Source organism: Heterodontus francisci, chromosome 3 (assembly GCF_036365525.1).
Source record: "Heterodontus francisci isolate sHetFra1 chromosome 3, sHetFra1.hap1, whole genome shotgun sequence".
In the NCBI taxonomy this organism is placed as follows: domain Eukaryota; kingdom Metazoa; phylum Chordata; class Chondrichthyes; order Heterodontiformes; family Heterodontidae; genus Heterodontus; species Heterodontus francisci.
Window position 1 is genome coordinate 159,476,717 of NC_090373.1, and position 288,358 is coordinate 159,765,074.

The following is a 288,358-nucleotide window of genomic DNA, read 5'->3' on the forward strand; positions in this document are numbered from 1 at the left end:
GAACTGTGTCAGTAAGTATTGATCCTTTCAAGGAGTTTTGCTTCATGGATGTATAATTCAGTTTTTACCTTTTTTGAGTCTAATTGTTACATGTTTTATCCGTCTCTCCCCTTTTTCTCTTTCCCAAGTACTAATCCATCAAGTGGGTTTTATTTTTCCTGGTGTAACTTTTCAGAAATATTATAGCTGCATAGCAACCGACTGCAGCGTGCTGATGTCCTGGGATCGGGTGACAGAAGGATTAAAGGAAAAGTGCAAACCCGAGCTGTAGCAAATGTCTGGCCCCAAATTCTCTTCATCTTTTCTCCCAACGCTTATGCTTCAGACAGGGTCCACGGCCTGATGGCTGCATCAGTGCAGAGCTGGTGGCAGAAGTGTCACACGTCCTGAATGTGGGGAGATTACGGACTCGCAAAAAAAACCAGGCGTTTCTCTCTCTTGAGTTGTAAGGTGAAGGCAGGCTCCACATTGGAATTTGTTGAGTTAGAGATTTGATGCTGAAATTTGAAACTGATGGCGGAGTATTTAAGACCAGGTCTATGTATGCCCAGAGAGAGGTTAAATACCAGACTAACGAATTAGCCTTTCCCAATTTCCTCCTACATTGCTACCCATGATGTTTTTTTCAGGAGAAAGCGCCATCATCGCCCTCAGCATTAAGAGGTGAGGCTTTACAACTGTTGCGTTGGTTAAAAACCCCCATCACCTCGGGCACTTTATCTTTGATATATATTGCTCAAGCCCCAGGCCTCCCACATCCAAATAGTGACCCGCAGTATTTGCACAGCATCCTGTGTCACTCTGACGCCACTCATCCTGTAGGCCCGTTGGAGGTCCGTAAGGAGTAGAACCACTTCTGGGCTCTCGGGTTCCTCCTGATGGCATGTGAGGCTGTGATTGTGTTTGAAAAGAAACTCATTATAAAATGTTTTAGAAACATGATTGAGTCGGTGCACAGGCCTGTGAATTGATGCAGGCCCTGTATCTCTGTGTTTGAATGGCGATGGAAGGTAAAGCCAAACTAAAATATCCATCGGGACAAAATTATGCGTAACGCACAGAAACCGTGGGCGGGAAAAGACAACTACAACAACCAGAGCCCTGAAAATCCCAGTCGACCTACCCTACCCTCAGAACAACAAAGTGCTTGGGTCCTTTATAGTTGGGAAGTCTTTGATTGGTGAGAATATATGTTGGAGAGTGGATAGATCTCCTCTTCGGTGCTGGGGTATGAGAGCTTGTCAGGGTGGAAACCCCACACTTTCCCAGCAGGAAACCCACTCGATCAGGTTGACTTCACAGGAAAGTAAAATCCGGCGATTTCGCACCGGTGAATCAGGTTAAAATTGCTCCCACAAGAACAGTTTAATGCAGGAGAAGACCATCTGTGGCAGTTAGCCCATCTTTCCGCCGTACTCCCTTGGTGCATTTCTAACAATCCCGAATCTCAAAATAATTATTAAATAAACTTCCTATTTTGAAATTCAGACAAGGGGCTCCATTTAAATGTTTTTGGGTGAATTTTGAGTTTTACGGTAGGGAATCCTGTAGCCGAAGTGGACTTTCATTACTAGAGTTGTTTTACAGACCTACCTTTCTCTGAGGGGGAGGAGTCTGTGTTTAACCATTTAAAATTATTTCAAAAAATAACATTTTCAAGTATCAGTGCCACAGAAATCCATTTTTATTGTGACAAAAATAACTTCCTGGGCAAGGGAATAGGAGCGTCCCCTTTCGCTGACTTTTACTCTCGATGAGTTCCTCACAATTAAATACATCCCTCCGCTCCCTCCAAAAAAGATGTTTCATTCTTTAAACAAGCAAGATTGCAGAGCATCTGCAAGATCGTTTTGTCGTCCCACACACTGTCCAACCTGGCTCTTCACAAAGTCTCCGCTGCTGTATTTCTTGCATGTGATTTAACCAAAGCCGAGATTCTTCCGAAACAAAATACTGCAGATGCTGGGAATCTGAAATAAAAACAGAAAAATGCAGAAAATTCTCAGCAGGTTTGATTTGATTTAGAGATACAGCACTGAAACAGGCCCTTCGGCCCACCGAGTCTGTGCTGACCATTAACCACCCATTTATACTCTTTCTCTTTTCTTTTGGGCCTCCTTATCTCGAGAGACAATGGATATGCGCCTGGAGGTGGTCAGTGGTTTGTGAAGCAGCGCCTGGAGTGGCTATAAAGGCCAATTCTGGAGTGACAGGCTCTTCCACAGGTGCTGCAGAGAAATTTGTTTGTTGGGGCTGTTGCACAGTTGGCTCTCCCCTTGCGCCTCTGTCTTTTTTCCTGCCAACTACTAAGTCTCTTCGACTCGCCACAATTTAGCCCTGTCTTTATGGCTGCCCGCCAGCTCTGGCGAATGCTGGCAACTGACTCCCACGACTTGTGATCAATGTCACACGATTTCATGTCACGTTTGCAGACGTCTTTATAACGGAGACATGGACGGCCGGTGGGTCTGATACCAGTGGCGAGCTCGCTGTACAATGTGTACATTTATACTAATCCTACACTAATCCCATATTCCGACCACATCCCCACCTGTCCCCTATATTCCCCTACCTATAATAGGGGCAATTCCCCTACCTATACTAGGGTCTGGCGGCATCTGTGGAGAGAGAAACAAAGTTAACGTTTCAGGTTGATGAAAAGGTTAGAGATGTAACAGGTTTTAAGCAAGTATAGCGGCGGGGAGAGAGGTTGGGAAGAACCAGAGGAAAGGTCGGTGATAGGGTGGAAGGAAGGAGAAATTAAATGACAAGGAATGGTGCTTGACAAAAGCTGATGGTAATAGCACAAGCAAAGAACAAAAAGTGCGTCTAAAGTGTAAATGTGAAAACCAGAATCATCACCAACAACTGCTGTCCATAAACAAAAAAAAAATGAGATTATGATCTGAAATTGTTAAACTCAGTGTTCAGTCTGGAAGTTCAACCGTGCCTTTTGTTCTCCCCCTGCCCCTCTTTCCCGGCCTCTGTACTTGGTTAAAACCTGCTACATTTCTAATTTTTTCCAGTTCTGATGAAAGGCCACAGATCTGAAACGTTTACTCTCTCTACAGATGCTGTCTGACCTGCAGAGTATTTCCAGCACTTCTGTTTCTATTTCAGATTCTTAGCATCCATAGTATTTTGCTTCTGATCCTGCTTTCACCCGCCATTCACTAACACTGACACCCAGCAGGGATAACCGGACAGTGATGGATAACAGAAAATTCACCTGATATTCGTATCCCTGGCCCACTGAGACCAATTATAGTGCTCCTATGGTTTGCCTCAACTGTGTCAGCACAGACCCTCCTGGTTCCATGAAGCTTAACCATTAACTGGATAAGCTCGCCAAACCCATAATGGTTCCCATGTTTGAATTGTCCATCCCCACAATTGAGATTTGCCGTGCTCAAATTGTGATTTTTTTTTTTACAAGAGTTAGAATGGGTGATAATGTGCTGCCATTAATATACTTTTCAAATATCAATACCCTACATTCTTTCAATGTGATATGAATTTGCACTATATGCTGCATCTCATAGATTGTAAAGAATGTGCATCATTTTCAAATAAGTTGTACCTAGAGCCAATCAGGAAGCAATTGAAGTGATGAAGGATGGTCTGATGTCGAGGTAACGCCCTAGTGCTTTCCAGCCAAACTAATTGGGGATGCAGGTTTATTCCCATTTTTCTTTTTCAGACAGAAAGAAAGTTTGATGTGAGTGCACAACTTTTTGCTTGCGATGATCAAAACGCCATTTATCCTGAGTGGCTTGATGTACCGACTTGCAAAATAAAATAATAAACGGGTAACTTAGTCTGCAGTTACGCATAAAATCCCCTTCACACGGTTATATTTTCACACCTTATTTTTCCTTCACATAAAAATCATTGACTTTAAACTATTTTTTAATTTACGAGACCAGTGAGTGACTGCCTGCTGTCCTGCATTGTCACACTACCTTTCTCACTTTTGAGACTTAATGGAGAATTTCCTTGCGGGGTTTCTTCCGTTCGTTCGGCGTATCTTCGGTGCAAGATGGAAGAAACGCGGCTGGTCGGCAGAATCCCGAGTTATACAATTTCCGCTAAAGTTACGGCAGCCGAACAGAAGAATCACAGAATAATACAGTGCAGAAGAGGCCCTTTGGCCCATCGAGTCTGCACAGATGCATTAAAGACACCTGACCTGTCTACCTAATCCCATTTGCCAGCACTTGGCCCATAGCCTTGAATGTTATGACGTGCAAATGCTCATCCAGGTACTTTTTAAAGGATGTGAGGCAACCTGCCTCTACCACCCTCCCAGGCAGTGCATTCCAGACTGTGACCACCCTCTGGGTAAAAAGTTCTTCCTCAAATCCCCCTTAAACCTCCTGCCCCTCACCTTAAACTTGTGTCTCCTTGTAACTGACCCTTCAACTAAGGGGAACAGCTGCTCCCTATCCACCCTGTCCATGCCCCTCATAATCTTGTACACCTCGATCAGGTCACCCCTCAGTCTTCTCTGCTCCAGCGAAAACAACCCAAGCCAATCCAAACTCTCTTCATAGCTTAAATGTTCCATCCCAGGCAATATCCTAGTGAATCGCCTCTGCACCCCTTCCAATGCAATCACATCCTTCCTATAATGTGGCGACCAGAATTGCACACAGTACTCCAGCTGTGGCCTTACCAAAGTTCTGTACAACTCCAACATGACCTCCCTGCTTTTGTAATCTATGCCTCGATTGATAAAGGCAGGCGTCCCATATGTCTTTTTCACCATCCTATTAACCTGCCCTTCTGCCTTCAGAGATCTATGGACAAACACACCAAGGTCCCTTTGTTCCTCGGAACTTCCCAGTGTCAGGCCATTCATTGAATACTTCCGTGTCGCATTACTCCTTCCAAAGTGCATCACCTCACACTTTTCAGGATTAAATTCCATCTGCTACTTTTCTGCCCATTTGACCATCCCGTCTATATCTTCCTGTAACTCAAGACACTCCACCTCACTGTTAACCACTCGGCCAATCTTTATGTCATCCGCGAACTTACTGATCCTACCCCCCACATTGTCATTTATGTCGTTTATATAAATGACAAACAATAGGGGACTCAGCACAGATCCCTGAGGGAATTCCTGCCACTGGGTTCAGAACCAGCCCAGACTGATGGGATGAAAATCTTTCTCCTGGATGTGTCCAATACAGATGAGCTTTGCCCAAGTCGAATCAGCTGCTCATGAGCGTGAACCCCCAGCACATAACTGCCTACATCTGGGCATTCATTGGCAACTGCACTGAGAAACCACGCGATGGTTGGTGTGGAAACCAAGTTTGTGCCAAAGGCACTTTGTTTTTCTGAGTAAAAAGGAGTTTTACTCTGCATCTGACTGGGAGATTGCTTGACGTTGACACTGCCTAAAATGAACACGCATTGTTTTAGAATGGGATTAGACAAGTTATATTTTTTCTTCTAATGCCAGTGTAAGAATTCATTTTATCTACATTTATTTTCATAATTTGATTTTCAGTCTGGTTGCTACATAGATTTCCCTTTCTTCCCAATCATCCCCAGCAGAGCTGAGTTGTTTCCTTGAATGGAGAATACAGGTAAATATGTCAGAGCCAAGATCCTACTGATACCAGCCACCAGGAATTCTCTTTGCCTGTACTGCCTCACCTTCAGTTCTTTTGTTACAGACATCTCCCCCTCCCCCTTCTCTCCCCCTTCCCCCTCTCTCCCCCCTCCCAATTGCTTCAATTCTTTGTAAATTTAGATATCTAGGGGCGGAAATTGGTTTGGGGGCAATAACGAAAAATGGGCGATAGCGAATGATAGCCGCTTTTACATCCTGCTCGATGTTTGCTTTCAATGGTCGTGGGACAGATGTAAAACCGGCTGCAGACCTGCTGTTGCCCATTTTGTGCTCCTGCGCAAACCCAATTTCATTGAAAAACCCAATTAGATTGAAAAGATGGGATCATTTCTGCTCTGGGACATGAAGGAAGGAGTGTGACCATGCAGAGGGCACAGTCATAACTGAGGCATATAGTCTTGGGTGGGGCTGAAAATGACGCAGTCACTCCAAATGCAATGTTTACGATGATGTAAAACTCTTCACCATTATCAGTGTCATGTATTATGCCAACAGGTCTTGTACCACAAGTGCATTCTGTACAGTCAGTGGGCAGCTCAATTTTATGACTTTTTTCTTCCCTCCACCCCACCCCACCCCCAATACAAAATAACTAATTGACCCATAACATCCAGAGCTATCAAAGGTTTATAAGTCTGGTCTTAAGGCATTCTATTCAGTCACATGTATCTGCTCCCTGGGAGAGGAGTACTCAGCTCTACTGAAGATTGCCATTCAATGGTGGCTATATATTATCTAGCTATGATACAGGGAAATATATTTGAAACCAGCAATGTCTAGCGAGTACTCAATGCCTGCAATGCTTTCGCAGTTTCCCCCTCAAGCACATTACTGCTTCTAATGTACATCTGCAAAAGTGTTATACCTGTGTAAAGCAGTGTACAACTCTCTCATCTTGTTGGAGAGCCGCATCGCTCTGGCCCAATGATATAATGCCAGACTCCTCTTCCCGTCACATGCTGGAGAATTGTGGCGATTAGTTGTGACACTGAGTTAACTGGAGGTATGTGCCGGCTATTAACTCTTCAAAGCTTCAATTGAAAAGTAAACACAAATGTTTGGGCTGTTAACCTCCTTCTCATGATTTATTTCTCTTGCATTATGATGTCACCTGACCAGCAGATTTAATTGAGTCTCTGAACTATTCTCAGTACACTGATTAATGTGTTTCTCTGAATTCCTCTCAATGCTGTTAGAACAGTTGTTAGCCCATTTAATACAGAAGTTAAACAACTGCGTTGAAATTGCAAGCACATTAATTGGTCCAGTAAAAACAGGACACAGGGTACTTACACCCACGACTGTATCGTAACCTGCTAGCACATTCAAAACCACCAATTTGTTCTCCATGCAACCCACACCTACCCATTTGTTACCCATAACACAAGTTTTGTTTAGCTTCATGCCATGAGCATATAATTCAGAACTTCCTCATCCCTAACCAATGATATTCCGGCCATGAATGATCGGAAAATCGCAGGCTGGGATGCGGCGTTTCCTGATTATATGCTTCTATCGTCTGCACATATGGAAGTAAATGTCACACTCCCGGCAGCAAGCCTCGCCCATCTAGAGCACGCTGAAAACTAGGCTTGTATACTGTTCTCAGTGGTCAGAAAATCATTGTCAACGCGTGCCTAAATTCCTGATATGTAGCAATATCTGTGGGATGTTTGCTGCCTGGAGCACAAACTCGAAAAACTATCCCTTATGTCCTGTCTGAGGAGGTAGTTTAGCTTCACAGATTTTTTTTAAAGCACAGAACTGAACCGTTCTTCTCTACATAACTGTTATTCTACGGAAGCTGTATAGAACATTACCTGCATCGGATTCCCAACAGTTGACAACTGTATGTGTGTTTCCCAATGGTGATAACATTGATCACAGTTGGACAAAGTTATGGGAAACTTGTATGCATTATAATAGATTACAATCAGGCTTTAGTTGCAGAAATCAGTGCAGATAACAATAGACACAATTTGGAAAGGATGTATTGTTCAACTGTTTTTCTGGATTTAAAAAAAATTAGTAAAACTGAGTCCCCGCAGCTGCTATTACTGAAGTCGAGGTTTACTCGTGAGAGATTCTTGATGTGTGATACACTAACAATATTAGGTAGTCATTTTTGAGGGATTGAAGTACCAATTCCCGGCCTATGTGAAAGACCAGCAGATGTAGAAGACAGCAGTATCACTACCTAACTCACCTGCTTAATGGGCTCTGGGTATTTGCTTTATTATTAGATGTCAAAGTTCTTTTCAGTGCCAAATCTGTTTTGAATCAACACTGTCTTTAAATGCTGAATTCAGATTGTTTAAAAGGTAACCCTACATACGATTGAAAAGCCTCAACAATTCTTTCTCTCCCGTACAGTGTGGATAATGGCTGGCAACGCTGCATTAAGCCTGCCGAGCAAAACAGGGTATCTATTCAGTTATAATCATGTTCTATACTCTGAGAGCCTGATTGTCTGATAATATGTGCTCATCTGTTCATTCACTCAAAAGCCTCTGTAACTATAGATATTTTACGGCTTCTATACAATATCTGTGAATTTTCACAGAACGTATCTATATATTATATATATACAATTGACATATATAACTTCTACAGGCACAATTGGGACAATTCATTTTTTTAGCGATAGTGTAAAATGAACGATGTCAGATCGCTCGCCAGTTACACACCTCTCCCGATTTCAGTTTCTGTTGAAGCGAAGGTGTATACTGGGCGGCCAATTCAACATCGCCCACTTTACACTATTGGCAAAAGTTAAAATTACTCCCAGTGCATATTTTCTGCTGTGTGTAAAGTTGAAGAAAATTCTTTGACTAAACTCATCACAAACCAGTTTACGCACAGAGGGAAATGTATGGAATTGTGTATGTATATGTACGCACTGGTCTTGGAATTTGAATTTTTAGCACGAGACAGTTTAGTCAGGCACTAAAATAAAAGCAAAATACTGCAGATGCTGGAAATCTGAAATAAAAACAAGAAATGCTGGGAATACTCAGCAGGTCTGGCAGCATCTGTGGAGAGAGAAGCAGAGTTGACGTTTCAGGTCAGTGACCCTTCATTAGAACTTCTCTCTTCACAGATGCTGCCAGACCTGCTGAGTATTTCTTGTTTTTATTGTCAGCCACTACCCCGTTTAAAATAGACCTGGAAAGTCATTAAACTAGAAGACATGGAAATTTCTGACAAACGCACTGTGTTTGAATATGAATAGTTGAAGGACCAAATTTCACGTCCAATTACATATATACTGTGTATTCAGATGCACACTTGCATGTGTACATGGATATACTGTACATAAAAATATAGACTAAAGTCAACAGGATTTTTTCATATGGTAATTTTATTGGCCGGGGGATGGGGGAAATAAAGTAAAACATTCTTTCAACAGGAAGAGTCTGAATAAAATCCTGTAAAATAATGTACGGTAGAAATCTTAGTTCCCACATCAATAGCTGCCAAAATTCCACAGTGAAATAACTTGCACTCTTATCTTTTTTAAAAATGCAAAATTAACATTAATTATGAAAAGCACACATCTCCACTGAAACGCCTGCAAAGATAAAAGACAAATTCTGTGTGCACTGCGGGTCTTCCCTTTTCTTTGTGTGCAGAAATGATCCCTAGTCAATTTCTATTGAACAATATCTCCTTCCTCATTCCTAGTGTTTCTTTTTCAAGACGAATGAAAAAACAGCTGCCTTAATTTACTGCTTGTGTAGTTGCATTGTTTTTGTGAATGCCAGCTTCAGTGTCACTTAACAATTTTGTTTAAAATTAACAAAAAAAAACACCCAATTTTCTTATACTTGTTAGTGTTGAATGGTTTCTGAACATTTATGTGACCTGTTTTAACAGAACTTTACTTGTATATTCAAATGCAGTTATGTAAGTGTAAACAAGACCTTGTAGTGTTTTTATATCTTATTTCAGTACGCTTCCTAAACATTTTATAGTATTATTTATTAAAAGTTTAAAAATAAAGCAAATTGTTTGCATAAAATTAACTGAAGCCTTCAGTCCATGTAGACAGAACCAAGATGTTGGGTGTGTTACAGCTCTCTGTAATGCTGGGGCCGTGCAGTCATAAGGACCTCAAAGAAAAATTATATCTGTAGACAAGCATAATGCGGCATTAATTTAATTTTCAAAATAACCATGTCATTCAGTTCCTTAAAGCAGAAAGTCATGGGGTGTTTCTTTCCATGTAATGTAAAAAAATGTATTTGTGATTTTTTTTTTCCCTCCGTGTATTGCATATGAAGCCAAAAAAATAAATGCTTGAAACTTCAGTGTACATTCCTACAACAGTGGGTGGATGTAGTGTTGTTCCACATTTCACTATGTCTCTCAGTAGGCATCATGCTAGTTATCCATGTCTATTTATAGGCACAGGATTATGAAGACATATTTCTTGTAGGTATCTACCAGCTGTCCGTTGGTTGTTAAAACCTTCATGTCTGTACACATCAGACCTCTCCACTGTGACAGATTTGGCCAGCCTATGCCAGTTGCTGATTTGAATCGCTCCAACAACAACTTGCATTCATATAGCATTGTTAAACTTGGAATAAAGCATCGCAAGGCATGTCACAGATACATAAGGGAAAAATGGATGCTGAGCTAAAAGTGGAGATAGTTAGAAGGGGTGACCATAGGTATAGTGAAGAGGAGGGAGGATTTGCGAGGAGGGAATACCAGCGTGTAGGGCCTAAGGAGCTGAAAGAATGGCCGCTAATGGTGGAGTGAAGGGTGGATGCACGAGATCAGAGTCACAAAAGCAAAGTAGTGTGGATGTTGAAAATCTGAAATAAAAACAAAATGCTGGAAGCACTCAAAAGGTCAGGCAGCATCTGTGGAGAGAGTAAAAGAGTTAAAATGTTTCAGATTGCTGACCTTTCATCAGATAAATGGGGCATTCAGCAGTGGATAAGGTTCCAGGCATGGAGGAGATTACAGAGATAAGGAGGGGTGAGGCCACAAGACTGACCGTTTTAAATTTTATGCATTGGGGGCCCAGGAACCAATGTAGGTCAGTGTAGCCATAGTTGATGCGGGAACAGGACTTGGAGCATGGGAGGACTCAAAGAGAGTCAGAGTCGTTTACAGCATAGAAGGAGGCCATTTGGCCCATCAAGTCTATGCTGCTCTCTGTAGACCAATCCAGTCAGTCCCATTCCCCTGCTTTATCGCCGTCATCCTGCAACATTATTTCCTTCAACTGCCCATTCAATTTCCTTTAGAAATCATTGATTACCTCTCCTCCACCACCTTCATAGGCAGCAAGTTCCAGGTTATTAACACATGCTGCGTAAAAAGTTCTTCCTCACAACCCCCCTGCATCTCTTACCCAAAACCTTAAATATGTGAGCTCTAGTCCTTGTACCATTAGCTAATGGGAACATTTTTTCTTTGTCTATCTTATCCACACCTGTCATAATCGTGTACACCTCTATCAAATCTCCCCACAATCTTCTTTGCTCCAAGAAGAACAGCTCCGTTTCTCCAACCTAACCTCGTAGCTAAAAATCCCTTATTCCCTGTAACCATTCTGGTAAATCGCCTCTGCACCCTCTCAAGGATCCTCACATCCTTCCTAAAGTGTGGTGATCAAAACTGGATGCAATACTCTAGTTGTGACCTAACCAGAATGTTATAAAGATTCACCATAACTTCCCCGCTTTTGTACTCAATACTTCTATTTGTGAAGCCCATATGCCTCAGCTGATGACTCAGTACTCCTCCATGTTGAACAGCACTTGGAGGAAGCACTGAGGGTGGCAAGGGCACAAAATGTACTCTGGGTGGGGGACTTCAATGTCCATCACCAAGAGTGGCTCGGTAGCACCACTACTGACCGAGCTGGCCGAGTCCTAAAGGACATAGCTGCTAGACTGGGTCTGCGGCAGGTGGTGGGGGAACCAACACGAGGGAAAAACATATTTGACCTCGTCCTCACCAATCTGCCTGCCGCAGATGCTTCTGTCCATGACAGTATCGGTAGGAGTGACCACCGCACAGTCCTTGTGGAGACGAAGTCACGCCTTCACATTGAGGATACCGTCCATCGTGTTGTGTGGCACCATTACCGTGCTAAATGGGATAGATTTCGAACAGATCTAGCAATGCAAAACTGGGCATCCATGAGGCGCTGTGGGCCATTAGCAGCAGCAGAATTGTACTCATCCACAATCTGTAACCTCATGGCCCAGCATATCCCCCACTCTACCATTACCATAAAGCCAAGAGACCAACCCTGGTTCAATGAAGAGTGCAGGAGGGCATGCCAGGACCAGCACCAGGCATACCTCAAAATGAGGTGTCAACCTGGTGAAGCTACAACCCAGGACTACTTGCATGCCAAACTGCGTAAGCAGCATGCGATAAACAGAGCGAAGCGATCCCATAACCAACAGATCAGATCCAAGCTCTGCAGTCCTGCCACATCCAGCCATGAATGGTGGTGGACAATTAAACAACTAACTGGAGGAGGTGGCTCCACAAATATCCCCATCCTCAATGATGGGGGAGCCCTGCACATCAGTGCGAAAGATAAGGCTGAAGCATTTGCAAAAATCTTCAGCCAGAAGTGCCTAGTTGATGATCCATCTTGGCCTCCTCCTGAAGTCCCCAGCATCACAGATGCCAGACTTCAACCTATTCAATTCACTCCGCGTGATATCAAGAAACGACTGAAGGCACTGGATACTGCAAAAGCTATGGGCCCTGACAATATTCTGGCACTAGTACTGAAGACCTGTGCTTCAGAACTTGCTGCACCCCTAGCCAAGCTGTTCCAGTACAGCTACAACACTGGCATCTACCCCGCAATATGGAAAATTGCCCAGGTATGTCCTGTACACAAAAAACAAGTCCAACCCGGCCAATTACCGCCCCATCAGCCGACTCTCAATCATCAGTAACGTGATGGAAGGTGTCATCAACAAGGCCATCAAGCGGCAGTTGCTTAGTAATAACCTGCTCAGTGACGCTCAGTTTGGGTTCCGCTAGGGCCACTCAGATCCTGACCTCATCACAGCCTTGGTTCAAACGTGGACAAAAGAGCTGAACTCAAGAGGTGAGGTGAGAGTAACTGCCCTTGACATCAAGGCAGCATTTGACCGAGTATGGCATCAAGGAGCCCTAGCAAAACTGAGGTCAATGGGAATTGGGGAAAACTCTCTGCTAGTTGGAGTCATACCTAGCGCAAAGGAAGATGGTTGTGGTTGTTGGAGGTCAATCATCTGAGCTCCAGAACATCACTGCAGGAGTTCCTCAGGGTAGTGTCCTAGGCCCAACCATCTTCAGCTGCTTCATCAATGACCTTCCTTCAATCATAAGGTCAGAAGTGGGGATGTTCGTGGATGATTGCACAATGTTCAGCACCATTCGTGACTCCTCAGATACTGAAGCAGTCCGTGTAGAAATGCAGCAAGACCTGGACAATATCCAGGCTTGGGCTGATAAGTGGCAAGTAACATTCGCGCCACACAAGTGCCAGGCAATGACCATCTACAACAAGAGAGAAACTAACCATCTCCCCTTGACATTCAACAGCATTACCATTGCTGAATCCCCCACTATCAACATCCTAGGGGCTACCATTGACCAGAAACTGAACTGGAGTAGCCATATAAATACCGTGGCTACAAGAGCAGGTCAGAGGCAAGGAATCCTGAGGCGAGTAACTCACCGCCTGACTCCCCAAAGCCTGTCCACCATCTACAAGGCACAAGTCAGGAGTGTGATGGAATACTCTCCACTTGCCTGGATGGGTGCAGCTCAAACAACACTCAAGAAGCTCGACACCATCCAGGACAAAGCAGCCCGCTTGATTGGCACCCCATCTACAAACATTCACTCCCTCCACCACCGACACACAGTAGCAGCAGTGTGTACCATCTACAAGATGCACTGCAGCAATGCACCAAGGCTCCTTAGACAGCACCTTCCAAACCCACGACCTCTACCAACTAGAAGGACAAGGGCAGCAAATACATGGGAACACCACCACCTGCAAGTTCCCCTCCAAGTCACACACCATCCTGACTTGGAACTATATCACCGTTCCTTCACTGTCACTGGATCAAAATCCTGGAACTCCCTTCCTAACAGCACTGTGGGTGTACCTTCCTCACATGGACTGCAGCGGTTGAAGAAGGCAGCTCACCACCACCTTCTCAAGGGCAATTAGGGATGGGCAATAAATGCTGGCATAGCCAGTGACACCCACATCCCATGAATAAAAAAAAATATGCTTTGCTGACTATTCTGTCAATATGTCCTGCCACCTTCAAAGATCAATGCACATGTATCCCCAGGTTTGTCTGTCGCTGCACACTCTTTAGAACGGTGCCATTAAGTCTATATTGTCTCTTGCCATTCCTTCTGCCAAAATGCATCATCTCACAGTTCTCTGTATTAAATTCCGTTTGCCATTTGTCTGCTCATTTTGCTAGCCTGTCTATGTCCTGCTTTAGTTGATTTGTATCAACTCATTGTTTTCCAGGCCTCCACATTTGGTTTCATTGGCAAATTTTGATATGTCACTCTCCATTCCAATATCCAAGCCATTTTATATATATAAAAAAAGCAGTGGTCCTAGCACTGGCCTGTGAGGAACACCACTGTTTAGCATCCTTCAGTCTGAAAAATAACCATTTTACCACTACTCACTGTTTTCTGTCCTTAAGCCAATTTATTATCCAAGCTGACACTGACCCTTCTATTCCATGAGCCTCAATTTTGTTAACCAGCCTTTTATGTAGTACTTTGTCAAAGGCTTTCTTCAAATTTAAATAGTCAGCATCCACTGCATTCCCTTCATCAACCTTCTCTGTTATTTCATCAAAAAATTCAATTTGATTAGTCAAGCATAATCTGCCTTTCACAAATCTGTGATCGCTATCCTTAATTAGCTTGAACCTCTCCAAGTGCCTGTTTTTTTCCCCCCTGATTATTGTTTCTAAAACCTTACTCACCATAGATGTTAAACTGAAAGCATAATACTGCAGATGCTGGAAATCTGAAACAAAAACAAAAAGTGCTGGAAATAGCAGGTCTGGCAGCATCTGTGGAGAAAGAAGCAAAGTTAACGTTTCAGGTTTGTGACCTTTCAACAGAACTGGCAAAGGTTAGAAAAGAATTAGGTTTTAAGCAAGTGAAAGGGAGGCGGGGTGGGGGAGAGAACAAAGAGGAAGGTGTTTGATAGGGCAGAGGGAGATTAAATAACAAAGCTGTCCTGGGACAAAGGCAAAGCGTGTGTTAATGCTTGTGGTGAAAGACAAAGCATTAGTCCAAAGAAACTGTTAATTTTTAAAAATTCGTTCATGGGATGTGGGCCTCGCTGGCCAGGCCAGCATTTATTGCCCATCCCTAATTGCCCTTGAGAAGGTGGTGGAATAGTGGAATAATGAGCAGCTCTGACTACATGAAAAGCAGGCACATGGTTAAAAAATAAAATATTATCAAAAAGGCCAGTCATGCTCTGAAGTTATTGAACTTAGTGTTCAGTCTACAAGTCTGTAGAGTGCCTAATCAAAAGATCAGGTGCTGCTCCTCGAGCTTGCATTGATGTTCACTGGAACACTTGAGCAGGCCAAAGACAGAAATGTGGGCATGAGAGCAGGGGGGTGTGTTGAAATGGCAAGCAACCGGAAGTTCAGGGTCATGCTTTCGGACTGAGTGGAGGTTTTCAGCAAGGTGGTCACCTAATCTGCGTTTGGTCTCCCCAGTGTAGAGGAGACTGCATTGTGAGCAGCGAATACAGTATACTAAATTGAAAGAAGTACAAGTAAATCGCTGCTTCACCTGAAAGGAGTGTTTGGGGCCTTGGATACTGAGGAGAGAGGAGGTAAAAGGGAGGTATTACGCCTCCTGTGATTGCATGGGAAGGTGCCATGGGAAGGGGATGAGGTGTCGGGGGTAATGGAGGAGTGGACCAGGGTGTCGTGGAGGGAACAATCCCTTTGGAATGCCGATGGGAGGGGAAGATGCATTTGGTAGTGGCATCATGCTCTAGGTGGTGGAAATGGCGGAGGATGATTCTTTGTATTTGGAGGCTGGTAGGGTGGAAAGTGAAGACAAGGGGAACCCTGTCACGGTTCTGGGAAAGAGGGGACAGCGTGAGGGCAGAGGTGCGGGAAATGGGACGAACACGTTTGAACACCCTGTCAACCACAGTGGTTGAGGAAAAAGACATATCAGAGGAGCTGTTAAATGCTAAAACATAGATGTTAAACTGACTGGCCTGTAGTTACTTGGATTGTCCTTACACCCGTTCTTGAATAATGGTGTCACATTTTCTACTCTCCAATCCTCTGGCACCTCCCTCGAATCTAGGGAAGATTGGAAGATTATAGTACGCCCTTCCGCTATCTCCGTCCCCACTTCCTTCAGCAAGCTTGTATGCAAGCCATCAGGACCAGGCGATTTAGTCACTCTAAGCATAGCCAACCTTTCCAGTACATCCTTCCTTTCAATTTTCACCCCATCCAATACCTCTACCATTTCTGCTTCTACCAATATTTTGTCAGCATCCTCTTCCTTATTAAACACCAATACAAAGTACTCATTAAGTATTCTAGCCTTGCCTTGCACCTCTACGTACATATCACAGTCTTTGTCTCTAATAGGCCCCACCCTGCCTCTTATTACCCACTTACTATTTACAAACTGGTAGAAGATTTTTGGGTTCCCTTTTATGTTGACTTCCATTCTATTCTCATATTCTCTCTTTCCCAGTCTTATTTTCCTCTTCACGTCCCCTCTCAACTTATTGCATTTGACCTGGTTCTTACTTGAAGAATTCACCTGACATGCATCATACACCCTCTTTTTTTGTTCTACCATATTCTCTTGATCCTTGTCATCCAAGGATCCCTGGCTTTGGTTTCCTTACCTTTCGCCCTTGTTGAAGTGTACCTAGCCTGTACCTGAAGAAGAATATCTTCCTGAAAGATCACCTATTTTTCCGTTACAGATTTTCCTGACAGTTTTTGGTTCCATTTTACCCCCTTCTCAGCCCATTGCAATTAGCCCTCTTCTAATTTAGATGGTCTACTTTGGATTGTTCCTTTCTCTTCTCCATTATTAGTCTAAATCTTATGATATGATGATCACTCTTCGCCAAGTGTTTCCCCACAGACACTTGGCTCACCTCATTCCACAACACCAGATCCAGCAATGCCTCCTTCCGAGTTGGAGCAGGAACATACTGGTCAAAGAAATTCTCCTGAACACATTTCAGAAATTCCTCCCCCTCCTTACCCTTTACTCTAATACTCAACTGATATTTGGGTAATTAATGTCCCCCAATATCACCAATCTATAGTTCTTGCACATCTCTGTGATTTCCCTGCAGATTTGTTCCTCTCTCTCTCACCATTTGGAGGCCTGTAGGATGCCCCCAGTCTCATGATCATCCATTTTTGCTTCTCAAATCTAACTAAATGGATTCTGTCCTTGTCCTCTCAAGGAAAACCGCCCTTTCCAATAAGGGGCGGCACAGTGGCGCAGTGGTTAGCACTGCAGCCTCACAGCTCCAGCGACCCGGGTTCAATTCTGGGTACTGCCTGTGTGGAGTTTGCAAGTTCTCCCTGTGTGTGCGTGGGTTTCCTCCGGGTGCTCCGGTTTCCTCCCACATGCCAAAGACTTGCAGGTTGATAGGTTAATTGGCCATTATAAATTGCCCCTAGTATAGGTAGGTGGTAGGGAAATATAGGGACGGGTGGGGATGTGGTAGGAATATGGGATTAGTGTAGGATTAGTATAAATGGGTGGTTGATGGTCGGCACAGACTCGGTGGGCCGAAGGGCCTGTTTCAGTGCTGTATCTCTAAATCTAAATCTAACACAATGCCTTCCATCATCGGTACTGCCACCCCACCTCCCTTTTTTGCTTCCCTTTTCTGAATACTTTGTATCCTTGAATATTAACTGCTACATTATATTTCCACACCACTATTTGTGCTTGTAGCTCACCAACCTTAATCATCACACTTTGTGTATTTACATCAGGGGTGTCCAACAACCTTTTCTCATTGGCAGGGGGGGGCACATAGGGGACGGTGAGCAAATTTTGGAAAATTAAAGGCATTAAAAATTTATCCTGCTATCAAAACAATAACAAATGTGCATTTTTGTGAAGAAGCTTTAAATGAGAAGACTTATGTATTGACTTACTTTCTCATCACTATATTGAAAACTGATTTAGGGACATACCTGGCATTGTTTTCACTTGCATAAGTAGTCAGTCTCTGCCCGCACACTTGATGTAGAAATACAGAGTATTCTGGATAGATTTCCATCTGTCAGGAGACACCCTGATCTCTCTCCCTCCTCTCCCCTCATGCTTTCTCTGTGTCTCCCTGTCTCTCTTTCATCCTCTCTCCCTCTCCCTCCTCTAGGGCTAAGGGACACAGATTGAGAGTTTTGGGGAAAAGATGCAGGGAAATACGAGGAAGCATTTTTTTTTACACAGCGGGTGGTAATGACCTGGAACTCACAGCCCACAGGAAGTGGAGATGATTAATGACTTTGAGAGGAAGTTGGATGCTGAGAGAAATAGACTTCAGGGCTATGAAGATCGAGCTGGGGAGTGGGACTGACTGCATAGCTCTGTGGAGAGCTGGCATGGACTCGATGAGCCGAATGGCCTCCTTCTGTGCCGTGAATAAATGATTCTATGACTCTGGCTCTCTCTCTCTCCTCACCCGCTCTCTGTCTCTTCTCCCCGTCCCCTCCATTTCTCTCTTCCCTCTCTGTCTGTCTCTCTCCCCCCACTCTATCCTTCTCTACCCCCCCACACTCTCTCTCACTCTCCCCCCTCTCTCGCCCCCTCCCGTCTTTGTCTCTCCTCCTCTCTCTGCATTTCCCTTGTTCCCTGCTCCGTGTTCCCCGCAGCAGCCATTCCCACAACCAGATACTTACCATGTCTGTTTTATTTAAGTTGGTGCAAGTGGAGGCAGGAAGTTGCCAAGTGTGTAGGATACAGGACATTTACTAAACTGCACGAAAGCAACAGGGGTGGCCAATCCCAGGGTGCCTGTCCTGCATCACACCAATCAGCGCTAAGCCCACCTGCACAGCCCCTGTCAGTCACAAGGAATGACTAATCACAGACAGGGGTCCTGTCTGCCCATCAGACACAGGTCCTGCCTACCCCCTCTACCTGATGTAAGGGGAGCCATCAATCAGAGCCAAGCCACGAGCAGATTGACGGGCCATATGCAACCTTCAGTGGGATGGATACTGTCCCGCGGGCCATATGTTGGACAACCCTGATTTACATACATGCATTGTAAACCTGTCTTTGTATTCTGCGAAGTCTTTCTTGGTCTGCTTTTATCTAACATGGTACTATTTCCTTCTCTGGTACAATCCAACACTCTCACTTTATGCACCTTATTCCTCTTTTCTACTTCTATATGCTGGTGCCTATCCCCCTGCCAATTTAGTTAAAACCCTCCCAATCCCCACTAGCGAACCTCCTTGTGAAGACATTGGTCGTAGTACTGTTGAGCTGCAACCCATCCCTTTTGAATAGGTGCCTCCTGCCCAAGAACTGGTCCCAATGCCCCAATAACCTGAAGCCCTCCCTCCTGCACCATGCTTCAAGCCATGCATTGATCCTCCCCATTTTCCTATTTCTACTCTCACTAGTGCATGGCACTGGCAGTAATCCAGAGATTACTATCTTTGGGGTAGTACTTTTTAACTTCCTCCCTAGCTGTTGAAAATATGACTGTAGGACCTCAATACCTGCCCTTTCTCTGTCATTGGTACTGACGTGTACCACAACTTCTGGCTCACCCCCTTCCCCCTGCAAAATATTCTCTGTGATGTCCTTTACCCTGCCACCAGGGAGGCAACACACCATGCAGGACTCACAATGATAGTTACAGAATTGCCTGTCTGTCCCCCTAACTATGGAATCGCCTTTAATGACTGCATTTCTACTCTTTGCTCTTCCCTCCTGTGCAGTTCGTTGCCCATTGGTGCCATGGTCTGGACTTCCCCCAGCAGTCTCCAAAGCTGAGTACCAGTTTGAGAGTGTCACACACACCCAAGACTCTTGCACCTCCTGCCTCCTCCTACTTATCTGGATGGCCACCCATCTACTATCCTGAAGTCTTCCTATCTGTGGTGTGACCATCACCTGGAACATACAATCCAGGAAACTCTCCTGCTCCCTGATGCTCTGCAGTGACTCCAGACGTGTCCTGAAGTTCCCACATGCCGCAGGAATTGCAAGCAGCAGGTCTCAGCTGCCCATCCCTGATCTAAAAGAAAATCTCTATTCCTTGTTTTAGAATCTAGTTAGTAGCTTGATTAAACTATTAATTTTAATTAATGCCTCTAGACCTGCTTTGTGCGAATACAAATTCATTTAATGTTATACTTATCCCGATTGAAATTTTTAATTTCCCAGCTCAAAGTTTGTATGACTGCCCTAGTTTAGAAAGAAGTGAAATACTCACTAACTAATCAGTTATCTACTTTCCTGTGATGTCGCACTTTGATCTTTTTTTTCCGAACGCAGTAGGTTCGCTCTGATTACCCCAACCTCTTTTATCCCTGCCATCAGTCTCTCTTTCTGTGCTCTTGCTCTCTGCCGCTGCTTTTTTAACCCTGATGCCAGTCTCTCTCTCTGTGCTCTCTCTCTCTAATGCTGCTCCTTTATCCCTGCTACCAGCCTCTCTTTCTGTGCTCTCGCTCTCTGCCACTGCTCCTTTATCTCTGCTCTCCGTTCTCTCTCTCTGTGCTCTTGCTCTCTTCCACTGCCCTTTTATCCCTGCTGCCGGTCTCGCTGTGCTCTTGCTCTTTAATCTCCCCACTGGTCTCACTGTCCATAGTAAAGCCTGGCTCAGGTATAAAATTAAAACCTGACCCGGGCCAGACCCGACCAGAGCCAACCCAAACCTTACCAGGGCCCGAGTCCTTTAATATTTTTCGTGCCCAACCCGACATGAATATCGTTCATCCGTTCCGGCAGCAGGCTATTCCTGCTGATGGAGTTGTGGGGAATCATGGGTGAGCCTGATCCCGTGACGTCCCGGAAGCAGCACTGTCCACCCCGACCCGACCCGAGCCCGAATGCTGGACTCAGAATATAGACCCGACCCGAACCTGACACATGTCGTCGGGTCTCGTTGGGTTCGGGTAGGGTAGCCAGGCTTTAGTCCATAGGAGACAGGCAGTAGAGTTTCTGCACTGACGTCTCCAGCAGATGGAGGCTGGACATGGGAGTCTTGGAATAGCTGACTTTGGAGGTGATGAAGACACGAAGGAGAGTTCCAACAGTAGGCAGAGTGAGGGGGAGAATGTTACAGATGTGAAACAATGTGGTCTTTTTGACAGAGACAGAGCTTAAGTTTGAAAAAGCTACTGTGATTGCAAACGGTCTGGTACAGCCTGGGACAGGGGCTGATGGAATCCAAGGCAATGCTATGAAATTTAAGGCAGTTGTTGAAGACAATCATTTTGGGGTTATGTTTAAGTGGAGGAAATTGTGACAGAACATAGGAAAAGTGTTCCACTCTTGGCCACTCTAACCTTGAATACAAAAATTCAATTTCAATGAGTTATTCATTTATTTACAGGAAGCTGATAACTAACAACATTAAATACACACCTAATCCTCCACGTGCATTTATTTTTTTTTTATTTAAACTTGGTAACAAATACATTAAATGATTGTCAGTTCTCTCAAAATCACAGTAAAAAGCTACACAAACATATTTTACACCAAAAGAATGAAGAGAATTAGACACAGATGCCACTGCCATTAATTACTATATTAGCAGTGATACCATTGATAATGATTGTTAAAGAGGCAGATACCAGTGTTGTTCACGAGTAAATAGGCAATGATACCATTCCCATTAACTGCAAATAGAGACAACGATACCATTGGCATTCCTTATTACATGGGTAATAATACTATTGTCACTGATTGCAATGGAGTCAGTGACATCATTGGCATTACTATAAAGGCAGTCATACCATTGTTACTGACCACTTTAAATGCAGTGATATTGTCATTCATTAACACTGAGGCAGTGATATCATTGCATGCATTCATATAGAGACAGAAACATCACCATATAAAAGGCTGGTTAACAAAATTGAGGCCCATGGAATAGGAGGGTCAGCATCCAACTGGATTTAAAAAAATTGGCTTAAGGACAAAAAACAGTGAGTCATAGTAAATGGTTGTTTTTCAGAGTGGAGGATGGTTGACAGTGGGGTTCCCCAAGTGTCAGTGCTGGGACCACTGCTTTTTTTATATATATATATATAAATGACTTGGATCTTGGAATACAGAGTAGAATTTCAAAATTTGCCATTGACACCAAACTTGGAAAAGTAACAAACAGTGAGGATGATATGAACTGCCTGCAACAGGACAGAGAGGCTAGCAGAAAGGACAGACAAGTGGCAAATGGAATTTAATACTGACAAGTGTAAGGTGGTGCATTTTGCAGAAGGAATAGGGAGAGGCAATATATACTTAATGGCACGGAGGTGCATGTGCATCGATCTTTGAAGGTGGCAGGACATATTGAAAGAGTGGTTAGTAAAATATATGGGATCTTGGGCTTCATAAGTAGAGGCATTGAGTACAAAAGCAGGGAAGTTATGCTGAGTACTGCATCCAGTTCTGGTCACCACACTTTAGGAAGGATTTGAGGGTCCTTTAGAGGGTGCAGAGGAGACTTACCAGAATGGTTCCAGGGATGGAGGATTTTAGTTACAAGGTTAAGTTGGAAAAGTTGGGATTGTTTTCCTTAGAGCAAAGGAGATTGAGGGGAGATTTGATATAAGTGTACAAGGCTATGATAAGTTAAACAAGGAAAACCTGTTCCCATTAACTAATGGTACAAGGACTAGGGGACACAGATTGAAGGTTTTGGGCAAGAGATGCAGGGGGAATATGAGGAAGAACTTTTTTTACACAACAGGTGGTAATGACCTGGAACTTGCTGCCCAAAAGGGTGGTGGAAGTGGAGACAATCAATGATTTCAAAAAGAAATTGGATGAGTAAGTGAAGGAAATAAACTTGCAGGGCTACAGGTATCAAGAGGGGGAAATGCACTGAGTGGATTGCTCAATGGACAGCCGGGATAGACTCGATGGGTTGAATTGCCTCCTTCTGTGCCGTAAATGACTCTGTTGCCATTCTACCATCATTCCTGTTCACACTATATAGATGGAGGTCATGTACAATGACAGGAGGTAATGGAGAGTAGATCAGATGTGGAATAACAGAAGAGGAAAAGAGAGGTACAGTGGATTTAATGCTATGGTGTTGAAGGTTGATTTGAAAATGTTAGAGGTTTCTCCTCCAGAGAGATGAATGGTAAACACGAGAAAATGGCATTATTCAAGTTTACAATTTATAATCTGATTCTATAACAATAAAGTTAATCAACAATTATATACAACCTAAGGTCCCATAGGCTGAGTACACTGAATTGTTAAAATAAGGCGACTGTTTCAGTTACAGGTATTTTCCCATTGCTTCCCGTTTCTAACTGCACAGATGAACAGTGATACATTAATAGACAAATTCTTTTAAAACAAATTATCAGAAAAATACTACACAGTGTGGTTACTTTTGTCAGGTTCAAGTTTAGAGGCAAGATATTGATTGGAAAATAATGAAAGTAAAAGTTTTCTTCTTCAGATACTATTTCTGTTAGGCATTCCCAGCAATTGATTTCCATGTAAAATGTAATAATATCCTTAAACATTCTCACTTCATAAAATTTCCAAAAATATTTGGACATCTTCTGTTTTTCATAAATTATGGAGTAAAGCAAAGAAACCAATATCCATTCAATCATGCTAATCTTAACATTGCAAAGGCATGCACTGCTTTCAATGAAAGGCAATGGGTAATAAGTGTATGCTGGAATTAGCACACAAGAACTGGAGGCAGGCCATACAGCAAAGCAATCGGTAAAATAAAGTTATCTAACACTAGCACTAACAATAATCCAAGACTGAAATCCAAAAATCTTTAAAATATGAGCCTTGGGGAGTGCAGAAGGCCTTATCAAGCAGAGGATAGACTGAAAGATCGATCGGCCCAACCTCCCTTTGGTCTTGTCCACTTCACCTTCCAAGGTGTTGTTAACTTGTTAGGGTCAAGCTACAAATTACCTTTGTAAACTCAAACCATTCATTTTAACACATGTGAGCACACATAAAGTAGTGGTTCATTTTCAAATGACTCCTCACTGCTAATGGCAGTGCAACTATATAGTTGACAACTAGTGCCTCCACCACAAACTCTGGTTAAACCACAGTACTCTTGAAATGGCTGCCAGAAACTCACTCAAAACAAGTAAAATTTTGTTGAATACTTAATAAGTGGTGGTAAGGTGTATGCAGCATGAATTGGACAGGTGACTCAGTTGGAGAGAAAAGTGTATGAATTTATGCTGGCTTTGACAGGTTACACTGTTCGGGTCTTTCTGAAGGCTGGTCCATGCTGCCACCAGTCCAACAAAGGCAGAGCACACTTGACCACTCGGGAATAAATAAACTCTAAAGGGTCATTTTATGACTGCGCTGCTGGCAGGAAGCTTCAACTACTGACAGCAAATGGGATGGGAGTGTGGCCTGCGCTCCTGGTTTTCCGCTAGGCGAGGATTCCCACCAGCACTGCAAAGTCGGGAATACCCCTCCTTTTACCAGATTCACCTACCATTAGTGTTGTGGCTGTAACCATGATTCTCAGCTGGAATGATGAATGAAATTTCTGACAAGACCTGGTTATAGCGCCAATATTTCATTGCATTTTACAAACCTGCTGACTTTTTTTTTGTAAAAGGACAGGGATATTTGAAACTAAAATGGCCCAAATTGGGACAGACGTTTGCACATGAACCCAAAATGGCTAACTATAAATTCAGCTCAAAGCTCAGCTCCAGATTTGCAATATTTGCAGCCTATTATTCAGTTCACTATTTCTCTGGCAATTCCCATCAGATTTAAATATCACACTTTAGTAACTGATTTCCAAATATTCCCACAACCAGACAGTAGTAGAGCTTGATTGATATGGATATTGGTATCATTTGTGCAGCACCAGAAAACAGGAAGAGAAATAAAATCAATTGGGCAAATCCTTGCACCTTCATTACTCTCCCCCTCCCAAATTGGGTTACTTGACGAAATAAAGCAATGGTGTTCCTGCTAACCAACAAAGCAAAGTGGCAGCTTCTATAGCTATTGGCAACATGTTCCAATAGAGTGACATTATATATTGGCACAGAGTTATAGATATTGAGTGAACAATTTCTCTGTTATCAGCTAGTGATTAAATTAGTCAACAAACTTGTAGAAACTACATCACAACTGTTAATACTTCAGTGTGGATAGCATCATGCATTTCGGGCTTGAGCAATGCAATGGCAGCTGCTGCTTGAAACAAGAGGCCCTAAAATGGAATAAAGCCACCTCCTTCAAGAGGCTGTGTATGTGTGTGTATATGCGTATATATTTGTATGTTTGTTTGGTATTGTTGTAACACAGATGTTGGTCTGTTTATTAGAGTGCAATTGGTGACGGCCACTGGAAGAGGACTAGAGGAAGTTGGAGACATCTCAAAATAAAGGCAGCAGCTCGAGACAAAGTGCTGTGTGTGTTGGTTTTAAAATAATACAATACTTTAGACACTTGTGCTTGGTTCATGTGCCGTGTGAATCTTTCAATAGGATTACTGCCCTGTAATCACTGCCAGGCAATCTCCAATTTTTAAATGTAGTGCAACAGCAGATGAGGCTGACTGCATTTTGCAACTGTCTGGAATAACATTGAATTATTTGTAAAGTAAATTTAATGCCACAAACTGTTGGAGCTCAGGCAGGTAACTAAACAAAGACAAAAGAAGAAAATAATAATAAGGGAAACAAAACTGGGTGGAATCAGGGATGTATAACAGGGCAGAATAATGTGTACAAATGTCACAGGATAATGCACATACCACAGGATGATATGTGGATATGTCACAAGATAATGTACACATATATCACAGAATAATGTACACATCACCAGGCAATATACACATTACAGGATAACATACACATATATCACAGGGTACTGTACACACTTCACAGGGTAAATGTACATATATATCACAGATAGTTTACAAAACACAAGATAAGGACAATTATATCACAGGATCATAATACACAAGACTCACCCCTCATTTACTCCAGACTGTAAATGACCAGGAAAACCACAGACATCGACATTGATCTGTTAAGCACTGCAGCCCTGCATCTTAACACTTGTTAGAGAAATACACTGCTCTGGCAGCTGCTTGGTCTGCATACACTACAGGCAAAGAATTGGTGTTACAACAAGGGCATGCCCCAAATAAAACTTACACAGTGTGGAAATCACACCCATAGCATTAAAGATTGAAAGGAACTATATGTAGCAATTAAATCAAGTAAAACTAGAGTTATTAAATGCCCCAATCCCATCTGCACATCATGGGCTAATTTTAACTTTCGGTGATATTGTAAGCAGGGTAATTATTGGATCAGCTACCTGTTATACAGCTTTCCCATTGATGGAAATAACAATCAGGCGAGGCATATAATGAATGGGTGGCTGATCTAATATTGCCTGTGAACACTATCAGCAAAAGATACAATGACCCCATTTATGTCTTAAAATCAGTTTCAGTCACTCTTTTATAAAAGAAATGTGTTGAGCTGATTTCCCTCTCTCACTATCCCAGCATGCATTTAATTAGCACCACTATAACCTAGATTACTTATTCAAGAAATAAGACACAGGCTGGGAATTTCCAATTGGCCACCCTAACTCTGGCAGAGATCCTGGGTAGCCTCCCCTACCCCCCAAACGGAGCTTCTGCCAATCTTACAGCTGCAGATCAGGAGAACCTCCGAGGAAATTTTCAGCAGTGATTTGTAAAGATGACCCAAAATGGATTTGCTTTCACAAGACACAGAGTGAGTATTCAGTGATAATTCAAGGGGAGGAAAAGTCTTGTTTTTTTAATTGAAATGATGCTAGTAACCTATAGGTAGCTGCTCAGTGGGTGTTACCCTCTTTAGAGTGAATGAACCATGTCAGGACCGAGGCAGCTACTCCCGGCAGTTATATCACTGCCCCACCGCCACCACCTCAGCACAGTCAGGGCTAGGCAATAAATGTGGCTTTGCCAACAATGCCCACCGCCAAAGAATGCATTTCTAAAAGCTGCAGGAAGGCAGGAGACCAAATAAAGGCAAATCTCTGTTAAGGTTAAAATTTAAATTAAAAAAAATAATGAATATTTATATTATATATTTGTTCATATTGAATGCTTACATCTGTGGCTTGTGTTTATAATAGATGATTATGAGCGACATGCTTATTAGATAATTTCTGCCATTGAATTGACCTGCTGCTTGTTCATTATGTCCCATCTGTATGGTGAGTGTTAATAATTCACAACTGATACTTTGGACATTAACCTCCACCATCAGTGTCCAGTACCATAGATCCCACATGTTCTGCAGAATCCACAAGCCAGTTATTATATAAACAAATATACAAGAACTGTATTTAACCAGAGTAAACTGAGAAATTCAGAAACTTGGAAAATCATTATTCAACTCTGTTCTTGAGTATGAGTCTAAGCCACTCATGATGAATTGTAGCCACAGAAAATTAAAAAAACAATACTGCACTACTTTTACAATATTTCATTAAGAATCATTGGCAGGCATTTCTGCTTTGCTTGCGTCACATGTAGACACATACAGTACAAGTTAATATAGATCTTCCATTAGAGCTGCTGCTGTTCAATTTGTAACCTTAATTACTTTCCAGACCTAGTCAGTAATGCCACAGCTATATTGTGTTGGCAATACTAATCAGGTTCACAACAAAACTCAATGGACTATTCTTTTAAAATAAAAGAAATATTTTCTACATTTACAAAATCTGCACTGTCTCTTGCCCAAAGCTGGCAGGAATGGTTGGAGCTGGCAGAGAGAGTGGAAAACCGGGTGGGGGAAATGGGAGGTTGGGAGGGGGAAAATAGGGAGACAAAAAGCTGTCAATAGTGAGGAGAGGAATGGGTGTGCTGGTGGCCCAGGAGTATTTGCAGGATCTGTAAAACACTCCTACTCCTGTCTACTTACCGTGGCCTTTTCAGGGTATTCTGTTGCTTCCACTTCCAGGGTTGGTGCCGTGTAGGCATCTTGCAAATTTAAGGTAAAATCACATCTCCAGCAACTATGAAATAACTAGGCACTGTAATATTCTGATAACCATTGACTTATAGATGAGTCTGAGGGTTAAAGTAACAGGAGTTTATTTGCACAGTCTTGCGTCTAAGGCTTCCACTACAACTCTTTCATGAGGTTCTGTACAGATTACATTACTTCACTTCCTGCGATTATGCTCACAGTCTATTTACATATTCTGCCCAATAACAACCCTATATTACATTAAACTACTTCTCCCCCCAAGTCTCTGACTTCTCTTTTCAGATTGATAATTGCTGTGGCATTTTCACAAGTTGACCATAACGCAGTCTTCTTTCTTTCGAAGGGGTTTGAGATTTTGAGTCTTTTAGTTTCTCCTTCTGACATTGCAGTGCTTGAGTAGACCTATTGGATCACTCACATTCTCCTTTCAGATTGTTCTCTGGGTTACTTGAGGATTGCAGCATTACTAGTTCATCAAACGTTTGAGAAGATTGGTCCTTCTTGTATTTGCTGCTACTTTGGTATCATCACCAATGACCTTCTGTTTCTTCTTATCTATTGGTCAGTTTGGACAATGTCTGATCGTGGATGTGGTGATTGTTCTATCACTTCTCCATGCTGATTTTGGTCTCTAATCCAAACTGATTCCCCAGGTTGGATATCTGCCAAGTTTCTTCCTCTGTGATGTTTGTCAAAATTTTCTGACTGATTCGACCACTCTCTATCCTCTCTTTCCCTCACTTTCTCCAAGTCTTCTGCACTTACTTGTGGCTTGAGTGTACTTGTGAGTGTAGGAAGTTGGGTCTTCAAACTGCTTCCCATTAACAACTCACATGGTGCTAAACCATTCTGAACAGGTGTCAATCGATAATTAAAAGTGCTAGTTGCAGACCTTTGTTCTTTTTTCACTACATCTTAAAAGTCCTTAAACCTCTCTCTGTTTCACGATTATCCTGAGGGTACCTTGGCTGTTAACTCCCTGAAGCACTCATTTGCAAATTGCGGCCCATTGTCAGATTTTACAATGTCTGGAATTCCATGTGTAGCAAAACTTTCTCTCAAGGATGTGATTATGGCTTCTGAACTTTGACCTTGTAGTTGTTTAATTTCAATCCACCTTGAATAAAAATCAACAACTATTAGGAACATTTTACTCTTTTGTTCAAAAAGATACATTCCTAGACACTCCCAAGGTATGGATGGGCAAGAAGAAGATATGAACGGTTCTTTCATCTCCTGTCAATTGATAGCACATGTGATACATTTCGATATCACCCCTTCAATTTTCTTACCATATACCAGGCCACCATACTGAATATATTGCCCTGACTCTATACTTTGTAATTCCCAAATATCTTTGGTGTAATCTCTCCAAGATATCTAGACTCAATACTCTAGGGATAACTAATCTCTCATCGTAGATCAATAATCATCAACAATGCTTAGATGGCCCCTCTGTTCGTAATATTGTCCTAAAACAGGCTTATGAGGTATATACTCCAGCCAACCATTCAAACAATATTCCCTGATTTTCACACATACTTCATCTGTTTTCTGTGCATTCCTGATCTCACTCAATTTCTGAGCTGTAGCAGGTAAAGTTGTTGTCGTCGTCAAAGCAAAAGCTTCTACTTCTTCAAGAAGAAAAAATCTCCTTTTTCTGGTCCTGCTGTTGGAATATGTGATAAAGCGTCTGCTGTGATCTGCTGTTTTCCTGGAACGTATTCAGTTTTCACATCAAATCTCATCAATCTTAACCTAAACCTCTGTACTCTTGGAGGTAATTTCGCATGCTCCTTTGAGTTTAACAGAGTAACCAATGGTTTACAATCTATTTTGATTTCGAATTAAAGTCCTAGGATGTAATGTGAAAATTTTTCACTTGCCCAAGTTGCTAACAAAGCTTCCTTGTCTATGACTGCATATCTTCCATGTTTCTGGAGTTGAAATAAGTCTGCTCCCAATCCTGTTGATGATGCATCTACGGCTATAATGCTGAATAGTTCTGGGTCATAATGTGCTAACGCTTCTGATGATACGAGCATTTTCTTGATTTTCTCAAAGGATTCTTATTGGGTTTCTTTCCAACACCAAACATTATCGTTTTTCAACAACTGCCGTAATGGCTCACTGATCATGTCTAAATTGGGTAGAAATATTCCTACTTGATTCACCATTCCCATAAACCTCTGAAGCTCTAACATTTTTAGGGTCTGGGAAGTCCTTTATCGCCTTTGTCTTTTGTGGATCTGCTTTGATATCAGACCCATCTATTATATGTCCAAGAAATCTTACCATTGGCTGTGAAAAAACACATTTCTTGTTCAATGCGAGACCGGTTTCTAATCTTCGTAGTACTGTTCTCATTCTTGTATTCCTTTTGATTGGCCCCATGAATTAAGATGCCGTCCATATGGCAAATGATCCCATCTAATCCTTCCAGGATCATCGACATCATCCTTTGAAAGATCTCCGGTGCTGACGTAATTTCGAATGGCAACCTGTTAAAACAGAATCTTCCGAATGGTGTTATGAATGTTGATAAGAGCTTAGATTCTTCATCCAATGGTAATTGCCAAAATCAGCTGTCAGCGTCCAATTTGGTAAAAATTGAGCTCTTCCCTAGCTTTGCCAAACTCTCATCTACTGATAACATTGGATGTATTTCTCTTTCCACTGCCTTATTCAGTTGAGTGAGGTCAACACAAATTCAAATGGACCCATCAGGTTTCTTCATTGGAACCAAACTTGATCACCATCCTGTAGGTTTTGTTACAGGTGAAATGACTCCTTGTTTTTCCATTAATTCAATCTCCTTTTTAACTTTCTCGAGGAGTGGATGTGGAACTTTCCTCGGTGTGAACACACTGACTCTGCTTCCTTTCTCACAGTGATGTGGTATGCCGTTTTTAACTTCACCAATCCTCTGAATACTTTTGGAAATTCAGCTCGACAATCTCTGGGCTGCCCTTTTTTACATTCGAGCTCTTCTACTCTAGATATTAAGTGTAGGTCTATACAAGCCTTTCTGCTTAGGAGTGAATAACGTTGATTTTTAATCACATATAAAGTCTCAGGAATTTATTTTTGCCAGTAACTTAAATGATATTTTTAACTCCCCAATTACCTTCAACTCAATGCCTCCAGGCCCATAGAACTTTTACCTGTTGGTTTAAGACTTTTCTTTTTCAGCCATGGTTCTGTGTCTGATAAAACTCAAACTGCTGCTCCAGTATCCAGTTTAAAGTTGATCTCATTTCCTTCTACAAGAATTTCTGCTGTCCATCAATTCTCACTGGTTCCAAAGATCTCTCCTAAAAAGGGTATTTTCACACTTTGGACATCCCCTGGTTCGTTAATGTTTTTGCTCTCTTGGGATTTTTCCTTATTTCTCTGCAGCACTAGTTTTTTACTGCAACACACTGACTGGAATGGTCTCTTCCTCCACTTCTCTGGCTGGGCAGTTTTCTCGCTGATGCCTCTCGCAGCTACACCGACTGCAATTAGTTGCTGCTGCCTCTGGATGCTTTCCCCACCTTTCTGGCCTTTTGCCGCCATTTATCTCTTTTGTTTTTCTAATGAATTCAATTGAATCTGATACCCTCAAACCACAGGTTGGTTAAACTTCCTAACCTCTGCTTGTCTGCTCAATTAAATGCCTTTCGATAATGTTAAATCATCGCTCTACTGTAGCTGATCTGAAAGGGCGTCGTCTAATACCCTGACTACGATCCTGTCGCTAATCATCTCATCTCGTAAACTGTCATATTTTGAATCCTCCATAATTTTATATAAATCATTAATAAACAAATCGATACGCTCCCCTTTCTGCTGGGTACGCTTATTCAATTTCCATGGTAACATTTTTTCTTACTTTAAAGTAAGTCTCAAGTGCCTTGGTAATTTCTTTGTATGTAGCCCTCTTTTCGTCTATGTCTTGGGTGATGAGGATGCAGTCTGCTCGCTCCCCCGTAGCATACAGTAATGTACTGACCTCTTCTTCTGCCTTCCGTGCTAGACCCGATGCAGAATGGTACCTTTCAAACTTCCGGTTTCGGCCACGCCTCGGCTTGGTTCAATCCAGCTAACACTCTCGAAGTTTTCTGGAAGAGGCAAAGACTTTTCTATTTTTTGCTTTCCTCTTCGACTTTCCATTGTTATAACCACTTTTCCGCTGCCGCCATGTAACATTCTGGTAACTATTGACTTGGCACAGAATATAGATATGTGCCTGAGGGTTAAAGTAACAAGAGTTTATTTACACAGTCTTGCATCTAAGGCTTCCACTACAACTCTTCCAGGAGGTGCTGTACAGATTACATTACATCACTTCCTGTGATGATGCTCACAGTCTATTTACATATTTTGCCCAGTAACAACGCTATATTACATTATAATACATGCACCACTTTCAGAGTTTAATTGGACCCATCATCATCTTGTTGCCAAAACCCAGGGGAGAGGGAAGAGGGAGCGGGAGGGGGGAGGAGAGGGGGAGGAGAGGGGGTGGAGGGGGAAGGGGAGGAGAGGGGGAGGAGGGGGGGAGGAGAGGGAGGAGGGGGGAGGGGAGGAGGGGAAGAAGGGAGGCGGGGGAGGGAGGAGGGAGAGGGAGCCGGGGGAGGGAGAGGGAACCGGAGGAGGGAGAGGGAACACTGCAGCTTCCACCCATCCGCCATTTTAATCTTTCGTCCGAAACATTCTCACCAGAGAGCTGAGTTAAAAGTGGAAAACGTTTTACCAGCCAGGACTAACAGCCCTCACCACGATAAGCACAAAATTCACCAAGCAGAAAGTATTTAGTGGTCTAACCTTTTGTGTGATAGCTTTATAAAGCCATTTGTTATACACAGCATTTCACCAAGTTCTCAATAACTGATGCTACAACTGTGACCACAAACAACCTAAACCAGGAGCAACACTGCTCAAACACATTTCCCCTGCTTCTTACCAGTGACACGTAAACAAACCCAGTTTTCCCTACTTTGGGAAACAGTACATTTCACAGAACTTGTACCCAATGCTTGTGACTAGCAGCCTCTGAAATATTGCATCAACTTGAGTACTATACCAAGCAGTTCCCTTCATATCGCCAAGTTTTCCATCAATATTCCTGTCAATATCAGACTGGGAGAAGGCTGCCATTAACTCTGCCTGGGTCACTGTTGTCCTAGGCTACAGTGTGCCCACCCACCCACCCACCAACACCTCATCTCTCCCCACAACTGGTACCTTCCCCTGGACCTACCTGTCTGCCAACCTGGAGCTTACTATGTGCTTGTTTGGGCCATTGTCATTGTAACGAGGCCCTGCCCTCTAATGCCTTGGGCCTTCCTGCTGCCCACTCGTTCCATACCTGGAGTTATAATCTTCCCCCAGCGAGTCAGTTTGCTCAACAAAGCACATGAACTAGCAGCTAGCCGCTAAATGAAAGGTTATTTTCAACTAAGACAATATTTGATCATGTGATGCTTTGTCAGCCGGAAGCTAATGCGAGTACAACACTGGAGTAACACAAAAGGAAATCAGGGTATTTGCAGACAACCAAACTGAGCTTGTCCTATTGTAGACCCCAGCCCTTTAGCTCAGCCTATCGGTGGATTGCCCTGGGATATCATCAGCTCCGTACCATGGACCAGCGTAAGTTTATAAAATTCATTGATTGAGTTCTTAGAACAGCAGCAGTTTAAAATTATGCGTTGTATTGAAATCCGTGGTGTAAAATACCCTACCCGTGCCTATCGAATGAATGTAAAGTGCTTTTTGCGTAACCTTTCTGATGAATGCTATCTGTAAATGATTCTTTGCTACCGTTACTTCCCCACTTTATTTTTATAGCTCCTTCATGAAATGTGATAGTTTATAACTAAATGTTGTGCACCACACACACAAAGTGCATCACTGTTTAGAAGCTGAAGGACTGATGTTGCTTATTGGCAGGTTTTTTTTATCCACCCCCCCCCCCCCCCACCCCGTTAGGATCTGTTTCTAGAACACAGTCCTTCCAAAACCTCTGGCAGCCACAACACATCCTTGTCAGCCACAGGGAAACTTGTGTATTGCTGCAGAATGTCTGAGCACAACTTTCAACTTCAGATGGGGCTGTAAAATGGGCAGTAGCGGATCACCTGCCTGTTATACGCCCATCCATTTTGATTGCAATGGGAAGAAAATCAGATGGGTTTATAATAGGCGCCTGTTTTACACCCCTCTGAAGTGTAACTTATCTATTGCAAAATTACAAACTAGGTCAGCTCCTTTTGCCAACTTTAATCACATTTCGTGCCTATTTGATGCTACAAATTATAGAACAGCCACTGACTATTTGACACCAGTCCAGGCATATAACCTGACTAATTACAGCCAGTTCCCATACATACCTGACAGTCCCCAGTATACACTGACCAACTGAACCCAGTCCCCAGTATACACTGACCAACTGAACTCAGTCCCCAGTATACACTGACCAACTGAACCCAGTCCCCAGTATAAACTGACCAACTGAACCCAGTCCCCAGTATACACTGACCAACTGAACTCAGTCCCCAGTATACACTGACCAACTGAACCCAGTCCCCAGTATAAACTGACCAACTGAACCCAGTCCCCAGTATACACTGACCAACTGAACTCAGTCCCCAGTATAAACTGACCAACTAAACCCAGTCCCCAGTATAAACTGACCAACTGAACCCAGTCCCCAGTATAAACTGACCAACTGAACCCAGTCCCCAGTATACACTGACCAACTGAACCCAGTCCCCAGTATAAACTGACCAACTGAACCCAGTCCCCAGTATACACTGACCAACTGAACCCAGTCCCCAGTATAAACTGACCAACTGAACCCAGTCCCCAGTATAAACTGACCAACTGAACCCAGTCCCCAGTAGACACTGACCAACTGAACCCAGTCCCCAGTATAAACTGACCAACTGAACCCAGTCCCCAGTATACACTGACCAACTAAACCCAGTCCCCAGTATAAACTGACCAACTGAACCCAGTCCCCAGTATAAACTGACCAACTGAACCCAGTCCCCAGTATACACTGACCAACTGAACCCAGTCCCCAGTATAAACTGACCAACTAAACCCAGTCCCCAGTATACACTGACCAACTGAACCCAGTCCCTAGTATAAACTGACCAACTGAACCCAGTCCCCAGTATACACTGACCAACTGAACCCAGTCCCTAGTATAAACTGACCAACTGAACCCAGTCCCCAGTATACACTGACCAACTAAACCCAGTCCCCAGTATAAACTGACCAACTGAACCCAGTCCCCAGTATACACTGACCAACTGAACCCAGTCCCCAGTATACACTGACCAACTGAACCCAGTCCCCAGTATAAACTGACCAACTAAACCCAGTCCCCAGTCTACACTGACCAACTGAACCCAGTCCCCAGTGTACACTGGCTGGTTAAACCCACAGCCCAATGTACTCTGGCTGGTTAAACCCACAGCCCAATGTACACTGGCTGGTGGCAAGTTTTTTTGTGTATTCTGGTTCAGTTTTGAGTTCTCTTTTGCCCATTACTGTTTATTTTTTAAACCAGCCTGACTGGTATCAGGATTTCCACTGAATGTTAAGAGATATTGAGAGGATTACTCAAAAAAAAAATCCACAAACCAGTATCTACATCAGTTTCAATTCAAGCCTGTCACTGTATAAAAATGCAAGTATGGTGTTTTATGAAGCTCTTTGCTCGAACTTGTTCCCAGCTACCTAGAATTCAACCCAGAACAGCTCAAGTTCTTCCGTTCAACAAATGTATACCTGTATCTGCACATCATGTACTATATGCACAAGGTACATCAGAGTGTCAAAGATACGCTTTCTGGAAACTTACAACACTTAATCACATACAGAGTTTCATGGAGTCCGTTAAGTGAAATGCTAACCTTTCCGTAGCAGAGAAGATTTATACACTTATTTACACAGTTCAATATAACTTCTTAAAGGCAAAGCCATTCACCTTAAAAGTAAAATTAGATTATGCTTGTACTGTACATGTTACTGAAAGGTAATTGTTTAACTCAGTCTGGCATTTGTACAATAATGCTACACACCCATTTACTCAAATTCTACCTCTAGATAATTCAGTTCACACCGAGGAGACAGGGTCAGACAAAAGGTCTACATGGATCATACCTCAGGTATTTTCACTCGATTCCTGGGTGTGAAAATCACAATGCATGCACTGCTGACATTTGTTAGGGTTTTGTGTGCACAGATGGAAACAACAAATGAAATCACCCACAAACCAGCCCTTGTGTGTGGTATTGCTGCAAGGCGTCAAGTTACTTCGAGCTCCTCTTCACCATACGTATCAGAAGATTACTGAACAACTGCAGTAGGGGGAAGTGTTTCGGAGTGCTGGTGCACCTTCACAGAAAGAAAATAAAAACAAAACAAAAAAAAAATGACTTGTCATCCGTTCGTCCTGCTCCCGTTTACCCCTCGGCTTAGTATTTGCTCTGTTTCAGTTTATCAATGTGGTAGCAGAGCTTCAGGGCTGGGCCCAGCTTCAGTCCCATGTACTTCATTATCATGTCACTCTTCAGCAAGATCAAAGCATTGCCATCAATCTCCTGAAAAAACGGGGAGTGGAAGAGAAGCACGTCAACTAATGAAAAGGTGGCTTACTTTCACCAAATGTGACTAATAAACCGCTGAAGTAAAAACAGGAGATGTTTAGGAGTACAAGGCAGGTCCTTCAACATGTGTGATAAGAAGCTAATGTTTCAGGTGTAGACTTTAATGAAAAGTGAATTCCCATGATGGGTCCAACCCGAAACATTGATCTATCGTTTCATTTCTCAGAATCTAAAAGATCTACTGTATATTTGTTTTATTTAGAATTCCAGCATTTGCATTTTTTTTTCCTTCCCTTTTTTTTGTGCATATTTTCAGTGCCCCATACAGGTTGCTGTGACCATAACTCAAGCACCAAACATTGAGTGTAGATCAGTTAGCACAGTACTGCTATTCAGTCTGCTGGCAAGAGGCACAAGGTGGTAGGCTGGCAATGGAATAGCTTTATGTTGGCCCCAGTCTAATACCAGAAGCTGGCACAGTGCCCTGTTGTTCATTGTGTGCCATTGCCACCACTTACCTACACGGCAGAAGCCCTTGGGCCAAGTCTAATGGTGCGCTCACATGTAAGCCTCAAGCTGACATCTTGCATTGAACACATATGTGCATGAGTACACACAGTGGTGTTCACAACAAGGAGAGGAGCACATTGTTTTAATGGTTTAACCATTAAAGCAGAGTCAATGTAAAGTGCTGACTTTCTAACTGCATGCTAAATATAACAGCAGCATAAATATAGCTAATTTTATGAACCAGGCTAACTTCAACTAAACATGACTAATCACTAACAGCACAAGTACAACAGTAATCATTCGTATTGCTGTGCATCCAATAAATGATTTTATCATATATCCTTAAAAGGCCATTGCCACCTCATTAGTTGTTATGCAAGCCAAGTGGCGTCTAAGATGGGCCAAATGGCCTTCCTGATCTGTGCCTACCTTGTGAAAAATTAAACAGCAGTGTTAGAGTAACACACTCAAATGTTCAAACCCACTACTGTAAAGAAGTCTGCAAGCATATAAATTAAATTAGTTGGCCTTATTTTATGCCTGATCAGAAAGGCAATCTAAGCTTGATGTATAGTTAAAGAAGCAAAGCCAAACACTTTTTTTATTCATGCATGGGTTGTGGGTGTTGCTGGCTAGGCCAGCATTTATTGCCCATCCCTAATTGCTGTTGAAAAGATGGTGGTGAGTCAACTTTTTGAATACAACTGTGTGGCATGCTAGGGCATTTCAGAGAGCAGTTAAGTCAACCACATTGCAGTGGGTCCGGCATCACATATGGGCCACACCAGGTAAGGACGGCAGATTTCCTTCCCTAAAGGATATTAGTAAACCAGATGAATTTTTAAGACAATCCGGTAGTTTCATAGTCACCATTACTGATAGTCACTTTTTATTCCAGATTTATTTAATTAATTGAATTTAAATTCCCCAGCTACCATGCTGGGATTTGAACTCATGTCTCTGGATCATTAGTTCAGGCCTCTGGATTACTAGAAAAGCAAAATACTGCTGATGCTGGAAATCTGAAATATAAACAGAAAATGCTAGAAATACTCAGCAGGTCTGGTAGCATCTGTGGCGAGAGAAACAGAGTGTGAGGATTACTGGTTCAGTAATATAACTACAAACTACCGTACCCTTATTTATGTTTCTGTATATTATGTTTACAGCCACTTACGTGCTTTCTGAAAAGCTCAGCATGAGGACCCAAAGCCTGAGGGTCAGATTCTCTGACAAACCGCATTACATCTTCCACGCTCCACGTAGATGGATGCCTACTCGATGACCGTAGGGAGTCCTGAGAAAGCACGTGTCGTTCAGGGCCTGAGGCAGGACTAGATGCTAAAAGGATGCAGGAAAGGAATTTTAAAAGACCGCAAAATTCTTTATCCGTTCAGCAAATGATTTTATTTTACTAAAAATTAAAACAAAATAATTAAAAGCATGGTATCACCAACATATACAATTTACAGGAATTCTTGGCCCATTCTATATTTTGTTGATGGCATTTTGAATATTTCTACTATCTGCTGTTAAAGCCATGCTCTTCCGTATGAAGACTTGCCAGTGTTATCTGTCACTGTAAGCTTCTGCTGTGGATAAACCCTCACTATCTTTGTAACAAAGTAACCATGTATAGGTAGAAGATTTATAATCTAGATATGTGTATGTGATGGATATTGTTCAAATTGGTATGTATTTCTTATTCAGTTCTTCTATATCTATGCTTAGGAGCAACTCAGTCCTGTAAATTACTTTCCTGTATTACAGACTCCCCCATACAGTCTCTTTTGTCTGTCTCTTCCCCTCCTCCTTGCAAGCCCCAATTTAGTAATAAACAGAAATGTTTTCCTCTCTCTCCTTGTGAGCAGACATTCTAGGATATAAAAAAGTAAACAGCAAGACAGGTTTACCAAAGTTGTCTGAAATGCAGATTCTGGTTTCCTCTGTAATCTTACATCACAACAACAAGCTGACCTGTCCTTCCACCCCCACACGCTGGCAACCGAAACCAAACTGGAACACTGAGGCCTTGTTCTCGACAGCACCTATGAAAACCTCAAGAAAATACTTACTTCCTGCTCTCTGCAGCAATCAGAATCAAACAAGGCTACCCTACAGTGTGGACATGATCACAGATCTAAAAACATATTGCTTTTTAAAATTATTTAACCAAACATGCAGCCAAGGCTGTTTTTCTTCGAATTCTTATCATGAGCTGTGAAGGGATTTGTGTGCAGCGGTACTTACTTAAAAGCCTGTGAATTTGGCCGGATGGATGTGGGAGGGGAATCACAGTTTGGAATTCTGACTCACTTTTCCAGGAACATTCAAGGTTGCAATGGGGCAATATGGTGGAGCACCATCCTACTGATGGTGGTGGAGGGGGGTGGGGGGTGGAAGTGGGGGGGGTGGGTGTGGGTGGTGGGGTGGGGTGGGGGCGGAACTGGTGATGGGGAACTTGGGTTCTATCTTTCATGTCAGCTAGTTCCAAATCTTGGGAGGCCTGTGGCTTTATGGGGAAATCTAATTGAGAAAGAGAGTCGATGATGGGGCACTGCCACATGACAGCTCACAACTAGCTCAGTGTGGTAATAGGAAGAGAAAATGCTGGATGCAGTCAGCAGGACAAGGATGTAAGGTGGAATCCAGGTGGAAAGAATCGGAGTCAGAGACACTTGCTGAGAAAAGAGATGTGAGTGTGCCAACGAGTATAGCAGAGCCATGGGAGCAAGTCAAGGCAGGTGTGAATCATGGAAACAAGAATGGTCTGGGAGGAATTTTGCAGGTAGAAGCGCTGGCACCTCTATTCAATGTTTTATATGGGACATTACTTCAACATAAAGGTATTTACTCCCCTCAAATCAAACTTCCAGAAATCCCAGTAGCAAATGCACCAAGGCTCCTTCCGACCCCACAACCTCTACCACCTAGAAGGACAAGGGCAGCAGTTTCATGGGAACACCACCATCCACAAGTTCCCCTCCAAGCCACACACTATCCTGACTTGGAACTATATCACCGTTCCTTCACTGTCGCTGAGTCAAACTCCTGGAACTCCGTTCCTAACATCACAGTGGATGTACCTATCCCACATGGACTGCAGCAGTTCAAGAAGGCAGCTCACCACCACCTTCTCAAGGGCAATTAGGGATGGGTAATAAATGCGATGCCCACATCCCATGAATGAATAAAAAACATTGCTTCCAGAACCACAAGGTTATGCACAATATTTGGGGATAAAATTATGAAGGGCCTAGATAGAGTGGATAGGAAGGACGCATTTCCATTAGCAGAGAGGTCAATAACCAGAGGGCATAGGTTTTAAGTAATTGGCAGAAAGGTTAGAGAGGAGTTGAGGAGAAATGTTTTCACCCAGAGGGTTCTGGAACTCACTGCCTGAAAGGGTGGTAGAGGCTTTAGCCTCATCGCATTTAAACAATACTTGGATATGCACTTGAGGTGCTGTAACCTACAAGGCTATGGACCAAAAGCTGGAAGGTGGGATTAGGCTGGATAGCTCTTTTTCAACCGACATGTACGACAGGTCGAATGGCCTCCTTCTGTGCTGTAAATTTTCTACCTTTCTAAGGTTTCACACCACAAAGCTTCAGAGGCTGTAAACCATGTTGGACCAAGTAGTTCCACTTCAGCGGTAAGATAATCTGATAATCTGTTTGAATGATGTTAGTTGAGGGATAAATATTGGTCAGGACACTGGAAAGAACTTCCCTGCTCTTCTTTGAAATAGGGCCATTGGATCTAAGAGGGCAGACAGCACCTCAGTTTAACATCTCCTCTGAAAGACAGTATCTCCATCGGTGCTGCACACCCTCTGTACTGCACTGAACTTTCAGCCTAGATTTTGTACTCTTGTCTGTGAGCAACTTAAACCCACAGCCTTCGCACTCAGAGGTGAAAGTGTTACCAATGATCCACAGCTGATATCTAATGTACATTTCACACTGTATCCTGGAGCTCCTTGGTATTTTTAACATTCCTGGATAAGGAATTGTTCAAACCTCTCTGGTGTACTATATGCAGTATGCTCATCCAATCGTACAAAGAACATCATTACTCTTGAATGGTGCAGAGGCAGCCTTACAGATGATTTCAAGTATCAGAATGGAAGTTATGAGGGGAGGTTAAGGAAGTTGTGCTTGTCTTCTTTGTAAAAGATGTGATTTTGAGATGACCTAAGTGAAGATTTCAAGATTATGACAAAGCTGAGAAGGGAGCAGCACAATGGCACTGTGTCTTGTCGCCACAGGTTCAACCCGGCAGCTCGAGATACCTTCCAGTGTCCAGTTACAGGGCGTATCAGCCACAGCTTTGGAGCAGATTGTATGTGTGAGTTGCCCTTACCCATCACATGGTGTCAGGGCAGGCAGGCAGAAAAAAAACAGGAAAAAAAGGGTAAAGCATTACATGAGAGGAGAAACGATTGAAAAGCTGCTCAGGAAAGCACACCCAATGGATTTTCTATTTCATAGAATCACAGAAAGTACAACATGGAAAGAGGCCATTCAGCCCATTACACCTATGCTACTACTAATTGGATTTAGTGATTTCACACTGCTAACAACAAAAGTTAAATATATATCCGTAAAAGGCAGTGGCTAGTGTGAAATGTACCTGCATTACTGCTTCCTTTTGCTTCGTAAAAGCCTCCTCCTCCACCCGGGCTGGATGAGAGTCGCCGCAAGCTTGCTGAAGGAGGCCCACTGGTAGACTGGTAGGAAGAGCGATAGTTGTAGGAGGTGGTCCCTGCATTCCTGTATTCTCCAGAGTTACGCCTTGATGGACTAGGAGGGGTCATCGAGTGGCCAGGAGAATCCATCGAATCCACACCATATCTGTTTTCTATAGCTCCAATGAGGTCATCCTCTGGTATCACAGTTTCTGCAGTGGAAATCATTATATAAAGGTATATGTTCACTTTTTAATTAGTTGTGAGATTGCAACAGGACATAACCTTTATCATATACTTATCCATTTCCCTTTTATTCTGCTTTCATGCTGTTTTCGATAGAGCACTCTATGTCTGAAAAGCCCACCATGTAAAAAATATCTGCTATTTTATCCTTTCGATTTTTGATGATGATCTTAAATGTGCATCTGTTCTCTCGTTGCTCAATCATTGTCTTGGAGAAATAAACAGTTTTTCTCAAGTTGCCTTGTCAAAACCACTGATAATTTTGTTTGAACACCTCCATTAAATCTCTGCTCAACATGCTTTATTGTAATGAACAACTCCAGTCTCACCTCATAACTAAAGCCTCTTGTCCCTGATGCCGTTATCTGCATTCTCTCCACAGCTTTGACATCCTTCCCAAATGTGCCCAAAAGAGGATACATTATTCCAACTGCAGCATAATCAATGAATTATACAATATATCCATCCATTAATCTTGTAGATGGTGGACAGGCATTGGGGAGTCAGGAGGTGAGTTACTCACTGCAGAATTCCCAGCCTCTGTCCTGTTCTTGTAGCCACAGCATTTATGTGGCTGGTCCAGTTCAGTTTCTGGTCAATGGTAACCCCCAGGATGTTGATAGTGGGGGATTCAGCAATGGTAATGCCATTGAACATCAAGGGGAGATGATTAGATTCACTCTTGTTTGAGATGGTCATTGCCTGGCACTTGTGTGGCACGAATGTTACTTCTCACTTATCAGCCCAAGCCTGGATATTGTCCAGTTCTTGCTGCATATGGACATGGGCTGCTTCAGTATCTGAGGAGTTTCGAATGGTGCTGAACATTGTGCAATCATCAGCGAACATCCCCACTTCTGACCTTATGATGGAGGGAAGGTCATTGATGAAGCAGCTGAAGGTGGTTGGACCTAGGACACTACCCTGAGGAACTCCTGCAGTGATGTCCTGGGACTGAGATGATTGACCTCAAATATCACAACCACCTTCTTTTGTGCCAGGTACGACCCCAACCAGTGGAGAGGTTTCCACCTGATTCCCATTGACTTCAGTTTTGCTAGGGCTCCTTGATGCCATACTCGGTCAAATGCTGCCTTGATGTCACGGGCTGTCACTCTCACCTCACCTCTGAAGTTCAGCTCTTTTGTCCATATTTGGACCAAGGCTGTAATGAGGGTCTGGAGCTGAGTAGCCCTGGCGGAACCCAAACTGAGCGTCACTGGGCAGGATTTTGCTGAGCAAGTGCCGCTTGATAGCTCTGTTGATGACACCTTCCATCACTTTGCTGATGATCGAGAGTAGACTGATGTGGTGGTAATTGGTTGGGTTGGATTTGTTCTGCTTTTTGTGTACAGGACATACCTGGGCAATTTTCCACATTGCTGGGTAGATGTCAATGTTGTAGCTGCACTGGAACAGCCTGGCTAGGGGCGCAGCTAGTTCTGGAGCACAAGTCTTGGCTTCTGAGATTAGCACATTAAACTCCGCAAAGCTCCTGGATCAACAATTAAACTCTGACTGACCTGAACCTACGTTTATTTAACAAATATTAGACTTTGTGGCCTTAAAGCACTGAGTTCGACATTAGTAAATCAGCTGAGCACTTGCTACTGCAAATAAGGTTTGTAACATAAAGAAAACATAAACATAAAAAAATTACAATACTTACAAGAAAATTATTAAAATTACTTATATAATAACATTTTCTGTGATAGAAATACCTCTAATAATGTAAGAGAACTGGGCTAATGTAAGAATCTTGAGCCACTGTAAGCTGAGGACTAAGGTTTGTGGGGTGGGAAGGGTTGGCTGGTGTTTGTGCAATTGGGCAGTGTGTCTGTGAGGTGGGTGTGTGGGTGTTGAGGGGGTGTGGGGAGGGTGTTGGGTGGTGTGTGTGGGAGATGCACAGTGTGGGTGGAATTTTATGGGCCCCGGAAGATGGAATAGGAGGTGGGATGCCTATAAAATCGCGATGTAAGGCGGGGAGCAGAGTACCTGTCGTCTTTCTGTCGCCCTGCGATTAAATTGGGGGTGGGAAAGGCCAAAGATGGCCTCCCTGCCCAGAACTCAATGGAGGCCCTTAAGTGGTCAATTAATAGCCACTTAAGGGCCTCTTCCCAGTGCCACTAGAATTACACCAGTGGTGGGGGGTCTTTACTGTGTGGGGAGGTCGCCCAATAAAACAAGGGGAGGCCTCCTCTGTGGCCAATCTGTGGCCCACAGAGGGCCCCTGGCAGAAAAGGCCACCCCTCCGTGAACGCTCCCCCGTCCTCAACAACCGCCCTCCCCGCTTGTTGATGGGGCCTGCAGGACTGGCCCCAGCGACCCCGCCACACTTATCATGGCTCCGGGGCTCCGGCGATGATCCTGGTGCCGGGCCTCTTGTAGTGCCGGTAGTGGTGCTGCCAATGCTGCTGAGCTGCCGGCTCTCTGGCTGGCAACTCTGTGAGGCAGCTTCTCTGTCCTTAAAGGGACAGGAACCCTGGAACCAGGCAGTTCAGTGTCCAAGCGCTGTTAAATAGAGCGTGGGAGGCTCCTAAGGGCCGAAGTGGGGTTTCCTTGCCTTTTGGGCTTGGCGTTGAGACCCCCGCTGGCTCCATAAAGTCCAGCCCACACTGTGCATCCCCCACAGACACTGTGCACCTTTCCCACACACACATACCCCAACCTTGCACACACTGCCCAACACCCCCCAATACAAAGCTGAATTTAGCGGGGCCGGCAGGGCTTGGGGGAGGTGAGATCAAGGGCAGGGGAGGTGTTCACGGAGGGGCAGCCTTTGCCGCCGGGGGCCCTCCATGGACCACAGGTTGCCCATGGAGGAGGCACACACCCCAAGTCCACTGGGAGGCCATCTTGAGTTATTGGCTGACCTCTCCACGTGGTGAAGACCCCTCCTGCCACTGGTAAAAATTTGTTTCTGGGGGGTGGGGGCGCGGGTAGGCCGTCTTTGGCCTTTCCCTCCCCAGACTAAATTCCATGGCGCAGGAAGGCGACGGGCACTACCCCACCCCCCCCACCCCCACCCAATATCTCTTGCAATTTTATGGGTCCTCCCGCCTCTGTTCCTGTCCCTAGGAGGCCTTCAGAATTCAGCCCTGTGTAAGTGTGAGGTGCGACAGTGTGGGTGAGTGTGTGAGAGTGTGTGTGTGCGCGCGCACACTGTAATGTGTTCTTCATGTTGTCTGATGCAACATAAATAAAATGTGTGCTGTCCAGTTGGTTGACTATCTCAAGCAGGTTTATTACACCTAAACTAATACATACAGTACAGAGCAAACTATTTACAGAACCTTCGTCTAGGTGTTGCAGTTGCAGAGTGATTCTGGCTTTGAGTCACATGACTGTCCTGGTACTTAGCTCATTAGCATACTAAGATCTTATAGGGACATCACTCAAAGGCAATCATAGAACATGCACACACACATGAGGAGGGAGGTGGGGGGCCATTACCAGTATACGTGGGGTTGGGAATGGGTTGTGTGGTTGGATGTGGGGCTGTGGTGATTATGCATACGTGTGGGGATGTGCATGCGTGTGAGGGGAGTTGTGGGTGTATGGGTGCGGGTGGATATGGATACGTGTGGCGGTGCGGGTGAGTGGGGAGGGGGGTAGAGGTGTGGGGCTGTATGCATGTTTTTTTCCTCATTTTCATGAGTACAGTGTTCACAGATCGGCAAAAAAAGCAATCTCATCCTCAAAAAAATTAAAAGTTAAAAACAGGGAAACTGAAACAAAGGCAGTAAATCAGCAAATTTGCAAGTCAAAGCCTTAAACATTTCCAAATACCATCAGTAATGTCCAATAAGCTGTGCCAAGAGAAATAAAGATGACAAGAGGTTAAAGGTTACAAATTATTTTGCCTGCATCAGTTACCTGCTTTGTACATTAACAAAGAATGATGCTTCACTCCCTTGCCCTGCTGATTTAAAATTAAAACTGTTCTAAAATAGTCGGTTTGTTAAAAATAATTAAATAAAATACAAACGTGCCCTTAACTACACAAAATACAGGAAAAATAAAAGATCTATTCACAAGGCTTGCAATACCTGTTGTGCACAAATCCAGCAAGGGAACATTGCATATACACAGTATCTTTATAGCCTGCCAGTGCTTAAGAGCTGGTGGGGAAGTTGACAGGCTTTGTTGAGTCACTGGCATCTCACATGCACTGACACACTGGGTGTGTGTGAAACAGCATCGGAGGTTGATCAGGATCAGCAGAGATCTGATACAAAGACAGCGCCCTCTGCAGACTCCTGCTGGCTCAGCCAGTGATGAAAACATGGCCACAAACAGCTCTTAAAATGTATAATGACAGTCAGTGCGGGCGGAATCTTACCACCTTAGTTTTTGGTGGAGTGTCAGGACCATTTTCAGGTCAGGAACCCGAACGTAAGAGTAGCAGGCCCTTTCAGTGGCTCTTTCCAGAAGGGGACCGATTAAGAGCCGCCTCCGGGCTCCCTGATCAATTAGGGAAGGTGGGCGGACTTTTTTAAAATTCATTTGTGGGATGTGGGCGTCGCTGGCTAGGCCAGTATTTGTTACCCATCCCTAATTGCCCTTGAGAAGGTGGCAGTGAGCTGCCTTCTTGAAACGCTGCAGTCCTTTGGCGTACATACACTAGCAGTGCTAGCGATTTGATATATGGCTTGCTAGGCCATTTAAGAGTCAACCACTTTGATGTTGGGCTGGAGTCACATGTAGGCCAGACCAGGTAAGGACGGCAGATTTCCTTCCCTGAAGGACATTAGTGAACCAGATGGGTTTTTAACGACAATCGACATTGGTTTCATGGTCACCATTAAACTAGCTTTTTAATTCCAGATTTATTAACTGAATTTAAATTTCACCATCTGCTGTGGTGGATTCAAACCCATGTCGCCAGAGCATTAACCTGGGATCTGGGTTTGTGACATTACCGCCTCCCCTAGTGTGGCCATTTTGTCTGCTTAAAGGGACTGCGGCATGTTGCAGAGAAGCTCAGCAGCACTGGGAGTTTTCAGGCTGCAGCATCAACAGGAATGGAGAGGAGCCCTGAGCAGGCGGATCCCCAGGTCTCTCACTCTTACCTGGAGGTCCAGCTGAGGGGCTGCAGTGAGGTGATCCTTCCCAAGGATGGGAGGTAGAGAATAGCCTCACCAACCAAGCAAGCATGGCTGGAAGTGGCCAAGGAAGTGAGAAGCAACAGTGTGTCCCCTCCAACCTGGAGATTGTGTACCATGAGGATCCAGGACCTCAGGAGGGCACAACAGGTGAGTGACATAACACCTCCAGGTGCCAAATCCCACATTCTGACTTTCCCAGCATTCTCCTGCACAGCACTCCTCCTCACCTTGCAGCTCCACTCATTCCCCTTCCTGCAGGCACCTCACATCCCCACCTGAACAGCCAACACTCACCCTCACCCTCAGCCTACTGCCCACTTGCAACTATTCTTCACAGTCACCCTCTCAAATAGTTGCCTTCACTCCTCTGCACACAAACCACTCACACATCACTGCTTTCTCTCCTTGCAGGAGAAGACAGCACACAACCTGTCGAGAGGCAGAGATGTTTGGCTGGGGGAGGTGAGGATGGGTGGGCCTCCAGTGACTGGCACCTTGTTGGGCCCATTGGGGTGGTACTATACGGATGCAGATGTCACCTGCAACCTGCCGCAAGAGCCTGTCTCCTGAGGCACTGGTGCTGAGACATGTTGAGACAGCTGATCCTCTGCCTGTCAACCCTGTGTTGGAGGACCCGCCTCCTTCCAGCTATAGCTCGGTGGACATCCCATCTTCCCTCTGGAGGGGCGTGTGGCTGAGGAGAAGGCAGCTGGTGCTGCTGTTGGTGTTGCTTCTGCTGCTGCTGAATTATGTTACAGTGGAAAGCCCCCTGCCCTAGACCTGAGCAGAGGGAGATGGTGTATCTGCATAAGCTGCTCCCATGCCACTCTGAAGGGAAGTGCAGCTAGGGCTGGGTGAAATGCTGGTCAGATGATGTGCCTTCTAGTCGGCAATAACCTGTCAAGCAATAATAGCAATCTCTGAGAGAAACAGTGCTTTTCAAAGCAGTCTCTCATCTAGCAATGTATGCAGCTGGTCAAAGACTTGACAGCTTGTGAGTTACACTGAGAAAGTCCCTCCCATGGTGCTCTCACCTTCTCCAGCCTGCCGGGTTGGAGACACAGCGTGGGGCTGCTCCACTGTTGGGAAAGAGGGAGTATATGTGCAAAATCCCTTTTAATTGCCTGCTTAACAACTTTAATTGCCTTCCCGCCTCAGCTGTGGGGGTTTCCGCCTTCACTCCCTACGCACCCCGGGAAAGACGGAAGGAGGCGGCAGCACGTTGGGATACTGGCCCAATCATATTTTTGCAACTTTCCCACTTCCCCCACCCCTGCCTCCAAACCCACCTCCGCCAGCCTGGGGAAAATTCCCCCCATGCTTTTCAAATAGCTGATTGCAGGTGATATCTTTTTACTTTTTTTAAATTAATGTTGCTTTTCTACAGATGCAAGATTATCTTTCAATCAGCATACAATATATCATTCAATCTTTGCTCTGCCATGTGCAAAGTGCTGCATTTATAGAATCATAGACTCTTACAGTACTGAAACAGGCCATTCAGCCCACGTCCCCCAATTGGGTGGCATCGGCAAACCTCAAACCCTCTTTGGCTTGGTGACCAATTTTTATTCCTTACATCTCTGTGAAGCACTTGAGAATGTTCTTTCTGTGTTTAAGATGTTATATAAATGCAAGTTGTTGTTGTTTTCTTTCATACACTTTGTGTACTTGCTCTGTCATCTTTAATGTCCTGTGCTTCTGCTTCTCTTCTCTATTTGGAATCATCATTTATGGTGCTTTTCCTTCCTCTATTCTTACTTCCACAATATATTACTTCACACTTTTCTACATTGAACTGCATCTGCCACCTGTTAGCCCATCCTGCTGGCCGATGTCCTCCTTCAATCTTTCATATTCATTGTAACAATTTGCCATCTTCCTCAATTGGACACTATCAATCTTCAATATTGTTACCTCCATTCCCAAGTCAAAATAACTTACACATATAGTAAATTACAGTAACCAGATTAGCCCATTTCTGCTGGCCAGGAAGCCAGTACCAGGTATGAGGGATTTCAGTTACATGAAGAGATTGGAGAAGTGGAGATTATTCTCCTAAGAGCAGAGGAGGTTAAGAGAAGTGCTCAATATTATGAGGGGTTTTGATAGAGCAGATAGGGATAAACTGTTTCAACTGACAGGAGTGTCAGTAACTAGAGGACACCGATTTAAGATAATTGGCAAAAGAACCAGAGAGAGGATGAGGAAAGATTATTTTATGCAGCGAGTTGTTTCGATCTAGAATGCACTGTCTTTAAGGGTGGTGAAACTAGATTTAATAGTAACTTTCAAAATGAAATTGGGTAAATAGTTGAAGGGGAGAATCAATGCAGGGCTATGGGAAAAGAGCAGGGGAGTGGAACTATCTGCATGGTATATTCAAAGAGCCAGCACAGGGATTATAGACTAAATGGCCTCCTTCTGTGCTGCAAGATTCTATGATCTCCTTTCACCCAGCAGATCCCAGGTCAGATAATGAGGAACTCTTCAGGCTGCTGGGCCCTTCCCTGCAGGCACCCTTTCTTAGGCTGGGAATCATATATGAAGCCGATGGAGGTTCTCAGCCAAACACAGCTGTGTGGAAAGGGGCATCACAAGTTTGGGCCCAGTATACTTGGACTCCAGGCTAACTATCCTGACTTGGAACTATATCGCCATTCCTTCACTGTCGCTGGGTCAAAATCCTGGAACTCCCTTCCTAACAGCACTGTGGTGTACCTACCTCACTTGGACTGCAATGGTTCAAGAAGACAGCTCACTATGACCTTCTCAAGGGCAATTAGGGATGGGCAATAAATACTGGCCTCGCCAGCGATGCCCACATCCCATGAATGAATTTTTTAAAAATGGTGGCCCATCCTCCACACACCCATCCAACCTACAGCAGGAGTGTGCGGGAGGCCAATGAGATTTTGAGATCATATTGTTTTATCGAAATAAAACTCTTTAAATTTGTTGTTCTTCTTCCAGCTACTTCAGGTTTACAGGCATCTCAAACAAAGAACAAAGAACAAAGAACGGTACAGCACAGGAACAGGCCATTCGGCCCTCCAAGCCTGCGCTGATCTTGATGCCTGCCTAAACTAAAACCTTCTGCACTTCTGGGGTCCGTATCCCTCTATTCCCATCCTATTCATGTATTTGTCAAGATGCCTCTTAAACGTCGCTATCGTACCTGCTTCCACCACCTCCCCCGGCAACAAGTTCCAGGCACTCACCACCCTCTGTGTAAAGAATTTGCCTCGCACATCCCCTCTAAACTTTGCCCCTCTCACCTTAAACCTATGTCCTCTAGTAACTGACTCTTCCACCCCGGGAAAAAGCTTCTGACTATCCACTCTGTCCATGCCGCTTATAACTTTGGAAACCTCTATCATGTCACCTCATAGCTAATGCCCTCCAGACCAGGCAACATCCTGGTAAACCTCTTCTGTACCCTCTCCAAAGCCTCCACGTCCTTCTGGTAGTGTGGCGACCAGAATTGCACGCAATATTCTAAGTGTGGCCTAACTAAAGTTCTGTACAGCTGCAGCATGACTTGCCAATTTTTATACTCTATGCCCCGACCGATGAAGGCAAGCATGCCGTATGCCTTCTTGACTACCTTATCCACCTGCGTTGCCACTTTCAGTGACCTGTGGACCTGTACGCCCAGATCTCTCTGCCTGTCAATACTCCTAAGGGTTCTGCCATTTACTGTATACTTCCCACCTGTATTAGACCTTCCAAAATGCATTACCTCACATTTGTCCAGATTAAACTCCATCTGCCATTTCTCCGCCCAAGTCTCCAACCGATCTATATCCTGTTGTATCCTCTGACAATCCTCATCACTGTCCGCAACTCCACCAACCTTTGTGTCGTCCACAAACTTACTAATCAGACCAGCTACATTTTCCTCCAAATCATTTATATATACTACAAACAGCAAAGGTCCCAGCAATGATCCCTGCGGAACACCACTAGTCACATCCCTCCATTCAGAAAAGCATCCTTCCACTGCTACCCTCTGTCTTCTATGACCGAGCCAGTTCTGTATCCATCTTGCCAGCTCCCCTCTGATCCCGTGTGACTTCACCTTTTGTATCAGTCTGCCATGAGGGACCTTGTCAAAGGCTTTACTGAAGTCCATATAGATAACATCCACTGCCCTTCCTTCATCAATCATCTTCATCACTTCCTCAAAAATCTCAATCAAATTAGTGAGACATGACCTCCTCTTCACAAAACCATGCTGCCTCTCGCTAATAAGTTCGTTTGTTTCCAAATGGGAGTAAATCCTGTCCCGAAGAATCCTCTCTAATAATTTCCCTACCACTGACGTAAGGCTCACCGGCCTATAATTTCCTGGATTATCCTTGCTACCCTTCTTAAACAAAGGAACAACATTGGCTATTCTCCAGTCCTCTGGGACCTCACCTGTAGCCAATGAGGATGCAAAGATTTCTGTCAAGGCCCCAGCAATTTCTTCCCTTGCCGCCCTCAGTATTCTGGGGTAGATCCCATCAGACCCTGGGGACTTATCTACCTTAATGCTTTGCAAGACACCCAACACCTCCTCCTTTTTGATAATGAGATGACTGAGACTATCTACACTCCCTTCCCTCGGCTCATCATCCACCAAGTCCTTCTCCTTGGTGAATACTGATGCAAAGTACTCATTTAGTACCTCGCCCATTTTCTCTGGCTCCACACATAGATTCCCTTCTCTGTCCTTGAGTGAGCCAACCCTTTCCCTGGTTACCCTCTTGCTCTTTATATACGTATAAAAAGCCTTGGGATTTTCCTTAATCCTGTTTGCCAATGACTTTTCATGACCCCTTTTAGCCCTCCTGACTCCTCGCTTAAGTTCCTTCCTACTGTCTTTATATTCCTGAAGGGATTCGTCTGTTCCTAGCCTTCCAACCCTTACGAATGCTTCCTTTTTCTTTTTGACGAGGCTCACAATATCCCGCGTTATCCAAGGTTCCCGAAACTTGCCAAACTTATCCTTCTTCCTCACAGGAACATGCTGGTCCTGGATTCTAATCAACTGACGTTTGAAAGACTCCCACATGTCAGATGTTGATTTACCCTCAAACAGCCGCCCCCCAATCTAAATTCTTCAATTCCTGCCTAATATTGTTATAATTAGCCTTCCCCCAATTTAGCACCTTCACCCGAGGACGACTCTTATCCTTATCCACAAGTACCTTAAAACTTATGGAATTATGGTCACTGCTCCCGAAATGCTCCCCTACTGAAACTTCAACCACCTGGCCGGGCTCATTCCCCAATACCAGGCCCAGTACGGCCCCATCCCTAGTTGGACTATCTACGTATTGTTTCAAGAAGCCCTCCTGGATGCTCCTTACATATTCTGCCCCATCCAAGCCCCTAGCACTAAGTGAGTCCCAGTCAATATCGGGGAAGTTAAAATCACCCACCACTACAACCCTGTTACCTTTACATCTTTCCAAAATCTGTCTACATATGTGCTCCTCTACCTCCCGCTGGCTGTTGGGAGGCCTGTAGTAAACCCCAACATCGTGACTGCACCCTTCCTATTCCTGAGCTCCACCCATATTGCCTCGCTGCATGACCCCTCCAAGGTGTCCTCCCGCAGTACAGCTGTGATATTCTCCTTAACCAGTAATGCAACACCCCCACCCCTTTTACATCCCCCTCTATCCCGCATGAAGCTTCTAAATCCTGGAACATTTAGCTGCCAATCCTGTCCTTCCCTCAACCAAGTCTCTGTAATAGCAACAACATCATAGTTCCAAGTACTAATCCAAGCTCTAAGTTCATCTGCCTTACCTGTTGTACTTCTTGCATTGAAACAAATGCACTTCAGACCACCAGTCCCGCTGTGCTCCACAACATCTCCCTGCCTGCTCTTCCTTTTACTGGCCTTATTTACTAGTTCCCCTCATTTATTTCACTTGCTGTCCTACTGCTCTGGTTCCCACCCCCCTGCCACACTCGTTTAAACCCTCCCGAGTGACGCTAGCAAACCTCGCAGCCAGGATATTTGTGCCCCTCCAGTTTAGATGCAACCCGTCCTTTTTGTACAGGTCCCATCTGTCCCTGAAGAGATCCCAATGGTCCAGATATCTGAAACTCTCCCTTCTACACCAGCTGTTCAGCCACGTGTTTAGCTGCACTATCTTCCTATTTCTAGCCTCACTGGCACGTGGCACAGGGATTAATCCCGAGATTACAACCCTAGAGGTCCTGTCTTTTAACTTTCTACCTAACTCCCTAAACTCCCCCTGCAGCACCTCATCACTCTTCCTGCCTATGTCGTTAGTAAACTGGAAGATGATATCAACTAAGATATTAAGCATTGTGGTGAAAGCCTCAAGGACTAAGGGCAAAGCAAGGGAAGCTTACCTGGGCCTGATAGCAGCAGGAGTGGCGATGATTGTTTTTTCTCTCATTCTCTTTCCCTGCTCCTCCCACCCCATCCCTCTAAGTGTCTCTGCAGCACATTATTCTCTGACTGGAAGCAGACTAATGCATGTTCTCAGGCCTCTGTTAATGTGCCATATGGATCCCTGTGTGATTCAGCCACTGATCTTAATGGCCTGGGGTAATTCCTGGTTTCCATCCTTTGCCTTCCCTAAGGACATGACCGGTGTTTAGGAATTGACAGTGTGGGAATCATAGGGACAGGCCCATGACCTGTCACTCTACAGCAACAAAAAGCACCTGTATTTGTATAGTGCCTTTAATGTAGTAAAACATTCCAGTGATTATCAAACAAAATTTGACATCGAGCCACATAAGGAGATATTAGGGCAGATGAGCAGAAGCTTAGTCAAAGAGGTAGGTTTTAAGGAGGAGAGAGAGGTAGAGAGGCAGAAAGGTTTAGGAAGGGAATTCTAGAGCTTCGGGCCTCGATAGCTGAAGGCATGGCCACCAATGGTGGAGAAAAGAGAATTGGGAATACACAAGCAACGAGCTTTAGAGAACTGCAGACATCTTGGAGGGTTGTAGGGTTGAAGGAGGTTGCAGAGATAGGGAGGGGTGAGGCCATGGAGGAATTTGAAAACTAAGATGAGAATTGCGGCGTTACCTGACCAGGAGCCAATTTCGGTACTGAGCGCAGGTTACGAAAAATAGCTTAACAACCCATGGAAAAGGCACTTGGACTACCAAATTGTTCCTTTCGCAGGTCACTGATGTCTAACTTCAAGTACAATATAAACACTACCCCATTTTTTAAATCTCTTGAGGGAGGTGAATCGCCACAGGGAGCACCTTTGAGAAGATAAAGCTCCGTAACATTTCTCTCCGACTAAGTACTTGAGTACTGTGTGCAGTTCTGGTCACCTCATTACAGAAAGGATGTAATTGCACTAGAGTGGGTATAGAGGAGATTTACGAGGATGTTGCCAGGACTGGAAAAATGCAGCTCTGAGGAAAGATTAGATAGGCTTCGCCTTGGAACAGAGAAGGCTGAGGGGGGATCTGATTGAAATGTACAAAGTTTCGAGGGGCCTGGATAGGGTGGAGGTGAAGGGTATTTTCACCTTAGCAGAGAGGTTAGAGACGAGATGGCATAGCTTTAAAGTGATTGGTAGAAAAATTAGAGGCGAGATGAGGAAAAACATCACCCGGAGGGTGATGGGCGTCTGGAACTCACTGTCTGATGGGTAGTTGAGGCAGAAACCCTCAACTCATTCAAAAGGAGTCTGGATATGCACCTCAAGTGCCGTAATCTGCAGGGCTACGGACCAAATGCTGGAAGGTGAGATTCGAATTTGGTGGATCGTTTTTCAGCCGGCACAGACACAATGGGCCAAGTGGCCTCCTTCTGTGCCTTAAACTTCCTAAATCTCTCTAATAGTCAGCAGACAGAAAAAATCTCCATCCATCAATCTTGATTCAAATCTGCACCAAAGAGATTTATCCTCAAGATCCCAATCTGCTTTCCAGGGCTTCAGTCTAGCATTACAATTCACATTATCTAGCCCTGCGAGGTTACATTCCCTGGATGACTCCTTCAGCTAATTGTAGTGTTGCTGGGGTCATCATGTATACATACCTTCAGCTGGAATACATACAGCTACAGGAGGCTGCAATAATGTGCAAAAATTCCTTAATTGGAGCACAACAGCATTTTACATGTTTCATTTATGGGCTTATTTTTAATCTCTTCCCCCCCACCTTCCCCGCCTCCCCCCACCCCCCACCCTGCAAATTTCCCCTTTGTCTCCTGAAGGCACTATATCTTGCTGGTGTAGAGTTCCACTAGAGACCTCTGGTCCAAAAGCCAAGTAGCTATTTTTCATGACTGAGGCCAGGCAATTAGCAGACTGTTCAAATGAGTGGTTAGTGGAGCCGAGCACTGCTCTGCTCTCATCTAGCACATAAAAAACACAAAGACACTTTGCAGCAGGAAACCCACCACTGTCCCACATTCCATCACCTCTGGACAGTGAGAAAGCCACTCTTTGCTAGACTAGGAGTATTGCATCCAATTCTGGCTCCTCAGCAGACACACCACAAGATATGGATCAAACTAGTTTTGTTCTGGTCTGTGCGACCCAGTCCCACTGGGGACAGACACTGTGTTTAAACACTTTTATTTAATTTAATAACTTAATCCACTCAACATCATTCTCATTATCTGTGTGCTAAAAACTCCAAAGATACTCAAATCACAACAGCAGTTTAAGCTGTGTGTCAGAAACTGAGCACCCTGAAAACTGAAGAACTCAATGGACAGAGCAGTGGATTACGAATGAGGATGATCACAGATCACAGAGTACAGTACACTCCAAAACATTCCTCCATTTGTCCTTCATCAGCAGATTAATTTGGCAGGGATTTTGTTTAACTGTTTCTTTTTTTAAACCATGCAGGGAAAAACAACAGTACCTAACAAACAAAATGAGGAATAATAATTAGTCAGTGCCCATGAAAGGCACAGTTATTGTGACGTACCTGCGTGCATCCTCTCATTTTCATATTCCACAGGTGTCTGAGAAGTTGCATTGTATATGGTGAATGGCTGGCTGCTGAACAGGTTATCACAGTGCAGGCTGTGGCAGAGGTTCTCCAGGAAGCGCAGGATGAAGACAATACTGTTGACTGCTGGCAGACTCAGTGTGTGCTGTTCTCCATCAAACATAGCTGGAACCAACAGAGGTTTTCAAACCATCAGTCTGGACTGGATTCCAAATCAGATCACAGAGATGAAAGACCAGTGGGTAACCCATTACACCACCAGTCCCAAAAAGAACAGGGTGCATCCATTTATATGATCATGCTGACTGAGTTTTTTTTTAATGAACATACTTTTCACACACTGGCCAAAGTCGACAAACCCAATCTCACGTACAGAATTGAGAAAATTCAGTAAAAAAAAAATATAAAGGAATAATCAAAATGCGAGAGTGAGATTTGGGAGATCAATCCGCTTCCTAATGATACCCACTGGTCATAAAGTGTGGATCTTTGGGTTGGGAATAAAGACATAGCCCTTGAACTGAACTGAAAATGCAGTATGGATGTCATTAAGCGATATGTGTGACGGCTATGGGCTCTCACACAGGGTCTTACACTTGCTTCGTTTACCTAATATTTCATGCACTCAACAAATGAATCAGATACAATGTGCATTGAGGATTTCAGTGTTACAGATTGATTGAGGTTTTTACTGTTGCTATAGACAGTAATGGTGTTTCGTTCTTTCGCAGTGTACAATGAGATTGCACCATTTTATTTGAAGTTCACTTCTTCATTGTTATTTCCATAATGAGGTAGGTTAGCAAAGTGGTCACTGCCCAAAAGGGTAGTCGAAGCAGAAACCCTCAACTCATTTAAAAGGTATCTGGATATGCAGTTAAAGTGTTGTAATCTGCAGGACTACGAACCAAATGCTGGAAGGTGGGATTAGGCTGGGTGGCTCGTTTTTTGGCTGGCGCAGACATGATGGGCCAAGTGGCCTCTTTCTGTGTCATAAACTTTTCTATGATTCTATGGTCATGCTACTGGGTTAGTGATCCAGAAGCCTGGACTAATAATCCAGTGAAATGGGTTTAAACTCCACCATGGCCGCTGAGGGAATTTTAAATTCAATTAATTAAACAAATCAGGAATAAAAAGCTAGTCTCAGTAATGGTGACCATGAAACTACTGAATTGTCGTAAAAACCCATCTGCTTCACTAATGCCCTTTAGGGAAGGAATTCTGCCATCCTTACCTGGTCTGGTCTACATGTGACCCCAGACCCACAGCAATGTGGTTGACTCTTAACTGTTCTCTGAAATGGCCCAGCAAGCTACACAGTTGTGAGGGAATGGGCAACAAATGCTGGCCTTGCCAGTAACACCCACATCCTGTGAATGGGAAAAAACTTTCTCTTAGCTGTGTTGGTTGCTGTAGCATGTACCCTTAGTTCACTCCTTCGCCTTTGGCCTTCCACTATGTTGCTTTTTTCATCAGTCTTCCCTTCTTCAAACCAATTTATGTCTCTCAGCCACACTCAAGCTGCTGTTTCTGACAAATATATTGCAGTCCTGTTATTAAAAAGTATATGTAACTGACTTCACAATTTCTTAACCATTTGGGAGTGTACACTGCAGGGTAAACACAGTGTGCTGCAAGTTAATATTTATACTGGCCTGATTCCTTGTGGACAATTGAACACTTCACAGAATAGCATTTATAATGTTGACCTTTGTAAAAAAATAAGCCTGACTTCAGAACAGCAGTTGAAAGAACAGAATTTGCATGCCATAGAAATAAAAGCTGAAACATTTTAACTTCTGAAAGACTTCTAAAAGGCTTTTGATAAAGTTCCGCATGGGAGATTGGTTAAGAAAGTAAAAGCCCATGGGATCCAGGGTAATTTGGCAAATTGGATTCAAAATTGGCTTAGTGGCAGGAGGCAGAGGGTGATGGTCGAGGGTTGTTTTTGCGATTGGACACCTGTGACCAGTGGTGTACCACAGGGATCGGTGCTGGAACCCTTGCTGTTTGTAGTGTACATTAATGATTTAGACGTGAATATAGGAGGTATGATCAGTACGTTCACAGATGACACGTAAATTGGTGGTGTCGTAAATAGTGAGGAGGAAAGCCTTAGAATACAGGACGATATAGATGGGCTGGTAAAGTGGGTGAAGCAGTGGCAAATGGAGTTTAATCCTGAGAAGTGTGAGGTGATGCACTTTGGGAGGTCTAACAAGGCAATGGAATATACAATGGATGGTAGGACACTAGGGAGTACAGAGAGTCAGAGGGACCTTGGGGTGCTTGTCCATAGATCACTGAAGGCAGCAGTACAGGTAGATAAGGTGGTTAGGAAGGCATGTGAGATACTTGCCTTTATTGGCTGAGGCATAGAATATAAGAGCAGGGAGGTTATGATGGAGCTGTATAAAACACTAGTTAGTTCTGAAGAAGGGTCACTGACCCGAAACGTTAACTCTGCTTCTCTTTCCACAGATGCTGCCAGACCTGCTGAGTGGTTCCAGCATTTCTTGTTTTTATATTATACTAGTTAGGCCACAGCTGGAGTACTGTGTACAGTTCTGGTCGCCACACTATAAGAAGGATGTGATTGCAGTGGAGAGGGTGCAGAGGAGATTCGCCAGGATGTTGCCTGGGCTGGAGTATTTCAGCTATGAAGACAGACTGGATAGGCTAGGGTTGTTTTCCTTAGAGCAGAGAAGACTGAGTGGGGACCTGATTGAGGTATATAAAATTATGAGGGGCATTGATAAGAGAGATCAGAAGAAACTTTTTCCCTTAGCGGAGGGGTCAATAACCAGGGGGCATAGATTTAAGGTAATGGGCAGGAGGTTTAGAGGGGATTTGAGGAAAAAATTTTTCACCCAGAGGGTGGTTGGAATCTGGAACACACTGCCTGAAGGGGTGGTAGAGGCAGGAACACTCACGATATTCAAGAAGTATTTAGATGAGCACTTGAAACGCCATAGCATACTGGGCTACAGGCCAAGTGCTGGGAAATGGGATTAATTAGGACGGGTGCTTGATGGTCGGTGTAGGCGCATTGGGCCGAAGAGTCTGTTTCTCTGCTGTAAAACTCTATGTCTCTATGACAACATCTACCCAACTCTGCAGGGTAGGGACCCGTGGCAAGGCTTGAAGCATTATTGATCACAAATTCTTACAGATCCTTTCTATCTACATGTCACAACTATTACTCTTTTCCAGTTTAGAATTCATTAATCATGTTGGTAATTACAATATCGAAATAACAGACGCACACATTTGACTGAACTATATTATTTTCATCTAATCATTAATTTTTGCAAGCATTCCAATATCTATTCCATTGCCCAGGATACCACAATCTGCCTATTCTCTCCAAGTTCCACGCCTTAACCAGTTCTATAAAACATATCCAGGTTTACTCACACAGGGTTAGTTTCCCTTTCACTGTAATATTCTCCAGTATAATATTTATTTTGTTCAATCAATTCCGATCAAAATGAGAGGAATATAGAGTTCCCCTTGACTAGAGTTGCTGAATCTCAGCTGAGGCATCAGCCAGAGTACTACAATGGCTTCTGTGCCCTTCAGGCTAAGGAGGGAAATAATAAGTCATGCTTAGCAATTTTGATTGCATCAAGTACACATGTATGGACGTTAGGGAAGGGCAGGAATGGGCTTAACTTCAATGTCTTCTGCTCCCCCATGGTTGAATTATGTTGGCTCTTGCATGAGGAATGGACACTTTGACAAAGCATTGAGGTTTGCCAATGTCCCCAGACCTGGATTCCAGCAAAAGTTGCTGCTTCGGGAGCAAAAGGGAGAACACTGGAACAATAAGAAGCTTGCAGAATCACAGGGCTGGATTTTACCAGCCCTTTGCAGATGGGATAGAAGACAGGAGTCCACTTAAAATGGCGGCAGCAAGAGGTGGGAGGGGAACCCGATGTCTTCCCGCCGGCAAGGGATATTCTGAATGGCAGGAAGAGCAGCAGCAACTTGAGCTGGGTGGTCAAATAAACCAATTAACTGGCCAATTAACGGCCACTTCCCGTCCCCGCCAGCATTTTACTGGCGCGGGGTGGGCCCCCACAACATGGGGAGACCGCCAGATAAACTATGCCGGCTTCCCAGCTGGTTCCGGGAGGGGGGTGGGGGGGGGGCCTTCCTTAATGGCCACTCCATGGCCCACGGAGGGGCTCTCCCTGGCAGCAATAGTCGCCCCCATGGCTCTGACGTCGCCACTGAAGGGTGCACCCCTCCGATCGCTGGGGCCTGCCTGCCTAGCCCCAGCCCTGCCTCGGCACATTAAGTAAAAAAACTTCCATGATGAAGGGTCACTGGCCTGAAACATTAACTCTGCTTCTCTCTCCGCAGATGCGGCCAGACCTGCTGAGTATTTCCAGCATTTCTTGTTTGTATTTCAGATTTCCAGCATCTGCAGTATTTTGCTTTTATTTAAGTAATAAAACTTTCCTGGCCTTTAAGGGCAGCTCAACATGGAGGGCCCTCTCCTTCCTGCAGCCTCAGCAGTGGTCACCTCTATCAGTGGTGCTCTCAAGACTGCTGAGTTGCCGTCAGAGGTGGTCGGCAGTCCTCAATTGGACTGCGATCCCGGCAGCAGCCTCTTAATTGGCTACTGCCGGTAACATCCCGCCCAGGGTCCCACCATCCATCTGCCAGGGCTCGGGACATGCTTTCAGCCCTGGCAGCAGGACAATTAGGGACTTAGAAAAATTCCGCCACAATCGTTATAAGTTAACCATCTTTTCCAGCAACTATACCTAGTAATTGAAATAAAATAACATTGGACACTCATAGTGCTGTTTTTTTTAGCTGCAATGCATCACTGAGCTGATGTGTTTGTTTTCTTAAATTGCAGATAAAAACAGTACAAAATGTAGTCCTGTATGTGATTTCTTTTTTTTGTGGTTAGTTACCTAATGGCATTAAACTAGCCTTTCTGTTTTGATCCTGAAATACCGATTATGTATTGCAATGATTTGTTTCTAATGTCAGATTCATAGTTTTTTTTATCTAAGCATTCTGATGTTTACTAGTTTTTTTTTTAATGTTTGTTTTTGGAATGTGGGCATTGCTGGCTAGGCCAGCATTTGTTGTTCATCCCTGGAACTGAGTGGCTTGTTAAGCCATTTCTGAAGGCAGTTAAGAGTCAACCATATTGCTGTGGGTCTGGTGTCACATGTAGGCCAGACCAGGTAAGGATGGCAGATTTCCTTCCCTGAAGGACACAAGTGAGTCAGATGGGTTTTTACAACAATTGACAATGGTTTCATGGTCACCATTAACTTTTGCTTTTGCTATTAGTGGGATTTAAGTTTATGGCCCCAGAGCATAAGCCTGGGGTTTGGGTTACTAACCTAGTGACAATGCCAGTACGCCACCACCTCCCTTCCACCCATTGGGAGCAGTCCGTTGACTGTACTGCATTGCTGGGTATTTCTGATTGCCAGGCCAAAGATCACAGCGTGGTTCATAGATTTACTTCCATTTTGCACTAGCACGATTGTTCTGCCTAGGCCATCGGATTTTGTTTCTGAAAATATTAGTTCCCAAATTGCCTGCTAAATAGACAGAAGTAAATCAATCAGTCCCTTGATGCTGTTCCACTATTCTATGATTTCACAGCTGATCTGCACCTCAACTCCATTACGCACCTTGGCTCCATATTTCTTGATACCCTTGCCTAACAAAAATCTATCAATCTCAGTCTTGAAAATTTCAATTGTCCTAGTGTTCACAGCCTTTTGGGGGACAGAGATTTCCAGATTTCCACTACCCTTTGTGTGAAAAGGTGCCTCCTGATTTCATTCATAAAAAACCTAGGTCTAGTTTTAAGATTAGACGAACATATATAAGAACATAGGACATAGGAACAGGAGTAGGCCATTTAGTCCGTCGAGCCTATTCCGCCATTCAACAAGATCATGGCTGATCTGTAACCTAACTCCATATGCCCCCTCATCTGCATTGCCTACCAGAGGAAGTTTCTCTGCATCTACCCTATCATATTCCTCTATTATTTCAATTATATCAATCCTTAACTTTTTAAATTCAAGGAAATGCAGAATCACAGAATCATTACAGCACAGAAGGAGGCCATTCGACCCATCATGTCTGCGCCAGCTCTCCAAAAGAGCAGTTTGCCTAGTGTCATTCCCCCACCTTCACCCTGTAGCGCTGCACATTCTTCTTTCTCAGACAACCAACCTTATGTAACCGTCCTCATAATTTAACCTTTTAATTCCCGATAACATTTTGGTTAATCTGCTCTGTACCCCCTTCCAAGGTCAATATATCCTTCCTAAGGTAAACGCAGTACTCCAGGTCTGGCGAGGCCATGTACAACTGAAGCATAGGGCTAAATTCTCCCCTGAAAATACCAGTGCCGAGCAGCGTGTCAATTTCAAGGTGCCGAGCCCAACCCAGCAATGTTCGCCAAGGTGGGGGAAGGGATGGACAGGAATCCTGTTCTCCTTCCAAGTGAGGCCAATTGAAGCTGTTTGAAAGCTTGTTGAGCGCTTGTCAAGATCTAGAGTTGAAAATTTTAAAGGGGCACAAAGGGAACACGCACCTTCTGAAATAGATCAGCTGAGGGGAGGTGGGTACAGAGTGAGCAGCCAGTCATTACTGCCCCAGGGCATCACCCTGATCCATAAAAGGGTCAGCAGGGCAAAGGAGGACTTGGCTGTAAGTAAGGGGGTGCTCTTGGCGCTGCACAGGTGGTAAAGAGTATGGGCACCCAGCGCCCAGGCACTGAATGGGGTCAGCGCCCCCTGGCATCGCAGGGGCAGGAGCAGGAAAGGCTGCCAAGGACAGTAGGGCAGCCACCTGCCCAGAAGAAAGGCTGCAGCTGGCAATGGGGACACAATTCAGATTTTGGGCCCAGTGGCAATGAGGGGCGACACCCTCTGCAGGAAAGGCAGCGCCCCAAGCAGAAGGAGGACATGGGAGAGGAAAGAGGGGCAGGAAGGACATGGAGGCCATACCCTCAGCACAGAATCTACCATCAAAGATGGAGCTACCTGGAGATGACGAGACCCAGTGCCACAGGAGACTGAGACTCTCCAGGCAGATGGTCACAGACATCTGTGACCTTGTCGCCAAAGACCTCGCACCTCACAGCACTGCTCGCCATGCCCTGCCAATAGCTGTCAAAGTCACTGTAGCTTTGAACTTCTTTGCCTCCTTCCAAGGATCTGCTGCAGACCTTGGTGGCATCTCTCAAACGGCTGCACATCACTGCATCTCGCAGGTCACTAATTCCCTATTCCCCAGATCTGGACAGTACATTCACTTCATGACAGACATGGCCTCGAAGGGACAGAGGGCAGTGGAATTTGCCTCCACTGCAGGATTCCCCAGGTGCAGGGCTTCATGAATTGCACAGATGTGGTCATCAAGGCACCCAGTGACTGGCCAGTGAGATCCATCAACAGGAAGGGCTTCCACTCCCTCAATGTCCAACTGGTCTGCGACCACAGCAAGAGCTTCCTCCATGTGTGCATTTGCTTTCCCGGCAGCTGCCATGACTCCTTCATCCTTCTCTAGTCCAGGCTGCCTTAGAACTTTACTTCAAATCCCAGAGTGCATGGACAGAATCTAGGGGACCAGGGATATCCCTTGAAGAGATAGCTACACACCCCTCTACGGGAACCCCAGACAGAGGTACAGAGGCGATACAACCAGAGCCACCTGCTCACTAGGACAACCAATGAGCAGGCCATCGGGCTTCTGAAGATGTGATTCTGGTGCCCTCCACTACCCCCCTGCAAGGTTATTAGTCATTGTGGTGGTTTGCTGCATTCTCCATAACATAGGCCTTCAGAGAGTTGTGCACCTTGAGGATGGTGAGTACCTGGAAAGAGATAGCTCATCAGGGGAGGAGCTGGAGGTGAGAGAGGTGGAGGAAGTGGAGCCACAGGAAGATGGTACAAAAAGGTGGTCGGGCACAGCACAAGGCCTGAAGGACTCATGAGGATACCATGAATGTCAGGGATCTCCGGATTCAGGAAAGTTTCAACTGAGCCCTTCTGACCCAAGTTGAGTGGCATGAAAGGAAGTCTGTGCTAACACAGCCATGGAAGACGCAGCCTGGAACATCTAATCACTTACCGCCAATGGAGGAAGCACATCTGCCCAGATGCTTTGCCCTCACCGTGGGGGATCCCGTTATCCCTTTCACCACCTCAAGCCACTTTTCCTATTTCCTAAAAAAGTCCCAGACTTGTGCCTTATCATGTTGTTATTTATAAAGTGTACAGAAAGGAAACCAGTTCACAGAGCCAGTAGGAAGACACCAGGGTGACCCACATAGTGGCCTCCGCGCTCAGCCACCCCTACACGCTGCTGCCCTTTTGGCCATGGAGGTGGTGGAGGCAGCCTGCTCACTTGCCTCAGCTTGCGACTGCAATGCATGTGGTGGACGTCCTCATCATGGAGGTATCTGTGGGGGCATCTCCAGAGGCTTCTGCATCATTGCAAGGGCAGCCTCCGTCACTTGGCTGTGCTGCATATATGGTCCCTCAGTTGGAGGGGCCAAGGAGTCCGAGGATGATGAGGGTAACCAGATGCCTGGCGGAGGACACCATCTGGGGTGCAACTGGCATCCCATCCAAGGATCTCAGCGACATCAGCGCCATTGACTGGTCCATGTTACCCTGCATCGCATGGATCCCTTGGACGTCAGTGCGCAGTTCCTGCATCCACTCAGAGTGATGTCCCATATGGCTCTATAAGAGGTTGGCCAGTCTCTCTATGGAGGAGCTCATGTGCATGAGCTGGACGGACTCCTTCATCCTCTGCCCAAGACCCTGCACTGCCTCAGGGAACTCCAATATGCGGGTGCAGATCTCCTGCTGCTGTTCAAGGTAGAGCCTTGTGACTCCTAAGGCCTACACCTGTGCCTAGTGGAGCAGGGTTGTGTCTGTCCTCCCTCCTCCAAGGGGAACTGACAACAGCTCCCTCTGCCTCTGGCACCTCCTCTTGCCCACTAGTGCCATGATCATTGCCCTGTGCCACCATATTTACATGCATGCGAGGACCCACTGAGCTGAGAGTATCTGAACTGGTGGACAGTGCACTTGTAAAGTGTGATAGTGCTTCTTCTTCTTCTTTCTTGTGTAGCTCAGGTCCTGCGGAGGTAGAGGGAGAAGGTGCCCTGGGTTGGATGTCTGCACCTGTGGGAGACACAAGAAGAGATGATGAGAGCAAGCCTAAAAGAGTGTGGAAACCTCTGCAGTGCTGAAGCTCTGCAATGTTACTCAGAGTGTGGCATGCTATCGGGTGGTGTGGAGTGCTATGCACCCACCATGAGCTCCCGGCTCGCCAGGCCCGACTGCCTCCTCTTCCACTATCCTGGCTATCTCCAATGTCTCCTCCTCCATGAAGGTTATTCAACAGAGGAAGGCACCCCTCATCCTGTCTGGGCCCTCTCTCTCACATTTTGCGCGCATTTCTCCTGCAAGGACAAAAGAGAGCAAGATAAGGCACTGCTGTCTTCTATGTCCAATGCCATCTGCCCCTATCCAATAGGAGTTGCATGTTTCAGTGATAACAGGTTGTCAGCAGTTCTCTGGTTGTGAGCCATTCTGCACACAATCCTCCCATGTTCAGAAGCAGCATGTGCCCTGAGGCTCCTCAACTGTTGTGGCTGCTGGCGGGTCAAGCCCAGTCCTGAAGGTCGGGTGTTATACTCACCTTGCCAGAACGTATGCGGTCATTGAACATTTTCAGCATTGGATCCAGGATCTCCGTGTTTCACTTCTGCCGCTCACAGTGGCAGCAAACTGGACAAGGCCTGCTTAGTCTTAAATGGTGGCTTCCTTCTGCCTCCCTCTGGGAAAAGGAGTTCCCTCCTCTCCCTCAGGGCCTCCAACATGATGTTCAGGTCCATATCAATGAAGTGAGGGGCAGCCCTGCTAGTCCTGAGGCTCTCCTGATTCATCGTACCTCCCCTTGGATCAGTGGCAGGCTTTGGCACAACTCACAGTTTTCTTCAAGGCAGCCAGCAGCCTCAGTGATGGCTGCCGTGTGGAGTCTAAATGAGACCCACACTTGATCTGACCTTCTCCATTCCCGCCCTCACTGGCTCTAATTGGACAGGAAACCCATCTTCATACTGTCATGCTGGCCCCCACCTGCCAAGAATGAGGCATATTAATTTCGCCACATGGACATTAAATTTCAAATTGTTGCTGGAAAGAAGAGAAGGCCTGTTACCAGGGGTTGCCCCTGGCTGGAAAGACATTTTGCATATTAACAGACAATGTGTATAGACAAAGGACCATTCCCTGATACACACAATATACAGAGCCAAGACATGGTCAGACCAGTTAGTCACATGACTAACCTGCTTGGCAACCTGGGGTTTTCTGAAGTGTACAGTTTTTGAACGGAGAGCCTGCAGAAAGCAGAATGCTCCTGGACTAAAGCAGACCTCCTCTCCGGTCTGTCTGTTCCCATCTCTTTCTCACAGAACTCCAAAACCCATTGAAGACACATGAACCCCAAGAGAGAAAAGTCTCCTACAGTGAACAAGGTTTATGAAGAATACTGGGCCCCAACAAAAAGCAAGATCTACCTACAATCAAGGACTACAGCGAGCTCGAAGCACAGTAACAAAAAAACCCTCTTCAGAGATTGCCTCAAACTTTTCCACTTTACTTTTCTTCTGCTTTTTCTGTCCCTATCTGCATGTGTGTATCGCGTATGAATGCGAGTGTGGGCACGTCGTGTAACCGTAGGTGCTAACCGAATTAGAGTTTAAGTTTAATAAATTTCACTTTTCTTCTTTAAACCTGAGAAAACCTGTTGTGCTGGTTTCTTTGCCTTATATGTGTAAAAAAATGAACAATGATTCACCAAGGGGGAGCTAAAAGCATGGTGTGTTTAAAATTAAACCCTGTCACAGTAAGACCAGGTGAAGGCTGAAAGGGAAACCTAGGTCTCTTTCTCACCGGGTCGTAACAATACCAATTAAAGATTTCCTCACGTAAAAATAGGACTTTAATCAGTTTCCCGCCAAAAACAACCCTTGCTCCTGTTTCTCACCTCCGTGGCAAAACTTTAGCCCATAATTTCCTCACTTTTGAACTTCAAATCCCCTGAGGGAAAGAACAACATTTAATTAACCTTTTTGATTACTTTGTACCTGTGCACTAGCTGTGTGCACATGGAACCAAAATCAATTTTCCCCTCCATAACTCCTGGTCTCTCACCATAAAAAAAACATTCTAATTTGTCTACCTTGAATCCAACGTGGATAATATCACACATCCTCACGTTGAACTCCATCTGCCACAATGTTATCCACTCACTTAATCTGCTGAGAATTAGATTATTGTAATGTTCAGTATATCACTGTTTATTTGAGAACATTCTAGAATTATTCACTGTCCAACTGCTATTTCAGTAATCTACGTACCTCACTTAAAACACTTAAAGCTAATAAAATAAAGTGGGTGCAAAAGAGCAGAGTAAAAAATCCAACCTCCTTAACTTAAGACTTCTATTATTTCTTTCTCAATATCTCTCTATAAAAGGTATATATCTACAAACATACATAAAACATTATGTTACATTTTATTTGGTCTTACAAGGAAAATTCTTTCAGTTGCTATTTTGCAGTAGATCTTGATTATTAATTAGACATTGCAAATTAGAAGTCAATATTCAAACGTTCATTGCATAGCCTATTCTGTAAAGCAAAGTAGCATGACTTATAACTTCATTGTGCGAAGCAGTTGCCAATTCAATTCTCTTGCGGTTCTGTCATGTTTCAATAATTGACTGGTTTTTGCTTCCCTGGAATAACCAGCTGGAAGATGTCACTTGTGATATTTATCAAATCCAGCCCCTTTATCAAATAATGGGATGCAATTTCATTCCTAATGAAGTACTCTGGCTAATAACTGCCACCTGCACCTTTATTTTTACTGGCAGCTAGTACAAGAAGAAAAGTCTGCATCATTAATAAAAAGTTACTGAAGGAGATTGAGTATGTTTAGAAAAGTACTAGGTCAAAGCTGCCAAAATACCTGAAATTATACAAAATGAGAAAACCCATGAGTGCTTTAGAGAAAAATGTGAGTTCAAAAGTTGGGGGTGGAGGTGGGGCCGCGAGCAAAATATAGCCTAGTTTTTGATATGAATATGTTATAAATTTGCTAAAATTATATCCATTGGATTTACTGTTGTTTTCATAAGAACATAAGAAATAGCAGCAGGAGTAGGTCATACGGCCCCTCAAGCCTGCTCCGCCATTCAATGCGATCATGGCTGATCTTCTACTTCAACTCCACTTCCCTGCACTGTCCCCATGCTCAACAACTGAGCATCCACAACCTCTGGAGTAGAGAATTCCAAAGATTCACAACTCTCCGAACGAAAAAAATTTCCTCTTCATCTCAGTCCTAAATGGCCAATCCCTTATCCTGAGGCTGTGCCTCCAGGGAAAACATCTGCCCCGCATCTACCCTTTCAAACCCTTTCAGAATCTTATATGTTTCAATGAGATCACCTCTCATTCTTCTGAACTCTGAAGAATATAGGCCCAAAATATTTCAATAATATTTTTGCTTGATTATTTTTATTTTAACTACTGGTTTTATTTATGTGCCATATACCTGTGGAGGGTCATACAGAACACCAGAAGATAAGCAGTGAATCAGTCCCACAAACAGGCTGACTCATGGATAGTGCACTGGAAGAATAGGAAGGTGCTCTGTTACAAATCCAGGATTCTGTGGGGATATCGACAGCAGCCTTGGGCCCTAAGACAGGATGTGCACCCAGGACGCTGTCCAGCTTGAAACTCGCTATAAATTGCAGAGTCAGCTTATTCAAACATCCATTGGTGGTTCAGTAACAAAGCTCCCATCTGAATTTACAAGCAGAGATTGAAAATGTGGCTGCAGCTTTTAAAAAGCCAATACTGGCTGAAGATTGCTGCAGCAGCAAGTAAGTGGGTGTGCATTTGGCACAGTGGATTGGCTGCCAGGTAGATACAATGAATGGCTCATGTGTGATCTCGTGGCACTTTTAAAGCATCTCTTCATGTGGAGGACTTGGCAGCTGCACCCAAGGAATGAAGCAGGGGAGGTGGAAGGCTGAAAAGAGCACACAATTTCAATGAGACTGGCTGATGGACTACCCCATGCCTATAAGTGGAACTTGCAGAGAAACATCTCACATACCATATAGAAGAAGGTGGCAGTGCCACTGAGAGCCTCCTCACTTACCCACAGTACTGTAGACCAGTGCCAAGAAAGGTTCAATGACTTGAGGAGGGCAGGCAAGGTAACACACTGGTCACTCTTCCTTTTTCCCTTTGGGCGTTAAAACACTGTTCAACCTCCAAAATTAAAGGCTGCACAAGTAACCTGCTGCTGAGTCACTAAATCAAGACCTTGCAGTGCGTGTCAAATGTGAGGTAATGCATTTTGGAAGATCTAATGCAGGTGGGAAGTATACAGTAAATGGCAGAACCCTTAGGAGTATTGACAGGCAGAGAGATCTGGGCGTACAGGTCCACAGGTCACTGAAAGTGGCAACACAGGTGGATAAGGTAGTCAAGAAGGCATGCGGCATGCTTACCTTCATCGGTCGGGGCACAGAGTATAAAAATTGGCAAGTCAGGCTGGAGCTGTACAGAACTTTAGTCAGGCCACACTTAGAACATTGCGTGCAATTCTGGTCGCCACACTGGAGGCTTTGGAGAGGGTACAGAAGAGGTTTACCAGGATGTTGCCTGGTCTGGAGGGCATTAGCTATGAGGAGAGGTTGGATAAACTCGGATTGTTTTCACTGGAACGACAGAGGTGGAGGGGCGACATGATAGAGGTTTACAAAGTTATAAGCGGCATGGACAGAGTGGCTAGTCAGAAGCGTTTTCCCAGGGTGGAAGAGTCAGTTACTAGGGGACATAGGTTTAAGGTGAGAGGGGCAAAGTTTAGAGGGGATGTGCGAGGCAAGTTCTTTACACAGAGGGTGGTGAGTGCCTGGAACTTGCTGCCGGGGGAGATGGTGGAAGCAGGTACGATAATGATGTTTAAGAGGCATCTTGACAAATACATGAATAGGACGGGAATAGAGGGATACGGTCCCCGGAAGTGCAGAAGGTTTTAGTTTAGGCAGGCATCAAGATCTGCGCAGGCTTGGAGGGCCGAATGGCCTGTTCCTGTGCTGTACCGTTCTTTGTGTCGTCATCTCCCTAACAGCACTTAGTTGCAATCAAAACTTTAAAACTTTTTCCACCACTTAGTCAGTATTCTTTCATCAGCTGTCTTATACCACCTGGGAGACAGCCCTCAAATGGTAACCTTTGGGTGAGTGGCACCCCTTCTTGTTAAGAGACTTAACGCAAGGTACTTACAATGTTGCATGGTTGCCATTTGTCGTACCCTGCACTTTGTGAAAGCCAGGAAAGCAATAAAACTATGTATTTCTATCATGCTGCTCCACTGTAATACCAAACTACATGAATTCCCCATCTCTCCTGAAAAGTATGACAATGACCTGATGAAGGCATGCCCAGATGAAGCCTCCTAGTGATATTGCACAGATTTCCCCCATTACTGCTTGAAAAAAGCCTGTGCCATAAAAGTCGATTGCTGTTGTCACTTTCACAGAGCAGAATTTTCCCAGCCCAGTGGAAACGGGTTGCAGTGCATGTAGGGTGGGAAAGTCCCAGAAATTGATGTCGGCTCGGGATCCCAACTCATCCCGAACTCTTCTGGCTTTCTCCAGGACAGGACTGAAGGCAAGCTTGGGACATGCTTGGATCTGTCAGGTAAGTAATTAGGAAGTGGTTGAGGTAGTTAAAAAGGCAATTAATACTGTTTTAGCCTTGAACTCTGGATTTCCAAGATAGGACATCTGTTTCCCAACCTGTCAGCAACTCGCCAGGGTCACCAAGGTGAGTGCAAAACTGGAAAAGCTTTTTCAGTGAAACTGACAAGCTGGGAAGGCTTTGATCAGTTACACTGAAGAGCTCCAGCCATGGCCAGGTGAGAGGCTGCTGTTCACAGCACTCCTTCTCTCAGAGAGTGCTATCACTGCTTGACAAATGATTGCCAACTTCTTGGAAGACACTCCCCGTCTAACACTTCACTCACCTACAACTGCACTTCCCTCCTGCCAGCCTTCAATGCGGCAAGGGAGCAGCTTGAGAGGCAAGAGCAGGGCCCACATCACAACCAACATTTCCAACAGCAGCAGGAGCAGCACCAGCAGCAGCAACAGCTTCATTCTCCTCAGCCACATGCCCCTCCAAAGGGCAGAGGGGATGGACACCAAGATCCAGTTGGAAGGAGGCAAGACACCCAACACTGGGTCTACAGGCAGAGGATCAGCTCTCTCGGTATATCTGAGCACCTGTGCCTCAGGAGGCTCAGGCTCTCGCGGCAAGTCATTGCTGACATCTGCAGCCACCTTGAATGCCCTTCCTCCCAATGAAATTGATGGGAAGACATTGCCAGTGGACGATAAGGCGCCTGTCACTAGAGGGTCACCACCCTCTCCCACCCCTCCCCCCGCCCCGCCCCTGCACCCCCGGGTATCTGTCTCTTGCCAAGTTGTGTGCTCTCTTCTTTTGCAAAGAGAGAAAGCAGAGAGGTCTGAGTGTTTGTATTGGCTTGTGTAGAGAGGCGGGAAGGACAATATATGTGCAGGGTGCCTGTGAGACATGGATGTGAGAGGGCAGTAGGCTGAGGATGAGTGTGAGTATTTGGTGTTCAGATTGAGAAGTGAAATGCCTGGAGAGAAAGGAATGAGTGGAACTGCAAGGTGTGTTGTGCTGAAGCTGTGCAGAAGAATGCTGAGAAGGTCAGAGTGTGGGACTTGGCACCTGAAAGTGTGATGCCACTCACCCACTATGCCATCCTGAGGTCATGGATCTGCTTGGTGCACCGTCTCCTGGTTGGAGGGACCACTGTCCTGTGGCTCATTTCCTCAGCCACTTCTATTCACACCTGCTTGGTTGGAGAGGCTGTCCTCTTCCTCCCGTCCTTGGGGAAAGATCACCTCACTTCAGCCCCTCAGATCCTGCAGCAGGATCTCCAGGTAAGAGTGAGAGACCCGGGAGCACCTTCCTAGGTCTCCACCCCATTCCTGTGGCTGCTGCAGCTTCAGAACCAAGTGCAGGTGAGCCCTTGTAACCCGCGGCAGAATCCCTTTAATTAGAAATAATTCCTTTAACAGAATGGATACGCCAACTCGACTGCTCTCCCTAACTGGTCGGGGAGCCTGGAGGCAGAATGATAATTAGTTTACTCTGGGAAAGAGCAATGGCTGGGTGTACAAATCAGTGAGTTGGGATCCCAAATGAAAATGGTCTTGCCATTCCAGTGGGGACTAAGGTGAGAAGATTCCACCTGCAGTCACAGGCTGAACAGTCTGGATGGATGATTTTGGCCACTGGTCTTCCTTTAGTACCTGGCACAGCTCTCCTATCGCCTCTTTGGTAAAGCACATTAGTGTAAAGCAGTGGTCCTCACTCTTCACAGGAGCTGTGTGATCTGTACATTCCTTGGGCTCTGTGACATCTTGTAAGAAAATATTTCTTCAAATGCTGCCTCATTTTCTTATCCTCCATCCTGTGCTCCTTCTCCTCCTCCTCCCTCTATTGTAGTTACACTCAAGAGGAATGCCCAGAAGGAACCTATACCTGGTCTGCATATCTCTTACCGTCTGGGTGGGCTGAACTGATGAAATTACTGCAAGCACACGGTACCTCTCATCAGTATCAATGTCCCAACTATATTAAATTTTATCTTTTAAGAAACAAATCAAAAGCTCTTACCTTTTTATTGCTTGTGATCATTTTAGCCCCACAAAACAAATCCTACAACTTGATAATGGATGCATGTCATTTTCTGAAGTTTCTAACTTTAAATATTAAGGGGTTATTTTGGGGAAAGGTTGAAAACAGGCACTAAGTGGGTGCTGTGCTAATAAATAGGCTTGTTTCAAAGTCTGGAGTTTTCTTCTTTCTTTGGCCTCCTTGTCTCGAGAGACAATGGGTAAGCGCCTGGAGGTGGTCAGTGGTTTGTGAAGCAGCGCCTGGAGTGGCTATAAAGGCCAATTCTAGAGTGACAGACTCTTCCACAGGTGCTGCAGATAAAATTGTTTGTCGGGGCTGTTGCACAGTTGGCTCTCCCCTTGCGGTTCTGTCTTTTTTCCTGCCAACTACTAAGTCTCTTCGACTCACCACACTTTAGCCCCGCCTTTATGGCTGCCCGCCAGCTCTGGCGATCGCTGGCAACTGATTCCCACGACTTGTGATCAATGTCACAGGACTTCATGTCACGTTTGCAGACATCTTTAAAGTGGAGAGATGGATGGCCGATGGGTCTGATACCAGTGGCGAGCTCACTGTACAATGTGTCTTTGGGGATCCTGCCATCTTCCACGTGGCTCACATGGCCAAGCCATCTCAAGCGCCGCTGGCTCAGTAGGGTGTATATGCTGGGGATGCTGGCCGCCTTGAGGACTTCTGCGTTGGAGATACGGTCCTGCCACCTGATGCCAAGGATTCTCCGAAGGCAGAGAAGATGGAATGAATTGAGACATCGCTCTTGGCTGACATACGTTGTCCAGGCCTCGCTGCCGTAGAGCAAGGTACTGAGGACACAGGCTTGATACACTCGGACTTTTGTGTTCCGTGTCAGTGCGCCATTTTCCCACACTCTCTTGGCCAGTCTGGATATAGCAGCGGAAGCCTTTCCCATGCGCTTGTTGATTTCTGCATCGAGAGACAGGTTACTGGTGATAGTTGAGCCTAGGTAGGTGAACTCTTGAATCACTTCCAGAGTGTGGTCGCCAATATTGATGGATGGAGCATTTCTGATGTTCTGTCCCATGATGTTCGTTTTCTTGAGGCTGATGGTTAGGCCAAATTCGTTGCAGGCAGCCGCAATCCTGTCGATGAGACTCTGCAGACACTCTTCAGTGTGAGATGTTAATGCAGCATCGTCAGCAAAGAGGAGTTCCCTGATGAGGACTTTCCGTACTTTGGTCTTCGCTCTTAGACGGGCAAGGTTGAATAACCTGCCCCCTGATCTTGTGTGGAGGAAAATTTCTTCTTCTGAAGATTTGAACGCATGTGAGAGCAGCAGGGAGAAGAAGATCACAAACAGTGTAGGTGCGAGAACACAGCCCTGTTTCACGCCACTCAGGATAGGAAAGGGGTCTGATGAGGCACTGCTATGCTGAACTGTGCCTTTCATATTGTCATGGAATGAGGTGATGATACTTAGTCGCTTTGGTGGACATCCGATCTTTCCTCGTAGTCTGAAGAGACCATGTCTGCTGACGAGGTCAAAGGCTTTGGTGAGATCAATGAAAGCAACGTAGAGGGGCATCTGTTGTTCTCGGCATTTCTCCTGTAGCTGGCGAAGGGAGAACAGCATGTCAATGGTGGATCTCTCTGCTCGAAAGCCACACTGTGCCTCAGGATAGACATGCTCAGCCAGCTTCTGGAACCTGTCTAAAGCGACTCAAGCGAAGACTTTCCTCACTATGCTGAGCAGGGAGATTCCACAGTAGTTGTTGCAGTCACCACGGTCACCCTTGTTCTTATAGAGGGTGATGATATTGGCATCGTGCATGTCCTGTGGTACTGCTCCCTCATCCCACCACAGGCAAAGCAGTTCACAGTACGACTGATAAATAGGCTTGTTTAAAAGTCTGGAGTTATCGCACAATATTGGACTAATTGCTGATTACCAGGTTTTAAACGTGCCTGGAGGCAATAAAATGGTGATTTAGCCTCCATACACGCACTTGCACTGAAGGTCTGGTGTGCGCTGGCTGACAGTGAAACTGAAGGAGCAGAACAAGGCAATTCTCAGGATGTCCCAAGCATCAAAGGTGTTCAGGGGCAGCACTGGAGGTCCTGGTGGAGGAAGTATAGGGGAGGAGCGATATCCTCAAGTAGGAAGGAGGCCACAGAAGCTATTAATGCAGCAGATTTGAGAGGAGGTCACAGCCGGGAGAACTGCCACAGGGCATGGCTCCAGTCCCGCAAAAGATTCAATAATTTAACATGAGTGGGCAAGGTAAAATCCCACTGCTCAATAACCACACCACCATCAGTATCACAACCATAACACACTGCATCCACTATGTAACTATACACTGACAGTCACACACCACACACTACTGCTTCCTTCACAGGCACTATTCACACCTCGGACACATCACACAGCTCTTCAACCCTGTCAGCCATCAAACAGACACACAGATACACCTGCCAAAACAATCATTCACGGTCACCATCCTTTCTCTTCCAGGAAAAGATTGCAGATAAAAGGCGCCAGCTGGACCTGACCAGGAGAGGAAACTTGACTCCACGAGATCACTTCCCTTGAAGGGGCAGTGCTGGCAGTAATCGGGAAGGAAGTTGTTTTTATACATTCTTGGGATGTGAGCATCTTTGGCGAGGCCTGCATTCATTGCCCATCCTTAATTGCCCTAGATAAAGAGTGATTATGGTAATTGTGTAGGAGTGGAATTGGTAATCTTTTTTATTGTGCTCCTCAAGGGGAAGGTTTTAAAAAGATAAATCTAGATGGTGAACTGCCTGATGGATCCTTAGTCCTGGATTGTATGGCATTTGGCAACAGTGCTCTCTGCCTCTGATCTTCTCTGACAATAGGGAAGGAATTATACAGTCATTCCTCAGAGTGCATACAGCCTCAGAGACCAGCCTGATGCAGAGTGTATAGAGGATTTTTATATGTGACTGATATCACCTGTGACAGCCTGGATGGTTCCAACAAAATAAAAATGAGTGCTACTGTGACCTTTACTGCCATAGGAAATGTAATCCTGGCTGTTCTGCAAGGTTCTTTCCATGAGGCCACAGATCTCTGTGACAAGTCTGTGATAAAGCATAGCCTCCTCTTGCACTGATCTTGGGTCATGTGAATGTAGGAGTAGTGCTCTCCAAAGGCCCTGGGTAGATAAGGCCTCCTGCTGGAGCCCTCCCCATCCTCCTGTCCCTCTCTCCTCCAAATGATGCTGCTCTGCCTGGTGTCACCTCCTTCTCCCATTCCTCCTCCAGACCAAGGGCGACCCCTAGCAAGATCCCCATGACAAAGCGCACCCTTTCTCCTGGTGACTCCTGTAAGATGTCCAAAAGGTAGAGTAGCACAGCACTCACTATTTTTTTGGTGAAGTCTTCGTGGAATTTCTGGGAAAAGTGTTGATAAAGTGTTGGTGAAGTATGGAGAAAGTGTGCCAGAAAGTCTCCCAATGTGTTTCAAAAGTCCTCCTCAAACACTGTGTAGCCAGTCGATCTCCAGCAGCAAGTGAACAGTGACAGCAAAGCATGGGGTGGCACAGTGGCGCACTGGTTTGCACCGCAGCCTCACAGCTCCAGCGACCTGGGTTCGATTCTGGGTACTGCCTGTGTGGAGTTTGAATGTTCTCCATGTGACTGCGTGGGTTTTCACCGGGTGCTCCGGTTTCCTCCCACAGCCAAAGATTTGCAGGTTGATGGGTAAATTGGCCATTATAAATTTCCCCTAGTATAGGTAGGTGGTAGGAGAATTGAGGGAAGGTGGGGATGTGGTAAGAATATGGGATTAATGTAGGATTAGTATAAATGGGTGGTTGATGGTTGGCATAGACTTGGTGGGCCAAAGGGCCTGTTTCAGTGCTGTGTCTCTAAATAAATAAATGGCTGAAAGTAATGGTCGCAATCCTCACCAACAACTCCTTATTCCTGTTCAGCTGTTAGGAGAGGTCACTAATTGCAGCGCTAGTAAGCAAAATGTCTTGCAGCTTCTTCAATGAGCATTAGAAGCCAATTTAATTGCTAATCAGAGGCTTACTCATCCTCGGGGCAGCCATCCCTACTGCATGCTTAAACTCCTTTACCAAGATGGTGTCTTGCGCTAAAAGCAAGCTAACCAGGCGCTGTAGTTCAAATCCACATCTTGGCTACCTTGGAGGCTCTTTCGTGCCTAAATTACTAATACAACAGTGGGGAAAATAGCCCCCTAAATCTTTAATGCCATCCATAAATCTGAACATATTTGCTACTTTAACTCAAAGCATGCATTTTGCAAGTCACTGATCTACTATATATGGGCATTCATGCCAATATATATACAGATTAATAATTTTATAATGCAAATAATGGAAGCTGATTAACATCATGACGTTGCACTAATTGTCTTGCTAATTGCTACGTGCTCTGTTTCAGCATCACATTTTAAAATTAATCTTAAACATATGCATAGACCTCTAGTTGGATGTGAACCTTTTAACCATGCAGCCTGATGCCTACTGCCTAGCAAGAAAACATCTGTTCTGTAATTGTACTAAATAAATATGAATTAGTCTTTATTTGATTGACTAATAGTCTGGGAATATGATATTTTGTGAGATCTGGAGGAGTTAGGAAAATAGGACATAGGAGCAGGAGTAGGCCCTCTGGCTCCTCGAGCCTGCTCTGCCATTCAACCAGAACATGGCTGATCTTCTACCTCAATGCCATTTCCCTGCACTATCCCCATATCCCTTGATATCTTTAATATCTAGAAATCTATCGATCTCTTGTCTTGAACATACTTAATGACTGAGCCTCCACAGTGCTCTGGGGTAGAGAATTCCAAAGATTCACCACCCTCTGAATGAAGAAATTCCTCCGCATCTCAACCCTAAATGGCCTATCCCTTCTCCAGTGGACAGCATGGGTAGACAACCTTCCCCCAAACCTCTGCTCCTCATCTCTAACCTAGCGTTCTGAGGTAAACAACAGGAATCTAATCACCTATCAGTTTTCTCTTCCTCCTTATGGAGAAATATTCAGTTGGCTCATGATGTGGGAAATCGTGATGCAGACCCGCACCTCCATATTCGTTGACTCAGTCAGCTCACTGCTGGACTACCTGAGGCTTTGCTTGTCACAGCAAACTCTGATCATTATTATTACAATCACCAGGAAGAGAGTAAGTAAACAGAGAATCATAAATGTTATGAACATTTTTTTTTATTTGTGGGATGTAAGCATTGCTGGTAAGGTCAGCATTTATTGCCCATCCCTAATTGCCCTGAGAAGGTGGTGCTAAGCCATCTCCATAAACCGCTGCAGTCCATGTGGTGAAGGTACTCCCACAGTGCTGTTAGGGAGGGAATTTCAGGTTTTTGACCCTGTGACAGTGAGGGAATGGTGACATACTTCCAAGTCAAGATGGTGTGACTTGGAGGGAAACTTGCAGGTGATGGTGTTCACATGCACCTGTTACCCTTTTCCTTCTAGGTGGTAGAGGTCGCGGGTTTCTATGATGCTATCTAAGGAGTCTTGGCAAGTTGCTGCATTGCATCTTGTAGATGGTACACACTGCTGCCACTGTGCATTGATGGTGGAGGGAGTGAATGTTTAAGGTGGTGAAGTGGATCCCAATCAAGTGGGCTGTCTAGTCCTGGATGGTGTCGAGCTTCTTGAGTGTTGTTGGAGTTGCACCCATCCAGGCAAGTGGAGAGTATTCCATCACTGACTTGTTCTGACTTGTACCTTGTAGATGGTGGACAGGCATTGCAGGAGACAGGAGGTGAGTTACTCGCCGTAGAACGTCAAGCCTCTGACCTGCTCTTGTAGCCACAGTATTTATGTGGCTGGTCCAGTTCAGTTGCTGGTCAATGATAACCCCCAGGATGTTGAGGATGGGGGATTCAGTGATGGTAATGTCATTGAATATCAAGGAAAGATGGTTAGATTCTCTCTTGTTAGAGATGGTCATTGTCTGGAACTCACATGGCGCGAATGTTACTTGCCACTTATTAGCCCAAACCTGAATGTTGTCCAGGTCTTGCTGCATGCGGGTATGGACTGCTTCAGTATCTGATAAGTCATGAATGGTACTGAACACTGTGCAATCACCAGCGAACATCCCCACTTTTAACCAAATGATGGAGGGAAGGTCATTGATGAAACATTAAAGGTGGCAGGGCCTGGGACACTCCCCTGTGGAACTCCTGCAGCGATATCCTGGATTTGAAATGATTGGCATCAACAATCACACCAATCTTCCTTTGTGCTAGGTATGACTCTAGCCAGTGGAGTGTTTTCTCCCTGATTCCGGTTGACTTCAATATTTCTTGAGCTCCTTGATGCCACTCTTGGTGAAATGCTGCCTTGATGCCAAGGGCAGTCACTCGCACCCTACCTGTGCAAATGATTATAAAGAACAGTCTGCTTGAGCAGGTAAGGAGGAGGATCTCAGGAGTTATTAATGCAAAGCTTGACTCCTTTATAACTATCAACTTAGCTGTTTACCATAAATAAGGATCCTGTTGTCACTTCAACTCTCTCTATATATACATACATACTATGTATTTACATACTAGTCAATCTACTGTAGTATCACCAACAAAGAGTTAATACCAAGTGAAGTTTCTAGGTGAAGTGGAGTTAGAGTGCAGAAGATAATTGTGCAGAACTGGCAGATGTAATGCAGTCACCATGTTAAAGTTATGCACTCTGTCTTTATTTTTATATTTCCATTATTAATTCTTATCCCCACATTTTAAATTGAAACAGCCTATGTAAACTTGTGACGCTTTAATTACACCCTGCTGGCAGTGGTGACACTGCCTCTACTGGGGTGAGGGGGTAATTAGTGTGGTAAGTTCATGTTGGCAGTTTTCATTAAAAATGTGGACATAGGAATCTATAATTGAGAAAATTGACAGCACATGCACACGGATGCAGATATTTATACACATTATGCTCTAGTTAAACTCCTGTGTTGCAGATGGTATATCAGACAGTATGGACTCTCTGTTAGTGCCCCTGGTGCCTTCATATTGCTGTTGCACTATCCTTACTCTTCTGCTTCTGTGACTCCAATATTAACAAGGAGGCAGGAAGTGTGGGAGGTGTGGGGGGTGGGGGGAGCTCAGTAGCAGACAAAGAATCTTAACAGCAAGGCAGCATTTAAATCAATCACTCTTCCACGACAGCTGGTCAGATTGACAGCCTGGCCTGCGGCTGGGAGCAGAAATTAGTGCCAGGAGACCATAGCCAGGGGTGTGCAGAATGGTCCCTGGTAGTCAATTGTGGGGTAGGGAGGAAGAGCGCCTGGGAGATTGGGACTGCTAATTAGGGTTGGGGAATCAGTAGATTTCCTTGTGAGCACTTGGGTATGTAGTGGGGTGGGGGTAGAGGGGAGCATGTGGGGGAGTGGGGGGTTTGTGGGTTGGGGTGGGGGGTGTTGGGGGTGTGTGTGAGGGTTGGGAGGGTGGGGACCAAGGTGGGGGGTGTAAGGGTTGGGGGGTGTAGGGGTTTGCGGGCTGTAGGGGTTGGGGATGTAGCGGTTGGGGGTGTAGGGGTTGGGGGGGTGTAAGGGTTGGGGGGAGTAAGGGTTGGGGGGGTGTAAGGGTTGGGGGGAGTAAGGGTTGGGTGGTGTAGGGGCTGGGGGTGTGTAAGGGTTGGGGGGTGTAGGGGTTGGGGGTGTAAGGGTTGGGGGGAGTAAGGGTTGGGGTGTGTAAGGGTTGGGGGGGTGTAAGGGTTGGGGGACTAAGGGTTGGGGGTGTGTAAGGGTTGGGGGGTGTAGGGGTTGGAGGGGTGTAAGGTTTGGGGGGAGTAAGGGTTGGGGGTGTGTAAGGGTTGGGGAGGTGTAAGGGTTGGGGGGGTGTAGAGTTGGGGGATAGGGGTCAAGGTGGTAGGTTTAAGGGTTGTGGGGTGTAAGGGTTGGTGGGTGTAGGGGTTGGAGGTGTAGCAGTTGGTGGTGTAGGGGTTGGGGGGTGTAGGGGTTGGGAGGAGTAAGGGTTGGGGGAGTGTAGGGGTTGGGGGGGGGTGTAAGGGTTGGGGGGTCTAGGATTTGGGGGTAGTAAGGGTTGGGGGAGTGTAGGGGTTGGGGGGGGGTAAGGGTTGGGGGGTGTAGAGGTTGGGGAACGTAGGGGTTGGGGGGTGTAGCGGTTGGGGGTGTAAGGGTTGGTGGGTGTAGGGGTTGGTGGGTGTAGGGGTTGGGGGGTGTAGGGGTTGGGGGGGTGTAAGGATTGGGAGGAGTAAGGGTTAGGGGGGTGTAAGGGTTGCGGGGTCTAGGGGTTGGGGGTTGTAAGGGTTGGGGGAGTCTAGGGGTTGGGGGGGTAGGGGTTGGGGGTGTAAGGGTTGGGGGGTGTAGGGGTTGGGGGGTGTAAAGGTTGGTGGGTGTCGGGGTTGGGGGGGTGTAAGGGTTGGGGGCTGTAGAGGTTGGGGGTGTGTAAGGGTTGGGGGCTGTAGGGGTTGGGGGCTGTAGGGGTTGGGGGGGTGTAAGGGTTGGGGGGTGTAGGGATTGGGAAAGGTTGGGGGGAGTAAGGGTTGGGAGTGTGTAAGGGTTGGGGGCTGTAGGGGTTGGGGGCTATAGGGGTTGGGTAGTGTAGGGGTTGGGGGCTGTAGGGGTTGGGGGCCATAGGGGTTGGGTGGTGTAGGGGTTGGGGGGTGTAAGGGTTGGGGGGGGTGTAAGGGTTGGGGGGGTGTAAGGGTTGGGTGGTGTAGGGGTTGGGGGCTGTAAGGCTTGGGGGGTGTAGGGGTTGCGGGGGTGTAAGGGTTGGGGGGTGTAAGGGTTGGGGGCTATAGGGGTTGGGTGGTGTAGGGGTTGGGGGGTGTAAGGGTTGGGAGTGTGTAAGGGTTGGGGGCTGTAGGGGTTGGGGGCTATAGGGGTTGGGTGGTATAGGGATTGGGGGGTGTAAGGGTTGGGGGGGGTGTAAGGGTTGGGGGGGTGTAAGGGTTGGGTGGTGTAGGGGTTGGGGGCTGTAAGGCTTGGGGGGCGTAGGGGTTGCGGGGGTGTAAGGGTTGGGGGGTGTAAGGGTTGGGTGGTGTAGGGGTTGGAGGGGTGTAAGGGTTGGGGGTGTAGGGGTTGCGGGGTGTAGGGGTTGGCGACTTGGAGATGTGCGGGGTTGTGAGGATGGGGATGGAGCATTCTTGCTTCCATGGGTTCACAGTTGCTGAAAAACCTTCAAATTGGAAAACTTACCTCGGCCTCTTCTTGCCAGTTGGTTCTTTCTGCCCTCTCGCTGGTAATGGGTAAAAGGCAGTTCAGGACTCCCCCTGTGGTGAAGTTAGAAATATATGGTGGCACTGGTGGCATCATCCAGCCTCATTTTTGAAACTTAATTAGGCCCCTCTAGCTTTTAATGGGAGCCTCAGCAATGGCCTGAATCACCACACTAAATATTTTGGTGGCTGGGATTGGCCTTGGGTTTGGTTTGGTGTGCTCAATCCTGATATTTTAATGCTCCCCTCCTCCCCCTATCCTGCGAACACCCAACACCCCTCCCCCTCACCCTCGACTCTCTCCCGCTCATTGGGATGAGGTCGGGAAGTTAAAATTGATGCCTTTCTGCTCTTTCCTTTGGTTTCCCTCTCTCCCTATTGATTCTTTTTATTTCTCCTCCTGTCTTCTTCCTCTTTCTTTTCAGGTGGGAGGTTGTTGGTATTATGCCACAATTTGGCACAAAAAGAAGCATCAACGGCTTCATTTGAAAGGAATTGTGGGGGCAATATGGCATTCAGCAGTTCCCTTCCCATCCCTTCTCCCAATCACCTGTACTTCCCATACCCCCTTATTTCAATGAAGTCTTCTCCCATCTACCTTCCCACTAGCTCTTCCTCTTCCTACTGTCACCTCACTCCCATCACTACCTCTAACTCTTCCCTTTTGACCTACCCGCAAAACCTCTTTATCATTCCCTTTTGCTTGCCAGTGTCATTTACTTCAATCATCACTCCAACCACTTCCTCCCACTCCCAGCAATTGCAGATAGCCAAAAGCCTGAAGTGCCCACATCCTAGAGGGCTTTTAATAAAGTATCTATATCTATAACTCCATCAGATTGAATTGTACATGAATAACAACACTTTATTTTAATTAGGAGTCATTGTGCACTTCACTGACGGTATAATGATTGAGGGTATGTTATTACAAGTTTATTAAGGAATCATTTTACTTTGACGCTTGTAATTCTCTGACTATGGGCTGAATTTTACCAGTCCTTTGGTGATGGGCTTGGAGGTGGGAAGGCTGGCAAAATAGCACGGGAAGGCATCTAATGGAAGCCCGATGTCTTTCTAATACTATTCCATTTTGCCAGTGGTGGGAAAGACGACAGACGTGTCACCTAGCCGGATCCCAATTGAGCCACTTAAGTGGTCAATTAAGGGCCACTTGCTGCCTCCCTCTCCAAGAGTGGCAGGCATCAATGCGCCCTCATCATTCAAGTGCAGCCCCAGCAATGGCCACCGCTAGTGGTGGCACTGCTGATGCCACTGAGCTTCTGGCACTCTGATTGGGCTGGCAGCTCTTGGGGGTGGGCCGCCATCCTTAATAGGGATGGCAGCCCTGACGGCAGCCACTTAACTGGCTACCGCCAGCTGAACGCGTCCTGGGCCCTGCCACTCGCTGAAGCAGGGTCACCCTCCCAGCCTTCAGCCCCAGCGGCAGGACTGCTACCTTCACTGAAAAATTCCGGCCCATATATATTTAATTTACTACAAATATAAAATAAATGCATTTTGGGGAATTAATCACACAGTAAATGAGAAAAATTAAAATCAATATGTTTGTTAATTTTCATTCCCTAATTTATAGAACTGTATCATCAACGCAGGCCCCTAATGTGTTCTTTATATGGATGGTATTGCTGTTTGAGATTAGTTCCACAAACTGCCACTAGATAGAGCAATATGTGCATGTTTTCGAAGGAATTATCAAACAGTCAGATGACAACTTAACTGGCCCAGATTTTTGCAGTCAGCATCGGATGGACAGCACTCGTTCCTGACCTCCAAGAAAACTGCTCACTAAGATTTTGCAGGTTCTGTGGCATCAATTTCTCCTATTACAACATCAATTTCATTTTGGCGCCAGTTATAGGAAATCTTTGATGTCCAGGAACAGTGAATTCATCAAGCAAGCTGAGCAGTCAATCAGATTGAAGAATTCTCACACAACAAAGCAGGAAGTAAAATGCACTGGTTATCATTCACATTTTAATAAATTTACTGGGAGTAAAATAAATATTGGGACATACATATAGGATTAAAGCAGAAGATGAAATGTCATAAGCAAACTTAAAAAATAAAAATGATTTTTTGTTATTTTAATAATCTATGGAATTTTTATCATGGAATGGAGGGAGTGATACTCCAGACTTCTAAAGTTAGTTTTACAGGGCCAGAGTGGTTGTTCAGTGGTAATTATGACTTAGCATGCTGACAAAACTCAGTTGTACCTCATTGAAAAAGGCTTAATGTTTTCATGATTTTTTCAGCAGGAATTAGATTACAGGACAACATAGATGGGCTGGTAAGATGGGCGGAGCAGTGGCAAATGGAATTTAATCCTGAGAAGTGTGAGGTGATGCATTTTGGGAGGACTAACAAGGCAAAGGAATGTACAATGGATGGTAGGATCCTAGGAAGTACAGAAGGTCAGAGGGAAATTGGTGTATTAGTCCATAGATCACTGAAGGCAGCAGCACAGGTAGATAAGGTGGTTAGGAAGGCATATGGGATACTTGCCTTTATTAGTCGAGGCATAGAATATAAGAGCTGGGCGGTTATGATGGAGCTGTATAAAACGCTAGTTAGGCCACAGCTGGAGTACTGTGTACAGTTCTGGGCACCACAAGGATGTGATTGCAGTGGGGAGGGTGCAGAGGAGATTCACCAGGATGTTGCCTGGGCTGGAGCGTTTCAGCTATGAAGAGAGACTGAAAAGACTAGGGTTGTTTTCCTTAGAGCAGAGAAGGCTGAGGGGGGACATGATTGAGGTATACAAAATTATGAGGGGCATTGATAGATTAGATAGTAAGAAACATTTTCCCTTAGCAGAGGGGTCAATAACCAGGGGGCATAGATTTAAGCTAAGGGGCAGGAGGTTTAGAGGGGATTTGAGGAAAAGATTTTTCACCCAGAGGGTGGTTGGAATCTGGAACGCACTGCCTGAAGTGGTGATAGAGGCAGGAACCCTCACAACATTTAAGAAGTATTTAGATGAGCACTTGAAACGCCATAGCATACAAGGCTACGGGCCAAGTGCTGGAAAATGGGATTAGAATAGGTAGGTGCTTGATGGCCGGCACAGACAGGATGGGTCGAAGGGCCTGTTTCTGTGCTGTATGACTCTAATAGTGTGTAAGAAGTTGAAGATCAAGTCAAATCAGTGATTTCTGTTGATTCTATCTGTGAAGGCTGCAACAGTGCACCCTGTGGAAAAACATAGTACCTCTGAGCAATTTCTGGAGTTCTGCATTTAACTGCACATGTGCAGATGCCAGAAATTGCTGTCAGTTTCAATGAGTAATGACAGTGAGTATTGACAGTTTCACCAATTTGTTACAGAAAATTCTGGGCCATTTGTGAAACTGGGTCTATTTGGGATTTCAAAATTACCAATTTTGTTAGCTGATTGCTTTTTGATTACTTACGGTACATTGTCCGATGCTTTAAACGCTTCCTTGCACTTATAAACAGGGTAAAATCAAGCATATACAATGACTTTAAGTAATAATTAAGTTCCAGTAAACACTCAAATTAACTACTATTGTGCACACAATATTTTAAGTGATGCAAATCATAAGTATACCTACCACTTCTCAAGATGATTATTAAAGCAGTGTAACATGAAACAACAAAGCAGCTCATGTAAAGAATCCACACAGGACTGAAAATATAACTAGATCCATGTTAGGGCTCATTGTGCCTCACACCACTCACTGGCTGAGAAAGCTGACTGGTAAGCTGGACTCAGGCTTTTGCCAAGGCCCCTTTCGGTCCCCTGTCTTCCCTTTAATTTCTGAATGTCAATGCCTGGCCTTTCTTGGTATCACCACCACCACCACCACCACCCCCTCCCGGCTCCCCCCACCCCGCCACTTAATTCATATCCTACCACAGTGACTCAATGCAAAGGCAAGATGCTTAGGCATTTTGTCACTGTGCCAATCCTTTGAAAAGATCCATTAATTTGCACTTGTCAGAAAGTGTTTTTATTTTACAAATATAACTTTCTTTTAAAAAATGCATGATTTTAATTGGTGAGAGGAATTTTTAGAATTTTTGTTCATTATGCCCATTATGATCAATATAGGAGACCGTGGGTGTAATATCTCAGTTGATCACATTTCTGTCATATTTTGCTAATGCACTCAATTGTGTTATCTCCTGTTTTAAAGCATATGTGGCAGATATTGTATATCTACACAGATAACAGTCACAACATTCTACCTTTACTGATACAATGATTTATTTAAAGATACAAATATGTTTAAGGTTCAGCAAAACAAATTACTTGGCTGTTGATGCCATGCAGATAGATGAATACTGATCACTACGCAATCCCCTACAAAAACCACATAATATTCCGGTGCCACGTTTAGACAGTCAGAGCGAATTTTGCTCCAAGCACTTTGCATTTGCTGCTAGCTTGCGTAAATTATTTTGAGAACGTTTAATCCCATACCTGATATCAGCTCTCCACCATGCCCTTGCTTGAGACACGAGAAGACTGCCTTTTGCTGATAGGCACAATCAATGCATGCTTGGACAGCCTGCTGTAAGACCATGGATGCTCTGGCAGGTCCAAAATGATCTGGAAGCTGCTGCAACTTCTTTTTATCAAGATGTGGTCCGGCACAGGCATGCTTGTTGACATATATGCAAACTATAAGAAAGAAAGATCAGACATGTTAAGGATATGTGGCCACTTATGACATAACAACAATTAGCTCAAATAAAACTCCAATTTTGTCATTTCCCTTCAGAAATTATTATTCAAATGCTCCCAACACGTTTTGCAATGAGCATGTCTCGCAGAATTGTTGATCTTCAGTTTCAGAGAGTGAAATTACCACTCTGAGTTCTCCCGGAGCTTATAGTGTAGCTACATCTCAAATGTGTCCCCAAAGATTTCCTGTGTTCCATATTTGCAATGAAATAGTGAACATATTCTAAAAGGGAAAATCTTCCCAAATGCATTTGGAAACATTATTTCAAAAATCAACTCAAGGAATTCTGCCCCCTCCAACATCTCCCACCCCCCACATAAATGCTTTATGAGGAAGTTGGGTTTATTATCTTTGGAAAAGAAAAGACTCAGTTGATCAAGGTAAAGTTTTACAGATTGCAAGGGGAATTAAAACTGACCCAGACAAATTGTGTTATAGGGAAATGCTGAAAAAACAAGGTTCACTCATTAAACATGAAGTCAGGAGTACGAAGGGAAGTCAGGTAAAATAATTTCTTCCAAAGGTCAGGAGAGTCGTGAAATAAATTACCAGTGAAGTGGATTGTATCAGTTGGTTCAAGAGACAACTGGATGCTTTCCTCGGAAAGAGAAGGGCTTGAGGGATTTGGTGAGTGATGGGAAGGTGAGGATGACCTTGAAAAAGAAAGAGGCTTATTGGGGGTAATGTTCTTTTCCAGTTCCTAAGATTTCTCAGGCATTTATCATATATTCAAGATTTATACACACAGGGATTATCTGTAAAGTAAAACTTTGTTGTTTAAGCATGGGTAATAAATTATAAATATATACAGCATTATCAATAGTTTTCACTTTTTATGAAACACTGATTTTTGTCTCTGTGAATCAAAGATTTTAAACAGAACTGGGATGAACTAGCATGTTGACTAACAAAGCGTTATCTAATATTGGGAAACAAGTGAACAGCTTGTGTGTGGTCTTGTAATGTTTTCAATATCTGTGATTCCATCCAAAACTCCCTCAAAGTACATTGTGCATTCAAAAAATATTAGCAACCAGGTAGACAGCCAGCTTGATTTTTCTTCTTGTAGGTAACAGCCATGCTTGTACATATTTCAACTGTTACACCCCCAACAATATCTACCTTGTGGAATTCAGAAGTGCAAAGAACCACAACTCCACCCTTTCCTCCCGTCTGCTGCTTAGATAAGATGAGACAGGGGGTCTTCCTTCCCACTGCCCCACCTCCATCCCACAAACTTGTTCTTACAAATATTAATAATGTTCAGAAAGATTTTATGAAGGGTGTAGGGTTGTATAAGCATCATTAAAATATATAACCCAATGTAAACATCGCTGACATTTTTATTGTAGGTGAGTCTGGGCTTAAGACCTCTGAGATGCTCTGTTCATACGAATGCAAAACAGGCATTCCAGTGAGTTTATTGAGCGAGCTGTTGAGCCTTAGAGACTAGGAAAGTCCCAGGGTCAATCTTCCATCTGTGCTGAATTCACTAAAAGATGGGGCAGCAGAAGGGATTCCACAATTGGTCCCAGTCCTTGGGTTAGGGAGAGGAAAAGCAAACAGAGTTTCTACTGTCGGTCATTGGCCATTGATCTCTACTAGGAATCCCTGAGGGGATATCAGGTGAGGACAGGATTAACCTCAGCTGGGGCTTCCCCAGTGGTCAAATAAACATTCACTACTCAGAAGGAAGGCTCACACATGAAGAGTAATGGTACCAGAAGGCACCCAGAGTCCATGGAGTTGTATCCCAGCAAGGAGTCATTTGTTTCAGGAGAGAAGGAGTGGAGAGAAGATTATTGAAGAAAAATGATAATATTTAAAAGTGTGGTTTTCTGAATTTTCATTGTTAGCTGCACAACAGCAAAATCTACCACTTTATAATCCAATTAAAGTTATCATTGTCACTCCAACAATGTCTCAGTTAATGCGCTGTCTGGTGTGGTACTCTGGCATAAAGATCAGGATGGGCTCAGGTTCAGTCCTTCTTCTGTGCTGATTTAGATGGCTTGAGTCTGAGTAACAGTGTGGCTATTATAATTGACCTCTTGCCCGCTATCTGGGAACGCTTGCTGAAATTAGGTCACATGAGAACAGCATTTATCATTTGTGGCTAGAGCAATATCTCAGTTGATAAACTGCTACAAGGAGGGTCCAGGTTTGATCCCAGGCTGTGTTGAGCTAGCTAATCTCAGTCAGAGTTGGTAATGGGAACATAACAATCCGGCCCGATGTGCCAGACTAGGTAACATGAAATTCAAACAGTCTTCTCACTCCTGGTTGCAATTCTGTGACTCTTACTGGAAGGTGGAAAGTTGAATTAGCTGCCAATGCTCAATGTCAGATTTAATATATGAATGGCTGCTTGGGTGAGTACTGAAGGGTAGATGACATGTGTGGAACTGTATCCCAGCAAAAGTCTTTGGGGATTAAATTTGATAGCTCCCAAAAACAGACACGGGATTGCGAAGCATGATTAACCTGGGTCCATTCAATGTGCTGCTGACAGCACAGCAACTTTGTGCTACCTGCTAATCAACATAACTGTAGTGTGCAGCCAGCATTAATGTGGAAACACAGAAAATTTGTGTCACAGTATGAGGCTATTCAGCCCATCATGTCTGTGCTCGTCGAAAAATATCTAACCTAACCCCACTTTCCAGCTCTTGGTCCATAGCCCTGTAGGTTGCGGCACTTCAAGTGCCAGGTACTTTTTAAATGTGATGAGGGTTTAAGCCTCTAACATCCTTTCAGGCAGTGAGTTTCAGACCTCCACCACCCTCTGGGTGAAAATATTTCTCCTCAACCACCCTCTGATCCTTCTACCAATTATTATAAATCTATGCCCCCTGGTTATTGACCTCTCTGCTAACAGAAATAAGTCCTTCCTATGAACTCTATTAAGACCCTTATAATTTATACACCTCAACTAAATCTCCCCTCAGACTCCTCTGTTCCAAAAAAAATCCCAGTGGATCCAATCTTTCCTCACAGTTAAAGTTTCTGGCAACATCTTCGTACCCGCTCTTGTGTGATCACATCCTTCCTGTAATGTGGTGACCAGTACTCAGTGCGCAGTACTCTTGCTGTGACCTAACTAGTGTTTTAAACAGTTCTAGCATAACCTTCCTGCTGTTATATTCTATGCCTCGGTTCATCAAGGGAAGTATCCTGTATGAGTGGCCTCAGCGGAGGGCCAAAAATCATGAGAGGGTAGCACTCGTTAAGCTAGCCTGCATGACTTCAAGTCAGCCTGAACCTCTTGAAGAGGAGGTGCATTGTGGCTGCAGCAGGTTCTGGAAGTCTACTACTGATCTGACCTGGGAAAGACAGAAGAATGGCACAACATTGGAGAGCGGGTCCCAAGGTTTTCGATGCTGCACTGGAGGCCTTGGTGGAGGAGGTGCAAAAGAGGAGAGATGTCCTGTATTTGTAGGGGGCCAGGAGCTCTCCAGCTACTGTGAAGGCAGATAGCCATGGAGGTCAATGCCAAGAGTCAAGCCCCGAGGACCTAGATGTAATGTTGCAAGAAATTCAATGACCTTACATAAGTGATCAAGGTCAGCGAATGCACCTTCAAATGTCGTATCCTACCAACTGCACCACTAGCCTCAGACATTGCTCATTTTACCCAAGCACCATCACTCACCTACCAACAATCTTTGTCAGCACTCATACCTGACATTCATATGCTCCACTGCATACACACTCACTTAGCATTGTTGCAAGCCTCACACCCACGTCCCACAGCTTTCACACGCTGCCAGTTATTCAACCATGACAACCACATCAGCCAAACAGATTGCACACACACAACACTTAATGACACATTTCACTCCCTCTTGCAAAACAAGGTGAATCACTGGAGGGAGCAGGAGGTAGCCAGAGATGGACAGACATGCCTGTATGTTCTAACTCACATGGAGGAGATGGTGCTGGCCATTATTGGGACACCCATTGCGGAGGGCACGGTCAGCGAAGGCACGGAAGCCATCAAAGGTGATGGTTTCTTCATTCCTAATCCTCATTTTTACAACCCACCTGCCCCTCATCCCGCACTCTCAAGCTGCATGTAGTGTAAGCACGTATCTCGCACTTTTCCCCCATTCCCTGCACAACAATCTTACCCTTCTGCTTTTATCCTTTCAGATAACCAAGAGGTGTAACCTGGCCAGGCAGTGGAAGAACAGCAAGAAGAGAATGATGATGAAGACACAGCAGTGTCACTTGATTTCACACTCGCAGCCACCAGCTTAGATACTGACGCTGCAGGTAATTTAGGGGATAGCACAGATTCAGAGCAGGGGAAAAGGTTAGAGCTGCTGCAGAAGCTCCAGATAAGGACTTTGATGGTACATCCTACTGAAAAATGCTGATGGGTCTGCACAATGAAATGCTTGGTGTATTGGAAAGCCTGCCAGAAAGCCTGTGGTCATGTAATGTAAGTAGTCACCAACTCCATCAGTACTCTTGTGGACCCAACTATGACGCAGCTTCTGATGGCCAATGTCTCAGCTTCCATTGCAGCAAAAGCAGTTTCCACTGAAAGCTGAATTGGAAGCTCAGCATGAAAGCAGGTAAGGTCAGACTGCTGCCATCATGACTGTGGAGTAGAATGTGTAAGAGGCCTTGCAGGGTGTCACAGCTGTCCAGCAATCTGTCCTCCAACAGATTACTTGGATTGTTGAAGCACCACCTCGGTGGAGCACAAAGCTGCTGTCCTCTCTCAGGATGAAAGGATTCATCTTCGCACCCCACCACTCCACCGGTGCCTTGTGTTACCTCTCAGACAGTCAGCCGAGACTGCTGCCACTAATGCCAAGATGATGCAGTCCAAAGTCAGGACTTCTAGTCCCACAGCTGCTTGTTATCGTCCTCCAAGGCTATCTGCAGTCTCCGCCGGTGAAAGCCAGCAGCCTTCCACTAGCCATGCTGGGCTTGCACTGTGTAGGACTACTAGGGCAGGCAAAGGCACACAGAAGACAGGCACTAAGGGAATGCACAAGGGTGATTAGTTGACTTTTGTATGCAATATGGCATGATTTCATATATAAATTTGGTTTGGAAAGCTAATTTGTGATGGTTTTTATTTTTGCACCTTGGCCAAGCAAATGGTCAAAGTGGCAGAGGAAAGGTAAAGTGTGGGACTGTTGGTGAATGGAGAATTGGGGTTGTGCTTACTGGTATTGCACTTAGCTGAGTTCTTCACATACAGCCTGGGCAGAGGGCTCTGTCTAGGTTGCCTCCTCTCTTCCTCTTGCTCCTCCTCCTCGTGCTCCTGCTCCTCAGCTGCTCACAAGGACTGTCTCCTCATGATGGTGAGGCTATTCAGCATGCAACAGACCACCATGAATCTTGACACCCGCTCTGCCGAGTACTGGAGGGCTCCTCCAGAGTGATCCAGGCACTGGTGAGGAATCCTTCCTGCTGCTGAATGCATGTTCAGTTGTGTGTGATTAGGAGACAGCATTAGCTGAAGCGCTGAACTCCAAAGTGGCAGCGCTGATGTCAAATCAGCATTACACACACATTAATGTCATGATCTGCATATTTCTGCTGCGTGTTCACTGGGCATTAACAACCTCACCAATAAGGTGTGCAGCATGACTCACACCAAAAGATGCCATGGATGCCATTTTAAAACTTAAACAGCACCAATATGAGTTTTGTGCTCCCTGCTGCGGCCACAACTGCAACCTCAGAGCAGGGCAAGGACAGCATTGCCAGTGACAGGCAAGGTGACCATGAAGAACTTTTATGCATTTGGTTCTTTCTAGAGCTGGAGATATTTGAGGAGGAGAAAGAACTGGGGAGATAACTGGAATTTCTTTTTTTAAAGCATCAAAAATGGGTTAAAAATATTTTCTGTTATAAAATACACCTGCTACCCTGATACCATCATTGTGGGTGGACTACGAAAGCTGCAGCAGTAGTCTAAGCCCTCGGTTCAGACAATATGGCAATGTTGACATATGTGTTAACCTCACCACCACATCCTGTATTCAGGGGAATCTGAGACCAGCTAAGTTAGAGATGCAGTGAAGTACCTCTTAAACAAATGCGAATGAAATACTCCAGAAGGGTCCATACAACGGCGTCACTCTGAAAATTACATTCTGATGTGTAAAGAAAGAAAAAAAAGAAAGGCTTGCATTTCTATTGAGGCTTTCATTACCACAGGTCATCCCAAGGTACTTTACAGCCAATGAAGTACTTTAGAAGTGTACTCACTGTTGTAATGTGGGAAACACGGCAGCCAATTTGCATACAGCAAACTCCCACAAACAGATAATGACCAGATTCTCTGTTTTTGTGATGTTGATTGAGGGATAAATATTGGCCAGGACACCAGAGATGACTCGTCTGCTCTTCTTTGAAATCATGCTACAGGATCTTTTATGTTCACCTTAGAAGGTAGACAGGGCCTCAGTTTAACATCTCATCCAAAATCCTACACTGCCAACAGTGCAGCACTCCCTCAGTACTACACTGGAGTGTCAGCCTTGATTTTTGTGCTCATGTCTTGGAGTGGGGCTAGAACCCAACACCGTGTGACTCAGAGGTGAGAATGCTACCAACTGAGCCACAGCTGACACTATAAGAAAAGCAATAATCTAATTAAAATAAATAGAACTCACTATGATGTGACTGGGAACCCCCATCTCCTGTGTGTTTACATGAAAAGGCAGGGCTCATTTAAAAATCCTACAAATCCTCACATTTCCATCCCTAAATTTATAGACACAGCAACATTTGGGAGACCAACAATATCCTTTACAGGGGTCCATTTTTTTATAGAGACATATTCCTCATTACAGTTGCTATAGAAACCTAACCCGGAGCATATCTTTTAATACTATCAGATGTCCTGTAGCAATACTCATCGTGGGTCGCAGGATATACTGTTTTCCAAGGACAGGAGCATTCTACCATGTAACATCCAATGCATTATTCTGCTGCTAAAGTACAGCTGTGTGTAATTTGGACTGTCCCTTTAAGGCTACAGGAAAGCACAGCTTTCATGATGACAAGTAGAGGTCAGAAGAAACCAACTACAAATTACTGGCTTTCATTATTAATATACACTTTTAAGGTTGGCCCCTGAGGTCAAAGTATCTTCTGCTGTGGGTTGGGGGGGACTTTCTCTTATAGAATGAAATATTTAGCCTTATTTTTCTCTTTTTTGTATTTTTTTAAAAATCTGATAAAGTGTGACAGATACTTCTCAAAATTGATAGATAAGTAGAGGGACAAACAGTCAAATAAAAACAGGCAGATGGGCATGCAAACATACAGATAATTTACTTTTAAAAAAAAGTCTCTTCCAGCAGCACAATAAAACCTCCCACTTCAATATATTGATGGGAGAGGTGATATTATAGGGCTGAACTCATTTTTTTGGCACCAAGATAGACCATCTATTTAGATGTTGCTGCCACTTCTTTGCTTTCCCTTTGCCTACCAAGTCAAACCTTTCCCAGCCACTGCCCACCTCCCCCTCCCCGCCATGCTATGTGACATTGTAAATGGTTCCCTCATCTGAGGCAATCCAACCCATTCTAAACCACTGTCAGTACTTCCTTAAAAAATAACACCCTCGATCCTTCTGTCTTTGAGTACTACAGCCTCATATTTAAACTGCCTTTATTCTCCAAACTCCATGGAAATGTTGTCACCTCTCAAATCCATACTCATCTCTCCTGCAACTCCCTGTCTGAATCTCCCTAATCAGGTTTCTCCTCCTCTCACAGCACCAAAAATTACAAATGACATTCTCTGTGTCTGTGGTGCATTATCCCTCCTTAACTTCCCCAACCGCTCTGTAACTTTTGACATAGTTGACCTCTTTCAATGCCTTTCCTCCTTTGTTCAACACAGTGGAACTTCCCTCACTTCATCACACTCTTATTTATCTGATCATAGCCACATCATCTTCACTAATGTCTTCTCATTACCTTTGTCATTTGAAGACATGATGCTAGTTTCAACATGTCACACTGATGGCACCCAGCTCCACTGTTCTATCACTGCTCTTCACTGCTTCTGTCCTGTCAGATGGTCTGGCATCCAGTCTTAGATGAACTAAAATGCCCTACAGCCAAACATTAAGAAGACTAAACCCACTGTCAATATTCTCTATCACAAACTCAGTACCATCCACTGTATCCCCCTCCCAGGCTGAACCAGATTTCTCACTCTGAGCTGAGCTTCTGAACCTATAACCTCTCCAGCGCAAAAACTTCCTACTTCCTTTGGAACATCACTCATCTTGGCCTCTACCTCAGCCCATCTTCCACTGAAACCCTCATTCATGCCTTTGCAACCTGCAGACTTAACTAACTCAATATTCTGGCTTCCGTGAAATTCAGCTCATTCAAAAATCTGCTGTTCATCATCTCTGTCCTTGCTGATGTCCATTGGCTCTCAGTACTCCAACACTTTAAGTTTAAAATTCGTATCTTTGTGTTTATGTCCCTCAATGGCATTGCTCCATCCTATCTCAATAACCTTCTCTCTTGTACTATAAACCCCCTACTTGAACTAAATATTTTATTGTTTCTGGCCACGTATCCAATCTTCTTCCTCCTTTTGCCTCACCATTGGCAGCCATGCCTTCAGCCATCTAGGCTCCATTCTAAATCTTTGCACCACGCTCTCCTCCTTTAAGAACCTCCTTAAAACCCGCCTCTTCCACCAAGCTTTTGGTCACTCCTCCGAATATCTGTTTCTTTGGCTTTAAATCAATTCTTTTGTCTCCGCTATGCACTGTGGGAGATTTATCCATGTTAAACACATTTTACAAATGGAAATACAGTCCCCACCTCTTACACCATCTAAGTGTATCGCAAGTAACCACCTATATCAGACAAATGGCACTAAGCATGTACCATTTCCAAGAATGTCAATTCCAAAGGTGTCACTATAACACCATAAGCACACCAGCTATTCTGAGCAGTGGTGAATCAGATTTGTTCTATTATGTAGTATACCAAATAACATACCTGAGCCGTGAGTCTCAAAACAGTCAAAGCAGAGATTTGTTAAAGGGATACTGGCCAGTTCCTTTAACACCCTGAGCTAAAGAAATATCAGCCTTTGTCACATCAGATGGTCTTTTCCAGGGCCAAGTGATGCCATTCAAGCTAGGGGATGACCCAGCCACTTTGCAGAGATTAGTGAACCAAGTGGTAGCCAGTGTTCCTAACTGTGTGGTTTACCTTGATGATGTGCTGGTCTATAGTGACACTTTGAAGGACCACTTGGAAGAACTGGCGGGGGGTGGGGGGGCTCTGTTTGGAAGGTTGCAGTAAGCTGATTTGGTGCTAAACTTTGTGGAAAAAATTAAAAACCAGAATGCCAGACAATTCCGATGGAGTTCATTATTATAGCCCTATCACTTAACGATTATCCACATTGTGGGAAAAAATAATGTAATTGCAGAAGCTTTATCGAGAATCTAACTTTGCTTTGAGTTATATGAGTGCAAAGATGATACAAAGCAAAATTGTATTAACTATAGGTAAAGAGTGAGTATGAGTGTGAAAATGTGTTTTAAAATTTTCCATCTTCTGCTTTTTTACCCTTTGTAATGAAACACATTTAACAATGGCGTTTCATTCCTCCAAAGGTGAAGGTGTTACGAGAGTGCTTCTATTTTCTTGTAAAATATGTTTTTAGGAACTTATAGTTGAATTATAGATATTGATTCATTTGGAAGCTTGAAGAGATGCTGAACTTTGTGTTTTTTAAAAAGAAGTCACCAGAAGGTTCCGAGGCTTGTAAACAAGCCCTTACTGGAAGGCACCTGTTTTCAGATAAAATACCAGCACGGAGCTTGTTGTTTTGACTTGGGGAGATGTTCACAAAGAAGTGACAGGTCAAGATTTATAGAGGTTCGGAGGCTTGATGTCTGGAATATTTTTGGTTTCACTTTGAACTTTACAAAAAGCAGTTGTTTTTTTTGTCTGCCAAAAAAACCCAGCTCATCTCTTTCTCTCTCTTGGAAAGAAACCCTGCATATCCAGTGTGTCAGTCTCCTCTTTCCTCCGGTATTTGAAGAAACCCAGTGTATCGAATGTGTGGGAACTGAAACCCTTGTTGCCGCAGTTCTGCTGTAAGGCCTGTCTGAAGCTTCTGTATTTGCATGTCTTAGAAAGCCTACCCAAACTGATCTTCAACATCACCTGGAAAGAACTGTTCGAGGTAGATCCTAGTGGCAGCCGTCTATACGCATTTGGGACGCCAAACCAAAACAAAGGATATCTTTCCATATCTTCTCTTTTATCTTCAAGAATGAGCAAGTGTTCAGCCTAAGTGGTTTTTTGTCTGTTTTTTGTAACAGAGCTCTAAACAAAAATCCCTTTTATTTTTCTGGTTAACCAGTGTATGTGTGTGTGTGTGAGTGTGACGGGCTAAAGTAAAAAGGGAACTGAATTTTTCAATCTGTGTGTTTATGCTTTACTTCATTACTGGTTAAGACTTGTTTTATAATAAACTGATAAATTTGTTGTTTATTAAAGAAACCTGGTTGGTGTGTTTTATTCTGGGATAAAAATAGTCAAAAACAGTAGTAAAAAAACAAATCTACAGACAAGGGTGGTTCTGTTGTTGTCTGGCGTACCGACCTCTACCTTGCAGAAGCTGAGCGCCAACTCTCAGACACTTCTTCCTACCTCCCCCTGGACCATGACCCCACCACCGAACATCAAGCTACTGTCCACAGGACTGTCACTGACCTCATCTCCTCTGGAGATCTTCCCTGTCCCGCAACCCCAGACAGCCCGCTTCTACCTCCTTCCAAAAATCCACAAACAGGACTGTCCCGGCAGACCCATTGTTTCAGCCTGTTCCTGCCCCACTGAACTTATTTCTTCCTGTCTTGACTCTATCCTTTCTCCCCTGTTCCAGTCTCTTCCCACCTACATCCGTGACTTTTCTGACGCCCTACGTCATTTTAACAATTTCCAGTTTCCTGACCCCAACCACCTCCTCTTCACTGTGGACGTCCAATCTCTCTCCACCTCCATCCCCCACCAGGATGGTTTGAGGGCTCTCCACTTCTTCCTCGAACAGAGGCCCAACCAGTCCCCATCCACCACCACCCTCCTCCACCTGGCTGAACTTGTTCTCACATTGAACAACTTCTCCTTCAACTCCACTCACTTCCTTCAAGTAAAAGGTGTTGCTATGGGTACCCGCATGGGTCCTAGTTATGCCTGTCTTTTTGTGGGATATGTCAAATATTCCTTGTTCCAGTCCTACTCAGGTCCCCTCTCCCAACTCTTTTTCCGGTACATTGATGTCTGTATCGGTGCCATTTCCCGCTCCTGCCCTGAACTGGAAAACGTTATCAACTTTGCTTCTAATTTCCACACTTCTCTCACCTTTACACAGTCCATCTCCGACACTTCCCTTCCCTTCTTCAACTTCTCTGTCTCCATCTCTGGGGATAGGCTGTCTACTAATATTCATTATAAGCCCACCGACTCCCACAGCTACCTCGACTACACTTCTTCACACCCTGCCTCCTGTAAGGACTCCGTTCCATTCTCCCAGTTTCTCCATCTCCGACGCATCTGCTCTGATGATGCTACCTTCCATGACAGCTCTTCTGATATGTCTTCCTTTTTCCTCAATCGAGGATTCCCCCCAACTGTGGTTGACAGGGCTCTCAACCATGTCTGGCCCATTTCACGCAACTATACTCTCACCCCTTCCCCTCCCTCCCAGAACCGTGACAGGGTTCCCCTTGTCCTCACTTTCCTCCCCATCAGCTTCCATATCCAAAGGATCATCCTCCGCCATTTACGCCACCTCCAGTGTGATGCCACTACCAAACGCATCTTCCTCTCCCTTCCCCTGTCAGCATTCCGAAGGGATCGTTCCCTCTGCGACACCCTGGTCCACTCCTGCATTACCCCCATCACCTCGTCCCCTTCCCACGACACCTGCCCCTGCAATCGCAGGAGGTAAAGGCTTGCTACCCGACCCGAACCCGACGGGACCCGACGACATGTGGCGGGTTCGGGTCGGCTTGAGCCCCTCTTCCAGGTCCGGCTTTCGGGCTCGGGTCAGATCGGGGCAAAATTGGAGGGACTCGGGCCGGGTCGGGCTCGGGTCCACTGTGGATCGGTTGGGTTCGGGTCGGGTTCTTTTTCCCGACTGGAGCAGGCCTTTAACAGGAGGTGTAATACCTGCCCATTTACCTCCTCGCTCCTCACTATCCAAGGCCACAAACACTCCTTTCAGATGAAGCAGCGATTTACTTGTACTTCTTTCAATGTAGTATACTGTATTCGCTGCTCACAGTGTGGTCTCCTCTACCTTGGGGAGACCAAACGCAGACTGGTGACTGCTTTGCGGAACACCTCCGTTCAGTCCGAAAGCATGACCCCGAGCTTCCGGTTGCTGGCCATTTCAACACTCCCCCCTGCTCTCATGCTCACATCTCTGTCCTGGGATTGCTGCAGTGTTCCAGTGAATGTCAACGCAAGCTCGAAGAACAGCATCTCATTTGCCGATTAGGCACATTACAGCCTGCCGGACTTAATATTGAGTTCAATCATTTCAGAGCATGATGGGCTCCCATTTTATTTTTATTTTTCATTATTTTTTCTTTTTTAAAAACATTTTTTGGACTAAAACCTTGGGCTCGGGGTCAGGCTTTCCTGGAGGAGGCTGGTACATTACTGCAGTTTTCTTTGTGCTGATTGTAAGGCCGCAGTTGCAATGGAGAACAAGTCCATGCTACATTGCATATCCAGCTCTGAACCAGCAACTAGTGTACAGTCAGCAGCAAACAGTTTTTTTTTTAATTGTTGCTGGGAGGTGGGCATCACTGACTAGACCAGCCTTTATTGCCCATCCCTAATTGCCCATGAGAAGGTGGTGGTGAGCTACATTCTTGAACTGCTTCAGTCTTTGGGGTGTAGGTACACCCACAGTGCTGTTAGGAAGGGAGTTCCAGGATTTTAACCCAGCGACAGTGAAGAAAGATATAGTTCCAAGTCAGGATGGTGTGTGGCTTGGAGGGGAACTTGCAGGTGGTGGTGTTCCCATGCATCTGCTGTCGTTGTCCGTCTAGGCGGTAGTGGTCACAGGTTTGGAAGGTGCTGTTGAAGGAGCCTTGGTGAGTTGTTGCAGTGCATCTTGTATATGATACACACTGCTGTCACTTTGCGTCGGTGGTGGGGGGAGTGAATGTTGACAGTAGTGGATCAGGTGCCAATCAAGTAGGCTGCTTTGTCCTAGTTGGTGTTGAGCTTCTTGAGTGTTGTTGGAGTTGTACCCATCCAGGCAAGTGGAAGGTATTCCATCACATTCCTGACTTGTGCTTTGTCGATGGTGGACAGGCATTGGGGAGACAGAAGGTGAGTTACTTCGCTGCAGAATTCCCAGCCTCTGACCTGCTGTTGTAGCCACAGTATTTATGTGGCTGGTCCAGTTCAGTTTCTGGTCAATGGTAACCCCCAGGATGTTGATAATGGAGGATTCAGCGATGGTAATGCCATTGAATGTCAAGGGGAGATGGTTAAATTCTCTCTTGTTTGAGATGGTCATTGCCTGGCACTTGTTTGGCGTGAATGTTACTTGCCACTTATCAGTTCAAGCCTGGATGTTGTCCAGTTATTGCTGCATATAGACACGGGCTACTTCAGTATCTGAGAAGTCACAAATGGTGCTGAACATTGTGCAATCATCAGCGAGCATCCCCACTTCTGACCTTATGATTGAAGGAAGGTCATTGACGAAGCAGCTGAAGTTGGTTGGGCCTAGGACACTACCCTGAGGAACTCCTGCGGTGATGTCCTGGGACTGAGTTGATTGACCTCCACCAACCACAACCATCTTCCTTTGCGCTAGGTATGACTTCAACCAGCAGAGAGTTTTCCCCCGATTTCCATTGACTCCAGTTTTGCTAGGGCTCCTTGATGCTATACTCGATCAAATGCTGCCTGGATGTCAAGGGGTGTCACTCTCACCTCACCTCTGGAGTTCAGCTGTTTTGTCCATGTATGGACTAAGGCTGTAATGAGGTCAGGAGCTGAGTGGCCCTGGTGGAACCAAAACTGAGCGTTAGTGAACAGGTTATTGCTGAGCAAGTACTGCTTGATAGCACTGACAATGACACCTTCCATCACTTTACTGATGATTGAGAGTAGACTGATGGGGCAGTAATTGGTCATGTTGGATTTGTCCTGCTTTTTGTGCACAGGACATACCTAGGCAATTTTCCACATTGCCGAGTAGATGCCAGAGTTGTAGCTGTACTGGAACAGTTTGGCTAGGGGCACAACTAGTTCTGGAGCACAGGTCTTCAGTACAATTGCCAGATAGTTATCGGGGCCTTCGCAATATCCAGTGCCTTTAGCTGTTTCTTGATATCACAAGGAGTGAATCGGATTGGCTGAAGATGGGCATCTATGTTGCTGGGGACCTCAGGAGGAGGCCGAGATGGATCATCCACTTGTCACTTCTTGTTGAAGAGAGATGCAAATGCTTCAGCCTTGTCTTTTGCACTGATGTGTTGGGCTCCCCCATTGTTGAGGATGGGGTTATTTGTGGAGCCACCCCCTCCTGTCCGTTGTTTAACAGTCCACCACCATTCACAACTGGATGTGGCAGGACTGCAGAACTTAGATCTGGTCTGTTTTTGTGGGAAATCAGGAAACCGCGAAGTATGTCCTTGGAGACCTTGGGTTTTGTCCGGAGTCGTCTCAGATTAAGCAGTTTCCTGTCCATGTGGTCTCTGATTTCAATGTCAGGATCACCATCAAGGAAGGCTTGGAGAACATGGCATACAAAAACATGCTGGGCACGCAGCCCTGCTTAACTCCCATGAGTGACTGAGAATGGGTCAGAAGACTCACCATCATTCAGGACAGGTACGATCATGCTGTCATGGAACTGTTGAACCCAATGTGATCAATTTTTCAGGGCAGCTGAATTTCTCCATTACCTTCCAAAGGCCCTCACAACTGACTGCATGGAAGACCTTGGTCAGGTCAACAAACATGGTGTAGAGGTCCATGTTCTGATCTTGGCATTTCTCCTGGAGCTGTCTGACCTCAAATACCACATTATTGGTCCCTCGACCTGTTCTGAAACCGCACTGCCTCTCTGGCAACAGATCCTGGTTCAGATGTTGCACTAAGCAGTTCAAAAGGATCCTGGCAAAGATTTTGCCGGCGATGGAGAGGAGTGAGATTGCTCTGTCATTGTTGCAAGATTGGCGAGTTCCTTTCCGCTTGTACAGGTGGACAATGGAAGCATCTTTGTATTCTTGCGGGATGGGGCCTTGCTCCAACATAGACTGAAGGAGTTCAATGAGCTTCTTGACCAGGATTGGTCTCCAGCCTTGTAGACCTCAGCTGCGATATCATCAGCTCCTGCAGCTTTGCGACTAGACAGGAATTTCATAGATTTTCTCATTTCTCACAGAGTGGAAGGGTCATCAATAGAACAGTTGATGGCAACATATGGCAGCCTGTTGATTGCTTCTTCATTGATGGATGAAGTCTGATTGAAGATGCTCTGCCCACCTTTCTAGAACTTGGACTTTTTCTGTGAGCAGTGTTGACCTGTTGGCAATGAGACTGGGGCCGGTAGACTGATTTCAGAGCATTGTAGAATTGCTTCTAGTCTTTGCGGTTGGAATTTGACTGGAGGTCGTCTGCTTTCTGATTTAGCCAAGTGTCTTGCATCTCTCTGAGCTTGCATTGGACAGTCCTGCAGATGTTTCAGCAAGCATTGTGCTTGGATAGTGATGACTTGTCATTGAGGTAAGGCCTACAGAGGTGATGTTTCTCCTCCAGCAGTTTCTGGATCACCTCATTGTTTTCGAGAAGTCCGGCCAAGGACCTCTGGACCCTGAAGGTCGCCCAGCCATCCTCGATACAGTGTGTCCATTTTCACTGTACACAGGCGACTCTCAGGTTTCTCTGAGAGAGATTCTTTCACGACTGCCTGTTTGAGCCTTGAGACATTGAGACACTTCTGGACATTTAAGCCCTGGGAGCATCTAGGGGAATGATATTTAGCTTTGCAATGATAAGACAGTGGTCTGTCCAGCAGTCAGTAACACACATGGCTTTCGTTACACACCTGCCTATCCCTCTACCTAGTGATGACATAGTTGATTAGATGCCAATGCATGGAATGGGGGTTTATCCAAGACATTTTGTTGTGGTTAGGGAGGCAGGAAACCATGTTGGTGATTAAGAGCTCATGCTCAGCACACATCTTCAGCAAAAGGAGACCATTGCAGTTCCAACTGCCAACCCTGTTTTTTCTACTGTCCCCTTCCCACGCCTGGCGATCTGTACCAACTCTTACATTGAAGTCACCAAGAATGATTAGCTTGTCTGATGTTGGCACAGCAGCAATCAAGGAGTGGAGGTCATCATAAAATGTATCCTTGACTGCATCAGGGTTGGTATGTAGGGGCGTACACACTGATGAGAGTTGCTTGCTGTTTAGGGAGGAGTTTAAGCACCATCAGACAATCAACACCCTTGGGAACACAAGTCAACTTACTAACGAGAAGTTCATGACTGTAAAGCCTACACCAACTTTGAACACGTAACCTGCGCATCATCAGCCTCATTCTCTCGTCCTGACCTATCTTGGTGCAGTGGCAAGACGAGTCTAGACAGCTGGAGATAGATCCGCTGCAGTGGGTGACTGAGATGTCTTCTGTGTCTTGTCAAGCTCTATGCGTTCCACAACATGGTGCTGAACCGCCTTCAAGGCCATTGGACCTTGGATTGGTCTTACCGCCGATCCACCGGAATTGGTCTTTGCATGCCAGGGTAGACAAATCCAAATTTGCCGAGGGTAGGAGACCTGATGACTACCCTCACCTGGCTTGGCCAGCCTGTCGAAGCGGTTTACTAGGGTGTGGCCTTTGTTGCATGCGAACAGCTGCTTGGAGCCACAGGTGAGAACTGGGTGAAGGTGAGGACCAATACAGGACGAGCCACTCCAAGGAGCATGACGAGCCCACCTGTGAGAGGTGCTAACCTTTCCTTACAACCCTAGATACCCATAAAAGATTTTAAATGACATGCTGCTGCTTATGACACTGCATGAGACCTTTGGTGGATTAAAGCCTTGTAGTCCTCAGACACACTTCCTTGAAGGAGCACCCTTGCCCTCACTCAACCATTCTTGAAAGAGATGCTACAGGACGGTCCGTTTAATCCTCTTTCAGCATCAGTCTTCTTTTGTAGCCTCCCTACTTCCCAAAGCACACACTGCGCTCAGTGCAGCTATCAGAGTGCTGTCATTGTAATAAACTGTAGCAAAGATGCAGTTTTATCATCCACTTCTTAGAGCAGACAAACACCAACACGCCCACTATAAGCAATGAGCAGTTAATAACAGTTAATAACAGTTCCAAAGGTATTAAGGGATAAAGTGAGTGAGTATATGGAGTTAGGCTGCAGATCAGCCATGATCTTATTGAATGGCGAAACAGGCTCAAGGGGCTAAAAGGCCTACTCCTGTTCCTATGTCCTATGTATCTTATGGCAGTTACTGTTGACAGGACAAATATTAGATTGGTTTATTCTCAATATGACTTTTTTACATCTCTGATGTTTGTGATATGACTGGGTAAACATTTCATCTGAACACCTTTCCATTTTGTTCCATTTATTTGTATCCCAGGAAACTACATAGTTTGTTTCCAGTCTCCCAAACAACATGTGGCACAATGAAAATGCTAAGCCACATCAAGAAGGCACTTGAAACACTTCCGTTCAGATGGCTTCACCTAGCGACCGTTACTGTGGCAATACATGCTTTGTGGTGACCCTTCTCAAGTGGTCCTGTTACTCTCTATCTCTCTCTATCTCTCTCCTGTGTGTAAAAACACATTGGCTTGTTTTGTTAAACAGTTTAGTCTCAAGATTTCACCTAATGGTGAACAGATTAAGGGGCAGATGTAGTGTGATACAAACGTAGATCAGGATGTGGTGAAATTAATTTTAAAGTTGCTGCATTTACAAGTATAGAATCAGTAGAGTTTAGTTTTTGTAATCTGGCTTTACTTTAAAACAACATTGGCAATCAGTGGTTCAATTATCTGAAGGTACATAGGAACCTGAAAACAGCAGTAGGCCATTGAACCCCTCAAGCCAGGTCTGCCATTCAATTAGATCATGACTGATCTGTATCATAACTCCATTTAATCGCCTAGGTTCTGTAATCGTTAATACTCCTGCCTATCAATCTCAGTTTTTAAATTTTCAATTGACCTAGACTCAACTACTTTATGGGGGAAGACACGTCCAGATTTCCACTACCCTTTGTATGAAGAAGTGCTTCCTGACACCACCTCTGAATGGACTAGGTCTAATTTTAAGGTTAACCCCCTTGATCTGGACTCCAGCAGTATCTCAAAGTTTCCTTCTGTGACAAAAAAAAGATCACAAGTTTTTTTAAAAATTTATTTTATTTAGAGATACAACACTGAAACAGGCCCTTCGGCCCACCAAGTCTGTGCCAACCATCAACCACCCATTTATATTAATCCTACACTAATTCCATATTCCTACCACAGCCCCACCTGTCCCTATATTCCCCTACCACCTACCTATACTAGGGGCAATTTATAATGGCCAATTTACTTATCAACCTGCAAGTCTGTGGCATGTGGGAGGAAACCGGAGCACCCGGAGAAAACCCACGCAGACACAGGGAGAACTTGTAAACTCCACACAGGCAGTACCCAGAATTGAACCCGGGTCGCTGGAGCTGTGAGGCTGCGGTGCTAACCACTGCGCCACTGTGCCGCCCTTTTGAATGAAGGCATGTAGTAACAGTTCTGGCTGACCAGCATTTTAAACCAGATGGTGCAGTGATGGATTATCATTCTCTGGCTGGCACTCCCCAGCTGGGTGGTCAGTTCCTAATTTCATCCATGCTGTCATGGAGAAATGTTGGACAATGTCACGCAAATAAGAGGCTGGTCAATCCAGACCACTGTTGCATATCTGCAGATCGACAGCACCCACTCTCAGGGGCTTGTGAACGACTCAGCAATAACCCCCTTGAGCAGGGAATGTTGGGCAGTGTGGTGGGGAGGCAGAATCAGAGGCAGAATTTGGCAGAAAAATAGAGGAGGGGGGAAATACTTTTTAAGAATTCATGAATTTAATGAAAAGTTAATATTGGTAGCAGGGGAAAAGATTAATCTGCCGGATAATGGGTCAATTGACGTTCCTGATTTAAAACAAATCAGCATTTCTCAGCGGTGAGGGTACTAAAATTGGCCTCAGCATCTCTGGCTATGTGGGGGAGGGGGAGAGGAAACAAAGTCAGCCAGGGTCACTGTTACAATCCAATGATTACTGATTTGAAAAGTCTAGTCTTACACATGAACATGGCACTGGGGGGTAATATCAAAGGGGGTCTGGTATCTATGGAAGTGTAACCCATCACAATTCACCATCTACCCAAAGGGCAAGGGAAGGGAGAGGACAGAGGAGAGGAAATAGGAGACAGGGAGGGAGAGGAGAGGGAGGAGAGGGGAGAGGAGAGAAGAAAGGATAGAGGAGGGAGGAGGGAGAGAAGAAGAGAGGAGGGGAAAGAAGAGGAGAGAAGAGGAAATTGAGATGAAAGAGAGGAGAGGAGAGAAGAGAGGAGGGGGAGGATGGGGGTGGGGGGTGAAAGACGAGAGGGGGAGAGGAGAGGAGAGGAGGGAAGGGAGGAGAGGAGAGAATGAAAGGGAGGAGAGGAGAGGAGGGGAAAAGGAGAGGAGTGGAGGGGGAGGAGAGAAGTGGGGAGGGGAGGAAAGGAGAGGGTAGGGAGAGAAGAGGGGAGGGAAGAGTGGGGAGGGAGGAGAGGGGAGGGAGGAGAGGAGAGGGAGGAGAGGTGAGGGGAGGGAGGAGAGGAGAGGAAGTGGAGAGGAGGGGGAGGAGAGGAGAGGGGAGGGAAGAGTGGGGAGGGAGGAGAGGGGAGAGAGGAGAGGGAGGAGAGGTGAGGGAGGAGAGGTGTGGTGAGGGGAGGGAGGAGAGGGGTGGGAGGAGAGGGAGGAGAGGTGAGGGGAGGGAGGAGAGGTGTGGTGAGGGGAGGGAGGAGAGGGGTGGGAGGAGAGGAAGTGGGCAGGAGATGATTTGAAGAATCTGAAAAAAGTGAAGTGCCGATTCCTTTAAGCTTCATCATTTGATAGTTCTCCAATTCTTGCTGTTACACTAGATTAGATTAGATTAGAGATACAGCACTGAAACAGGCCCTTCGGCCCACCGAGTCTGTGCCGAACACCCATTTATACTAATCCTACACTAATCCCATATTCCCAACAAACATCCCCACCTGTCCCTATATTTACCTACCACCTACCTATACTGGTGACAATTTATAATGGCCAATTTATCTATCAACCTGCAAGTCTTTTGGCTTGTGGGAGGAAACCGGAGCACCCGGAGAAAACCCACGCAGACACAGGGAGAACTTGCAAATTCCACACAGGAAGTACCCAGAATCGAACCCGGGTCCCTGGAGCTGTGAGGCTGCGGTGCTAACCACTGCGCCACTGTGCCGCCCTACTTTGGCTGCCTTTTAAAACTATCACAAATCAATCCCACAGATGATACTATCTATCTTCACTTGATACTTACACTCCTCAAAATAACAGGTGAAAAACAGCAAGAACTCTTTTGTGTCTATTACCGTAGGATCGCTGAGGTTTTAAATACAGCTTTATTTCAAAGCACTCAATTATTTGAAAGAGCAGCCTGAAACTGGTCAGTTACTGTGAAACGCAGACTGTTAGTATAAAATAGCAGCGCTTCAGAGCTTCTATTCAGAGACTGATGTTCATTTAATGCTAGATCAAAAATACTTGGGGAGGGGGCATATCTTTCTGTTAATACTGAGATGCACACACTGGTCACCTCCAACACTGACCCTGCCAGAAGTTGCAATGTGAGGGGGAGGTTACCCCATTCCATACTTTTTAAGGGCACCCGTGCCACTATGGGTGATGTTGGAGGTGCCCTCTTCCAATGAAACATTAGACCAAGGCATCATTCGAAGAAGAGGAGGCAAGTTCGTCCCAGTGTCCTAGCCAACATTTATCCTGCAACCAACATCACTGAAAAGCAGATTACCTGGTCATTATCACATTGTTGTTTATGGGAGCTTGCTGTGTGCAAATTGGCTGCTGCGTTTCCTGCATTACATTGTGACTACACTTCAAATGGACATCATTAGCTGTAAGGCACATTGGGACAATCTGAGGTGCCAGGTAAATGTAAGGTTTTTCTTTCTTAATTGTTTCTTTATTTCTTTAAATAAAACCAAGTCCCATTCACCCATCAACCCTGTTCTCACTGACCTATAGTGGCTCCTGTCCAGTCTTATCCCACTTTCATTTCATCCTGGCTATACTGATGGTGGCAGTGCTAGATCCTCATAAACTCAAACTTCTTCTCCCAGAAAAGGGTTGAAATGCCAATGTTTACAATATTTCAGTTTTTGTAAATAGTTAACATTTTAAATGTTAACAATCTCCTCGATGATTGAGAGTAACAAAATGGAAAATAGGCAAATACGACTAAATGCTTCACCATATCTGGGTGTGTGTAGCTATTTCTTCCTTTATGGCCAGGACTCGGAGTTACAGAGTGGTGCAGGTAATTTGTGAATTTTCCTCTTGATCTCAGTGGGATTAGGTAGCAAGATTACTGTCAGCTGGCTTGACTAATGCAACAATTCTGCTTTGGATTTACTGTTTTAGGGTGTATGAAGGAGCCTCCCTGCTTGTCATTCTCCTGATATTTGTCTTTAGTTCTAATATACCAGAGAAGCCAGTATTCCAGACTCTTCGATCCTCTCTGTTTGATGCATCCTGTACTGGGTTACCAACACTAACCTCGTGTTCCAAATCTCACTGGGTTGGCAATCCTCGACAGAATTTAAGAGAAGTGATAGTGATGATTTTGTCCCTGTCATCTTTCAGAATTTTTTTGTTCATTTTTCACAGAAAGGATTTAAGGGAATTGATTTAAATGCTTTTTTTTAAAGGAAAGTGCAGTCACACAGGTTTAGAAAAAGACAGAAGAGACGAAAGATATTTATAATGTTAATGGATTAGCTGCTGAAGTTGCTTCCCCAAAGACTGTAAATAAAACGTGATTCATTAACTTGTCATGGTAATTCGTTAAAACACCAAGATGTTGGGAGCTCAGCAGGGTTTATCTGGTGTAGAACTTCCTTTCAAGCAATAAAAACAGAGACAGAAACATTCATAGTACATCTATAAACAGAAAGCAGTAAGAACAAATTTTGGCCAGACCCAGAAGGTTGGAATGCAGGAAAGTAGATCGATGTTATTTTACTTGAATCAAACAAGACTGCCAATTGATGTGGGGAAATGCAGCATGTTCTTTATTTACTATCATCATGCAAAGAGAAGTCGTACTGACTAAACAGAATGAGTTCAATCGTTCTTTGTATGGTGACTTGCTATGGATTACGATGGTTTAACCATTTATATTTTGTCTTGCCTTACTAAGTGTTTTCTCGGTCCACCTTTGGAGAGGGGTGTGTGGGGTCACGTGCAAAAGTCTTGAATATCAAATAGAGTTTAGGAGTCATTTACAGCACAGAAGGAGACCATTCGGCCCATCGAGTCCATGCCAACACTCCACGGAACAATCCAGTCAGCCCCACTCCCCCACTCAATCCCCGTCACCCTGCAAGTCTATTTCTTTCAAGTGGTCATCCAATTCCTTTTGAAGTCATTGATTGTCTCCGCTTCCACCACCCTTGTGGGCAGCGAGTTCCAGGTCATTACCACCCGCTGCGTAAAAAGACTCTTTCTCACATTCCCCCGGCATCAGACCAGGTAAGGACGGCAGATTTCCTTCCCTAAATTACATTAGTGAACCAGATGGGTTTTTACGACAATCGATGATAGTAATGGTGACTACGAAACTGAGACGAGCTTTCAATTCCAGATTTTTATTAATTAGTTGAATTAATTAATTGAATTTAAATTCCACCAGCTGCCATCGTGGGAATTTGAATCCGCGTCCCCAAGTTAATATCCTTGACCTCTGGATGGCTAGTCCAGTAACATTACCACTACGCTACCCTCTACCCACGCTTCCCTGCTTTTGTACTCAATGCCTCTATTTATGAAGCCCAATATCCCATATGCTTTACTAATCACTCTCTCAATATGTCCTGCCAACTTCAAAGATTGATGCACATGCACCCCCAGGTCCCTCTGTTTCTGCACACTCTTTAGAACTGTGCCATTAAGCATATATTGTCTCTCCCTATTTCTTCCGCCAAAATGCATCACCTCACACATGTCTGTATTAAATTCCATCTGCCACTTGTCTGCCCATTCTGCTAGCCTATCCATATCCTATTGCAGGTGTTCATATCATCCTTACTGTTTGACACACCTCCAAGTATGGTATCATCGGCAAATTTTGAAATTCTCCTCTGTATTCCAATATCCAAGTCATTTATAGGTAGCAAATAAAAGCAGTGGTCCCAGCACTGACCCTTGGGGAACACCACTGTCTACCATCCTCCATTTCAAAAAACAACCATTTACTAAAAGTTGCCTTTTTCTGTCCATAAGCCAATTTTTTTATCCAGTTAGACACTGGCCCGACTATTCCATGAGCCTCAGTTTTGTTAACTAACCATTTATGTGGTACCTTATCAAACTTTTTCCCAAAATCAGTATAGACAACATCCACTGCATTTCTTTCATCAAACTTCTTTGTTACGCCATCAAAAATTTAATTTTTTTTATTTGTTTTTTTTATGGGGATGTGAGCATTGCTGGCCAGGCCAACAGTTATTGTCCATGAGAAGGTGGTGGTGAGATGCCTTCTTGAACCGCTGCAGTCCATGTGGGGTAGGTATACCCACAGTGCTGTTAGGAAGGGGGTTCCAGGATTTTGATCCAGTGACAGTGAAGGAACGGCGATATAGTTTCAAATCAGGATAGTGTGTAGCTTGGAGGGAAACTTGCAGGTGGTGGTGCTCCCATGCATCTGCTGCCCTTGTCCTTCTAGGTGATAGAGGTCGTGGGGTTGGAAGGTGCCGTCTAAGAAGCCTTGGAGCGTTGCTGCAGTACATCTTGTAGATGGTACGCACTGCTGCCACTATGCATCGGTGATGGAGGGAGAGAATGTTTGTGGATGGGGTGCCAGTCAAGTGGGATGCTTTGTCAAGCATGATCTCCCTTTTACAAATCCATGATGGCACTCCTTAATTAACTCAAACCTCTCCAAGTATCTGTTGAATTTTTCCCCAGTTATCGTTTCGAAAACCTTACCCACCACTGTTAAACTAACAGGCATGTAGTTGCTGGGACTGTCCTTATACCCTTTCTTGAATAAGAGTGTCACATTTGCCACTTTCCAATCCTCTGCCATCCCCTGTATCCAAGGAAGATTGGAAGATTATGGCAAGCTCTTACACTATCTCCATCCCCACTTCCTTTAGCAAACTGGGATGTGAGCCATCCAGACCAGGTGACTTATCCAGCCTAAGTATAGCCAGCACTTTTAGTACCGCCCCTCAATTTTTACCCTATCCATTGCCTCTACTCTCTCCGCTTCTACCAATATTTTGTCAGATTCCACTTCCTGGGTGAACGCTGATACAATGTGTTCAATTAGTATCTTAGCCTTGCCTTGCACCTTTAAGCACCCTCTTTGTCCCTAATAGGCCCCACTCCACCTCTTACACCCGCTTATTAATGACATGCTGGTAGAAGATTTCTGGGTTCCTTTTTATGTTGACTGCCATTCTATTCTCATGCTCGCTCTTTGCCAGTCTCATTTTCCTCTTCACCTCCCCTCTCAACTTATTGCATATGGGCTGGTTCTCACTTGAAGAATTCACCTGACATGCATCATACCCTGTCTTCTTTAGTTTCATCATAATCTCTATATCTCTCATCATCCAACTTGCCCTGTTTTTGGTTCCATTATCTTTTGCCTAGTTCTAGTTTCCCCCACAAGAGGAAACATCCTCCCGGTATGCACTCTATCAAGTTCCCTCAGGATCTTATATATTTCAATACGATGCCTTCTTCTAAACTCCAATGGGTATAGGCCCAACCTGTTCAACCTTTCTTCATAACATAAGCCCTTCATCCCTAGAATGATTCGAGTGATCCTTCTCTGAACTGCTTCAATGCAACTATATTCTTTTTCAAATAGGGAGACCAAAACTGTGCGCAGTACTTCAGATGTGGTCTCACCAAGGCCCTGTACAGTAAAACTTCCTTACTTTTATGCTCGATTCCTCTTGCAATAAATGCCAACATTCCATTTGCCTTCCTAATCACTTGCTGTACCTGCATACTAACATTTTGTGATTCATGTCCCAGGACACCTAGATCCCTCTGTACCACCGAGTTCTGCAATCTCTCTTCATTTAAATAGTGTAGCATTCAGCATTTTGGCTGTCCAGTCGGTGTGTAAATTTTTGTGACAAGAATCATTGCTGGGACCCCTCTCCGCCCAGTTCTGCTGCCTGATCTTTCCTGCTAAACTGCTCCCCCACTCTTAATCAAGTACCTGCTTCCCCTGCACTTGCTTCCCCTATTCTTACCCAAATACACATATCCCCTGGAAGCTTGTGACTCTCTCTGTTACTGCCTGAATTAGTTGTTAGTGGACTAGACCAGGGTCCACCTTTGTTCAGCAATGATAACGTCAGTGATCTCTATCATTGTATACTGTAGGTGGGAAGTTTTGTTAGAGCAAGATGCTGCCTTCACACAGTGACTGGGATCAATCACATTGGTGGTGCTGAGGAGAAAGGGACCCTTGCTTGGTACATTAGCAGTTGGACTCAGGAAGGAGTGGAGAAGGAGATCAAGGGCAATATGAAAGGAAATGGACCTAATTTGAAAGGATGTAAATGGACGGCAATGAAGAAGAGAGGGATGTGGTTAATAAAGGAGGGAGAGAAATGAGGGGAAAGAACAATGGACAGAATGAGGAGCATAGAGAAGGGAGAAAGAAAAGGATGAGGGAAGACACAGAAGCTGAGAATGGTACTTTAGGATGGGCAGGAAAGAAAATCCCAGCATGAGCTCAGGTGGAGTGGGGAAAGAGACCATTAATGTGTGGTAGGAGAGTAGGGGGTGAGGGTGGAACAAGAGTACCAGCTTGAGCAGATGGTGGAGGAGAGAAGAGAAACAGTTTGAATGTTGACAATTTAACTGGGTTAGTGGCGAAGGGAGGGTGCAGGGGCAATGAATGGCAGATTGAACTGAGGAGCAGAGAAGGAAAAGAGTGGCACTCCAGAACTGGGTGAATAGTATGGCACAATGAAAGGATGGGCAGTAGGATGAGATGCTATTGGAAAAATTTTAACCCCCAAGACATACAGGGGAGCAGGGGGCAGGGGAGGAAATTAAACTCTCAAAATTGGGAAACTCGACCTCAACCCATCGTTAACAGCCTACTTCTGGTTTAACTGGAGCTGGTTGGGGGTTGGATAAGTGAACTGCGCTTGAGGGGCAGGACAGGAATGATAATATTTAAATGAGGCTGCATACCTCATACTTTAGCAATCATGCAGATTTAACAGGCTGCAGGCCAAGTTTTCCAGGGCTCAGGAAACCCAACAGCTGAAGGGAGGTGAGAACTTTTGGATCCCACAGGACAGTGCTTTTCCAGCACTGCTTGTGGGCCAGGAGCAGCAGAAGTGCATCCCTCCCACTCCCGCCACTGGCCCACCAAGCTTACCTGCTGAAATCTGTCTCCCCCCTTGTGATCAGTCGACCCCCTTTCCCTACCCACCCCCACTACCCGATCTTCAATACCCGCCGCCTCCCCCACCCTTGCAATCTGATGCTGACCTGCTCCGTGTTCCCCCTCTAATAATCTCTTCTCCCGCGATATCCCCCTGCTTTCCTCCTCTCTGGTCTCTGGCCACTTCTATCACAGGCCTTCCCACCCAACAGATTGCAAGGCTGTTGGGCAGGAAATGGAGAAACGAATGCAAATAAGGCCCTGCTAAAATTCAGCAGGACATGCAGATATCTCGTATTTCTGGGTTTCCTGGCTGCTAAAATTCATCCCTGTTCCCTCCCCAGAAATATCAGGGCCAGTGTTTCTGCTAATTGAGTTGTAGGTGTTAGACTGCATCTGTGAACTGGATCGGGAGTGTTGAATGTAGTCAAGTGACTTTTACAATAACTTTTGGGGAAGGATTGATCTGTTGAAAACCTGAACTATCACTTCTTTAATTAAAGTCCTATTAATTGTGAAATATAAAAATGTTTAAAATTAACCAGAGTGGATCATTTTTTATGTAACAATTCTGAATTTTCCTTGGGAGTATGGCTCACATCCTTTAGAAATACATCACATACTGTGTGCCTTCAATGTTTGCATTTCCTCCAGCTAGTTTTCATCTGCTTATGTTTTTTGTTTTCTCCACTATTTGTGAAAAAATGTTGTACCTGCCTACAGTTTAAGCTGTACAGCCATTGTAATTACCCGTTTTCATTTATGAAGTTGTTGGTCAGCATTAGCTACTTTTCTAGTTAAACTCCTTTGGTGATCACCCACAGTAGTATTTGGAGGTTTGGGATCCCTGGTTGTTAACTATTTAATGGACTGGTTCTGCTTGTAAGGAGGATAGGAACTCCTGGTCACCAGGTAGGATGAGATTGAGGTATCCATGTCCAAATTTCTACAGTTGTTCCTCATAACTCAGACCTCTAACACTGGGGAACCAACTTGTAGCTCTTTGCACTGCCTCTGGCGCTGAATGTCTCTCTTGTGTCTCAGCAAATAATGCTGGGCACAGCACTCAAAGTGTGGTCTGACCAGACTTCTGTATAGTTTGATCATGACCTCTGATTGTTTCTCTGCATTAGTTGGTTATGTTTAGTGTTGAGTCTACTAAAATACTAGCTCACTTGCAGCTTCATCCTTAGCTCTATCAACACTACTCATGAAGCACGTGTTGCTCATTTTTCCTTTCTATATGCAGTACCTTGCTCTTGTCTGAATTAAACTTCATCTACCATTTATCTCCCAACATCCTTATTTTTCCAACATACACTGCAATTTCTAGGCTGCTTCTGAGGGAGAAATTTCTGGCAGAAATGCCAGCTTTCAGATGAGATGAAGCCTCATCTGCCTCTCAGTTGGATGTAAAAGATCCCATGACACTATTCAAAGAACTGGGAGTTCTCTTGGAGTCCTGTCCAACATTCATCCCTCAACATTTATCTCACTGATGTTTGTGGAATCTTGCTGTGCACAAATTGCTGCCTCTTTTGCCTATATTACAACGGTGACTAAAGTTCAGAAATACTCAGTTGGGATGGCCAGATGACATGAAAGATATTATATTAAAGCAAGTTTGTTCCTTCCTCCCAGTTTAGTATCATCAAAAATGTGAAAACTTTGCATTCAATTACATATGTAAATGAGAAATAGTAGTGCCCCAACACCCAACTCAAACATTCGTTGTTGCCCCTCGACATTACTCTACCCATTTTCTACCCATATACACTGAATTCCTAAAGCTTTGAGTTTAACTCATGGCTTTTCATGTGGAACTTTGTCAAATGTCTTTTGGAAGGTTAGGTACTTCACATGGGCTGTCACTTCCTCAAAGATGTGGAGGAGGTTGGCCAGGCAGCAATATCTCCTTCTGAATCTACCCTGGCTACTATTATCTGGGTTATTACTGCACGGCTATGCCTCAAGTTTACGACTGATCATTGTTTTTATTTTATAAAGAATTAAATTGAGACTAATGGGTCTATAGTTGCCCATATCTGTTTAACAACCTCTTTTTGAATGCAGACACCATGTTGATCTGTCTCAAATATAATGGTACTTCCTCAGTGTCCAGTAACTCCAGTAATGGTTGTCAGTGCCTCACAAATTCTACATTGTGTTTATTCATTGCACAATGAGTTTACATGTCACAATTCACTTTTATGTGAGTCTGACACACAGCTTCCCTTGGCTTCATCCTACCTTTGCTTTCCCTCCTTTAAGCAAGGAGAATACTACTGAATGCCCCTGGGCTCTGGCTATGTATCTATACATCTCAATGTTGCTCTTGTCATGTGCCTATTCAATTTATTTTATGAACTGCAATAGTGTATGTATGTTTATTATTGTTACTTCTTCAAAAATCAGAATTATACATAAATGCTAATTTTTTTAAAAATTCCGCTTAAGACAGGTGGAGGTATAAAGACTTCACAGTTCCCACATTAGGCGAATAGTCTTACAAACAAAATGACTAAAACACTGAACGATCACAGTATCTGTGCTCCAGAACATACCTCAACCCTGACAAGCTTCACCACAGGATAAATGAAAGATTACACAATAATACTATGGTTAGGCATAAACTGCTGGTATTGGTTAAAAACTGTTTTAATAGCAACAACAAAGCCAAAACCATTCGGAAAAAGCGAGTCTCTCTTTCTAGTGGCTCTCTAATAAGGAAGTAGGTCATATGCGGTGTTAGAATCAGGGAACAGTATTCAGGAGTTACGAACCTCCACTCAAATGTTGCTATTTTAAAGCTCCAGCAGCACAATACAAGACAACCAAGCAGTACTAGGGAGAAAACAACAATGAGAGAAGCAACACATATCATCCTAATGGAAGAACAATAATGAGGTCAATCACCTCCATTCATCTCAGTTTCAACTATCCAGTGCTCTGCTTCAACTCTCACAAGCCAAATCTCTGGTGTGCCCAAACCCACAGTAAATCCACACTTCCCTTTCTTATTACCTAACTGCAACATGCTACTAACATTCATTTTCATTGTTGATCCTGTGAGGATTCCAGCAGTATTTATTCCATTAAGTCAAACAATAGAGGACGTAAATTTCTGTTCTTTTCAGTGCATACTACAACATTTGCACATTTTACATGGTGTGCTGGACAGCAGAAACTCTTGTGATACATTCCTTTTTTGATTTTGGAATTTTAAGTAGTGTTTCCCTTCCAATGCCCGGTTTCTTCTCCTCTCCTAAAGGTAGTGATTATACTGGGGTACAGTCCCACAAGAGACAACGACCTTCCAGTACTTTGCTTAACTGGCCACTTTTGACACGTGCTGTCAAGGTATGCAACCATAGATGGCAGTTGGTCATTGAGACATTCAAGCCTTGCAAATATTGCAGAGAAGAACTGCAAGGTTAACTCTTAGCGACAGAGAGCTAAATCGCCTCGAAAGACTGAAAAGCCTGGGAAAGGGTTATATGATAATACATAATATAGACAATTAAAATCTAGAATGCTACTTCAAGCCAAAACATGACATTTAAACAATGCATCACAGACCCAGACTAGCAGAAGGCAGGTTTAGGACTAAAGTCAAAAAGATTCATTTCACAAAGATTGATCACAGGTAGTTGCAGAATGTCTGGAATAATGTAAGAAGCAGAGGCTATGATGGGGATTGCTGCTTCTTTCTGGAGGGATGAACTGAGATGAGTTGGATGGCCTTCCTAATCCATATCTATCATGTGATTACAGCCAAGTCCGATTCTGTCTTCACTCAATGCTCAGATTTTCCAACAGGTGCCACTGGATGGTGGTCAGAAGCAACAGCCCTGGCTGATTTCTTCTTAAATTGCAGACACTGATGCCAGGGTAGATCCCCTGCTATCACCCTTGTCTTCTTTGTTGAGAACTCAGCACAGAGTAGGGCTGAAGTTGGAACCTTCCTAGTCTGCGTGAATCAATATAAAAACACATAATGCATTTACTCAGTGACTAATTGCTAATTCAGTATCTTTGCAAATGTAGAGAGAGTGTGTATTTTATATTATATCAGTCTTTAGGTGGCAGGAGGAAGCAGTAGTAGGGGTGCAAAGAGTAAATTACTTAGGCAGGTGCACTAATTATACAATCTGCTGCTTTGGGCCAACTTTCTGCCTCATGACACCTCACTGTTACATGCCCAGCAACATCATCAAAATCTGTACCAGCATACAAATATATCATTCTATACATTTTTCCAATTTCACCTCTAAATTGTTCTGAGGATCTGCCATAAACATCCAGCTTCTAATTGACCTCAAGAAGGCACAATTGTTGCACCTTGTGTGGCCTCACAGGGACGCAACAAGTTACATACTACTGCAGTTCAGCAGCAGAATAATACATTTTGTATATTAGGTATTTAACAATTGTGTCCTGGAGGAAACAACATAACCCTGACATATCATAAGCAGCATCATGAAAGGGCAGCCTAGTGACTGGAGTTTGTTCTGAGTTGGTGTGTGTATCTATTGATAATTTTACTGCTAGGATGGTTGTACCGTGTTTTCTTTTGCATGTTTCAACTGCTCTGATCTGACCAAGATATTAGCTATTAAGTCTGAAATAATGTTGGAAATGTTTCTTTGAAGAGAGATAGGTGACCTTTTCTTCCACTAAGTTCAGGAGTCCCAAATAGTCTATTGTCTCCTAGCTGCCAAGTTAAGGAGCATAACAGAATACCTGGAGATTCTGGAAGAGAAGGGTGAGGAGCTGTAAGTCGTGGTTTATGTTGGAACTAATGACATAGGCAAGGATAGGATCTTCCACAGGAAGTTGAGGAGTTAGGTCTTAGATTAAAAACCAGGTCCTCTCCAGGGTAATAATATCAAAATTACATCCAGAGAAAGGGAGAACACAGAGAGTGACAGATAGTGTAAAGGGGAAATCCTCAGGGATCTAGGGCATTGGCAAATTCTGTAGCATGGGGGAAGCTCTGTATATGAGATGGGCTTCACTCATACGGAACCAGTATTAATGTCCTCCCTAAGAGGTCAATAGAGCAGTAGGGATTTAAAGTTGGTGAGGTGGAGGAACAAGAGGAGCAAATCTTAGTGCATAAAGAGGAAACATTAAGGATGGTGCAGGAGCAAAGAAGTCTCAAATAGTGAGTTCAAGAGAGTACAAAAAGGGGAGGGGAAAGGGTACCAAGGATTACAAATGAGCCAGGGTTGCAGTGTTTATGGAAAAGTGCAAATCATCAGCAATAAACCCAACCAATTAAAATTGTGAGGCACAAACTTGACTTTAGCCAGTAACAATTCCACTATTAAATTTTCTGGAAAAGTATAGAGATGACAAAAAAGCAGGACCAGGAAAACCTCTTGGAATTTCAGCTTCAATACTTTTATTGATGCTATACTCAGAGAGATTATGTGTAGGTTACAAAATAATAAGGGATCGTTTACGACATTGGGAGTAGTTTATCGACCCTCAATAGGGAAAGATGAGAGGATGAGATTTGTAGGCTACTTAGAGAGGTTTGTGGCGCTAAGAAAGTTGAGTTTACGGGGAGGCTTCAACTGTTCTCAAGGAGCCTAGGATAAAGCAAAAGATTGTTGGGGGTTTATATAGTACATCAAAGGCTTTTTCCTTAGTCAGTATGTTACATACCAAACAAAGTAGAATGTGGTGGTGGATCTGATCCTGGACCAAAAAGCAGGACAAGTAAATGTCTTGAAGGTAGAAAACATAGAAGGCAAGACGTAATTTCCCGATTTCACATTTTCAGCAAGGATCTGTACCTGCAGGGAGTGTGGGTCAGAGAATCAAGGCTACAATGTTGTAACACTTTCTCCAACCTGCTCTCAGTTGTGCTAGAGCAGATAGGAAAGACCTATTTCCTTTAGCAGAGGTCAATAATCAGAGGGAATAGATTTAAAGTAATTGGTAGAAGGATTAGAGGAGAGTTGAAGACAATTTTCTTTCACCCTGAGGGTGTTGAGGGTCTGGAACTCACTACCTGAAAGAGTGGTAGAGGCAGAAACCTTCATCGCATTTAAAAATACTTGGATACGTACTTGAGGTGTTGTAACCTACAGGGCTGTGGACCAACAGCCAGAAGGTGATATTAGACTGAATAGCTCTTTTTCAGCCGGCATGGACACGATCGGCTGAATGGCCTTCTTCTGTGGCATAAATCTTTCTATGTTTTCAGTGCAGGATCACAGAATTACCCCTATAGTGATCATAACCTAATCAATTTTACATTGAAAATAGATAGAAAGAAATGAGTCCAAGAAAAAGCTGTAAATTAGTCAATTTCAGTGGGAGGAAAGAGGACTTGGCCGAAAATAATTAGTTTGTAATAATTACTGGTCAAATAGTACACAAGCACTGGGAAATATTTAAATTCAAGATGGAATAGATACAGGTCAAATACATATCAAATAGGAGTGAAGGAGGTATAACAAAGGCAGGTTCCACCATCAAATGAAAAGCTTAGAGCAAAAATGGGCTTTATAAAGAGGCATACAATAAATATAAGGATAATGATACAGAATGTCATGAAAATGTGCTATGTCAAATGATTTTTTTAATCCATCGGCTGGAAACCTGAATATTAAACTGGCGGAGACAAACCACTCAAACCTTGCAAGCTTCAAACTCTACCCGCTGACTGTGATCATCTAGGCATATCCACTGCTGCAGACTGTAGTGTTCAGTGGTTTAATTGATCTGTGTTTGATTATGTTAGTCTGTTCACCGATCGGTGCTTACTGTGCTTAATTAGTTAAGTCTGAGGGTGAAGCTAGGGAGTTTTGAGAAGGTGCCAGAAAGAACAGACAGAAACCCCCTTGAAAGAAATCAGCTGCATTGCTGTCACCTGGAGAACCACCGAATCAGCATCCACATCTTTTAACCGGAAGCCTCAGGATCACCAAAGGAAAGTCGCGCAACCACCGAATTCAGCCTGAAGCCAGCTGAGTCACGATCCTCCACAGATGTATAAACCCTTTATTTCTCTGGACTCTAATTCAACCAATCTATCCTTCCTCACTCTGTATCCTATTTGTGTGTGTGTGAAAGTTGGAGTGTATTTATTACTTCACTTAGATCGGTTTAAGTAGAATAAAGCCAACCTTTTTTTGTTAAGCTCAAGAAAACCTATCCAATTGTTTCCTTTTATGATCATGGTAAATAAACAGTTAAACACTCACTGAATTGACAAGTATATCCACTTCAAAAAGAAATAAATCTCATGTGGTCAAACAAGGAGAGGGAAAAGAGGGGAGCCCTTTGACCCCTCCTCACCTGATCACAACAAGAAGAAAACTATGAGAAGTAGAAAAGTAATTAAGAAGGGAATTAGGAAGGCTGAGGCAGTATGAAAGACATCTAAAGAGCATTATAAATGGAAACACCAAGGGCTTTATTAAGCACCTAAGAAATAAATGAATAGTCAAATAAGGAGTGGGATCACTTGGAAATAAAGGTTTCTGATGAGAGGTCAACAGCTTGAAATGTTAGGCAGAATCTTCTCACCTTACTCCCTGCTGGAACAGTGGGACCATTTTCGGGTTGGGAACCCGGCTCAATGATTTGTGTGCCTGGTTGTTGCTCTTTCCCAGAGCAATCGAATTATCATCCTGCCTCAGGGCTTCCCAACCAATCAGGGAGGATGGGCGGGATGACACCTCTATTCTGTCAAAGGAAGAATTTCTAATTAAAGGTACAAAGAGGCTACAGCAACCATAGGAATGGAAAGACCTGGGAAGGCTACAGCCCAGATCTCTCACTCTTACAGAGAGGTCCTGCTGCAGATTCTGAGGGGGTGCAGGGAGCTGCGCTCTCTCAAGGACAGGAGGAAGAGGACAGCCTCTCCAACCACCAAGTGGATTCCTACCCAATGGACTTCCCCATACCATACGCACTGGAACCTGCCTCCACCAGGCTGGGAAAATTCTGCCCATTAACTCTGTTTCTCTCTCCAGGGTGCTGCCTAAGCTACTGAGTGTTTTCAGCATCTATTTTTGTTTCAGATTTCCAGCATCTGCAGTATTTTGCTTTTGTTTTAGAGATAATGAAGCCCACTTGTACTGAGTGGAGGAATGTTTGATCAGTATTTTGTTCATAGTTTTACAGACTGTAGGAGTACCTAAGGAGGATGTCGGAAAACCACTTAAGAGTCTAGATGGGATGAATTTAGTGAACACTAAGTAAAAAATGAACGAGAGTCAATGTGGATTTGTAAAAGGCAGATTATGTTTGACTGAGTGAATGGAACTTAAGAACAAAATTACATTGTAAAGTTAAAGAGAATATGGTGGATTTGGTACCTAAGGATTTTCAAAATGCATATTACAAGATGACACGAGATGTAGATGCATGGATAAAGAATGAGTGGGGAGCAAAAAGCAAAGAATAGAGATAAAAGAAGATTTTTGGGAATTGCAGGATGTGGCAGTGGTGAGGCACAGGACTAGGACATTTTCATTTATATAAATGATTGCGACATAGTATTGTGACATAATAATAATGATATCAAATTGGGTTTATGTCAACCTGTGAGGAAGAATCTAGAAGATTGTTAGAGGGCAAAGACAGTTTAGTGGTGGATACAGATCACTGTAGAGAAATGTGAAGTACATTTTTGGAAAAAGAACAGTGGAATGAAGTATACCCTAATGGATTCTTAATAGAGAGGAGGAGGAGATACATCAATCTTCAAAGGGGGGAGTGCAGGTAGAAATGGTAATAAAAAGGTAAAATGCATTTTAGGTTTTACACATAGAACATTGAATTTAAAAGCAAAGAGTGACATTGTATTTGTATAGAGTTGGAGTATTATGTAGAATTTATTGTCACTGGCAAGATTGGCATTTATTGCCCATCCCATGTTCGCCTAATTTGATAAAGCTGAGTGGCTTACGAGGCCACTTCAGAGAGTTAAGAGTTAACTACAGTGTTGTGGGACTGGAGTCACATATAAACCAGACTGGGTAAGGATGGCAGGTTCCCTTCCCTGGAGGACATTAGTGAACCAGTTGGGATTTTATGACAATCCAATAGCTTTGTGGTCATGGGTTTCTACTGATATAGACATTCAGATTTATATTTTAAACTGACTTCAAATTCACAAACTCCAATAATGGGATTAAAACGTGCATTTGAAGAATTACTAGCTCAGACTCTGGGTTATTAATTGCACTACTATACCTACAGTCCATTATAGGAAAGATATCAGAGCCATGGAAAGGGTATAGCGAAGATGCGTTAGAATGAGACCAGGAATGAGAGATGGAATGCTTTACAAAAAGTGGCTACTGAGACAGAGATTATAAAAGGGAATTGGTTAAGTATTTTAAAATGAAGAATATGAAAGGATACAGGAAAAAGACAAGAAATGGGATTAAAGTAGATAGCTGCAGTTGAACAGCTGGCATTAGTTTAGATGCAATGGACCAAATGACCCCCTGTGCTACAATTTCTAGGATTCTATACATGTTTTTTAAAATACTTAGGCTACCGCATATCTTGGGTACTACTTGCACTGTGTGTATAAAACAACTGTCCACATTATATGAATGTGCACACGCTAAGTACATTCTGTGTCAGCTATGATTTAAGTATTAGTTTTCTTAGTTGTTCCAACTCTTGTGCTGTAATGTTCTGACAAGTTTTACATAATAATCCATAATACATGGGGCTGAATTTTACCAGCCTCCCAACATCGAGGGTCATGGTGGAGGGGCCCGGAAAATACTTCGGGGAGAGGCCCACCACAGGCCTAGGCGCCGGGAAGGCTCCGCCCATTTTACCAGCGGTGGCGAGGCCTTGGGGCGGTCCCCAGCTGCTTGGCGGCGGAGCCTTCATTTAAATATTTAAATGAATTATAATGAATGCATAAATACTTACCTTGTCCCGACGGCTGTCCGGTGGCCGGGATTCCCGTGCCTTCGGATCTCCGTTCAGAGATCTGAGGCATGACACTGGTGGGGAGGGGGAAGGTGTGAATGTTTCAGGGCAGAGGGGGAGCAGCAAAAACGTAGTCTCAGTTCTAGTGTTATGATGTGCATTTACTGAATGAATAAATGTCTCAGCTAAGAACCCACTATCCTATTTATTGATAAACATTATATCTAATTTTCCTAATTTCACACTACTAGCAGGGAGATTCAGCTGCCAGGAGCCCAGAATGTACACTGCACAATATATTTCGACTACTTAAATTACAGGCTCAAAATCATGCATAAAGGCTTTCTGATATATGCTCTTGGTGTGCAAGAATTACTGCTAGGACCACGAAGTTAGAAAGTGACTCCTATACGGTATTATATATATAGTTATATTTAAAACTCTTCAAATTTGTACTTATTGCAAGAGTTATTTTATGTGGAATTTGGCCATAACTAATCTCACTATGATTTTAATATGATCAAAAGATCATCAAAAGAAGAATGACGCAAAACCTACTTTATAACATCGACAGCATTGTTTAACCACAAAAAAACCATTTTCACAGTTATTTTTGCCGTAATATAAAAAATGAATTCTTTGTATAAACTATGTGCTGCAGAGCAAATCATGTGCTAAAGAACAAATGTTTCCTTACCAATCGCACAGAAAGCTATGGCCCAGAATTTGCTGAGAAAATAAAGGCATGTGAATGATGCACATTGTTATTAATTAATGTGCAAATCAAGCAGGAACTTCTGGGGAGGAGGAAATATCTTGTGAATTGTCAATTGCCACAAGTTACTACTAGTTGATTTGAGCCACTCCACCATTAGATTGGTGAAAACAGCATCTTGCGCTTAACTTCTTAGTGATTTGCATGAAATTGCTGTATTTGCATATTGATTGTCCTTTAAACTCACCACAGAAGGTTAAGTCTAGCAATGAACAACATAAGTACACTTTCAACAATGTGACAACAGTTAATGACTGCCAATCAACCTCTCTTGCCCAGAAAGTGGATAAGTAAAAGTATGGATTCGCATGCCTTCAGGCTGTATCTTGTTGATGAAGATTGTAAAAATATCAAATTTTAAGTGTAAATTTTTTATTACATTTCCTTTCTATCTCTTTTTTCCCTCTCTCTTAATCTAATCTGTCTTTTTCTTTATTTCCTTTCTGTACCTGATTTGGCATTGAATTCACCCATTCTAATTCACCGTCCTTCGTTCTTCCTCTGTTTTCTCAGTCCTTTAATCTTATTGGTTAAGGAGGTACACAGATTGTCCTGCTGTTCAACCTGGCCCCCGATGCTCTGTTCCCCTTGCTGCGCCATTATCAGCTTACACAACCAGCAACAACATAAGAAAAATATTTTTGAGCAAAGGGTCCAGGAACAAGTCTAGCTAAGAGGGTCCCACAAATTCTGGGCAAATATATCACATCATCATCTGAGATTTAAAAAATTTTATTCGTTCATGTGATGTGACATCGCTGGCAAGGCCAGTATTTATTGCCCATCCTTATTTGCCCTTGAGAAGGCGGTGGTGAGCCACCTTCTTGAACCAGTGCAATCTGTGTGGTGAAGGTGCTCCCACAGTACTGTTAGGTATGGAGTTCCAGGATTTTGACCCAGCAATGATGCAGGAATGGTGATATATTTATGTCAGGATGGTGTGTGATTCGGAGGAGAATTTGCAGATGATGGTGTTTCCATGAACCTACTGCTCTTGTTTGTTGTTTGTTTAGGTGGCACAGGTTGTGGATTTGTGAGATGCGGTTGAACAAAGCTTTGCGAGTTGCTGCAGTGCATCTTGTATATGGTACGTATTGCAGCCACATCCTGCTGGTCGTGGAGGGTGTGAATGTTTAAAGTGGGGTGCCAATCAAGCAGGCTGATTTGCCTTGGATGGTGTCGAGCTTCGTGAGTGTTGTTGGAGCTGCACCCATCCAGGCAAGTGGAGAGTATTCCATCCCACTCCTGACTTGTGCCTTGTCGAGGGTGGGAAGGCCTTGGGGAGTCAGGAGGTGCATTACTTGCCGCAGAATTCCCAGCCTCTGACCTGCTCTTGCAACCACAATATTTATAGGGCTAGTCCAGTTCAGTTTCTGGTCCATGGTAACATCCAGGATGTTGATGGTGGAGGATTCAGCAATGGTAATGCCATTGAACGTCAAGGGAGATGGTTAGATTCTCCCTTGTTGGAGATGGTCATTGCCTGGCACTTGTGGCATGAATATTACTTGCCACTTATCAGCCCAAACCTGAATGTTGTCCAGGTGTTGCTGCATGTGGGCACAGACTGCTTCATTATCTAAGGCTAAAAGCAAAATACTGCAGATGCTGGAAATCTGAAATAAAAACAAGAAATGCTGGAAATACTCAGCAGGTCTGGCAGCATCTGTGGAGAGAGAAGCAGAGTTAACATTTCAGGTCAGTGGCCCTTCATCAGCCATTCTGAAATCATGAGCAAACATCCCCACTTCAGACCTTATGTCGGAATGAAGGTCATTGATGAAGCGGCTGTAGATGATTTTACACAGAACAATGCCCGGAGGAACTCATGCAGTGATGTCCTGGGGCTGAGATGATTGACCTCCAACAACCACAACCATCTTCCTCTGTGCTAGGAATGACTTCATCCAGTGGACAGTTTTCCCGATTCCCATCGATTTCAATTTTTCTAGGATTCCTTGATGCCACAGTCAAATATTACCTTGATATCAAGGGTACTCAGTCTCACCTCATCCCTGGAATTCAGCTCTACTGTCCATGTTTCGACCAAGGCTGTAATGAGGTCTGGAGCTGAGTGGTGCTGGCGGAACTCAAATTGAGCATTGGTGAGCAGGTTGTTGATGAGTAAGTGCCGCTTGATAGCACTGTCAATGACACACCTTCCATCACTTTGTTGATGATTGAGAGTAGACTGATGGGGCAGTAACTGGCCAGATTGGATTTGTGCTTTTGTGCTGCTTTTTGTGGACAGGACATACTTGGGTAATTTTCTACATTGTCGGGTAGATACCAGTGTGGTAGCTGTACTGGAACAGCTTGGTTTAAGGGTGCAGCTATTTCTGGAGCACAAGTCTTCAGTACTACAGTCACAAAGAGACCGCAAGAGAGAGAGAGTATTCACTGGGAAACTGCGAGAGCAGAGCGGGGAATAAAGAACCCAGGAGAGAGAGAGACAGACAGAGAGAGTTCACAGGAAACAGTGAGAGCAGAGTGGGGCATATAGAGCCCAGGAGAGAGAGAGAGTTCACCGGGAAACAGTGAGAGCAGAGTGGGGCAAAAAGAACCCAGGAGAGAGAGAGAGACAGAGCGAAAGTTCACCAGGAAACAGCAAGAACAGAGCAAGGCATTAAGAACCTGGGAGAGAGAGAGAGAGTATGAGAGAGAGAGAGAGAGAGAGAGATCACTGGTAAACAGTGAGAGCAGAGTGGGGCATAAAGAGCCCAGGAAAGAGAGGGGGAGAGAGAGAGAGAGAGAGAGATATCACCAGGAAACAGCGAAAGCAGATTGGGGCATAATGAGCCTGGGAGAGGGAGAGAGAGAGAGATCACTGGGAAACAGCGAGAGCAGAGTGAGGCATAAAGAGCCCAGGAGAGAGAGACAGAGAGAGAGAGTTCATCGGGAAACTGCGAGAGCAGAGCTGGACATAAAAAGCTCAGGAGAAAGAGAAAGAGAGCAAGAGTTCACCAGGAAACAGCATGAGCAGAGTGGGGCATAAAGAATCCAGGAGAGAAAGAGAGACAGAACGAGAGTTCACTTGAAAACAGCAAGAACAGAGCAGGGCATAAAGAGCCTGGGAGAGAGAGAGAGAGAGAGTTCACCAGGAAACAGCGAGAGCAGAGCAGGGCATAAAGAGCCTGACAGAGAGAGTGAGAGATAGAGAGTTCACCGGGAAATAGCAAGAGCAGAGTGGGGCATAAAGAGCCCGGGAGGGAGAGAGCAAGGGTTCACCAGGAAACAGCGAGAGCAGAGCGGGGCATAAACAGCCCGGAGCAAGAGAGAGAGAGTTCACCAGGAAACAGCAAGAGTAAAGCAGGGCTTAAAGAGCCCGGGAGAGAGAGTGAGAGAGACAGAGAGAGTTCACCGAGAAACAGCGAGAGCAGAGTGGGGCTAGCTGCTGCTGCTGTTGCTGCTGCCAGTCTGCCGGCATTTGGAAAGATAAATCGAGGTGTGACATCACAGGGAAGCAGGTTGGTTGGTGAATATTTCCTAGTTATCTAACTAAGAGATAAACTGGTGTGTCTTAGCTTTTTTATGGTAATGTTTATTACTACCAATAAGGTTTATTAAGTATTAATAAGATTTATCAGTATTAGTAAGGTTTATTAACATTAGTAAGGTTTATTAATAGTAGTAAGGTTTATTAGAAGTAGCAAGGTTATTAACTAATAAAAGAATGGCAGGGATGCTCCAACCTGTGGAGTGCACATCCTGTGCTATGTGGCAACTCCAGGATGCTTCTCGTATACTGGATAACCATATATGCAGCTTGCCACCACCTTTTCAAGGGCAATTAGGGATAAGCAATAAATGCTGGCCTAGCCAGCGATGCCCACATCCTCCGAACAAATAAAAAAAAGTGCTATCAGTTGCAGCAGCTTGAGCTCGGGTTTCAGGACTTGAGCAGCAGATGGTGACACTGTGGTGCATCCACGAGCATGAGAGCTTCGTGGATAGCACGCTTAGAGATGTGATCACCCCGCAGCTTAAGAGTATGGAGGGAGAGAGGAAATGGGTGACCGCCAGACAGTCAAGAAGAAACAAGCAGGTAGTGCAGGAGACCCCTGACTGCATCTTACTCTCCAACAGGTATTCAATTCTGAATACTGAGGAAGGTGATGGTTCATCTGGTGAGTGCAGCCAGAGCCAAGGTCATGGCACCATGGGTGGCTCAGTGCACAGGTGGGCACAGGGAAGACTGGAAGAGCGATAGTGATAGGAGATTAAATAGTCAGGGGAACAGACAGGCGTTACTGTGCCCGCAGACGCAAATCCAGGATGGTGTGTTGGCTCCCTCGTGCCAGGGTCAAGGATGTCACTGAGCGGCTGCAGAGCATCCTGAGCTGGAAGGGTGAACAGCCAGCAGTCGTGGTCCACATTGGTACCAACAACATAGGTAGAAAGAGGGATGTGGTCCTGCTGAATGAGTTTACTGAGCTAGGTAAGAAATTAGCAAGCAGGGCCTCAAAAATAGTAATCTCCGGATTACTCCCAGTGCCACATGCAAGTCAGTACAGGAATAGAATGATAAAACAGATGAATGCATGGCTGGAAAGTTGTGCAGGAGGGAGGGCTTTAGATTCTTGGGACATTGGGACTCGCTCTGGGGGAGATGGGACCTATCTCAGCTGGACAAGCTGAGATAGACACAGTTGGACAAAATGGAGGGCAGAAAATTAATGGATGAGTCTGGAAGGCAGAGGAAACAAAGGTTAGAAAATTAAAAAAAGAGGTTGGCAGTGCTCAAGGGTATCTATTTCATTGCAAAGAGTATAGCAAATAAAGCAGATGAGCTGAGGGCACTGACAGACATGTGGTAGTATGGTATCATAGCTATTACAGAAACATGGCTTAAGTAGGGACAGAAATGGCAGCTCAATGTTCCTGGTTATAGGGTTTTCAGACACGATGGAGAGGGGATAAGAAAAGAGGAGGAGTGGCAATTTTGGTCAAAGAAACAATTACAGCTGTAAGGTGGGATGATATGTTGGAAGGTTCACTATATGGATCGAGCTAAGGCACAGAAAAGGGGCAATCACACTGCACTACTATAGACCCCCAAATAGTCAGAGGGAGACAGAAGAGCAGATATATAGGCAAATCTCTGAGAAGTACACGAACAATAGGGCAGTAATAGTAGGGGATTTTAACTACCCCAATATTAACGGGGATAGTTTTAGTGTGAAAGGAATTGAGGGAGCAGAATTCTTGAAGTGCATTCAGGAGAACCTTTTGCCCAGTATGTAGCAAGTCCAACAAGAGAGGGCACAGTTTTAGACTTAGTTTAGTAAGTGAAGATGGGCAGGTGGAAGGAGTGGCAGTGGGAGAGCATTTTGGTGGTCGTGATCATAATTCATTCAGTTTTAACATAATTATGGAAAAGGACAGAGAGAGAACAGGAGTTAGAGTTCTCAATTGCGGCAAGACCAATTTTACTAAGCTGAGGAGTGATTTAGCGAAAATGGACTGGAAACTACTACTTGAAGGTAAACCAGTGTCAGAGCAGTGGGAGGTATTCAAAGGGGAGATTCAAGGGGTTCAGAGTAAACATGTCCCCAAAAAGAAAAAGGGTGGGACGGCCAAATCTAGAGCCCCATGGGTGTCAAGGAGCTTACAGGGTAATTTAAGGCAGAAAAGGAAAACTCAATACTACAGAAAGCCGAGAGGAGCATAGAAAGTGGAGGGGTGAAATAAAAAAGGAAATTAGGAAAACAAAGAGTGGGCATGAAAGAATATGGGCACGCAAAATCAAGGTGAACTCAAGATGTTTTATCAATACATTACGAGTAAGAGGATAACTAAGGAAAGAGAGGGCCCATAAGACATCAAAAAGGTAACCTATGTGTAGGGGTGGAAATTGTTAGTATTGTTCTTATTGTTCTTGTCCACATTGGCAGGAAAAATAGAAAAGCAAAATTTTATTTAAATGGAGAGAGATTGCCTACTCTCTGTTTCCAGATGGTGAAATTTGAATTCAATTAATAAATCTGGAATTGAAAGTTAGTCTCAGTAACGGTGCGATGAAACTATCATCGATTGTCATAAAAACCCATCTGGTTCACTAATGTCCTTTCGGGAAGGAAATCTGCTGTCCTTACCTGGTCTGGCCTACGTGTGATTCCAGACCCACAGCAATGTGGTTGACTCTTAACTGCCCTCCAAAATGGCCTAGCACGCCACTCAGTTCAAGGGCAATTAGGGATGGGCAATAAATGCTGGACTGCTAGCGATGCCCACATCCCATTTATTGCAAGGGGAATGGAATATAAAAGTAAAGATGTTTTGCTGCAGTTGTACAGGGCATTGGTAAGACCACATCTAGGGTTGTGTACAGTTTTGGTTTCCTTACTTAAGAAAAGATATATTGCATTGGAAGCAGTTCAGAGAAGGTTCACTTGACTGATTCCTGGGATGAGAGGGTTATCCTATGAGGAAAGATTGGACAGGTTGGGTCTGTATTCATTGGTGTTTCGAAGGATGCGAGGTGATCTTATTGAAACAGATAAGATTCTGAGGAGACTTGGCAGGATGAGTGTTGAAAGGATGTTTCCCCTTGTGGCAGAGACTAAAATTGGGGGGCACAGTTTAAAAATAAGGGGTCTTCCATTTAAGACAGAGATGAGGAGAATTTTTTTCTCTCAGAGGATTGTGAGTCTGTGTAACTCTCTTCCCCGGAGAGCGGTGGAGGCAGGGTCATTGAATGTTTTTAAGACAGAGGTAGACAGATTTGTGAAAAACAAGAAAGTCAAAGGGTATCGGGGGTAGGAGGGAAAGTGGAGTTGAGTCCTCAAACAAATCAGCCACGATCGTATAGAATGGCAGAGCAGATTGGAGGGGCCGAATAGCCTACTCCTGTTCCTAGATCGTATGTTTGTATATATGTTCGTATGCTCAGCCTTGTCTTTTGAACTCAAGTGCTGGGTTCCATCATCATTGGCGATGGGGATGTTCATAGAGCCTCGTCCTCCCATTAGTTTTTTAATTGTCCACCACCATTCACAACTGGATGTGGCAGGACTGCAGATCTTTGATCTGATCTGTTGGTTGTGGAATCGCTTAGCTCTGTCTATAGCACGCTGCTTCCATTGTTTAGTATGTTAGTATTCCTGCATTGTTGTTTCACTAGATTGGCACCTTATTTTTAGGTGCTGTTGCTGGAATGCTCTCCTGCACTCCTCATTGAACCAGGGTTGGTCGCTTGACTTTGTGGTAATGGTAGAGCGACTGATATTCCAGGCGATGAGGTTACAGTTTGTGACGGAATACAATTCTGCTGCTGTTGACCCATGGATGTCCAGTTTTGAGCTGCGATACCTGTTCTGAATCCATCACATTTAGCGCAGTGTTAGTGTTATACACAACATGAAGGAACATGTCCTCGTTGTGAAGGCAGGACTTTGTTTCCACAAGGACTGTATGGTGGTCATTCCTATATATATTGTTATGGGCAGATGTATCTGCAGCAGGTAGATTGGTGAGGAAAAGGTCAAGTAGGTTTTCCCCCTGTGTTGGGTCTCTCATCGTCTGCCCCAGGTTCAGTTTGTCAGTTATGTCCTTTAGGACTCAGCTAGTTTGGTCAGTAGTGATACTACCAAGTAACTCTTGGTGATGGGCATTGAAGTTACCCATCCAGAGTACATTCTGTGCCCTTGCTGCCCTCAAGTTCTTCCTCCAAGTGGTGTTCAATGTGCAGGAGTACTGATTCATCAGCTGAGGAACTGCATAGGTAGTAATCAGCAGGAGGTTTCCTTGCCCATGTTTGACATGATACACTGAGACTTCATGGAGTCTGGAGTTAATGTTGAGGACTCACTCCCAGGGCTACTCCCTCCCAACTGTACAACACTGTGCTGCCACCACTAGATGGGACATTGGCAGTAAGGTATGATTCCGTGAGTATGAATATGTCAGGCTGTTGCTTGACTAGTTTGTGGGACAGCTCTCCCAATTTTGGCCCAGATGTTAGTGAGGAGGATTTTGCAGGTGCAAAGGCAGTGTGTGCCTTTGTCATATCCGGTGCCCAGTACAGTGCCAGGTGATCCGTCCAGTTTTATTCATGTTGTATTTTTTCGTAACGGTTTGATACAACTGAGTGGCTTGCTCAGCCATTTCAGAGGGCAATTAAGAGTCACCCACAATGCTGTGGGTCTGGAGTCCCATATGGGCCAGACCTGGTAAGAACTGCAAATTTTCTTCCTTAAAGGACATTAATGAACCTAATTTTACAACAATCCAGTAGTTTCATGGTCACCATTTCTGGTGAGGGGAGAAAGTGAGACTGGGGAGGGGGGAGAGGGAGGGAGAGAGAGAGAGAGAGAGAGAGAGAGAGAGAGACTGGGCAGGAGAGAGAGGGACTGGGGAGGGAGAGAGAGACTGGGGAGGAGAGAGAGAGAGAGACTGGGGAGGAGAGAAAGAGAGAGAGAGACTGGGGAGGAGAGAGAGAGAGAGAGAGACTGGGGAGGAGAGAGAGAGAGAGAGAGGAGACTGGGGAGGAGAAAGAGAGAGAGAGAGAGAGAGAGAGACTTGGGAGGGGAGAGAGAGAGAGACTGGGGAGGAGAAAGAGAGAGAGAGAGACTGGGGAGGAGAGAGAGAGAGAGACTGGGGAGGAGAGAGAGAGACTGGGGAGGAGGGGGAGGAGAGAGAGAGAGAGAGACTGAGGAGGAGAGAGAGAGACTGGGGAGGAGAGAGAGAGAGAGACTGGGGAGGAGAGAGAGAGAGAGAGACTGGGGAGGAGAGAGAGAGAGAGAGAGACTGGGGAGGAGAGAGAGAGAGAGAGAGACTGGGGAGGAGAGAGAGAGAGAGAGAGACTGGGGAGGAGAGAGAGAGAGAGAGACTGGGGAGGGGAGAAAGAGAGAGAGAGAGAGAGACTGGGGAGGAGAGAGAGAGAGAGACTGGGGAGGAGAGAGAGAGAGACTGGGGAGGAGAGAGAGAGAGAGACTGAGGAAGGGGAGAGAGAGAGAGACTGGGGAAGGGGGAGAGAGAGAGAGAGATTGGGGAAGGGAGAGAGAGAGAGAGACTGGGGAGGAGAGAGAGAGAGAGACTGGGGAGGAGAGAGAGAGAGAGAGAGAGACTGGGGAAGGGGAGAGAGAGAGAGACTGGGGAAGGGAGAGAGAGAGAGAGAGAGAGACTGGGGAGGAGAAAGAGAGAGAGAGAGAGAGAGACTGGGGAGGAGAGAGAGAGAATTATATTCCAGATTTATTTAATTAACTGAATTTAATTTCCTCAGCTGCCAAGATGGACTTTTCACTCACATCTCTAGATCATTAGTTCAGGCTTCTGGATTACTAGTCCAGTAACATAATCACTATGCTATCATACCTTACTCTTAATTACCTTTTTCTAATCTTCTGTAATACTTCAGATCTATTGCATCCTTGCCAGAATCTTGAGATGATGAAACATTTTACTCACAACCCCCAACAACCCCTCTCTGCCCTGTTGCCTACAATCTACAGGATTTTAAAAACCAAGCTTGGCATCATCATCTACTGCTTCTTAATTTACCGCATTCTTATTAAATTGATTTGTAACTTGGTGCTATTCTGCACTATGTGCCTTGGCTCTTCACCTTGGCTTCTCAATTACAAAGGAGATTAAAGTTTACTCCTGATAATTCAATGCTACTTTTTATAATAAAAATGAATTAAGAAATGCAAATAGCACAGAAAAGTGGTAACCTACTGCTGAAAAATTACTTAGTAGGTAATTTGAATTAAGCAACTTAGAATTAGGAGGAGAAAACAGCACAATATTTACCCAAAAGTAGAGCTGGTGCCAGATTGTAGAAGCAATGCTGTTGCATGCACCTTCTTTAGTTGGCTTTGCACATCAAGTAAGTGTCATCTATTTTTTTAAGTGAAGTTCTCTGCATCAACAAGGGAAATTTCCATGCTATAGGTTATTTACTGTTTTGTAATAGTCAGGTTTAATATGGGAAATGCATTTCCACATTAAACTTCAACATGGAGACTGTTTGTGGGAGAACAGGCCAAATTGATTGATCTAGTCATTTACCACCTAAGTGGAGGTGCTTTGTTCTAGAAATTCAAAATAATATAAGACCTCCATGGATGTGAGGTTCAGGTAATATGTGTCAATTTGCTCATTATGCTGAGCGACAGCTCTTTGTATGATGTCTTTGATCTGGGTAATGAAGCCTGTCCTTGGGAGTCCCAGCGATTGTGTAAGAGCTTTCGGTTTTTCCTGTGATCCCTAAGAGCTGGGCATTGCTACAAGCAAGAATTTTACATCGTCCACACATGTCATTACATCAGGAAGTCAATGGAAGTCTTCTTCTCCAAAGATTCACGAATTATTGAACTGTGTAAACAAAAAATTCTAAAAAGGAAATCTTGTGTATTGATTCTAATGTTATCAGTTTCCCGATAGGCCCCAAACACTCCTTTCAGGTGAAGCAGCGATTTACTTGTACTTCTTTCAATTTAATATACTGTATTCGCTGCTCACAATGTGGTGTCCTCTACATTGGGGAGACCAAACGCAGATTGGGTGACCGTTCTGTGGAACACCTCCGCTCAGTCGGAAAGCATGACCCTGAGCTTCCAGTTGCTAGCCATTTCAACACCCACTCCACCCACCCGCACCCCCCCCGGCAGCCCGCTCTCATGCCCAAATGTCTGTCCTGGGATTGCTGCAGTGTCCCAGTGAACATCAACGCAAGTTCAGCATCTCATTTACTGATAAGGCACGCGACAGCCTGCCAGACTGAACATTGAGGTCAATAATTTCAGAGCATGATGGACCCCCCCTTTTTATTTTTAGCTATTTTTCCTTTTTATTTTTTATCTGTGCCCACCCACTGCCTTTATTTTCATGTTTGTGCTTTGGGCCGGGCTGTTCTATTTTTCTGTCAATTAACACCCTCTCTGCACTAACGCTTTGCCTTTCACCACACCATTAACATACCGTTTACCTTTGCTCCATGACCGTCTGGTCAGTTATTCTGTGTGACCTTGTCCTATCAACACCTTCTCTTTGGCTATCTCTTGCCCAACCCCGCTTTATTTTTTAAAAACCTATTACAGTTCTAGCCTCTGCCGGTTCTGATGGTCACTGACCTGAAACGTTAACTCTGCTTCTCTCTCCACAGATGCTGCCAGACCTGCTGAGTATTTCCAGCATTTCTTGTTTTTATTTCAGATTTCCAGCATCTGCAGTATTTTGCTTTTATTATCCTGATTATTTATGCCAGCGTTGTGCTGTTCCTTATTCCTTCTATATCTACTCTTATCTAATAATATAGAAGTCTTATGTTAGTGCACAATTCCTTTCCACAAAACCTTCATTCCTGTTGTCATAATTTTGTAACTTTTTTCGATTATAAATTCCGACATCTACATTTATAATGGCGCCTGCCTACATCAAGTTGTCATTTTGTAATGCCTGTTTAGTGTCTCCCACCTCCTCAGTCTGTGCTAGGGAAACCCCTGTGCTCCAACCAATTCTACTAAATTGCCACACATTTGGCCTCCAAACTATAAACAGTATAAAGGTATATATCAGAATGTATAACTTTAAAATGAGGACTGAGTTACAATCTTTGCCCTTGTCTCCAATTGTTCCTCACCCCCTAAATTCACTGCACTTAAAGACTGTATTTGATCATAACTTCTGTATGGAACACAATAGAAATCAACTAGTTTCTAATTGATTCTATGGGATAGATGTTATTTTGGAGACGGGGATCCCAGTGATGGACTGGAAGATGGGGGGTGGACCCCAGCCAAGTTCAACAGCAGGCGGCCAATTAACTATCAGCCATCGGGGATGCTGTCCTGCCTCAAGAGCTGCCGGCCAATAATAACAACACCTTATCTTTATATAGCACCTTTAACCTAATAATATTTCCCAAGGCACTTCGCAGGAACATTATAGAACAAAGTATGACATTGAGCTACAAAAGGAGATATTAGGTCAGATGACGCAGGTTTTAAGGAGTGTTTTAAAGGAGGAAAGCCAGGTGGAGAGACGGAGAGGTGTAGGGAGGGTATTCCAAAGCTTAGGGCCTAGGCAACTGAAGGGATGCACAATAGGCCAGAATTAGAGGAGCGCAGATATCTTGGAGGGTTGAGGGGCTGGAGTAGATGACAGAGACAGGGAGGGGGCAAAGCCATGGAGGGATTTGAAAACAAGAATGAGAATGTTAAAATCAAGACGTAGCTTGACTGGGAGCCAATGTAGGTCAACGAGCCCAGGGGTGATGGGGAATGGGACAGTGTGACTTAAGACACAGGCAGCAGAGTTTTGGATGACCTCAAGTTTACAGAGGGTAGAATGGGAGATCATCCAGGAGTGCATTGGAATAGTCAAGTCCAGAGGTAACAAGGGCATGAATGAGGACTGGCAGTTCAGCAGTCCCAGCAGCCCCACTAGAAGCGCTGGCCATTGCTGGTACAGTGGGAGGCCCGGAGCAGCAGCCATGGAGGAGGCCCCAGATGAGTAGGGTCGGGCTCACCGGAGCTACTCTGGCAGGCCCCCGCAAGGCAGGGGGCTTGTTACTGAAGGCTGAGGGGGGTTTTCAGTGGGGGAGGCAGTCTGTGGGCCATGGAGTGAGGGCCATGGGATTGGGGGTAGTGTGTTGCGATGGATAGAAAATTGGTTGGCAGACAGGAAACAAAAAGTAGGAATAAATGGGTCTTTTTCCGAATGGCAGGCAGTGACTAGTGGTGTACCGCAGGGATCAGTGCTAGGACCCCAGCTATTCACAATATATATTAATGATTTAGATGAGGGAACTAAATGTAATATCTCCAAATTTGCAGATGACACAAAACTGGATGGGAGAGTGAGTTGTGAGGAGGATGCAGAGAGGCTTCAGGGTGATTTGGACAAGTTGAGTGAGCGGGCAAATGCATGGCAGTTGCAGTATAATGTGGATAAATATGAGGTTATCCACTTTAGTAGCAAAAACAGAAAGGCAGATTATTATCTGAATGGCTATAAACTGAGAGAGAGGACTATGTAACTAGACCTGGGTGTTTTCGTACACCAGTCGCTGAAGGTAAGCAGCAGGTGCAACAAGCGGTAAAAAGGGCAAATGGTATGTTGGCCGTCATAGCGAGAGGATTCGAGTACAGGAGCCGGGATGTCTTGCTGCAATTACACAGGGCCTTGGTGAGGCCACACCTGGAATTTTGGTCTCCTTATCTGAGGAAGGATGTTTTTGCTATAGAGCGAAGGTTGACCAGACTGATTCCTGGGATTGCGGGACTGATGTATGAGGAGAGATTGAGTCGGTTAGGATTATATTCGCTGGCGTACAGAAGAGTGAGGGGGGATCTCATAGAAATCTATAAAATTCTAACAGGACTTGACAGGATAGATGCAGGAAGGATGTTGCCAATGGTGGGGGAGTCCAGAAGCAGGGATCATAGTCTAAGGATATGGGGTAAATTTTTCAAGACTGAGATGAGGAGAAATTTCTTCACCCAGAGAGTGGTGAGCCTGTGCAATTCATTACCACAGAAAGCAGTTGAGGCCAAGGCATTGTATGTTTTCAAGAAGGAGTTAGATATAGCTCTTGGGGCAAAAGGGATCAAAAGATATGGGGAGAAAGGGGGAACAGGGTACTGAGTTGAATGATCAGCCATGATCATAATGAATGGCGGAGCAGGCTCGAAGGGCCGAATGGCCTACTCCTGCTCCTATTTTCTATGTTTCTATGTTTCTATGAGTAGGAGGGCACTCCCCCCACCCCCCGAGCTCGCTAGGAGACATGCAGGATTGGGCCCGTCTGATGTTGGCTAAAAGCCAGCGGAGGTGGGAAGCGGCCCTTAAATGGCACCTGATAGGCTGCTTAAGTGTCTCAATTGGCCTCCCAGTGCACTTCCTGTCTGCCACAGTGCCTACTGTGGGCAAAATGGCATAGGGGTAGGACAACGTCAGGCACGCCACCCCACGTTGTCCTACCCCTATGCCATTTTGTCTGCTCCCCACCTCCCATGCCATCTCCAAGAGCCAGATAAAATCCAGCCCTATTAGTTTTAACATAGGTGCACAGGAACAGGAGTAGGCCATTTCTTGGCCACTTCCAACCACACCTGCTTAGTTTGAGAGACTGACCTCTTCCTCCTATCCTTGGGAAAGGTCATCACATTTCAATCCCTCAGATCCTGCAGCAGGAACTCCAGATGACATAGGAACATAGGAGCTGGAGTAGGCCATTCAGCCCATCGAGCCTCCTCCGCCATTCAATACGATCATGGTTGATTATCCACTTCAATGCCTTTTTCCCACACTATCCACATATCCCTTTATGTTATTGGTATTTAGAAATCTGTCAATTTCTACTTTAAACATACTCAATGACTGAACCTCCACAGCCCTCTGGGGTAGAGAATTCCAAAGATTAACAACCCTCTGAGTAAAGAAATTTCTCCTCATCTCTGTCCTAAATGGCTTCCCCCTTATTTTGAAATTGTGTCCCCTGGTTCAAGACTCCCCAACCAGGGGAGACATCTTACCTGCATCTACCCTGTCTATCCCTTTAGGTATTTTGTAGGTTTCAATGAGATCACCTCACATTCTTCAAAACTCTAGAGAATACAGGCCCAGTTTCCCCAATCTCCCTCCATAGGACAGTCCCGCCATCCTGGGAACAAGTCTGGTGAACCTTCGTTGCACTCCCTCTATGGCAATAATATCCTTCCTAAGGTAAGCGGACCAAGACTGCACACAGTACTCCAGGTGCAGTCTAACCAAGGTTCTATACAATTGAAGCAAGACTTCACTACTCCTGTACTCATATCCTCTTGCGATAAAGGCTAACATACTATTCGCCTTCCTAATTGCATGCTGCACTTGTGTGCTAGCTTTCAGTGACTTATTGAAGAGGACACCCAGGTCCCTTTATACATCAAAACGATCTAATCTCTTACCATTTAAGAAATACTCTGCACATCTATTCCTCCTACTAAAGTGGATAACCTCATATTTTTCCACATTATATTCCATCAGTCACTTTCTTGTCCACTCGCTAAGTCTTTCCAAATCCCCTTGAAGCCGCTTTGCATCTTCCTCACAACACACATTCCCATCTAGTTTTGTGTCATCCACGAACTTGGAAATGCTACATTTGGTCCCCACATCCAAATCATTGATATATATTGTAAGTAGCTGGGGCCCAAGCACTGATCCCTGCGGTACCCCACTTGTCACAGCCTGCCAACGCGAGAATGACCCATTTATTCCTACTCTCTGTTTTCTGCCTGTTAACCAATCCTTAATCTATGCCAGTATATTGCCTCCTATCCCATGTGCTTTAATTTTGCTAACTGACCGCCTGTGGGGGACTTTATCAAAAGCCTTCTGAAAATCCAAGTATACCACGTGCACCAACTCCTCTTTATCAATTCTGTTCGTAACATCCACAAAAAAACTCCAACAGGTTGGTCAAACATGATTTCCCATTCATAAATTCATGTTGACTATGCCCAATCAGATCATTATTATCTAAGTGTCCATTTATCACAGCCTTTAGAATAGATTCTAGCATTTTCCCTACGACTGATGTAAGGCTAACAGGTCTGTAATTTCATGTTTTCTCTCTCCCTCCCTTCTTAAATAGTGGTGTGACATTTGCTACCTTCCAATCTGCAGGAACCAATGATGGTGTAATTTAGCATGCTACCCACTCACAGCAGGTGTAAGAGTTTCAGTCCATAGATCTGCTTAAGGGAACTTTCATTTCACTGTGGGCTGAAAAGTGTTGGGATGAAGTCTGAACCATAACTGATAGAGGGCAAGGAAATTAACATGAAATCATTGAGTGCAAAACATTATAGTTCACACAACAGTGCAGGGAGATCCTTTTAAAATTAATTGAGTAGGCTTTAACTAGATTTAGACTCCTCTAATTTCTTTTTAAGTGGGCATACACTAGGTATGTGCCATTGGTAAATATTTAAACCAAACTTGGTATTGTGAAGTTACAATTCAATAACATGTTGTTTTCTCAAAGCTTCTCATAGCCTTTGCATACTGTCAGAAATATGAGATATCTGGAGAATGTACTGCAGAGAGTATCTTGAAACACAAGGCATCCAAGCAGAATGAACCCTCCCAACCAGAGAGATTTCTGTGCTCTAAATGGAAAAGTCACCTAGCCCGGATGGGATGCATCCTAGGTTGCTGAAGGAAGTAAGAGTGGAAAGTATGGAGGGTTTGGCTACAATCTTACAATCCTCTTAGATATGGGAGTGGGGCCAGAGTACTGGAGGACTGCAAATGTTACACCTTTGTTCAAAAAAGAACAAGAGGATAAACCCGGCAACTACAGGCTATCAGCCTAACTTCAGTGATGGGAAAACTTTTACAGACAGTAATCTGGGACAAAATTAATTGGCACCTTGAAAAACATGGGTTAAGAAATGAAAGCCAGCACTGATTTGTTAAAAGTAAATAGTGTTTGACGAACTTGATTGCGTTCTTTGATAAAGTTGATGGCGGTGGGGAGGGTGGGTAGTGAGGTTGATGCTGAGTACAGGGACTTTCAAGCTCATTTGATAAAGTACCATATAATCAACTAGTTAGCAACATTGAAGCCCATGGGATTAAAGAGGAAATAGCTGTACAGATATGAAAATGGTTAAGGGACAGAAAGCAGAGAGTAGTGGTAAATGGTTTTTTTCGGACTGGAGGGAAGTGTGCACTGATGTTTCCCCAGGGGTCAGGGTTGGGACCACTGCTCTTTTCATATATAAGAATATGCTGGACTTGGGCATACTGCTCATAATTTCAAAGTTTGCAGATGACAAGAAACTCGTAAATGTAGTAATCAGTGAGAAGGATAGTAACAGACTTCAGGGGACATAGACAGACTAGTGAATTAGGCAGATTCGTGGTAGATGAAATTTAATGCAGAGGTATAAAGGGGGTTATTCGGCCCACTGCACTGTGCTGGCTCTTTGAATGAGCTATTCAATTGGTCCCTACAAAATGTCCCCCTTCAAGTATTTTCCAACTCCCTTTTGAAAATTATTATTGAATCTGCATCCACTATCCTTTCAGGCAGTGCATTACAGATCATCATAACTCACTGCATAAAAAAATTCTCCTCATCCCACCTCTGCTTCTTTTGCCAATTACCTTAAATCTCTCTCCCAACTAACCAATTCTTCTGCCAATGGAAGCAGTTTCTTATTTATTCTATTAAAATCCTTCATAACTTTGAACTCCTCTATTAAATCCCTTCTCGACCTTCTCTATTCTTACGAGACCAATCCCATTTTCTCAAGTTTCTCCATGTAACTGAAGCATTTCATCCCTAATACCATTCTAGTAAATCTCGGCTGCACCCTCTCTAAGGTGGCAACATCCTTCAGAAAGTGCGCTATCCAGAATTGGCCACAAGACTCCAGCTGGGGTCTAACCAGTGTTTTATAAAGGTTTAGCACAATTTCTTTGTTCTCTGTTTAAAAAGCCAAGACACACTTTGCTTTTTAACAGCATTCTCAACTTGTACCGCCATCTTCAAAGATTTGTGTATATCATAGGTCTCTCTGTTACTGCACCCCCTTTAAAATTGTACCATTTAGTTTATATTACCTCATCTCATAACAAAATCTATCACTTCTATTGACAAACATAACCAGTTAATCTGTTATTTTTGAGTTGCTAATTGAAGGATAAATATTGGCAAATACTTGGTGAAACCACTTTCTCTTCTATGAATAATGCCATAGGATCTTTTCTGATTTAACATGTTATCTGAAAGTTGGCACTTCCAATAGTACAGCACTTCCCCAATGCTGCATTCAAGTGTTAGCCTAGATTATGTCCTCAAATCCGTGGAGTGGGCCATGAACCCAGGAAATTCTGACTCAAGAGTTGTGAATGGTATCACTAGTTCAAGCTGACACATGAAAAAGAGCATATGGTTGGAGGAGGTTACTGAGATAGGGAGGTGCGAGACGATGGAGGGATCTAAAGATAAAGAAAAAGATGTTAAATTGGATATACTGCCGGACAGGGAATAAGTGTTAGCCAGCAAGGATGCAGGTGATGGACAAGTAGTACTTTTGTCTGGGAAGGACCCAGCTTTCTGCATTTTGGAAAGTCAGGGTTTATGATGGAGCCAAGCAAAGGGAACTTTGGAATAAACAAATTTGGAGGTGACGGAAGTGAGGATAAGGATTTTGTGTGATAAAGGGGGAGGTTGAGATATGGGGAGAGGTGGAGGGAAGTTGCCTAAGTGCTGGAGAGGATGTGGGGTATGAAGCTCAGTTCAGGGTCAAACACAATATCTAATTGCGCATGGTTTTATTCAGCCTGAGTAAGTGGCCCGGGAGTAAGTGGTAAGAGAGCAGGATTTAGGTTGGTTACTGAAAATGTTGACTTTGATCTTCCCAATGCTCAGTTGATGGAGATTGTGACTTAGCCAAGACTTAAAATTGGACAGGCAATCTTACAGCAATAAAGTGGTCACGATACCAAGAAAAGTGGTGGAGGTAGAGCTGGGGGTCATCAGCATATATGAAACTGACCGTGTGTTTGTATATGATGTTGCCAAGAAGTAGTATATAGACAAGGAAGAGGAGGGGACAAAGGATACTGAGCAAACTATTGGGGTTGAAGGAAAACAAGTCCCCAGGGCCTGATGGCCTACATCCTAGGGTCTTAAAGGAAGTGGCAGCGGAGATAGTGGATCCATTGGTTATAATATTCCAAAATTCTCTGGACACGGGAAAGGTTCCAGTGGATTGGAAAAAAACTTATTCAAAAAGGGAGGGAGACAGAAAGTAGGAAACTATAGACCAGTTAGTTTAACATCTGTCGTTGGGAAATTGTTAGAATCCATTATTAAGGAAGTAATAACAGGACATTTAGAAAGTCAAAACACAATCCATCAGAGTCAGCATGGTTTTATGAAGGGTAAATCGTGTTTGACTAATTTGCTAGAGTTCTTCGAAGCTGTAACAAGCAAAGTGGATAATGGGGATCCTGTAGATGTAGTTTATCTGGACTTTCAGGAGGCATTTGATAAGGTGCCACACAAAAGGTTAATACACAAGGTAAGTTCACAAGTGGTTAGGGGCAATTTATTAGCTTGGATAGAGGATTGACTAACCAACAGAAAACAGAGAGTCGGGATAAATGGGTCTTTTTCTGGTTGGCAAGATGTAATTAGTGGGGTGCCACAGGGTTCGGTCCTCAGGCCCCAACTATTTACAATCTATATAAATGACTTGGATGCAGGGATAGAAGGTACTATAGCCAAATTTGCAGATGACACTAAAATAGGTGGGACAGTAAGTTGCAATAAAGAAATAAGAAATCTACAAAAGGATATGGATAGATTAGGTGAATGGGCCAAAATTTGGCAGATGGATTTTAACGTGGATAACTGTGAGGTTATCCATTTTGGTCGGAAGAATAGAAAGACAAATTATTATCTAAATGGAAAGAAACTTCAGAGTGCTTCGGTGCAGAGGGATCTGGGTGTCCTCGTGCATGAATTGCAGAAAACTAGTTTGCAGGTACAGCAGGTGATAAGGAAGGCAAATGGAATTTTGGCATTTATTGCTAAGGAATAGAGTATAAAAGTAGGGAGGTGTTGCTGCAACTGTACAAGGCATTAGTGAGACCACACCTGGAGCATTGCGTACAGTTTTGGTCCCCTTACTTGAGAAAGGATGTAGTTGCATTGGAGGCAGTTCAGAGGAGGTTCACTAGATTGATTCCAGAGATGGGGGGCTTGTCTTATGAAGAGAGGTTGAGCAGTTTAGAAGAATGAGAGGAGATCTAATTGAGGTATATAAGATGATTAAGGGGATTGACAAAGTAGACATAGAGAGGATGTTTCCTCTTGTGGGACAATCCAGGTCATAGTTTTAGGATAAGGGGCAGCAGATTTAAAACAGAGATGAGGAGAAATTACTTTTCTCAAAGGGTCATGAGTGTGGAATTCACTACCTCAGAGTGTGGTGGATGCCGGGACATTGGGTAAATTTAAGGAGGAGATAGACAGATTTTTAATTAGTAATGGGTTGAAGGGTTATGGAGAACAGGGCAGGAAAGTGGAGTTGAGGCCAAGATGAGATCAGCCATGATCGTATTGAATGGCAGAGCAGGCTCGAGGGGCTGAATTGCTTACTCCTGCTCCTAGTTCTTAGGTTCTTATGTTCTTTTGGACTTTTGGAGGATTCCCAATGGAGATGGAAAGGTGGTTGATGTGTTGGTGGGGGAGCATTTTGGTGCTAGCAACCACAACATGGTACAATTTAAGCTTGTTATAGAAAAAGAAATAGACAAGTAGCAAAAAAGGTTTTGGATTGGGGGAGAGCGAATTTTAGTAAAATAAGGCAGGATCTGGCCAAGGTAGACTGGAAAGATTTACTTGTCGGGAAATCTACAGAAGAGCAGTGGGGGGCATTCAAAAAGGAAATGGGGAGGGTACAGGCCCAACATGTTCCCTCCAGGGTATTAGGTAGGAGCAACAAGCCCAGAGAACCACGGATGACCAGAAACATTCAGGATACAATGAGTAGGAAAAGAGAGGCTTTTGGCAAATACAAGGAGAGCAAATCAACTGAAGCATTAGTGGAGTACAGAAAGTGTAGGATGGAACTTAAGAAAGCAATTAGGAGAGCAAAGAGGGGACATGAGAAAGCTCTGGCTGGTAAAAGTAGGGAAAATCCCAAGATATTCTATAAGTATATCAATGGGAAGAGGATAACCAGGGAAAGAGTAGGACCCATTAGGGACCAAGGGGGAAATCTGTGGGTGGAGCCAGAGGACATTGGTAGGGTGTTGAACGAATACTTCACATCTGTCTTCACCCAAGAGAATGAGGATGTAGATATGGAACTTAGAGAGAGAGAGCCTGTGAGGTTCTTGAGCAAATTGTCATAGGGAGTGACAAGGTATTGGAGGTTTTGGAAGGCTTAAAAGTGGACAAATCTCCAGGTCCGGATGATTTGTGTCCCAGGATGCTGTGGGAGGCAAGGGTGGAGATTGCAGGGGCTCTGACCCAAATTTTTAATTCCTCTCTGGCCATGGGGGAGGTGCCAGAGGACTGGAGAACAGCTAATGTGGTCCCACTATTTAAGAAAGGTTGTAGAGATAAGCCAGGGAACTACAGACCAGTGAGTCTCACGTCGGTGGTAGGGAAACTATTGGAGAAAATTCTGAAGGAGAGAATCTATCTCCACTTGGAGAGGCAAAATTTGATAGGGATTAGTCAGCATGGCTTTGTCAGAGGGAGGTCATGCCTAACAAATTTGATTGAAGTTTTTGAGCATGTGACCAGGTGCATAGATGAGGGTAGTGCAGTTGATGTAGTTTACATGGATTTCAGCAAAGCCTTTGACAAGGTCCCACATGGGAGGCTTATCAAGAAAGCAAATGCACATGGGATACAGGGTAACTTGATAAGGTGGATTCAAAATTGGCTTAGCTGTGATGACAGACGGCTGTTTTAGTGACTGGAAGCCAGTGTCCGGTGGCGTACCACAGGGATCTGTGCTGGGTCCCCTATTGTTTGTCATTTACATAAACGACATAGATGACTATATGGGGGATAGGATCAGTAAGTTCGCGGATGACACAAAGATTGGCCGAGTGGTTAACAGTGAGGTTGAGTGTCTTGTGTTACAGGAAGATATAGACGGAATGGTCAAATGGGCAGAAAAGTGGCAGATGGAATTTAACGCTGAAAAGTGTGAGTTGATACACTTTGGAAGGAGTAATGTGACATGGAAGTATTCACTGAATGGCCTGACACTGGGAAGTTCCGAGGAACAAAGGGACCTTGGTGTGTTTGTCCAAAGATCTCTGAAGGCAGAAGGGCAGGTTAATAGGGTGGTGAAAAAGGCATATGGGACACTTGCCTTTATCAATCGAGGCATAGATTACAAAAGCAGGGATGTCATGTTGGAGTTGTATAGAACTTTGGTAAGGCCACAGCTGGAGTACTGTGTGCAATTCTGGTTGCCACATTATAGGAAGGATGTGATTGCACTGCGGGTGAGGGTGCAGAGGCGATTCACCGGGATGTTGCCTGGGATGGAACATTTAAGCTATGAAGAGAGGCTGGATAGGCTTGGGTTGTTTTCGCTGGAGCAGAGAAGACTGAGGGGTGACCTGATCGAGGTGTACAAGATTATGAGGGGCATGGGCAGGGTGGATAGGGAGCAGCTGTTCCCCTTAGTTGAAGGGGCAGTTACTAGGGGACACAAGTTTAAGGTGAGGGGCAGGAGGTTTAAGGAGGATTTGAGGAAGAACTTTTTTACCCAGAGGGTGGTGACGGTCTGGAATGCACTGCCTGGGAGGGTGGTAGAGGCAGGTTGCCTCATGTCCTTTAAAAAGTACCTGGATGAGCACTTGTCACGTCATAACATTCAAGGCTATGGGCCAAGTGCTGGCAAATGGGATTAGGTAGACAAGTCAGGTGTCTTTAATGCATCGGTGCTGACTTGATGGGCCGAAGGGCCTCTTCTGCACTGTATTATTCTGTGATTCTGTGATTCTGAGATGAGAGATAAACCATTGCTAGAAATGTTCTGATTTAGACAAGATAGGTAGGAGGGAAATCCTGCCACAGCATACCCATAGAGCTGGACAGTGAAGGATAAGTTGGAGGAGGAGGATGGCATGGTCAACTGCCTCAATGCTGCAGAGTTCAAAGAGGCGAAGGAGGAATAATGTATCACAGACACCACCATGGAGGAAGAATTGTACCCTAAAACAGAATCTTTGATTAGCAATCGCCACAAAGAAAATTCAAGCATATAGATTATTTGTTTTCCCTTAATCTCCCCTCCTTTCCTGAAGGCAGTGATTCATGTTGGGGTACAGTTCCATGGCCCTCGTGTGGAATCAAACAGTGAGTGTCTGCATACAGGCAATTTTATCATGAGTCCATCATGGCCATCATTCAATTCTGTCTTTGGGACCATTATCTACATTAAAGATGCTATAGAAACTCAAGTTGCCCTTGGCTTCACTTGAGGTTCAGACAGTTGCACTTTGAAGCATTGTACAGCAACCAAAGGAGGCTGGTCTTTCCTCTTCCTAGTCCTGAAAGTCCAACTCATCACCTTGATGGAGATCAGCTAATTGATCAGGGCTAGAATCTAGGGGTCAGTGTCATACCATGTGCTGCATTTACCCACTGAGCCATCTGGGGAACCCAGATATGAAACCCCAAGCATAAATATAAAGAAATTAGATTCTTTACAATGTATTCCAATACGATAATATCTTTTCATTCCAATATGATAATATATGTTTCTATTATATGATATTATAAAGGATGCAATGAAATAAGTAACAACTGCAATTCTGGAAATGCAGACTCTTGTTTCAATACTGCCATTTGATAGTTCTCTGTTGGCCTAATTTTCCTCTTTTTCACTCCTCTGTATCTATGCACTACCACTCAGTTGGTCTGGGTAGATGGTCCTACCTAGTGACAGCTCAGTGTTGCCTTTTGGCCAACTTGACTGAGGGTGAACATGAGTAGTTAAGCAAAGTAGCTTTGCCCTGACTCCCCCTCACACCTCTATTTCTCTTCTTACCATGAAAATCCAGGCTCAGATATGGTGTACAATTGAAACTTTAGTGTTCCTGTAAGTTAAGATTGCACATTGGGCAGGACTTTGCTCTCAGTGGACAAATGGCGTCAGCCGTTCATTACACTTTCACTTTCCCACAGATTTTCTATGGGTTTTTGCACTGGAACTTGCTGTGATTTGAAAGTCATTTGGGCGCAGTGCCCTCTACAGGGGATCTGGGACCTGTGCAAACAGGGCAAGCAACTGTATTTCCTTAGCCAATCAGATTGCAGAATCCTTACTGAGCAGTGCAGAGACTGAACCAGAAAGTGTCACATGGAATAGTTAATTCAATGCCAAATCATGTCCAGAAAGCAAAATAAAGAGAGGGAAAAGAAAGACAAGATTTAGAGAGATAGATAAAAGAGGCAGAAATGAAAAGCCGAGGGAATGAGACTCCACACTTGTAAAAGTTAATTTTCAGTGCCATAGAGGTTGTTTGCAGTAATTAAGACTTATCACATCATTGCAAATTTACTTACACTGGGATAGACAAGCCCTAAATTATTCTGGCGAGTTTACTGTGTTTCGATCGTATAAGTACAGCAACTTCATACCCATCCATATCTTTCAATGCTGAGTCGCTTGGCGAAATAGCGTATAACACAGCTTCTGGAGCAGCAGGGCAACTCAGACGGCAACTGCCTGATACCTGCGTTTAATGGCACATGTGCGGACTCTGGAAGTTGCTGTCTAATTTAATAACGGCAAGCGCAGTTAGCCTCACCATTATTTCTACTGCAAAGTCCAGCCCAATGAATTCCAGAACCTGGTTATGCCACTATTTTGTGGGGCTATGCATGTCCTGTAAGATGTTAATGTAGTTACAAGGAATACAGTAGCCTAGTGGTTCTAACACTGGACTATCATTGTAAAGACCATGGGCTGGATTTTCGTATTGGAACTGGGAAGCAGCAGCTAGGACTGATTTTAGGTCAGCAACCCGCTTCCGGTAAAGTTCAGATTTTCATAGGGGTGAGCCTTCAATTGATATGGAGATATGTTTCCTGTCCATTTAGAGCCAGTGGGAGTGGGAACGGAGGTGGGTCGGATGAAGTGTATGACTTATTTAGACACCCCAAGGTTGCCATCACTGAGGCTGTTGTTTGTCCTGAGGGAGAGATCTGCAGTTTGAGCCAAAGCCTTCCACTGCATCAGAGAGAAGCGAGATGTTCAAGGAGAGCTGGAGGCCTGGTACCCAGGGCAGGGCAACACCTCGCTTCATCGATGCCAACCTGAATCTGATGCTGGAGGCCGTGAGAAAGAAGAAGGAAGTCTTCTTCCTAGAGGGTGACAAGAGGAGGGCACCTCCTCGTCAAGCAGCAGCAGCGCCTCTCTATTCAGCATCATCCCCCTCCATTCCCAATTCCTCTCTTCCTCTTACTTCCTGCTTCTCCCCCAATCAGCTGTCTCCTTCCAGGGCCTCATCGTCCTCAAGGTCCACACCTCTCTGGTGGGCCATGTTATAGAGAGTGAAGCAGGCCATCACATGACTGAAGCCCTTGCAGCAGGGTATTGTGGGGCACCACCTGACCAGTCCAGGCACCAGCACCACATCTTCAGAAGGCCAATGGTCTACTCAATGGTTATCCTGCTGAGCAGTTGGCTCTGGTTCTATCGCCTCTGTGCCTCTGTCTGGAGCTCGCGTAGAGGGGTGAGTAGCCATCTCTTCAACGGATAGCCTTTGTCCCCTAAAATCCGTCCATGGACTTTGGGGGTTGGAGTGAAGATCTGCAGCAGTCTGGACTGGCAGATGATGAAGGAGTCATGACAACTGCTAGGGAAGTAAGTGCACAAATGAAGAAAGCTGTTACTCTGGTCGCAGATCAGTTGAACATTTAGGGAGTAGAAGCCTTTCCTGTTGATGGATCTCACTGGCCGGTCATTGGGTGCCTTGATGTCCACATGGGGGCATTCAATGATGCCCTATACCTGGGGGAATTTCAGCAATGGAGGCAAAACCCAATGCCCTCTGCCCCTGCAAGGCTGTGTCTGTCGTTAAATGAATGTGCTGTCCAGCACTGACAAAGAGATGCAGTGGTATGCAGCTGTTTTTGAGATGCCGCTAAGGTCCGCAGCTGTACCTTGGAAGGAGCCAGTACCGAAGAAGGTCAAGGCCACAGTGATTTGACGGCCCCAGCAGGGCATGATGACCAGTGATGTGAGAGGTGAGTTCCTTGGTGACGAGGGCACAAATGCCTGTGACCATCTGCCTGGAGAGTTGCAGTCTCCTACAGCACTGGTTCCTGGTCATCTGTCTTTGGCGGTCAATCCTGTGTTGAGGGTTTGGCCTCCGTTGCCATCCTGCCCTTCTTTCCTCTCCCATGCAGTCCTGTGGAGGCTGTTGCCCCTCATTACCACCATGTCCAACAGCTGACATTCTTGCCCCACTGCCAGCTGCAGCCTTCTTTCTGCACAGATGGCCACCCAATTGTCATTGACAGCCTTGCCCCTGTGATGCCAGGGGGTGCTGTCCCAGTCAAAGACTGGATGCTGAGTGCCCACTCTCTTCGTCACCTGTGCAGCGACAAGGGCAGCCCCGTAATAAGTGCCCAGTCATCCTTTGCCCTGCTGACCCTCTTATTGGGCCAATATGATGCTGTGGGGTAGCCATGACTGGCTCGCCACTCTTTACCCGCCTGCCTTCAGCTGGTCAGTTTCTGAAAGGGCAGGTAAATTGTCCGCCCCTTTAAAAATTAAAAGGTCAGCCTCTAACAAGTTTCTAAACTGTGTTAATTGGCCTCAATTGGAGGGAGAGCAGAATTCCTGACCTGCCCTCCCCCATGTTGCTCATTATTGCCTGAGCCAGGATCAGCGCTTTGAAATCGACACGCCACCCGGTGCCTGGGTTTTTGGGCCACCCCCCTACCTCTGTTGCCAACTTCAGGGGCCCCCAAAAATTCAGCGTCATGACTTCAAATTCAAGTCACATGGCAAAAGGGTGAATTATATGCAATATATCAGACAATTGTGGCGTTGACAACAGAAAAATTAATAGCAGAATTTTTACAAAAGTCCAACTGCTTCATTAATATCATTCAGGGAAAGGGTCTGTCATCCTTAACCGATCTGGCCTACGTGACTCCAGTCCCACAGGATCTGGTTGACTCTTAATGCACTCAGAGGGATGAACAATAAATACCACCTTGCCAGTTTCACCCACATCCCAACAATAATTTTTACAAAAATGAGCTCAGCCGCCGATGTCATAACGGGCACTAAGTGAGTGATGATCATTGTGAACAACTTCAATTAATTCCCTATGCAGAGAGTTCAACTTTTATTTAAAGTACCACAATAGATTGGATTAGTAAACAGATCAGGCCCATCATCATTTAAAACACATGCAGATGCTTCTAGCAAAGTCATGGGTTGCTAGTTTAACAAATTGACTGTGCCAGTTGTTCCAACAGTTTCAACGGATTCATTCCTGAACTGTGATTGTCACAGTGGCTGCGTATTAATCATAATTTCACCTGAAATTGATCCCATTCCTTAAACTTCCCTTGGCAACCATAGTTGTCAGTTTGTTTCTCCTCCTACCTGTCAATGCTTGGGAGAGCGCTGAGCTGGGAACAGTCGCTGCATCCTGGGGGACGGTGCTGGTGTCTGGCTCTGGAGTGCTTAAGGTGGGCGAGATAGGTGGCGGGTTTTGTGGAATACGAGGCTTCCTCTGCCAATAACAAGAGAGAATTTGAAATGACTGGTGAAACTTTCAAACATATTCTGCTTACTTTTGCCTGTAATTGTTACATTTATGAAGACTTCATCATTGACTCATGAAGGAGCAGGTAACTTAAAAGAAAGAACTTGCATTTATATAGTGCCTTCCACAACCTCAGGGTGTTGCAAAGCTTTTTCGAGCCAATAAAGTATTTTTGAAGTGCACATTAGAAATAATACTAAAGGAACAACAAATTGCTTTTTCCTGACATTCAGACCGGCATGGTCAGCTTCAGAGCTATATTACACCACTTACTACCTTAGGATTAAAAATAGCCACAGGCCTAAAAGACCATTAGCTCTTGTCTACTGACTATGTAAGATAAATTATGAGGGCCAGTGAGCTACAGCTTACATTCAGATATTCAACAGGTGAGATTGTGCCCTAATAAATTATAAAGTGCAAAGTTGTTACAGTCACCCTTTGTTTTGGGATAGAAATCATATAGAGGATGATGTACTCTGTTTATAACATATTTTAAAGACTGGGAGAAATGGTTTAGTTATGCAGTATATCCTACTGTGATTTGGTCTCAAAGATAACCAGCAAACTGTTGTGCGGCATGATGTTAGAAAGTTTATATCAAAAAATATTTTCTCCAACTACTGTCGTGCAGTGCAGTTTTAAAATATTTCCATAATTTGGTAATTGATTGAGCAGTAGGACACAATTAGAGATAAAAGGTTAGTTCCTGATTGGTAGAATATGACAAGGGATGCTCCCCAGGGATCTGCAAAGATGTGCAAAACAGTTGTGAATAAATGGACCATCAGCAGAGATTCTGCCCTATACTTACTACTTAAAACTATGTACATGCCTTGAATCAATTTGCCAAAACATTGATATGGAACACAGAGAGAAACCAACGTAAAACAGAGAATGGTGTGCTCATTTCACACTTCTATACGGTAAACTACACATTGCATGTCTATACAACCTATAGACTATTGTAGTGAATGAGACGCTCTTACTAAGACTTCCATATTCAGCAGAGTCTCATGGTGGGGATTGTGAGCTCCCACTTTCTCATCTAAGGATTGCATTTTATTTATGCCTCCACTGTGTTAATAAATCCAAATTTTCTGGTGTTTAGTCACTTCCTCCTGCTTGAGCGAGAACCTGTACTCTGGGTGAAAACGTAAGAACAAACTGGAAAGGGTCCTTTTGCAGCATTCACAGGGAAGACCCGTATGAAAACTATATGTTGTGTAGTTTTAATAGAGGGTTTTCATTTGTGCTATAAACACTGAGAAAGACCCACTTCCATAAAGTTAATTTGCTTAGCCCAGTTCTCCAAAAGGCATAAACAGATGAGAGGGTAAGAAAGTAAAAAGTGGGGAAAATTGAAAAAAGTAACTAACATTTGAGCTAAATTTTACCCATTCATTGTCAATGGGTAGAAAATACAGTTCCATCAAGAAGCTTAGTAAAAAGACTGAAAGACAGAGAAAACATGATAAGAAGTGGTTAGCACTGCAGCCTCACAACTCCAGGGACCCGGGTTCGATTCTGGGTACTGCCTGTGTGGAGTTTGCAAGTTCTCCCTGTGACCGCGTGGGTTTTCGCCGGGTGCTCCGGTTTCCTCCCACAGCCAAAGACTTGCAGGTGATAGGTAAATTGGCCATTGTAAATTGCCCCTAGTGTAGGCAGGTGGTAGGGAATATGGGATTACTGTAGGGTTAGTATAAATGGGTGGTTGTTGGTCGGCACAGACTCAGTGGGCCGAAGGGCCTGTTTCAGTGCTGTATCTATAAATATTTTTTTTTAAATAAAAAAAGAAAGTGAGGGGATTGTTATATATTAATGCCACTGTTATATTGTATTGAAAGATGTGGCATTGGCTCTATTTTTGCAATGAGGCAGTAAGCATCATCTATTAAAAAGGTGAGGAAGGCAGAACTTAAAACATGGTACTCAAACTTAAGTAAAGAGTGCTGCTCAGCTGCCTCCCAATTCCAGTGTCATTTTTAATTACCAAAAATAGCTGACAGCCAGTTATATCAACAAAATGTGAGTGCCAATCTGCCTCAGCGTTAAAAACTCAGCCCTTTTGAAAGGCCATTCAGTCCTGGTATGGGGTCACCTATTGCACATGATTTCTCATAGGAAGTTGTCTGGAAGCTGTTCTTCCAATAATTCGTGATCAGTCACTCTAACGATAACTGAAGAAAATCAGCTACTCCAAGCAGCCACATGAGCTGCAATAGGACAGTGAACCCTGCTGTATCATAGGCTGACTGTCCCCTGTAACTGGTGTGATGGACACAGCTTGCTGCTTTTAGATGTGAGGCAATCTCGAGTATGCAGTTGACACAACTGCAAACTCATGCCTAGGATTTACCTTATGTTGACAGATCTGGGGTTGAGGGAAGAGGAAAAGAAACCAACATAGAACATTGAGAAAGAAAAATAAAACTGAAAGAAATACAGTAGAAAAGTTGCTTTAATAAACAGAATGAAATAAATAGTAATGTATTGTTTGTTTAATAAAGCTGTACAACCTGTTTCTATTAAATGCCAAGAATCATCTTCCACAAATTGCACGTCAGCTGTGCTCTAAATATTATTTAAAGTGCTGTTTCCAGGAATGGCTATTGCAAAGTATGTACTGTCTTTAAACACATACAGGTTAACTATTTCCTGGACAACAAATAGGTCCACTTCAGTTCTAACTTCCTTTTCACACCCTTAGCTAAAAGTCAATAAACAATTTTTTTAAAAAGGCTAACGACTGCAATTTTTTTTCACCAGTCATTTTTATTAGATTAGGGGAGCAGAGTGCTATATTGCAATACAGCTGCAACGTTACATTAATTTTGCCTCTCTCCGTTGCAGTGTTGGCTGTTAACTAATATTTTGCTTCTTGAAAATTTGTGGAAAGTAATTCAAAAACAGTCAACAACCAAAAACAAAAGCACCTCATTTAAAAGCTTCAATTGGAAAAAAAATCCTTGCGATGCTTTATCCATATATTTTTGATAGGTCCATAATGTGGTCATGTCATTTTCTCTTTTCATTAACTTCAGAATTAAGAAGGCTGATGTGGGATTCATTTTTAATAAATCTGTTAGTTCACAAGACCATCCTCAAAAAGGATATGTTCTTTGTACCTGGATGCAAACCGAACCTCGATCTTCGTAAACAAGTAGGAGGAATTTCCTGTGTTTGCTAGTTGTAGCGAATTTATAAACATATTCTTTATAAACAGTACATAGGAAAAATCTTCCCCTGTAACACCAATCTGTCTTGTTTAAACCAAAGACAAGCTGTTTGTTTTCCTTGCCCATTCTATCAATGAAGTTCATGATATAAGGTGATTTAGTGAGATATTTCTTTAGATTTTCTTTGATTACTGTGACTTATTAAAGAGCTGAGTTCTATGTCATATTGAAAGCTTTTTTTGGTTGTTGCAGAAACACAGTAGAATGGTTAAGGCCGACAGTCTCTGAAAATTAAAAAACCCTGTTTCCTTAGTAACAAGTATGGGAGAGATCATTAATATGCATACACAGAATGGAGAAAAAATATTAACAGGTTTAGCATAGTCAGTGCTAAGTCAGTGCTAATCCTGGCAAACCTCATAAAGTCTCTACCCTCCACTGTCACATTCTCTTTTTATTTCGATTCTTGTGAAATGAAGTTACTGGGAAGATGCTACTGCAGTTATTTATTTCATATTGCATTAGAAATTCAGTTTTGAACCCTTTATTGAGGTGGGGGGGGGGGGGGGGGTGCGGTCTGATGTGCAACTCAATGCATTACAAGTAAGATTCTGTCAGTGTTAAACAATGTTAAGAAAATTTTTATAATACCATTCAATCATGTTGAGAACATTATATTTGCCATGAGCTATTAACATTATTTGACAAGGAACAAAACAATCAATTCATTACAATTTAGCAATATTCTCATCACAGTTTTTGAATCAACTGGGCCATCCCATGAAATGCATATATACTCCCTTGTGTAATCCATGCTAATCACAGAATACACCCTGATTTTACTGGATTGTTAAAGTAATGGATAGGTCTTTACAATTCTCAAAAACATATTGACATTGAAATTGTGTGTCTTAGCACAACAGCATTTTGTTCCATTTCTGGTTTTCTTGAAGAGATTGGAACTTGTAAGCTAAGGTCTTCCTGAAACATGCCTGAGTGAGTCACTTTACATACTCAAGCAATTTGCACATGCACAGTACATCCTTCACACTACAGAGATAGCGTAAAGCTGCTGTTTTGCAGGAACTCAAACATATTTACCTTGCTTCCAGGTTTTGGTCCTCTTTTTTTGGGTATTTTCAGCGGTAAGACAATTTTAGATGGAGCTGCCACAGCATTCTGCACGGCCAGTTTGAAAGCTGACTGAAGGAGCTCTTGTCTCCGTTTTCTTCCTGGTTTCCTTCCTCTTCGCCCCGGTGTATGCTCTGAAGCCACTTTCATTGCAGACTGCATTTCACTCTCTTCAGATTGTGGTGGCAAGGGAGTAGCAACGCTCTTTAGGATAGCAACTAAAAAAAAACAGGTGACAAAAAGAGAGAGAGGAATTTAAATGACAGGCAAGAAAATGATCGTAAAAAAATCACTGTGAATTTTCCAAATTTTTAGTACTATGTGATAGATTTTTATTTTCTTATTCTCATAGTGAGACATTCCTTTTGCCAGTTTAAGCTATTTTATATACAATATATAGATGTAAATGTGTCAAACAAGCCAGCTTCATAATATAATTACCTGTACATATCAACAACCTCTGTACTTAAATTACGTACAGTAGAACAAAATCTGCTTGTATTGCCTTATGTTACTAAACCACTACTTATCACAACCATGCAGACAAACCATTCCCTAGTTCTTATTACCTGGTTAGCTAGACTACAACATTAAACCTCTAAAGTAGCTGAGGCAGGAACACACTTATTGCACATGCACAATAAACTGGCAAAACCCATCTTTGCATTGCTTCTCCTTGTAAACTAAGACTCCAGCAGCCTAGTGTTCCAGCTGCAAACATCTCATTAAACTAATGCATTCAGGGCAAAGCAGAAACTCGATTTGCCATGGCTACAACAGTGAATTTCCATTACGATGACAGCTTAAACCACATCATGTCCGGAAACCAACCAACCCTGTGCTTTCAGAAGAGAAAAAAAACATATTACATGCACAAAATGAAGCCTGCATGCGGTATATCTTCCTTCCTCTCAATCAGCTCAACGAGGAAATGTACTGTCAAGAGAGAGGAAAGATAAAAACATATTTTTTTTAAAATGTGAAACAAATAACACAAATGTAGAATACAATCCACAAAAATAAATCAGATATGCAGCTATGAATTAACACAAGCTAAAATGTTATGCATTCTGTATCTTTCATCTCCTTATGACTTGAGGTGCAATATTATAGAATTCCAAATTATTGTTTTTCTCCTCAACTCTCCTATTGTTTTAACAACGTTTGCTGAAGCACACTGTTTCATGCTACTTGAAACACAATGGTTCTCAATCAGGCATTTTTCTAGTGTTACTCTTTCAGGCTACCCTATTTGGACCTCCTCCACAGTTTCCATGGAAACCACACTGAAAATGTCAAGTCAGCACTCCACCGTCTGTCACTAACATAACTTGCTCTCCCATTCACATATGGGAAGCTAAATGTGTGGCAACACATCCTCGCAGGCTCACACAACAGTGGGCAGCGCTACGGGGTTAAATGAGCGACAAGATTCCCTCGAAGGTTCACAGAAAGTTACAAGTGAAGTGACTGAGCCCAGTGCCCGTCAGATCGTCGCATCAGAGGAACCAAAATAGACGGGTATCAACTCATGAGGCAGCTGTTCGGCATGGGAAGAAAACCCATCAATGCTGACTTAATATTGACCTTGTGAACTTCAACAGTGACATTTTAAAACTACAAATGACATTACATATTTAACATATTCTCAGTGTCGTACACAGAGCACTCTCTTATGGGGAAAATGAGTTCAGGTATAGATTACAATGAAATCTATAAATGCAATATTTTAAATATCATTTGACTGCAACCTCCCATCCCCGCGAATTATGGAATTTAATGAATGCGTAATACCTACTATTTAAGTTAATAAAGTGTAGTTTTATTACTTTTACACCCAGGAAGGTGGGTTACGTAGCATAGGACCCAGGGTATTACTGCTAACTTTTGACACCTGTCCTGAAGTATACAGCATCCTGTAACAGTACTGTAGAAATAAAAAGTTGTGCCTAGTTCCTTCCAATTTTTTCCCTTAATGTTTTGTTGCCTGAAGAACTCATGCTGGGCGAGCAATTTCCACTGGTACCAAGGTGAGCTATGGAGGACTTCACAGCAGAGCCCAACTAGATCAATCTCTATTCACACATGGCATTTGCAGGCAGGGTTGCAGGATAGCAATCAGAAGCAAGAACTCTGGCTTATGTTTTTCTCCTCCCTAGAGCAGGGACAGTGGGGCCAATTGCAATGCAGGCAACCACCTCGTACACAACAGCACTGGGGGAGCAGGAAGAATAAACACAAGATCACATTAGTCACACAATGTCAGCGAGGGGCAGCAAGTAGTAGCAGCATAGAATGATTAAATGCAGGGAAATTGTACTGTGTGCACTGTTCAACTACAAGTGATATATTTAGCAGTTCAGTAGGAAGGGAAAACGATATAAGTGAAGGCACTTCTCCAGTTCTGAAGATAGGTCACTGACCTGAAACGTTAACTCTGCTTCTCTCTCCACTGATGCTGCCAGACCTGCTGAGTATTTCCAGCGTTTCTTGTTTTTATTTCCTTTTTCCAGCATCCGCAGTATTTTGCTTTTATATAAGTGAAGGCATATTGGTTGAGGGCCTTCTGAAGATGTAGTGGGGACCATGTGAAGTCATCCTCAATAAGAGCTTGGCAACAGCTCTCGCAGCAGGCAAAGAGGTTTTATTTGATCTATCCTCATTAATATTGCCTCCTTGTTCAGGTCCATTGCTCACCTCCTCAAGATGCTCAGTTTAGTCCTCATTGTACAGTAAACCACAATGATTCTGACTCTGGCCAGGCTGTATTATAGAGAACCCTCAATTCTGTTACAGCTTCTGAATCACTGCTTCAAGACAGTTTCACTGATGCACACATTTGAGTACACCTATGTTAGGTATACGTAGATGCTGTACAGGTGTCACAAGCCAGGGTTCGACCACCAAAGATTCAATTTAGCACATTCTTATCAGGGTAAAATAATGTAAGCACAGTGGATTGGCATAAAATAAAGACATTGTGACTAATGCCAGGAAATGGGCATTCACCTACATGGTCCTAATCACAGACAAGCTGGACATTGGTCACTCGAATCCCTTGCAGTTTATGAAGCCTCCACTATTGGGGGAAAAAACTATCTCCACTAATTGATGAGTCCATAATCAGAGGATATAAATTTAAAATCATCACCAAATTACCAGGGGGAGAGACTAAAAGAATTTTTAATTTGCAGATAGCTATTAGGTCCTAGAATTCCCCAGAAACAGTGATGGAAGCAGAATCCATAATAGCTTTTAAAACAGAAATGGATAAATATTTGAACAAAGAAAGGTCTCAAAAAATATGGGGAATGGTAAAGAAAATGGAAACTCTTTCAGAGGCGGTGCAATGTCTAAATGGTCGCTTTCTGCGGTCTTCTATTCTAGAATTCTATTGATTGACAGGAAGTGGGAAAAGGTGGTGGGGTAGCTCTGTTAATTAAAAAGGCACTAGTACTGGAGTGAGAGATGACCTTAGTTCTAAAGATCAAGATGTAGAATCAGTTTGGGTGGAGGTAAGAAACAGCAAGGGGCAGAAAACATTGGTGGGAGTTGTTTATAGGCCACCAAACAGCAGTGATAATGTAAATCACAGTATTAATCAGGAAATTTGAGGTGTGTGTAATAAGGGTAATACAGTAATCATGGGGGATTTCAATCTACGTTTAGACTGGGCAAACATTATTAGTACTAATGTTTAGAGGATGAATTCTTGGAATGTATGCGAGGTGGTTTTCTAGAGCAGTATGTTAAGGAACCAACTAGGTAATGGGATATTTTAGATCAAGTATTGTGCAATGAAAAAGGGATTATTAATAATCTTGTTGTAAAGGATCCTTTAGGAAAGAGTGACCATAATATGATTAAGTTTGAAAGTGATGTAGTTCAATTAGAAACTAGGGTCTTAAATCTAACCAAAGGAAACTATGAAGCTATGAGGGGCAAACTGGCTGTAGTGGATTGGGAAACTACATTAAAAGATATGACGGTAGACAGGCAATGGCTAACATTTAAAGAACTAATACATAGTTTACAACAAAAATAATTCCTTTAATGCACAAAAACCCAGCAAGGAAAGTGTTCCAACCATGGTTAACAAAAGAAATCAAGGATTGTATTAGATCAAAGGAAGAGGCGTATAAAGTTGCCAAAAAAGATAACTGAGGATTGGGAGCATTTTAGAATTCAGCAAAGGAGTAGTAATGTCACTGGACTAGTAATCCAGAGCCCAGGCTAATGCTCTGGGAACACAGGTTCGAATCCCATCACGGAAGATGGTGAAATTTGAACTCAATTAGTAAATCTGGAATTAAAAAAGCTAGTTTAATGGTGGCCATGAAACCATTGTTGATTGTTGTAAAAACCCATTTGTTTCACTAATGTCCTTTAGGGAAGGAAATCTGCTGTCCTTATCTGGTCTGGCCTACATGTGACTCCAGGCCCACAACAATGTGGTTGACTCATAAATGCCCTCTGAAATAGCCAAGCAAGCCATTCAGTTCAAGCGAAGTTAGGGCTGGGCAATAAATGCTGGCCTAGCCAGCGACGCCCACATCCCACAAATGAATAAAAAAAAGAAAAAGATTAAGATAGGGAAAATAGAGAGTAATCTGGCGAAAAATATAAAAACAGACTGCAAAAGCTTCTTTAGGTATGTAAAAAGGAAAAGGTTAGTAAAAACAAGTGTGGGTCCATTACAAGCGGAGTCAGGAGAAGTTATAGTGGGGAATAAGGAAATGGCAGAGAAACTAAACAAATACTTTGTCTCTGTCTTCTCTGAGGAAAATGCTAAAAACCTCCCAGAAATAGTCAAGCGAGAATCAAGGGCCCAGTGTAAACGAGAAACTGCAAGATATTAACATTAATTTAAAAAAATTCTAGAGAAATTAATGGTGCTTAAAGTAGATAAATCCCCTGGACCTGATAATCTACATCCCAGAGTGTTGAAAGAGATGGCTGTAGAGGTAGTAGATGCATTGGTGGTCATCTTTCAAAATTCTATAGCGTTTGGAATGGTTCCTGCAGATTGGAAGATAGCAAACGTAACCCCACTATTTAAGAAAGGAGGGAGAGAGAAAATGGGGAACTACAGACCTGTTAGTCTAACATCAATCGTAGGGAAAATGCTAGCATCTATAATAAAGGATGTGATAACAGGACACTTAGAAAATAATGGTAGGATTCGGCAGAATCAACATGGATTTATGAAAGGGAAATCATGGCTGACTTTTACCAGCCCCTCGATGCTGTGGGTCGTGGCGGGTAGGCCTGTAAAATGTTAACCGGAGCGGCCCACCAAGATCCACAATGCCGAGCTGGCCCCGCCGGATATTAGCGGCGGCGACAAGGCCTCAGTCCGGCCCTCCCGCCTTCATTTAAATATTTAAATTAGATACATTAACATGTAAATGAACTTACCTGCCACCGCAGGCTGTCCCACACCAATTTTACAGCCAACCAGCCGCAACTCGCATGCCTTCGGAACTCCATTGGAGTTTCGAGGCAAGACACTGGTGGGGGGTGGGGGAATAAAATTATCAGGGCGGGAAAGGGGGGAGCGTGGCAAAGTATTCCTATTGGTTGTGAAGATGGTGAAAAGGGGTTGAGGGCCAAAGATACTGAAGTTCGAGGGGGAAAGTTTAGAATTCAAAAAGTGTTTTTTTGGGGGGATAGGTCAATTTATGTTTTGCGAACTCAATCGGGGGGGGGGGGTGGGAGAGGGGATTCATGTTAAATTAAACATTTATTAATTTTTTTAATCACTGCGGCACCTTTAAATATTTAAATATATCCTGAACAGCTTGAAGTCCTTCAAAAATGGCGCCCGGCGCCTATGCGGTGATGCAGGACACCATTGCCAGGGATCTGGCAGCCGCCCCCTCTACGTCATCGGGAGTGGCTGCTCCGCCCCCTGCATTTAAATGAGCCCCTGCACGTAATATCGCGGGGGCTCTGCGGCAGCACTTCCATGTCGAAAGGCTGCGGACCTCATAGCGCCACCGCAGAGCACTGATAAAATTCAGCCCTATGTTTAACAAACCTGTTGGAGTTTTTTGAGAATGTAACTAACAGAATAGATAAGTGGGGAACCGGTGGATGTGGTATATTTAGATTTTCAGAAAGCTTTTGATAAGGTCCACACAAGAGGTTAGTAAACAAAATTAAAACACATGGGATTAGGAGTAATATACTGGCATCGATTGAGAACTGGTAGACGGACAGAAAACAGAGAGTAGGAATAAACTGATCATTTTCAGGTTGGCAGGCAGTTACTAGTGGGGTACAGCAAGGATCAGTGCTTGGGTCCGAGCTATTCACAATCTATAACAATAATTTGGATGTGGGGATTAAAAGTAATATTTCCAAGTTTGCAGATAACACAAAACTAGGTGGAAGTGGAAGTTATGAGGAGGATGCAAAGACGCTTCAAGGGGATTTGGAGAGACTAAGTGAGTGGGCAAAAATTTGGCAGATGGAATACAATGTGGAGAAATGTGAGGTTATCCACTTTGGTAGGAAAAACAGAAATATTGAGTATTTCTTAAATGGTGAGAGGCTGGGAAGTGTTGCACTTCAAAGGGACTTGGGCATCCATGTTCTTACAGATACAGCAAGCAATTAAGAAGGCAAATGGTATGTTGGCCTTTATTACAAAGGGATTTGAGTATCGAAGTAAAGCTGTCTTGCTGCAATTATAGAGAGCCTTGGTGAGACCGCACCTGGAGTATTGTGTGCAGTTTTGGTCTCCTTACCTAAGGAAAGATATACTCGCCATAGAGGGAGTGCCACGAAGGTTCACCAAAATAATTCCTGGGATGGAGGGATTGTCCTCTGAGGAAAGATTAAATAAACTGGGCCTTTATTCTGTGGAGTTTAGAAGAATGAGAGGTGATCTCATTCAAACAAAGAAATTTCTTGACAGGGTAGATGCAGGAAGGTGACCGGAAATGCTGCACCTGTCCTGTGGCTTGGCCGCAGGTCTCCATGAACATATGAATCATAGCCTCTGCAAGCTAATTTACAGGAATGTCCACTTTTGTATCAGTTGGGAGGTGAGGCACAGTCCGCTTATGATGTACTTGCATTCTTCCTCCTCTTCTTTCTCCAAATAAGACAAAACTCCCTTTATGTACAACATTTACAAGAAAAAAAAATGAGCGAAAGATGGAAAAAATATTTAGAATGCAACTGTGTGTTGCCGGTTGTCTCTTTAAATTCCTTAGTATTGCAAAGCACAGTCCTGCAATCTCGCAACCTGAATTTATATGGTGGAAATTAAGCAGCTGCGTACTTCTGGCATAAAGACTACAAAATGACATCACTTCCCTCAACAGGATAATATTAATAAAGCTGGCATCTCTCACTGGCAGTTAGCAGGAATTATCGCAACTGGAAATTCCCAGATGCCAAATCCGTGGAAATTCAGCGTCATTGATCTCTGTCCATTTTCAACTGCATTACACCTGGTGTGTGCCAATTTATGAGGCATACTGGAGACTAAAATAGGCCCCATGGCTTTTTTTGTGGGAAGAATTCTGATTGATGGAGCCAGACAGCTACTACAGTGCACTGAAGTAAACACAATGCACCCAGGGAGAGCATAAGTTCGACCCTCGGAATTCCTCACACCATGAGATTCTGATCTCACTTGGTGCATGGGAGGAGGAGGAAGAATATTGAGTTTGGTCCCTATCTCCAGACAGGGGATAACATGGAACTAGGAAAGCAGCTGATGACTTTAGTTCCATACCCTGTTAAAGGAGTCTGGATATGCACCTCAAGTGCTGTAATCTGCAGGGCTATGGACCAAATGCTGGAAGGTGGGATTAGAATGGGTGAATCGTTTTTCAGCCAGCGCAAATATGATGGGCCAAGTGGCCTCTTTCTGTGCCGTAAACTTTCTATGATTTCTATGATTCTATTAAATCACTTAGGGAAGCGAGTGAGTTTGGTGTTTCTCTCTTTATCGTGTGGGTTTTGTGGAAGGAGAAGGTGTCAAGTTTAATCCAGACAGCCTGAGAGAGAAGTGTATAGATCTGGGGAAGAGTGATTGGTCTTAGTTTTGTCCACACCTCCTGACAGAGGATAGCACAGAGAGAGGTAATAGATGAAAAAAAAATTTAAACTGCATAAAGAAAGAACAGACAGCACATTGCAGAGTGATCTGGAGAATGACTCAAGACTGTGGTTGAGTTGTCTGAGGAAGGTAACAAGCAGACAATAGTTGCTCACCCCTAGGAAAAGAGGGAGGTGGATTTGGGAAGTGCTTTGCCATCAGGCACCTTTACAGTTTTTGCATCTGACCGAAGAGAAGCACTAAGGCATTTACTTTTGATAAAGAGTAAATAAAAAGAAGCTGCTTCTAGTGGCAGAAGGGGCGGTAACCAAAGAACACATATTTAAGGTGACTGGCAAAAGCACCAGAGGCGAGATGAGGAAAAACAAATTGTGCAGCGAATTATGTTGATCTGGAATACACAGCCTGAAAGGATGGAAGCAGATTCAATAATAACTTTCAAAAGGGAATTGGATAAATACTTGAAAAGGAAACACTCTCTGGGCTGTGGGGAAAGATCAGGGGAGTGGGAATAAATGGATAGATCTAGCCATGAGCCGGCACAGACATAGTGGGCCGAATGGCCTCCTTTTATGTTGTATTATTCTATGACTGCCAGAGACCTGAAAGCAGGCCATCTGCTCTACTAGGGAATAGTGCACAAACAGGTAAGATGTTAAATATAAAAATCTAAATCAGAGATGGACAAAAATAAATGGAATTAAATTGCTCACCACTCCTTTAGTCAAATACATTTCACTTTTGCAATTCCTCTTGTGGTAAAACATTAAAAAGAGTAAAAGAGCAGCCAGATGGGACTTAGTTACTGTTCCAGATGGGTGGGAAATGTGAAGGATGGTTCTCCTATTTCACGTCTCTTGAAGACAGCTTTAACACTTGAGTGTTTTAACAGACAAATGGCAGGTTTTCTTGTAGGTTTAAAGAAAGATAAATGTTTATTGAACAATATCTGAAAATATTCGCAACTTCACCCACTCACACACACATGTACACACAAACACACACACAAAAGAAAAAATAGAGATTAAAAGATAGCATGCATTTAGACTTAATGGTTTTAAAAAGAGTTTGTTGTGAAACTTTGCTTGTTTCCCAGGAGGAAAATTTAAAAATGGCACAGCCCTGTTTCTCATTTTTCCTGGTTCACTGGCATCAAACTTCAGAAAGTTTCAGGTGGACGGATGCTCTGCTGCAAACTTCCTTGGTCCAGTCTCAGTCACAGTTCAGCAGCAAAACTCATGTTACCATTTCTCAAGTAGGGGGTTTCAAAGGCCACCTTTTTGTCTCTGTCTCTAAGTAGTTTAAAGATGGTATTCTGACAGGGTCCTTCTTCTTGCTGGGATGGGTCGCTCTCTTCCTTCTGACTTCTGGCTTTTGTGCAGAAAATGTCTCTTATTAAAACTTCTTATAAGTGACTTGATTTCTGTCAGGTACCAAAGTTTCTCTCCCTTTGTGTTTTCATAAATGGTGTTTGATGGTGTGGCCATTCTTAGACAATCGGTTTGGATATTGCTCATCTCTATGTCATATCAATAAAATGGTGTTTTTCACACCATTTATCCTGAGTTTGAGTCTGGTGTCTCTAAGCTGAATTTTACTAGCGTGCTGCAGGTCGCGGTAGCGCACTTTGAAGGTGGCGGTCCACCCGCTTGAAGTGGTTGTCGCTGAGCCCCTGCAATATTTCACACAGGGGCTCATTTAAATGGAGGGGTGAAGCAGCCACCCCCCCCCCTCCCCCGCCGATGGCATAAAGTTGGCAGCTGCTCCATCCCTCACAACGGCATCCGGCGTCACTGCGCAGGTGCCGCCACCATTTTTAAAAGGTCATTTTCATTTTTAAAGGTCCCGCTTCACTGCAATCTGCCGAACAATTTTATTACAACTTGGGTTCCCCTCTCCCCCACCCCCATGAGTCCTCATTTATTACAGTGACATATCCCCCCCAAAAAAGCACCTTTTGATTTCCTGAACTTTCCCCCCAACGTCAGAACATTTGACCCTCAGCCCCTTCCCATAATCCCCACAACCAATTACAACAGTTCTCCCCGCTCCCTCACACCCTCCCAACCTGAGAATTTCACTCCTCCCCACCAGTGTCACACCTCGGATCCCCCAACGAGAACCGCAGGCTCAGAACTTCCAGCCACCAGCCAGAATATCAGCGTGAGATGGCCGTTGGGACAAGGCAAGTTTATTTGAATATATTACAAAGTATTTACATATGAAAATTAAGGCTCTGCCGCCGAGCGATGGTGCGTGGGGGGGGGGGGGGGGGGGGGTGGTGTTGCTGAACCAAGGCCTCACCGCCGCCGCTAAAATGCGGCGGGGCCTTTCCATTGTTGCGGTTCGTGGTTGGCCTCTCCCGGATTTTCCGGGCCCATGCCGCCATGACCCCTGACGTCAAAAGACTATTAAAATCAGCCCTCTATGTCTGCCAAGTCATTGTTAGCCCAACTCATTGAAGAGGGGTAGCCATTAAGCTTAAATGGGTCATTTATATTTCTAATGCTTTCTTCAACACTTGACCAGACATGACGATTGGTTCAAGGTCCATCAGTTACCATGTGTATTCGCACTACAGGAGAAGTCACCTGACCTCTTACTCCATCTTGTTTTGCAGCAAAAGGTATCTGTATTGATTTTCATTCATCAGTTCATTTTATAGTTCAGAATTTCTCCTGACGTGAGCGTGACAATACACAGACCTTTAAAAATGGCAGGACATGTTGATAAAACTATTTTTAAAAAAAAGGAAAGCATGTGGAATCCTAGGCCAGCAAGTTCCTTGGAGCTGCTCCTGCACCACTGGTTTTACTTTGGTGGAAAACCATGTTCACCCATGTGAACGGAGAGTCCATCACAGTTCCAATGAAGTAATACTGGTGGAACGGGAGCAGCTCGGACGAATTTCCTGACTGGAGTTGTTATCAATGGGGCATCAAGTACAAAACAGTGGTAATGTTAAACCTACGCAAATCTTTGGTTAGTACTGCAGTATCTAGTTTTGGCGTGTCCTACTGTAGGAAGGATCCACAGCTATGATAAGGAGATGCTTTACTTACTAAGAGAAACTGGGGTTCGTTTCATTAGAATAGAGAGAGTTAAAGACGAGAGCTGACTGAGGTGCTCAAAATAATGAAGGGTTTTGAGAAGGTAAATAGGGAAAACTATTTCCACATATATTTACCAAAAGAACGAAGGGAGAGGTTGAGATTTTTTTTCTATATAAAATGCACAGCATTATTAAGACATGGAATGGTCTAACAGAAACAGTGGTGAAAGCAGAATCCATGCAAGCTTTTAAAGTGCAAGTGGGTCAAAATTTGAAAAAGCAAAATCTAAGCTGGCAAAGCCACACTCACCTCCTTCTATGCTGTAAAATTCCATCATTGGCAAATGATCTAAAATGTGTGCAAGATATGTGCAAAATAATACTATACATTTTCATATTCATCACAGCAAGCAGAAGCCTAATCAGTAAAAAAACAATCAGATTTTCTGCTACAGAACATTCAGGAAGAATATTGAGAGAGATAAAAATCAATTGCTACATTACAAATGTTTCGTCAGTGGATGCTGCTCATTTTATCATTCGCTTTTGATAAATTCAAATTCAATGTTTTCCCACTTTGAAAAAAATCTGGTAATTCTTTTTTTAAATTTGCCACCAGATCTATCCTATCATGCTTTCCCAATTAATACCCATTAGTCAATAATTCAGGAGCACTTTGGGTTTGTGAACTCATCCACCAGAAACTAAATTAATATTACATCTGACTAAATTCTATCAAGATATTTTTTAAGAAAGGCGAGGATCTTTTTCTCCCTAGCTTTTGTGCTTGTTGACCCTCCTCCCAACCGTCACACTGCGTCTTTTGAATGATAAATACTACAGGTGTTCTGGTTAAGGCTATGCCAAACCATTGATGTACCAAATCCTATCCAGGGGAGGAACCTCCATGTAATAAAAGCAAAATACAGCAGATGCTGGAAATCTGAAATAAAAACAAAGTGCTGGAAATACTCAGCAGGTCTGGCAGCATCTGTGGAGAGAGAGGCCTGTGACCTTTCATCAGAACTGCCATGGAGGAACCTCCATGTGATGTATTTCTTTTCTTTTTCTGTCAGGTGCAACTCTCCAGTGGAAAGGCAATTGGGTGAGAAGAGCAGGTGGAATGCCTAAGTTTCAGAATAACAAATTGACCTGTCAACCCATAATTAAATGCAAATCTTTTACCATGCCATGGAGGGAATTAAAATTTAAAGGACTGCTTTGCAAAAGGATCAAATGCATTAGTCAAAGCCAGTAAATTGGAAATGAAAGAAAAATAACTATTTTCTGATCTTCGGTCAGCGCACAAAACATACTTTCCATGGCAAGGTGCTGCAGAAATTTCCATCCCCTCCTGAGGGTGGGTAACTGCAGCAATGTAAATGGCCCCTGTGCCCCTTCAAGCCTGTAAATCTTTTATTTGCATGGTAGTCGAAGTCAGGAGACAAATAGCTGAATGGATAGCAAATTAGTTAAAATTAGAAAGGAGAGAATAAGGGTATAGGGTTGTTCTTCAAATTGAAGGAAGGTAAAAAATGGTATTCCACAGGATCAGTGCTGGGACCACTGTTATACATAATTTATATCAATAATTTAGATTTAGGAACAATGAACTCAACATCAAAATGTACCTGTGAAATTTAGGGTGACGCACTTTGATGGAAAAAAATAGAAACATAAACTACATCTTAGAAAATGAGAAACTGAATGGGTTAGAAGAGCAAAGGAATCTATGGATAAAGATGAATAAATCATTGCAGGTCAGTAAAGCAACTAACAATCCGAACAAAGCACTGGGATTTATTTGTAGAGGGAGAGATCTCAAATGTAGTGAAGTTATGTGTAGGACCCTGGTCGGGCCATACTTAGGAGTACTTTGCATGGTTCTTGTCTCTATACTATAAAAAGGACATAGAAGCACTGGAGAAAGTGCAAAAAAAGAATTATAAGGATGTTACCAGATCTGAGAGATTATAGCTATTGGGAAAGATTTAACACATTGGGTTTTTTCTATAGATAAGAGGACATTTGGAAGTGACCTGATAGAGGTCTTTTTAGATTATGAATGAATTGGACAGGGTAGGTGTAGCAAGAATGTTTCCACACCATTTGTGGAAGAATCCAAAACTAGGGGCCATAAATATAAGATAGTGACTAATAAATCCAACAGGGAAATAAGGAGGAATTTCTTTTCTCAGAAAGTGATTAGAATGTGGAACTTGCAACTACACAATGTGATTGAAGCAAATAGCTGAGATGCTTTCACAAGGAAACAGATGAATACATGAGAGAAAAGAATAGAAGAATTTGCTGAGAGGCTGAGATGAGGCAGATGGATTGGGGGGGGGGGGATATTCGTGTAGAACATAAAAACCAGCACAGACTAGTTGGGTCGAATGGCCTGTTTCTGTGCTGTATATCCTATGTTACTCAATGGGAAAATGATCAGGATCACAGGCATGCTGAAGGCAGAGGTATTGCTCTGGCCAAAGATCCACTGCCCTATTGCATTTAAAGTGCTGTTACAAAGGATAGTCCAGTCGACACAGAATCAGGTCCTCCCTTTGCCTGAAATCTTAACTCCAGCTTCCCCAGAAGCTAGCTCGAGTACAGCATCATCAGGAGGCAGGGTACTCACTCAAATGGAAACAAGGTTGTGGTCATCATCAGGATGCACATTTGCAGCCTCCACCAGCTAGCAGCTTGTTTTTTTTACCACAAGTTCACAAGACCGCTTGGTTGTTCTTAATACATCCATTCACAGAGCTCCGACATCTCCCACTGTAATATCCAATTGTTTCTTTAGGTTTTTGCCTCCACTACTCGAACTGAAAGTTTATTCCACATGCTAATCACACTGTTGGGTAGATATTGGTCCAGAATTGAAGAATAAAGGTAAGTTTAATGTTATGAATGTGTAAATCCTCCTGCAAATTGTGGTGAGGAAGAGAACACCATGAGTTGTGAATCGCCACAAATTACCGGTTGATTTGTGCTGCCACTGGACTCCTGAAAACTGGAGTTTGCAATCAACCTCTCAGTGAGAGTCAAGAAACTGCAGCATTTTGCAGCAAATATGAATTCAAATAATTGTAGAAAATTAGGTCTGGTGCTAAACAACATAAATTCCCTTTTTAATGATTTATGTTCCAACACTGCCACTCAGACTCTTTCAATAATATCAATCAGCCTCTCCTGACAGTGTAACAGGATTTGACAGGGTAGATGCAGGAAGGATGTTACCGATGGTAGGGGAGTCCAGAACCACGGGTCACAGTCTATTGTTACGGGGTAAACCTTTCAGGACTGAGATGAGGAGAAATTACTTCACCCAGAGAGTGGTGAGCCTGTGGAATTCACTACCACAGAAAGCAGTTGAGGCCAAAACATTGTATGTTTTCAAAAAGAAGTTAGATATAGCTCTTGGGTCTAAAGGGATCAAAGGATATGGGGAGAAAGCCGGAACAGGTTACTGAGTTGGATGATCAGCCTTGGTCATAATGAATGGCGGATCAGGATCGAAGGGCCGAAGAGCCGACTCCTGCTCCTGTTTTCTATGTTTCCATGTTTCAATCAGCGTCTAGTGCCACTGTCCCTCAGTCTCCCGACATTGCCACTCAGTCTCTCCCTACACTGCAACTCAGTCTCCCTACACTGCCACTCAGCCTCTCCCTACATTGTCATTTAGTCTATCTCTACACTGCCACTCAGTCTCCCGACATTGCCACTAGGCCTCTCTTGCCACGGTCACTCAGTCTCTCCCTACATTGCCACTCAGACTCTCCCGACATTGCCACTCAGATTCTCCCTACACTGCCACTCAGCCTCTCTCAACACTGTCCCTCAGTCTCCCGACATTGCCACTCAGTCTCCCAACACTGCCACTCAGCCTCTCCCTACACTGCCACTCAGTCTCCATACACTGCCACTCAGTCTCCATACACTGCCAGTCAACCTCTCCCTACAGTGCCACTCAGTCTCTCCCTACAGTGCCACTCAGTCTCCATACACTGCCACTCAGTCTCCCTACACTGCCACTCAGCCTCTCCCTACACTGCCACTCAGTCTCCATACACTGCCACTCAGTCTCCCTACACTGCCAGTCAACCTCTCCCTACACTGCCACTCAGTCTCTCCCTACACTGCCACTCAGTCTCCATACACTGCAACTCAGTCTCCCTGCAGTGCAACTCAGCCTCTCCCTACACTGCCACTCAGTCTCCATACACTGCCACTCAGTCTCCCTACACTGCCACTCAGCCTCTCCCTACACTGCCACTCAGCCTCTCCCTACACTGCCACTCAGTCTCCCTACACTGCCACTCAACCTCTCCCGACACTGCCACTCAACCTCTCCCGACACTGCCACTCAGCCTCTCCCTACACTGCCACTCAGTCTCCATACACTGCCACTCAGTCTCCCTACACTGCCACTCAGCCTCTCCATACACTGCCACTCAGTCTCCCTACACTACCACTCAGCCTCTCCCTACACTGCCACTCAGTCTCCATACACTGCCACTCAGTCTCCCTACACTGCCAGTCAACCTCTCCCTACACTGCCACTCAGTCTCCCGACACTGCCACTCAGCCTCTCCCTACACTGCCACTCAGTCACCATACACTGCCACTCAGTCTCCCTACACTGCCAGTCAACCTCTCCCTACACTGCCACTCAGACTCTCCCTACACTGCCACTCAGTCTCCATACACTGCCACTCAGTCTCCCTACACTGCCACTCAGTCTCTCCCTACACTGCCACTCAGCCTCTCCCGACACAGCCACTCAGCATCTCCCTACATTGTCACTCAGTCTCTCCCTACACAGCCACTCAGTCTCTCCCTACACAGCCACTCAGCATCTCCCTACATTGTCACTCAGTCTCTCCCTACACTGTCACTCAGTCTCCCGACATTGCCACTCAGTCTAGCCTAACACTGTCAATCAGCATCTCCCTACAGTGCCACTCAGTCTCTCCCTACAGTGCCACTCAGTCTCCATACACTGCCACTCAGTCTCCCTACACTGCCACTCAGCCTCTCCCTACACTGCCACTCAGTCTCCATACACTGCCACTCAGTCTCCTGACACTGCCAGTCAACCTTTCCCTACACTGCCACTCAGTCTCTCCCTACACTGCCACTCAGTCTCCATACACTGCCACTCAGTCTCCCTGCAGTGCCACTCAGCCTCTCCCTACACTGCCACTCAGTCTCCATACACTGCCACTCAGTCTCCCTACACTGCCACTCAGCCTCTCCCTACACTGCCACTCAGCCTCTCCCTACACTGCCACTCAGTCTCCATACACTGCCACTCAGTCTCCGTACACTGCCAGACAACCACTCCCTACACTGCCACTCAGCCTCTCCCTACACTGCCACTCAGTCTCCATACACTGCCACTCAGTCTCCCTACACTGCCACTCAGCCCCTCCCTACACTGCCACTCAGTCTCCATACACTGCCACTCAGTCTCCCTACACTGCCAGTCAACCTCTCCCTACACTGCCACTCAGCCTCTCCATACACTGCCACTCAGTCTCCATACACTGCCACTCAGTCTCCCTGCACTGCCACTCAGCCTCTCCCTACACTGCCACTCAGTCTCCATACACTGCCACTCAGTCTCCCTACACTGCCAGTCAACCTCTCCCTACACTGCCACTCTGTCTCCCTACACTGCCACTCAGCCTCTCCCTACACTGCCACTCAGTCACCATACACTGCCACTCAGTCTCCCTACACTGCCAGTCAACCTCTCCCGACACTGCCACTCAGCCTCTCCCGACACTGCCACTCAGTCTCCATACACTGCCACTCAGTCTCCCTACACTGCCACTCAGCCTCTCCCTACACTGCCACTCAGTCTCCATACACTGCCACTCAGTCTCCCTACACTGCCACTCAGCCTCTCCCTACAATGCCACTCAGTCTCTCCCGACACAGCCACTCAGCATCTCCCTACATTGTCACTCAGTCTCTCCCTACACAGCCACTCAGTCTCTCCCTACACAGCCACTCAGCATCTCCCTACATTGTCACTCAGTCTCTCCCTGCACAGCCACTCAGTCTCTCCCTACACAGCCACTCAGTCTCTCCCTACACTGCCACTCAGTCTCCCTACACAGCCACTCAGCATCTCCCTACATTGTCACTCAGTCTCTCCCTACACAGCCACTCAGCATCTCCCTACACTGCCACTCAGTCTCTCCCTACACAGCCACTCAGTCTCTCCCTATACTGCCACTCAGTCTCTCCCGACACTGCCACTCAACCTCTCCCTACACTGCCACTCAGTCTCCCTACACAGCCACTCAGCATCTCCCTACATTGTCACTCAGTCTCTCCCTACACAGCCACTCAGCATCTCCCTACACTGCCACTCGACCTCTCCCTACACTGCCACTCAACCTCTCCCTACACTGCCACTCAGTCTCCCTACACAGCCACTCAGCATCTCCCTACATTGTCACTCAGTCTCTCCCTACACAGCCACTCAGTCTCCCTACACAGCCACTCAGCATCTCCCTACACTGCCACTCAGTCTCTCCCTCCACTGCCACTCAGTCTTCCTACACAGCCACTCAGCATCTCCCTGCACTGCCACTCAGTCTCTCCCTCCACTGCCACTCAGTCTTCCTACACAGCCACTCAGCATCTCCCTACACTGCCACTCAGTCTCTCCCTCCACTTCCACTCAGTCTCTCCCTCCACTTCCACTCAGTCTCTCCCTACACTTCCACTCAGTCTCTCCCTGCACTGCCACTCAGTCTTTCCCTGCACTACCACTCAGTCTCTCCCTGCACTTCCACTCAGTCTCTCCCTACTCTCCCTCTCAGTCTCTCCCTACAATGCCACTCAGCCTCTCCCTACTCTCGCACTCAGTCTCTCGCTCCACTGCCACTCAGCCTCTCCCTACACTTCCACTCAGTCTCTCCCGACACTGTCACTCAGTCTCTGCATACACTGCCACTCAACCTCTCCCTACACTGCCACTCAACCTCTCCCTACACTGCCACTCAGTCTCCCTACACAGCCACTCAGCATCTCCCTACATTGTCACTCAGTCTCTCCCTACACAGCCACTCAGCATCTCCCTACACTGCCACTCAACCTCTCCCTACACTGCCACTCAACCTCTCCCTTCACTGCCACTCAGACTCCCTACAAAGCCACTCAGCATCTCCCTACACTGCCACTCAGTCTCTCCCTACACTGCCACTCAGTCTCTCCCAACACTGCCACTCAGTCTCTCCCTGCACCGCCACTCAGTCTCCCTACACAGCCACTCAGCATCTCCCTACACTGCCACTCAGTCTCTCCCTCCACTGCCACTCAGTCTCCCTACACAGCCACTCAGCATCTCCCTACACTGCCACTCAGTCTCTCCCTCCACTGCCACTCAGTCTCCCTACACAGCCACTCAGCATCTCCCTACACTGCCACTCAGTCTCTCCCTCCACTTCCACACAGTCTCTCCCTGCACTTCCACTCAGTCTCTCCCTACACTGTCACTCATTCTCTCCCTACACTTCCACTCAGTCTCTCCCTACACTTCCACTCAGTCTCTCCCTACACTGCCACTCAGCCTCTCCCTACACTGCCATTCAGTCTCCATACACTGCCACTCAGTCTCCCTACACTGCCACTCAGCCTCTCCCTACACTGCCACTCAGTCTCCATACACTGCCACTCAGTCTCCCTACACTGCCAGTCAACCTCTCCCTACACTGCCTCTCAGCCTCTCCATACACTGCCACTCAGTCTCCCTACACTACCACTCAGCCTCTCCCGACACTGCCACTCAGTCTCCATACACTGCCACTCAGTCTCCCTGCACTGCCACTCAGCCTCTCCCTACACTGCCACTCAGTCTCCATACACTGCCACTCAGTCTCCCTACACTGCCAGTCAACCTCTCCCTACACTGCCACTCAGTCTCCCTACACTGCCACTCAGCCTCTCCCTACACTGCCACTCAGTCACCATACACTGCCACTCAGTCTCCCTACACTGCCAGTCAACCTCTCCCGACACTGCCACTCAGCCTCTCCCGACACTGCCACTCAGTCTCCATACACTGCCACTCAGTCTCCCTACACTGCCACTCAGCCTCTCCCTACACTGCCACTCAGTCTCCATACACTGCCACTCAGTCTCCCTACACTGCCACTCAGCCTCTCCCTACAGTGCCACTCAGTCTCTCCCTACAATGCCACTCAGTCTCTCCCGACACAGCCACTCAGCATCTCCCTACATTGTCACTCAGTCTCTCCCTACACAGCCACTCAGTCTCTCCCTACACAGCCACTCAGCATCTCCCTACATTGTCACTCAGTCTCTCCCTGCACAGCCACTCAGTCTCTCCCTACACAGCCACTCAGTCTCTCCCTACACTGCCACTCAGTCTCCCTACACAGCCACTCAGCATCTCCCTACATTGTCACTCAGTCTCTCCCTACACAGCCACTCAGCATCTCCCTACACTGCCACTCAGTCTCTCCCTACACAGCCACTCAGTCTCTCCCTATACTGCCACTCAGTCTCTCCCGACACTGCCACTCAACCTCTCCCTACACTGCCACTCAGTCTCCCTACACAGCCACTCAGCATCTCCCTACATTGTCACTCAGTCTCTCCCTACACAGCCACTCAGCATCTCCCGACACTGCCACTCGACCTCTCCCTACACTGCCACTCAACCTCTCCCTACACTGCCACTCAGTCTCCCTACACAGCCACTCAGCATCTCCCTACATTGTCACTCAGTCTCTCCCTATACTGCCACTCAGTCTCCCTACACAGCCACTCAGTCTCCCTACACAGCCACTCAGCATCTCCCTACACTGCCACTCAGTCTCTCCCTCCACTGCCACTCAGTCTCCCTACACAGCCACTCAGCATCTCCCTGCACTGCCACTCAGTCTCTCCCTCCACTGCCACTCAGTCTTCCTACACAGCCACTCAGCATCTCCCTACACTGCCACTCAGTCTCTCCCTCCACTTCCACTCAGTCTCTCCCTCCACTTCCACTCAGTCTCTCCCTACACTTCCACTCAGTCTCTCCCTGCACTGCCACTCAGTCTTTCCCTGCACTACCACTCAGTCTCTCCCTGCACTTCCACTCAGTCTCTCCCTACTCTCCCTCTCAGTCTCTCCCTACAATGCCACTCAGCCTCTCCCTACTCTCGCACTCAGTCTCTCGCTCCACTGCCACTCAGCCTCTCCCTACACTTCCACTCAGTCTCTCCCGACACTGTCACTCAGTCTCTGCATACACTGCCACTCAACCTCTCCCTACACTGCCACTCAACCTCTCCCTACACTGCCACTCAGTCTCCCTACACAGCCACTCAGCATCTCCCTACATTGTCACTCAGTCTCTCCCTACACAGCCACTCAGCATCTCCCGACACTGCCACTCAACCTCTCCCTACACTGCCACTCAACCTCTCCCTTCACTGCCACTCAGACTCCCTACAAAGCCACTCAGCATCTCCCTACACTGCCACTCAGTCTCTCCCTACACTGCCACTCAGTCTCTCCCTACACTGCCACTCCGTCTCTCCCTACACTGCCACTCAGTCTCCCTACACAGCCACTCAGCATCTCCCTACACTGCCACTCAGTCTCTCCCTCCACTGCCACTCAGTCTCCCTACACAGCCACTCAGCATCTCCCTACACTGCCACTCAGTCTCTCCCTCCACTGCCACTCAGTCTCCCTACACAGCCACTCAGCATCTCCCTACACTGCCACTCAGTCTCTCCCTCCACTTCCACACAGTCTCTCCCTGCACTTCCACTCAGTCTCTCCCTACACTGTCACTCATTCTCTCCCTACACTTCCACTCAGTCTCTCCCTACACTTCCACTCAGTCTCTCCCTACACTGCCACTCAGCCTCTCCCTACACTTACACTCAGTCTCTCCCTACACCCACTCAGTCTCTCCCTACACTGTCACTCAGTCTCTCCCAACACTTCCACTCAGTCTCTCCCTATACTGTCACTCAGTCTCTCCCTACACTTCCACTCAGTCTCTCCCTACACTTCCACTCAGTCTCTCCCTGCACTGCCACTCAGTCTCTCCCTACACTTCCACTCAGTCTCTCCCGACACTTCCACTCAGTCTTTCCCTGAACTTCCACTCAGTCTCTCCCTGCACTTCCACTCAGTCTCTCCCTACTCTCCCTCTCAGTCTCTCCCTACACTGCCACTCAGCCTCTCCCTACTCTCGCACTCAGTCTCTCCCTACACTTCCACTCAGTCTCTCCCTACACTTCCACTCAGTCTCTCCCTACACTGCCACTCAGCCTCTCCCTACTCTCGCACTCAGTCTCTCCCTCCACTGCCACTCAGCCTCTCCCGACACTTCCACTCAGTCTCTCCCGACACTGTCACTCATTCTCTGCCTACACTTCCACTCAGTCTCTCCCGACACTGTCACTCAGTCTCTGCCTACACTTCCACTCAGTCTCTCCCGACACTTCCGCTCAGTCACTCCCTACATTGTCACTCAGTCTCTCCCTACACTTCCACTCAGTCTCTCCCGACACTGTCACCCAGTCTCTCCCTACACTTCCACTCAGTCTCTCCCGACACTTCCACTCAGTCTCTGCCTACACTTTCACTCAGTCTCTCCCTGCACTGTCATTCAGTCTCTCCCTGCACTGCCACTCAGTCTCTCCCTGCACTTCCACTCAGTCTCTCCCTACACTTTCACTCAGTCTCTCCCTACACTGTCACTCAGTCTCTCCCTACACTGCCACTCAGTCTCTCCCTGCACTTCCACTCAGTCTCTCCCTACACTTTCACTCAGCCTCTCCCTACACTGCCACTCAGCCTCTCCCAGCACCTCCACTCAGTCTCTCCCTATACTGTCACTCAGTCTCTCCCTGCACTTCCACTCAGTCTTTCCCTGCACTTCCACTCAGTCGCTCCCTACACTTTCACTCAGCCTCTCCCTACACTTTCTCTCAGCCTCTCCCTACACTGCCACTCAGTCTCTCCCTGCACTTCCACTCAGTCTCTCCCTACACTGCCACTCAGCCTCTCCCTACTCTCCCACTCAGTCTCTCCCTACACTTCCACTCAGCCTCTCCCGACACTGCCACTCAGTCTTTCCCTACACTTCCACTCAGTCTCTCCCTGCACTGTCACTCAGTCTCTCCCTGCACAGCCACTCAGTCTCTCCCTAAACTTCCACTCAGTCGCTCCCGACACTTTCACTCAGCCTCTCCCTACACTGTCCAACAGTCTCTCCCTGCACTGCCACTCAGTCTCTCCCTGCACTTCCACTCAGTCTCTCCCTACACTGCCACTCAGCCTCTCCCTACTCTCCCACTCAGTCTCTCCCTACACTTCCACTCAGCCTCTCCCGACACTGCCACTCAGTCTTTCCCCACACTTCGACTCAGTCTCTCCATGCACTGTCACTCAGTCTCTCCCTGCACAGCCACTCAGTCTCTCCCTAAACTTCCACTCAGTCGCTCCCTACACTTTCACTCAGCCTCTCCCTACACTGTCCAACAGTCTTTCCCTGCACTTCCACTCAGTCTCTCCCTGCACTTCCACTCAGTCTCTCCCGACACTGCCACTCAGTCTCTCCCTACACTTCCACTCAGTCTTTCCCTACACTTCCACTCAGTCTCTCCCTACACTGTCACTCAGTCTCGACCTGCACTGCCACTCAGTCTCTCCCTACACTTCCACTCAGTCGCTCCCTACACTTTCACTCAGTCTCTCCCTGCACTGCCACTCAGTCTCTCCCTACACTTCCACTCAGTCTTTCCCTGCACTTCCACTCAGTCTTTCCCTGCACTTCCACTCAGTCTCACCCTGCACTTCCACTCAGTCTCTCCCTACACAGCCACTCAGCCTCTCCCAACTCTCCCACTCAGTCTCTCCCTGCACTTCCACTCAGCCTCTCCCTACACTGCCACTCAGTCTTTCCCTACACTTCCACTCAGTCTAACCCGACACTGTCACTCAGACTCTCCCGGCACTGCCACTCAGTCCCTCCCTACACTTACACTCAGTCGCTCCCTACACTTTCACTCAGCCTCTCCCTACACTGCCACTCAGTCTCTCCCTGCACTTTCACTCAGCCTCTCCCTACACTTTCACTCAGCCTCTCCCTACACTGTCACTCAGTCTCTCCCTACACTGCCACTCAGTCTCTCCCTGCACTTCCACTCAGTCTCTCCCAACACTTTCACGCAGCCTCTCCCTACACTGCCACTCAGTCTTTCCCTACACTTCCACTCAGTCTAACCCGACACTGTCACTCAGTCTCTCTCGGCACTGCCACTCAGTCTCTCCCTACACTTCCACTCAGTCGCTCCCTACACTTTCACTCAGCCTCTCCCTGCACTTCCACTCAGTCTCTCGCTACACTTTCACTCAGTCTCTCCCTGCACTGCCACTCAGTCTCTCCCTACACTGCCACTCAGTCTCTCCCTGCACTTCCACTCAGTCTCTCCCTACACTTTCACTCAGTCTCTCCCTACACTGTCACTCAGTCTCTCCCTACACTGCCACTCAGTCTCTCCCTGCACTTCCACTCAGTCTCTCCCTACACTTTCACTCAGCCTCTCCCTACACTGCCACTCAGCCTCTCCCAGCACTTCCACTCAATCTCTCCCTATACTGTCACTCAGTCTCTCCCTGCACTTGCACTCAGTCTTTCCCTGCACTTCCACTCAGTCTCTCCCTGCACATCCACTCAGTCTCTCCCTACACTGCCACTCAGTCTCTCCCGACACTTCCACTCAGTCTTTCCCTACACTTCCACTCAGTCTCTCCCTACACTGTCACTCAGTCTCCACCTGCACTGCCACTCAGTCTCTCCCTACACTTCCACTCAGTCGCTCCCTACACTTTCACTCAGCCTCTCCCTACACTTTCACTCAGCCTCTCCCTACACTGCCACTCAGTCTCTCCCTGCGCTGCCACTCAGTCTCTCCCTACACTGCCACTCAGCCTCTCCCTACTCTCCCACTCAGTCTCTCCCTACACCCACTCAGTCTCTCCCTACACTGTCACTCAGTCTCTCCCTACACTTTCACTCAGTCTCTCCCTACACTGTCACTCAGTCTCTCCCTACACTGCCACTCAGTCTCTCCCTGCACTTCCACTCAGTCTCTCCCTACACTTTCACTCAGTCTCTCCCTGCACAGCCACTCAGTCTCTCCCTAAACTTCCACTCAGTCGCTCCCTACACTTTCACTCAGCCTCTCCCTACACTGTCCAACAGTCTCTCCCTGCACTGCCACTCAGTCTCTCCCTACACTTCCACTCAGTCGCTCCCGACACTTTCACTCAGCCTCTCCCAACACTGCCACTCAGTCTCTCCCTGCACTTCCACTCAGTCGCTCCCTACACTTTCACTCAGCCTCTCCCTACACTGCCACTCAGTCTCTCCCTGCACTGCCACTCAGTCTCTCCCTACACTTCCACTCAGTCGCTCCCTACACTTTCACTCAGTCTCTCCCTGCACTGCCACTCAGTCTCTCCCTGCACTGCCACTCAGTCTCTCCCTGCACTGCCACTCAGTCTCTCCCTACACTTCCACTCAGTCGCTCCCTACACTTTCACTCAGCCTCTCCCTACACTTCCACTCAGTCTCTCCCGACACTTCCGCTCAGCCTCTCCCTACCCTGGCACAGTCTCTCCCTGCACTTCCACTCAGTCTCTCCCTCCACTGCCACTCAGCCTCTTCCTACACTTCCACTCAGCCTCTCCCTACACTTCCACTCAGTCTCTCCCTGCACTGCCACTCAGTCTCTCCCGACACATCCACTCAGTCTCTTCCTACACTTCCACTCAGTCTTTCCCTGCACTTCCACTCAGTCTCTCCCTGCACTTCCACTCAGTCTCTCCCTACTCTCCCTCTCAGTCTCTCCCCACACTGCCACTCAGCCTCTCCCTACTCTCGCACTCAGTCTCTCCCTACACTTCCACTCAGTCTCTCCCTACACTTCCACTCAGTCTCTCCCTCCACTGCCACTCAGCCTCTCCCTACTCTCGCACTCAGTCTCTCCCAACACTTGCACTCAGTCTTTCCCTACTCTTCCAATCAGTCTCTCCCTACACTGTCACTCAGTCTCTACCTGCACTGCCACTCAGTCTCTCCCTACACTTCCACTCAGTCGCTCCCTACACTTTCACTCAGCCTCTCCCTACACTTCCACTCAGTCTCTCCCTGCACTTCCACTCAGTCTCTCCCTACACTGCCACTCAGCCTTTCCCTACTCTGCCACTCAGCCTTTCCCTACTCTGCCACTCAGCCTTTCCCGACTCTCCCACTCAGTCTCTCCCTACACTTCCACTCAGCCTCTCCCGACACTGCCACTCAGTCTTTCCCTGCACTTCCACTCAGTCTCTCCCTACACTGTCACTCAGTCTCTCCCTGCACAGCCACTCAGTCTCTCCCTAAACTTCCACTCAGTCGCTCCCTACACAGCCACTCAGCCTCTCCCTACACTGTCCAACAGTCTCTCCCTGCACTGCCACTCAGTCTCTCCCTACACTTCCACTCAGTCGCTCCCGACACTTTCACTCAGCCTCTCCCAACACTGCCACTCAGTCTCTCCCTGCACAACCACTCAGTCGCTCCCTACACTTTCACTCAGCCTCTCCCTACACTGCCACTCAGTCTCTCCCTGCACTGCCACTCAGTCTCTCCCTACACTTCCACTCAGTCGCTCCCTACACTTTCACTCAGTCTCTCCCTGCACTGCCACTCAGTCTCTCCCTGCACTGCCACTCAGTCTCTCCCTACACTTCCACTCAGTCGCTCCCTACACTTTCACTCAGCCTCTCCCTACACTTCCACTCAGTCTCTCCCGACACTTCCGCTCAGCCTCTCCCTACCCTGGCACAGTCTCTCCCTGCACTTCCACTCAGTCTCTCCCTCCACTGCCACTCAGCCTCTTCCTACACTTCCACTCAGCCTCTCCCTACACTTCCACTCAGTCTCTCCCTGCACTGCCACTCAGTCTCTCCCGACACTTCTACTCAGTCTCTTCCTACACTTCCACTCAGTCTTTCCCTGCACTTCCACTCAGTCTCTCCCTGCACTTCCACTCAGTCTCTCCCTACTCTCCCTCTCAGTCTCTCCCCACACTGCCACTCAGCCTCTCCCTACTCTCGCACTCAGTCTCTCCCTACACTTCCACTCAGACTCTCCCTACACTTGCACTCAATCTCTCCCTCCACTGCCACTCAGCCTCTCCCTACTCTCGCACTCAGTCTCTCCCTACACTTGCACTCAGTCTTTCCCTACTCTTCCAATCAGTCTCTCCCTACACTGTCACTCAGTCTCTACCTGCACTGCCACTCAGTCTCTCCCTACACTTCCACTCAGTCGCTCCCTACACTTTCACTCAGCCTCTCCCTACACTTCCACTCAGTCTCTCCCTGCACTTCCACTCAGTCTCTCCCTACACTGCCACTCAGCCTTTCCCTACTCTGCCACTCAGCCTTTCCCTACTCTGCCACTCAGCCTTTCCCGACTCTCCCACTCAGTCTCTCCCTACACTTCCACTCAGCCTCTCCCGACACTGCCACTCAGTCTTTCCCTGCACTTCCACTCAGTCTCTCCCTACACTGTCACTCAGTCTCTCCCTGCACAGCCACTCAGTCTCTCCCTAAACTTCCACTCAGTCGCTCCCTACACAGCCACTCAGCCTCTCCCTACACTGTCCAACAGTCTCTCCCTGCACCGCCACTCAGTCTCTCCCTACACTTCCACTCAGTCTCTCCCTACACTTTCACTCAGCCTCTCCCAACACTGCCACTCAGTCTCTCCATGCACTTCCACTCAGTCTCTCCCTACACTTTCACTCAGCCTCTCCCTACACTGCCGCTCAGTCTCTCCCTGCACTGCCAATCAGTCTCTCCCTACACTTCCACTCAGTCGCTCCCTACACTTTCACACAGTCTCTCCCTGCACTGCCACTCAGTCTCTCCCGACACTTCCACTCAGTCGCTCCCTACACTTTCACTCAGCCTCTCCCTACACTTCCACTCAGTCTCTCCCGACACTTCCGCTCAGCCTCTCCCTACCCTGCCACAGTCTCTCCCTACACTTCCACTCAGCCTCTCCCTACGCTGCCACTCAGTCTTTCACTACACTTCCACTCAGTCTATCCCTACACTGTCACTCAGTCTCTCCCTGCACTGCCACTCAGTCTCTCCCTACACTTCCACTCAGTCGCTCCCTATACTTTCACTCAGCCTCTCCCTACACTGCCACTCAGTCTCTCCCTGCACTTCCACTCAGTCTCTCCCTACACTTTCACTCAGCCTCTCCCTACACTGTCACTCAGTCTCTCCCTACACTGCCACTCAGTCTCTCCTTGCACTTCCACTCAGTCTCTCCCAACACTTTCACGCAGCCTCTCCCTAAACTGCCACTCAGCCTCTCCCTAAACTGCCACTCAGTCTCTCCCTACACTTTCATTCAGCCTCTCCCTACACTGTCACTCAGTCTCTCTCTACACTGCCACTCAGTCTCTCCCTGCACTTCCACTCAGTCTCTCCCTACACTGCCACTCAGTCTCTCCCTGCACTTCCACTCAGTCTCTCCCTACACTTTCACTCAGTCTCTCCCTACACTGTCACTCAGTCTCTCCCTACACTGCCACTCAGTCTCTCCCTACACTTTCACTCAGCCTCTCCCTACACTGTCACTCAGTCTCTCCCTACACTGCCACTCAGTCTCTCCCTGCACTGCCACTCAGCCTCTCCCAGCACTTCCACTCAGTCTATCCCTACACTGTCACTCAGTCTCTCCCTGCACTGCCACTCAGTCTCTCCCTACACTTCCACTCAGTCTCTCCCTACACTTTCACTCAGCCTCTCCCTACACTGTCACTCAGTCTCTCCCTGCACTGCCACTCAGTCTCTCCTTGCACTTACACTCAGTCTCTCCCAACACTTTCACGCAGCCTCTCCCTAAACTGCCACTCAGCCTCTCCCTAAACTGCCACTCAGTCTCTCCCTACACTTTCATTCAGCCTCTCCCTACACTGTCACTCAGTCTCTGTCTACACTGCCACTCAGTCTCTCCCTGCACTTCCACTCAGTCTCTCCCGACACTGCCACTCAGTCTCTCCCTGCACTTCCACTCAGTCTCTCCCTACACTTTCACTCAGTCTCTCCCTACACTGTCACTCAGTCTCTCCCTACACTGCCACTCAGTCTCTCCCTGCACATTCACTCAGCCTCTCCCTGCACTGCCACTCAGCCTCTCCCAGCACTTCCACTCAGTCTCTCCCTGCACAGCCACTCAGTCTCTCCCTAAACTTCCACTCAGTCGCTCCCTATACTTTCACTCAGCCTCTCCCTACACTGTCCAACAGTCTTTCCCTGCACTTCCACTCAGTCTCTCCCTGCACTTCCACTCAGTCTCTCCCGACACTGCCACTTAGTCTCTCCCTACACTTCCACTCAGTCTTTCCCTACACTTCCACTCAGTCTCTCCCTACACTGTCACTCAGTCTCGACCTGCACTGCCACTCAGTCTCTCCCTACACTTCCACTCAGTCGCTCCCTACACTTTCACTCAGTCTCTCCCTGCACTGCCACTCAGTCTCTCCCTACACTTCCACACAGTCTTTCCCTGCACTTCCACTCAGTCTTTCCCTGCACTTCCACTCAGTCTCACCCTGCACTTCCACTCAGTCTCTCCCTACACAGCCACTCAGCCTCTCCCAACTCTCCCACTCAGTCTCTCCCTGCACTTCCACTCAGCCTCTCCCTACACTGCCACTCAGTCTTTCCCTACACTTCCACTCAGTCTAACCCGACACTGTCACTCAGACTCTCCCGGCACTGCCACTCAGTCCCTCCCTACACTTACACTCAGTCGCTCCCTACACTTTCACTCAGCCTCTCCCTACACTGCCACTCAGTCTCTCCCTGCACTTCCACTCAGCCTCTCCCTACACTTTCACTCAGCCTCTCCCTACACTGTCACTCAGTCTCTCCCTACACTGCCACTCAGTCTCTCCCTGCACTTCCACTCAGTCTCTCCCAACACTTTCACGCAGCCTCTCCCTACACTGCCACTCAGTCTTTCCCTACACTTCCACTCAGTCTAACCCGACACTGTCACTCAGTCTCTCTCGGCACTGCCACTCAGTCTCTCCCTACACTTCCACTCAGTCGCTCCCTACACTTTCACTCAGCCTCTCCCTACACTTCCACTCAGTCTCTCCCGACACTTCCGCTCAGCCTCTCCCTACCCTGGCACAGTCTCTCCCTGCACTTCCACTCAGTCTCTCCCTCCACTGCCACTCAGCCTCTTCCTACACTTCCACTCAGCCTCTCCCTACACTTCCACTCAGTCTCTCCCTGCACTGCCACTCAGTCTCTCCCGACACATCCACTCAGTCTCTTCCTACACTTCCACTCAGTCTTTCCCTGCACTTCCACTCAGTCTCTCCCTGCACTTCCACTCAGTCTCTCCCTACTCTCCCTCTCAGTCTCTCCCCACACTGCCACTCAGCCTCTCCCTACTCTCGCACTCAGTCTCTCCCTACACTTCCACTCAGTCTCTCCCTACACTTCCACTCAGTCTCTCCCTCCACTGCCACTCAGCCTCTCCCTACTCTCGCACTCAGTCTCTCCCAACACTTGCACTCAGTCTTTCCCTACTCTTCCAATCAGTCTCTCCCTACACTGTCACTCAGTCTCTACCTGCACTGCCACTCAGTCTCTCCCTACACTTCCACTCAGTCGCTCCCTACACTTTCACTCAGCCTCTCCCTACACTTCCACTCAGTCTCTCCCTGCACTTCCACTCAGTCTCTCCCTACACTGCCACTCAGCCTTTCCCTACTCTGCCACTCAGCCTTTCCCTACTCTGCCACTCAGCCTTTCCCGACTCTCCCACTCAGTCTCTCCCTACACTTCCACTCAGCCTCTCCCGACACTGCCACTCAGTCTTTCCCTGCACTTCCACTCAGTCTCTCCCTACACTGTCACTCAGTCTCTCCCTGCACAGCCACTCAGTCTCTCCCTAAACTTCCACTCAGTCGCTCCCTACACAGCCACTCAGCCTCTCCCTACACTGTCCAACAGTCTCTCCCTGCACTGCCACTCAGTCTCTCCCTACACTTCCACTCAGTCGCTCCCGACACTTTCACTCAGCCTCTCCCAACACTGCCACTCAGTCTCTCCCTGCACAACCACTCAGTCGCTCCCTACACTTTCACTCAGCCTCTCCCTACACTGCCACTCAGTCTCTCCCTGCACTGCCACTCAGTCTCTCCCTACACTTCCACTCAGTCGCTCCCTACACTTTCACTCAGTCTCTCCCTGCACTGCCACTCAGTCTCTCCCTGCACTGCCACTCAGTCTCTCCCTACACTTCCACTCAGTCGCTCCCTACACTTTCACTCAGCCTCTCCCTACACTTCCACTCAGTCTCTCCCGACACTTCCGCTCAGCCTCTCCCTACCCTGGCACAGTCTCTCCCTGCACTTCCACTCAGTCTCTCCCTCCACTGCCACTCAGCCTCTTCCTACACTTCCACTCAGCCTCTCCCTACACTTCCACTCAGTCTCTCCCTGCACTGCCACTCAGTCTCTCCCGACACTTCTACTCAGTCTCTTCCTACACTTCCACTCAGTCTTTCCCTGCACTTCCACTCAGTCTCTCCCTGCACTTCCACTCAGTCTCTCCCTACTCTCCCTCTCAGTCTCTCCCCACACTGCCACTCAGCCTCTCCCTACTCTCGCACTCAGTCTCTCCCTACACTTCCACTCAGACTCTCCCTACACTTGCACTCAATCTCTCCCTCCACTGCCACTCAGCCTCTCCCTACTCTCGCACTCAGTCTCTCCCTACACTTGCACTCAGTCTTTCCCTACTCTTCCAATCAGTCTCTCCCTACACTGTCACTCAGTCTCTACCTGCACTGCCACTCAGTCTCTCCCTACACTTCCACTCAGTCGCTCCCTACACTTTCACTCAGCCTCTCCCTACACTTCCACTCAGTCTCTCCCTGCACTTCCACTCAGTCTCTCCCTACACTGCCACTCAGCCTTTCCCTACTCTGCCACTCAGCCTTTCCCTACTCTGCCACTCAGCCTTTCCCGACTCTCCCACTCAGTCTCTCCCTACACTTCCACTCAGCCTCTCCCGACACTGCCACTCAGTCTTTCCCTGCACTTCCACTCAGTCTCTCCCTACACTGTCACTCAGTCTCTCCCTGCACAGCCACTCAGTCTCTCCCTAAACTTCCACTCAGTCGCTCCCTACACAGCCACTCAGCCTCTCCCTACACTGTCCAACAGTCTCTCCCTGCACCGCCACTCAGTCTCTCCCTACACTTCCACTCAGTCTCTCCCTACACTTTCACTCAGCCTCTCCCAACACTGCCACTCAGTCTCTCCATGCACTTCCACTCAGTCTCTCCCTACACTTTCACTCAGCCTCTCCCTACACTGCCGCTCAGTCTCTCCCTGCACTGCCAATCAGTCTCTCCCTACACTTCCACTCAGTCGCTCCCTACACTTTCACACAGTCTCTCCCTGCACTGCCACTCAGTCTCTCCCGACACTTCCACTCAGTCGCTCCCTACACTTTCACTCAGCCTCTCCCTACACTTCCACTCAGTCTCTCCCGACACTTCCGCTCAGCCTCTCCCTACCCTGCCACAGTCTCTCCCTACACTTCCACTCAGCCTCTCCCTACGCTGCCACTCAGTCTTTCACTACACTTCCACTCAGTCTATCCCTACACTGTCACTCAGTCTCTCCCTGCACTGCCACTCAGTCTCTCCCTACACTTCCACTCAGTCGCTCCCTATACTTTCACTCAGCCTCTCCCTACACTGCCACTCAGTCTCTCCCTGCACTTCCACTCAGTCTCTCCCTACACTTTCACTCAGCCTCTCCCTACACTGTCACTCAGTCTCTCCCTACACTGCCACTCAGTCTCTCCTTGCACTTCCACTCAGTCTCTCCCAACACTTTCACGCAGCCTCTCCCTAAACTGCCACTCAGCCTCTCCCTAAACTGCCACTCAGTCTCTCCCTACACTTTCATTCAGCCTCTCCCTACACTGTCACTCAGTCTCTCTCTACACTGCCACTCAGTCTCTCCCTGCACTTCCACTCAGTCTCTCCCTACACTGCCACTCAGTCTCGCCCTGCACTTCCACTCAGTCTCTCCCTACACTTTCACTCAGTCTCTCCCTACACTGTCACTCAGTCTCTCCCTACACTGCCACTCAGTCTCTCCCTACACTTTCACTCAGCCTCTCCCTACACTGTCACTCAGTCTCTCCCTACACTGCCACTCAGTCTCTCCCTGCACTGCCACTCAGCCTCTCCCAGCACTTCCACTCAGTCTATCCCTACACTGTCACTCAGTCTCTCCCTGCACTGCCACTCAGTCTCTCCCTACACTTCCACTCAGTCTCTCCCTACACTTTCACTCAGCCTCTCCCTACACTGTCACTCAGTCTCTCCCTGCACTTCCACTCAGTCTCTCCCTACACTTTCACTCAGTCTCTCCCTACACTGTCACTCAGTCTCTCCCTACACTGCCACTCAGTCTCTCCCTGCACATTCACTCAGCCTCTCCCTGCACTGCCACTCAGCCTCTCCCAGCACTTCCACTCAGTCTCTCCCTGCACAGCCACTCAGTCTCTCCCTAAACTTCCACTCAGTCGCTCCCTACACTTTCACTCAGCCTCTCCCTACACTGTCCCACAGTCTTTCCCTGCACTTCCACTCAGTCTCTCCCTGCACTTCCACTCAGTCTCTCCCGACACTGCCACTCAGTCTCTCCCTACACTTCCACTCAGTCTTTCCCTACACTTCCACTCAGTCTCTCCCTACACTGTCACTCAGTCTCGACCTGCACTGCCACTCAGTCTCTCCCTACACTTCCACTCAGTCGCTCCCTACACTTTCACTCAGTCTCTCCCTGCACTGCCACTCAGTCTCTCCCTACACTTCCACACAGTCTTTCCCTGCACTTCCACTCAGTCTTTCCCTGCACTTCCACTCAGTCTCACCCTGCACTTCCACTCAGTCTCTCCCTACACAGCCACTCAGCCTCTCCCAACTCTCCCACTCAGTCTCTCCCTGCACTTCCACTCAGCCTCTCCCTACACTGCCACTCAGTCTTTCCCTACACTTCCACTCAGTCTAACCCGACACTGTCACTCAGACTCTCCCGGCACTGCCACTCAGTCCCTCCCTACACTTACACTCAGTCGCTCCCTACACTTTCACTCAGCCTCTCCCTACACTGCCACTCAGTCTCTCCCTGCACTTCCACTCAGCCTCTCCCTACACTTTCACTCAGCCTCTCCCTACACTGTCACTCAGTCTCTCCCTACACTGCCACTCAGTCTCTCCCTGCACTTCCACTCAGTCTCTCCCAACACTTTCACGCAGCCTCTCCCTACACTGCCACTCAGTCTTTCCCTACACTTCCACTCAGTCTAACCCGACACTGTCACTCAGTCTCTCTCGGCACTGCCACTCAGTCTCTCCCTACACTTCCACTCAGTCGCTCCCTACACTTTCACTCAGCCTCTCCCTGCACTTCCACTCAGTCTCTCGCTACACTTTCACTCAGTCTCTCCCTGCACTGCCACTCAGTCTCTCCCTACACTGCCACTCAGTCTCTCCCTGCACTTCCACTCAGTCTCTCCCTACACTTTCACTCAGTCTCTCCCTACACTGTCACTCAGTCTCTCCCTACACTGCCACTCAGTCTCTCCCTGCACTTCCACTCAGTCTCTCCCTACACTTTCACTCAGCCTCTCCCTACACTGCCACTCAGCCTCTCCCAGCACTTCCACTCAATCTCTCCCTATACTGTCACTCAGTCTCTCCCTGCACTTGCACTCAGTCTTTCCCTGCACTTCCACTCAGTCTCTCCCTGCACATCCACTCAGTCTCTCCCTACACTGCCACTCAGTCTCTCCCGACACTTCCACTCAGTCTTTCCCTACACTTCCACTCAGTCTCTCCCTACACTGTCACTCAGTCTCCACCTGCACTGCCACTCAGTCTCTCCCTACACTTCCACTCAGTCGCTCCCTACACTTTCACTCAGCCTCTCCCTACACTTTCACTCAGCCTCTCCCTACACTGCCACTCAGTCTCTCCCTGCGCTGCCACTCAGTCTCTCCCTACACTGCCACTCAGCCTCTCCCTACTCTCCCACTCAGTCTCTCCCTACACCCACTCAGTCTCTCCCTACACTGTCACTCAGTCTCTCCCTACACTTTCACTCAGTCTCTCCCTACACTGTCACTCAGTCTCTCCCTACACTGCCACTCAGTCTCTCCCTGCACTTCCACTCAGTCTCTCCCTACACTTTCACTCAGTCTCTCCCTGCACAGCCACTCAGTCTCTCCCTAAACTTCCACTCAGTCGCTCCCTACACTTTCACTCAGCCTCTCCCTACACTGTCCAACAGTCTCTCCCTGCACTGCCACTCAGTCTCTCCCTACACTTCCACTCAGTCGCTCCCGACACTTTCACTCAGCCTCTCCCAACACTGCCACTCAGTCTCTCCCTGCACTTCCACTCAGTCGCTCCCTACACTTTCACTCAGCCTCTCCCTACACTGCCACTCAGTCTCTCCCTGCACTGCCACTCAGTCTCTCCCTACACTTCCACTCAGTCGCTCCCTACACTTTCACTCAGTCTCTCCCTGCACTGCCACTCAGTCTCTCCCTGCACTGCCACTCAGTCTCTCCCTGCACTGCCACTCAGTCTCTCCCTACACTTCCACTCAGTCGCTCCCTACACTTTCACTCAGCCTCTCCCTACACTTCCACTCAGTCTCTCCCGACACTTCCGCTCAGCCTCTCCCTACCCTGGCACAGTCTCTCCCTGCACTTCCACTCAGTCTCTCCCTCCACTGCCACTCAGCCTCTTCCTACACTTCCACTCAGCCTCTCCCTACACTTCCACTCAGTCTCTCCCTGCACTGCCACTCAGTCTCTCCCGACACATCCACTCAGTCTCTTCCTACACTTCCACTCAGTCTTTCCCTGCACTTCCACTCAGTCTCTCCCTGCACTTCCACTCAGTCTCTCCCTACTCTCCCTCTCAGTCTCTCCCCACACTGCCACTCAGCCTCTCCCTACTCTCGCACTCAGTCTCTCCCTACACTTCCACTCAGTCTCTCCCTACACTTCCACTCAGTCTCTCCCTCCACTGCCACTCAGCCTCTCCCTACTCTCGCACTCAGTCTCTCCCAACACTTGCACTCAGTCTTTCCCTACTCTTCCAATCAGTCTCTCCCTACACTGTCACTCAGTCTCTACCTGCACTGCCACTCAGTCTCTCCCTACACTTCCACTCAGTCGCTCCCTACACTTTCACTCAGCCTCTCCCTACACTTCCACTCAGTCTCTCCCTGCACTTCCACTCAGTCTCTCCCTACACTGCCACTCAGCCTTTCCCTACTCTGCCACTCAGCCTTTCCCTACTCTGCCACTCAGCCTTTCCCGACTCTCCCACTCAGTCTCTCCCTACACTTCCACTCAGCCTCTCCCGACACTGCCACTCAGTCTTTCCCTGCACTTCCACTCAGTCTCTCCCTACACTGTCACTCAGTCTCTCCCTGCACAGCCACTCAGTCTCTCCCTAAACTTCCACTCAGTCGCTCCCTACACAGCCACTCAGCCTCTCCCTACACTGTCCAACAGTCTCTCCCTGCACTGCCACTCAGTCTCTCCCTACACTTCCACTCAGTCGCTCCCGACACTTTCACTCAGCCTCTCCCAACACTGCCACTCAGTCTCTCCCTGCACAACCACTCAGTCGCTCCCTACACTTTCACTCAGCCTCTCCCTACACTGCCACTCAGTCTCTCCCTGCACTGCCACTCAGTCTCTCCCTACACTTCCACTCAGTCGCTCCCTACACTTTCACTCAGTCTCTCCCTGCACTGCCACTCAGTCTCTCCCTGCACTGCCACTCAGTCTCTCCCTACACTTCCACTCAGTCGCTCCCTACACTTTCACTCAGCCTCTCCCTACACTTCCACTCAGTCTCTCCCGACACTTCCGCTCAGCCTCTCCCTACCCTGGCACAGTCTCTCCCTGCACTTCCACTCAGTCTCTCCCTCCACTGCCACTCAGCCTCTTCCTACACTTCCACTCAGCCTCTCCCTACACTTCCACTCAGTCTCTCCCTGCACTGCCACTCAGTCTCTCCCGACACTTCTACTCAGTCTCTTCCTACACTTCCACTCAGTCTTTCCCTGCACTTCCACTCAGTCTCTCCCTGCACTTCCACTCAGTCTCTCCCTACTCTCCCTCTCAGTCTCTCCCCACACTGCCACTCAGCCTCTCCCTACTCTCGCACTCAGTCTCTCCCTACACTTCCACTCAGACTCTCCCTACACTTGCACTCAATCTCTCCCTCCACTGCCACTCAGCCTCTCCCTACTCTCGCACTCAGTCTCTCCCTACACTTGCACTCAGTCTTTCCCTACTCTTCCAATCAGTCTCTCCCTACACTGTCACTCAGTCTCTACCTGCACTGCCACTCAGTCTCTCCCTACAATTCCACTCAGTCGCTCCCTACACTTTCACTCAGCCTCTCCCTACACTTCCACTCAGTCTCTCCCTGCACTTCCACTCAGTCTCTCCCTACACTGCCACTCAGCCTTTCCCTACTCTGCCACTCAGCCTTTCCCTACTCTGCCACTCAGCCTTTCCCGACTCTCCCACTCAGTCTCTCCCTACACTTCCACTCAGCCTCTCCCGACACTGCCACTCAGTCTTTCCCTGCACTTCCACTCAGTCTCTCCCTACACTGTCACTCAGTCTCTCCCTGCACAGCCACTCAGTCTCTCCCTAAACTTCCACTCAGTCGCTCCCTACACAGCCACTCAGCCTCTCCCTACACTGTCCAACAGTCTCTCCCTGCACCGCCACTCAGTCTCTCCCTACACTTCCACTCAGTCTCTCCCTACACTTTCACTCAGCCTCTCCCAACACTGCCACTCAGTCTCTCCATGCACTTCCACTCAGTCTCTCCCTACACTTTCACTCAGCCTCTCCCTACACTGCCGCTCAGTCTCTCCCTGCACTGCCAATCAGTCTCTCCCTACACTTCCACTCAGTCGCTCCCTACACTTTCACACAGTCTCTCCCTGCACTGCCACTCAGTCTCTCCCGACACTTCCACTCAGTCGCTCCCTACACTTTCACTCAGCCTCTCCCTACACTTCCACTCAGTCTCTCCCGACACTTCCGCTCAGCCTCTCCCTACCCTGCCACAGTCTCTCCCTACACTTCCACTCAGCCTCTCCCTACGCTGCCACTCAGTCTTTCACTACACTTCCACTCAGTCTATCCCTACACTGTCACTCAGTCTCTCCCTGCACTGCCACTCAGTCTCTCCCTACACTTCCACTCAGTCGCTCCCTATACTTTCACTCAGCCTCTCCCTACACTGCCACTCAGTCTCTCCCTGCACTTCCACTCAGTCTCTCCCTACACTTTCACTCAGCCTCTCCCTACACTGTCACTCAGTCTCTCCCTACACTGCCACTCAGTCTCTCCTTGCACTTCCACTCAGTCTCTCCCAACACTTTCACGCAGCCTCTCCCTAAACTGCCACTCAGCCTCTCCCTAAACTGCCACTCAGTCTCTCCCTACACTTTCATTCAGCCTCTCCCTACACTGTCACTCAGTCTCTCTCTACACTGCCACTCAGTCTCTCCCTGCACTTCCACTCAGTCTCTCCCTACACTGCCACTCAGTCTCTCCCTGCACTTCCACTCAGTCTCTCCCTACACTTTCACTCAGTCTCTCCCTACACTGTCACTCAGTCTCTCCCTACACTGCCACTCAGTCTCTCCCTACACTTTCACTCAGCCTCTCCCTACACTGTCACTCAGTCTCTCCCTACACTGCCACTCAGTCTCTCCCTGCACTGCCACTCAGCCTCTCCCAGCACTTCCACTCAGTCTATCCCTACACTGTCACTCAGTCTCTCCCTGAACTGCCACTCAGTCTCTCCCTACACTTCCACTCAGTCTCTGCCAACACTTTCACGCAGCCTCTCCCTAAACTGCCACTCAGCCTCTCCCTAAACTGCCACTCAGTCTAGCCATACACTTTCATTCAGCCTCTCCCTACACTGTCACTCAGTCTCTGTCTACACTGCCACTCAGTCTCTCCCTGCACTTCCACTCAGTCTCTCCCGACACTGCCACTCAGTCTCTCCCTGCACTTCCACTCAGTCTCTCCCTACACTTTCACTCAGTCTCTCCCTACACTGTCACTCAGTCTCTCCCTACACTGCCACTCAGTCTCTCCCTGCACATTCACTCAGCCTCTCCCTGCACTGCCACTCAGCCTCTCCCAGCACTTCCACTCAGTCTCTCCCTATACTGTCACTCAGTCTCTCCCTACACTTCCACTCAGTCTCTCCCGACACTTTCACTCAGCCTCTCCCAACACTGCCACTCAGTCTGTCCCTACACTGCCACTCAGTCTCTCCCTGCACTTCCACTCAGTCTCTCCCAACACTTTCACGCAGCCTCTCCCTACACTGCCACTCAGTCTTTCCCTACACTTCCACTCAGTCTAACCCGACACTGTCACTCAGTCTCTCTCGGCACTGCCACTCAGTCTCTCCCTACACTTCCACTCAGTCGCTCCCTACACTTTCACTCAGCCTCTCCCTGCACTTCCACTCAGTCTCTCGCTACACTTTCACTCAGTCTCTCCCTGCACTGCCACTCAGTCTCTCCCTACACTGCCACTCAGTCTCTCCCTGCACTTCCACTCAGTCTCTCCCTACACTTTCACTCAGTCTCTCCCTACACTGTCACTCAGTCTCTCCCTACACTGCCACTCAGTCTCTCCCTGCACTTCCACTCAGTCTCTCCCTACACTTTCACTCAGCCTCTCCCTACACTGCCACTCAGCCTCTCCCAGCACTTCCACTCAATCTCTCCCTATACTGTCACTCAGTCTCTCCCTGCACTTGCACTCAGTCTTTCCCTGCACTTCCACTCAGTCTCTCCCTGCACATCCACTCAGTCTCTCCCTACACTGCCACTCAGTCTCTCCCGACACTTCCACTCAGTCTTTCCCTACACTTCCACTCAGTCTCTCCCTACACTGTCACTCAGTCTCCACCTGCACTGCCACTCAGTCTCTCCCTACACTTCCACTCAGTCGCTCCCTACACTTTCACTCAGCCTCTCCCTACACTTTCACTCAGCCTCTCCCTGCACTGCCACTCAGTCTCTCCCTGCGCTGCCACTCAGTCTCTCCCTACACTGCCACTCAGCCTCTCCCTACTCTCCCACTCAGTCTCTCCCTACACCCACTCAGTCTCTCCCTACACTGTCACTCAGTCTCTCCCTACACTTTCACTCAGTCTCTCCCTACACTGTCACTCAGTCTCTCCCTACACTGCCACTCAGTCTCTCCCTGCACTTCCACTCAGTCTCTCCCTACACTTTCACTCAGTCTCTCCCTGCACAGCCACTCAGTCTCTCCCTAAACTTCCACTCAGTCGCTCCCTACACTTTCACTCAGCCTCTCCCTACACTGTCCAACAGTCTCTCCCTGCACTGCCACTCAGTCTCTCCCTACACTTCCACTCAGTCGCTCCCGACACTTTCACTCAGCCTCTCCCAACACTGCCACTCAGTCTCTCCCTGCACTTCCACTCAGTCGCTCCCTACACTTTCACTCAGCCTCTCCCTACACTGCCACTCAGTCTCTCCCTGCACTGCCACTCAGTCTCTCCCTACACTTCCACTCAGTCGCTCCCTACACTTTCACTCAGTCTCTCCCTGCACTGCCACTCAGTCTCTCCCTGCACTGCCACTCAGTCTCTCCCTGCACTGCCACTCAGTCTCTCCCTACACTTCCACTCAGTCGCTCCCTACACTTTCACTCAGCCTCTCCCTACACTTCCACTCAGTCTCTCCCGACACTTCCGCTCAGCCTCTCCCTACCCTGGCACAGTCTCTCCCTGCACTTCCACTCAGTCTCTCCCTCCACTGCCACTCAGCCTCTTCCTACACTTCCACTCAGCCTCTCCCTACACTTCCACTCAGTCTCTCCCTGCACTGCCACTCAGTCTCTCCCGACACATCCACTCAGTCTCTTCCTACACTTCCACTCAGTCTTTCCCTGCACTTCCACTCAGTCTCTCCCTGCACTTCCACTCAGTCTCTCCCTACTCTCCCTCTCAGTCTCTCCCCACACTGCCACTCAGCCTCTCCCTACTCTCGCACTCAGTCTCTCCCTACACTTCCACTCAGTCTCTCCCTACACTTCCACTCAGTCTCTCCCTCCACTGCCACTCAGCCTCTCCCTACTCTCGCACTCAGTCTCTCCCTACACTTGCACTCAGTCTTTCCCTACTCTTCCAATCAGTCTCTCCCTACACTGTCACTCAGTCTCTACCTGCACTGCCACTCAGTCTCTCCCTACACTTCCACTCAGTCGCTCCCTACACTTTCACTCAGCCTCTCCCTACACTTCCACTCAGTCTCTCCCTGCACTTCCACTCAGTCTCTCCCTACACTGCCACTCAGCCTTTCCCTACTCTGCCACTCAGCCTTTCCCTACTCTGCCACTCAGCCTTTCCCGACTCTCCCACTCAGTCTCTCCCTACACTTCCACTCAGCCTCTCCCGACACTGCCACTCAGTCTTTCCCTGCACTTCCACTCAGTCTCTCCCTACACTGTCACTCAGTCTCTCCCTGCACAGCCACTCAGTCTCTCCCTAAACTTCCACTCAGTCGCTCCCTACACAGCCACTCAGCCTCTCCCTACACTGTCCAACAGTCTCTCCCTGCACTGCCACTCAGTCTCTCCCTACACTTCCACTCAGTCGCTCCCGACACTTTCACTCAGCCTCTCCCAACACTGCCACTCAGTCTCTCCCTGCACAACCACTCAGTCGCTCCCTACACTTTCACTCAGCCTCTCCCTACACTGCCACTCAGTCTCTCCCTGCACTGCCACTCAGTCTCTCCCTACACTTCCACTCAGTCGCTCCCTACACTTTCACTCAGTCTCTCCCTGCACTGCCACTCAGTCTCTCCCTGCACTGCCACTCAGTCTCTCCCTACACTTCCACTCAGTCGCTCCCTACACTTTCACTCAGCCTCTCCCTACACTTCCACTCAGTCTCTCCCGACACTTCCGCTCAGCCTCTCCCTAACCTGGCACAGTCTCTCCCTGCACTTCCACTCAGTCTCTCCCTCCACTGCCACTCAGCCTCTTCCTACACTTCCACTCAGCCTCTCCCTACACTTCCACTCAGTCTCTCCCTGCACTGCCACTCAGTCTCTCCCGACACTTCTACTCAGTCTCTTCCTACACTTCCACTCAGTCTTTCCCTGCACTTCCACTCAGTCTCTCCCTGCACTTCCACTCAGTCTCTCCCTACTCTCCCTCTCAGTCTCTCCCCACACTGCCACTCAGCCTCTCCCTACTCTCGCACTCAGTCTCTCCCTACACTTCCACTCAGACTCTCCCTACACTTGCACTCAATCTCTCCCTCCACTGCCACTCAGCCTCTCCCTACTCTCGCACTCAGTCTCTCCCTACACTTGCACTCAGTCTTTCCCTACTCTTCCAATCAGTCTCTCCCTACACTGTCACTCAGTCTCTACCTGCACTGCCACTCAGTCTCTCCCTACACTTCCACTCAGTCGCTCCCTACACTTTCACTCAGCCTCTCCCTACACTTCCACTCAGTCTCTCCCTGCACTTCCACTCAGTCTCTCCCTACACTGCCACTCAGCCTTTCCCTACTCTGCCACTCAGCCTTTCCCTACTCTGCCACTCAGCCTTTCCCGACTCTCCCACTCAGTCTCTCCCTACACTTCCACTCAGCCTCTCCCGACACTGCCACTCAGTCTTTCCCTGCACTTCCACTCAGTCTCTCCCTACACTGTCACTCAGTCTCTCCCTGCACAGCCACTCAGTCTCTCCCTAAACTTCCACTCAGTCGCTCCCTACACAGCCACTCAGCCTCTCCCTACACTGTCCAACAGTCTCTCCCTGCACCGCCACTCAGTCTCTCCCTACACTTCCACTCAGTCTCTCCCTACACTTTCACTCAGCCTCTCCCAACACTGCCACTCAGTCTCTCCATGCACTTCCACTCAGTCTCTCCCTACACTTTCACTCAGCCTCTCCCTACACTGCCGCTCAGTCTCTCCCTGCACTGCCAATCAGTCTCTCCCTACACTTCCACTCAGTCGCTCCCTACACTTTCACACAGTCTTTCCCTGCACTGCCACTCAGTCTCTCCCGACACTTCCACTCAGTCGCTCCCTACACTTTCACTCAGCCTCTCCCTACACTTCCACTCAGTCTCTCCCGACACTTCCGCTCAGCCTCTCCCTACCCTGCCACAGTCTCTCCCTACACTTCCACTCAGCCTCTCCCTACGCTGCCACTCAGTCTTTCACTACACTTCCACTCAGTCTATCCCTACACTGTCACTCAGTCTCTCCCTGCACTGCCACTCAGTCTCTCCCTACACTTCCACTCAGTCGCTCCCTATACTTTCACTCAGCCTCTCCCTACACTGCCACTCAGTCTCTCCCTGCACTTCCACTCAGTCTCTCCCTACACTTTCACTCAGCCTCTCCCTACACTGTCACTCAGTCTCTCCCTACACTGCCACTCAGTCTCTCCTTGCACTTCCACTCAGTCTCTCCCAACACTTTCACGCAGCCTCTCCCTAAACTGCCACTCAGCCTCTCCCTAAACTGCCACTCAGTCTCTCCCTACACTTTCATTCAGCCTCTCCCTACACTGTCACTCAGTCTCTCTCTACACTGCCACTCAGTCTCTCCCTGCACTTCCACTCAGTCTCTCCCTACACTGCCACTCAGTCTCTCCCTGCACTTCCACTCAGTCTCTCCCTACACTTTCATTCAGTCTCTCCCTACACTGTCACTCAGTCTCTCCCTACACTGCCACTCAGTCTCTCCCTACACTTTCACTCAGCCTCTCCCTACACTGTCACTCAGTCTCTCCCTACACTGCCACTCAGTCTCTCCCTGCACTGCCACTCAGCCTCTCCCAGCACTTCCACTCAGTCTATCCCTACACTGTCACTCAGTCTCTCCCTGCACTGCCACTCAGTCTCTCCCTACACTTCCACTCAGTCTCTGCCAACACTTTCACGCAGCCTCTCCCTAAACTGCCACTCAGCCTCTCCCTAAACTGCCACTCAGTCTCTCCCTACACTTTCATTCAGCCTCTCCCTACACTGTCACTCAGTCTCTGTCTACACTGCCACTCAGTCTCTCCCTGCACTTCCACTCAGTCTCTCCCGACACTGCCACTCAGTCTCTCCCTGCACTTCCACTCAGTCTCTCCCTACACTTTCACTCAGTCTCTCCCTACACTGTCACTCAGTCTCTCCCTACACTGCCACTCAGTCTCTCCCTGCACATTCACTCAGCCTCTCCCTGCACTGCCACTCAGCCTCTCCCAGCACTTCCACTCAGTCTCTCCCTATACTGTCACTCAGTCTCTCCCTACACTTCCACTCAGTCTCTCCCGACACTTTCACTCAGCCTCTCCCAACACTGCCACTCAGTCTGTCCCTACACTGCCACTCAGTCTCTCCCTGCACTTCCACTCAGTCTCTCCCTGCACATTCACTCAGCCTCTCCCTGCACTGCCACTCAGTCTCTCCCTGCACTTCCACTCAGTCTCTCCCTACACTTTCACTCAGTCTCTCCCTACACTGTCACTCAGTCTCTCCCTACACTGTCACTCAGTCTCTCCCTACACTGCCACTCAGTCTCTCCCTACACTGCCACTCAGTCTCTCCCTGCACTTCCACTCAGTCTCTCCCTACACTTCCACTCAGTCTCTCCCTACACTTTCACTCAGTCTCTCCCTACACTGTCACTCAGTCTCTCCCTACACTTCCACTCAGTCTCTCCCTGCACTTCCACTCAGTCTCTCCCTGCACATTCACTCAGCCTCTCCCAGCACTTCCACTCAGTCTCTCCCTATACTGTCACTCAGACTCTCCCTCCACTTCCACTCAGTCTCTCCCTACACTTCCACTCAGTCTCTCCCTACACAGCCACTCAGCCTCTCCCTACTCTCCCACTCAGTCTCTCCCTACACTTCCACTCAGTCTTTCCCTACACTGCCACTCAGTCTTTCCCTACACCCACTCAGTCTAACCCTCCACTGTAACTCAGTCTCTCCCTGCACTGCCACTCAGTCTCTCCCTACACTTCCACTCAGTCTCTCCCTACACTTCCACTCAGTCGCTCCCTACACTTTCACTCAGCCTCTCCCTACACTGCCACTCAGTCTCTCCCTGCACTTCCACTCAGTCTCTCCCTACACTTTCACTCAGCCTCTCCCTACACTGTCACTCAGTCTCTCCCTACACTGCCACTCAGTCTCTCCCTGCACTTCCACTCAGTCTCTCCCAAAACTTTCACGTAGCCTCTCCCTAAACTGCCACTCAGCCTCTCCCTATACTTTCACGCAGCCTCTCCCTACACTGCCACTCAGTCTCTCCCTGCACTTTCACTCAGTCTCTCCCTACACTTTCACTCAGTCTCTCCCTACACTGCCACTCAGTCTCTCCCTACACTGTCACTCATTCTCTCCCTACACTTCCACTCAGACTCTCCCTACACTTCCACTCAGTCTCTCCCTGCACTTCCACAGTCTCACCCTACACTTCCACTCAGCCTCTCCCTACACTTCCACTCAGTCTCTCCTTACACTGTCACTCAGTCTCTCCCAGCACTTCCACTCAGTCTCTCCCTATACTGTCACTCAGTCTCTCCCGACACTTCCACCCAGTTTCTCCCTGCACTGCCACTCAGTCTCTCCCTGCACTGCCACTCAGTCTCTCCCTGCACTGCCACTCAGTCTCTCCCTACACTTCCACTCAGTCTTTCCCTGCACTTCCACTCAGTCTTTCCCTGCACTTCCACTCAGTCTCACCCTGCGCTTCCACTCAGTCTCTCCCTACACTGCCACTCAGTCTTTCCCTACACTTCCACTCAGTCTAACCCGACACTGTCACTCAGTCTCTCCCGGCACTGCCACTCAGTCTCTCCCTACACTTCCACTCAGTCGCTCCCTACACTTCCACTCAGTCGCTCCCTACACTTTCACTCAGCCTCTCCCTACACTGCCACTCAGTCTCTCCCTGCGCTTCCACTCAGTCTCTCCCAGCACTTCCACTCAGTCTCTCCCTATACTGTCACTCAGTCTCTCCCGACACTTCCACCCAGTTTCTCCCTACACTTCCACTCAGTCTCTCCCTGCACTGCCACTCAGTCTCTCCCTGCACTGCCACTCAGTCTCTCCCTGCACTGCCACTCAGTCTCTCCCTACACTTCCACTCAGTCTTTCCCTGCACTTCCACTCAGTCTTTCCCTACTCTCCCACTCAGTCTCTCCCTGCACTTCCACTCAGCCTCTCCCTACACTGCCACTCAGTCTTTCCCTACACTTCCACTCAGTCTAACCCGACACTGTCACTCAGTCTCTCCCGGCACTGCCACTCAGTCTCTCCCTACACTTCCACTCAGTCGCTCCCTACACTTTCACTCAGCCTCTCCCTACACTGTCACTCAGTCTCTCCCGGCACTGCCACTCAGTCTCTCCCTACACTTCCACTCAGTCGCTCCCTACACTTTCACTCAGCCTCTCCCTACACTGCCACTCAGTCTCTCCCTGCGCTTCCACTCAGTCTCTCCCTACACTTTCACTCAGCCTACACTGTCACTCAGTCTCTCCCTACACTGCCACTCAGTCTCTCCCTGCACTTCCACTCAGTCTCTCCCAACACTTTCACGCAGCCTCTCCCTACACTGCCACTGAGTCTTTCCCAACACTTCCACTCAGTCTAACCCGACACTGTCACTCAGTCTCTCCCGGCACTGCCACTCAGTCTCTCCCTACACTTCCACTCAGTCGCTCCCTACACTTTCACTCAGCCTCTCCCTACACTGCCACTCAGTCTCTCCCTGCACTTCCACTCAGTCTCTTCCTAAACTGCCACTCAGCCTCTCCCTACACTTTCACGCAGCCTCTCCCTACACTGCCACTCAGTCTCTCCCTGCACTTCCACTCAGTCTCTCCCTACACTTTCACTCAGTCTCTCCCTGCACTGTCACTCAGTCTCTCCCTCCACTGCCACTCAGTCTCTCCCTGCACTTCCACTCAGTCTCTCCCTACACTTTCACTCAGCCTCTCCCTACACTGCCACTCAGCCTCTCCCAGCACTTCCAATCAGTCTCTTCCTATACTGTCACTCAGTCTCTCCCTGCACTTCCACTCAGTCTCTCCCTACACTTCCACACAGTCTCTCCCTACACTGCCACTCAGTCTCTCCCTACACTTCCACTCAGTCTTTCCCTGCACTTCCACTCAGTCTCTCCCTGCACTTCCACACAGTCTCTCCCTACACTGCCACTCAGTCTCTCCCTACACTTCCACTCAGTCTTTCCCTACACTTCCACTCAGTCTTTCCCTACACTTCCACTCAGTCTCTCCCTACACTGTCACTCAGTCTCTTCCTGCACTGCCACTCAGTCTCTCCCTACACTTCCACTCAGTCGCTCCCTACACTTTCACTCAGTCTCTCCCTGCAGTGCCACTCAGTCTCACCCTGCACTTCCACTCAGTCTCTCCCTGCACAGCCACTCAGCCTCTCCCTACTCTCCCACTCAGTCTCTCCCTGCACTGCCACTCAGTCTCACCCTGCACTTCCACTCAGTCTCTCCCTGCACAGCCACTCAGCCTCTCCCTACTCTCCCACTCAGTCTCTCCCTGCACTTCCACTCAGCCTCTCCCTGCACTGCCACTCAGTCTCTCCCTGCACTTCCACTCAGTCTAACCCGACACTGTCACTCAGTCTCTCCCTGCACTGCCACTCAGTCTCTCCCTACACTTCCACTCAGTCGCTCCCTACACTTTCACTCAGCCTCTCTCTACACTTCCACTCAGTCTCTCCCTACACTTTCACGCAGCCTCTCCCTACACTGCCACTCAGTCTTTCCCTACACTTCCACTCAGTCTAACCCGACACTGTCACTCAGTCTCTCCCTGCACTGCCACTCAGTCTCTCCCTACACTTCCACTCAGTCGCTCCCTACACTTTCACTCAGCCTCTCCCGACACTGCCACTCAGTCTCTCCCTGCACTTCCACTCAGTCTCTCCCTAAACTGCCACTCAGCCTCTCCCTACACTTTCACGCAGCCTCTCCCTACACTGCCACTCAGTCTCTCCCTGCACTTCCACTCAGTCTTCCCTACACTTTCACTCAGTCTCTCCCTGCACTGTCACTCAGTCTCTCCCTGCACTGCCACTCAGTCTCTCCCTGCACTTCCACTCAGTCTCTCCCTCACTTTCACTCAGTCTCTCCCTACACTGTCACTCAGTCTCTCCCTACACTGCCACTCAGTCTCTCCCTGCACTTCCACTCAGTCTCTCCCTACACTTTCACTCAGCCTCTCCCTACACTGCCACTCAGCCTCTCCCAGCACCTCCACTCAGTCTCTCCCTATACTGTCACTCAGTCTCTCCCTGCACTTCCACTCAGTGGCTCCCGACACTTTCTCTCAGCCTCTCCCTACACTGCCACTCAGTCTCTCCCTGCACTTCCACTCAGTCTCTCCCTACACTGCCACTCAGCCTCTCCCTACTCTCCCACTCAGTCTCTCCCTGCACTTCCACTCAGTCTCTCCCTCACTTTCACTCAGTCTCTCCCTACACTGTCACTCAGTCTCTCCCTACACTGCCACTCAGTCTCTCCCTGCACTTCCACTCAGTCTCTCCCTACACTTTCACTCAGCCTCTCCCTGCACTGCCACTCAGCCTCTCCCAGCACTTCCACTCAGTCTCTCCCTATACTGTCACTCAGACTCTCCCTCCACTTCCACTCAGTCTCTCCCTACACTTCCACTCAGTCTCTCCCTACACAGCCACTCAGCCTCTCCCTACTCTCCCACTCAGTCTCTCCCTACACTTCCACTCAGTCTTTCCCTACACCCACTCAGTCTAACCCTCCACTGTAACTCAGTCTCTCCCTGCACTGCCACTCAGTCTCTCCCTACACTTCCACTCAGTCTCTCCCTACACTTCCACTCAGTCGCTCCCTACACTTTCACTCAGCCTCTCCCTACACTGCCACTCAGTCTCTCCCTGCACTTCCACTCAGTCTCTCCCTACACTGCCACTCAGTCTCTCCCTCCACTTCCACTCAGTCTCTCCCAAAACTTTCACGGAGCCTCTCCCTAAACTGCCACCCAGCCTCTCCCTATACTTTCACGCAGCCTCTCCCTACACTGCCACTCAGTCTCTCCCTGCACTTTCACTCAGTCTCTCCCTACACTTTCACTCAGTCTCTCCCTACACTGCCACTCAGTCTCTCCCTACACTGTCACTCATTCTCTCCCTACACTTCCACTCAGACTCTCCCTACACTTCCACTCAGTCTCTCCCTGCACTTCCACAGTCTCACCCTACACTTCCACTCAGTCTCTCCCTACACTTCCACTCAGTCTCTCCTTACACTGTCACTCAGTCTCTCCCAGCACTTCCACTCAGTCTCTCCCTATACTGTCACTCAGTCTCTCCCGACACTTCCACCCAGTTTCTCCCTACACTTCCACTCAGTCTCTCCCTGCACTGCCACTCAGTCTCTCCCTGCACTGCCACTCAGTCTCTCCCTGCACTGCCACTCAGTCTCTCCCTACACTTCCACTCAGTCTTTCCCTGCACTTCCACTCAGTCTTTCCCTGCACTTCCACTCAGTCTCACCCTGCGCTTCCACTCAGTCTCTCCCTACACTGCCACTCAGTCTTTCCCTACACTTCCACTCAGTCTAACCCGACACTGTCACTCAGTCTCTCCCGGCACTGCCACTCAGTCTCTCCCTACACTTCCACTCAGTCGCTCCCTACACTTCCACTCAGTCGCTCCCTACACTTTCACTCAGCCTCTCCCTACACTGCCACTCAGTCTCTCCCTGCGCTTCCACTCAGTCTCTCCCAGCACTTCCACTCAGTCTCTCCCTATACTGTCACTCAGTCTCTCCCGACACTTCCACCCAGTTTCTCCCTACACTTCCACTCAGTCTCTCCCTGCACTGCCACTCAGTCTCTCCCTGCACTGCCACTCAGTCTCTCCCTACACTTCCACTCAGTCTTTCCCTGCACTTCCACTCAGTCTTTCCCTACTCTCCCACTCAGTCTCTCCCTGCACTTCCACTCAGCCTCTCCCTACACTGCCACTCAGTCTTTCCCTACACTTCCACTCAGTCTAACCCGACACTGTCACTCAGTCTCTCCCGGCACTGCCACTCAGTCTCTCCCTACACTTCCACTCAGTCGCTCCCTACACTTTCACTCAGCCTCTCCCTACACTGCCACTCAGTCTCTCCCTGCGCTTCCACTCAGTCTCTCCCTACACTTTCACTCAGCCTACACTGTCACTCAGTCTCTCCCTACACTGCCACTCAGTCTCTCCCTGCACTTCCACTCAGTCTCTCCCAACACTTTCACGCAGCCTCTCCCTACACTGCCACTGAGTCTTTCCCAACACTTCCACTCAGTCTAACCCGACACTGTCACTCAGTCTCTCCCGGCACTGCCACTCAGTCTCTCCCTACACTTCCACTCAGTCGCTCCCTACACTTTCACTCAGCCTCTCCCTACACTGCCACTCAGTCTCTCCCTGCACTTCCACTCAGTCTCTTCCTAAACTGCCACTCAGCCTCTCCCTACACTTTCACGCAGCCTCTCCCTACACTGCCACTCAGTCTCTCCCTGCACTTCCACTCAGTCTCTCCCTACACTTTCACTCAGCCTCTCCCTACACTGCCACTCAGCCTCTCCCAGCACTTCCACTCAGTCTCTTCCTAAACTGCCACTCAGCCTCTCCCTACACTTTCACTCAGTCTCTCCCTGCACTTCCACTCAGTCTTTCCCTGCACTTCCACTCAGTCTCTCCCTACACTGCCACTCAGTCTCTCCCTACACTTCCACTCAGTCTTTCCCTACACTTTCACTCAGTCTTTCCCTACACTTCCACTCAGTCTCTCCCTACACTGTCACTCAGTCTCTTCCTGCACTGCCACTCAGTCTCTCCCTACACTTCCACTCAGTCGCTCCCTACACTTTCACTCAGTCTCTCCCTGCACTGCCACTCAGTCTCACCCTGCACTTCCACTCAGTCTCTCCCTGCACAGCCACTCAGTCTCACCCTGCACTTCCACTCAGTCTCTCCCTGCACAGCCACTCAGCCTCTTCCTACTCTCCCACTCAGTCTCTCCCTGCACTGCCACTCAGTCTCACCCTGCACTTCCACTCAGTCTCTCCCTGCACAGCCACTCAGCCTCTTCCTACTCTCCCACTCAGTCTCTCCCTGCACTGCCACTCAGTCTCACCCTGCACTTCCACTCAGTCGCTCCCTACACTTTCACTCAGTCTCTCCCTGCACTGCCACTCAGTCTCACCCTGCACTTCCACTCAGTCTCTCCCTGCACAGCCACTCAGTCTCACCCTGCACTTCCACTCAGTCTTTCCCTGCACTTCCACTCAGTCTCACCCTGCGCTTCCACTCAGTCTCTCCCTACACTGCCACTCAGTCTTTCCCTACACTTCCACTCAGTCTAACCCGACACTGTCACTCAGTCTCTCCCGGCACTGCCACTCAGTCTCTCCCTACACTTCCACTCAGTCGCTCCCTACACTTCCACTCAGTCGCTCCCTACACTTTCACTCAGCCTCTCCCTACACTGCCACTCAGTCTCTCCCTGCGCTTCCACTCAGTCTCTCCCAGCACTTCCACTCAGTCTCTCCCTATACTGTCACTCAGTCTCTCCCGACACTTCCACCCAGTTTCTCCCTACACTTCCACTCAGTCTCTCCCTGCACTGCCACTCAGTCTCTCCCTGCACTGCCACTCAGTCTCTCCCTACACTTCCACTCAGTCTTTCCCTGCACTTCCACTCAGTCTTTCCCTACTCTCCCACTCAGTCTCTCCCTGCACTTCCACTCAGCCTCTCCCTACACTGCCACTCAGTCTTTCCCTACACTTCCACTCAGTCTAACCCGACACTGTCACTCAGTCTCTCCCGGCACTGCCACTCAGTCTCTCCCTACACTTCCACTCAGTCGCTCCCTACACTTTCACTCAGCCTCTCCCTACACTGCCACTCAGTCTCTCCCTGCGCTTCCACTCAGTCTCTCCCTACACTTTCACTCAGCCTACACTGTCACTCAGTCTCTCCCTACACTGCCACTCAGTCTCTCCCTGCACTTCCACTCAGTCTCTCCCAACACTTTCACGCAGCCTCTCCCTACACTGCCACTGAGTCTTTCCCAACACTTCCACTCAGTCTAACCCGACACTGTCACTCAGTCTCTCCCGGCACTGCCACTCAGTCTCTCCCTACACTTCCACTCAGTCGCTCCCTACACTTTCACTCAGCCTCTCCCTACACTGCCACTCAGTCTCTCCCTGCACTTCCACTCAGTCTCTTCCTAAACTGCCACTCAGCCTCTCCCTACACTTTCACGCAGCCTCTCCCTACACTGCCACTCAGTCTCTCCCTGCACTTCCACTCAGTCTCTCCCTACACTTTCACTCAGCCTCTCCCTACACTGCCACTCAGCCTCTCCCAGCACTTCCACTCAGTCTCTTCCTAAACTGCCACTCAGCCTCTCCCTACACTTTCACTCAGTCTCTCCCTGCACTTCCACTCAGTCTTTCCCTGCACTTCCACTCAGTCTCTCCCTACACTGCCACTCAGTCTCTCCCTACACTTCCACTCAGTCTTTCCCTACACTTCCACTCAGTCTTTCCCTACACTTCCACTCAGTCTCTCCCTACACTGTCACTCAGTCTCTTCCTGCACTGCCACTCAGTCTCTCCCTACACTTCCACTCAGTCGCTCCCTACACTTTCACTCAGTCTCTCCCTGCACTGCCACTCAGTCTCACCCTGCACTTCCACTCAGTCTCTCCCTGCACAGCCACTCAGTCTCACCCTGCACTTCCACTCAGTCTCTCCCTGCACAGCCACTCAGCCTCTTCCTACTCTCCCACTCAGTCTCTCCCTGCACTGCCACTCAGTCTCACCCTGCACTTCCACTCAGTCTCTCCCTGCACAGCCACTCAGCCTCTTCCTACTCTCCCACTCAGTCTCTCCCTGCACTTCCACTCAGCCTCTCCCTGCACTGCCACTCAGTCTCTCCCTGCACTTCCACTCAGTCTAACCCGACACTGTCACTCAGTCTCTCCCTGCACTGCCACTCAGTCTCTCCCTACACTTCCACTCAGTCGCTCCCTACACTTTCACTCAGCCTCTCCCGACACTGCCACTCAGTCTCTCCCTGCACTTCCACTCAGTCTCTCCCTAAACTGCCACTCAGCCTCTCCCTACACTTTCACGCAGCCTCTCCCTACACTGCCACTCAGTCTCTCCCTGCACTTCCACTCAGTCTTCCCTACACTTTCACTCAGTCTCTCCCTGCACTGTCACTCAGTCTCTCCCTGCACTGCCACTCAGTCTCTCCCTGCACTTCCACTCAGTCTCTCCCTCACTTTCACTCAGTCTCTCCCTACACTGTCACTCAGTCTCTCCCTACACTGCCACTCAGTCTCTCCCTGCACTTCCACTCAGTCTCTCCCTACACTTTCACTCAGCCTCTCCCTACACTGCCACTCAGCCTCTCCCTGCACTTCCACTCAGTCTCTCCCTCACTTTCACTCAGTCTCTCCCTATACTGTCACTCAGTCTCTCCCTGCACTTCCACTCAGTCTTTCCCTGCACTTCCACTCAGTGGCTCCCTACACTTTCACTCAGCCTCTCCCGACACTTTCTCTCAGCCTCTCCCTACACTGCCACTCAGTCTCTCCCTGCACTTCCACTCAGTCTCTCCCTACACTGCCACTCAGCCTCTCCCTACTCTCCCACTCAGTCTCTCCCTACACTTCCACTCAGCCTCTCCCGACACTGCCACTCAGTCTTTCCCTACACTTCCACTCAGTCTCTCCCTACACTGTCACTCAGTCTCTCCCTACACTGCCACTCAGTCTCTCCCTGCACTGCCACTCAGTCTCTCCCTACACTTTCACTCAGCCTCTCCCTACACTTTCACTCAGCCTCTCCCTGCACTGCCACTCAGCCTCTCCCAGCACTTCCACTCAGTCTCTCCCTATACTGTCACTCAGACTCTCCCTCCACTTCCACTCAGTCTCTCCCTACACTTCCACTCAGTCTCTCCCTACACAGCCACTCAGCCTCTCCCTACTCTCCCACTCAGTCTCTCCCTACACTTCCACTCAGTCTTTCCCTACACTGCCACTCAGTCTTTCCCTACACCCACTCAGTCTAACCCTCCACTGTAACTCAGTCTCTCCCTGCACTGCCACTCAGTCTCTCCCTACACTTCCACTCAGTCTCTCCCTACACTTCCACTCAGTCGCTCCCTACACTTTCACTCAGCCTCTCCCTACACTGCCACTCAGTCTCTCCCTGCACTTCCACTCAGTCTCTCCCTACACTTTCACTCAGCCTCTCCCTACACTGTCACTCAGTCTCTCCCTACACTGCCACTCAGTCTCTCCCTGCACTTCCACTCAGTCTCTCCCAAAACTTTCACGTAGCCTCTCCCTAAACTGCCACTCAGCCTCTCCCTACACTTTCACGCAGCCTCTCCCTACACTGCCACTCAGTCTCTCCCTGCACTTTCACTCAGTCTCTCCCTACACTTTCACTCAGTCTCTCCCTACACTGCCACTCAGTCTCTCCCTACACTGTCACTCATTCTCTCCCTGCACTTCCACTCAGTCTCTCCCTACACTTTCACTCAGCCTCTCCCTACACTGTCACTCAGTCTCTCCCTGCACTTCCACTCAGTCTCTCCCTACACTTTCACTCAGCCTCTCCCTACACTGTCACTCAGTCTCTCCCAACACTGCCACTCAGTCTTACCCTACACTTCCACTGAGTCTAACCCGACACTGTCACTCAGTCTCTCCCGGCACTGCCACTCAGTCCCTCCCTACACTTACACTCAGTCGCTCCCTACACTTTCACTCAGCCTCTCCCTACACTGCCACTCAGTCTCTCCCTGCACTTCCACTCAGTCTCTCCCTACACTTTCACTCAGCCTCTCCCTACACTGTCACTCAGTCTCTCCCAACACTGCCACTCAGTCTCTCCCCGCACTTCCACTCAGTCTCTCCCAACACTTTCACGCAGCCTCTCCCTACACTGCCACTCAGTCTTTCCCTACACTTCCACTCAGTCTAACCCGACACTGTCACTCAGTCTCTCTCGGCACTGTCACTCAGTCTCTCCCTACACTTCCACTCAGTCGCTCCCTACACTTTCACTCAGCCTCTCCCTGCACTGCCACTCAGTCTCTCCCTGCACTTCCACTCAGTCTCTCCCTAAACTGACACTCAGCCTCTCCCTACACTTTCACGCAGCCTCTCCCTACACTACCACTCAGTCTCTCCCTGCACTTCCATTCAGTCTCTCCCTACACTTTCACTCAGTCTCTCCCTGCACTGTCACTCAGTCTCTCCCTACACTGCCACTCAGTCTCTCCCTGCACTTCCATTCAGTGTCTCCCTACACTTTCACTCAGTCTCTCCCTGCACTGTCACTCAGTCTCTCCCTACACTGCCACTCAGTCTCTCCCTACACTGCCACTCAGTCTCTCCCTGCACTTCCACTCAGTCTCTCCCTACACTTTCACTCAGTCTCTCCCTGCACTGTCACTCAGTCTCTCCCTACACTTTCACTCAGTCTCCACCTGCACTGCCACTCAGTCTCTCCCTACACTTCCACTCAGTCGCTCCCTACACTTTCACTCAGCCTCTCCCTACACTTTCACTCAGCCTCTCCCTACACTGCCACTCAGTCTCTCCCTGCACTGCCACTCAGTCTCTCCCTACACTTCCACTCAGTCTCTCCCTGCACTGCCACTCAGTCTCTCCCTACACTTCCACTCAGTCTTTCCCTGCACTTCCACTCAGTCTCACCCTGCACTGCCACTCAGCCTCTCCCAACTCTCCCACTCAGTCTCTCCCTGCACTTCCACTCAGCCTCTCCCTACACTGCCACTCAGTCTTACCCTACACTTCCACTGAGTCTAACCCGACACTGTCACTCAGTCTCTCCCGGCACTGCCACTCAGTCCCTCCCTACACTTACACTCAGTCGCTCCCTACACTTTCACTCAGCCTCTCCCTACACTGCCACTCAGTCTCTCCCTGCACTTCCACTCAGTCTCTCCCTACACTTTCACTCAGCCTCTCCCTACACTGTCACTCAGTCTCTCCCAACACTGCCACTCAGTCTCTCCCTGCACTTCCACTCAGTCTCTCCCAACACTTTCACGCAGCCTCTCCCTACACTGCCACTCAGTCTTTCCCTACACTTCCACTCAGTCTAACCCGACACTGTCACTCAGTCTCTCTCGGCACTGTCACTCAGTCTCTCCCTACACTTCCACTCAGTCGCTCCCTACACTTTCACTCAGCCTCTCCCTGCACTGCCACTCAGTCTCTCCCTGCACTTCCACTCAGTCTCTCCCTAAACTGACACTCAGCCTCTCCCTACACTTTCACGCAGCCTCTCCCTACACTACCACTCAGTCTCTCCCTGCACTTCCATTCAGTCTCTCCCTACACTTTCACTCAGTCTCTCCCTGCACTGTCACTCAGTCTCTCCCTACACTTTCACTCAGTCTCTCCCTGCACTGCCACTCAGTCTCTCCCTGCACTTCCATTCAGTCTCTCCCTACACTTTCACTCAGTCTCTCCCTGCACTGTCACTCAGTCTCTCCCTACACTGCCACTCAGTCTCTCCCTACACTGCCACTCAGTCTCTCCCTGCACTTCCACTCAGTCTCTCCCTACACTTTCACTCAGTCTCTCCCTGCACTGTCACTCAGTCTCTCCCTACACTTTCACTCAGTCTCCACCTGCACTGCCACTCAGTCTCTCCCTACACTTCCACTCAGTCGCTCCCTACACTTTCACTCAGCCTCTCCCTACACTTTCACTCAGCCTCTCCCTACACTGCCACTCAGTCTCTCCCTGCACTTCCACTCAGTCTCTCCCTACACTGCCACTCAGCCTCTCCCTACTCTCCCACTCAGTCTCTCCCTGCACTTCCACTCAGTCTCTCCCTGCACTGTCACTCAGTCTCTCCCTGCACAGCCACTCAGTCTCTCCCTAAACTTCCACTCAGTCGCTCCCTACACTTTCACTCAGCCTCTCCCTACACTGTCCAACAGTCTCTCCCTGCACTGCCACTCAGTCTCTCTCTACACTTCCACTCAGTCTCTCCCGACACTTTCACTCAGCCTCTCCCAACACTGCCACTCAGTCTCTCCCTGCACTTCCACTCAGTCGCTCCCTACACTTTCACTCAGCCTCTCCCTGCACTGCCACTCAGTCTCTCCCTACACTTCCACTCAGTCTCTCCCTGCACTGCCACTCAGTCTCTCCCTACACTTCCACTCAGTCTTTCCCTGCACTTCCACTCAGTCTCACCCTGCACTGCCACTCAGCCTCTCCCAACTCTCCCACTCAGTCTCTCCCTGCACTTCCACTCAGCCTCTCCCTACACTGCCACTCAGTCTTACCCTACACTTCCACTGAGTCTAACCCGACACTGTCACTCAGTCTCTCCCGGCACTGCCACTCAGTCCCTCCCTACACTTACACTCAGTCGCTCCCTACACTTTCACTCAGCCTCTCCCTACACTGCCACTCAGTCTCTCCCTGCACTTCCACTCAGTCTCTCCCTACACTTTCACTCAGCCTCTCCCTACACTGTCACTCAGTCTCTCCCAACACTGCCACTCAGTCTCTCCCTGCACTTCCACTCAGTCTCTCCCAACACTTTCACGCAGCCTCTCCCTACACTGCCACTCAGTCTTTCCCTACACTTCCACTCAGTCTAACCCGACACTGTCACTCAGTCTCTCTCGGCACTGTCACTCAGTCTCTCCCTACACTTCCACTCAGTCGCTCCCTACACTTTCACTCAGCCTCTCCCTGCACTGCCACTCAGTCTCTCCCTGCACTTCCACTCAGTCTCTCCCTAAACTGACACTCAGCCTCTCCCTACACTTTCACGCAGCCTCTCCCTACACTACCACTCAGTCTCTCCCTGCACTTCCATTCAGTCTCTCCCTACACTTTCACTCAGTCTCTCCCTGCACTGTCACTCAGTCTCTCCCTACACTGCCACTCAGTCTCTCCCTACACTGCCACTCAGTCTCTCCCTGCACTTCCATTCAGTCTCTCCCTACACTTTCACTCAGTCTCTCCCTGCACTGTCACTCAGTCTCTCCCTACACTGCCACTCAGTCTCTCCCTACACTGCCACTCAGTCTCTCCCTGCACTTCCACTCAGTCTCTCCCTACACTTTCACTCAGTCTCTCCCTGCACTGTCACTCAGTCTCTCCCTACACTTTCACTCAGTCTCCACCTGCACTGCCACTCAGTCTCTCCCTACACTTCCACTCAGTCGCTCCCTACACTTTCACTCAGCCTCTCCCTACACTTTCACTCAGCCTCTCCCTACACTGCCACTCAGTCTCTCCCTGCACTTCCACTCAGTCTCTCCCTACACTGCCACTCAGCCTCTCCCTACTCTCCCACTCAGTCTCTCCCTGCACTTCCACTCAGTCTCTCCCTGCACTGTCACTCAGTCTCTCCCTGCACAGCCACTCAGTCTCTCCCTAAACTTCCACTCAGTCGCTCCCTACACTTTCACTCAGCCTCTCCCTACACTGTCCAACAGTCTCTCCCTGCACTGCCACTCAGTCTCTCTCTACACTTCCACTCAGTCTCTCCCGACACTTTCACTCAGCCTCTCCCAACACTGCCACTCAGTCTCTCCCTGCACTTCCACTCAGTCGCTCCCTACACTTTCACTCAGCCTCTCCCTACACTGCCACTCAGTCTCTCCCTGCACTGCCACTCAGTCTCTCCCTACACTTCCACTCAGTCGCTCCCTACACTTTCACTCAGTCTCTCCCTGCACTGCCACTCAGTCTCTCCCTACACTTCCACTCAGTCGCTCCCTACACTTTCACTCAGCCTCTCCCTACACTTCCACTCAGTCTCTCCCGACACTTCCGCTCAGCCTCTCCCTACCCTGCCGCAGTCTCTCCCTGCACTTCCACTCAGTCTCTCCCTCCACTGCCACTCAGCCTCTTCCTACACTTCCACTCAGCCTCTCCCTACACTTCCACTCAGTCTCTCCCGGCACTGCCACTCAGTCTTTCCCTGCACTTCCACTCAGTCTCTCCCTGCACTTCCACTCAGTCTCTCCCTACTCTCCCTCTCAGTCTCTCCCTACACTGCCACTCAGCCTCTCCCTACTCTCGCACTCAGTCTCTCCCTACACTTCCACTCAGTCTCTCCCTACACTTCCACTCAGTCTCTCCCTACACTTCCACTCAGTCTCTCCCTACACTGCCACTCAGCCTCTCCCTACTCTCCCACTCAGTCACTCCCTACACTTCCACTCAGCCTCTCCCGACACTGCCACTCAGTCTTTCCCTGCACTTCCACTCAGTCTCTCCCTACACTGTCACTCAGTCTCTCCCTGCACAGCCACTCAGTCTCTCCCTAAACTTCCACTCAGTCGCTCCCTACACTTTCACTCAGCCTCTCCCTACACTGTCCAACAGTCTCTCCCTGCACCGCCACTCAGTCTCTCCCTACACTTCCACTCAGTCTCTCCCTACACTTTCACTCAGCCTCTCCCAACACTGCCACTCAGTCTCGCCATGCACTTCCACTCAGTCTCTCCCTACACTTTCACTCAGCCTCTCCCTACACTGCCGCTCAGTCTCTCCCTGCACTGCCAATCACTCTCTCCCTACACTTCCACTCAGTCGCTCCCTACACTTTCACTCAGTCTCTCCCTGAACTGCCACTCAGTCTCTCCCTACACTTCCACTCAGTCGCTCCCTACACTTTCACTCAGCCTCTCCCTACACTTCCACTCAGTCTCTCCCGACACTTCCACTCAGCCTCTCCCTACCCTGCCACAGTCTCTCCCTACACTTCCACTCAGCCTCTCCCTACGCTGCCACTCAGTCTTTCCCTACACTTCCACTCAGTCTATCCCTACACTGTCACTCAGTCTCTCCCTGCACTGCCACTCAGTCTCTCCCTGCACTTCCACTCAGTCTCTCCCTACACTTTCACTCAGTCTCTCACTACACTTTCAGTCAGCCTCTCCCAACACTGCCACTCAGTCTCGCCATGCACTTCCACTCAGTCTCTCCCTACACTTTCACTCAGCCTCTCCCTACACTGCCGCTCAGTCTCTCCCTGCACTGCCAATCACTCTCTCCCTACACTTCCACTCAGTCGCTCCCTACACTTCCACTCAGTCTATCCCTACACTGTCACTCAGTCTCTCCCTATACTTTCACTCAGCCTCTCCCGACACTGCCACTCAGTCTCTCCCTGCACTTCCACTCAGTCTCTGCCTACACTTTCACTCAGCCTCTCCCTACTCTGTCACTCTGTCTCTCCCTACACTGCCACTCAGTCTCTCCTTGCACTTCCACTCAGTCTCTCCCTAAACTTCCACTCAGTCGCTCCCTACACTTTCACTCAGCCTCTCCCTACACATCCGCTCAGCCTCTCCCTACACTTCCACTCAGTCTCTCCCGACACAGTCACTCAGTCTCTCCCTACACTGCCACTCAGTCTCTCCCTGCACTTCCACTCAGTCTCTCCCTGCACATTCACTCAGCCTCTCCCAGCACTTCCACTCAGTCTCTCCCTGTACTGTCACTCAGTCTCTCCCTACACTTCCACTCAGTCTCTCCCTGCACTTCCACTCAGTCTCTCCCTGCACATTCACTCAGCCTCTCCCAGCACTTCCACTCAGTCTCTCCCTGTACTGTCACTCAGTCTCTCCCTACACTTCCACTCAGTCTCTCCCTGCACTGCCACTCAGACTCACCCTGCACTGCCACTCAGTCTCTCCCTGCACTTCCACTCAGTCTCTCCCAACACTTTCACTCAGTCTCTCCCTGCACTGTCACTCAGTCTCTCCCTACACTGCCACTCAGTCTCTCCCTGCACTTCCACTCAGTCTCTCCCTACACTTTCACTCAGCCTCTCCCTACACTGCCACTCAGCCTCTCCCAGCACTTCCACTCAGTCTCTCCCTATACTGTCACTCAGTCTCTCCCTACACTTCCACTCAGTCTCTCCCTACACTTCCACTCAGTCTCTCCCTGCACTGCCACTCAGTCTCTCCCTACACTTCCACTCAGTCTTTCCCTGCACTTCCACTCAGTCTCTCCCTGCACTTCCACTCAGTCTCTCCCTACACTGCCACTCAGCCTCTCCCTAATCTCCCACTCAGTCTTTCCCTACACTTCCACTCAGTCTCTCCCGACACTGTCACTCAGTCTCTCCCTGCACTTCCACTCAGTCTCTCCCTACACTGCCACTCAGCCTCTCCCAGCACTTCCACTCAGTCTCCCCCTATACTGTCACTCAGTCTCTCCCTACACTTCCACTCAGTCTCTCCCTACACTGCCACTCAGCCTCTCCCTACTCTCCCACTCAGTCTCTCCCTACACTTCCACTCAGCCTCTCCCCACACTGCCACTCAGTCTTTCCCTATACTTCCACTCAGTCTCTCCCGACACTGTCACTCAGTCTCTCCCTGCACTGCCACTCAGTCTCTCCCTAAACTTCCACTCAGTCGCTCCCTACACTTTCACTCAGTCTCTGCCTACACTTCCACTCAGTCTCTCCCGACACTGTCACTCAGTCTCTCCCTCCACTGCCACTCAGTCTCTCCCTCCACTGCCACTCAGTCTCTCCCGACACTTCCACTCAGTTTCTCCCTGCACTTCCACTCAGTCTCTCCCTGCACTGCCACTCAGTCTCTCCCTACTCTCCCACAGTCTCTCCCTACACTTCCACTCAGCCTCTCCCTACACTGCCACTCAGTCTTTCCCTACACTTCCACTCAGTCTATCCCTACACTGTCACTCAGTCTCTCCCTGCACTGCCACTCAGTCTCTCCCTACACTTCCACTCAGTAGCTCCCTATACTTTCACTCAGCCTCTCCCTACACTGCCACTCAGTCTCTCCCTGCACTTCCACTCAGTCTCTCCCTGCACTGCCACTCAGCCTCTCCCAGCACTTCCACTCAGTCTCCCCCTATACTGTCACTCAGTCTCTCCCTACACTTCCACTCAGTCTCTCCCTACACTGCTACTCAGCCTCTCCCTACTCTCCCACTCAGTCTCTCCCTACACTTCCACTCAGCCTCTCCCCACACTGCCACTCAGTCTTTCCCTACACTTCCACTCAGTCTCTCCCTACACTGTCACTCAGTCTCTCCCTGCACTGCCACTCAGTCTCTCCCTAAACTTCCACTCAGTCGCTCCCTACACTTTCACTCAGCCTCTCCCTACACTGTCACTCAGTCTCTCCCTAAACTTCCGCTCAGCCTCTCCCTACACTTCCACTCAGTCTCTCCCGACACTGTCACTCAGTCTCTGCCTACACTTCCACTCAGTCTCTCCCGACACTGTCACTCAGTCTCTCCCACCACTGCCACTCATTCTCTCCCTCCACTGCCACTCAGTCTCTCCCTCCACTGCCACTCAGTCTCTCCCGACACTTCCACTCAGTTTCTCCCTGCACTTCCACTCAGTCTCTCCCTGCACTGCCACTCAGTCTCTCCCTACTCTCCCACAGTCTCTCCCTACACTTCCACTCAGCCTCTCCCTACACTGCCACTCAGTCTTTCCCTACACTTCCACTCAGTCTATCCCTACACTGTCACTCAGTCTCTCCCTGCACTGCCACTCAGTCTCTCCCTACACTTCCACTCAGTCGCTCCCTATACTTTCACTCAGCCTCTCCCTACACTGCCACTCAGTCTCTCCCTGCACTTCCACTCAGCCTCTCCCTACACTTTCACTCAGCCTCTCCCTACACTGTCACTCAGTCTCTCCCTACACTGCCACTCAGTCTCTCCCTGCAATTCCACACAGTCTCTCCCTGCAATTCCACTCAGTCTCTCCCTGCACTGCCAATCAGCCTCTCCCAGCACTTCCACTCAGTCTCTCCCTACACTGTCACTCAGTCTCTCCCTGCACTGCCACTCAGTCTCTCCCTACACTTCCACTCAGTCGCTCCCTATACTTTCACTCAGCCTCTCCCTACACTGCCACTCAGTCTCTCCCTGCACTTCCACTCAGTCTCTCCCTACACTTTCACAGCCTCTCCCTACACTGTCACTCAGTCTCTCCCTACACTGCCACTCAGTCTCTCCCTGCAATTCCACTCAGTCTCTCCCTACACTTTCACTCAGCCTCTCCCTGCACTGCCACTCAGCCTCTCCCAGCACTTCCACTCAGTCTCTCCCTATACTGTCACTCAGTCTCTCCCTACACTTCCACTCAGTCTCTCCCTACACTTCCACTCAGTCTTTCCCTACACTTCCACTCAGTATCTCCCTACACTGTCACTCAGTCTCTCCCTGCACTGCCACTCAGTCTCTCCCTGCACCTCCACTCAGTCGCTCCCTACACTTTCACTCAGCCTCTCCCTACACTTCCGCTCAGCCTCTCCCTACACTTCCACTCAGTCTCTCCCGACACTGTCACTCAGTCTCTGCCGACACTTCCACTCAGTCTCCCCGACACTGTCACTCAGTCTCTCCCTCCACTGCCACTCAGTCTCTCCCGACACTTCCACTCAGTTTCTCCCCGCACTTCCACTCAGTCTCTCCCTGCACTGCCACTCAGTCTCTCCCTGCACTGCCACTCAGTCTCTCCCTACACTTCCAATCAGTCTTTCCCTGCACTTCCACTCAGTCTCTCCCTGCACTTCCACTCAGTCTCTCCCTACACAGCCACTCAGCCTCTCCCTACTCTCCCACAGTCTCTCCCTACACTTCCACTCAGCCTCTCCGTACACTGCCACTCAGTCTTTCCCTACACTTCCACTCAGTCTATCCCGACACTGTCACTCAGTCTCTCCCTGCACTGCCACTCACTCTCTCCCTACACTTCCACTCAGTCGCTCCCTATACTTTCACTCAGCCTCTCCCGACACTGCCACTCAGTCTCTCCCTGCACTTCCACTCAGTCTCTCCCTACACTTTCACTCAGCCTCTCCCTACACTGTCACTCAGTCTCTCCCTACACTGCCACTCAGTCTCTCCCTGCAATTCCACTCAATCTCTCCCTGCACTTTCACTCAGCCACTCCCTGCACTGCCACTCAGCCTCTCCCAGCACTTCCACTCAGTCTCTCCCTATACTGACACTCATTCTCTCCCTACACTTCCACTCAGTCTCTCCCTACACTTCCACTCAGTCTTTCCCTATACTTCCACTCAGTCTCTCCCGACACAGTCACTCAGTCTCTCCCTGCACTGCCACTCAGTCTCTCCCGACACTTTCACTCAGTCTCTCCCGACACTGTCACTCAGTCTCTCCCTCTCCTGTCACTCAGTCTCTCCCTACACTTCCACTCAGTCTCTCCCTACACTTCCACTCAGTCTCTCCCTGCACTGCCACTCAGTCACTCCCTGCACTGCCACTCAGTCTCTCCCCACACTTCCACTCAGTCTTTCCCTGCACTTCCACTCAGTCTCTCCCTGCGCTTCCACTCAGTCTCTCCCTACACTGCCACTCAGCCTCTCCCTAATCTCCCACTCAGTCTTTCCCTACACTTCCACTCAGTCTCTCCCTGCACTGTCACTCAGTCTCTACCTGCACTGCCACTCAGTCTCTCCCTACACTGCCACTCAGTCTCTACCTGCACTGCCACTCAGTCTCTCCCTACACTGCCACTCAGCCTCTCCCAGCACTTCCACTCAGTCTCTCCCTATACTGTCACTCAGTCTCTCCCTACACTTCCACTCAGTCTCTCCCTGCACTGCCAATCAGCCTCTCCCTACTCTCCCACTCAGTCTCTCCCTTCACTTCCACTCAGCCTCTCCCTACACTGCCACTCAGTCTTTCCCTACACTTCCACTCAGTCTCTCCCGACACTGTCACTCAGTCTCCCCCTGCACTGCCACTCAGTCTCTCCCTAAACTGCCACTCAGTCGCTCCCTGCACGTCCACTCAGTCTCTCCCTACACTGCCACTCAGTCTCTCCCTACACTGCCACTCAGTCTCTCCCTGCACTTCCACTCAGTCTCTCCCAACACTTTCACTCAGTCTCTCCCTACACTGTCACTCAGTCTCTCCCTACACTGCCACTCAGTCTCTCCCTGCACTTCCACTCAGTCTCTCCCTACACTTTCACTCAGCCTCTCCCTACACTGCCACTCAGCCTCTCCCAGCACTTCCACTCAGTCTCTCCCTATACTGTCACTCAGTCTCTCCCTACACTTCCACTCAGTCTCTCCCTGCACTGCCACTCAGTCACTCCCTGCACTGCCACTCAGTCTCTCCCTACACTTCCACTCAGTCTTTCCCTGCACTTCCACTCAGTCTCTCCCTGCACTTCCACTCAGTCTCTCCCTACACTGTCACTCAGTCTCTCCCTGCACTTCCACTCAGTCTCTCCCTACACTGCCACTCAGCCTCTCCCAGCACTTCCACTCAGTCTCCCCCTATACTGTCACTCAGTCTCTCCCTACACTTCCACTCAGTCTCTCCCTACACTGCCACTCAGCCTCTCCCTACTCTCCCACTCAGTCTCTCCCTACACTTCCACTCAGCCTCTCCCCACACTGCCACTCAGTCTTTCCCTACACTTCCACTCAGTCTCTCCCTACACTGTCACTCAGTCTCTCCCTGCACTGCCACTCAGTCTCTCCCTAAACTTCCACTCAGTCGCTCCCTACACTTTCACTCAGCCTCTCCCTACACTTCCGCTCAGCCTCTCCCTACACTTCCACTCAGTCTCTCCCGACACTGTCACTCAGTCTCTGCCTACACTTCCACTCAGTCTCTCCCGACACTGTCACTCAGTCTCTCCCTCCACTGCCACTCAGTCTCTCCCTCCACTGCCACTCAGTCTCTCCCGACACTTCCACTCAGTTTCTCCCTGCACTTCCACTCAGTCTCTCCCTGCACTGCCACTCAGTCTCTCCCTACTCTCCCACAGTCTCTCCCTACACTTCCACTCAGCCTCTCCCTACACTGCCACTCAGTCTTTCCCTACACTTCCACTCAGTCTATCCCTACACTGTCACTCAGTCTCTCCCTGCACTGCCACTCAGTCTCTCCCTACACTTCCACTCAGTCGCTCCCTATACTTTCACCCAGCCTCTCCTTCCACTGCCACTCAGTCTCTCCCTGCACTTCCACTCAGTCTCTCCCTACACTGCCACTCAGCCTCTCCCAGCACTTCCACTCAGTCTCCCCCTATACTGTCACTCAGTCTCTCCCTACACTTCCACTCAGTCTCTCCCTACACTGCCACTCAGCCTCTCCCTACTCTCCCACTCAGTCTCTCCCTACACTTCCACTCAGCCTCTCCCCACACTGCCACTCAGTCTTTCCCTACACTTCCACTCAGTCTCTCCCTACACTGTCACTCAGTCTCTCCCTGCACTGCCACTCAGTCTCTCCCTACACTTTCACTCAGTCGCTCCCTACACTTTCACTCAGTCTCTCCCTGCACTGCCGCTCAGCCTCTCCCTACACTTCCACTCAGTCTCTCCCGACACTGTCACTCAGTCTCTGCCTACACTTCCACTCAGTCTCTCCCGACACTGTCACTCAGTCTCTCCCTCCACTGCCACTCAGTCTCTCCCTCCACTGCCACTCAGTCTCTCCCGACACTTCCACTCAGTTTCTCCCTGCACTTCCACTCAGTCTCTCCCTGCACTGCCACTCAGTCTCTCCCTACTCTCCCACAGTCTCTCCCTACACTTCCACTCAGCCTCTCCCTACACTGCCACTCAGTCTTTCCCTACACTTCCACTCAGTCTATCCCTACACTGTCACTCAGTCTCTCCCTGCACTGCCACTCAGTCTCTCCCTACACTTCCACTCAGTCGCTCCCTATACTTTCACTCAGCCTCTCCCTACACTGCCACTCAGTCTCTCCCTGCACTTCCACTCAGTCTCTCCCGACATTTTCACTCAGCCTCTCCCTACACTGTCACTCAGTCTCTCCCTACACTGCCACTCAGTCTCTCCCTGCAATTCCACTCAGTCTCTCCCTGCACTGCCAATCAGCCTCTCCCAGCACTTCCACTCAGTCTCTCCCGACACTGTCACTCAGTCTCTCCCTGCACTGCCACTCAGTCTCTCCCTACACTTCCACTCAGTCGCTCCCTATACTTTCACTCAGCCTCTCCCTACACTGCCACTCAGTCTCTCCCTGCACTTCCACTCAGTCTCTCCCTACACTTTCACTCAGCCTCTCCCTACACTGTCACCCAGTCTCTCCCTACACTGCCACTCATTCTCTCCCTGCAATTCCACTCAGTCTCTCCCTACACTTTCACTCAGCCTCTCCCTGCACTGCCACTCAGCCTCTCCCAGCACTTCCACTCAGTCTCTCCCTATACTGTCACTCAGTCTCTCCCTACACTTCCACTCAGTCTCTCCCTACACTTCCACTCAGTCTTTCCCTACACTTCCACTCAGTATCTCCCTACACTGTCACTCAGTCTCTCCCTGCACTGCCACTCAGTCTCTCCCTGCACTTCCACTCAGTCGCTCCCTACACTTTCACTCAGCCTCTCCCTACACTTCCGCTCAGCCTCTCCCTACACTTCCACTCAGTCTCTCCCGACACTGTCACTCAGTCTCTCCCTCCACTGCCACTCAGTCTCTCCCGACACTTCCACTCAGTTTCTCCCCGCAATTCCACTCAGTCTCTCCCTGCACTGCCACTCAGTCTCTCCCTGCACTGCCACTCAGTCTCTCCCTACACTTCCACTCAGTCTTTCCCTGCACTTCCACTCAGTCTCTCCCTGCACTTCCACTCAGTCTCTCCCTACACAGCCACTCAGCCTCTCCCTGCAATTCCACTCAATCTCTCCCTGCACTTTCACTCAGCCACTCCCTGCACTGCCACTCAGCCTCTCCCTGCACTTCCACTCAGTCTCTCCCTATACTGACACTCATTCTCTCCCTACACTTCCACTCAGTCTCTCCCTACACTTCCACTCAGTCTTTCCCTATACTTCCACTCAGTCTCTCCCGACACAGTCACTCAGTCTCTCCCTGCACTGCCACTCAGTCTCTCCCGACACTTTCACTCAGTCTCTCCCGACACTGTCACTCAGTCTCTCCCTCTCCTGTCACTCAGTCTCTCCCTACACTTCCACTCAGTCTCTCCCTACACTTCCACTCAGTCTCTCCCTGCACTGCCACTCAGTCACTCCCTGCACTGCCACTCAGTCTCTCCCCACACTTCCACTCAGTCTTTCCCTGCACTTCCACTCAGTCTCTCCCTGCGCTTCCACTCAGTCTCTCCCTACACTGCCACTCAGCCTCTCCCTAATCTCCCACTCAGTCTTTCCCTACACTTCCACTCAGTCTCTCCCTGCACTGTCACTCAGTTTCTACCTGCACTGCCACTCAGTCTTTCCCTACACTTCCACTCAGTCTCTACCTGCACTGCCACTCAGTCTCTCCCTACACTGCCACTCAGCCTCTCCCAGCACATCCACTCAGTCTCTCCCTATACTGTCACTCAGCCTCTCCCTACTCTCCCACTCAGTCTCTCCCTTCACTTCCACTCAGCCTCTCCCTACACTGCCACTCAGTCTTTCCCTACACTTCCACTCAGTCTCTCCCGACACTGTCACTCAGTCTCCCCCTGCACTGCCACTCAGTCTCTCCCTAAACTTCCACTCAGTCGCTCCCTGCACTTCCACTCAGTCTCTCCCTACACTGCCACTCAGTCTCTACCTACACTGCCACTCAGTCTCTCCCTGCACTTCCACTCAGTCTCTCCCAACACTTTCACTCAGTCTCTCCCTACACTGTCACTCAGTCTCTCCCTACACTGCCACTCAGTCTCTCCCTGCACTTCCACTCAGTCTTTCCCTGCACTTCCACTCAGTCTTTCCCTGCACTTCCACTCAGTCTCTCCCTGCACTTCCACTCAGTCTCTCCCGACACTGTCACTCAGTCTCTCCCTGCACTTCCACTCAGTCTCTCCCTACACTGCCACTCAGCCTCTCCCAGCACTTCCACTCAGTCTCCCCCTATACTGTCACTCAGTCTCTCCCTACACTTCCACTCAGTCTCTCCCTACACTGCCACTCAGCCTCTCCCTACTCTCCCACTCAGTCTCTCCCTACACTTCCACTCAGCCTCTCCCCACACTGCCACTCAGTCTTTCCCTACACTTCCACTCAGTCTCTCCCTACACTGTCACTCAGTCTCTCCCTGCACTGCCACTCAGTCTCTCCCTAAACTTCCACTCAGTCGCTCCCTACACTTTCACTCAGCCTCTCCCTACACTTCCGCTCAGCCTCTCCCTACACTTCCACTCAGTCTCTCCCGACACTGTCACTCAGTCTCTGCCTACACTTCCACTCAGTCTCTCCCGACACTGTCACTCAGTCTCTCCCTCCACTGCCACTCAGTCTCTCCCTCCACTGCCACTCAGTCTCTCCCGACACTTCCACTCAGTTTCTCCCTGCACTTCCACTCAGTCTCTCCCTGCACTGCCACTCAGTCTCTCCCTACTCTCCCACAGTCTCTCCCTACACTTCCACTCAGCCTCTCCCTACACTGCCACTCAGTCTTTCCCTACACTTCCACTCAGTCTATCCCTACACTGTCACTCAGTCTCTCCCTGCACTGCCACTCAGTCTCTCCCTACACTTCCACTCAGTCGCTCCCTATACTTTCACTCAGCCTCTCCTTCCACTGCCACTCAGTCTCTCCCTGCACTTCCACTCAGTCTCTCCCTACACTGCCACTCAGCCTCTCCCAGCACTTCCACTCAGTCTCCCCCTATACTGTCACTCAGTCTCTCCCTACACTTCCACTCAGTCTCTCCCTACACTGCCACTCAGCCTCTCCCTACTCTCCCACTCAGTCTCTCCCTACACTTCCACTCAGCCTCTCCCCACACTGCCACTCAGTCTTTCCCTACACTTCCACTCAGTCTCTCCCTACACTGTCACTCAGTCTCTCCCTGCACTGCCACTCAGTCTCTCCCTACACTTTCACTCAGTCGCTCCCTACACTTTCACTCAGTCTCTCCCTGCACTGCCGCTCAGCCTCTCCCTACACTTCCACTCAGTCTCTCCCGACACTGTCACTCAGTCTCTGCCTACACTTCCACTCAGTCTCTCCCGACACTGTCACTCAGTCTCTCCCTCCACTGCCACTCAGTCTCTCCCTCCACTGCCACTCAGTCTCTCCCGACACTTCCACTCAGTTTCTCCCTGCACTTCCACTCAGTCTCTCCCTGCACTGCCACTCAGTCTCTCCCTACTCTCCCACAGTCTCTCCCTACACTTCCACTCAGCCTCTCCCTACACTGCCACTCAGTCTTTCCCTACACTTCCACTCAGTCTATCCCTACACTGTCACTCAGTCTCTCCCTGCACTGCCACTCAGTCTCTCCCTACACTTCCACTCAGTCGCTCCCTATACTTTCACTCAGCCTCTCCCTACACTGCCACTCAGTCTCTCCCTGCACTTCCACTCAGTCTCTCCCGACATTTTCACTCAGCCTCTCCCTACACTGTCACTCAGTCTCTCCCTACACTGCCATTCAGTCTCTCCCTGCAATTCCACTCAGTCTCTCCCTGCAATTCCACTCAGTCTCTCCCTGCACTGCCAATCAGCCTCTCCCAGCACTTCCACTCAGTCTCTCCCGACACTGTCACTCAGTCTCTCCCTGCACTGCCACTCAGTCTCTCCCTACACTTCCACTCAGTCGCTCCCTATACTTTCACTCAGCCTCTCCCTACACTGCCACTCAGTCTCTCCCTGCACTTCCACTCAGTCTCTCCCTACACTTTCACTCAGCCTCTCCCTACACTGTCACCCAGTCTCTCCCTACACTGCCACTCATTCTCTCCCTGCAATTCCACTCAGTCTCTCCCTACACTTTCACTCAGCCTCCCCCTGCACTGCCACTCAGCCTCTCCCAGCACTTCCACTCAGTCTCTCCCTATACTGTCACTCAGTCTCTCCCTACACTTCCACTCAGTCTCTCCCTACACTTCCACTCAGTCTTTCCCTACACTTCCACTCAGTATCTCCCTACACTGTCACTCAGTCTCTCCCTGCACTGCCACTCAGTCTCTCCCTGCACTTCCACTCAGTCGCTCCCTACACTTTCACTCAGCCTCTCCCTACACTTCCGCTCAGCCTCTCCCTACACTTCCACTCAGTCTCTCCCGACACTGTCACTCAGTCTCTCCCTCCACTGCCACTCAGTCTCTCCCGACACTTCCACTCAGTTTCTCCCCGCACTTCCACTCAGTCTCTCCCTGCACTGCCACTCAGTCTCTCCCTGCACTGCCACTCAGTCTCTCCCTACACTTCCACTCAGTCTTTCCCTGCACTTCCACTCAGTCTCTCCCTGCACTTCCACTCAGTCTCTCCCTACACAGCCACTCAGCCTCTCCTTACTCTCCCACAGTCTCTCCCTGCACTTCCACTCAGCCTCTCCCTACACTGCCACTCAGTCTTTCCCTACACTTCCACTCAGTCTATCCCGACACTGTCACTCAGTCTCTCCCTGCACTGACACTCACTCTCTCCCTACACTTCCACTCAGTCGCTCCCTATACTTTCACTCAGCCTCTCCCTACACTGCCACTCAGTCTCTCCCTGCACTTCCACTCAGTCTCTCCCTACACTTTCACTCAGCCTCTCCCTACACTGTCACTCAGTCTCTCCCTACACTGCCACTCAGTCTCTCCCTGCAATTCCACTCAGTCTCTCCCTACACTTTCACTCAGCCACTCCCTGCACTGCCACTCAGCCTCTTCCAGCACTTCCACTCAGTCTCTCCCGATACTGACACTCATTCTCTCCCTACACTTCCACTCAGTCTCTCCCTACACTTCCACTCAGTCTTTCCCTATACTTCCACTCAGTCTCTCCCTACACTGTCACTCAGTCTCTCCCTGCACTGCCACTCAGTCTCTCCCGACACTTTCACTCAGTCTCTCCCGACACTGTCACTCAGTCTCTCCCTCTCCTGTCACTCAGTCTCTCCCTACACTTCCACTCAGTCTCTCCCTACACTTCCACTCAGTCTCTCCCTGCAATGCCACTCAGTCACTCCCTGCACTGCCACTCAGTCTCTCCCCACACTTCCACTCAGTCTTTCCCTGCACTTCCACTCAGTCTCTCCCTGCACTTCCACTCAGTCTCTCCCTACACTGCCACTCAGCCTCTCCCAAATCTCCCACTCAGTCTTTCCCTACACTTCCACTCAGTCTCTCCCTGCACTGTCACTCAGTCTCTACCTGCACTGCCACTCAGCCTCACCCTACACTGCCACTCAGCCTCTCCCATCACTTCCACTCAGTCTCTCCCTACACTTCCACTCAGCCTCTCCCTACACTGCCACTCAGTCTTTCCCTACACTTCCACTCAGTCTCTCCCGACACTGTCACTCAGTCTCTCCCTGCACTGCCACTCAGTCTCTCCCTAAACTTCCACTCAGTCGCTCCCTACACTTTCACTCAGCCTCTCCCTACACTTCCGCTCAGCCTCTCCCTACACTTCCACTCAGTCTCTCCCGACACTGTCACTCAGTCTCTGCCTACTCTTCCACTCAGTCTCTCCCTGCACTGCCACTCAGTCACTCCCTGCACTGCCACTCAGTCTCTCCCCACACTTCCACTCAGTCTTTCCCTGCACTTCCACTCAGTCTCTCCCTGCACTTCCACTCAGTCTCTCCCTACACTTTCACTCAGCCCTCCCTACACTGTCACCCAGTCTCTCCCTACACTGCCACTCAGTCTCTCCCTGCAATTCCACTCAGTCTCTCCCTACACTTTCACTCAGCCTCTCCCTACACTTCCGCTCAGCCTCTCCCTACACTTCCACTCAGTCTCTCCCGACACTGTCACTCAGTCTCTGCCTACTCTTCCACTCAGTCTCTCCCTGCACTGCCACTCAGTCACTCCCTGCACTGCCACTCAGTCTCTCCCCACACTTCCACTCAGTCTTTCCCTGCACTTCCACTCAGTCTCTCCCTGCACTTCCACTCAGTCTCTCCCTACACTTTCACTCAGCCCTCCCTACACTGTCACCCAGTCTCTCCCTACACTGCCACTCAGTCTCTCCCTGCAATTCCACTCAGTCTCTCCCTACACTTTCACTCAGCGTCTCCCTGCACTGCCACTCAGCCTCTCCCTACACTTCCACTCAGTCTTTCCCTACACTTCCACTCAGTATCTCCCTACACTGTCACTCAGTCTCTCCCTGCACTGCCACTCAGTCTCTCCCTGCACTTCCACTCAGTCGCTCCCTACACTTTCACTCAGCCTCTCCCTACACTTCCGCTCAGCCTCTCCCTACACTTCCACTCAGTCTCTCCCGACACTGTCACTCAGTCTCTCCCTCCACTGCCACTCAGTCTCTCCCGACACTTCCACTCAGTTTCTCCCCGCACTTCCACTCAGTCTCTCCCTGCACTGCCACTCAGTCTCTCCCTGCACTGCCACTCAGTCTCTCCCTACACTTCCACTCAGTCTTTCCCTGCACTTCCACTCAGTCTCTCCCTGCACTTCCACTCAGTCTCTCCCTACACAGCCACTCAGCCTCTCCTTACTCTCCCACAGTCTCTCCCTGCACTTCCACTCAGCCTCTCCCTACACTGCCACTCAGTCTTTCCCTACACTTCCACTCAGTCTATCCCGACACTGTCACTCAGTCTCTCCCTGCACTGACACTCACTCTCTCCCTACACTTCCACTCAGTCGCTCCCTATACTTTCACTCAGCCTCTCCCTACACTGCCACTCAGTCTCTCCCTGCACTTCCACTCAGTCTCTCCCTACACTTTCACTCAGCCTCTCCCTACACTGTCACTCAGTCTCTCCCTACACTGCCACTCAGTCTCTCCCTGCAATTCCACTCAGTCTCTCCCTACACTTTCACTCAGCCACTCCCTGCACTGCCACTCAGCCTCTTCCAGCACTTCCACTCAGTCTCTCCCGATACTGACACTCATTCTCTCCCTACACTTCCACTCAGTCTCTCCCTACACTTCCACTCAGTCTTTCCCTATACTTCCACTCAGTCTCTCCCTACACTGTCACTCAGTCTCTCCCTGCACTGCCACTCAGTCTCTCCCGACACTTTCACTCAGTCTCTCCCGACACTGTCACTCAGTCTCTCCCTCTCCTGTCACTCAGTCTCTCCCTACACTTCCACTCAGTCTCTCCCTACACTTCCACTCAGTCTCTCCCTGCAATGCCACTCAGTCACTCCCTGCACTGCCACTCAGTCTCTCCCCACACTTCCACTCAGTCTTTCCCTGCACTTCCACTCAGTCTCTCCCTGCACTTCCACTCAGTCTCTCCCTACACTGCCACTCAGCCTCTCCCAAATCTCCCACTCAGTCTTTCCCTACACTTCCACTCAGTCTCTCCCTGCACTGTCACTCAGTCTCTACCTGCACTGCCACTCAGCCTCACCCTACACTGCCACTCAGCCTCTCCCATCACTTCCACTCAGTCTCTCCCTACACTTCCACTCAGCCTCTCCCTACACTGCCACTCAGTCTTTCCCTACACTTCCACTCAGTCTCTCCCGACACTGTCACTCAGTCTCTCCCTGCACTGCCACTCAGTCTCTCCCTAAACTTCCACTCAGTCGCTCCCTACACTTTCACTCAGCCTCTCCCTACACTTCCGCTCAGCCTCTCCCTACACTTCCACTCAGTCTCTCCCGACACTGTCACTCAGTCTCTGCCTACTCTTCCACTCAGTCTCTCCCTGCACTGCCACTCAGTCACTCCCTGCACTGCCACTCAGTCTCTCCCCACACTTCCACTCAGTCTTTCCCTGCACTTCCACTCAGTCTCTCCCTGCACTTCCACTCAGTCTCTCCCTACACTTTCACTCAGCCCTCCCTACACTGTCACCCAGTCTCTCCCTACACTGCCACTCAGTCTCTCCCTGCAATTCCACTCAGTCTCTCCCTACACTTTCACTCAGCCTCTCCCTACACTTCCGCTCAGCCTCTCCCTACACTTCCACTCAGTCTCTCCCGACACTGTCACTCAGTCTCTGCCTACTCTTCCACTCAGTCTCTCCCTGCACTGCCACTCAGTCACTCCCTGCACTGCCACTCAGTCTCTCCCCACACTTCCACTCAGTCTTTCCCTGCACTTCCACTCAGTCTCTCCCTGCACTTCCACTCAGTCTCTCCCTACACTTTCACTCAGCCCTCCCTACACTGTCACCCAGTCTCTCCCTACACTGCCACTCAGTCTCTCCCTGCAATTCCACTCAGTCTCTCCCTACACTTTCACTCAGCGTCTCCCTGCACTGCCACTCAGCCTCTCCCTGCACTGCCACTCAGCCTCTCCCAGCACTTCCACTCAGTCTCTCCCTATACTGTCACTCAGTCTCTCCCTACACTTCCACTCAGTCTCTCCCTACACTTCCACTCAGTCTTTCCCTACACTTCCACTCAGTATCTCCCTACACTGTCACTCAGTCTCTCCCTGCACTGCCACTCAGTCTCTCCCTGCACTTCCACTCAGTCGCTCCCTACACTTTCACTCAGCCTCTCTCTACACTTCCGCTCAGCCTCTCCCTACACTTCCACTCAGTCTCTCCCGACACTGTCACTCAGTCTCTCCCTCCACTGCCACTCAGTCTCTCCCGACACTTCCACTCAGTTTCTCCCCGCACTTCCACTCAGTCTCTCCCTGCACTGCCACTCAGTCTCTCCCTGCACTGCCACTCAGTCTCTCCCTACACTTCCACTCAGTCTTTCCCTGCACTTCCACTCAGTCTCTCCCTGCACTTCCACTCAGTCTCTCCCTACACAGCCACTCAGCCTCTCCTTACTCTCCCACAGTCTCTCCCTACACTTCCACTCAGCCTCTCCCTACACTGCCACTCAGTCTTTCCCTACACTTCCACTCAGTCTATCCCGACACTGTCACTCAGTCTCTCCCTGCACTGACACTCACTCTCTCCCTACACTTCCACTCAGTCGCTCCCTATACTTTCACTCAGCCTCTCCCGACACTGCCACTCAGTCTCTCCCTGCACTTCCACTCAGTCTCTCCCTACACTTTCACTCAGCCTCTCCCTACACTGTCACTCAGTCTCTCCCTACACTGCCACTCAGTCTCTCCCTGCAATTCCACTCAGTCTCTCCCTACACTTTCACTCAGCCACTCCCTGCACTGCCACTCAGCCTCTTCCAGCAATTCCACTCAGTCTCTCCCGATACTGACACTCATTCTCTCCCTACACTTCCACTCAGTCTCTCCCTACACTTCCACTCAGTCTTTCCCTATACTTCCACTCAGTCTCTCCCTACACTGTCACTCAGTCTCTCCCTGCACTGCCACTCAGTCTCTCCCGACACTTTCACTCAGTCTCTCCCGACACTGTCACTCAGTCTCTCCCTCTCCTGTCACTCAGTCTCTCCCTACACTTCCACTCAGTCTCTCCCTACACTTCCACTCAGTCTCTCCCTGCACTGCCACTCAGTCACTCCCTGCACTGCCACTCAGTCTCTCCCCACACATCCACTCAGTCTTTCCCTGCACTTCCACTCAGTCTCTCCCTGCACTTCCACTCAGTCTCTCCCTACACTGCCACTCAGCCTCTCCCAAATCTCCCACTCAGTCTTTCCCTACACTTCCACTCAGTCTCTCCCTGCACTGTCACTCAGTCTCTACCTGCACTGCCACTCAGTCTCTCCCTACACTGCCACTCAGCCTCTCCCAGCACTTCCACTCAGTCTCTCCCTACACTTCCACTCAGCCTCTCCCTACACTGCCACTCAGTCTTTCCCTACACTTCCACTCAGTCTCTCCCGACACTGTCACTCAGTCTCTCCCTGCACTGCCACTCAGTCTCTCCCTAAACTTCCACTCAGTCGCTCCCTACACTTTCACTCAGCCTCTCCCTACACTTCCGCTCAGCCTCTCCCTACACTTACACTCAGTCTCTCCCGACACTGTCACTCAGTCTCTGCCTACTCTTCCACTCAGTCTCTCCCTGCACTGCCACTCAGTCACTCCCTGCACTGCCACTCAGTCTCTCCCCACACTTCCACTCAGTCTTTCCCTGCACTTCCACTCAGTCTCTCCCTGCACTTCCACTCAGTCTCTCCCTACACTGCCACTCAGCCTCTCCCTAATCTCCCACTCAGTCTTTCCCTACACTTCCACTCAGTCTCTCCCTGCACTGTCACTCAGTCTCTACCTGCACTGCCACTCACTCTCTCCCTACACTTTCACTCAGCCTCTCCCTACACTTCCGCTCAGCCTCTCCCTACACCCACTCAGTCTCTCCCGACACTGTCACTCAGTCTCTGCCTACTCTTCCACTCAGTCTCTCCCGACACTTCCACTCAGTCTCTCCCTACACTGCGACTCAGTCTCTCCCTGCACTGCCACTCAGTCTCTCCCTGCACTGCCACTCAGTCTCTCCCTACACTTCCACTCAGTCTTTCCCTGCACTTCCACTCAGTCTCTCCCTGCACTTCCACTCAGTCTCTCCCTACACAGCCACTCAGCCTCTCCCTACTCTCCCACAGTCTCTCCCTACACTTCCACTCAGCCTCTCCCTACACTGCCACTCAGTCTTTCCCTACACTTCCACTCAGTCTATCCCTACACTGTCACTCAGTCTCTCCCTGCACTGCCACTCAGTCTCTCCCTACACTTCCACTCAGTCGCTCCCTATACTTTCACTCAGCCTCTCCCTACACTGCCACTCAGTCTCTCCCTGCACTTCCACAGTCTCTCCCTACACTTTCACTCAGCCTCTCCCTACACTGTCACTCAGTCTCTCCCTACACTGCCACTCAGTCTCTCCCTGCACCTCCACTCAGTCTCTCCCAACACTTTCACGCAGCCTCTCCATAAACTGCCACTCAGCCTCTCCCGACACTGCCACTCAGTCTCTCCCTACACTTTCATTCAGCCTCTCCCTGCACTTCCACTCAGTCTCTCCCTACACTTTCACTCAGTCTCTCCCTACACTGCCACAGTCTCTCCCTGCACTTCCACTCAGTCTCTCCCTACACTTTCACTCAGTCTCTCCCAGCACTTCCACTCAGTCTCTCCCTATACTGTCACTCAGTCTCTCCCTACACTTCCACTCAGTCTCTCCCTATACTTCCACTCAGTCTTTCCCTACACTTCCACTCAGTCTGTCCCTAAACTGTCACTCAGTCTCTCCCTGCACTGCCACTCAGTCTCTCCCTGCACTTCCACTCAGTCTCTCCCTACACTGCCACTCAGTCTCTCCCTGCACTTCCACTCAGTCTCTCCCTGCACTTTCACACAGTCTCTCCCGACACTGTCACTCAGTCTCTCCCTACACTGCCACTCAGTCTCTCCCTGCACTGCCACTCAGTCTCTCCCTACACTTCCACTCAGTCTTTCCCTGCACTTCCACTCAGTCTCTCCCTGCACTTCCACTCAGCCTCTCCCTAATCTCCCACTCAGTTTTTCCCTGCACTTCCACTCAGTCTCTCCCTACACTGTCACTCAGTCTCTCCCTGCACTGCCACTCAGTCTCTCCCTACACTGCCACTCAGCCTCTCCCAGCACTTCCACCCAGTCTCTCCCTATACTGTCACTCAGTCTCTCCCTACACTTCCACTCAGTCTCTCCCTACACTGCCACTCAGCCTCTCCCTACTCTCCCACTCAGTCGCTCCCTACACTTTCACTCAGCCTCTCCCTGCACTGCCACTCAGTCTCTCCCTGCACTTCCACTCAGTCTCTCCCCAAACTGCCACTCAGCCTCTCCCTGCACTTTCACGCAGCCTCTCCCTGCACTGCCACTCAGTCTCTCCCTGCACTTCCACTCAGTCTCTCCCTACACCTTCACTCAGTCTCTCCCTGCACTGTCACTCAGCCTCTCCCTAATCTCCCACTCAGTTTTTCCCTGCACTTCCACTCAGTCTCTCCCTACACTGTCACTCAGTCTCTCCCTGCACTGCCACTCAGTCTCTCCCTAAACTTCCACTCAGTCGCTCCCTACACTTTCACTCAGCCTCTCCCTACACTTCCGCTCAGCCTCTCCCTACACTTACACTCAGTCTCTCCCGACACTGTCACTCAGTCTCTGCCTACTCTTCCACTCAGTCTCTCCCTGCACTGCCACTCAGTCACTCCCTGCACTGCCACTCAGTCTCTCCCCACACTTCCACTCAGTCTTTCCCTGCACTTCCACTCAGTCTCTCCCTGCACTTCCACTCAGTCTCTCCCTACACTGCCACTCAGCCTCTCCCTAATCTCCCACTCAGTCTTTCCCTACACTTCCACTCAGTCTCTCCCTGCACTGTCACTCAGTCTCTCACTGCACTGCCACTCACTCTCTCCCTACACTTTCACTCAGCCTCTTCCTACACTTCCGCTCAGCCTCTCCCTACACCCACTCAGTCTCTCCCGACACTGTCACTCAGTCTCTGCCTACTCTTCCACTCAGTCTCTCCCGACACTTCCACTCAGTCTCTCCCTACACTGCGACTCAGTCTCTCCCTGCACTGCCACTCAGTCTCTCCCTGCACTGCCACTCATTCTCTCCCTACACTTCCACTCATGCTTTCCCTGCACTTCCACTCAGTCTCTCCCTGCACTTCCACTCAGTCTCTCCCTACACAGCCACTCAGCCTCTCCCTACTCTCCCACAGTCTCTCCCTACACTTCCACTCAGCCTCTCCCTACACTGCCACTCAGTCTTTCCCTACACTTCCACTCAGTCTATCCCTACACTGTCACTCAGTCTCTCCCTGCACTGCCACTCAGTCTCTCCCTACACTTCCACTCAGTCGCTCCCTATACTTTCACTCAGCCTCTCCCTACACTGCCACTCAGTCTCTCCCTGCACTTCCACAGTCTCTCCCTACACTTTCACTCAGCCTCTCCCTACACTGTCACTCAGTCTCTCCCTACACTGCCACTCAGTCTCTCCCTGCACTTCCACTCAGTCTCTCCCAACACTTTCACGCAGCCTCTCCATAAACTGCCACTCAGCCTCTCCCGACACTGCCACTCAGTCTCTCCCTACACCTTCACTCAGTCTCTCCCTACACTGCCACAGTCTCTCCCTGCACTTCCACTCAGTCTCTCCCTACACTTTCACTCAGTCTATCCCGACACTGCCACTCAGCCTCTCCCAGCACTTCCACTCAGTCTCTCCCTATACTGTCACTCAGTCTCTCCCTACACTTCCACTCAGTCTCTCCCTACACTTCCACTCAGTCTTTCCCTACACTTCCACTCAGTCTCTCCCTAAACTGTCACTCAGTCTCTCCCTGCACTGCCACTCAGTCTCTCCCTGCACTTCCACTCAGTCTCTCCCTGCACTTTCACACAGTCTCTCCCGACACTGTCACTCAGTCTCTCCCTACACTGCCACTCAGTCTCTCCCTGCACTTCCACTCAGTCTCTACCTACACTTTCACACAGTCTCTCCCGACACTGCCACTCAGTCTCTCCCTGCACTTCCACTCAGTCTCTCCCTGCACTTTCACACAGTCTCTCCCGACACTGTCACTCAGTCTCTCCCTACACTGCCACTCAGCCTCTCCCTGCACTGCCACTCAGCCTCTCCCAGCACTTCCACTCAGTCTCTCCCTATACTGTCACTCAGTCTCTCCCTACACTTCCACTCAGTCTCTCCCTACACTTCCACTCAGTCTCTCCCTGCACTGCCACTCAGTCACTCCCTGCACTGCCACTCAGTCTCTCCCTGCACTGCCACTCAGTCTCTCCCTACACTTCCACTCAGTCTTTCCCTGCACTTCCACTCAGTCTCTCCCTATACTGTGACTCAGTCTCTCCCTACACTTCCACTCAGTCTCTCCCTGCACTGCCACTCAGCCTCTCCCTACACTGCCACTCAGCCTCTCCCAGCACTTCCACCCAGTCTCTCCCTATACTGTGACTCAGTCTCTCCCTACACTTCCACTCAGTCTCTCCCTACACTGCCACTCAGCCTCTCCCTACTCTCCCACTCAGTCGCTCCCTACACTTTCACTCAGCCTCTCCCTGCACTGCCACTCAGTCTCTCCCTGCACTTCCACTCAGTCTCTCCCCAAACTGCCACTCAGCCTCTCCCTGCACTTTCACGCAGCCTCTCCCTGCACTGCCACTCAGTCTCTCCCTGCACTTCCACTCAGTCTCTCCCTACACCTTCACTCAGTCTCTCCCTGCACTGTCACTCAGCCTCTCCCTAATCTCCCACTCAGTTTTTCCCTGCACTTCCACTCAGTCTCTCCCTGCACTGCCACTCAGTCTCTCCCTAAACTTCCACTCAGTCGCTCCCTACACTTTCACTCAGCCTCTCCCTACACTTCCGCTCAGCCTCTCCCTACACTTACACTCAGTCTCTCCCGACACTGTCACTCAGTCTCTGCCTACTCTTCCACTCAGTCTCTCCCTGCACTGCCACTCAGTCACTCCCTGCACTGCCACTCAGTCTCTCCCCACACTTCCACTCAGTCTTTCCCTGCACTTCCACTCAGTCTCTCCCTGCACTTCCACTCAGTCTCTCCCTACACTGCCACTCAGCCTGTCCCTAATCTCCCACTCAGTCTTTCCCTACACTTCCACTCAGTCTCTCCCTGCACTGTCACTCAGTCTCTCACTGCACTGCCACTCACTCTCTCCCTACACTTTCACTCAGCCTCTTCCTACACTTCCGCTCAGCCTCTCCCTACACCCACTCAGTCTCTCCCGACACTGTCACTCAGTCTCTGCCTACTCTTCCACTCAGTCTCTCCCGACACTTCCACTCAGTCTCTCCCTACACTGCGACTCAGTCTCTCCCTGCACTGCCACTCAGTCTCTCCCTGCACTGCCACTCATTCTCTCCCTACACTTCCACTCAGTCTTTCCCTGCACTTCCACTCAGTCTCTCCCTGCACTTCCACTCAGTCTCTCCCTACACAGCCACTCAGCCTCTCCCTACTCTCCCACAGTCTCTCCCTACACTTCCACTCAGCCTCTCCCTACACTGCCACTCAGTCTTTCCCTACACTTCCACTCAGTCTATCCCTACACTGTCACTCAGTCTCTCCCTGCACTGCCACTCAGTCTCTCCCTACACTTCCACTCAGTCGCTCCCTATACTTTCACTCAGCCTCTCCCTACACTGCCACTCAGTCTCTCCCTGCACTTCCACAGTCTCTCCCTACACTTTCACTCAGCCTCTCCCTACACTGTCACTCAGTCTCTCCCTACACTGCCACTCAGTCTCTCCCTGCACTTCCACTCAGTCTCTCCCAACACTTTCACGCAGCCTCTCCATAAACTGCCACTCAGCCTCTCCCGACACTGCCACTCAGTCTCTCCCTACACCTTCACTCAGTCTCTCCCTGCACTTTCACACAGTCTCTCCCTGCACTTCCACTCAGTCTCTCCCTACACTTTCACTCAGTCTCTCCCGACACTGCCACTCAGCCTCTCCCAGCACTTCCACTCAGTCTCTCCCTATACTGTCACTCAGTCTCTCCCTACACTTCCACTCAGTCTCTCCCTACACTTCCACTCAGTCTTTCCCTACACTTCCACTCAGTCTGTCCCTAAACTGTCACTCAGTCTCTCCCTGCACTGCCACTCAGTCTCTCCCTGCACTTCCACTCAGTCTCTCCCTGCACTTTCACACAGTCTCTCCCGACACTGTCACTCAGTCTCTCCCTACACTGCCACTCAGTCTCTCCCTGCACTTCCACTCAGTCTCTACCTACACTTTCACACAGTCTCTCCCGACACTGCCACTCAGTCTCTCCCTGCACTTCCACTCAGTCTCTCCCTGCACTTTCACACAGTCTCTCCCGACACTGTCACTCAGTCTCTCCCTACACTGCCACTCAGCCTCTCCCTGCACTGCCACTCAGCCTCTCCCAGCACTTCCACTCAGTCTCTCCCTATACTGTCACTCAGTCTCTCCCTACACTTCCACTCAGTCTCTCCCTACACTTCCACTCAGTCTCTCCCTGCACTGCCACTCAGTCACTCCCTGCACTGCCACTCAGTCTCTCCCTGCACTGCCACTCAGTCTCTCCCTACACTTCCACTCAGTCTTTCCCTGCACTTCCACTCAGTCTCTCCCTATACTGTGACTCAGTCTCTCCCTACACTTCCACTCAGTCTCTCCCTGCACTGCCACTCAGCCTCTCCCTACACTGCCACTCAGCCTCTCCCAGCACTTCCACCCAGTCTATCCCTATACTGTGACTCAGTCTCTCCCTACACTTCCACTCAGTCTCTCCCTACACTGCCACTCAGCCTCTCCCTACTCTCCCACTCAGTCGCTCCCTACACTTTCACTCAGCCTCTCCCTGCACTGCCACTCAGTCTCTCCCTGCACTTCCACTCAGTCTCTCCCCAAACTGCCACTCAGCCTCTCCCTGCACTTTCACGCAGCCTCTCCCTGCACTGCCACTCAGTCTCTCCCTGCACTTCCACTCAGTCTCTCCCTACACTTTCACACAGTCTCTCCCGACACTGCCACTCAGTCTCTCCCTGCACTTCCACTCAGTCTCTCCCTGCACTTTCACACAGTCTCTCCCGACACTGTCACTCAGTCTCTCCCTACACTGCCACTCAGCCTCTCCCTGCACTGCCACTCAGCCTCTCCCAGCACTTCCACTCAGTCTCTCCCTATACTGTCACTCAGTCTCTCCCTACACTTCCACTCAGTCTCTCCCTACACTTCCACTCAGTCTCTCCCTGCACTGCCACTCAGTCACTCCCTGCACTGCCACTCATTCTCTCCCTGCACTGCCACTCAGTCTCTCCCTACACTTCCACTCAGTCTTTCCCTGCACTTCCACTCAGTCTCTCCCTATACTGTGACTCAGTCTCTCCCTACACTTCCACTCAGTCTCTCCCTGCACTGCCACTCAGCCTCTCCCTACACTGCCACTCAGCCTCTCCCAGCACTTCCACCCAGTCTCTCCCTATACTGTGACTCAGTCTCTCCCTACACTTCCACTCAGTCTCTCCCTACACTGCCACTCAGCCTCTCCCTACTCTCCCACTCAGTCGCTCCCTACACTTTCACTCAGCCTCTCCCTGCACTGCCACTCAGTCTCTCCCTGCACTTCCACTCAGTCTCTCCCCAAACTGCCACTCAGCCTCTCCCTGCACTTTCACGCAGCCTCTCCCTGCACTGCCACTCAGTCTCTCCCTGCACTTCCACTCAGTCTCTCCCTACACTTTCACTCAGTCTCTCCCTGCACTGTCACTCAGTCTCTCCCTACACTGCCACTCAGTCTCTCCCTGCACTTCCACTCAGTCTCTCCCTACACTTTCACTCAGTCTCTCCCTACACTGTCACTCAGTCTCTCCCTACACTGCCACTCAGTCTCTCCCTGCACTTCCACTCAGTCTCTCCCTACACTTTCCCTCAGCCTCTCCCTACACTGCCACTCAGCCTCTCCCAGCACTTCCACTCAATCTCTCCCTATACTGTCACTCAGTCTCTCCCTGCACTTCCACTCAGTCTCTCCCTGCACTTCCACTCAGTCTCTCCCTACACTGCCACTCAGTCTCTCCCGACACTTCCACTCAGTCTTTCCCTACACTTCCACTCAGTCTCTCCCTACACTGTCACTCAGTCTCCACCTGCACTGCCACTCAGTCTCTCCCTACACTTCCACTCAGTTGCTCCCTACACTTTCACTCAGCCTCTCCCTACACTTTCACTCAGCCTCTCCCTACTCTCCCACTCAGTCTCTCCCTACACTTCCACTCAGCCTCTCCCTGCACTTCCACTCAGTCTCTCCCTACACTTTCCCTCAGCCTCTCCCTACACTGCCACTCAGCCTCTCCCTACACTTCCACTCAGTTGCTCCCTACACTTTCACTCAGCCTCTCCCTACACTTTCACTCAGCCTCTCCCTACTCTCCCACTCAGTCTCTCCCTACACTTCCACTCAGCCTCTCCCTGCACTTCCACTCAGTCTCTCCCTACACTTTCCCTCAGCCTCTCCCTACACTGTCACTCAGTCTCTCCCTGCACTGCCACTCAGTCTCTCCCTGCACTGCCACTCAGTCTCTCCCTACACTTCCACTCAGTCTTTCCCTGCACTTCCACTCAGTCTCTCCCTGCACTTCCACTCAGTCTCTCCCTACACAGCCACTCAGCCTCTCCCTACTCTCCCACAGTCTCTCCCTACACTTCCACTCAGCCTCTCCCTACACTGCCACTCAGTCTTTCCCTACACTTCCACTCAGTCTCTCCCTACACTTTCCCTCAGCCTCTCCCTACACTGTCACTCAGTCTCTCCCTGCACTGCCACTCAGTCTCTCCCTGCACTGCCACTCAGTCTCTCCCTACACTTCCACTCAGTCTTTCCCTGCACTTCCACTCAGTCTCTCCCTGCACTTCCACTCAGTCTCTCCCTACACAGCCACTCAGCCTCTCCCTACTCTCCCACAGTCTCTCCCTACACTTTCACTCAGCCTCTCCCTACACTGCCACTCAGTCTTTCCCTACACTTCCACTCAGTCTATCCCTACACTGTCACTCAGTCTCTCCCTGCACTGCCACTCAGTCTCTCCCTACACTTCCACTCAGTCGCTCCCTATACTTTCACTCAGCCTCTCCCTACACTGCCACTCAGTCTCTCCCTGCACTTCCACAGTCTCTCCCTACACTTTCACTCAGCCTCTCCCTACACTGTCACTCAGTCTCTCCCTACACTGCCACTCAGTCTCTCCCTGCACTTCCACTCAGTCTCTCCCAACACTTTCACGCAGCCTCTCCATAAACTGCCACTCAGCCTCTCCCGACACTGCCACTCAGTCTCTCCCTACACCTTCACTCAGTCTCTCCCTACACTGCCACAGTCTCTCCCTGCACTTCCACTCAGTCTCTCCCTACACTTTCACTCAGTCTCTCCCGACATTGCCACTCAGCCTCTCCCAGCACTTCCACTCAGTCTCTCCCTATACTGTCACTCAGTCTCTCCCTACACTTCCACTCAGTCTCTCCCTACACTTCCACTCAGTCTTTCCCTACACTTCCACTCAGTCTCTCCCTAAACTGTCACTCAGTCTCTCCCTGCACTGCCACTCAGTCTCTCCCTGCACTTCCACTCAGTCTCTCCCTGCACTTTCACACAGTCTCTCCCGACACTGTCACTCAGTCTCTCCCTACACTGCCACTCAGTCTCTCCCTGCACTTCCACTCAGTCTCTACCTACACTTTCACTCAGCCTCTCCCTGCACTGCCACTCAGCCTCTCCCAGCACTTCCACTCAGTCTCTCCCTATACTGTCACTCAGTCTCTCCCTACACTTCCACTCAGTCTCTCCCTACACTTCCACTCAGTCTCTCCCTGCTCTGCCACTCAGTCACTCCCTGCACTGCCACTCAGTCTCTCCCTGCACTGCCACTCAGTCTCTCCCTACACTTCCACTCAGTCTTTCCCTGCACTTCCACTCAGTCTCTCCCAATACTGTGACTCAGTCTCTCCCTACACTTCCACTCAGTCTCTCCCTGCACTGCCACTCAGCCTCTCCCTACACTGCCACTCAGCCTCTCCCAGCACATCCACCCAGTCTCTCCCTATACTGTGACTCAGTCTCTCCCTACACTTCCACTCAGCCTCTCCCTACTCTCCCACTCAGTCGCTCCCTACACTTTCACTCAGCCTCTCCCTGCACTGCCACTCAGTCTCTCCCTGCACTTCCACTCAGTCTCTCCCCAAACTGCCACTCAGCCTCTCCCTGCACTTTCACGCAGCCTCTCCCTGCACTGCCACTCAGTCTCTCCCTGCACTTCCACTCAGTCTCTCCCTACACTTTCACTCAGTCTCTCCCTGCACTGTCACTCAGTCTCTCCCTACACTGCCACTCAGTCTCTCCCTGCACTTCCACTCAGTCTCTCCCTACACTTTCACTCAGTCTCTCCCTACACTGTCACTCAGTCTCTCCCTACACTGCCACTCAGTCTCTCCCTGCACTTCCACTCAGTCTCTCCCTACACTTTCCCTCAGCCTCTCCCTACACAGCCACTCAGTCTCTCCCTACACTTTCACTCAGTCTCTCCCTACACTGTCACTCAGTCTCTCCCTACACTGCCACTCAGTCTCTCCTTGCACTTCCACTCAGTCTCTCCCTACACTTTCACTCAGTCTCTCCCTGCACTGTCACTCAGTCTCTCCCTACACTGCCACTCAGTCTCTCCCTGCACTTCCACTCAGTCTCTCCCTACACTTTCACTCAGTCTCTCCCTACACTGTCACTCAGTCTCTCCCTACACTGCCACTCAGCCTCTCCCAGCACTTCCACTCAATCTCTCCCTATACTGTCACTCAGTCTCTCCCTGCACTTCCACTCAGTCTCTCCCTGCACTTCCACTCAGTCTCTCCCTACACTGCCACTCAGTCTCTCCCGACACTTCCACTCAGTCTTTCCCTACACTTCCACTCAGTCTCTCCCTACACTGTCACTCAGTCTCCACCTGCACTGCCACTCAGTCTCCACCTGCACTGCCACTCAGTCTCTCCCTACACTTCCACTCAGTTGCTCCCTACACTTTCACTCAGCCTCTCCCTACACTTTCACTCAGCCTCTCCCTACTCTCCCACTCAGTCTCTCCCTACACTTCCACTCAGCCTCTCCCGACACTGCCACTCAGTCTTTCCCTACACTTCCACTCAGTCTCTCCCTGCAATGTCACTCAGTCTCTCCCTGCACAGCCACTCAGTCTCTCCCTAAACATCCACTAAGTCGCTCCCTACACTTTCTCTCAGCCTCTCCCTACACTGTCCCACAGTCTCTCCCTGCACTGCCACTCAGTCTCTCCCTACACTTCCACTCAGTCTCTCCCGACACTTTCACTCAGCCTCTCCCAACACTGCCACTCAGTCTCTCCCTGCACTTCCACTCAGTCGCTCCCTACACTTTCACTCAGCCTCTCCCTACAGTGCCACTCAGTCTCTCCTTGCACTGCCACTCAGTCTCTCCCTGCACTTCCACTCAGTCGCTCCCTACACTTTCACTCAGTCTCTCCCTGCACTGCCACTCAGTCTCTCCCTGCACTTCCACTCAGTCGCTCCCTACACTTTCACTCAGCCTCTCCCTACACTTCCACTCAGTCTCTCCCGACACTTCCGCTCAGCCTCTCCCTACCCTGCCACAGTCTCTCCCTGCACTTCCACTCAGTCTCTCCCTCTACTGCCACTCAGCCTCTTCCTACACTTCCACTCAGCCTCTCCCGACACTTCCACTCAGTCTCTCCCAGCACTGCCACTCAGTCTCTCCCGACACTTCCACTCAGTCTCTTCCTAGACTTCCACTCAGTCTTTCCCTGCACTTCCACTCAGTCTCTCCCTGCCCTTCCACTCAGTCTCTCCCTGCACTTCCACTCAGTCTCTCCCTACTCTCCCTCTCAGTCTCTCCCTACACTGCCACTCAGCCTCTCCCTACTCTCGCACTCAGTCTCTCCCTACACTTCCACTCAGTCTCTCCCTACACTTCCACTCAGTCTCTCCCTACACTGCCACTCAGTCTCTCCCTACACTGCCACTCAGCCTCTCCCTACTCTCGCACTCAGTCTCTCCCTACACTTCCACTCAGTCTCTCTCTACACTTCCACTCAGTCTTTCCCTACACTTCCAATCAGTCTCTCCCTATACTTTCACTCAGCCTCTCTCTACACTGTCACTCAGTCTCTACCTGCACTGCCACTCAGTCTCTCCCTACACTTCCACTCAGTCGCTCCCTATACTTTCACTCAGCCTCTCCCTACACTGCCACTCAGTCTCTCCCTGCACTTCCACTCAGTCTCTCCCTACACTTTCACTCAGCCTCTCCCTACACTGTCACTCAGTCTCTCCCTACACTGCCACTCAGTCTCTCCCTGCAATTCCACTCAGTCTCTCCCTGCAATTCCACTCAGTCTCTCCCTACACTTTCACTCAGTCTCACCCTGCACTGCCAATCAGCCTCTCCCAGCACTTCCACTCAGTCTCTCCCTACACTGTCACTCAGTCTCTCCCTGCACTACCACTCAGTCTCTCCCTACACTTCCACTCAGTCGCTCCCTATACTTTCACTCAGCCTCTCCCTACACTGTCAGTCAGTCTCTCCCTACACTGCCACTCAGCCTCTCCCAGCACTTCCACTCAGTCTCTCCCTATACTGTCACTCAGTCTCTCCCGACACTGTCACTCAGTCTCTCCCTGCACTGCCACTCAGTCTCTCCCTGCACTTCCACTCAGTCGCTCCCTACACTTTCACTCAGCCTCTCCCTACACTTCCGCTCAGCCTCTCCCGACACTTCCACTCAGTCTCTCCCGACACTGTCACTGAGTCTCACCCGACACTTCCACTCAGTTTCTCCCCACACTTCCACTCAGTCTCTCCCTGCACTGCCACTCAGTCTCTCCCTGCACTGCCACTCAGTCTCTCCCTACACTTCCACTCAGTCTTTCCCTGCACTTACACTCAGTCTCTCCCTGCACTTCCACTCAGTCTCTCCCTACACAGCCACTCAGCCTCTCCCTACTCTCCCACAGTCTCTCCCTACACTTCCACTCAGCCTCTCCCTACACTGCCACTCAGTCTTTCCCGACACTTCCACTCAGTCTATCCCGGCACTGTCACTCAGTCTCTCCCTGCACTGCCACTCAGTCTCTCCCTACACTTACACTCAGTCGCTCCCTATACTTTCACTCAGCCTCTCCCTACACTGCCACTCAGTCTCTCCCTGCACTTCCACTCAGTCTCTCCCTACACTTTCACTCAGCCTCTCCCTACACTGCCACTCAGTCTCTCCCTGCAATTCCACTCAGTCTCTCCCTACACTTTCACTCAGCCACTCCCTGCACTGCCACTCAGCCTCTCCCAGCACTTCCACTCAGTCTCTCCCTATACTGACACTCATTCTCTCCCTACACTTCCGCTCAGTCTCTCCCTACACTTCCACTCAGTCTTTCCCTATACTTCCACTCAGTCTCTCCCTACACTGTCACTCAGTCTCTCCCTGCACTGCCACTCAGTCTCTCCCTGCACTTCCACTCAGTCTCTCCCTGCACTGCCACTCAGTCTCTCCCTGCACTTCCACTCAGTCTCTCCCTACACTTTCACTCAGTCTCTCCCGACACTGTCACTCAGTCTCTCCCTACACTGCCACTCAGTCTCTCCCTGCACTTCCACTCAGTCTGTCCCGACACTTTCACTCAGTCTCTCCCGACACTGTCACTCAGTCTCTCCCTCTCCTGTCACTCAGTCACTCCCTGCACTGCCACTCAGTCACTCCCTGCACTGCCACTCAGTCACTCCCTGCACTGCCACTCAGTCTCTCCCTACACTTCCACTCAGTCTTTCCCTGCACTTCCACTCAGTCTCTCCCTGCACTTCCACTCAGTCTCTCCCTGCACTTCCACTCAGTCTCTCCCTACACTGCCACTCAGCCTCTCCCTACACTTCCACTCAGTCTTTCCCTGCACTTCCACTCAGTCTCTCCCTGCACTTCCACTCAGTCTCTCCCTACACAGCCACTCAGCCTCTCCCTACTCTCCCACAGTCTCTCCCTACACTTCCACTCAGCCTCTCCCTACACTGCCACTCAGTCTTTCCCTACACTTCCACTCAGTCTATCCCTGCACTGTCACTCAGTCTCTCCCTGCACTGCCACTCAGTCTCTCCCTGCACTTCCACTCAGTCGCTCCCTACACTTTCACTCAGCCTCTCCCTGCACTGCCACTCAGTCTCTCCCTGCACTTCCACTCAGTCTCTCCCCAAACTGCCACTCAGCCTCTCCCTGCACTTTCACGCAGCCTCTCCCTGCACTGCCACTCAGTCTCTCCCTGCACTTCCACTCAGTCTCTCCCTACACTTTCACACAGTCTCTCCCGACACTGCCACTCAGTCTCTCCCTGCACTTCCACTCAGTCTCTCCCTGCACTTTCACACAGTCTCTCCCGACACTGTCACTCAGTCTCTCCCTACACTGCCACTCAGCCTCTCCCTGCACTGCCACTCAGCCTCTCCCAGCACTTCCACTCAGTCTCTCCCTATACTCTCACTCAGTCTCTCCCTACACTTCCACTCAGTCTCTCCCTACACTTCCACTCAGTCTCTCCCTGCACTGCCACTCAGTCACTCCCTGCACTGCCACTCATTCTCTCCCTGCACTGCCACTCAGTCTCACCCTACACTTCCACTCAGTCTCTCCCTACACTTCCACTCAGTCTTTCCCTGCACTTCCACTCAGTCTCTCCCTATACTGTCACTCAGTCTCTCCCTACACTTCCACTCAGTCTCTCCCTGCACTGCCACTCAGCCTCTCCCTACACTGCCACTCAGCCTCTCCCAGCACTTCCACCCAGTCTCTCCCTATACTGTGACTCAGTCTCTCCCTACACTTCCACTCAGTCTCTCCCTACACTGCCACTCAGCCTCTCCCTACTCTCCCACTCAGTCGCTCCCTACACTTTCACTCAGCCTCTCCCTGCACTGCCACTCAGTCTCTCCCTGCACTTCCACTCAGTCTCTCCCCAAACTGCCACTCAGCCTCTCCCTGCACTTTCACGCAGCCTCTCCCTGCACTGCCACTCAGTCTCTCCCTGCACTTCCACTCAGTCTCTCCCTACACTTTCACTCAGTCTCTCCCTGCACTGTCACTCAGTATCTCCCTACACTGCCACTCAGTCTCTCCCTGCACTTCCACTCAGTCTCTCCCTACACTTTCACTCAGTCTCTCCCTACACTGTCACTCAGTCTCTCCCTACACTGCCACTCAGTCTCTCCCTGCACTTCCACTCAGTCTCTCCCTACACTTTCCCTCAGCCTCTCCCTACACTGCCACTCAGCCTCTCCCAGCACTTCCACTCAATCTCTCCCTATACTGTCACTCAGTCTCTCCCTGCACTTCCACTCAGTCTCTCCCTGCACTTCCACTCAGTCTCTCCCTACACTGCCACTCAGTCTCTCCCGACACTTCCACTCAGTCTTTCCCTACACTTCCACTCAGTCTCTCCCTACACTTTCCCTCAGCCTCTCCCTACACTGCCACTCAGCCTCTCCCTACACTTCCACTCAGTTGCTCCCTACACTTTCACTCAGCCTCTCCCTACACTTTCACTCAGCCTCTCCCTACTCTCCCACTCAGTCTCTCCCTACACTTCCACTCAGCCTCTCCCTGCACTTCCACTCAGTCTCTCCCTACACTTTCCCTCAGCCTCTCCCTACACTGTCACTCAGTCTCTCCCTGCACTGCCACTCAGTCTCTCCCTGCACTGCCACTCAGTCTCTCCCTACACTTCCACTCAGTCTTTCCCTGCACTTCCACTCAGTCTCTCCCTGCACTTCCACTCAGTCTCTCCCTACACAGCCACTCAGCCTCTCCCTACTCTCCCACAGTCTCTCCCTACACTTTCACTCAGCCTCTCCCTACACTGCCACTCAGTCTTTCCCTACACTTCCACTCAGTCTATCCCTACACTGTCACTCAGTCTCTCCCTGCACTGCCACTCAGTCTCTCCCTACACTTCCACTCAGTCGCTCCCTATACTTTCACTCAGCCTCTCCCTACACTGCCACTCAGTCTCTCCCTGCACTTCCACAGTCTCTCCCTACACTTTCACTCAGCCTCTCCCTACACTGTCACTCAGTCTCTCCCTACACTGCCACTCAGTCTCTCCCTGCACTTCCACTCAGTCTCTCCCAACACTTTCACGCAGCCTCTCCATAAACTGCCACTCAGCCTCTCCCGACACTGCCACTCAGTCTCTCCCTACACCTTCACTCAGTCTCTCCCTACACTGCCACAGTCTCTCCCTGCACTTCCACTCAGTCTCTCCCTACACTTTCACTCAGTCTCTCCCGACATTGCCACTCAGCCTCTCCCAGCACTTCCACTCAGTCTCTCCCTATACTGTCACTCAGTCTCTCCCTACACTTCCACTCAGTCTCTCCCTACACTTCCACTCAGTCTTTCCCTACACTTCCACTCAGTCTCTCCCTAAACTGTCACTCAGTCTCTCCCTGCACTGCCACTCAGTCTCTCCCTGCACTTCCACTCAGTCTCTCCCTGCACTTTCACACAGTCTCTCCCGACACTGTCACTCAGTCTCTCCCTACACTGCCACTCAGTCTCTCCCTGCACTTCCACTCAGTCTCTACCTACACTTTCACTCAGCCTCTCCCTGCACTGCCACTCAGCCTCTCCCAGCACTTCCACTCAGTCTCTCCCTATACTGTCACTCAGTCTCTCCCTACACTTCCACTCAGTCTCTCCCTACACTTCCACTCAGTCTCTCCCTGCTCTGCCACTCAGTCACTCCCTGCACTGCCACTCAGTCTCTCCCTGCACTTCCACTCAGTCTCTCCCTACACTTCCACTCAGTCTTTCCCTGCACTTCCACTCAGTCTCTCCCTATACTGTGACTCAGTCTCTCCCTACACTTCCACTCAGTCTCTCCCAGCACTGCCACTCAGCCTCTCCCTACACTGCCACTCAGCCTCTCCCAGCACTTCCACCCAGTCTCTCCCTATACTGTGACTCAGTCTCTCCCTACACTTCCACTCAGCCTCTCCCTACTCTCCCACTCAGTCGCTCCCTACACTTTCACTCAGCCTCTCCCTGCACTGCCACTCAGTCTCTCCCTGCACTTCCACTCAGTCTCTCCCCAAACTGCCACTCAGCCTCTCCCTGCACTTTCACGCAGCCTCTCCCTGCACTGCCACTCAGTCTCTCCCTGCACTTCCACTCAGTCTCTCCCTACACTTTCACTCAGTCTCTCCCTGCACTGTCACTCAGTCTCTCCCTACACTGCCACTCAGTCTCTCCCTGCACTTCCACTCAGTCTCTCCCTACACTTTCACTCAGTCTCTCCCTACACTGTCACTCAGTCTCTCCCTACACTGCCACTCAGTCTCTCCCTGCACTTCCACTCAGTCTCTCCCTACACTTTCCCTCAGCCTCTCCCTACACAGCCACTCAGTCTCTCCCTACACTTTCACTCAGTCTCTCCCTACACTGTCACTCAGTCTCTCCCTACACTGCCACTCAGTCTCTCCTTGCACTTCCACTCAGTCTCTCCCTACACTTTCACTCAGTCTCTCCCTGCACTGTCACTCAGTCTCTCCCTACACTGCCACTCAGTCTCTCCCTGCACTTCCACTCAGTCTCTCCCTACACTTTCACTCAGTCTCTCCCTACACTGTCACTCAGTCTCTCCCTACACTGCCACTCAGCCTCTCCCAGCACTTCCACTCAATCTCTCCCTATACTGTCACTCAGTCTCTCCCTGCACTTCCACTCAGTCTCTCCCTGCACTTCCACTCAGTCTCTCCCTACACTGCCACTCAGTCTCTCCCGACACTTCCACTCAGTCTTTCCCTACACTTCCACTCAGTCTCTCCCTACACTGTCACTCAGTCTCCACCTGCACTGCCACTCAGTCTCCACCTGCACTGCCACTCAGTCTCTCCCTACACTTCCACTCAGTTGCTCCCTACACTTTCACTCAGCCTCTCCCTACACTTTCACTCAGCCTCTCCCTACTCTCCCACTCAGTCTCTCCCTACACTTCCACTCAGCCTCTCCCGACACTGCCACTCAGTCTTTCCCTACACTTCCACTCAGTCTCTCCCTGCAATGTCACTCAGTCTCTCCCTGCACAGCCACTCAGTCTCTCCCTAAACATCCACTAAGTCGCTCCCTACACTTTCTCTCAGCCTCTCCCTACACTGTCCCACAGTCTCTCCCTGCACTGCCACTCAGTCTCTCCCTACACTTCCACTCAGTCTCTCCCGACACTTTCACTCAGCCTCTCCCAACACTGCCACTCAGTCTCTCCCTGCACTTCCACTCAGTCGCTCCCTACACTTTCACTCAGCCTCTCCCTACAGTGCCACTCAGTCTCTCCTTGCACTGCCACTCAGTCTCTCCCTGCACTTCCACTCAGTCGCTCCCTACACTTTCACTCAGTCTCTCCCTGCACTGCCACTCAGTCTCTCCCTGCACTTCCACTCTTCGCTCCCTACACTTTCACTCAGCCTCTCCCTACACTTCCACTCAGTCTCTCCCGACACTTCCGCTCAGCCTCTCCCTACCCTGCCACAGTCTCTCCCTGCACTTCCACTCAGTCTCTCCCTCTACTGCCACTCAGCCTCTTCCTACACTTCCACTCAGCCTCTCCCGACACTTCCACTCAGTCTCTCCCTGCACTGCCACTCTGTCTCTCCCGACACTTCCACTCAGTCTCTTCCTAGACTTCCACTCAGTCTTTCCCTGCACTTCCACTCAGTCTCTCCCTGCCCTTCCACTCAGTCTCTCCCTGCACTTCCACTCAGTCTCTCCCTACTCTCCCTCTCAGTCTCTCCCTACACTGCCACTCAGCCTCTCCCTACTCTCGCACTCAGTCTCTCCCTACACTTCCACTCAGTCTCTCCCTACACTTCCACTCAGTCTCTCCCTACACTGCCACTCAGTCTCTCCCTACACTGCCACTCAGCCTCTCCCTACTCTCGCACTCAGTCTCTCCCTACACTTCCACTCAGTCTCTCTCTACACTTCCACTCAGTCTTTCCCTACACTTCCAATCAGTCTCTCCCTATACTTTCACTCAGCCTCTCTCTACACTGTCACTCAGTCTCTACCTGCACTGCCACTCAGTCTCTCCCTACACTTCCACTCAGTCGCTCCCTATACTTTCACTCAGCCTCTCCCTACACTGCCACTCAGTCTCTCCCTGCACTTCCACTCAGTCTCTCACTACACTTTCACTCAGCCTCTCCCTACACTGTCACTCAGTCTCTCCCTACACTGCCACTCAGTCTCTCCCTGCAATTCCACTCAGTCTCTCCCTGCAATTCCACTCAGTCTCTCCCTACACTTTCACTCAGTCTCACCCTGCACTGCCAATCAGCCTCTCCCAGCACTTCCACTCAGTCTCTCCCTACACTGTCACTCAGTCTCTCCCTGCACTACCACTCAGTCTCTCCCTACACTTCCACTCAGTCGCTCCCTATACTTTCACTCAGCCTCTCCCTACACTGTCAGTCAGTCTCTCCCTACACTGCCACTCAGCCTCTCCCAGCACTTCCACTCAGTCTCTCCCTATACTGTCACTCAGTCTCTCCCGACACTGTCACTCAGTCTCTCCCTGCACTGCCACTCAGTCTCTCCCTGCACTTCCACTCAGTCGCTCCCTACACTTTCACTCAGCCTCTCCCTACACTTCCGCTCAGCCTCTCCCGACACTTCCACTCAGTCTCTCCCGACACTGTCACTGAGTCTCACCCGACACTTCCACTCAGTTTCTCCCCACACTTCCACTCAGTCTCTCCCTGCACTGCCACTCAGTCTCTCCCTGCACTGCCACTCAGTCTCTCCCTACACTTCCACTCAGTCTTTCCCTGCACTTACACTCAGTCTCTCCCTGCACTTCCACTCAGTCTCTCCCTACACAGCCACTCAGCCTCTCCCTACTCTCCCACAGTCTCTCCCTACACTTCCACTCAGCCTCTCCCTACACTGCCACTCAGTCTTTCCCGACACTTCCACTCAGTCTATCCCGGCACTGTCACTCAGTCTCTCCCTGCACTGCCACTCAGTCTCTCCCTACACTTACACTCAGTCGCTCCCTATACTTTCACTCAGCCTCTCCCTACACTGCCACTCAGTCTCTCCCTGCACTTCCACTCAGTCTCTCCCTACACTTTCACTCAGCCTCTCCCTACACTGCCACTCAGTCTCTCCCTGCAATTCCACTCAGTCTCTCCCTACACTTTCACTCAGCCACTCCCTGCACTGCCACTCAGCCTCTCCCAGCACTTCCACTCAGTCTCTCCCTATACTGACACTCATTCTCTCCCTACACTTCCACTCAGTCTCTCCCTACACTTCCACTCAGTCTTTCCCTATACTTCCACTCAGTCTCTCCCTACACTGTCACTCAGTCTCTCCCTGCACTGCCACTCAGTCTCTCCCTGCACTTCCACTCAGTCTCTCCCTGCACTGCCACTCAGTCTCTCCCTGCACTTCCACTCAGTCTCTCCCTACACTTTCACTCAGTCTCTCCCGACACTGTCACTCAGTCTCTCCCTACACTGCCACTCAGTCTCTCCCTGCACTTCCACTCAGTCTGTCCCGACACTTTCACTCAGTCTCTCCCGACACTGTCACTCAGTCTCTCCCTCTCCTGTCACTCAGTCACTCCCTGCACTGCCACTCAGTCACTCCCTGCACTGCCACTCAGTCACTCCCTGCACTGCCACTCAGTCTCTCCCTACACTTCCACTCAGTCTTTCCCTGCACTTCCACTCAGTCTCTCCCTGCACTTCCACTCAGTCTCTCCCTGCACTTCCACTCAGTCTCTCCCTACACTGCCACTCAGCCTCTCCCTACACTTCCACTCAGTCTTTCCCTGCACTTCCACTCAGTCTCTCCCTGCACTTCCACTCAGTCTCTCCCTACACAGCCACTCAGCCTCTCCCTACTCTCCCACAGTCTCTCCCTACACTTCCACTCAGCCTCTCCCTACACTGCCACTCAGTCTTTCCCTACACTTCCACTCAGTCTATCCCTGCACTGTCACTCAGTCTCTCCCTGCACTGCCACTCAGTCTCTCCCTGCACTTCCACTCAGTCGCTCCCTATACTTTCACTCAGCCTCTCCCTACACTGCCACTCAGTCTCTCCCTGCACTTCCACAGTCTCTCCCTACACTTTCACTCAGCCTCTCCCTACACTGTCAATCAGTCTCTCCCTACACTGCCACTCAGTCTCTCCCTGCACTTCCACTCAGTCTCTCCCAACACTTTCACGCAGCCTCTCCATAAACTGCCACTCAGCCTCTCCCGACACTGCCACTCAGTCTCTCCCTACACTTTCATTCAGCCTCTCCCTGCAATTCCACTCAGTCTCTCCCTACACTTTCACTCAGTCTCTCCCTGCACTGCCATCAGTCTCTCCCTGCACTTCCACTCAGTCTCTCCCTACACTTTCACTCAGTATCTCCCGACACTGCCACTCAGCCTCTCCCAGCACTTCCACACAGTCTCTCCCGATACTGTCACTCAGTCTCTCCCTACACTTCCACTCAGTCTCTCCCTACACTTCCACTCAGTCTCTCCCTACACTTCCACTCAGTCTTTCCCTACACTTCCACTTAGTCTCTCCCTAAACTGTCACTCAGTCTCTCCCTGCACTGCCACTCAGTCTCTCCCTGCACTGCCACTCAGTCTCTCCCTACACTGCCACTCAGTCTCTCCCTACACTGCCACTCAGTCTCTCCCTGCACTTCCACTCAGTCTCTCCCTACACTTTCACTCAGTCTCTCCCTACACTGTCACTCAGTCTCTCCCTACACTGCCACTCAGTCTCTCCCTGCACTTCCACTCAGTCTCTCCCTACACTTTCACTCAGCCTCTCCCTACACTGCCACTCAGTCTCTCCCCGCACTTCCACTCAGTCTCTCCCTGCACTTTCACTCAGCCTCTCCCTACACTGTCAGTCAGTCTCTCCCTACACTGCCACTCAGTCTCTCCCTGCAATTCCACTCAGTCTCTCCCTACACTTTCACTCAGCCTCTCCCTGCACTGCCACTCAGCCTCTCCCAGCACTTCCACTCAGTCTCTCCCTATACTGTCACTCAGTCTCTGCCGACACTGTCACTCAGTCTCTCCCTGCACTGCCACTCAGTCTCTCCCTGCACTTCCACTCAGTCGCTCCCTACACTTTCACTCAGCCTCTCCCTACACTTCCGCTCAGCCTCTCCCGACACTTCCACTCAGTCTCTCCCGACACTGTCACTCAGTCTCACCCGACACTTCCACTCAGTTTCTCCCCACACTTCCACTCAGTCTCTCCCTGCACTGCCACTCAGTCTCTCCCTGCACTGCCACTCAGTCTCTCCCTACACTTCCACTCAGTCTTTCCCTGCACTTACACTCAGTCTCTCCCTGCACGAACACTCAGTCTCTCCCTGCACTTCCACTCAGTCTCTCCCTACACAGCCACTCAGCCTCTCCCTACTCTCCCACAGTCTCTCCCTACACTTCCACTCAGCCTCTCCCTACACTGCCACTCAGTCTTTCCCGACACTTCCACTCAGTCTATCCCGGCACTGTCACTCAGTCTCTCCCTGCACTGCCACTCAGTCTCTCCCCATACTTCCACTCAGTCGCTCCCTATACTTTCACTCAGCCTCTCCCTACACTGCCACTCAGTCTCTCCCTGCACTTCCACTCAGTCTCTCCCTACACTTTCACTCAGCCTCTCCCTACACTGCCACTCAGTCTCTCCCTGCAATTCCACTCAGTCTCTCCCTACACTTTCACTCAGCCACTCCCTGCACTGCCACTCAGCCTCTCCCAGCACTTCCACTCAGTCTCTCCCTATACTGACACTCATTCTCTCCCTACACTTCCACTCAGTCTCTCCCTACACTTCCACTCAGTCTTTCCCTACACTGTCACTCAGTCTCTCCCTGCACTGCCACTCAGTCTCTCCCTGCACTTCCACTCAGTCTCTCCATGCACTGCCACTCAGTCTCTCCCTGCACTTCCACTCAGTCTCTCCCTACACTTTCACTCAGTCTCTCCCGACACTGTCACTCAGTCTCTCCCTACACTGCCACTCAGTCTCTCCCTGCACTTCCACTCAGTCTGTCCCGACACTTTCACTCAGTCTCTCCCGACACTGTCACTCAGTCTCTCCCTCTCCTGTCACTCAGTCACTCCCTGCACTGCCACTCAGTCACTCCCTGCACTGCCACTCAGTCACTCCCTGCACTGCCACTCAGTCTCTCCCTACACTTCCACTCAGTCTTTCCCTGCACTTCCACTCAGTCTCTCCCTGCACTTCCACTCAGTCTCTCCCTGCACTTCCACTCAGTCTCTCCCTACACTGCCACTCAGCCTCTCCCTACACTGCCACTCAGCCTCTCCCTAATCTCCCACTCAGTCTCTCCCTGCACTGGCACTCAGTCTCTACCTGCACTGCCACTCAGTCTCTCCATACACTGCCACTCAGCCTCTCCCAGCACTTCCACTCAGTCTCTCCCTATTCTGTCACTCAGTCTCTCCCTAAACCTCCACTCAGTCGCTCCCTACACTTTCACTCAGCCTCTCCCTACACTTCCGCTCAGCCTCTCCCTACACTTCCACTCAGTCTCTCCCGATACTGTCACTCAGTCTCTCCCTCCACTGCCACTCAGTCTCTTCCGACACTTCCACTCAGTCTCTCCCTACACTTCCACTCAGTCTCTCCCTGCACTGCCACTCAGTCTCTCCCTGCACTGCCACTCAGTCTCTCCCTACACTTCCACTCAGTCTTTCCCTGCACTTCCACTCAGTCTCTCCCTGCACTTCCACTCAGTCTCTCCCTACACAGCCACTCAACCTCTCCCTACTCTCCCACAGTCTCTCCCTACACTTCCACTCAGCCTCTCCCTACACTGCCACTCAGTCTTTCCCTACACTTCCACTCAGTCTATCCCTACACTGTCACTCAGTCTCTCCCTGCACTGCCACTCAGTCTCTCCCTGCACTTCCACTCAGTCGCTCCCTATACTTTCACTCAGCCTCTCCCTACACTGCCACTCAGTCTCTCCCTGCACTTCCACAGTCTCTCCCTACACTTTCACTCAGCCTCTCCCTACACTGTCACTCAGTCTCTCCCTACACTGCCACTCAGTCTCTCCCTGCACTTCCACTCAGTCTCTCCCAACATTTTCACGCAGCCTCTCCATAAACTGCCACTCAGCCTCTCCCGACACTGCCACTCAGTCTCTCCCTACACTTCCACTCAGTCTCTCCCTACACTTTCACTCAGCCTCTCCCGACACTGCCACTCAGTCTCTCCCTACACTTTCATTCAGCCTCTCCCTGCACTGCCATCAGTCTCTCCCTGCACTTCCACTCAGTCTCTCCCTACACTTTCACTCAGTATCTCCCGACACTGCCACTCAGCCTCTCCCAGCACTTCCACTCAGTCTCTCCCTATACTGTCACTCAGTCTCTCCCTACACTTCCACTCAGTCTCTCCCTACACTTCCACTCAGTCTCTCCCTACACTTCCACTCAGTCTTTCCCTACACTTCCACTTAGTCTCTCCCTAAACTGTCACTCAGTCTCTCCCTGCACTGCCACTCAGTCTCTCCCTGCACTGCCACTCAGTCTCTCCCTACACTGCCACTCAGTCTCTCCCTCCACTGCCACTCAGTCTCTCCCTGCACTTCCACTCAGTCTCTCCCTACACTTTCACTCAGTCTCTCCCTACACTGTCACTCAGTCTCTCCCTACACTGCCACTCAGTCTCTCCCTGCACTTCCACTCAGTCTCTCCCTACACTTTCACTCAGTCTCTCCCTACACTGCCACTCAGTCTCTCCCTGCACTTCCACTCAGTCTCTCCCTACACTTTCACTCAGTCTCTCCCTACACTGTCACTCAGTCTCTCCCTACACAGCCACTCAGTCTCTCCCTGCACTTCCACTCAGTCTCTCCCTACACTTTCACTCTGCCTCTCCCTACACTGCCACTCAGTCTCTCCCTGCACTTCCACTCAGTCTCTCCCTACACTTTCACTCAGTCTCTCCCTACACTGCCACTCAGTCTTTCCCTGCACTTCCACTCAGTCTCTCCCTGCACTTCCACTCAGTCTCTCCCTATACTGTCACTCAGTCTCTCCCTACACTTCCACTCAGTCTCTCCCTGCACTTCAACTCAGTCTCTCCCTGCACTGCCACTCAGTCACTCCCTGCACTGCCACTCAGTCTCTCCCTACACTGCCACTCAGTCTTTCCCTGCACTTCCACTCAGTCTCTCCCTGCACTTCCACTCAGTCTCTCCCTACACTGCCACTCAGTCTCTCCCTACACTGCCACTCAGCCTCTCCCTAATCTCCCACTCAGTTTTTCCCTGCATCTCCACTCAGTCTCTCCCTCCACTGTCACTCAGTCTCTCCCTGCACTTCCACTCAGTCTCTCCCTACACTGCCACTCAGCCTCTCCCAGCACTTCCACTCAGTCTCTCCCTATACTGTCACTCAGTCTCTCCCTACACTTCCACTCAGTCTCTCCCTACACTGCCACTCAGCCTCTCCCTACTCTCCCACTCAGTCTCTCCCTGCACTTCCACTCAGCCTCTCCCGACACTGCCACTCAGTCTTTCCCTACACTTCCACTCAGTCTCTCCCTACACTGTCACTCAGTCTCTCCCTACACTGCCACTCAGTCTCTCCCTAAACTTCCACTCAGTCGCTCCCTACACTTTCACTCTGCCTCTCCCTACACTTCCGCTCAGCCTCTCCCTACACTTCCACTCAGTCTCTCCCTCCACTGCCACTCAGTCTCTCCCGACACTTCCACTCAGTTTCTCCCTACACTTCCACTCAGTCTTTCCCTGCACTTCCACTCAGTCTCTCCCTGCACTTCCACTCAGTCTCTCCCTACACAGCCACTCAGCCTCTCCCGACTCTCCCACAGTCTCTCCCTACACTTCCACTCAGCCTCTCCCTACACTGCCACTCAGTCTTTCCCTACACTTCCACTCAGTTTCTCCCTACACTTCCACTCAGTCGCTCCCTATACTTTCACTCAGCCTCTCCCTACACTGCCACTCAGTCTCTCCCTGCACTTCCACTCAGTCTCTCCCTACACTTTCACTCAGCCTCTCCCTACACTGTCAGTCAGTCTCTCCCTACACTGCCACTCAGTCTCTCCCTGCAATTCCACTCAGTCTCTCCCTAGACTTTCACTCAGTCTCTCCCTATACTGTCACTCAGTCTCTCCCTACACTGTCACTCAGTCTCTCCCTGCACTGCCACTCAGTCTCTCCCTGCACTTCCACTCAGTCGCTCCCTACACTTTCACTCAGCCTCTCCCTACACTTCCGCTCAGCCTCTCCCGACACTTCCACTCAGTCTCTCCCGACACTGTCACTCAGTCTCACCCGACACTTCCACTCAGTTTCTCCCCACACTTCCACTCAGTCTCTCCCTGCAGTGCCACTCAGTCTCTCCCTGCACTGCCACTCAGTCTCTCCCTGCACTTCCACTCAGTCTCTCCCTACACAGCCACTCAGCCTCTCCCTGCTCTCCCACAGTCTCTCCCTACACTTCCACTCAGCCTCTCCCTACACTGCCACTCAGTCTTTCCCGATACTTACACTCAGTCTATCCCGGCACTGTCACTCAGTCTCTCCCTGCACTGCCACTCAGTCTCTCCCTACACTTCCACACAGTCGCTCCCTATACTTTCACTCAGCCTCTCCCTACACTGCCACTCAGTCTCTCCCTGCACTTCCACTCAGTCTCTCCCTACACTTTCACTCAGCCTCTCCCTGCACTGCCACTCAGTCTCTCCCTGCAATTCCACTCAGTCTCTCCCTACACTTTCACTCAGTCACTCCCTGCACTGCCACTCAGCCTCTCCCAGCACTTCCACTCAGTCTCTCCCTATACTGACACTCATTCTCTCCCTACACTTCCACTCAGTCTCTCCCTACACTTCCACTCAGTCTTTCCCTATACTTCCACTCAGTCTCTCCCCACACTGTCACTCAGTCTCTCCCTGCACTGCCACTCAGTCTCTCCCTGCACTTCCACTCAGTCTCTCCCTGCACTGCCACTCAGTCTCTCCCTGCACTTCCACTCAGTCTCTCCCTCCACTTTCACTCAGTCTCTCCCGACACTGTCACTCAGTCTCTCCCTACACTGCCACTCAGTCTCTCCCTGCACTTCCACTAAGTCTGTCCCGACACTTTCACTCAGTCTCTCGCGACACTGTCACTCAGTCTCTCCCTCTCCTGTCACTCAGTCACTCCCTGCACTGCCACTCAGTCACTCCCTGCACTGCCACTCAGTCTCTCCCTACACTTCCACTCAGTCTTTCCCTGCACTTCCACTCAGTCTCTCCCTGCACTTCCACTCAGTCTCTCCCTGCACTTCCACTCAGTCTCTCCCAACACTTTCACGCAGCCTCTCCATAAACTGCCACTCAGCCTCTCCCGACACTGCCACTCAGTCTCTCCCTACACTTTCATTCAGCCTCTCCCTGCAATTCCACTCAGTCTCTCCCTACACTTTCACTCAGTCTCTCCCTGCACTGCCATCAGTCTCTCCCTGCACTTCCACTCAGTCTCTCCCTGCACTTTCACTCAGTATCTCCCGACACTGCCACTCAGCCTCTCCCAGCACTTCCACACAGTCTCTCCCTATACTGTCACTCAGTCTCTCCCTACACTTCCACTCAGTCTCTCCCTACACTTCCACTCAGTCTCTCCCTACACTTCCACTCAGTCTTTCCCTACACTTCCACTTCGTCTCTCCCTAAACTGTCACTCAGTCTCTCCCTGCACTGCCACTCAGTCTCTCCCTGCACTGCCACTCAGTCTCTCCCTACACTGCCACTCAGTCTCTCCCTACACTGCCACTCAGTCTCTCCCTACACTGCCACTCAGTCTCTCCCTGCACTTCCACTCAGTCTCTCCCTACACTTTCACTCAGTCTCTCCCTACACTGTCACTCAGTCTATCCCTACACTGCCACTCAGTCTCTCCCTGCACTTCCACTCAGTCTCTCCCTACACTTTCACTCAGCCTCTCCCTACACTGCCACTCAGTCTCTCCCCGCACTTCCACTCAGTCTCTCCCTGCACTTTCACTCAGCCTCTCCCTACACTGTCAGTCAGTCTCTCCCTACACTGCCACTCAGTCTCTCCCTGCAATTCCACTCAGTCTCTCCCTACACTTTCACTCAGCCTCTCCCTGCACTGCCACTCAGCCTCTCCCAGCACTTCCACTCAGTCTCTCCCTATACTGTCACTCAGTCTCTCCCTACACTGTCACTCAGTCTCTCCCTGCACTGCCACTCAGTCTCTCCCTGCACTTCCACTCAGTCGCTCCCTACACTTTCACTCAGCCTCTCCCTACACTTCCGCTCAGCCTCTCCCGACACTTCCACTCAGTCTCTCCCGACACTGTCACTCAGTCTCACCCGACACTTCCACTCAGTTTCTCCCCACACTTCCACTCAGTCTCGCCCTGCACTGCCACTCAGTCTCTCCCTGCACTGCCATTCAGTCTCTCCCTACACTTCCACTCAATCTTTCCCTGCACTTACATTCAGTCTCTCCCTGCACTTCCACTCAGTCTCTCCCTACACAGCCACTGAGCCTCTCCCTACTCTCCCACAGTCTCTCCCTACACTTCCACTCAGCCTCTCCCTACACTGCCACTCAGTCTTTCCCGACACTTCCACTCAGTCTATCCCGGCACTGTCACTCAGTCTCTCCCTGCACTGCCACTCAGTCTCTCCCTATACTTCCACTCAGTCGCTCCCTATACTTTCACTCAGCCTCTCCCTACACTGCCACTCAGTCTCTCCCTGCAATTCCACTCAGTCTCTCCCTACACTTTCACTCAGCCACTCCCTGCACTGCCACTCAGCCTCTCCCAGCACTTCCACTCAGTCTCTCCCTATACTGACACTCATTCTCTCCCTACACTTCCACTCAGTCTCTCCCTACACTTCCACTCAGTCTTTCCCTATACTTCCACTCAGTCTCTCCCTACACTGTCACTCAGTCTCTCCCTGCACTGCCACTCAGTCTCTCCCTGCACTTCCACTCAGTCTCTCCCTGCACTGCCACTCAGTCTCTCCCTGCACTTCCACTCAGTCTCTCCCTACACTTTCACTCAGTCTCTCCCGACACTGTCACTCAGTCTCTCCCTACACTGCCACTCAGTCTCTCCCTGCACTTCCACTCAGTCTGTCCCGACACTTTCACTCAGTCTCTCCCGACACTGTCACTCAGTCTCTCCCTCTCCTGTCACTCAGTCACTCCCTGCACTGCCACTCAGTCACTCCCTACACTGCCACTCAGTCACTCCCTGCACTGCCACTCAGTCTCTCCCTACACTTCCACTCAGTCTTTCCCTGCACTTCCACTCAGTCTCTCCCTGCACTTCCACTCAGTCTCTCCCTGCACTCCCACTCAGTCTCTCCCTACACTGCCACTCAGCCTCTCCCTACACTGCCACTCAGCCTCTCCCTAATCTCCCACTCAGTCTTTCCCTACACTTCCACTCAGCCTCTCCCAGCACTTCCACTCAGTCTCTCCCTATTCTGTCACTCAGTCTCTCCCTAAACCTCCACTCAGTCGCTCCCTACACTTTCACTCAGCCTCTCCCTACACTTCCGCTCAGCCTCTCCCTACACTTCCACTCAGTCTCTCCCGACACTGTCACTCAGTCTCTGCCTACACTTCCACTCAGTCTCTCCCGATACTGTCACTCAGTCTCTCCCTCCACTGCCACTCAGTCTCTCCCGACACTTCCACTCAGTCTCCCCCTACACTTCCACTCAGTCTCTCCCTGCACTGCCATCAGTCTCTCCCTGCACTGCCACTCAGTCTCTCCCTACACTTCCACTCAGTCTTTCCCTGCACTTCCACTCAGTCTCTCCCTGCACTTCCACTCAGTCTCTCCCTACACAGCCACTCAGCCTCTCCCTACTCTCCCACAGTCTCTCCCTACACTTCCACTCAGCCTCTCCCTACACTGTCACTCAGTCTCTCCCTACACTTCCACTCAGTCTCTCCCTACACTTCCACTCAGTCTCTCCCTACACTTCCACTCAGTCTTTCCCTACACTTCCACTTAGTCTCTCCCTAAACTGTCACTCAGTCTCTCCCTGCAATGCCACTCAGTCTCTCCCTGCACTGCCACTCAGTCTCTCCCTACACTGCCACTCAGTCTCTCCCTGCACTTCCACTCAGTCTCTCCCTACACTTTCACTCAGTCTCTCCCTACACTGTCACTCAGTCTCTCCCTACACTGCCACTCAGTCTCTCCCTGCACTTCCACTCAGTCCCTCCCTACACTTTCACTCAGTCTCTCCCTACACTGCCACTCAGTCTCTCCCTGCACTTCCACTCAGTCTCTCCCTACACTTTCACTCAGTCTCTCCCTACACTGTCACTCAGTCTCTCCCTACACTGCCACTCAGTCTCTCCCTGCACTTCCACTCAGTCTCTCCCTACACTTTCACTCAGCCTCTCCCTACACTGCCACTCAGCCTCTCCCAGCACTGCCACTCAGTCTTTCCCTGCACTTCCACTCAGTCTCTCCCTGCACTTCCACTCAGTCTCTCCCTATACTGTCACTCAGTCTCTCCCTACACTTCCACTCAGTCTCTCCCTGCACTTCAACTCAGTCTCTCCCTGCACTGCCACTCAGTCACTCCCTGCACAGCCACTCAGTCTCTCCCTACACTGCCACTCAGTCTTTCCCTGCACTTCCACTCAGTCTCTCCCTGCACTTCCACTCAGTCTCTCCCTACACTGCCACTCAGCCTCTCCCTAATCTCCCACTCAGTTTTTCCCTGCATCTCCACTCAGTCTCTCCCTCCACTGTCACTCAGTCTCTCCCTGCACTTCCACTCAGTCTCTCCCTACACTTCCACTCAGTCTCTCCCTACACTGCCACTCAGCCTCTCCCAGCACTTCCACTCAGTCTCTCCCTATACTGTCACTCAGTCTCTCCCTACACTTCCACTCAGTCTCTCCCTACACTGCCACTCAGCCTCTCCCTACTCTCCCACTCAGTCTCTCCCTGCACTTCCACTCAGCCTCTCCCGACACTGCCACTCAGTCTTTCCCTACACTTCCACTCAGTCTCTCCCTACACTGTCACTCAGTCTCTCCCTACACTGCCACTCAGTCTCTCCCTAAACTTCCACTCAGTCGCTCCCTACACTTTCACTCTGCCTCTCCCTACACTTCCGCTCAGCCTCTCCCTACACTTCCACTCAGTCTCTCCCTCCACTGCCACTCAGTCTCTCCCGACACTTCCACTCAGTTTCTCCCTGCACTTCCACTCAGTCTCTCCCTACACAGCCACTCAGCCTCTCCCGACTCTCCCACAGTCTCTCCCTACACTTCCACTCAGCCTCTCCCTACACTGCCACTCAGTCTTTCCCTACACTTCCACTCAGTTTCTCCCTACACTTCCACTCAGTCGCTCCCTATACTTTCACTCAGCCTCTCCCTACACTGCCACTCAGTCTCTCCCTGCACTTCCACTCAGTCTCTCCCTACACTTTCACTCAGCCTCTCCCTACACTGTCAGTCAGTCTCTCCCTACACTGCCACTCAGTCTCTCCCTGCAATTCCACTCAGTCTCTCCCTAGACTTTCACTCAGCCTCTCCCTGCACTGCCACTCAGCCTCTCCCAGCACTTCCAGTCAGTCTCTCCCTATACTGTCACTCAGTCTCTCCCTACACTGTCACTCAGTCTCTCCCTGCACTGCCACTCAGTCTCTCCCTGCACTTCCACTCAGTCGCTCCCTACACTTTCACTCAGCCTCTCCCTACACTTCCGCTCAGCCTCTCCCGACACTTCCACTCAGTCTCTCCCGACACTGTCACTCAGTCTCACCCGACACTTCCACTCAGTTTCTCCCCACACTTCCACTCAGTCTCACCCTGCAGTGCCACTCAGTCTCTCCCTGCACTGCCACTCAGTCTCTCCCTACACTTCCACTCAGTCTTTCCCTGCACTTACACTCAGTCTCTCCCTGCACTTCCACTCAGTCTCTCCCTACACAGCCACTCAGCCTCTCCCTGCTCACCCACAGTCTCTCCCTACACTTCCACTCAGCCTCTCCCTACACTGCCACTCAGTCTTTCCCGACACTTACACTCAGTCTATCCCGGCACTGTCACTCAGTCTCTCCCTGCACTGCCACTCAGTCTCTCCCTACACTTCCACACAGTCGCTCCCTATACTTTCACTCAGCCTCTCCCTACACTGCCACTCAGTCTCTCCCTGCACTTCCACTCAGTCTCTCCCTACACTTTCACTCAGCCTCTCCCTGCACTGCCACTCAGTCTCTCCCTGCAATTCCACTCAGTCTCTCCCTACACTTTCACTCAGTCACTCCCTGCACTGCCACTCAGCCTCTCCCAGCACTTCCACTCAGTCTCTCCCTATACTGAGACTCATTCTCTCCCTACACTTCCACTCAGTCTCTCCCTACACTTCCACTCAGTCTTTCCCTATACTTCCACTCAGTCTCTCCCCACATTGTCACTCAGTCTCTCCCTGCACTGCCACTCAGTCTCTCCCTGCACTTCCACTCAGTCTCTCCCTGCACTGCCACTCAGTCTCTCCCTGCACTTCCACTCAGTCTCTCCCTACACTTTCACTCAGTCTCTCCCGACACTGTCACTCAGTCTCTCCCTACACTGCCACTCAGTCTCTCCCTGCACTTCCACTAAGTCTGTCCCGACACTTTCACTCAGTCTCTCCCGACACTGTCACTCAGTCTCTCCCTCTCCTGTCACTCAGTCACTCCCTGCACTGCCACTCAGTCACTCCCTGCACTGCCACTCAGTCACTCGCTGCACTGCCACTCAGTCTCTCCCTACACTTCCACTCAGTCTCTCCCTGCACTTCCACTCAGTCTCTCCCTGCACTTCCACTCAGTCTCTCCCTACAATGCCACTCAGCCTCTCCCTACACTGCCACTCAGCCTCTCCCTAATCTCCCACTCATTCTTTCCCTACACTTCCACTCAGTCTCTCCCTGCACTGTCACTCACTCTCTACCCGCACTGCCACTCAGTCTCTCCATACACTGCCACTCAGCCTCTCCCAGCACTTCCACTCAGTCTCTCCCTATACTGTCACTCAGTCTCTCCCTAAACCTCCACTCAGTCGCTCCCTACACTTTCACTCAGCCTCTCCCTACACTTCCGCTCAGCCTCTCCCTACACTTCCACTCAGTCTCTCCCGACACTGTCACTCAGTCTCTGCCTACACTTCCACTCAGTCTCAACCGACACTGTCACTCAGTCTCTCCCGACACTTCCACTCAGTCTCTCCCTACACTTCCACTCAGTCTCTCCCTGCACTGCCACTCAGTCTCTCCCTGCACTGCCACTCAGTCTCTCCCTACACTTCCACTCAGTCTTTCCCAGCACTTCCACTCAGTCTCTCCCTGCACTTCCACTCAGTCTCTCCCTGCACAGCCACTCAGCCTCTCCCTACTCTCCCACAGTCTTTCCCTACACTTCCACTCAGTCGCTCCCTATACTTTCACTCAGCCTCTCCCTACACTGCCACTCAGTCTCTCCCTGCACTTCCACAGTCTCTCCCTACACTTTCACTCAGCCTCTCCCTACACTGTCACTCAGTCTCTCCCTACACTGCCACTCAGTCTCTCCCTGCACTTCCACTCAGTCTCTCCCAACACTTTCACGCAGCCTCTCCATAAACTGCCACTCAGCCTCTCCCTGCACTTCCACTCAGTCTCTCCCTACACTTTCACTCAGTCTCTCCCTGCACTGCCATCAGTCTCTCCCTGCACTGCCACTCAGTCTCTCCCTGCACTGCCACTCAGTCTCTCCCTGCACTGCCACTCAGTCTCTCCCTACACTGCCACTCAGTCTCTCCCTACACTGCCACTCAGTCTCTCCCTGCACTTCCACTCAGTCTCTCCCTACACTTTCACTCAGTCTCTCCCTACACTGTCACTCAGTCTCTCCCTACACTGCCACTCAGTCTCTCCCTGCACTTCCACTCAGTCTCTCCCTACACTTTCACTCAGTCTCTCCCTACACTGCCACTCAGTCTCTCCCTGCACTTCCACTCAGTCTCTCCCTACACTTTCACTCAGTCTCTCCCTACACTGTCACTCAGTCTCTCCCTACACTGCCACTCAGTCTCTCCCTGCACTTCCACTCAGTCTCTCCCTACACTTTCACTCAGTCTCTCCCTACACTGTCACTCAGTCTCTCCCTACACTGCCACTCAGCCTCTCCCAGCACTGCCACTCAGTCTCTCCCTGCACTTCCACTCAGTCTCTCCCTATACTGTCACTCAGTCTCTCCCTACACTTCCACTCAGTCTCTCCCTGCACTTCCACTCAGTCTCTCCCTGCACTGCCACTCAGTCACTCCCTGCACTGCCACTCAGTCTCTCCCTACACTGCCACTCAGTCTTTCCCTGGACTTCCACTCAGTCTCTCCCTGCACTTCCACTCAGTCTCTCCCTACACTGCCACTCAGTCTCTCCCTACACTGCCACTCAGCCTCTCCCTACTCTCCCACTCAGTCTCTCCCTGCACTTCCACTCAGCCTCTCCCGACACTGCCACTCAGTCTTTCCCTACACTTCCACTCAGTCTCTCACTACACTGTCACTCAGTCTCTCCCTGCAATGCCACTCAGTCTCTCCCTAAACTTCCACTCAGTCGCTCCCTACACTTTCACTCTGCCTCTCCCTACACTTCCGCTCAGCCTCTCCCTACACTTCCACTCAGTCTCTCCCTCCACTGCCACTCAGTCTCTCCCGACACTTCCACTCAGTTTCTCCCTACACTTCCACTCAGTCTTTCCCTGCACTTCCACTCAGTCTCTCCCTGCACTTCCACTCAGTCTCTCCCTACACAGCCACTCAGCCTCTCCCGACTCTCCCACAGTCTCTCCCTACACTTCCACTCAGCCTCTCCCTACACTGCCACTCAGTCTTTCCCTACACTTCCACTCAGTTTCTCCCTACACTTCCACTCAGTCGCTCCCTATACTTTCACTCAGCCTCTCCCTACACTGCCACTCAGTCTCTCCCTGCACTTCCACTCAGTCTCTCCCTACACTTTCACTCAGCCTCTCCCTACACTGTCACTCAGTCTCTCCCGACACTGCCACTCAGTCTCTCCCTGCAATTCCACTCAGTCTCTCCCTACACTTTCACTCAGCCACTCCCTGCACTGCCACTCAGCCTCTCTCAGCACTTCCACTCAGTCTCTCCCTATACTGACACTCATTCTCTCCCTACACTTCCACTCAGTCTCTCCCTACACTTCCACTCAGTCTTTCCCTACACTTCCACTCAGTCTCTCCCTACACTGTCACTCAGTCTCTCCCTGCACTGCCACACAGTCTCTCCCTGCACTTCCACTCAGTCTCTCCCTACACTGCCACTCAGTCTCTCCCTACACTTCCACTCAGTCTCTCCCTACACTTTCACTCAGTCTCTCCCTACACTTTCACTCAGCCTCTCCCTACACTTCCACTCAGCCTCTCCCAGCACTTCCACTCAGTCTCTCCCTATACTGTCACTCAGTCTCTCCCTACACTTCCACTCAGTCTCTCCCTGCACTTCCACTCAGTCACTCCCTGCACTGCCACTCAGTCACTCCCTACACTTCCACTCAGTCTTTCCCTGCACTTCCACTCAGTCTCTCCCTGCACTTCCACTCAGTCTCTCCCATAACTGCCACTCAGCCTCTCCCTAATCTCCCACTCAGTCTTTCCCTACTCTTCCACTCAGTCTCTCCCTGCACTGTCACTCAGTCTCTCCCTACACTGCCACTCAGCCTCTCCCAGCACTTCCACTCAGGCTCTCCCGATACTGTCACTCAGTCTCTCCCTACACTTCCACTCAGTCTCTCCCGACACTGCCACTCAGCCTCTCCCTACACTCCCACTCAGTCTCTCCCTACACTTCCACTCAGCCTCTCCCTACACTGCCACTCAGTCTTTCCCTACACTTCCTCTCAGTCTCTCCCTACACTGTCACTCAGTCTCTCCCGACACTGTCACTCATTCTCTCCCTGCACTGCCACTCAGTCTCACCCCTAAACTTCCACTCAGTCTCTCCCTACACTTTCACTCAGTCTCTCCCTACACTTCCACTCAGTCTCTCCCTAAACTTCCACTCAGTCTCTCCCTGCACTTCCACTCAGTCTCTCCCTGCACTTCCACTCAGTCTCTCCCAACACTTTCACGCAGCCTCTCCAAAAACTGCGACTCAGCCTCTACCGACACTGCCACTCAGTCTCTCCCTGCACTTCCACTCAGTCTCTCCCTACACTTTCACTCAGTCTCTCCCTACACTGCCACTCAGTCTCTCCCTGCACTTCCACTCAGTCTCTCCCTACACTTTCACTCAGTCTCTCCCTACACTGTCACTCAGTCTCTCCCTACACTGCCACTCAGTCTCTCCCTGCACTTCCACTCAGTCTCTCCCTACACTTTCACTCAGCCTCTCCCTACACTGTCACTCAGTCTCTCCCTACACTGCCACTCAGTCTCTCCCTACACTTCCACTCAGTCTCTCCCTATACTGTCACTCAGTCTCTCCCTACACTTCCACTCAGTCTCTCCCTACACTTCCACTCAGTCTCTCCCTACACTTCCACTCAGTCTTTCCCTACACTTGCACTTAGTCTCTCCCTAAACTGTCACTCAGTCTCTCCCTGCACTGCCACTCAGTCTCTCCCTGCACTGCCACTCAGTCTCTCCCTACACTGCCACTCAGTCTCTCCCTACACTGCCACTCAGTCTCTCCCTACACTGCCACTCAGTCTCTCCCTGCACTTTCACTCAGTCTCTCCCTACACTTTCACTCAGTCTCTCCCGACATTTTCACTCAGTCTCTCCCTACACTGCCACTCAGTCTCTCCCTGCACTTCCACTCAGTCTCTCCCTACACTTTCACTCAGCCTCTCCCTGCACTGCCACTCAGCCTCTCCCAGCACTTCCACTCAGTCTCTCCCTATACGGTCACTCAGTCTCTCCCTACACTTTCACTCAGCCTCTCCCTGCACTTCCACTCAGTCTCTCCCTGCAATGCCACTCAGTCACTCCCTGCACTGCCACTCAGTCTCTCCCTACACTGCCACTCAGTCTTTCCCTGCACTTCCACTCAGTCTCTCCCTGCACTTCCACTCAGTCTCTCCCTACACTGCCACTCAGTCTCTCCCTACACTGCCACTCAGCCTCTCCCTAATCTCCCACTCAGTTTTTCCCTGCATCTCCACTCACTCTCTCCCTTCACTGTCACTCAGTCTCTCCCTGCACTTCCACTCAGTCTCTCCCTACACTGCCACTCAGCCTCTCCCTGCACTGCCACTCAGCCTCTCCCAGCACTTCCACTCAGTCTCTCCCTATACTGTCACTCAGTCTCTCCCTACACTTCCACTCAGTCTCTCCCTGCACTTCCACTCAGTCTCTCCCTGCAATGCCACTCAGTCACTCCCTGCACTGCCACTCAGTCTCTCCCTACACTGCCACTCAGCCTCTCCCTAATCTCCCACTCAGTCTTTCCCTACACTTCCACTCAGTCTCTCCCTACACTGTCACTCAGTCTCTCCCGACACTGTCACTCATTCTCTCCCTGCACTGCCACTCAGTCTCACCCCTAAACTTCCACTCAGTCTCTCCCTACACTTTCACTCAGTCTCTCCCTACACTTCCACTCAGTCTCTCCCTACACTTCCACTCAGTCTCTCCCTGCACTTCCACTCAGTCTCTCCCTGCACTTCCACTCAGTCTCTCCCTACACTGCCACTCAGTCTCTCCCTGCACTTCCACTCAGTCTCTCCCTGCACTTCCACTCAGCCTCTCCCAGCACTGCCACTCAGTCTTTCCCTGCACTTCCACTCAGTATCTCCCGGCACTTCCACTCAGTCTCTCCCTATACTGTCACTCAGTCTCTCCCTACACGTCCACTCAGTCTCTCCCTACACTTCCACTCAGTCTCTCCCTACACTTCCACTCAGTCTTTCCCTACACTTGCACTTAGTCTCTCCCTAAACTGTCACTCAGTCTCTCCCTGCACTGCCACTCAGTCTCTCCCTGCACTGCCACTCAGTCTCTCCCTACACTGCCACTCAGTCTCTCCCTACCCTGCCACTCAGTCTCTCCCTACACTGCCACTCAGTCTCTCCCTGCACTTTCACTCAGTCTCTCCCTACACTTTCACTCAGTCTCTCCCGACACTGTCACTCAGTCTCTCCCTACACTGCCACTCAGTCTCTCCCTGCACTTCCACTCAGTCTCTCCCTACACTTTCACTCAGCCTCTCCCTGCACTGCCACTCAGCCTCTCCCAGCACTTCCACTCAGTCTCTCCCTATACTGTCACTCAGTCTCTCCCTACACTTCCACTCAGTCTCTCCCTGCACTTCCACTCAGTCTCTCCCTGCAATGCCACTCAGTCACTCCCTGCACTGCCACTCAGTCTCTCCCTACACTGCCACTCAGCCTCTCCCTAATCTCCCACTCAGTTTTTCCCTGCATCTCCACTCACTCTCTCCCTTCACTGTCACTCAGTCTCTCCCTGCACTTCCACTCAGTCTCTCCCTACACTGCCACTCAGCCTCTCCCAGCACTTCCACTCAGTCTCTCCCTATACTGTCACTCAGTCTCTCCCTACACCCACTCAGTCTCTCCCTACACTGCCACTCAGCCTCTCCCTACTCTCCCACTCAGTCTCTCCCTGCACTTCCACTCAGCCTCTCCCGACACTGCCACTCAGTCTTTCCCTACACTTCCACTCAGTCTCTCCCTACACTGTCACTCAGTCTCTCCCTGCACTGCCACTCAGTCTCTCCCTGCACTTCCACTCAGTCTCTCCCTACACAGCCACTCAGCCTCTCCCTACTCTCCCACAGTCCCTCCCTACACTTCCACTCAGCCTCTCCCTACACTGCCACTCAGTCTTTCCCTACACTTCCACTCAGTTTCTCCCTACACTTCCACTCAGTCGCTCCCTATACTTTCACTCAGCCTCTCCCTACACTGCCACTCAGTCTCTCCCTGCACTTCCACTCAGTCTCTCCCAACAATTTCACTCAGCCTCTCCCTACACTGTCACTCAGTCTCTCCCGACACTGCCACTCAGTCTCTCCCTGCAATTCCACTCAGTCTCTCCCTACACTTTCACTGAGCCACTCCCTGCACTGCCACTCAGCCTCTCTCAGCACTTCCACTCAGTCTCTCCCTATACTGACACTCATTCTCTCCCTACACTTCCACTCAGTCTCTCCCTACACTTCCACTCAGTCTTTCCCTACACTTCCACTCAGTCTCTCCCTACACTGTCACTCAGTCTCTCCCTGCACTGCCACTCAGTCTCTCCCTGCACTTCCACTCAGTCTCTCCCTACACTGCCACTCAGTCTCTCCCTGCACTTCCACTCAGTCTCTCCCGACACTTTCACTCAGTCTCTCCCGACACTGTCACTCAGTCTCTCCCTACACTGCCACTCAGTCTCTCCCTGCACTTCCACTCAGTCTCTCCCTACACTGCCACTCAGTCTCTCCCTGCACTTCCACTCAGTCTCTCCCGACACTTTCACTCAGCCTCTCCCTACACTTCCACTCAGCCTCTCCCAGCACTTCCACTCAGTCTCTCCCTATACTGTCACTCAGTCTCTCCCTACACTTCCACTCAGTCTCTCCCTGCACTGCCACTCAGTCACTCCCTGCACTGCCACTCAGTCTCTCCCTACACTTCCACTCAGTCTTTCCCTGCACTTCCACTCAGTCTCTCCCTGCACTTCCACTCAGTCTCTCCCTACACTGCCACTCAGCCTCTCCCTCATCTCCCACTCAGTCTTTCCCTACACTTCCACTCAGTCTCTCCCTGCACTGTCACTCAGTCTCTACCTGCACTGCCACTCAGTCTCTCCCGACACTGCCACTCAGCCTCTCCCTGCACTTCCACTCAGTCTCTCCCTGCATTGCCACTCAGTCACTCCCTGCACTGCCACTCAGTCTCTCCCTACACTTCCACTCAGTCTTTCCCTGCACTTCCACTCAGTCTCTCCCTGCACTTCCACTCAGTCTCTCCCATAACTGCCACTCAGCCTCTCCCTAATCTCCCACTCAGTCTTTCCCTACTCTTCCACTCAGTCTCTCCCTGCACTGTCACTCAGTCTCTACCTGCACTGCCACTCAGTCTCTCCCTACACTGCCACTCAGCCTCTCCCAGCACTTCCACTCAGGCTCTCCCGATACTGTCACTCAGTCTCTCCCTACACTTCCACTCAGTCTCTCCCGACACTGCCACTCAGCCTCTCCCTACACTCCCACTCAGTCTCTCCCTACACTTCCACTCAGCCTCTTCCTACACTGCCACTCAGTCTTTCCCTACACTTCCACTCAGTCTCTCCCTACACTGTCACTCAGTCTCTCCCGACACTGTCACTCATTCTCTCCCTGCACTGCCACTCAGTCTCACCCCTAAACTTCCACTCAGTCTCTCCCTACACTTTCACTCAGTCTCTCCCTACACTTCCACTCAGTCTCTCCCTACACTTCCACTCAGTCTCTCCCTGCACTTCCACTCAGTCTCTCCCTGCACTTCCACTCAGTCTCTCCCTACACTGCCACTCAGTCTCTCCCTGCACTTCCACTCAGTCTCTCCCTGCACTTCCACTCAGCCTCTCCCAGCACTGCCACTCAGTCTTTCCCTGCACTTCCACTCAGTATCTCCCGGCACTTCCACTCAGTCTCTCCCTATACTGTCACTCAGTCTCTCCCTACACGTCCACTCAGTCTCTCCCTACACTTCCACTCAGTCTCTCCCTACACTTCCACTCAGTCTTTCCCTACACTTGCACTTAGTCTCTCCCTAAACTGTCACTCAGTCTCTCCCTGCACTGCCACTCAGTCTCTCCCTGCACTGCCACTCAGTCTCTCCCTACACTGCCACTCAGTCTCTCCCTACCCTGCCACTCAGTCTCTCCCTACACTGCCACTCAGTCTCTCCCTGCACTTTCACTCAGTCTCTCCCTACACTTTCACTCAGTCTCTCCCGACACTGTCACTCAGTCTCTCCCTACACTGCCACTCAGTCTCTCCCTGCACTTCCACTCAGTCTCTCCCTACACTTTCACTCAGCCTCTCCCTGCACTGCCACTCAGCCTCTCCCAGCACTTCCACTCAGTCTCTCCCTATACTGTCACTCAGTCTCTCCCTACACTTCCACTCAGTCTCTCCCTGCACTTCCACTCAGTCTCTCCCTGCAATGCCACTCAGTCACTCCCTGCACTGCCACTCAGTCTCTCCCTACACTGCCACTCAGCCTCTCCCTAATCTCCCACTCAGTTTTTCCCTGCATCTCCACTCACTCTCTCCCTTCACTGTCACTCAGTCTCTCCCTGCACTTCCACTCAGTCTCTCCCTACACTTTCACTCAGCCTCTCCCTGCACTGCCACTCAGCCTCTCCCAGCACTTCCACTCAGTCTCTCCCTACACCCACTCAGTCTCTCCCTACACTGCCACTCAGCCTCTCCCTACTCTCCCACTCAGTCTCTCCCTGCACTTCCACTCAGCCTCTCCCGACACTGCCACTCAGTCTTTCCCTACACTTCCACTCAGTCTCTCCCTACACTGTCACTCAGTCTCTCCCTGCACTGCCACTCAGTCTCTCCCTAAACTTCCACTCAGTCGCTCCCTACACTTTCACTCTGCCTCTCCCTACACTTCCGCTCAGCCTCTCCCTACACTTCCACTCAGTCTCTCCCTCCACTGCCACTCAGTCTCTCCCGACACTTCCACTCAGTTTCTCCCTACACTTCCACTCAGTCTTTCCCTGCACTTCCACTCAGTCTCTCCCTGCACTTCCACTCAGTCTCTCCCTACACAGCCACTCAGCCTCTCCCTACTCTCCCACAGTCCCTCCCTACACTTCCACTCAGCCTCTCCCTACACTGCCACTCAGTCTTTCCCTACACTTCCACTCAGTTTCTCCCTACACTTCCACTCAGTCGCTCCCTATACTTTCACTCAGCCTCTCCCTACACTGCCACTCAGTCTCTCCCTGCACTTCCACTCAGTCTCTCCCAACACTTTCACTCAGCCTCTCCCTACACTGTCACTCAGTCTCTCCCGACACTGCCACTCAGTCTCTCCCTGCAATTCCACTCAGTCTCTCCCTACACTTTCACTGAGCCACTCCCTGCACTGCCACTCAGCCTCTCTCAGCACTTCCACTCAGTCTCTCCCTATACTGACACTCATTCTCTCCCTACACTTCCACTCAGTCTCTCCCTACACTTCCACTCAGTCTTTCCCTACACTTCCACTCAGTCTCTCCCTACACTGTCACTCAGTCTCTCCCTGCACTGCCACTCAGTCTCTCCCTGCACTTCCACTCAGTCTCTCCCTACACTGCCACTCAGTCTCTCCCTGCACTTCCACTCAGTCTCTCCCGACACTTTCACTCAGTCTCTCCCGACACTGTCACTCAGTCTCTCCCTACACTGCCACTCAGTCTCTCCCTGCACTTCCACTCAGTCTCTCCCTACACTGCCACTCAGTCTCTCCCTGCACTTCCACTCAGTCTCTCCCGACACTTTCACTCAGCCTCTCCCTACACTTCCACTCAGCCTCTCCCAGCACTTCCACTCAGTCTCTCCCTATACTGTCACTCAGTCTCTCCCTACACTTCCACTCAGTCTCTCCCTGCACTGCCACTCAGTCACTCCCTGCACTGCCACTCAGTCTCTCCCTACACTTCCACTCAGTCTTTCCCTGCACTTCCACTCAGTCTCTCCCTGCACTTCCACTCAGTCTCTCCCTACACTGCCACTCAGCCTCTCCCTCATCTCCCACTCAGTCTTTCCCTACACTTCCACTCAGTCTCTCCCTGCACTGTCACTCAGTCTCTACCTGCACTGCCACTCAGTCTCTCCCGACACTGCCACTCAGCCTCTCCCTGCACTTCCACTCAGTCTCTCCCTGCATTGCCACTCAGTCACTCCCTGCACTGCCACTCAGTCTCTCCCTACACTTCCACTCAGTCTTTCCCTGCACTTCCACTCAGTCTCTCCCTGCACTTCCACTCAGTCTCTCCCATAACTGCCACTCAGCCTCTCCCTAATCTCCCACTCAGTCTTTCCCTACTCTTCCACTCAGTCTCTCCCTGCACTGTCACTCAGTCTCTACCTGCACTGCCACTCAGTCTCTCCCTACACTGCCACTCAGCCTCTCCCAGCACTTCCACTCAGGCTCTCCCGATACTGTCACTCAGTCTCTCCCTACACTTCCACTCAGTCTCTCCCGACACTGCCACTCAGCCTCTCCCTACACTCCCACTCAGTCTCTCCCTACACTTCCACTCAGCCTCTTCCTACACTGCCACTCAGTCTTTCCCTACACTTCCACTCAGTCTCTCCCTACACTGTCACTCAGTCTCTCCCGACACTGTCACTCATTCTCTCCCTGCACTGCCACTCAGTCTCACCCCTAAACTTCCACTCAGTCTCTCCCTACACTTTCACTCAGTCTCTCCCTACACTTCCACTCAGTCTCTCCCTACACTTCCACTCAGTCTCTCCCTGCACTTCCACTCAGTCTCTCCCTGCACTTCCACTCAGTCTCTCCCTACACTGCCACTCAGTCTCTCCCTGCACTTCCACTCAGTCTCTCCCTACACTTTCACTCAGTCTCTCCCTACACTGTCACTCAGTCTCTCCCTACACTGCCACTCAGTCTCTCCCTGCACTTCCACTCAGTCTCTCCCTGCACTTCCACTCAGCCTCTCCCTACACTGCCACTCAGCCTCTCCCAGCACTGCCACTCAGTCTCTCCCTGCACTTCCACTCAGCCTCTCCCTACACTGCCACTCAGTCTTTCCCTGCACTTCCACTCAGTCTCTCCCTGCACTTCCACTCAGCCTCTCCCAGCACTGCCACTCAGTCTTTCCCTGCACTTCCACTCAGTATCTCCCGGCACTTCCACTCAGTCTCTCCCTATACTGTCACTCAGTCTCTCCCTACACGTCCACTCAGTCTCTCCCTACACTTCCACTCAGTCTCTCCCTACACTTCCACTCAGTCTTTCCCTACACTTGCACTTAGTCTCTCCCTAAACTGTCACTCAGTCTCTCCCTGCACTGCCACTCAGTCTCTCCCTGCACTGCCACTCAGTCTCTCCCTACACTGCCACTCAGTCTCTCCCTACCCTGCCACTCAGTCTCTCCCTACACTGCCACTCAGTCTCTCCCTGCACTTTCACTCAGTCTCTCCCTACACTTTCACTCAGTCTCTCCCGACACTGTCACTCAGTCTCTCCCTACACTGCCACTCAGTCTCTCCCTGCACTTCCACTCAGTCTCTCCCTACACTTTCACTCAGCCTCTCCCTGCACTGCCACTCAGCCTCTCCCAGCACTTCCACTCAGTCTCTCCCTATACTGTCACTCAGTCTCTCCCTACACTTCCACTCAGTCTCTCCCTGCACTTCCACTCAGTCTCTCCCTGCAATGCCACTCAGTCACTCCCTGCACTGCCACTCAGTCTCTCCCTACACTGCCACTCAGCCTCTCCCTAATCTCCCACTCAGTTTTTCCCTGCATCTCCACTCACTCTCTCCCTTCACTGTCACTCAGTCTCTCCCTGCACTTCCACTCAGTCTCTCCCTACACTGCCACTCAGCCTCTCCCAGCACTTCCACTCAGTCTCTCCCTATACTGTCACTCAGTCTCTCCCTACACCCACTCAGTCTCTCCCTACACTGCCACTCAGCCTCTCCCTACTCTCCCACTCAGTCTCTCCCTGCACTTCCACTCAGCCTCTCCCGACACTGCCACTCAGTCTTTCCCTACACTTCCACTCAGTCTCTCCCTACACTGTCACTCAGTCTCTCCCTGCACTGCCACTCAGTCTCTCCCTAAACTTCCACTCAGTCGCTCCCTACACTTTCAATCTGCCTCTCCCTACACTTCCGCTCAGCCTCTCCCTACACTTCCACTCAGTCTCTCCCTCCACTGCCACTCAGTCTCTCCCGACACTTCCACTCAGTTTCTCCCTACACTTCCACTCAGTCTTTCCCTGCACTTCCACTCAGTCTCTCCCTGCACTTCCACTCAGTCTCTCCCTACACAGCCACTCAGCCTCTCCCTACTCTCCCACAGTCCCTCCCTACACTTCCACTCAGCCTCTCCCTACACTGCCACTCAGTCTTTCCCTACACTTCCACTCAGTTTCTCCCTACACTTCCACTCAGTCGCTCCCTATACTTTCACTCAGCCTCTCCCTACACTGCCACTCAGTCTCTCCCTGCACTTCCACTCAGTCTCTCCCAACAATTTCACTCAGCCTCTCCCTACACTGTCACTCAGTCTCTCCCGACACTGCCACTCAGTCTCTCCCTGCAATTCCACTCAGTCTCTCCCTACACTTTCACTCAGCCACTCCCTGCACTGCCACTCAGCCTCTCTCAGCACTTCCACTCAGTCTCTCCCTATACTGACACTCATTCTCTCCCTACACTTCCACTCAGTCTCTCCCTACACTTCCACTCAGTCTTTCCCTACACTTCCACTCAGTCTCTCCCTACACTGTCACTCAGTCTCTCCCTGCACTGCCACTCAGTCTCTCCCTGCACTTCCACTCAGTCTCTCCCTACATTGCCACTCAGTCTCTCCCTGCACTTCCACTCAGTCTCTCCCGACACTTTCACTCAGTCTCTCCCGACACTGTCACTCAGTCTCTCCCTACACTGCCACTCAGTCTCTCCCTACACTTCCACTCAGTCTCTCCCTACTCTTTCACTCAGCCTCTCCCTACACTTCCACTCAGCCTCTCCCAGCACTTCCACTCAGTCTCTCCCTATACTGTCACTCAGTCTCTCCCTACACTTCCACTCAGTCTCTCCCTGCACTTCCACTCAGTCTCTCCCTGCACTGCCACTCAGTCACTCCCTGCACTGCCACTCAGTCTCTCCCTACACTTCCACTCAGTCTTTCCCTGCACTTCCACTCAGTCTCTCCCTGCACTTCCACTCAGTCTCTCCCTACACTGCCACTCAGCCTCTCCCTAATCTCCCACTCAGTCTTTCCCTACACTGCCACTCAGTCTCTCCCTGCACTGTCACTCAGTCTCTACCTGCACTGCCACTCAGTCTCTCCCGACACTGCCACTCAGCCTCTCCCAGCACTTCCACTCAGTCTCTCCCGATACTGTCACTCAGTCTCTCCCTACACTTCCACTCAGTCTCTCCCGACACTGCCACTCAGCCTCTCCCTACACTCCCACTCAGTCTCTCCCTACACTTCCACTCAGCCTCTCCCTGCACTGCCACTCAGTCTTTCCCTACACTTCCACTCAGTCTCTCCCTACACTGTCACTCAGTCTCTCCTGACACTGTCACTCAGTCTCTCCCTGCACTGCCACTCAGTCTATCCCAAAACTTCCACTCAGTCTCTCCCTACACTTCCACTCAGTCTCTCCCTACACTTCCACTCAGTCTCTCCCTACACTTCCACTCAGTCTCTCCCTGCACTTCCACTCAGTCTCTCCCTGCACTTCCACTCAGTCTCTCCCTGCACTTCCACTCAGTCTCTCCCTGCACTTCCACTCAGTCTCTCCCAACACTTTCACGCAGCCTCTCCATAAACTGCCACTCAGCCTCTACCGACACTGCCACTCAGTCTCTCCCTACACTTTCATTCAGCCTCTCCCTGCACTGTCACTCAGTCTCTCTACACTGCCACTCAGTCTCTCCCTGCACTTCCACTCAGTCTCTCCCTACACTTTCACTCAGTCTCTCCCTACACTGCCACTCAGTCTCTCCCTGCACTTCCACTCAGTCTCTCCCTACACTTTCACTCAGTCTCTCCCTACACTGTCACTCAGTCTCTCCCTACACTGCCACTCAGTCTCTCCCTGCACTTCCACTCAGTCTCTCCCTGCACTTCCACTCAGCCTCTCCCAGCACTGCCACTCAGTCTTTCCCTGCACTTCCACTCAGTATCTCCCGGCACTTCCACTCAGTCTCTCCCTATACTGTCACTCAGTCTCTCCCTACACGTCCACTCAGTCTCTCCCTACACTTCCACTCAGTCTCTCCCTACACTTCCACTCAGTCTTTCCCTACACTTGCACTTAGTCTCTCCCTAAACTGTCACTCAGTCTCTCCCTGCACTGCCACTCAGTCTCTCCCTGCACTGCCACTCAGTCTCTCCCTACACTGCCACTCAGTCTCTCCCTACCCTGCCACTCAGTCTCTCCCTACACTGCCACTCAGTCTCTCCCTGCACTTTCACTCAGTCTCTCCCTACACTTTCACTCAGTCTCTCCCGACACTGTCACTCAGTCTCTCCCTACACTGCCACTCAGTCTCTCCCTGCACTTCCACTCAGTCTCTCCCTACACTTTCACTCAGCCTCTCCCTGCACTGCCACTCAGCCTCTCCCAGCACTTCCACTCAGTCTCTCCCTATACTGTCACTCAGTCTCTCCCTACACTTCCACTCAGTCTCTCCCTGCACTTCCACTCAGTCTCTCCCTGCAATGCCACTCAGTCACTCCCTGCACTGCCACTCAGTCTCTCCCTACACTGCCACTCAGCCTCTCCCTAATCTCCCACTCAGTTTTTCCCTGCATCTCCACTCACTCTCTCCCTTCACTGTCACTCAGTCTCTCCCTGCACTTCCACTCAGTCTCTCCCTACACTGCCACTCAGCCTCTCCCAGCACTTCCACTCAGTCTCTCCCTATACTGTCACTCAGTCTCTCCCTACACCCACTCAGTCTCTCCCTACACTGCCACTCAGCCTCTCCCTACTCTCCCACTCAGTCTCTCCCTGCACTTCCACTCAGCCTCTCCCGACACTGCCACTCAGTCTTTCCCTACACTTCCACTCAGTCTCTCCCTACACTGTCACTCAGTCTCTCCCTGCACTGCCACTCAGTCTCTCCCTAAACTTCCACTCAGTCGCTCCCTACACTTTCAATCTGCCTCTCCCTACACTTCCGCTCAGCCTCTCCCTACACTTCCACTCAGTCTCTCCCTCCACTGCCACTCAGTCTCTCCCGACACTTCCACTCAGTTTCTCCCTACACTTCCACTCAGTCTTTCCCTGCACTTCCACTCAGTCTCTCCCTGCACTTCCACTCAGTCTCTCCCTACACAGCCACTCAGCCTCTCCCTACTCTCCCACAGTCCCTCCCTACACTTCCACTCAGCCTCTCCCTACACTGCCACTCAGTCTTTCCCTACACTTCCACTCAGTTTCTCCCTACACTTCCACTCAGTCGCTCCCTATACTTTCACTCAGCCTCTCCCTACACTGCCACTCAGTCTCTCCCTGCACTTCCACTCAGTCTCTCCCAACAATTTCACTCAGCCTCTCCCTACACTGTCACTCAGTCTCTCCCGACACTGCCACTCAGTCTCTCCCTGCAATTCCACTCAGTCTCTCCCTACACTTTCACTCAGCCACTCCCTGCACTGCCACTCAGCCTCTCTCAGCACTTCCACTCAGTCTCTCCCTATACTGACACTCATTCTCTCCCTACACTTCCACTCAGTCTCTCCCTACACTTCCACTCAGTCTTTCCCTACACTTCCACTCAGTCTCTCCCTACACTGTCACTCAGTCTCTCCCTGCACTGCCACTCAGTCTCTCCCTGCACTTCCACTCAGTCTCTCCCTACATTGCCACTCAGTCTCTCCCTGCACTTCCACTCAGTCTCTCCCGACACTTTCACTCAGTCTCTCCCGACACTGTCACTCAGTCTCTCCCTACACTGCCACTCAGTCTCTCCCTACACTTCCACTCAGTCTCTCCCTACTCTTTCACTCAGCCTCTCCCTACACTTCCACTCAGCCTCTCCCAGCACTTCCACTCAGTCTCTCCCTATACTGTCACTCAGTCTCTCCCTACACTTCCACTCAGTCTCTCCCTGCACTTCCACTCAGTCTCTCCCTGCACTGCCACTCAGTCACTCCCTGCACTGCCACTCAGTCTCTCCCTACACTTCCACTCAGTCTTTCCCTGCACTTCCACTCAGTCTCTCCCTGCACTTCCACTCAGTCTCTCCCTACACTGCCACTCAGCCTCTCCCTAATCTCCCACTCAGTCTTTCCCTACACTGCCACTCAGTCTCTCCCTGCACTGTCACTCAGTCTCTACCTGCACTGCCACTCAGTCTCTCCCGACACTGCCACTCAGCCTCTCCCAGCACTTCCACTCAGTCTCTCCCGATACTGTCACTCAGTCTCTCCCTACACTTCCACTCAGTCTCTCCCGACACTGCCACTCAGCCTCTCCCTACACTCCCACTCAGTCTCTCCCTACACTTCCACTCAGCCTCTCCCTGCACTGCCACTCAGTCTTTCCCTACACTTCCACTCAGTCTCTCCCTACACTGTCACTCAGTCTCTCCTGACACTGTCACTCAGTCTCTCCCTGCACTGCCACTCAGTCTATCCCAAAACTTCCACTCAGTCTCTCCCTACACTTCCACTCAGTCTCTCCCTACACTTCCACTCAGTCTCTCCCTACACTTCCACTCAGTCTCTCCCTGCACTTCCACTCAGTCTCTCCCTGCACTTCCACTCAGTCTCTCCCTGCACTTCCACTCAGTCTCTCCCTGCACTTCCACTCAGTCTCTCCCAACACTTTCACGCAGCCTCTCCATAAACTGCCACTCAGCCTCTACCGACACTGCCACTCAGTCTCTCCCTACACTTTCATTCAGCCTCTCCCTGCACTGTCACTCAGTCTCTCTACACTGCCACTCAGTCTCTCCCTGCACTTCCACTCAGTCTCTCCCTACACTTTCACTCAGTCTCTCCCTACACTGCCACTCAGTCTCTCCCTGCACTTCCACTCAGTCTCTCCCTACACTTTCACTCAGTCTCTCCCTACACTGTCACTCAGTCTCTCCCTACACTGCCACTCAGTCTCTCCCTGCACTTCCACTCAGTCTCACCCTACACTTTCACTCAGCCTCTCCCTACACTGCCACTCAGCCTCTCCCAGCACTGCCACTCAGTCTTTCCCTGCACTTCCACTCAGTCTCTCCCTGCGCTTCCACTCAGTCTCTCCCTATACTGTCACTCAGTCTCTCCCTACACTTCCACTCAGTCTCTCCCTGCACTTCCACTCAGTCTCTCCCTGCACTGCCACTCAGTCACTCCCTGCACTGCCACTCAGTCTCTCCCTACACTTCCACTCAGTCTCTCCCTGCACTTCCACTCAGTCTCTCCCTGCACTGCCACTCAGTCTTTCCCTGCACTTCCACTCAGTCTCTCCCTGCACTTCCACTCAGTCTCTCCCTAATCTCCCACTCAGTTTTTCCCTGCATCTCCACTCAGTCTCTCCCTACACTGTCACTCAGTCTCTCCCTGCACTTCCACTCAGTCTCTCCCTACACTGCCACTCAGCCTCTCCCAGCACTTCCACTCAGTCTCTCCCTATACTGTCACTCAGTCTCTCCCTACACTTCCACTCAGTCTCTCCCTACACTGCCACTCAGCCTCTCCCTACTCTCCCACTCAGTCTCTCCCTGCACTTCCACTCAGCCTCTCCCGACACTGCCACTCAGTCTTTCCCTACACTTCCACTCAGTCTCTCCCTACACTGTCACTCAGTCTCTCCCTGCACTGCCACTCAGTCTCTCCCTAAACTTCCACTCAGTCGCTCCCTACACTTTCACTCTGCCTCTCCCTACACTTCCACTCAGTCTCTCCCTCCACTGCCACTCAGTCTCTCCCGACACTTCCACTCAGTTTCTCCCTACACTTCCACTCACTTTCTCCCGACACTTCCACTCAGTCTTTCCCTGCACTTCCACTCAGTCTCTCCCTGCACTTCCACTCAGTCTCTCCCTACACAGCCACTCAGCCTCTCCCTACTCTCCCACAGTCTCTCCCTACACTTCCACTCAGCCTCTCCCTACACTGCCACTCAGTCTCTCCCTGCACTTCCACTCAGTCTCTCCCTACACTTTCACTCAGCCTCTCCCTACACTGTCACTCAGTCTCTCCCGACACTGCCACTCAGTCTCTCCCTGCAATTCCACTCAGTCTCTCCCTACACTTTCACTCAGCCACTCCCTGCACTGCCACTCAGCCTCTCTCAGCACTTCCACTCAGTCTCTCCCTATACTGACACTCATTCTCTCCCTACACTTCCACTCAGTCTCTCCCTACACTTCCACTCAGTCTTTCCCTACACTTCCACTCAGTCTCTCCCTACACTGTCACTCAGTCTCTCCCTGCACTGCCACTCAGTCTCTCCCTGCACTTCCACTCAGTCTCTCCCTACACTGCCACTCAGTCTCTCCCTGCACTTCCACTCAGTCTCTCCCTACACTTTCACTCAGCCTCTCCCAACACTTCCTCTCAGCCTCTCCCAGCACTTCCACTTGGTCTCTCCCTATACTGTCACTCAGTCTCTCCCTACACTTCCACTCAGTCTCTCCCTGCACTTCCACTCAGTCTCTCCCTGCACTGCCACTCAGTCACTCCCTGCACTGCCACTCAGTCTCTCCCTACACTTCCACTCAGTCTTTCCCTGCACTTCCACTCAGTCTCTCCCTGCACTTCCACTCAGTCTCTCCCTGCACTTCCACTCAGTCTCTCCCTACACTGCCACTCAGCCTCTCCCTACACTGCCACTCAGTCTTTCCCTACACTTCCACTCAGTCTCTCCCTGCACTGTCACTCAGTCTCTACCTGCACTGCCACTCAGTCTCTCCCTACACTGCCACACAGCCTCTCCCAACACTTCCACTCAGTCTCTCCCTATACTGTCACTCAGTCTCTCCCTACACTTCCACTCAGTCTCTCCCTGCACTTCCACTCAGTCTCTCCCGACACTGCCACTCAGCCTCTCCCTACACTCCCACTCAGTCTCTCCCTACACTTCCACTCAGCCTCTCCCTACACTGCCACTCAGTCTTTCCCTACACTTCCACTCAGTCTCTCCCTACACTGTCACTCAGTCTCTCCTGACACTGTCACTCAGTCTCTCCCTGCACTGCCACTCAGTCTCTCCCTAAACTTCCACTCAGTCTCTCCCTACACTTTCACTCAGTCTCTCCATAAACTGCCACTCAGCCTCTACCGACACTGCCACTCAGTCTCTCCCTACACTTTCATTCAGCCTCTCCCTACACTGTCACTCAGTCTCTCTCTACACTGCCACTCAGTCTCTCCCTGCACTTCCACTCAGTCTCTCCCTACACTTTCACTCAGTCTCTCCCTACACTGCCACTCAGTCTCTCCCTGCACTTCCACTCAGTCTCTCCCTACACATTCACTCAGTCTCTCCCTACACTGTCACTCAGTCTCTCCCTACACTGCCACTCAGTCTCTCCCTGCACTTCCACTCAGTCTCTCCCTACACTTTCACTCAGCCACTCCCTGCACTGCCACTCAGCCTCTCTCAGCACTTCCACTCAGTCTCTCCCTATACTGACACTCATTCTCTCCCTACACTTCCACTCAGTCTCTCCCTACACTTCCACTCAGTCTTTCCCTACACTTCCACTCAGTCTCTCCCTACACTGTCACTCAGTCTCTCCCTGCACTTCCACTCAGTCTCTCCCTACTCTTTCACTCAGCCTCTCCCTACACTTCCACTCAGCCTCTCCCAGCACTTCCACTCAGTCTCTCCCTACACTGTCACTCAGTCTCTCCCTACACTGCCACTCAGTCTCTCCCTGCACTTCCACTCAGTCTCTCCCTACACTTTCACTCAGCCTCTCCCTACACTGCCACTCAGCCTCTCCCAGCACTGCCACTCAGTCTTTCCCTGCACTTCCACTCAGTCTCTCCCTGCACTTCCACTCAGTCTCTCCCTACACTGTCACTCAGTCTCTACCTGCACTGCCACTCAGTCTCTCCCGACACTGTCACTCAGTCTCTGCCTACACTTCCACTCAGTCTCTCCTGACACTGTCACTCAGTCTCTCCCTACACTGTCACTCAGTCTCTCCCGACACTTCCACTCAGTCTCTCCCTGCACAGCCACTCAGCCTCTCCCCACACTGCCACTCAGCCTCTCCCCACACTGCCACACAGTCTTTCCCTACACTTCCACTCAGTCTATCCCTACACTGTCACTCAGTCTCTCCCTAATCTCCCACTCAGTCTTTCCCTACACTTCCACTCAGTCTCGCCCTCCACTGCCACTCAGCCTCTCCCAGCACTTCCACTCAGTCTCTCCCTGTATCGTCACTCAGTCTCTCCCTACACTTCCACTCAGTCTCTCCCTACACTGCCACTCAGCCTCTCCCTACTCTCCCACTCAGCCTCTCCCTACTCTCCCACTCAGCCTCTCCCTACACTGCCACTCAGTCTTTCCCTACACTTCCACTCAGTCTCTCCCTACACTGTCACTCAGTCTCTCCCTGCACTGCCACTCAGTCTCTCCCTAAACTTCCACTCAGTCGCTCCTTACACTTTCACTCAGCCTCTCCCTACACTTCCGCTCAGCCTCTCCCGACACTTCCACTCAGTCTCTCCCGACACTGTCACTCAGTCTCTGCCTGCACTTCCACTCAGTCTCTCCCGACACTGTCACTCAGTCTCTCCCTCCACTGCCACTCAGTCTCTCCCGACACTTCCACTCAGTCTTTCCCTGCACTTCCACTCAGTTTCTCCCTACACTACACTCAGTCTCTCCCTGCACTGCCACTCAGTCTCTCCCTGCACTGCCACTCAGTCTCTCCCAACACTTCCACTCAGTCTTTCCCTGCACTTCCACTCAGTCTCTCCCTGCACTTCCACTCAGTCTCTCCCTGCACTTCCACTCAGTCTCTCCCTACACAGCCACTCAGCCTCTCCCTACTCTCCCACAGTCTCTCCCTACACTTCCACTCAGCCTCTCCCTACACTGCCACTCAGTCTTTCCCTACACTGCCACTCAGTCTCTCCCTACACTTCCACTCAGTCGCTCCCTATACTTTCACTCAGCCTCTCCCTACACTGCCACTCATTCTCTCCCTGCACTTCCACAGTCTCTCCCTACACTTTCACTCAGCCTCTCCCTACACTGTCACTCAGTCTCTCCCTGCACTTCCACTCAGTCTCTCCCTACACTTTCACGCAGCCTCTCCCTACACTGTCACTCAGTCTCTCTCTACACTGGCACTCAGTTTCTCCCTGCACTTCCACTCAGTCTCTCCCTACACTTTCACTCAGTCTCTCCCTACACTGCCACTCAGTCTCTCCCTACACTTTCACTCAGTCTCTCCCGACACTGCCACTCAGTCTCTCCCGACATTGCCACTCAGTCTCTCCCTGCACTTCCACTCAGTCTCTCCCTGCACTTCCACTCAGTCTCTGCCGACACTTTCACTCAGCCTCTCCCTACACTGCCACTCAGTCTCTCCCTACACTACCACTCAGTCTTTCAGTGCACTTCCACTCAGTCTCTCCCTGCACTTCCACTCAGTCTCTCCCGACACGGTCACTCAGTCTCCACCTGCACTGCCACTCAGTCTCCACCTGCACTGCCACTCAGTCTCTCCCTACACTTCCACTCAGCCTCTCCCTACACTGCCACTCAGTCTTTCCCTCAACTTCCACTCAGTCTCTCCCTACACTGTCACTCAGTCTCTCCCTGCACTGCAACTCAGTCTCTCCCTAAACTTCCACTCAGTCGCTCCCTACACTTTCACTCAGCCTCTCCCTACACTTCCGCTCAGCCTCTCCCTACACTTCCACTCAGTCTCTCCCGACACTGTCACTCAGTCTCTCCCGACACTGTCACTCAGTCTCTGCCTACACTTCCGCTCAGCCTCTCCCTACACTTCCACTCAGCCTCTCCCAGCACTTCCACTCAGTCTCTCCCTATACTGTCACTCAGTCTCTCCCTACACTTCCACTCAGTCTCTCCCTGCACTTCCACTCAGTCTCTCCCGACACTGCCACTCAGCCTCTCCCTACACTCCCACTCAGTCTCTCCCTACACTTCCACTCAGCCTCTCCCTACACTGCCACTCAGTCTTTCCCTACACTTCCACTCAGTCTCTCCCTACACTGTCACTCAGTCTCTCCTGACACTGTCACTCAGTCTCTCCCTGCACTGCCACTCAGTCTCTCCCTAAACTTCCACTCAGTCTCTCCCTACACTTTCACTCAGTCTCTCCCTAATCTCCCACTCAGTCTTTCCCTACACTTCCACTCAGTCTCGCCCTCCACTGCCACTCAGCCTCTCCCAGCACTTCCACTCAGTCTCTCCCTGTATCGTCACTCAGTCTCTCCCTACACTTCCACTCAGTCTCTCCCTACAATGCCACTCAGCCTCTCCCTACTCTCCCACTCAGCCTCTCCCTACTCTCCCACTCAGCCTCTCCCTACACTGCCACTCAGTCTTTCCCTACACTTCCACTCAGTCTCTCCCTACACTGTCACTCAGTCTCTCCCTGCACTGCCACTCAGTCTCTCCCTAAACTTCCACTCAGTCGCTCCTTACACTTTCACTCAGCCTCTCCCTACACTTCCGCTCAGCCTCTCCCGACACTTCCACTCAGTCTCTCCCGACACTGTCACTCAGTCTCTGCCTGCACTTCCACTCAGTCTCTCCCGACACTGTCACTCAGTCTCTCCCTCCACTGCCACTCAGTCTCTCCCGACACTTCCACTCAGTCTTTCCCTGCACTTCCACTCAGTTTCTCCCTACACTTCCACTCAGTCTCTCCCTGCACTGCCACTCAGTCTCTCCCTGCACTGCCACTCAGTCTCTCCCAACACTTCCACTCAGTCTTTCCCTGCACTTCCACTCAGTCTCTCCCTGCACTTCCACTCAGTCTCTCCCTGCACTTCCACTCAGTCTCTCCCTACACAGCCACTCAGCCTCTCCCTACTCTCCCACAGTCTCTCCCTACACTTCCACTCAGCCTCTCCCTACACTGCCACTCAGTCTTTCCCTACACTGCCACTCAGTCTCTCCCTACACTTCCACTCAGTCGCTCCCTATACTTTCACTCAGCCTCTCCCTACACTGCCACTCATTCTCTCCCTGCACTTCCACAGTCTCTCCCTACACTTTCACTCAGCCTCTCCCTACACTGTCACTCAGTCTCTCCCTGCACTTCCACTCAGTCTCTCCCTACACTTTCACGCAGCCTCTCCCTACACTGTCACTCAGTCTCTCTCTACACTGGCACTCAGTTTCTCCCTGCACTTCCACTCAGTCTCTCCCTACACTTTCACTCAGTCTCTCCCTACACTGCCACTCAGTCTCTCCCTACACTTTCACTCAGTCTCTCCCGACACTGCCACTCAGTCTCTCCCGACATTGCCACTCAGTCTCTCCCTGCACTTCCACTCAGTCTCTCCCTGCACTTCCACTCAGTCTCTGCCGACACTTTCACTCAGCCTCTCCCTACACTGCCACTCAGTCTCTCCCTACACTACCACTCAGTCTTTCAGTGCACTTCCACTCAGTCTCTCCCTGCACTTCCACTCAGTCTCTCCCGACACGGTCACTCAGTCTCCACCTGCACTGCCACTCAGTCTCCACCTGCACTGCCACTCAGTCTCTCCCTACACTTCCACTCAGCCTCTCCCTACACTGCCACTCAGTCTTTCCCTCAACTTCCACTCAGTCTCTCCCTACACTGTCACTCAGTCTCTCCCTGCACTGCAACTCAGTCTCTCCCTAAACTTCCACTCAGTCGCTCCCTACACTTTCACTCAGCCTCTCCCTACACTTCCGCTCAGCCTCTCCCTACACTTCCACTCAGTCTCTCCCGACACTGTCACTCAGTCTCTCCCGACACTGTCACTCAGTCTC

The 288,358-nt window shown here is 48.7% G+C and overlaps 1 protein-coding gene across 3 annotated transcripts; it reads right to left on the minus strand.

Annotated features, from left to right (window-relative positions):
- Positions 1–1,741: 1,741 nt before the first annotated feature.
- Positions 1,742–156,522, minus strand: scml4 (Scm polycomb group protein like 4). 3 transcript variants are annotated; one of them, XR_010972738.1, is made up of 9 exons: positions 156,361–156,522; positions 155,762–156,009; positions 151,319–151,448; positions 86,498–86,698; positions 56,004–56,192; positions 41,658–41,924; positions 38,200–38,363; positions 36,067–36,506; positions 1,742–1,970 (listed from the first exon to the last, which is right to left on the minus strand). XR_010972738.1 is itself a non-coding variant. In XM_068027159.1 (8 exons), the coding sequence occupies exons 2-8, from the start codon at positions 155,951–155,953 to the stop codon at positions 36,381–36,383; spliced, it is 1,269 nt and encodes a 422-aa protein (XP_067883260.1). In that variant the 5' UTR covers positions 155,954–156,009; positions 156,361–156,522; the 3' UTR covers positions 33,880–36,380. The 3 variants fall into 3 exon arrangements, 1 of the variants encoding a protein (XP_067883260.1); XR_010972737.1 differs by lacking the exon at positions 1,742–1,970 and adding an exon at positions 21,304–29,023; XM_068027159.1 differs by lacking the exon at positions 1,742–1,970 and having other exon boundaries at positions 33,880–36,506.
- Positions 156,523–288,358: the final 131,836 nt, after the last annotated feature.

What these genes read in the sequence shown, in the direction of transcription:
- scml4 (XM_068027159.1), bottom strand. Translation starts at nt 155,953, where the DNA reads ATGCAGTCTGCAATGAAAGTGGCTTCAGAGCATACACCGGGGCGAAGA. An exon ending in TGGTGGAGAGCTGATATCAG is followed by an intron (nt 56,193 to 86,497) that starts GTATGGGATTAA and finishes TGTTGGTTCCAG; the next exon opens with CTATGTTTGATGGAGAACAG. An exon ending in AAAAGGAAGCAGTAATGCAG is followed by an intron (nt 38,364 to 41,657) that starts GTACATTTCACA and finishes GCATCCTTTTAG; the next exon opens with CATCTAGTCCTGCCTCAGGC.